This window comes from Lepidochelys olivacea (genome assembly GCF_965140295.1).
Source record: "Lepidochelys olivacea isolate rLepOli2 genome assembly, chromosome: 8".
Classification (NCBI taxonomy): domain Eukaryota; kingdom Metazoa; phylum Chordata; order Testudines; family Cheloniidae; genus Lepidochelys; species Lepidochelys olivacea.
In genome coordinates, this window is record NC_140418.1 from 103,671,880 (window position 1) to 103,957,104 (window position 285,225).

Genomic DNA, 285,225 nt, shown 5'->3' on the forward strand with positions numbered 1-285,225 from the left:
CCTAGAGGCTGCTCTAAAGTACATGTGCTGGTAATGGCTTCAAGGGGCCACCACCAGATAAGGACTGGTGGAGCACAGTACAACTCCAGCCCTGCCAGATCTCCTACTCTGAGGCAATGGGGCCAGGGAGTGTCATAGGAACAGGCTACATCATCTGTGTGCCAGCTGGGGACTCCCTGCACGCTAGAGAGGATTGAGGGTTGGGAGTCCTGCTCTCCCTATATCCTCCAGGACGGCGCTGACTGCATGGCCACCCCATGAGCCCTCTGCTGCTACGTTAGGGCTCCTCTCCAGTACAGAACTGACCTGTGATCTCCCAGGGCTCTGCTGCTTCGAAACCCGGCTGTGACAGTGAGAGAGAGCGACATGGCTGTGCCACTTCCAGCTTGTCCCCCGCAGCCCTCCAAGGAGCACTCAGCCGGGCAGGCTCTATTTCCCTCCCCAATAGAAGCCTTGGTTCTCTAATGGCTGCATGTAATTACAACGAGGCCGTGGCAATCGCTAACCAGCAAGCCGGTCATTTGCTACACAGCTAATTTCATAGCGATTACGGCTGACATCCTTCTTCCGTGCAGCTAGGCCACGCTTGGCTACTCTGTGTTTGCTGGACAAGGCAGGAGGTAAATACAAAGTCCCATTCATCTTGGGGTCTGGAAGCAGATTGCGATATGTGCCTTTGGCCAGGGAAGGAGATGATCTGTGTGTCCCAGCAGGGCAGCAGGACGATCTGGGCCAAGTGATGGGAGATCCTCCGATGAAAGGCATGTGCCATTGTATCACACTGTTACTGTCGGAGACATGCCTCGTGCAAGAACTGACTGGTGAGTTGTGGCTCAGCCTGAGGCCATACGTAGTTAGGCTCCTAACTCCTATTGATTTCAGTTGCTTGACCAGGACTCAATTTTGATGGAACTCCGGAGCCTAAATACCTTCTGGATCTGGGCCTGGGTCTCTGTGACTCAGTTCACCATCCACAAAATGGGGATAATAACACAGTCCGGCCACACAGCCAAGTGTTTGGGTTAGGAAAACAACGAGGTGTCCAGTGGCACCTTAAAAAAGTCGGTTTTTTACCCACCAAGGCTTATGCCCAAATAAATCTGTTTGTCTTTAAGGTGCCACCGGACTCCTCGTTGTTTTTGTGGATACAGACTAACACGGCTACCCCCTGATGTTGGGTTAGTGTGACCTGACGTCCTGGTATTAGCGGCTTTGTCTTTTTCAGGCAACTGTACCCCCTACCCCTGAAAAAAAAGTGTCCCATTTTTTCACCCTTGCTATCTGGTCACCCTAATCAGGACCCAACCCCAGTTTGGTCATTACATCTTCTGCAACGGACACATTTTGCCTACATAACAATTAGGTCGCCCAATCAGGGTGCAGAAATAATACCATGTGACTTGCTGTCGGCAACCAACCACCGTGGCTCAGCAATTGAGTCCTGAACATCTGCCACTAGCATCAAGTGTGAATATGTTGCCCGGGTAGAGCGACCAGACAGCAAATGTGAAATCTGGGTGCGTTTGGGTGTATGTGTGAAGCCCATAGCGGGCAGGAGTGAGGAGAAACCATATATATGCTCCTAGACTGTGTGCTTGGAGGCAGGCATTTGGGTTGGTGCATGGGTCTGAGTGAATGCATGAGTTTGCTTGTGTCTTCTGTAGACAGTGCAGCCTTCTTTGGGTTAGCCGACCTGCTTGCAGCAGAAATTTGCAATGATCCTGCACTGCACTGCACTGCTTACCCCGGTGAGATGACCAGTGGTGGATCTCATTGCAGGTGTGGGCACATCTGTGTTGAATTATTTGTAGCAATGGCTCAGCAGCTGTGGGACTGAGCTGTGCTCTGACTAATAGCTTGCGTAGGGTGGGGTTTTTTTTTTAACCAGGGGCCAAATCCTGCTCTCATTTACTCAAGTAAAACTCCAGACTAACTCTTCTGGAGTTATTGGACTTACAGCGGGAGTCACTGTGTTCAACAGATGGGACCAGCAGGTGCATCTGGCCGTTGGTGGTACAAGTCCCCCCGTTCTGCCCTTGGTTACCCTGCTATAAATTGAGTCTTTATAGCAGGGTAACCAAGGGCAGAACGGGGGGACTTGTACCACCAGCGGCCAGATGCACCTGCTGGTCCCATCTGTTGAACACAGTAACTAAGGTTGAGCAAGAACTTGTCCCAATATTTCATTCCAGACCCTCATGTCTCCTGCATTTTAGCAGCTGGAGCCCCAACAGGGGACCTGATTGTGCTAATTGTCTGTCATACGTTGAGCTTTTTCACCCATTTCAGTCTGGCTTTCACCCTGGAGACAGGCAGCTACAGGCTTCCTCCTTTCCGCTCCCACTTGGCTCCTTCCCTTGCTTGCTCTCTGTGGCCTTTGACACTAGAGACTACTCCACCCTCCTGGACCTGCCTCTTCAGGTCAGCTGTCCCCTCGGCTCACCTAGGATGGTTCCTCTCCAGGGTGCTCTCCTTGCTCGCTGGTGAGAGTGCCCCCTTTTACACGGACACTATCTGCTCTTCTCCCACTCCGATCCAAACCCAGGCCCCCATCTTCTGTCTGTCGCCCCTTGCTGGCGCATCTTGAGCCAGATTCTGTCCTCAGGCTGGTGCAAGCAAGAGCAGAATTTGGCCCTTTGTCTGTAACCTCAACATCCTCAGTGAGCCCTTTACTCCCCTTCTCTCCCGTCTCTGCCCCTTTTGCTTCACTACCTGTGCACCCCGCATCTCTGCGTCCTGATCTGTCAGCAGCCTGACGCGTCCCCCGTGCACTAAGGCCAGTTTTAACCCCAGCCCACCATCAGCTCAGTGTTCCGAGCCCCCCCAGATGAGGCTACGTCAGTTCACGTGCCGTGACGTTGCTTCCCGGAGGTTACTTTTCACTCTGCCGCCTCGCATTAAGGCCAGCAGGGTAGGAAAGCGAGGTGAACAGGGAAATGGGCGGTGCGCTGGACCATGAGAAAATAATTAGCACCCCCACCTGCACTCGTGGGCAGCGCTGCAGGGGGCTCTGCACAGCTGGCGATCCGCTTTGTGGTTCATTATTCTTAGTAGCAACGGCACCCAGAGCCCCGTGGTGCTAGGCGTGGTAGAGGCACCCTCTTTGGCTCCGGGACTGTCTCTGGACCAAGGCGAGGAGGGGACGTGACTTCCCCAAGGTCACCCAGCAGGGCGGTAGCAAAGCCTTGAATAAACCCCAGTCCTGTATCCTATGCACTGGACCACTCTGACAGCATCTACCATGAAGACTCAGGTAGGGAGAAGGAACGTAGGGGTGGAAGAGTAGAGGGTGGCCAAAGGGAACACCCGCAGGGGAATATGTAGCGGGAATCCTTCCCCCTTCACCCAGCTAGTTCCATAGCTGATAAGAAGAAGAGCCAATGCTTTTGGAGTGCTTCTGAAAAGCTGATTTACTCTCCCCCCCGCCCCGACTCCACAGCGTGCATGGAAAGGCTCAGAACTGGCTCGTGATGCTGCCGGGACTCTGTAGGTGGCCAGCACGCCACACACAAGGAGCGAACATCTGTTCCCTTTTCATCCTGCGCGACTGTCAGGCAAACCTTAACGCACAACAGAGGGAGGACGCATCTGCTGGCGAGCGACTGCTTGCAGGCCGCGCAGGGCTCAGCAGGGAGAGGGAAGTATACAAACGCAGCATAAATAACAGCCGAGGGGCCGGTTTCAGCCAGAGATGGTCTCTGTTTACCTGAAACTGCCTGTGAGACTTCAAGAGCAGAATTTGGTGCCACATCATTTAAGGGAGTTTGGAAATATTGTGAGAGCTGTTGGCTCGGAAGGGGCCCGTCCAACATAAAATGCGGGTGGCAGGAGTTGTGTCGCCTCCCTCAAGTGTGATATTAATGCACTGACATTCAAAATGTCAATGGGGACAAGCAGAGGTGGTTATCCCTGTTTTGCAGATGAGGAAACCGAGGCACAGACACAGCACGATAGAGCAGAGACAGGCCCATTCCTAGTCCCCAGCCCCAACCACTAGATTGCAGTGTAGCGTTCAAGATATGTGTATCTTTTATAACCCACCGCTTGTAAGGATGCTATAGCGAGGCTTTTTGATGAGAAGTGATGCCCTTATTCAAGGGTATGTGGCTGGAAAACCAGCATCCTGCGATTAGGTGAACTCAGCATAAGAAACACTGCAAAGCATTCCCCTTTGTAAAGGCCTTTCCCATGCCACAAACCCCAAACAAAACCTGTAACAAGCCAAGAAAAAAGAATGGAGCTTTTTTGGAGTTTTTTTTCAATCCCCAAAAGAAAAGGGCTAAAGGGCCCCTGAAACCTATTCGAGGCTTTACTATTAATTTGCCGTAGAGCATGCCCAGTTACTACAGCACAAAGCTCCAAAATAAATACCACACCAATGCGCTCTTAGAAGCCCCTTTCTTAGAGGCCTCTAAGTGCCTAAAAACTCGCACTCCTGCGGAGTCAACCTTTTACAGGGACTTTTTGCCCAGCATGCCTTTCTGGGTGTGGCCCTTTAAATTGGGCAGAGCCAAGCAGCTGCGGGCCTAAGCAGCCACTTAGGGCAGGCTGGGTAAGTCCTGCTCTGGTTTCCCTTATTGGGTGAGGCTCGTTTCCACACAGAAGGCTGATGGCGGGGTGGGCTTGCTTATTGTTACCCTGGGGTTTCCGGCTTTGAACTGGAGCACGTGAAAGTTGTTTTTGGTGGACGACGGCTTTTGCAGTTGTAACCCACACACCTCCTGGGTGTGGTGTTCTCTGTCCCATCTAGTGGGACTGAGACCACTTGGAGAGAGAGAGATTAATGAGTCTGCTCTGGGGGGGGGGGGGGGGGCGTCTTCCCTCCCCCTGCCCCACCAAGGGAAAGAAAAAAGGAAGGGGTTAAAAACCAAAGGTTTGAGTCAATGAAAATTCAAACTGTGACACGTTTAAAAAGAAATGAAAAGTGCTGGTTTCTTTTTAATTGTGTAAGGTTACGTATGGACTGTTTTTCATCCAGTTCTACTTACTCCATGGATGTCTTCAATCCAGGCACGGTAACTCCATTGTATTTAGGAAAAAGAACAGGAGGACTTGTGGCACCTTAGAGACTAACCAATTTATTTGAGCATAAGCTTTCGTGAGCTACAGCTCACTTCATCAGATGCATGCAGTGGAAAATACAGTGGGGAGATTTTATATATACACAGAGAACATGAACCAATGGGTGTTACCATACACACTGTAAGGAGAGTGATCAGGTAAGGTGAGCTATTACCAGCAGGAGACCTTTTGTAGTGATAATCAAGGTGGGCCATTTCCAGCAGTTGACAAAAACGTCTATAACTCATGGGAAGCCCAGGGACTAGCAAGCATAACCCCCCTGGCCTGGGCTCTTAGAGCAGGATGACTGGGTCGCAGGAGGCTGGTGCTCAGTGGCCCCCCAGCCAGGCTTTGCCTGCCCCCTCAGGTGAAAGGAAGGAGCCCGGGGGTCACGTGATGGCAGCAGATGGCTCAGATTCAGGGCTGCCAGGAGCTACATGGGGCAGCTTGAGTTCAGTGAGCCTGCTTGCTGAGTTCAGGGAGAGACCCAGAGGAGCAGAAAGCCAGCCAGCAGAAGCTGTTGGCTGTAGAGACAGTCTTATGAGGTCCTGGGGCAGGCAGTGAGATAGATCTTCAGTGGGCCCAGAGGGGAGCGGGGCAGAGACCCTCCAGAGGGGCATGATACCAAAAACTCCAGCTGCGGCAGATTGTTTTGTTGAGGAAGTGGGGAAACTGAGGCCTGGTCTACACTCAGTATTAGGCTGATGAAGCTTTGGCAAGGAGGGCAGGCAGCCATTTGTGCGGTTTTAAGCTGGACAGTCCTGTTTGTTGTGGAGTGACAGCAGTCCGGTAGTCATACAGCCGGACATGGGTTAGTCCGGTCCCACGTAAGCGGGACAACATTGTTAGGGGGCTTATTCCTTCACCCACTTACTTCCCTGGTCCTTCTCGCATGAACAGAGAGCAACAATACCCGAAGTCCAAAGGTACAAACAATTCGATGTTTATTGGGGTGAACTTCCAGCAAGCATGATTTCAGTTTCCTTCCTTAGTATCCTCCTTCCCAGCTCTGACACCACAGAGCCTGACACCTGTGTCCCTGTTCCCATTCTTGCCCTTAGCCAAACATTATTCCAATTTCCTTACCCCCATTCCCTGGTCCCATTTCCCCTCTTTAGCAAAACATGATTCCAATTTCCTTACCCCCATTCCCTGGTCCCATATCCCCCTTTAGCAAAACATGATTCGAATTTCTGCACCCCCCCATTCCCCATCTCCCCCACACACCCATCCCCCCACACCCACTCACTTCCTCCCTCATTGATTACAGATTATATAGTAAAACTTGAGTTGAGCTTAGCTATACCTTAACCAATCATGTTCCTGAAATTTAACTAACCAATCCTAACATATTGTAACATGATTATGTACCCAATTATATCCCACCACCTCAATTAGTTTACACCCAGCAAAATTAATTATACAGCAGACAGGAACAATCACAGAACCAGACAGAGATTATACAGACAAACAATTGCAAAGTGGGAACTATAATGACAAAACAATACAGAAGTGAGGATTTCACATCCCAGCTATTGATAAGTGAGTTCTTGCCAGACAGGATGCTATCAAACTAAGTTTCCTTTTACATTTTCTAGGCACTTCCCTTTCTCTGGAGGTGATAGGAATACAATCCTGTCCTGATAGTGCCTAACAGCCCAATAGCACCTTATTTCAATGTGACTAGTTTGGAATGTGAGGAGGGGACCGTTCGCTTCCCAGCTTATGGCTGCCTCTGCTGCTTAGCCAAAGGCCTGAGCCTAAGCACAGGGCCTCAGACTGTCACAGTAAGAGAAGGCCCTTACACCAGCAGACAGTGATTTTGATTCTTTCTTTTATACCTCTAGAACTAGCCAAGTGATAAGAATACACCTAAATTCTTAAAGTACAGGCTTTTGCAGACAGGCCTGAATATCTATATCCTAACAAACATTTTGAAGCATGCCGGCGGGGGCAGGACCATGCAGTCTTCCAAATGGCATTCCCTGGAGTGGAGCGTATGTGCCAGTCAGCTGACAACGGGGGGGCTGGTTTCACGCCTTTGGGGTGACGAATCAGAGGGGAGAAGTGGGCGCGTCTGGGAGTTAAGAACTTGGGGAGGCTGGATTTGGAGCGACAGGCCTGGAGGAGTCAGGACTTGATGTCACCCTGCAAGGAGAGACGAGGCTGGTGGAAGCCAGGTGAGACCACGTGCTGGTGGGCCTGCTGCTGATGTCAGGGCTCTGGGCCCAAGCTTCACAGCATAAAGGCACTCAGGGTTACAGGGCCGGTGGGGACACAACCCCTTACTGATCTGGGTGATCCTCCAAACGTCATACTGAGGATGGCAGGGCCTCATTCAGGATGGGATCTGGGGCTATTATCCCATGCTGTGTCCTGGAAGCAATTCTGCTTCTGCAGCCAGGTCACCAGCGAGCAGTTATCCCCAAGGAAGGAAACTGACCCAGAAAGGCCGAGATCATTTTGCCTGCGGCTGCAGTGCCCAGAGACCCCCCCCTCAGGATCAGGGGCCAGTTGTTGCAGGTGCTGTGCAAACGCCCGGTTCCCGCTGCCAGCTGCTTACAGCACCGGAACCGCTGGGGTCCTGTTTGTTGAGCGCCGCTCTTTGCGTTTCCAGGGTCCTTTCCTGGGGGAAGTCGCTGTGACTGGGGAAAGCGGGTTGGACACGGCGTGTTTCAGGGTCGATACTTGCATACACCCTGCTTGCGCTCAGGGAGAGCCGGTGTTTGATTATTTTTTTTTCTTGTTTTAGTTGTTCCTGTTAGGCGTGAGGCTTAAAGTACACGGCAGCTCTTTGCACGTGGGGCAATGAAATGGTGACCTCCCCGGCGCAAGAGCTGGCGTGGCTCAGGCTGCTCGGGAAAGGTTGCACTGAAACTTTTGGGCAACGGAAAATATGCCTCGACCCGGTCTGAAAAATGTCAGTTTCCCTTAGGACATGGGCAGCACTTGGCTCTTTCGTTTGGGGTGGCTGATGCGAGCCCCAGGGGAAGGGGTGGAGAGGAGTAAACTTGCTGCTTGAATACCGTATATAGCTAGACTACAGCGAAAGAGAGAGATACGTTCATGGAGGATAAGTCCATCAATGGCCAAGGTGCTCAGTTGGCAGCCCAGAGGGACCTAGCTCTCTTGGGAGGTCCTGATGGACCTTGAGAGGTGCCTCTCGGGTAGCCAGGGCCGATCCCAGAGGACCGTGAGTATTGGGACTCAAGCCATGAACTGGCCTCTGTATTCAATGGGCAGCTTGTATAGAGAGCAGGGCCTCTGGGTGAGGAGTTCATGGTTCCCAGTGTTCCTAAGTAGATGGGGCCAATGTGTTTTTGTACCAAAGCACAGACGTTAAGTGACTTGCTCAAGGCCATGCAGAGCTGTGGTTGAAAGAACCCAGGAGTCCTACCTCCCATTCTCATCTCTATCCCACTAGACAATGGTGGGTCTTGAAACATTGGTTCAGGAGCCAGCATCCCACTTCCTCATTAAATTAAAGAGCACCACTGGGCTGGAGCATTATGACACTTCCTTCCCCTGGTCTCATATGAATAACCCAGAGCAGGTGACTGGGCTTAGGCCGTAGCATCTAGTCTCTTTGCAGTTCTCCTGTGTGTTTGCCCCTTTATTAGAGGCCTCTGTCTGCTCATTCAGAGTCTGGAGTTGAGTGCACAGGACACGTTTGACTTGGAAGATGATCAGCTGAAAGCTAAATGCTGGCGCGATCAATAGAGTCCGCTTAGCCGCCCACGGAATGGGAGAGTGCATATTGATTTTTTGGACTGAGGACTGCAAACGGCATCTTTCCAGAGAGAGTTGGGAGCTAGTTCCAACTTGATCAGCTGTTTGCATGACTGTCAGAGGTCGTAGGGCTGTTTTATGGTGAACACTGTGTGCTGAATGTTAACACAATCCACAAAGAACAGGAAATATTGCACAGCTTTCAATACCGATCCCAGAAACTGCTGGTTTTCCACTGACCTCTAGGTATCTTCTGTCTCCTGGACAGGAGGGTATATAGCTGTTAGAAGACTCGGGTTTTTTCTATACTGTACCTTTAAATTTCTACATCTGCCCAGTTGTGGAGCAGCTGCCATTTTGTGAGGCAGGGTTGGTGCAGCATGTTAAAAGAGAACACGCACTGTGCTCTCTCTTAACGAATGGGCTTTGTTGGTTCTTGGTCTTTTCCCTGAATCTGAAAAGGCCTCTCTCTCCACTGATGTATATGGCTGCTCTTGCATCTGTCAAACATGTCACAGAGGGTTCCCAAAGCAATTCCTAGCATCACACCTCCTGCCCCAAAATAAGAGTGAGAGAAGAACAACTCTCAGACGCTGGAGATCAGCCCAGTTTGGTCCCAAGCTCAGTTCTGATGACTAGAAGCTCTAATCCTGAGTCCATCACCACCGACTCCGACTGTTAGAGACCATATTCTCGAAGTTACGTCTTAACGTCGGCGTACTGCCACTTTCCCCTTTTGTCAATGGTTTGCATAGCTCTCTCTGAAGATTGATCACCTTGTGATTGTTCCTATGTATTTATTATTTACCCCTCAAGCCCCAGTCACGGTCCTGCACACTCCCTGTGCAGAACAAGCACAGAACAAAAAAAAGTCCCTCTCCCAAAGAGATGATGGGTATGGTAGGGATTGACTGGGGCCTTGAGCGTGAAGACAAGCAGCTTCCATTTGCTGCGATCGAGAAGGGGGAGCCAATGCAGGGATTCAAAGAGAGGGGTTTTGTGGTCAAAACAGGCTCAGGAAATGATCTTAGCATCAGCATTGTGCATGGAAATTAGAGGGTTCTCCATCCCCGCCGTCATTCTCCAGGACCCCACATCAGGTCTCATCCCTGAACCCACAATATCACTGGGGCCCCCACATCAGTTCTGCTCCCCAAAGTACTCACACGTACGTTCTCCCCCTCACCAAATATCCATTCTCCCCCTGCGCACACATCTCCAGCACCCGGCGCTCTCCATATCGAATTCTGTCCCTTTGCCCCCCTCCCAGCAATTCAGCCCACATCTCAGATCTGCCCGCTAACCCCCCAGAACATCCTTTCTGAAGCCTCCCTCTTTCCTGGAAGATGCTGAGCCCTTTGCAGTCCAGCAGGCCATGCCCCAAGTCCCCGGAGACCTTCACCGGGCTCTGTGAATGAATTTCCGCTGCTGACTCGGGGAGAGGTCGCCTGGAAGAACGGGGCTGTCCGCAGCGAGGGCTGCCCGCTCTGCAGCTCGTCTCTCCCCGGGGACTGCAGATCTTGCCACATGCGGTTGCTATGATACAAGGAATGTTCCTACGGAGATGTGAGATTTGTGCAATTCCAGCTCATTGTAGCAAACGCTGATCGGGCGGAGAACAGGAATAAACATTTCTGTCTCCCCGCAGCTAACAGGGGAATGGACAGGTTCCAGGGAGGAAGCGGGCCAAACGTGGGCTGGTCTGCTCAGAGCCGAGCCTCGCGCCTTCACTGGGCCACGGCAAGCCTCACGACCGAGCCGTGCTGAGATCAAAAGACCCTCTCGTCTCAAGGAGGCCCAAATACGGAACTGCAGGTCCAGCCCCGTCCCGTGACACAGAAGATCCCAGCTCACCGGTTCCCAGTGCAAGCAGGGACTCGAAGCGTGTTCTGGATGCTGTTTCAAGATGATACTTCTGCCCTGTCTGCTGGCGCAATGAGGGAGATTTTCTTTCCCCACCCCACGGCTCTGTACGCTTTTCACTCTTTCATCAGCCAATGAAACCTCCCACAGAATCACATCTCTGGCCTTGGTTCCTTTTCCGAGTAGCTTGGCGTTAACGACCCGGTCACTGGGGGAAATGCAGCAAGGGGAAGGCTGACTTCTGGGCTGCTTCAGTGTGTTACGCTACATAGGGTGGCGTGGTGGGTAGGAAAGTGGCCTGGGGCAGGCGTGGTGGAAGATCCCTAAAAGTGGGGAGGCCATTGGACCTGTGGCCCCGCCCCTTCCCCCTGAGGCCCCACCCACACTCCACCCCGCCCCCGTGCCTCCCCTTCTCCCCAAGACCCTGCCCCCCACTTGCTTCTCTCTGCTCCCTCTCCCCCATTGCTCAGCCTTACAGCCAGTAAAAAGTGATGGGGCCATGGCCCCCGACCTCCCCCATTCTGATGCCCCTGGCCTGGGGCGCCTAGCGCAGTGGGACCCTGCTCTCCATTTTGGTTTCGAGGCGCTAGCTGTAACACAAGTAACACATACTTATTGGATTGAGGGTCATTGGCAGAGGTGGGGAGGCAGGACTGGAGTAGCAGGGGGCTGTGGGTTGGGAGGGAGGGGCACCAGACAGTGCCCTGTGTGGGGATCCCATCCCCACATCAGTGTCCGAATCGCCACAATCTTTGCAAACAGAAAATCGGAAAAAATTTTGGTTCACGTCAATCAAAATGTTCTGTTTTGATAAATTCGACCATTTGGAATTTAAAAAAAAATATTTTTTACCCTAGTATACTTAACTTAGATTTCAGAACCGAGTTGTTTTCACCTGGAGACCTGGAATTTTCTGTTTTGAAGTCGAAATATTTTGTTTCAACAGTTTCAAAACGCTTCTCCGAAAATGCTTCGAGTTGAGAAATTCCTCGATACTGAGCCTTTCCCACCCAAACGCTTGGTTTCGACCCATTGGCGTTTTTCAACCCCATAACGCTGGATTGAAAAAACTCTCGACCCAAGCTACAGTTATCAACACACGAGATAGCATGAGCCACTTCTCCCCATCAGGGGTCAGAGCGACGTTCCAGAAGAATTCCAATGCCACATTCCATGTCCTGGCTGCGGACTCAATGGCTGTTCTCAATGGTAGCAGATGACAGAACGAGGAGTAATGGTCTCAAGTTGCAGTGGGGGAGGTTTAGGTTGGATATTAGGAAAAACTTCTTCACTAAGAGGGTGGTGAAATACTGGAATGCGTTACCTAGGGAGGTGGTAGAATCTCCTTCCTTAGAGGTTTTTAAGGTCAGGCTTGACAAAGCCCTGGCTGGGATGATTTAACTGGGAATTGGTCCTGCTTTGAGCAGGGGGTTGGACTAGATGACCTTCTGGGGTCCCTTCCAACCCTGATATTCTATGATTCTATGATTCTATGACTCACCTGCTTGCTGTGTCCACCCATGCCTGGCCCTCCCCAGCTGCAAGAGTTGATTTGCTCCGGCTGCCCCATGGGTATCCTCTCACATAGCCGATGTGAAGGTTTCTGGCTGCAGGGGGGATGGGCACCAGAGATCTCGGGCACCAGAGACCCTGTCTTCATGCAGACGTCTTTAGTAGTTCAGAGAACAAAGGGAATGCAAGACTGGTCTCTGGTGCTCGAGGTCTCTGGTGCCCACCCCCCCTGCAGCCAGATCCCTTCACATAGGATATGGTTCTAGGTCTGGTTTGGCAAGACTTCATTTTGGGGCAAGGAGGCTGGAGTCTGGGTTTTGGTGCAGCCCATTACAAAGTTTAGGGGCCCAGCTGGGGTCCTGCTCTCCCTCCGTTTGGATTTGGAAGACTCTCGAACTCCAGGGGTGGTTGGAAGTGGAGGTTAATTCCTGGCTTTGTGTTCTGGTGCCCAGGTGGGCTCAGGGCTCCATTCTACCTGGTGCTGTCCGGGGAGAGAGAACCCCTGCCCCGAAGAACTGACGGGCAAAGGGAGTATTCTCGTACCTGCGTCACACGTGGGAGAACTGAGGCACAAAGAGAGATTAAATGACTTGACCCCGGTCTGTGGCAGAGCTGGGAAATGAGCCCTGATCTCCTGGGTCCTACGCCAACACCTCAGTCACTAGACACACACACCCTCCCGTCCCTGCTCCGAGCAGAATGGTTCTTTCCCACCATTATCTGTCAGACATCAGCCGCTTAAGAAAACCCTTCCCAGGGTCCAGGATCCTCCCGGTGCTTGGGGAATCCACGGTCAGGGTGCAGGCACCAGTCCTTGCTCCCAGCCAGGCAGGGCTGACACTCGGGGAAGGGACAGAAACTTAAACCGCAGGGACAGGGACCTGCACTGTGGCTTAAACCCCCTGGACGTGTTGAAATTCCCCCAGCAGTAGCAGCAGGTTCCCTGTTAAATTTGTGCCCTGCACCTCTCTGCCCAAGTAATCGCTGCTTTTGGCAGGGCAGAGGGCAGTAATGAATGGGCCAGGGGTGGAGCGTCTTTAGCTGTCTTCCCTGTAACGAAATGCTCCGTCGTTAAGGAGGCCCGGGGCAGCAGGAGAGAATTTGGTGGGGTTACTGCTATAGAGAAAGGGTGCCGCCTGAAACAGGCTGTCAGCTGGAGAAAGGTGCCTACATGATGGCCCTGGAGAGAGAAGTTCTGTTAAAGAACGGAGCAAGTACAGCAGCAGAGCGAGCTTGTCCCCCTCTTCCTAGATTAATGTCAGGCCATGGAGTGAGTTAGTGTATTAGAGAGACACCAGCTGAGATCAGGGCCCCAGGGTGCTGGGTGCTGGGCAGACACAAAGTAAGAGACTGCCCCAAAGAGCGTGAATCCAGGGCAGAGATTTTTCACCTTTTTTCATTTGTGGATCCCTCAAAAATTTTGAAGGGTGGTGCAGACCCCTTTGGAAATCTTAGACCTAGTCTGCGGACCCCAGGTAGAAAACCACTGTTCTATGGTAACCACAACCTTTCGTGGACCCGTTAGACATAGTCTGTGGACCCCCAGGTGTGTGTGGACCACAGATTGAAAACCACTGATCTAGACAGACAAAAGATGGGAGGGGAAATTGAGGCACGGAGCAGGGATGTGACTGGCCCAAGGCCACCCAGCAGGTCAGTGTCAGAGCTGGGAATGGAACACGGGTCTCCTGAGTCTCCAATGTGGGGTGACATCCATGGGTGGATTCAGGGGGCCTTGCTCCCCCTTTACATAGTGCTGATTCAGAATCTGCCCTTTGGTTTGTGAATGGCTATGGCTGTGCCACTGGGCCTGATCCTTGGTTTTATCCTCAAGCCAGTGTGAGGGGGGCAGGGATACCCCCTGGAGGTACTCCTTAGTGCAGGTGTGCAGGACTCTAATCCAGCCTCGCTACCAGTCCCTGATATATAGGCTGGAGAGCACTGCTCTATTCTGCTTCCTGGGGCCCATGTGCAGCAGAGTGTAAGTCGGAGCAGCCCCAAGGCTGCTCTAACTGACAGCAGGGGCTAGACAGACCCCTGCTTGGCTCCAGTACATGGGGAGCTGCCCGGTGACTGAAAGCGACCTTTGCCCTCTCTTCCATTCCTGGCCGAAGCACAGAAGTGGAGTCGCTGGGAATCAGGCCCCAGGTCCTGGATGGGACACAGCACAGAGCAAGTGAGAATTGGACAGAATACAACCGTCGGCTGAGAAATCCCTGCCCCCTCCCAGCTAGACTGAGCCACCTGCTCATTTCAGAGAGGTGCCCAGCAGGCACCAGTGGGCGAGGACTCGCAGTCCCTCCTGCCCTTCCCTGGTCGCTTGGTCGGGCCAGCGTGGGGCTGCTGACACATGAAGCAGTGTCTAAGATACCCTGGCACCGCAGAGCAGAGCAGGCAAAACGGGGGCACCGTTCTGACAATGCCCTGTGACTGCCAAGGGGAGGGAATGGCTCCCAGCCTCGTAGCTAGCTCTGCTGTTAACCGATTCCCTCCCGAGCCAGCCGGTGCCATCCACTCGGCGCGTCTGGCTTCTGGGATGGGGCTGGCTGTGCCAGGGAGGGTGCTGGCCCCCAGGCCCATGTGGCTGTTGGGTTGGTTTTGGGAGTCTGTAGATGTAATTGTCCAGGGTGCATTCCTGCTCCGCCCCAACCACACGCACATGCTGATTGTGCGGCACGTGGTCTCGCTTGTTGCAAGGATTTCCTCCTCCCAGACCCTGAGGGCATCGAGGCAATGAACATCCCGCCTGACGGGGCATTTCGATCACTCAGAGACGATCGGCAGTGTATAGCAGGCTGTAAGTGTTTGACGGACCACTTTCCCTTCAACTTTTCCTGTCCCCCTCGTTCCTCTCTTCCACTTTTCTCCTTTTTCCCATTTTCCACGCGTCTCCTCTTCGCTCCCCCAGACCCTCTTTCCTTTCTGCCCAGTGGCTGTATGTCTGCTAGGGTCCCCATTTAATTTTAGCAGCCCGCTGTTTGATTCCATCAGGTTTTCTTGTCCCCATTCGATCCGGTGCCACAAAGTTGCATGGCTGGATCAGCCCTGATCTAGCAGGTGGCTGACTCCTGTCCTTGTCCGTATTAACAATGCTGAGTGGAAGATGCTGGATAAATAGCAGTAGAGACGAAGGGAGGGAGGCTGTTTCAGTGGTTAGGGCATTAGCCTCAGCCTTGGGAGGCCTGGGTTCCCATTCCACTGCCACGGACTCACTGGGTGACTGGGATGGGTCCTGTAGGGAGAAGTTATTTAAGTTAAGCACCAATGTGGACACATTTCAGAGTAGCAGCCGTGTTAGTCTGTATCCGCAAAAAGAAAAGGAGGACTTGTGGCACCTTAGAGACTAACAAATTTATTAGAGCATAAGCTTTCGTGAGCTACAGCTCACTTCATCGGATGCATGCAGTGGAAAATACAGTGAGGAGATTTTATGTACGCAGAGAACATGAAATAACAAATTTATTAGAGCATAAGCTGGAAATGGCCCACCTTGATTATCACTACAAAAGGTTTCCCCCTCCCCGCTCTCCTGCTGGTAATAGCTCACCTTACCTGATCACTCTCGTTACAGTGTGTATGGTAACACCCATTGGTTCATGTTCTCTGTGTATATATAAAATCTCCCCACTGTATTTTCCACAGTATGCATCCAATGAAGTGAGCTGTAGCTCACGAAAGCTCATGCTCAAATAAATTGGTTAGTCTCTAAGGTGCCACAAGTCCTCCTTTTCTTAATGTGGACACATGAGCCAATGGCTATCAACTGGCCATCGATACTTTAGGCTTGAAATGAGATGAAGGTTTCTAACCAGCAGAGGAGTGAAGTTCTGGAGCAGCCTCCCCAGGGGAGCAGTGGGGGCAAAAAACCTCACTGGCTTCATAACTGAGCTGGATAAGTGTATGGAGGGGATGGTGTGGTGGGACTGCCTATGGCAGCATGTCACTGATCTGCGACTGCTAGCAGCAAATATCTCCAGTGGCTGGAGATGGGACACTAGATGGGGAGGGCTCTGTGTTACTACAGAGAATTCTTTCCCAGGTGTCTGGCTGGCGGGTCTTGCCCACAAGCTCAGGGTCTAACCGATCACCATATTTGGGGTCGGGAAGGAATTTTTCCCCAGGTCAGATTGGCAGAGACCCCGGGTGGGGAGGTTCACCTTCCTCTGCAGCACCAAGCACAGGTCGCTTGCAGGTTTAAACTAGTGTAAATGGTGAATTCTCTGTAACTTGAAGTCTTTAAACCACGATTTGTGGACATCAGGAACTCCGCCCGTGGTCAGGGGTTTATTACAGGAGTGGGTGGGCGAGTTTCTGTGGCCTGCGATGTGCGGCAGGTCAGACTAGAGGATCATGTTGGTCCCTTCTGGCCTTAAAGTCTGAGTCTAAGTGTAGACAAACCCCTGGACTGTTATAATTTGTGCATCTCCCTTCTCTGGGGCACTCAGAATGTCCTGTGTTGAGCTGGATTCTGGTGGTTTGTTGTAGGCAACTTTCATTTTTTCAGCACTGAGTTTTTCTCTCCCGGTAAAGGATGAGCTCTAGCAGCAACCACTTCACAGCTCGTGCTCCCTGCCTGGATGGCGCTTATTCCACTGCTGGCTTAGCCTGCGATCCTCCTCACTGTTGGTCCCACCCAGCTGGGTTGATTCTCCACGTGGGCTCTCCGATCGCCCCAGGAAAGGCTCACCCTGGCTGGGGTTTCCCCGCAGCAGAGCTGGCTGCAACGGGAGACTGACCACAATCTAAGTTTCAGAGTAACAGCCGTGTTAGTCTGTATTCGCAAAAAGAAAAGGAGGACTTGTGGCACCTTAGAGACTAACCAATTTATTTGAGCATGAGCTTTCATGAGCTACAGCTCTCTTCATCGGATGACCACAATCTAGTGACTCTCCCTTTGCAGCCTCCTGGGAAGCCATAGCGGGAGGGATGGGAAAATCTGAAGAGGGGGAAACACAGCCTGGGAGACATGAAAACCCCAAATCCTTTGAACCGGTTGCTCCGGCATGAATTTAACACCAACTGCTGGGGGACGCTCATGGCCTGATCCAGAGCCCATTGAAGTCACTGGGAGTCATTCTGTTGATATAAACAGGGATTGGATAAAGCCCTCGACTGCAGGGTGATCATGCCTCTGGATAGCGTCTGGTGGAGAATACACACATGACTCCGACCCCCAGTTAATGGAGCTGGGTCTTTAGTGCAAGCGGCAGGGCTTGGCGCTTTTGGTGCTGAATTTTCAGTGAGACTTCTGTGCAGATTTTGTGACCTTGCCAGCTCCAGCAGCCAACTGATCAACTTCCTTGGTGACATCGACAGCAGCGGCCTGTCTCGCGTCGTGCACAGGCAAAAAACCCAGAGGCGGGTAGTCAGAGAAGCTCTCAACACGTGTGGGTTTACCTCGGACCATATCTACGACGGCAGCACGCTCGGATTTCAGGAATTGAGGACCGTCTTCCAGTTTCTCACCAGAACGACGATCGATCTTCTGATTCAGTTCAGCCAAATTCGCAAGCAATGCGAGCCGGGCAGCGATCCAGCACAGGGCGTGACCAGCGCTAGATGTCTCCACAATTGGTGGTATTGGCACCGTTCCAGTTGGCCGCGTGGAAGCTGGTATCCTGAAGCCAGGCTTGCTGGTAGCATTTGCCTCGTCCGCGTTACCACTGAAGTAAAATCTTTTGGGATGCATCATGAATAGGGCTGTACCAAATTCACCGTCCATTCTGGTCAATGTCACGGCCCTAGCATTTGAAAATGAGTCAATTTTGCGTTTTCAGAGGTTGACATCTGAAATTTCAGGGTGTTGTAACCGTGGGGGTCCCGACCCAAAAGGAATTGAGTGGGGGGGGGGGGTGCAAAGCTGTTGTAGGGGGGTTCATGGGATTGCCATCCTCACTTCTGTGCTGCCTTCAGACCCACCTCTGGGTACCCCCCACTGCTGCAGGAAGCTCCTGATCTCACCCCCACCCCCACGAGAGCGGCCATGCAGGTGAAGAGCAAGTCCTGTCCCTCCCCAGCCTGGCTGGGACTAGCAGCTAGGAGCCCCCTAGTAGAGTGTAGTAACTTATTCCATTCACACAGCTGGTCCTCATGACTCCCGCTCCGCTGCTTTGAAAACGAGACCGATTTCCCCTGATGCACTGAGAGACGCCGGAGGGATCTGGAAGATGAGAGGGGACTGGGAGATGGCAGGATTGAAGGAACCTGGCAGCAGGAGGGGGTGCTGTGGGGACGGGTGTGAGGATGTGAGCAGGTAGAAGTGAAATCAGGAGCTCATTCTAGATGTGGAGGCAGGCAGCGCTGTGGAGCAGTGTGTGGATGTTGCGGGGGGCAGGTCTGAGGGGGCTGCCATGCAGGTCTGAGAGCTAAAATCTCACCCCTTGTAACGATGCTGCCTTTGGTAGGACACAACTGAGAGTGTCAATACAGGACAAATTGCTTAGAGCGGGGCAGTCACAGCCCAAAGCCCCAGACCCAGGTCAAATGATAACTTAGATCTTGCCAATACCTGCTTACAGCCGATTCTTATTAACTAAAATAAAATTTATTTAAAAAGAAAAGAGAGAGTGTTAGTTGAGAGATCAGTATACATACCGACTTGAGTTCAATTTCTTGAGGTCCACATACCGAGCAGAGATGGGGAGTTTGTAGCTGCCAAAAGTTTTTTTCGAAATAGTCCATAGCTTAGAGTCCAATGTCCATATTCAGGGTGACTCTAGTCAGTGACAGGGGATCTCAATCCTTATGGCTTAGGGTTTCCCCTTCTTAAAACCCAAAGCAGATCTGAGATGAAGAAGGCTCCTGTCCCAGGGTTTTTATACATTTCCAGCAGCCTCTTGGCCTGAGAAAACAATAAGCTTAACTTTCCTTCTCCTAAACATCCTGGCAATTAGCCTAGGGTAATATATCCATTTAACAGTTCAGATACAGGTTACCACAACCTTCAAAGAGATATATTGACAATGATACTATTTCACTCAAGTGTCTTCCGAAATGTTAATACTCCTTTTTTGATCTTTGAATCAAAGCCATAGCAATAGACAAGCCTTGTTTGCTGACATCACAAGCCCTGAGCACACCGCTACTCTTCTATCTCTAACAATGCCGGCTGCGTTTCAAAGCTCTATTCATTTACATCTCTTCCTAACCAGTCTCTAAAGTTCGGCCCTGGGCCAGGTCAGTCTGGGAGTTCATTAACTCTTGCTGGCTCTGTTATATTCTGTAATACTCTGTAATATTCTATTACACGCGTAAGGTCACACCCCTTTAAAATGATCAGCTGAGAGACAGCAGCCTCCGGTTGGCACCTGAGTTCCCATTCCTGTGTGAACGCTGCCACATCCGGACGGAAGCGTTTCACACCCGCTTAGCACAGGTGTGAACGGCTGCACAAGACACAGGGCAAGGGAGGGGAAGGAGCTCTGTCTGTCTGCAGCCAGGGTCTCACCGGAGAAGCTGCTAATGTCTGTAATGCAAGCGAGTTCATGCTGGAACACCTGAGCAGCTGCAGCTCACTGAAATATTCCCCCTGCATAGTTATTAGGAAGCTGCAGGCGGCAAGGATCAGACAGTACAAATCCAGCTCTTGGGTGACAGAAGCATGACGCTTATTTCTGCTAGACACACGGGGGTGAGGGGGGAGACCCACCTCCAACCCTCCCCCATCCCCCCTGCCTGAAATCCAGAGATCTGAGCCGATTACGCTGCTAATTCATCCTAGCAGCTCCCTGACAAGTGAATAACTTCAGAAGCATCATAGGACTATGAAATCCTGCCGTGCCTTACATCCTAATGTCCCGAATCAGAGAGGAGACAGTCCAGACATTTCAATACATTACATTCAGAAGAAAAGAGACTTATTTGATCGGAATTGCCATGGAAAGCTTGACAGCTCCCTAATTCATATAGGAACATCTTGATTAGAAAATGGAAAAAATAGCCCCCTCTCCTTTGACTATCCGCCAGTGTTAGTGGCTTTTGGAAGAGGCCTATATGTGGGTATTATGGGTCCAGTGGTTCCTTCTGCAGGAGAGTAATGGGCTATCCTCTGCTCTCCTGGCCAGATCCCAGCGTGGCTACCAGTTTTATCCATTCCCCCTGCACTGCCCGCTGTGCGTTGTTAAACACGGCTGTGCAGCTGCCAAGCTCCACCCCAGCTACAGCTGCATGTCGGTGGGTAGAGACAGCTTGGAAAGCCCTTGTCCAGGAGGAGAGGCGCTGTCCAAATGCAAGAGAGGGGTCTAGTCTTTGGGGGTGTGCTGGGGAGGAAAATGAACGGTTCCCTGCAGAATCTGGGCTTTCTGCCCCGGCTCATTAGGCAATTGTTCACCCAGAGGGGCAGGGCTGGCCTAGCTGTTCTGCCCTGCCTGGGTCAGGGAGGTGGGGGCAGCAGCCCAGGGGGGCGGGAGGGGCTTGAGGTTTGTCTGGGCTGTTTCTCCCTCTCACCTGCTCCTCCCCCTTTCCTTGCCAAGCTGGGGCTACTTCCCCGTCTCTGTTCCTTTGGGTGGGGAGGTCTGGGGTTTCTCCTGCTTTGCTGGCCCTGGCTCCAGGGGCACATCCCTGCTGTCGGGCATGGCAGAGAGCCCGCGCTGCACCTGTGGGTCAGGACAGCATAGCATCAGGGGGGCCCAGCCTGAGAGAGTGGAGGAACTGAGAGGCCACAGGGGGAGTGCGGGACATGCTTTGGTGACTGGAGCCTTCCCCACCTCCCACCCGTTGGACTCTGCAGGTGGGCATGACAGCAGCACGCGACACTAGGGAGCTGTCTGCCAGATGGGGCAGTAGTGAGCATTAGGCAGTCCCGTGGAATGGCAGGGCCCAGCCCCTCGTTCACACGTATCGGGGCTGGGTGCCAAATGGGCACAGTAGCATAACCGATCTGTGCCTGTCCCGAGCTTCACAAGGACAGTGGGGCTCCGCTCCTCCTGCCCCCAAAGCGCCGGCCTCTCCCACATGAGCTAAAGGAGAATCCCCTTTTGCTGTTAGCAGGATAGGGTCTATGACACGTGACCACTCCATTCTCGTCCCGTCGGCCTGAAAGCAGTGGGGCCCAATATGCTGTGTTAACCAGTTTGTTGTCAGGCCTGCTGTCATGAGTTGTAACTCCTTAGCTGTGCAAAGGTCTCGGAGACCTTGGGGTGGAATTCATGAGAGGCGTGTGTCCGCTCCTGTGTCCATTCAGCCTTTGGATGAGAACATCCCAGGGTGCATTGTGAAGTCACAGCCACGGGACGCTGATGCGGCGTCTCTCTGGCTTGCAAGCCGGCAGAAGGAGGCGGGGAAGATGCCTTTGAAAGGAGGTTCCTTGTTTCCTTGCCCGGGTGCGTTTCGTCTCTCCAGACACCCTGAGGCTCTCCTGCCTCTGTTGGCGTCTTCTAAGCAACACCAGCATCTCGCTGCCAACCTGTTTGCTTGGCATCGTGACACTTCGTGAGCCCCCCTCTGGGGCCAGCTGCAGGGTCACGGCAGCCCAGTGTGAAACGGCGGTGGTTTTGGTGCAGTAACATCCACCAGGCCAACGCCGCCATCTCGGCTGGGCTCCTCGTGAATGGAGCAAGGCTGGGATCCTTCCTGCCCCTAGAGGGGAAGGGTGGGTGGGTGCCCCGCTGGCTGTTCTCCCCAGGGTCCTGCCTCCTGACAGGGGAAGAGAAGAAAATCAGAGCTGGACCAGGAAGCAAACAGAGCTCTCCCCATCCCCTCAGGAGCTGACCCCGCACTCCCAGGAGGTGAAGGGGGAGCAGCAAGAGACCAGGGCAGCTCTGCTCCCTCCTCCCCTCCTGTGAGCAATCGGGATGGCTCGTCTGCTTCCGTCCATCTCCCTGCAACACCTGGTCTGGAGGGGGGAGAGGAGACCCTGCTGCAGCCCTCCTCAGCCAGGGAAAGAGGGGGAAGAACCCCACAGGCTGCAGGGGGAGCAGAGCTGGGGGGGCAGAATTGATGGGGGGCTGGAGAGAGCAGAGTTGATGGAGTGACAGGATTGATTTGGGGATAGGGTGCAGACTTAAGTGATGGGCAGGAAGATGGGCAAATATTGGGGTGATTGACCCCCCCCCACACACACACTTATTTTTTGCCCCTTTAAGTGCTGGGTGTGGGGGGATGTCAGGGAGCCTCTGACCCTGACTGTGTGGGCAGGTTTATGTTGGCTCCAGCCACAGCATGAATTAGAGCAGCTATGGGGCTGCTCTAACTTACACCCGTGGACGATCGGTATTATGGAGCAGTGCTTCCCCTTGTGCCCTCCCCTGCCATCATCCCCATCCCAGGAGCAGGCACCAGAGAGGGCTCCCCCAAAAGGACACCGGCTGAGAGCTCCCCCGCCACCAGGGGACTCTCTGCAGCCTAGCTGCAGCCAGAATCGGGCCTCTTTGTGCTGCTCAAGCAGGGCAGGGAAGCATGGCTCAGCACGGCTACTCGGGGTCTGTCAATTGGGCCCATTTCACCAGCTCCCGTGAAAGCAAAAAGGCCGCAGGGTCCTTCCCCCTCAGCCCTCTGAACACAAGTTGTAGGCTGAGGCAGGAATGAGTTTGGCCCAGTCTTTCCCCTCCCTCCCTCCCTCCGTGCATGGGGCCAGCATGTACGTAATTTATTTCTCAGCAGGCGAACTCGCTTCTGCGCAAGTAAACAGCCGTCCAGAACGCAGCCGCGTGTGTCTGGCTGGCTTGGGTCTCCTCGAAAGCAGCCAGATGGATTGGTGTCGCTGGCCTCACTCCGTGCAGGGGATAATTCACCAGTGCCCCTGATGAGGAGAGCGTCTCTGTCCTGAATCGTTCTGGAGTCCGTCACCACTGGTGGGTCCCAGGGTGGCCGCTCGTCTGCTGGGCGCGCTGCCTTGCCAATGCCCCGTCGAGCCCCCGATGCCCGTGACGCTGCTTAACAAACAGGTTTCTCTCCAGCTCCCCTGAACCGCGCCCGGGAGGAAAGCAGCAGTTACCGAGGCTCCTCCCCTAGCCTGACCCCGGCTGAGAAGGGGTTAAAACTCCTCCCCAGGGCACGCTCCTGCTGCCCCAACTCTGGAGCGGGCTGGACAGGGGATGAGAGGGGGCAGCTGGCTGAGAGTTCGGCTCCCTGGGCTGCAGAGGGTGGCCAGCCACCTGGCGTCAGAAGCTGACCTGAACGCTGCCCGACCTGGGCTGTTTAGGAGTGGGCGCCCACAGGTACCCTCCTAAGGCAGGGCAGCTTTCCCCTCCCCCCACTGAGTTTTGGGGGCGGGGTCCTGCTATGATGCCCAGGGTTTCGCTGGGCAGGCAGGCCTGGGGGATGGGTGGCGAGCCTTGGAATAGTGCCCCGCACTGGGGTATCTCATGCAGCGGGCAGGGGTTTTCCTATTAAACGGGAAGGGGAGGGGGGACGTGTATGATGTCACCGAGGGACACCGTACAGGCACAAGCCCCCCCGCAAAGCCCCTGCAGTGCTCAGAGCAGTACCGGCCACGCTGTGGGCGGCAGGGTGACCCCCTACCCCCACCCCCTGTAGCGGCCAGTATGGCCCTGATCCCTCTGCACCCCCCCTCACGTTGAGTAGCTCCAGGCAATGAGCTCAGCATGACCCACTCCTCAAAAGGCAGAGAGGCACCTTGCCCAAATCAGCACAGGGTGACACCAATGCTGGGCACATGGCTATCCAACTGCAGCGGTGCTGGGGCCCCAAAGAGACAGGGTCTCGCATCATTGACCTGGTTGCAGGCTGGCTGGTCCTTTAAGGGGAGCTGGGCTCAGTCTGGCCTGGGACCTCGCAGTCAACCTGCAGCTGATCCTGCTCTGGACTTCATTAGGATGAGCGATCCCAGCTGTGGAAGGATCAGGGCAAACTGCACGAGGGAAGAGACCCAGGAGGAAGGAGAGCGCCTGCTTAGGGAAGGCAGGCTGAAAAAGGCCGCCGGAGCAGGTCTGGCGTTTGGGCTTTTAAGAAGCGGGGAGGGGAGGCAATGGGGAAACCCTGCTGGGAGGAGGAAAAAGCCGGAGGGGGCAGCGCTCAGCCCAGTGCGTGAGGAGCAATGAATTTCAGCATGGCCCGACGGGGGTGGAAGGATCCTCAGCTGGGATGTGGGTGTGGATTCTTGAACCTCTTAGAAGGGGACAGACGTGGGAAAAGGGGACCTGGCCGGAGGGTAGGCCCTGTGTATCCCGGATGGAAACTGGCCATCGCAGAACCACAGGGTCAATCGCTGGGAGGCTCTGGAGGCAAAGACCCCTGCAGTGCCATGACCTGACAGCGGGGAGTGCTGCAACGGTGAGTGCACCACATACAGGCCCCCCCCCCCCCCCCCCGAAGTGAGCAGTGTAGCATCCCTGGCTTGTTCGCAGCTACGTGCCATTATGAACAGGGCTGCAAGAGGGAACTGGTCGTGGTGTGTGTAGCTGGGAGGAAAAGTCCTGTTTTCTGTGTACTGTGCCTTTAAAGGGAAAGGAGCCCCCACCTGGGGGCCTGCCGCTGAGGCTGCTGCCATTTTGTGTCTGAGTTCGCAGAAGGTTGTGGTGAGTTACACACTGCGCTCTCTCTGGATCAGAGACTTACTGCTCAGTCTGGAAGGGGCCTCCCTCGCCATGGCAAAGCCCGCTCTGCTCTTTGCGGACGGGAGAAAGGAGCCCAGTGAATTAGCTCTGTCCCTACTACTGCAGTTTTCATTTCCAATCCTTAAATTCCCAAAGGAGAGAGCGGGGTGGCAGCTCTGCTCGGGGCTCTGAGGCAGACTCGGCAGCTTCCAGATGCAACGCGTGCTGGGTGCAAGCCAGCCGCTCCAGCTGCGCTCTCCCAGAAGCCCATCTGAAGCTCAGCGAGGCTGGAGGAGATCCCAGATGGCTTGCTTACCACACGGACTGCCTGCTCCTTGGAGAGCCGCAGCTGTAGGTTCCTAGTGCTCCTCTGATCCTTTGTTCCAGCAGCCTGCAGGTAAAGATGCTGATTTGAGACAACCCAACTTGCTGTATTGAATTCTCTGCTGGATTGTGCAAAGAGGCCGGTTTCCACTTTGCCCTGGAGAGTGAGACCAGGTCCTGTGTAAATCCCACACAACCGGATATGATCAAGCAACAAGGGTAGCAGAATCCCAGATAGGCCATGGTCTCAAATGACTTGAGACCATGGAACACTGCAACCAGCTGCATGTAATGAACATGCCTGAGGTTTCCCTGAATTCTCAAACGCTCTCATAAGTCCTCCAGTGGTTGCTCTCTGACCCCTGATGGTTCCCAGGGTAAAATCTGGAAGTCTGATGTCCCTTTTAACTGGTGTTACTCAGCAAAGGGACTCTAACTGTTCTGTTCTATATTTAATTTCAGATTTCCCATCAAAGGGCCTCAAGTAAAAAAGTCAAAGCTATTTTTCTTCCCCAGCTGTCCCTACTGCAAACTCCCCCTCCCTCCAGGCTCTGCAATCCCCGCTGGGCTCTTCCAGCCTCTCGCACTATCCATAGCGATAAAGGATCTCGTCACTGGAAGGTTTTGTGGCTGGGGTAGCAGCCCCCGGCTTGCTCTCCCGGAGCTGGATCGCTTCCGCAGGGCTAGTGGAAGGGAGCTGCTCTGCGTCACTCAAGAGAAGCGACTCGTGTTTCCCCATGGGCCCCATGCAGTCTAAGGTGATGCTGTAGATTTTATTCACATAGGGTTTTTTTTTAAACTCTAACTGTGCTTTAAGGCATTTTGTGCTAATAGCACCCCCCAGATGTCCTAGAACAAGGGTGTATGTGAGTCCCTGTAAATAAACCAAGGCGCTTGGGGATAGCTCTGTGGTTTGAGCACTGGCCTGCTAAACCCAACGTTGTGAGTTCAATCCTTGAGAAGGGCAGAGGTGTGACTGCGGCACCCGTAGGCAGACGTGAGCCAGCAGTGATGTGACTAGCTCCAGGTACCCATGCTCGTTAGATCAATGCTAGCTTGGGTGCGCCTACATGCACTGCAATCCCACGTCCCGCTTAGGCACTCGCAACTTAGCAATCAGTATGGTGAAGCAGTGGGATTCAGTGGTTAGAGCACGGGACTGGGAGTCTGGAGACCTGGGCTCTGTTTCTGGCTCTGCCAGTGATCTGCTGGGTGACCTTGGGCAAGTCACTCCACCCCCCAACACCACGTGCCTCAGTTTCCCTTCCCTGCCCTTTGTCTGTCTTGGCTACTTAGCCCATAAGCTCTTCAGAGGCAGGAACTGCTTCTCGCTGTGTCTGGACAGAGGCTATTGGAATGCGAATAATTATAACCTAGGCCTGGATCCTCCATCTGTCTGTCTCAGGCACTGGCCTAGCCGATCACCACAGTGACTGAGCAACCTACAACCTGTAGGGCCTTTATCCTCACTCACGCCCCTCCACCCCCGGCAGGCCAGGCTCTTATCCCACTACAGAGATGTAGCTGGGGATGCACGGCTCGGGCCGCCTGGAGCGCCACCCCGTGGGGCTTGGGCACGGCTTTGGTCGCCTACGCGGCCTCTCGCCCTCTACCCTGCTGTTTACCCCCCGGCTCGGGGGGCGGGGGTGCAGTGTATGTACTCTACATGCCCCTGTAAGGAGCAGACAGTGTAGATCAGAGGACCCCAAACTGTGGGGTGCGCCCCCCCTAAGGGGCGCGGAGGAACATTCTGAGGGGGCGCGGCAGGACTCAGGCCAGCCCCCGTGGCAGGGGAGGGGAGGGAGCGCCACCCGGCCCTGCTCCTGCTCCCACCTGTGCTCCGGCCCGGCCCCCCCCCCGGCTGGGGCCCCAGCCTTCCTCCCCCCCCCCCCCCCCGGCTGGGGCCCCAGCCTTCCTCCCCCCCCCCCCCCCCCGGCTGGGGCCCCAGCCTTCCTCCCCCCCCCCCCCGGCTGGGGCCCCAGCCTTCCTCCCCCCCCCCCCCCCGGCTGGGGCCCCAGCCTTCCTCCCCCCCCCCCCCCCCGGCTGGGGCCCCAGCCTCGGCCTGCTTACCCCCATCCACATCTCCCCTCCCGCCCCAGAGTCACAGCCTGGCCCCAGCTTGGGGCGGGGGGGGAGGGCACGGACGGGGTGCGGGGCCGCGACCCCGAGCAGTTTGAGGACCGCGGATGTAGCCCTACCCTAAGGCCACACTGGAAGGCTGTGGCTGAGGAGAGAATTCAACCCGGGTCCGCCTCCCTCTTAACCCGCTCGGCACAGGGAGCCAGGCAGGGCCGGGCCCCGCAGAGCTTCACCCCGGAGCTGGACCCCCGCCCCCCCCACGTGGCTGTTTCCTTGAGAATAGCGTTAGTTGCATAACATGCCGCCCTCGCTCCGGTGCCCACGTGGCTCCCGCCCCTCGTTAATGTGCCGTGGCAGTTCCGGGGCGCCTGGGATTCCTCCGGGCACGTGGCGCATTTATGGCCTGGTGCACCAGGGCAGGCTTTGCACACACAGGTCTCCGCGTGGGGGGAGGGCGCCTGGCAGGTGGCTGGCAGCCCATCCTGCTCCCTGCTTGCTGCACGCCTCTTAATTCAGGGCAGGGGATGGGTCCCTGGCTCTGGGCCGGCGCTGCAATCCCAGGAGGTCCTCTCCGGAGACGAATGCGGCAGGTTCAGGCTCACAGCTGTTCCTCGCTGATCTCTGCGAGCCGGCTACGTGGTGGGGAGCAGTAGATTGGGTGAGGGGGGCAGGGCTGGCCATAACTAGAAAGCGGGTACTTCTACAATCTACCCCTTTCCTCCCTAGGCAGGGCAGGTTAGTGGATGTGTAACTGGGCTTAAGCACCCAGTTCTCCCTTTTCGACCTTTTTGCCCTTTCATTCCGGCCCTTCCCTTCCCCGGCACTCGGCTGCTCTGTTTACGCTGAGTTCTGCTGGCACGCGACCCTTTCTGCTGTTTCCGAGGCCACCTCAATAAGTGCAGGGCTACACAACTGGACCCTGGCGAAGCCGCTCTGTGCTGACAGGAGAGAGCTCTCCCGTCCCATCGGCCTAAAGAAACCCACTTCTGCACGAGAAGCTTTCCCACCAAAACAGCACTATGCACCCCGGTTCTTATGTTGGTGCAACTTGCGTCTCTCAGGGGGGTGGAATATTCATGCCCACGAGTGAGATACGTTTTGCCAGTGTAGGCTGTAGTGTAGACATCGTCTGAGTTTCGTAGTTTTTAAGGCTAGGAGGGACCATCGGATCCTCTGCTCTGACTTGACGTATAAGAAGAATCCAGAGACTTGCATCCTGGCGCTCCTGCACTGAGCCCAGTAACTTGTGTTTGGCTAAGGCAGATCTTCCAGACAGGCGCCCCGTCTTGATTTGAAGATTTCAAGAGCTGGTGAATCCACCACTTCGCTTGGCAGTTTGTTCCAATGCCATCCTCACAGTTAAAAATTCCTACGTTCGCTTCTCATTTGAATTTGTCTGGCTCTCCTTTGCCTTTCTCTGCTGTAGGAAAGAGCCTGTTAGTACCTGATGTTTTCTTCCCATTAAGGTACTTAAACACCATAATCAAGCCACCTCTCAGGCTTTCTGATAAACTAAGCAGATTAACCCTTTCTGTCTCTCGCTGTCAGGTATTTTCTCCAGCTCTTGGATAATTTTCATGGCTCTTTTCTGCACCCGCTCCAGTTTTCAACAACCTTTAAACCATGCAGCCACCCACACTGGACACAGAATTCCAGTCCCGGTCTCATCAGTGTTGTAGACGGAGGTGAAATCACCTCTCTGTTTTGGGTTTAAGTCCTGTTGTCGGTGCTCCACTGAAGCATTAGACAGCGCAGCAGGGGTTAAACAACCCTTGGGCTCACTTCTGCGCTATGATGTTTAATAATCTTTCCATCTCTATTTGGAGTAAACAGAGACAGTCGAGCTGTAGGCATGGAAACCCCCACTGCAGTCACAGTGCACTTCTCGTGATCCCCAGAGAATCGTTTGGTTGAATGACTCTGGCTTCGCTTCACGGTCTGCCTGTCGATGGCATTTATCTGCCCCTCGATTCCCCTAGGGTCCGCACACCGTGCGATCTTGAACGTGTTCCCTGTCGCACAATCCTGGGCAGTAGGGAAGGGCTGTTCTCCCCGTTTGCAGATGGGGACCTGAGGCCCAGAGAGGCTGAGGGCCAGATTTACAAAGGTATTTAGGAGCCTAGCAATGCAGATAGGCGCCTAGTGGGATTTGTGAAAGTGTCTCAGCCGGTCAGGTGCCTAACTCCCATTGGAAGTCAGTGGCAGGTAGGCACCTAACCCACTTAAGTGCTTTTTGTGAAATCCCACTAGGAGCCTAAATACCTTTTGAAAATCTGAGTCTAAATGATTTGCCAAGGTCCTGCAGGGAGCTGAATCCAGCCTGCCAGAGTCCAAATGACCAGCTGGGACCCCCCAGCTCTCCCATGATAAGCTAGTCCTGGGTGGGACCTAAAGAGTCAGTTTTGGGCGGCTGGCCAAAGCCATGGTTTGCTTTCCTGCCGAGAAGCAGGCCACCTCTTCTTGAATCAGCCCCATGTTTTCTTGTAGCAACTGGACAAACAGACTGCAGAGTGACAGGTTTCAGAGTAGCAGCCGTGTTAGTCTGTATTCGCAAAAAGAAAAGGAGGACTTGTGGCACCTTAGAGACTAACCAATTTATTTGAGCATAAGCTTTCGTGAGCTCACGAAAGCTCATGCTCAAATAAATTGGTTAGTCTCTAAGGTGCCACAAGTCCTCCTTTTCAGACTGCAGAGTGTTCATCAATGATTACAGAGCCGCCCCGCATCCCGCCGTCCCCTTTGCAAAGCGGCACTGAAAGCGGTAAATTCTTAACCCCCACCAGGCTTAACACAACAAGCTGGTACTGCCTGTTGCAACTTCTGTTACCGTCAGGGCACAGTTGCCCACCAGCACAAGCTGCCTGGAACATCTCAAGGGTGCTAAGGAACTGCCATACTGGGTGACTTCCTAACCGATCCCTGAGGAAGATGCAAAAGAGGAAGGGGAGAAGAGGCAGATGCAGTTACATCTGCATCTCCGCTGCAGGCCATGTGCTTGGGCTAGGATGGGCAGGTGTCAAATATAAGATCTTGGGGCATGAGCCTTTGAGAGCATCAGTCTCTTAGCCCTCTAAGAGGAAGGATGGCCCAGTGGTTAGAGCAGTAGCCTAGGTTTTGGGAGACCTGGGTTCAGTTCCTCGCTCTGGATGACCTTAGGCAAATCACTCAGCGCTCTCTGCCTCAGTTTCCCTCCTGTAAAATGGGGACAATCTGTACCTTGGGGGGGGGTTAAAATGACAAAAGATTGTGATGCCATCAGGCCTGATGGCAATTGTGGGGGTCACATAAGAACTGCAGTGTTTAGAGAGGGCAGTAAGGACCTACAACAGATTTTATACTTTCCCCCGTCACTGGAGTATCAGGTGCGACAGCAGGCAGAGAAGCTGGGGGGGACCAGCTTCAAATACAGTAGTGTCAGCTCTCCTGAAATCCGCTAATCCTCAACTGCTGGAATCGCTGGCACAAGACTCTCAGCTTTCGTTTGAAAGAAAACAGTTTTTTAGCCCATGTGGTTGCAGAGAAAACCTTGAGAACATGACTCCGGTGTGGCTCTGACCCCAGAAGGCAAAGAGAAGGATCCCCTACATTTATGGTTGTTTTAAATCTCAGTCTCGTGATTTTCTGGGGTCTGACTTGTGATTCTTTGACTGTCTGGGGCTGGTAACGCCCCAAAGCCCACCACCCATGTATCCCGAAGCATCTGAGGAAAAAGTGGTCCCAGCAGACACGTGCTTTGCCTGCACGGGCTAAAGGAAATGAGACTAGCCAGCGTCCCTGGAGAGAGCACAGTGTGGGTGACTCATGCTAACAGCGGCCATTTTGAATGGATTCATGGGACATGCCTGTGCAGACAGGCTGCGAGGCCGGAGACAGCGTTGGGTTTCCATAGCCAGGAACAGCACAAGAATTGCCTGCTGGACTCATGGTACTTGGGCTGTGGGTGAAGGGCTCTGGTTCATTGGGGTTCCCACACACCCTTGAGTTCAGGCCCTGAGACGGCTGCTCTGATAGGCTGAGTGTGCCAGGTGCAGCTACTTTCCCGCAGCCCAGAGAAACTGCCTCCAAGCGGATCTGCTGGAGCCCCATGCCCAGAGCCCTATTCAGGATTCGACATGAATCCCTGGGTCCTGTAGTCTGTTTCCTTCCATGTCTTGTGGGGATTTGCCCCAGCGTAGACACTGGGTGTGGGGATGCCAGCAGGGACTGCTCGCTGCACTACACAGTCTAGGAGCTCTCACCCATCAAGCCACCCAAGGGTGCTGCAAGGGTGAATTCAGCTTTGGGCTCAGTTCCAGACCCATGGATGGAAAGCACTACAGAAATGCAAAGCCCGCTCCTAGTTAGGTCTCCACAGCTGGCCCCGTCGTGCCTGCCACCTGGGGGGCTTCACAGAGGGGGTACCAAAATGCAGTCCCTCTCCCCCACAGCTGAGCTACAGAAGAACCCCCTTAGAGTTAGCAGAATAGGGCCTGTGGCTCAGATCAGATACTCACCAGCTATACACGCTATTAATGCTGAGGGCAGATCAGAGGCCAGGAAGGCGGAAGAATGCTCTGTAGATGTTTCTGCGGGATGGAAATTATAAGAGTTAATTAACTAAACAGAAGGCTAGGAAAAAAAAACAGGCTGACAAGCAGCAGCCCCCAGCTGGGATCTCCTTTACAGGAGACTCCTTTTATGGCATAGAGCCATGGCAGCAGGTCCTGTGCCATGCCCCCTGTGGGCAGATCACCGCTGGCACAGGTTGGTACAGCCTTTTCCAGAAGCCTGGCACAAAGCACCCCGCCGGAACACAAAGGGCCCCTTTGTGTCTCTGCTCACGGGTCTCGGCTCAGGATCTGGCCCCAAGACGCCACGGGCCAGTTCCTTCTTAGCCTCAAGGTTGAGGGTGACAATGTGGGGCCCAGCTGTGGGGTTGGTTTTCATGGCATGGCCACCAGGAATGAGACAGACGACCCCCCCACCCAATTCATTCCACGAACAGCCCAAGCAGATGGCAGTGGTTGTCCGCCACTGAGGCCCGCGAGGCGAAACGCTTCAACCCACGGAGGCACCCAGTCCCCGTGAGCTAGATTCCCACGTCGACACACACAGCACAAACTTGTTACTGCCTAGCTCCGATATAGACATATACGTAGCGCAGCCAAAGAATCGTTCGCTGGCGACATCCCGTGACTCCCTCCCTCCTTGCTGTGGAATCACGCAAGCCCTGGCAAATATAACGACACCACTTAACATGAGTCATTTCTCCCACCAAACTCGGTGAGGAAGCCGGTTCCCCGGAGGGCTACGCTGTGCTGCTGAAAATAAGCACCTGCAGGCCCCCAGATGAAATGCATCATCAGGCCCAGCTCGAAGCCGAGGGGGGGCCAGGAAAGCGCTTCGAGATGGGACGCTCCCATGTCAGTGAGAACTCTAGCAGTCTGGCCGCGCGGGGTCCAGCAGCTGGGGTGCAGAAAGTCGTCTAAACCGCGGAAGGGAATGGGGAGAGGAGGGGCACGCCGATCTCGGATGCATCCCCCTCCTCCCAGCCCTCCGGAACATCCACTCAAGTTCCTAGCCCAGGGTGTCTCAACCTTCTTTTAGGGCCATTATAATAGCAAAGCCGAGCCGCTTAGGTGCAAAGCCTGAATTAACGGCCCACGCACAGTATGTGGAGCGCGCAACAAAGCAGGTATATGCAAGCAAGAAATGACTCCTGGCGTCCGTGTGGATTTGTCCTTCCCTGATCGGTGGGGTTGCTTGAGGGGGAAGGTCTGGCTCAGCACAAGGCGGAGGAGAGGCCAGGCACTGCCCGCACCCGTAGCACGGGTCTGACTAGCAGCCGAGCCGAGGAGGCCCTGCTTAGGCCAGAATCCTAGGGCATGACCCCTACACAGCTCCAGGGACGCCCAAACAATGCCTGCTGTACCAGTAGTGTTGTTTGCACGAGAACCTGTGACCAAGGGCTTTTGGGGGGCATAGACGTAACTCTTAGAGGTGTTGGGAGAGACCATGTAGAGACCAGCCTAGGGCCTGGGCCAAGGGAGGGCAAGGTAGACGGGTGGGCGTTGTTTCAAAAGCCCTCTTCTCGCTATGCTGTGCTCCTGCTTTGCTTTAAGTTTGGGTCACTGGATTCACCGCTGGTTTGGGTCACTGGATTCACCGCTGGTCCCAGCTCCCGGAGGGAAGAATCTACACGTCCCATGGCCAGCCGGACCTGCTGGGGAAGCGTGGTTGATCCACAGGGGGCACTATTGCAGGATTGGGTTGAAGGGTGGAGAATCGCAGTTTGCCACCCGGGGAGGAAGTAAAGGCACAAGGCCAGAGACCGGGGGGGTAGAGGACAATGTGCATTTGGGCCCTGTTACCTGGGGTGCCCGGAGCAATGGATAATTATACCTACACCACTGCTTCTTCCCTCCGCCCTGTGCAACACCTTTTTCCTGCCCCAAAGGGCTCAGGGGTCAAGGCCTCTGGAAAGATACAACCCAGCGTAGACGTGAAGGGGGTTCGGTCCAACTTTGCCAACCTCAAGTGGTTGAAAATGGTGAGTCAGGCCCCTGAAATCATGGGATTGGCTTTGAAATTGGTTTTAAAATAATAAATGTTTGAGTCTCTGGTGTTCGAGCCATTCGGAGTCACATGGTCTAGAGAAGGTGAGAAACTCTTTTTAAGACGAGAGCTGAGATTCTCAATCACCTGAGTCCAGGAGCTGGGGCTTTACGAAAACTTCCACTATGACGAGACTCGGGATAAAATCGCAGCAGTTGGCGGCACTTGTTCCTCTGTCTTTTTATGCAAGGGTGGCCGACCTGTGCCCCGGAGCCCCATGCGGCTCTTCAGACGTAAACATGCGGTTCCTTGTCTAGGCACCGACTCCGGGGCTGGAGTTACAGGCGCCAACTTTCCAATGTGCCGGGGGTGCTCACTGCTCCACCCCTGGCTCTGCCCCCACTGCACCCCTTCCTGCCCCCTCCCCAGAGCCTGCAGTGCCCTCGCCCTCTCCCTCTTCCCCCAGAGCCTCCTGCACGCGGACGAATCAGCTGATCGGGAGGTGCGGGGAGGGAGGGGAGGTGCTGATCTGTGGGGCTGCCGGTGGGCGGGAGGCGCTGGAAGCGGGGGGAGCTGCTGCGGGGGGCTGCTGATGTATTACTGTGTCTCTTTGGCAATGTACATTGCTAAATTCTGGCTCCTCCTCAGGCCCATGTTGGCCACCCCTGTTTGTATGGGTTACTTAGCAGAGGGGCATGGTCTTGGTGCTTTTAAATTATTCATGACTCCGGTATTGACCGTTCGCCTCTGGTCAGCCTGTGCTAATCTCCCCACCTCTCTCTCCACCCTCGCTACTGGTTGGCAACGTTGAAACTGGCACCGTCAGCATGCCTGCCTGTGTTTGCGGGGTCCAATAGGCAGTGGGCATTAGGGCATGAATTCGGCAAAGCCCTGAAGGACACGTTCCAGAACATGCTTAGATCCCACTGACTTCAATTGCACTTAAGTGTGCGCTTAAAGTTAAGCATGTTTAAGTACTTTGCGATCAGGGCCTTGATATAAACACACGGCACGGGGGTGCGACCCAGGTATCTGGTGAACGAGGGCTTACCTCTGCCTCAGTTTCCCCCTGCCTGTTTCACGTGCTATAAACCGGTTGCTTAAGAAGCAAAGTGAGTGACGTCTGAGCCTCGGGGCGTTTCCCGCACTCCCCTCTTTTGCTCTGCATAGGGTTACGTGTCGTCCCCCCCACCCAGATTTCTGCCTTCCGTTTGGCCCTGCTTCCTGAAGTGCTGATGTAGCAGGGCAGAGCAGTGGCGTGTCTCCTTGGCTAGCTGCTGCCTGCTTGTGGGGTCAGGGTCTGGGAGGCAACCCTTTCTGATAGCAGGGGGAGAGCTCTCTGCTGCAGTGCTGCAATTTTTGGTCGCCCCCCTCTCCCGCCAACCCAGGCAGGCTGCGTGGCCCCGCTGAGGGGAGTCAGGGGGTGGAGGTGGCGTTCCACCTGGTCCTTGGCAGACCCCCTGAAACCTCCTCGCGGCCCCCCAGAGCCCCAGTCAAGAACCAGTCCCTTAGTTAACCAACCGTTGGCTTTAACCTAGCTAGCACGGGTAACAATAGCAATGAAGACGCCCGGGTGGGCAACCCAAGTGCATAGCTGGGTTTGTACCGGGACGGCTAGGCCCTGCTCAGGCTTCTGTCACTGCATCCCTACTAGTCTCGGTTACAGCTCCCACGGGTGTGTGCCTCCCTGGGCCGGAGTCACAGCTTAACCGGTGGTGTAGATGTAGCCACGGTGTCAGGTGGGTCAAAGTGACCAGTGGGGGAAGAGGGGGTGATCTGGGGGGTGAGGGGCAATAAAACGACTGGCGTTTAGCAGAAGTCCCAGCCCTTCGTCTGCCTAGTTATAACACTCCTCAGAGAAAGGTCCAACAGCCAGGGCGCTGAGTGGAACTCAGGACGCCTGGGTTCTATTCTGCATAGGTTTTCATGCCGTCCTCGTTGCTAGGGTAGCCGAGCACCTTCCAGTCGTTCACTGAGCCACCTGACTAACATCTATCATGTGGCTGTGCCTCTAACCCTCCCATGAGGCATGTCCTCTCCGCAAGCCTCAGTTTCCCCTGCCACCCTTGGTCTGTCTTGTCCGTTCACACCCTAGGGGCGGGGACTGCCCCTGACCATGTCTGTGGACAGTGCCTGGCACAATGGGGTCCTGATCTCCGTTGGAGCCTCTCGGTAGGTTTGAAGGAGGGTTTCAGACTCCCCCCCAGAGCTTTCCCTGCATGGCGTACTGTAGTTCGGGCCCATGGGCTGCCCACACCTCTCCGATCACCGTGACTTCTACCCTCAGATGGTGACCACGAGAACCCACCAGCTATTGGTCCATGCGAGCATGACCCGAAGGAACCTGGCTAAACTCAACCATCTTGTTGTGTGTTGGTTCCCCCGCCTCTGGCTCTGTTTCTGAGCCCAGTGGCCTTATGGCGTTGCTGCCACCGGGCATCTGAGACAACCAGATCCTGCCTCTTTTCAGGAACTGGCTCCGAAAGGGTCGGGGATGTGGGGGGGGGGGGAGAGGATTTACAAAATAAAACTCCTTGGACAATATACACCGACATGCAGTAGCCGTCCCCTGGGAGACACCGCAGCTCAGCCCGGCCCAGCATTGCCCAGCTGGGATTAGCTCCCAGGGCTATTCCAGAGCAGCCCCAGTGAAGCAATTCGTCTAACAGGATTTGGGTAATCCCCAGCTAATCCCCTCCCCTGCCTCATCTACCTGGGCCTGACCTTTCTCTCTGGATCAGCTCCTTTCGCTTCATCTCCCCGCCCACCCCAGGGTCAGTTTTCTCTCCTCCTTTCCCATCCCTCCCGCTATTTGAATTTGCTGCTCCCTCTCCCTTCAATGCATCTTTCCCTCCCCTCCCTCGGCCTTGTCTATTTTTACCCTCCAACTGGGCCCAACGCTCCTCCTCAAACCCCGAGCCATGCCGTTCCCGCTTGCTTTTCACATCCTCTTCACTTTTACTCTCTCTCTGCTTGCGGCTTATTCACTCTCTCCTTCCCAGGCTCCCTCCCCACGCCTGGCTCCCTTCTGCCGCAGCAGCAAGGAGACCTATATATCACAGCCAGCGAGGAGGTGTGTCTACTGACATCACCCTATAAATACTGTGCGGCAGTGCAGGATCATAAGGGGGTCTGGGGGCGGGGGGCCGGGGGAGCGTGAGCGCTGCACGGAGGACCTTGCCTCGGAATCTCTTCCCCCCCCAGAAAGGGGAGGCTGGGGGCGCGGGCAGAGACTTGGCAGCTTCCTAAGCCCATCTTTCCCTGCTCTCCCCGGCTGGCAGGGAGCCCCGGGCAGCTGCAGGCGGCAGACAGAGCCGGGACACGCCTGGCACCGAGTGGTAAGAGGCATGCACTTTCTTAGGAGTTGCGGCACCACGGCTAAGTTGTTGCAGCCGGACGCGGGCTGCGCTGGTGGAGGCATGCCGGTGGCATGGGCAGGCGAGGGTAGGGAGCGGATCTGTGTGTGTGTGTGTTCGAGGTGGGGGGAAGCAGCTGTCTCTCCCTGTGGCTAGCTATTTTCTGCTCCTAAGAGCTGTGGACGTTGGTGGCGGTGGGCAGCAGAGTGAAGGGGAGGCGAATGACTGACGGGCGCTGACAAACAGGAGCCAAGCGGGCTTCTCTCCTACATGCCTGGGTCGTCGCTGAATGCTGCGTGGAATCACGTCGCTTTGACTTTGCGTGGGTTTGGTGTTCCTCGGGCAGTTATATCCCTGAAGCGATTTTTGAAATGTACCCCTGCTCCCTCAAAAAATTCCCCATCTCCGCGTATTGAACCAGTTCCTGGCACGGATCTCCGGCTGCCCTCTGGAGGAGCGTTGTGCGCAGGGAGAGGCGTATTAACGACTGGCCTATGGAGAGAGGGCACCGTGCCCAGTTTCTCCTCCTTTGCCGCCGCTCGGCCCCGCTTTTCTTGCCTGCGGTGCCTGATCCCTGCGGACGCGGGACCTGGCCGAGACGCCCGTGACTCCCTCGGTCCCGGCGTGGCGTTTTGGGTGGGAAGCTGGGCTCCGTCGGTGCATCGAGGTGGTGATGATTTAAGCATTAATACGCTCGCGCTCTCTCTCTCCCACAGGGACGGAACAAGCAGGCGATTGCTGACAGGACAGGATCCCAAGCAGCGTCGTCCGGGAAGACAGAGGGCATCCGGGCTGACGGGCGTCGCGGGAAATGTTAGATTAAACCCGAGCTGGGGGAGAGACAGGTAACTGCAATCTCCTCCCTGCACTCACAGCGGATGGCACTGGGATTATTACGGATGGCTGGCCTGATGGCAGCATGCTCTTGACCCCTTGGGGCTGCCTCTGATCCCCGCGCTCCTGGAGTGGGAGGCTGGCAGCCGGAGCTGCGACTCTGGGGGTGCCGAGGGGGAGTGTTAGAAGTTCTGGGAGCAGCTCTACTGACCTTCTCTCTCTGCCCCCCACCACCCACCTCTGATCCCAGTCCATCGCGCTCTCTCAGCACCTCCCAGTGCCTGCTGGGACTGGCGGAGAGCCCCTGGCGTGCGAGTGACCCCTTGCCACCAACTTCCTGCCATGGCCTCGTCGGATGGGCTGCAGTACCGGGCACTCTACGAGTATAAGAAGGACCGGGAGGAGGACCTGGCGCTGTGCCCCGGGGACCTGGTCACTGTCAGCAAGGCGGGACTGCTGGGCATGGCCGACTACAAGGAGGGGGACGAGAGGAGCCCCAAGGGCTGGCTGAACGGCTTCAACGAGCGCACTAAGGAGCGGGGCGACTTCCCGGGCACCTACGTGGAGTACTTGGGCCCTGTGAGGATTGTGGCCACCGCTCTCAAGGCTCGGCCCAGGCCTGTGCCCCCCACCCCCACCAGCCAGCTGTGGGGTGAGTACCAGCTGGGGATGCGGGGTGGGCGGGGAGCGTCTGTTTGATGAGTGTGTTCCTCTCCCCCCGGGTAGCGGCCTCTCAAAACTCCTTAGACCAAGGGGCGGATGTTGTGGGGAGCCACTCTCGAGGCCCCGGGCTAAGGTCAGCCGCGCCGCCCTGAGAGCCCATCTCCCAGGGAATGGGAGGACCCCCTGCCCACGCACCCCTTCCTCTTTGGGGGCAGGGCTACGTTCAGACAGCTCCCATGGTCTCCACGTGGCGAGAGGTCAGGCAGCTGGGCCTCAAACCCCGTGGGCTCTATGGGGCAAAACTGGCCCATGCCCCCACAAAGCGGTTGCTCCGTCAAGCACACCTCCGGAGGGTAGAGAGGGGAGGGGTACATGCCTACAAGACACCTCCTCCAAGCTCGTCTTTGCATGTAGAAAGCGGGGGCCGGCTGGACATGTGGCTCTGGATGTTTGAGCCCAGCCGGGCATGCGGCTCCTAACCAGCGGCAGAGACTCAAGGGCAAGTCGGCGTGACGCAAGCCGGCTGGGAGTTTGCTGTGCTGGGGTGGGGGGTGGGGGGGATTGGATATTGGCACGGAGTCCTGCAAGCGTGCCTGGGGTCTCACAGTCAGGACCTGTTAGAGGCCTCGATCCTGATCACGGGGTAGGACTCTGCTGGCTCCTGATTTACACTGGCCTGCATGAGATCCGGTTCTGGCAGGTTTGGCTCATGGAGCAAGCTGGCTTTGGGCCACTGGCTGGCATCACAGGTGACTTTGAATAGCCACCAAAGCTAGGGCAGGACGGCACGGCTAGCACTGCTGTGGACCCCCGGTTCTGTGGTATTTGCCAGGTAGTCCTGCCTCCCAATCCTCGGCAGAAGAGACTGGGGCTTCCTTGACACCGGGGGAATTAAGTCATCCAGGGCCCTCTGGATGCTTGGGCTGCAGTTTTCCGCTGGGAAGTGGGGTTACCTCTGCCGGGGCATGAGGGATGGCAGACCCAAGAGCTCCCTCAGTGTCCCAGTGGAGATGCACGCCAGCCCCAGAGATCAGATCGGCTCAAAGTTTGGGGGGCTCGGATCTGGGAGGGGGGACGCGGTCGGTTTTGTTCCGAGCATGTTGCAACGTATGCACCGAGCCCGTCGCTCCTCTGAGCCAGGCTGGCTGGAGCATCAAAGGCTGAATGAATGGGATCATTTACGTGCACCATACAGCTCAGCGGAGCGTGTCCGAATTTGTACCAGTGACAAACAGAAGCTGGCAGCACTGCGAGCGAGCCCGGGGCTAAGCGCCCCTCCACTTCTGCAGGCGATCGGGTGCAAGAGCTGGTAGGGAGGTAGGGGAGAAAAAGCCCCATAGCATGCTACCCTGGGGAGCCAAAAGACAGGCTGAATGCCCAGCCCCCAGCAAGACAACTGGTCAGTGGGTAGGATAGGGCATGCAGTGTAATGCTGTCACCTTGGTAAAGCTCTTTTGAGATCTATAGCTGGAAAATGCTGGATAACATCTTGTTATTGCAGCTGTGGGGGACCACAGAAAGGAACATCAGGAGCTGTATGGTCTTAACAGATATGCCCCTATGAGAGGTGTAGGATTTCCTTTCAAGGACCCACTGACGGCAGAGGGAAGGTGGTATGTTTCTCCCTAGCTTAGAGTCCTCGCTGTCACTTACTGTTTTCTTTCCCCCCTCCCAAAGTGACTTCCAAACTCATTTCTGGTGTAATTAGTTGTGTATCTGCCCTGCTTTAGTTTCCTGTGTCTTGCAACTTTAAATCTGAATCAGCTCCATGCAGATTGTTATAGAGGGAGGGGTACACACTGTGCTCTCAGTGGAAGGCTTTATATTCGTTCTTTCTTGGTCAGTTGCTATTCAGTTGATAATTGAAACTTATTCTGACTTGGTCTGGGACTCACCCCTGCAGTGCCTCCTGCTGGTTGTCCAGGGAATTAGTATTCCAGCCCCCAGAGCACCCTCTGCAGGCCACGGTCCCATTTGCCGCTGGGCCCCAAGTCCCTCCTAGACCCCAGTGCCCCTTTTACCCAGGGTGCTGCTCCCTGGCAGTACCCCCAAAGATCTGGGTCTCCCCTCCCTGGGGAATCCCCACCTCACCTCAGTCTATGGCCACTGCCAGTCATCAACTAGGCCCCATTCCCTGGGGCCCACTGCAGTGTAAACGCCACTCATCGTAGGCAAGAGGGGTTTGGACCTGCTGCCTTTGCCTACCTTTGGCTTCCCACTGCAACCCCAGTACCTATTTGGCCTTCTTCTAGGCCTGCAGCCTGGGGGGTTTCCAGGCTGGAGCTCCCCAGGCCTTCCTCCAACCCTGCTCCACTCCAGGTACTATGGTACACTCCCCAGCAGCCAGGCACTTCTCCCTCCGCCTTTATAGGGCCAGCTGGGTCTGGTTGGGGCATGGCCCCAGCTGCGGCTGCTCCGCCAATCAGCCCAGCTTTTCCCCTGCCCCAGCCCTCTCCCAGGGCTGTTTTAAGCCCTTCAGGGCAGGAGCAGGTGACCACCCTGCTACACTTGGAAATACATGGCTGCTCTTGGTCTATGGAGAACCCATAAATCCTGACCGTAAGGTCAAAGAAAACTGCAGCAAACCCCTTCTCTTTTCATGGAGTCACTTAAAAACAGGAGCACGTTTCTAGCCAGGGTGCTTGGTGAGTTGCAAATGTATAAATATTTGTAGAGATTGCAAACCGAGTCCGATGCTGCTGTTTGTTGCATGACATGGGTGGAGTCTCAGGTGGAATGTTCTTGGGTCCGGTTTCTGCATTAGCAGAGTCCTTATCTGTGTTGTATTTGAATGAGGATGCCCAAAGTATAGTAGGGCCTGATTCCGCCCACCCTTGGGCCGGGATAAGTCGGGAATCGCTCTGGAGAAGTCAATGCAGTTCGATAGCCTGAGAGAAGAACTCAGTCTGTGGGGGAAGAAAATTAGGTTTGTTGTTGTTACTGCAGCTTGATCATTGCTACGTGTGTGATTGTGTTAAAGAAACCCCATTTGGCTGGGAAGGGATGAAGTGGAAGGCTGTGTAAACCCGTGTTGCTGGCAGATCAGGGTGTCAGTCTGGCTGGGATTTTTCCCCCGCAAAGCCAAGCAGTTTTATAAATCTGTTTAGGTTGCAGGGTCTCACTGGTGCAATGGTTCCAGCCATGAAATCTCTGGCTAACATCACGTCTCTCTGACTTTCAGATTATGCAACTGTTTTTGTTGGAGGGAGGAGGGGTTAAGGCAGTGGCTTTCAACCTTTCCAGACGACTGCACCCCTTTCGGGAGCCTGATTTGTCTTGCTTACCCCCACGTTTCACCTCACTTAAAAACGGCTTGCTTGCAAGATCGGACACAAAAATACAAATGTGTCCCTGCCCACGGTTCCTGAACAATTGCTGACTTTCTCACTTTTACAATATAATTATGCAATAAATCAATTGGAATATAAGTATTGTACTTACTTTTCAGTGTGTGGGATATAGAACAGTATAAATAGTCAGTGTCTGTATGAAATTTTAGTTTGTTCTGACTTTGCTGGTGCTTTCTATGTAGCCTGTTGTAAAACTAGGAAAATGTCTGCATCAGTTGTTGTACCCCCTGGAAGACCCCTGCGGACCCAGGGATGTGCGAACCTCCGGTTGAGAACCACTCGGTTAAGGCACCAAACTGGGACTCAGGACACCTGGGTTCAATTCCCTGCTCTGCCACAGACTCCGTTTGTGAACTTGGCCATGTCATCGAGCCTCTCTGTGCCTCAGTTTCCCATCTGCAAAGTGGGGAATAACAATCCACCCGTGGTCTGCCTTGTCTATGACTATAAGCGTAACGCCAGCCGACCCTGGTCATCGGCGGGCGGGATCGAACCTGAGACTTCTGAAGCATAGCGTGTGAGTCTCTACTGGCTGAGCTCAAAGGCCCCTAGACTCTCTAAAGGGGGGCAGAGCAGCACACCAGGCAGGCATGGGTTACATAAGCCCTTTGGAGTAGGGACTCTCCCGCTGTCTTTGCACAGCACCCAGCACAATGGGGCCCTGAGCTCAGTTGTGGTCCCCTGGGGCTATTGCACCTCAGATTAGAAATCGGTTGCTAAGGCCAACATCGTCAAATTTAGGGGCTTAAACTGAGGCACTTACCTCCATATTTAGGCACCTGACTAAAGAGACCCTGTCTGTCAGAGAGGCCAAGCACACGCAGCCTCTCCCCCCCGCTGACTTAATCTTTAAAAAACACTGAGTATAGCTCGGATGGGGGTGAGCCAAAACCTCTGCTTGATCGCAACCCGTGTGTAGTTACATAATGCACCCGAGCCAAAAGAACCAGCCTGGTTCGTTCTCCTCTCCGCCAGGCCGTGATAAAGGAGAAATCTCTCTCTGGGCATAAGGTCTGTTCGCTTCCTGGCTGGGACCTCTGCTGGGGTTTACTCAGCTCGACACAGCGTGACCTACCCGTGGCCGAACTCTCTCAAGGACCGGCTTAGTATCTCCAATCCTCTCGCGTCTGTCTGCCTGGCTTGTGTCTCGTGCGGGGATTTCGAGCCAGGTTAGCAAAAGGGCTTGTGTAGATCTGAAGCGGGCTGGAGCATTATGCCGTTTTGCTGATTTGAATGTCGGTTTCCTTTCTTCCTTGCCATCTCCCTGAACTCGATGAGCGAGCCCCGCGTTGAGAGGGCACAGCTCAGCAGTGCGAAGTCGCGGGGGTGGCTGGGAGCAAAGGGTGGTAGCAATGCCCCATATGGCGTTGCAGGATCATGCCGCGCCTGAGAGGCCCACAGAGAACGTGATGGATTTAAAGGAGGATTAGCCTCTGAGGAGTGACATGAAGGGGTGTCCTTATTAGATTTTTCTAGTCCTGACTATTAAGGCTGCGAACTCCTTGGGATTGGCAAGCCCAGCTGGCTTGCCTCAGCAGCAGTGACGCTTCTGTGATAGAAACCGAGCCGGCCGTTCTGTTGGCGATGCCCTGGGCACAGCACAGAATCCAGCTCGCTCTGCCGTAGCCGGCTGGGCTCTGCAGGAGTGAACGTTTGCAGGTGAATAAATGGCCAAATTCAGCTGTGCCTTGCCTCCTTGCAGCCATTTACCCCGGTGCCAAGCGAGTAAAGCCACTCCTGAAACAGCATGGCAGCATTTTGCACCTACTTTGCATCCATGTAAGCAACCACACGCAGGGCAGGGCAGTGGCGGATCAAGCCCGGTTTGCACGCCGACACAGGGAACCGTGTTCGTATAGCTGGCCGCTCACTCTTTTTTTTTAAAGCTATCGCTGTTAACCCAAAGACTCAGCTGGACCTGGAAGTGGCTGCAGAGGGAATTGCCCTAAATTAACTTTTGACAGGTTGCCATCAATCAGGGCTTTGCAGCCTGTTTCCATGGGATTTCTACCCACTCCCCGAAGAATACAGTTCTACTAGCCTCCTGTAAGGTTTCCAAATACACATCTGGGTTGAGTTTCTCTGGAAAACAGCCAGCAACGGTTACAAATACCGAGACTCCTTAAAAGGTGACGACAGCGCGCTGGGTTGACAGGCCTGTCAGAGGATGAAAGTCCTCTCTCTCATGAGCATCTCATGATCCTTACCATATTCATCCTCGCAACACCCCTGTGAAGTGGGGAAGGGCTAGGGCTTGTCCTCAGATGCCTGATCTGAGGCATGCAGAGTGTCCTCCTGATGTTGCATCATTATAACGCGTGCGTTGGGACATTGCATCAAGAGGCAGCCATTATGACATTGCAACTCTCTGTCCTTGGCAAGTGGGCAGTGTCAGGACCTGCACCAGGATTTTCTGTGGCCAGCTCCATCCTGGTGTGGGATCTGCCCCCTTCCATCTGGCTGTTCAGAGGGGAGGGTGTCTAGTGGCTCTCCTGTTTCGTCTCCCCCTACCATGCCTGGTATTTTGACCATGCTGCCGTGCCAGTCACCCTTGGCAGAGATCTAGGTAAAGCAAGCAGAGCGCTGAGCTAGCCTGCATGCGACTCTAGATCCAGAGGAGGGGTGTCTCTGCCTTGTACGGTGTTGTACAGTGGGCTGCCTTTCCTATGGAAAGGGCAGTATGGAATCACAAGGCGTGTCCTGGGCCAGCGCAGAGCTGTGCAGAGTTGTCTGTGCCATGCCTGCCTTCGTTATGCCCCGCTCTGCTCCGCAGTCTGTCATCTGAAGGACGGGTTTATTTAGTGAACGCTGTCTGCCCTGTCCACAAGCAGGTCACGGTCCTCTGAAATGCCTTGCTGAACTTCAGTCAATGAGCCTCACCTTGAGGATCACAGGTGAAGAGCTCCTTGTGCCTCTTCCATCTTTGAGCTGGGCTGGGCGGTTTTCATCTTCTGGGGAAGGATCAATCCAAAGGGGCAGGGATGCCGTTCACCACAAATACTCACAGTGAGAACGCTTGTGGCGTTTGACCAGTTCTACCCATCGCCAGTTCTCCCTAGTGACTTGATCCAAGTTTGAACCTAGGTCTCTAGACATGAAAGGCTCATAGTTAAGGCTACATTTTAGTCACGGGTATTATTAGTAAAAGTCATGGACAGGTCACGGGCAGTAAACAAAAATTCATGGTCCATGACTTTTACTATATACTCCCATGTGACTGGGGTCCCGGGGGGGCCAACTGAGGTCACTCAATTAGGATGAACTGCAAAGAATAGGGCAGACAATCCCCCAAACTGGTGGATATTCCAGTACTTCGATTTACCAAGCCAGCATAAAACAGCTTCCTTATTACCTCACTGGTTACTCAAAAGTCCAAACAACACGGTTTCCTTAAAGTGATCCAGCCTCAGGCCTCCATCCAGGTACACATGTCAAATATGATGAGGATTAGTGAAAATCTTATTCATTATGTAAGAAAGTTCTACCCATCCCAAAGGATCGGACACTTTACCTCCCAGCTTAATGAATATTTCAGATCTTATCCAAATACATGCTTACAGCCAATTCTTATTAACTAAACTAAAATTTATTTTAAAGGAAAAGAGAGACCGTATTGGTTAAAAGATCAGTATACATACAGACATACGTACAATTCTTGAGATTCAGATTCATAGCAGAGATGGAGAGCTTTGTAGACACAAAGAGTTCTTTCAGAAATAGTTCATAGGTTATAGTCCATTGTTTGTATTCAAGGTGGTCCAGTCAGGACTGGGATCTCAGTCCTTAGGGCTTAGGCTTCCCCTGCATGAAGCATCAAGCAGGTCTGAGATGACAGGCTCAGGACCCAAGAGTCTTTTATACAGTTTCAGGTCTCTTGTGACAGCTTGGAGCCCTTAGGCAAACAATAAGCCTCATGGGGACTTGGAAGTGGACCATTTCCTAAGCATCGCTGGTAATTATCCACACAGATTAACATAAGGCAATTGCCTGCTTTTCCATCATTCGCAGCTGATTTGCTGTACATTTCAAAGAGAAATGAATGCAGTGATATCCTATGTTTACAGTTCATTTAAATGTTAAGATGTCCTTTTGATCTCTGAATTAACAGAATACAGCATAGACAGGGACTGTTTGATTACATTATTGACCTCTACCAATACATATGTAAACACACAAAACCACAAACATTATCTACCAATATGTTTTTAAGGGTTGAATATGAGTCATTTATCCTGCAGGATGCTTTAACCTTTCTGGTCATGCATCACACCCTGACTAAATTTTGGGTGGTAGGGGTGGTCCAAGGGTGCTGCATGGGCTGGGGGAGGTGGCCTGGGACTCCTGCTAGTGCTGGGGGTGGGAGGGTTGGCGGGGCTGGCAGGGTCCCTACCTGGCTCCATGTGTCCCTGCAGCTCCTAGGCAAAGGAGGAGCTAGGGGGCTCCTCGCACTGCTCCCGCCACAAGCGCCGGCTGCACAGCTCCCATTGGCTAGGAATCGCAGCCAATGGGAGCTGCGGGGGCAGGGCCTGTGGGCCATGCCAATGGGAGCTGGGGAGCCCTCCACCCTGAGGTAAACGTGTCCCCCAACTCCCTGCCCCTAGCCCTGAGCCCCCTCTCGCACACTCAAACTGCTGCTGTTGACCCACGGGCTGCCCAGCTCGGGCAGTCCCTGAGCCAGCACCGGCCACTGCAGAAGTCACAGAGGGTCATGGAAAGTCACAGAATCGGCGACTTCTGTGACCTCTGTGACAGACTCGCAGCCTTACTTATAGTCCATAGCCACATGGTGGCTGTATTTCTGTCAATGGTATATTTAAGTTGCAGGAAATTATTCAGCCACTAGATGTCTGTGGGTGCAGTACTGAGTTCCAGGCCGGGTGTGCTCACTGGTAAACAAGGGAGGCAAAGTTGGAACTCAAGTTGTGAGGGGGTGCCTCTTTGTGTCTGATTTTATGTTAGTTTTTCTGTAATCAGCTCCTCCTATTTAAGACAGACTGATTTCATTTCTACTTGAGCTTTAGGATGGGCATTGACTGGGGCTGGAATTTACATGGTGGAAATGAGCATGTAACACTGGCTACATTTGAGTGTCTCCTGCTAGTGGCATTGAGAAGAGCCTGCTGCCTATGTCTACTAGAGGGAGCCCTTTAGAGTCTTTTCCTTTCTGAGCCCCCCACCCCCACTCGCCCATGCTATAAAAACTCCACGACCCACCTGTGCCACAATAACTGGTTTTGTGCATATACAAGCCAGGGCTGGCGTTAGGGGGTAGCAAGCAGGGCAATGGCCTGGGGCCCCACGCCACAGGGGCTCCCGTGAAGCTACATTGCTCAGGCGTCAGCTCCGGGTGGCGGGACTCAGAGACCTGGGCTTCAGCCCCATGCGGTGGGACTTCAGCTTTCTGCCCTGGGCCCCAGTGTATCTGATGCCGACCATGCTTGGATGCCCCCCCCCCCCCCGAAACCTGCTCGAGGCCCCGGGCCCCTGGTTGAGAATCACAGCTTGAGATCAAGCAGCTGGGAAAATCTTGGTGCGGTAGCTGCAGACCTATGCCAAGAGCTGTGAGGTTATTACAAACAGTGCTGGGGCTATTTCCATCCACCGAAGCTTCCTTTGTCCTTGCTGTTGGCCGTTGGCCGAGTTTCACTTCATTAGGTGTAATTGGGATTTCTCGCTCCTGGCTGGACAAACCAGAGAACTTTCTTCGCTGCATGACAGTTTATCAGAGGGTGCTTGGTAATGAGGGCCGCTGACCTTCAACTGGGGAAAGGGAGAGGAGAAAATGGGTTGGACACGCAGAATTTTAAACAGTGTTTGTTTCCCTCATGCACTGTGAAAACCCATCCTGAATGTGAATTCACCTGCCACGACCCGAGGTCCGAGGTCCTTTGTTTTTCCTGCAGCCACTGTTGGCGTGGCTAATGAACAGGAAAATGCTTTGCTTTCAGTGCTCCAATTCCGGTCGGGGATGGTAAGTCAAGGAGAGCCGCATTTTCCCTAAAACGCTTTGCTTGACAACATGTGTGCGAGTGACACGGCTGATGCACCGGGGATCAAACCAGGGATCTGCAGAGCTAAAAGCATAAGCTGCTGCAGCTTGAGCTAAAGATCTGTAGCTGGGGCTGTAACAGAATCGTGTTGTCTGTGGATTGGGCACACAGAAGGGCCCTGTAACACTGGCCAGTGGGATGCATGTTTGCAATAAATTCTTTATGCTGCATGTACTTAGGGGGCCAGCTGGTCCCATGGAGTGGAATTGCCAGAGGAAGTATTTCGTCAGTGACACCAGCTTCACATTTGACTCTGGTTGGCAGCGGCTCAGAGCTGTTGCCATCCACAACTGGCCACCTTGCTGAAAAGCGAAGGGACTGCTGGGCCTGTGAGACCGGACGCCTCTCAGCTGAGGTGGTCCTGCAGGGCTGAAGCCCTTCAGGCTGTGGTGGTGGCAAAGGGAGGAACCCAGGTTTGTCTCCTTGCACTGGAAATTTACCATCCGTCCGTCTCTTCCCCCCGCAGCTCCAGGGCAGAGTGAGCTCATTGAAAAACTCAGACCCAGCTTTTGATCTCTGTACAGCTACATGGGGGTCACTCTGGATTTATCGCAGGGTGAATGAGATCAGAAGCTAGCCCGGAACGTCCGCACGTACCTTTTGCGAATGACTTTCTGTGCCTCGAGACTTCTTATCCCAGTTTTTCAGGAAGCTCTTTCGTTTGCCATCAACGGTTGTGCAGTATGTCAGTACAGTTTGCTCTGCCGAACACCCAGCCAAGGATCAGTGTTGCCCCTTGGTTCCCCCAGAAGGCTGGAGTAGGACCTGAAATAGGTTGTGTAAGAGGGGTCTTTATTTAACAAAGCTCATGTCTGACTGGAGACAGACTAAAGATGTTGCAGCATCCATAAGTTGTGCTTACTACTGTTGTGTGTTCGTAAAGTGCTCGGGTGGTGAAAGGCAGCTGTGTACATTAGGGCAGGGGGTCAGGTGGGGAACAGCTGTAATAGCCCCCCACCTCCACTTCTCCCCTGAGCAAGTGCCCTCAAGGTGACCATTGCACATATAGTATGTATTTGCCCAGAGTGGACCATGCATACATGGGCCTGTTGTGTTTATAATTGCATGGGGAAGTATATATAAAACAGACCGCCATGCTAAAAACGTATCCATGATGTCTTAGAAATAATGCATAGATTTTATGTGCCTCGAGTTGATGTGAACCCTGATGAATTGCTTCGAACTGACAGAACTTAGTTCTGCCTGAAAATCAAATCTTCCCAACAGGTCTGCCTACATTTAAAACCTGGCTCATTTTTTGTAGGCGGGTGTGTTACTCTGCCCCCTGCGAGACAAACTTGGGTCCAGTCTAATGTGAGCGTTGGCCTGGAGAGAGGTTAATCTAAAACCGTGGGAAGATCCTTCTTTGTCTGTCGTTGTTTATTTGTATTACTGTAGGACCGTCGGGGCCCCCGTTGGACAAACACATTGCAAGCTCTTTGGGGCATGGATTGCTGATTGTCTAAATGGACAGGACAGCCGGGGCAGAGAGGTGAAGTGATAGTCATCTGCTGAGGGTATTTTGACCTGGAAAATGCTGACTTCTAGGCTCCGCTCCTCAACTGGTGTGAGGCCACATTGTCTGCCGATCAGTGGAGTCCAGCTGAGGACTGAACCCTGTTCCCCCATTTGTGTGCATTAACTGGGAACAGTTGTCTCCATGTACTGGTGGTTCTCTGTCTTTTCCACACCGGGGGGATTCTCCTCCCATCTAGCCTGGACTCCCCTTCCTTTTTATAACGTGGGACGGGCAGGGTAGACAGCACCCTTGATTCCTGTGCTTGACCCTGAGGCTGGGAACCCGGGACATACATCCTAGTCGCTAAGCTATGGCAAGAGGCGTTTGTGTATAACCCACCATGTGCTGTGGGCGGCTATAGCCTACTGATCTAAGCACAAACGCAGCATTCAGAGGAGGTTGCTCCGTGGAAAAAAGAGGGCAGAGGTTAAGCAAACTCGTCTGCGCGGTTTAAGCAGGTTGCTGTTCCGATATTGCCAGGAACACGGTAACCGCTGCCCAGAGCACCATGCTGGTGTAGGAGCTGCGGCGTCTCCAGAAAGGAAAGGAACCAGCATCATCACGGGGTTGGTGCTTGGTTTGTGGCACTATCCTCGAGAGCCGATCCCCTTGCTCCAAAGGGCCCTGCAAGTTGTTGCTCGTTTCGACCGCCCTCGCCAGCTCCGGTACTTCAAAAGGGAAATATTCAACTTGGAAAAGATATGACCCAAGGAGGGGAGAATATGACAGAGGTCTATAAAATCATGACTGGTGTCAAGACCATGAATAGGGAAGTGTTTTTTACCCCTTCACGTGGCACAAGAACTAAGGGGTCACCCAATGAAATTACTAGACAGCAGGTTTAAAACAAAAGGAAGTACTACACACAGCTCACAGTCAACCTGTGGAACTCCTTGCCAGGAGATGTTGTGAAGGCCAAAAGTATAACTGGGTTCAAAAAAGAACTAGATAAGTTCATGGAGGATAGGTCTATCAATGGCTGTTGGCCAAGATGATCAGGGGTGCAACCCCATGCTCCAGGTGTCCTAAACCTGACTACCAAAAACTGAGACTGGACCCGATCACTTGATAATTGCCTTGTTCTGTTCATTCCCTCTGTTCAACCCTCACCACGCTCTAGGGCTTGGCACTTTTATTGAATTCCTGTGCAACAGTCCTGTGTTTTCCTCCTCCAGGGGAAGGGTGGGAGCAGCAGTGACACCAGGCACTAGGGACGGATGTGGGGTGAGGATCGGGGCCGGGCACCGGGGGGGTGGGCGTGGAGAGGGGGTGAGGATCGGGGGTAGGTGTGGAGCGGGGGGTGAGGATCGGGGCCAGGCACCGGGGACGGGCGCAAGGGATGGGGTGAGGATCGGGGCCAGGCACCGGGGACGGGCGCAAGGGATGGGGGTGAGGATCGGGGCCAGGCACTGGGGACGGGCGCAGGGTGAGGATCGGGGCCAGGCACCGGGGACGGGCGCAGGGTGAGGATCGGGGCCAGGCACCGGGGACGGGCGCAGGGTGAGGATCGGGGCCAGGCACCGGGGACGGGCGCAGGGGATGGGGGTGAGGATCGGGGCCAGGCACCGGGGACGGGCGCGGCGCGGGGGTGAGGATCGGGGCCAGGCACCGGGGACGGGCGCGGCGCGGGGGTGAGGATCGGGGCCAGGCACCGGGGACGGGCGCGGCGCGGGGGTGAGGATCGGGGCCAGGCACCGGGGATGGGCGCGGCGCGGGGGTGAGGATCAGAGCCAGGCACCGGGGACGGGCACAGGGGTGAGGATCGGGGCTGAGCAGCGAGCGTCCCTGGAAGAGTCAGGGACGTAGGTGTGGAGGGGAATACAGCACTTCGCAGTGCTCAGCACCGGTGATGTTGCAAGCCGACTTTGTGGCGCCCTCTGAGGGAGGCTGCTAAGGCGGATTTCCTTGGAGTTTAGTTCCTGCATCTCGTAAGCGCACGAGGTGTTGAAATGCCATCTGGTCTGCTGCAGTGGCTCCTCCTCCTGACCTTCTGGGAGAGGACACGGCACATCAGCCGGCCCCCCCCAAGCAGCCCTGCCTCTGGGCAGAGATCTCCCAAAGCACTGCCCTGCATTTTGTGGCCTGAGTTGGCCTGATCCCAGTACCGTGGAGAGGTGCAGGTGGGTAAAAGATGAGGCAGTTAAATACCAAGCCACGTAGCCTCCTCCCACCTGGCTTTGCTCACGTTGCCTTCTGCCACTGTGCAGCCCGGGCTGTGAATTCTGGAGGCATCTCCCTTAAATTACCATGAGCCTGGTGTATTCACCCTGCAGCCCGCTACCTTTTCTCCCACCCATCCCTTCGGCCCTTCTGTTTGGATCACACTTGTGATCGGTTTGAGGAGTGGAACCGGGGGAGCCGGGGCCAGGTTTCAGCGGGATCTAGATCGGTCTGACAGCAGGGGGCTTGGGGATGCAAGGCCAGGCCAGGCAGGGGGCTTCTTGCCCATTAACCCTGGAGCCTCAGCAGATAACGCTGGCCTCTCCGCTACAACTCTGCTGGCCTCCCACAGCGCTCAATGGCAAATGAAATAACTGGGTTCCCCTATGAACGATGGATGTCCATCCATCGGTTTGACACTGCCAGCCATCTTTGCTCTCCTACTGGGGTGGGCGAAGGGACCTCTTACTCTGAGCATGCTCATTTCACTGCAGCTCCTTCGCTCGACACCCCAGCCTCTGCATCCTCAGGGCACAGGGTTGCCACCTTTCTAGTCGCACAAAACCTAACATCTTAGCCCCGCCCCTGCCCCGAGGCCCCGCCCCTGCCCTGAGGCCCCGCCCCCGCTCATCACATTCCTCCACCCTCCCTCACTTTCACTGGGTTGGGGTGCGGGAGGGGGTGAGGGCTATAACTGGGCATGTGGGCTCCAGGATGGGGACAGAAATGAGGGGTTCAGGGTGTGGGAGGGGCCTCCAAGCTGCAGCAGGGAGTTGGGGTGAGGGCTCTGGCTGGGGGTGCGGGCTGTGTGGTGGGGCTGGGGATGAGGGGTTTGGAGTGCAGGAGGGGGCTCCAGGCTGGGGGTGGGACCGAGGAATGCGGGAGGGGGCAGGGGGTTGGGGTGCAGGAGGGGGTGAAGGGTTCAGCGTGTGGGAAGGAGCTCGGGGCAGGGGGTTGCAGTGCAGGGGGGGTCTGGGCTCTGGGGTGGGTTCGGGGATGAGGGCCTTGGGGTTCAGGTGTGGGCTCAGGGCTGGGGCAGGGGGTTGGGGCATGGACTTACCTTGGGTGGCTCCCAGTGAGCGGGGCAGGGCTAAGGCAGGCTGCCTGCCTGGCCTGGTACCTCACTGTGCACCAGAAGCAGCCAGCGGGTCCGGGTCCTTGTCACAACCCCCTCAGTGCGCATTGAGGGCTGTCTTTCTCGTCACCGGTTTGCCTTCCCGTTTCCCAGCAGCCCTGTAGCCAGCCAGCAAACATCCCGATAACCCGGTCACGTGCAGCATTCACAGGTGGTCCCAGAGCAGCCCCAGGTCTGTCACAGGCACTCCACCACACCTCTGCCTCCCAGCCCTGCCTGAGTCTCTGGGGGCTAGTGACGGATACCAGTGGCTGAGATGAGGAAGTGTCGGCTTCTGCATACGGCAGTGGACTGAGACTCCAGAGATCTGGGTTCCGCTTCCACCCCTCCCCAGAACATCCTGCTCTTCTAAGATGCATGTATCAGCAACTCCTGCCTTGGTTAAGCTAAGCCTGCTGACCTGGCTAATTTACAGCCTGCTGACTTGGCTGCTTTTAGCAATAAGCCATAGTGGTTTTAGGCACTTCACTGGTTTGCCAAAGTCTCCCCGTACACAGTCACTTCATCTCTCAGTGGTTCAGGTTCCTGTCTGTACAATGGGTACAGCGCTCCGTCTTCTCCCTCCCCGCTTTGTCTGTCTGGGCTATTTACATTGTAAGTCCTCCAGGGAAGGGCTCGTCTCTCACTATGTACAGCACCAAGTGCCATGGAGCCTCGAGGTGCTATTGTGACACAAATACAAAAGTCCATTGTTATTAGCCTCACTGTATAAATGCAGGGATTAAGCCCAACAGAAGGTTTAAAACCAGCGTTGCCGAGTTCAGAGCTGGTGTAAGTGGCATGGTCCATAGACTGAAATCAATCTGATTAAGGCGCCTCCGTTATCGCAGCATATGCGTGTGTCCTGACCTTGATTGGGTTGAGCCTCACAACCCCCCAGTGAGGCAGAGCAGCGTGGTTACCCCCATTGTCCGGATGGGGAAATGACGCACGGAGGCAAAGTAACTGACCCAGGGTCCCGCAGGGAGAGACTTCAATGTGGATCTTCTAGATCAGTGGCTCTCAATCTTTCCAGAATAGTGTACCCCTTTCCGAAGTCTGGTTTATCATGCGTACCCCAAGTTTCACCTCACTTAAAACTATTTGCTTACAAAATCAGACCTAAAACTACAAAAGTGTCTCAGCACACGGTTACTGAAATATTGCTTACTCTCTGCTTTTTACTATATAATTGTAAAATAAATTGATTGGAATATAAATATTGTACTTACATTTCAGTGTGTAGTATACAAAGCAGTATAAACAAGTCATTGTCCGTAGGAAATTTTAGTTTCTACTGACTTCGCAGGTGCTTTTGATGGAGCCTGTTGAAGAACTAGGGCAATATCTAGATGAGTTGTTGTACCCCCGCGAAGACTCTGCAGACCCCTAGTTGAGAACCACTGTTCTAGGGGCCTAGCCACCGGACCATCCTTTCTCTCTAACGGGAATGCATCTGCTTAGGCCAAATTTGAATGTAACCAGAGGTGGCAGGTCTGAGCACCCAGCAGTTTCCTATAGCTAAACACATCCTGGAAGTGCACAGGGTACGCCAACGGTCGTACCTGATGCTAATGATCAGCCTCTTCTGTACGTGACCTGGGATGATCCTCATCTGCTAAGCAGGGACAGTGATCCACAAAACACAGATGAGCTTGCACCGTAGAAGGCACAGGAAATTAACTGGCCCTGGCGAGCAACCCCCAGCAATCGAGTCACTTGCAGAGCTGTTTTGATCTTAGATTCCTTGAATGATTTCTGTAGCTAGCTAGTTTCCTTGCTGAATCCACCCCTGAATGAAATATCTCCAAGCCAGGGTTGACCTCCAGTTGCAGAGAAGGCTCTGTGCTTAACACTCACACGCACGTACACACACGTGTGCAATTGCATTTCAAACAATAACAGCAACAGCCGTAGCACAGGGCAGCTGGGCTGCAGTCAGGAAAATGTGGCTCTTGCTTCCCACTGCGTCCCTTTCATCCCTCCCAGTCGGCCGCGCTGGTTCTCTGACGTGTGATGGCTTTTGACTAATTATGCTGCCCCCTGCTTATGCCTGTCTGTCTGAGGCTGATTGTCTTATTAATATTGTTTGCTTTAAGGGCCAGGAGCAACACAGAGACAGGGGACCTACCCTTCGCTTCTCCTTTTCCCATAGCGAAACCGTTAATGTCTCGGGAAGCAGCATGACCTAGTTCAGCTGTTCTCAAACTTTAGCAACCTGAGGACCCCCATTTTGGTTTTAAAATATTTTTTGCAGACCCCCCTCCACCCTTGCCCCTCCTCTTCCCTGCCTCTTTCCACCCCCTCCCCCGAGAATGCCCCGTCCCCCCCTCCTCCCTTCCCTCCTAGCACCTCCTGCATGCCGCTGAGTAGCTGTCCCCCCGGCGTGCAGGGCACGCTGGGAGGGAGGGGGAGGAGTTGATCAGTGGGGCCTGTGGATCTCCTGGAGTACCCTTGCGGATCCCCGGCGGTCCGCGGACCCCAGTTTGAGAAATGCTGGCCTAGTAGTTAGGGCTCGGCACTGGGAGTCAGGGGACCTGAGTTCTATTCCTGGCCTTGTTTTGTGCTTCTGTTTCCACTCCCATCCTTTGTTCCTACTGAGCAGAGAGCTGTTAAGGTGGGCTGGAATGCACTCGCTTGTCCACTGTTAGTACAATAGGCCTGTCATAAATATAAAGGGAAGGGTAAACACCTTTAAAATCCCACCTCTGCCACCATGTCAAGGTTCCTTCCCCACTCTGAACTCTAGGGTACAGGTGAAAGGGTTTTTCCTCTGGCCAGGAGGGATTTTAAAGGTGTTTACCCTTCCCTTGATATTTATGACAAGGCCCCTGATCTCCATGGGCTGGCAGGATCCTTGAGAGGTCATCCAGTCCTGAGGCAGGACCAAGGAAACCTAGCCCGTCCCTGACAGGTGTTTGTCTAGCCAGTTCTTAAAAACCTCCAGGGAGGGGGATTTCCCAGTCCTGGCACTCAACACTGCTACAGATGACATCACTGGAACTCCCTTGTTATTTAAGGGCAGATTTATAGGTAACATGCAGCATTTAGGTACAGCCCCGTTACTCCCCTGTGGTATGAGTAGCCCCATACCACACGAGCAGCAGTGTCATTGCCTTCCAAGGCACCCCAGAGGGACAATTCAAGGTGTGGAAGCTAATCACAATCTGACCCACTTCTGGCCCTTTAGATGATTCCCAGCCTGGCCAGCAATCCTCCTGTCTGGTCTCAGCTCCCCTGAAGTTACTAGGCTTCCTGTGACCTACCCTTCCATGGGAATTAACCAGACATGGGCCTGATACGAAATCCCAGATTCAAACGCCCCAGAATCAAGGTGCTATTCCAAACCCGCACTTAGATCCAAGTCTTCCAGCTGGTCCCGGTGCGTCTCATGAGCTGAACCGAAACCCCAGAGCCACAAATCTCCCAGAGTCCTGGGCTGTTTGAAACCCCATTTCAGGAGTGTCAGTTTGCATCTTCAGCCCGTCCTTGAATTATCCACCAGGCCACTTCCCCCCTCACCCTCTTGAAATTCCCGGTGCACCCATGAGGTCTCAAAGAAACCAATTGACTCATCTGTTGATCTGTGTCATCCATTTATCTCGTCTGGGAGTGGTTGATCTATGTGGAGGGGGAGGGCTCTAGTAATCCTGGAACTGAAGCGGATAAGTGCACCTGTCACCGTGGTATCTGAACGCCGAGTGGGTGAGAAAGGAAGAGCGTGGATGGTTAAATTGTGGAGGGAAGGTTGGGGAAGGGAATCCACTGAGTGTAACTCAAACAGAAGGCTAGAGAGCAAGGATGGAATGAACAAGTCACGTGCCTCGCATTACACTCCTCTCTTGTTTGTGTTACATCCCTTTCCACCGCTTTTCCTCCGTCTTTGTCGTAGGTTGTCTGCTGCCCTGTGGATAGGGACGCCACAGGGTGATGCTGCCGTGATCTGAACCTGCCACTGTTAGAGTGGGTCTGAAAACAGAATCCCTGTCCCAGAGGAAATCCTGATATTTCCGCAGTTATTTTCATCTTGAATCAGGACGAAATGTAGAAACATCGACAGTTGTCATGCAACTAAAAGATGTGAAAAATGTCAATCCAGACTCATCAAAGTCGTTTGTTTTGACATTTTTTTTTATTTGAAACAAAATGTTTTCTCCTCAGGGTGCAGAGAAGAGCCACGAGAATGATCAAAGCATTAGAAAACCTGCCTTCTAGCCATAGGCTCAAGGAGCTCGATCTATTTCGCTTAACAAAGAGAAGGTTCAGGGGTGGGTTGATCACAGTCTATAAGTGCCTACGTGGAGAACAAATATTTGGTACTGGGCTCTTCAGTCTAGCAGAGAAAGGTCTGCCATGCTCCAGCAGCTGGAAGTTGAAGTGACACAAATTCAGAATGGACCTAAGGTGTATATTTTTAATGGTGAGTGTAATTAATCACTGGGACAACTTACCAAGAGTCGGGGCGGCGTCTCCATCACTGATAATTTTTTAATCAAGATGGGGTGTTTTTCTAAAAGATCTGCTCTAGGAATTATTTTGGGAAGTTTTCTGACCTGTGTTATAGAGGAAGTCAGACTACATGATCCCAGTATTCCCTTTGAATCTTGCAACCTAAGAATCTCTTCCATTTTCTTCTTTATAGGTTCTTACAGCACCCTCATCACCAGAGTATCTGAGCAACTTCCAGTAGCACGTTAAGCAACATGATTAGCACCTTTCACCTGTGCTTTATTCTCTCTCTCGTCCTCTCCCCCAGGGGAGAACTGTGTGCACATGGAAGCATTTTGTTCCCGTAGGGTTTTGTTTTTTCAAACGCACAAGCTGCTCTGTGTGTGTATATTGAGAAGGCTGGTCGGAGGGGCGTGCCGTGACGTGAAGATGACATTTTAAGTTGAAGTGTCAATTTGAAATGAATCGGTCGGTTCTGAAACAACCGATTTGCTTCAGAAAATTGAAAAAAAAAAATCAAACCCAACATTTTTCCCATAGAAAAATTTGACAAAAAAGACTTTCTGACAAAACCCAGAACTTTTCCTCCTCAGATTTGTAATTGGCTCTAATCACTGTGTGTACGGGAAGTCGGCTTTATCTTGCCTTTGGTGCAAAGCTAAGGCTGGTGTGGCCAAGCCTCAAGTATCAGCCTGCAGGGACTGACAAACCTGCTTTTGTTCCCCTTTGACAGCCATGCCAAGGGGAAGCTACAGCCCCAACAGCTGCTGTTGCTACCTTGATTGCTTTGGATTGCCCTTTTAATTTTGACTGTCCCCTGTTGCCACATCACGCAAATAGGGTCGTTAAGGTTCCATGCAGCTTTATTAGCTCAGCAAGTGGAGAGGAGGGAGATGCCATTCACCAGCTGTCTGCAGCCAGATCCCCCACCAGTCCATCTTACTGGCCCCCTGCCTATGTCCACCATAGGTCGTTCTATCAGTCACTGTGCAAATACAAACTGAGGGGAGGCGGTGGGTGGGAGGGAAGGGGGTTGGACCTATATAAACGGAAGAGAGGAATCGCTGTCTTCCCTGAATCCAGAACAAGATTCCTGCCTTGCCTTCCAAACTGTTGCAGGTTCCTGAGCCCCTTTTCCCCTGGACCTGTCTCGGGCCATCTTGCGTGATGTTGTGGTGGTCTCCAGTAACGGTGCAGCTGCCTGGTGAATGGGAGCTTTGTGGGGGCGCGGTGCTGGGGAGAGGCACTGGGGAGGCCAGCTGCAAGGGGCCCAGCTTGGAACACTCCAATGGCCAGGGCTGGGTGGTGGTGGGGCTTTGGGGAATGTCCCAGTGGAGATGGAGGGCTCTTGATCTCCAGTCCCTCTTGGAAGGAGAGGACGCTGCCCCCTGCGAGAACTGTGCAGAGCGGCTTCGCTGCCTCAACTGCCCAGAGACTTTACCAAGGAAAATGCAGTTTAATCCTCCTTGAGTTTCCTTTCTCCCATTTTAACCAGACATGATGGGAACCTGGGACCTTAGGCACAAACCCTCTGTCACCTGAGGTGAGGGAGTAGCTCAGCTCAACTCCACTGAGGAAGTGGCAGTAGTAGGTTGTTATCCTCTCTGCTAAGGGACATGTCACACAATACTTTGGGGGTATCTCACGCCCCTCTTATCTATGTTAACTTCAGTACATACCTAGCCCCCATTACTGGGGACTCCTGGTGGACTCTCCAGGGCGGAGGCCATCTGTTCATTGCGTACAGCTCCTAGCACAATGGGGTCCTAAGCCCAGACTGGGGCCTCCAAGTGCTACACTAATGCAAATAGTAATTCTCGTCTCTTCTCGTGTATTTACTCCACCTGCTGAAAAGTCCTGATCTCTGCAGACAGGGGTAGAGAACGAGCTCAGGCTGACACGGCTCCTTTCACCCCGGCATGCATTATGGACAGATTGCGTGGTGTGTGTGCTGCTTCCCCCCTGCTTAAGTGCAGCTGCTTCTGGGGTGAAGCGCAGCAAGTGCCCTAGTGCACAACAACGCTGCATACAAAGAATGCCTCCTCCGATGGAAACAGTAGGTCAGGGGGGGTGTAACCCCCAAGATGAAATTTGGACAAGACATCAGGGCTGGCTAAGGCTCCTTTTCTTGCTAATTACCATGGGATGGGCAAAGGCTCATGCAGTCAGGGCATGTCTGTGTTATTCAAAATGCCGGCTCTTCCAGCAGCATTAATATCATCTGGGAGGGGTGGAAGCACACCCCTTAGAATCTCAGGGTTGGAGGGGACCTCAGGAGGTCATCTAGTCCAACCCCCTGCTCAAAGCAGGGCCAATCCCCAATTTTTGCCCCAGATCCCTAAATGGGCCCCTCAAGGATTGAACTCACAACTTTGGGTTTAGCAGGCCAATACTCAAACCACTGAGCTATCCCTCCACCCCCATCACTCCTGAATCACTACATGAAAGCTTATGCTCAAATAAATTTGTTAGTCTCTAAGGTGCCACAAGTCTTCCTGTTCTTTTTACTTTTGTACTCTCTCTCTACATGTTTCCGAGCCAGCTACTAACCCAGCAGATGCCTGCTTAGCTTGTGAGAACAGCCCCATCGCTTGATGTGTGAGAGCGGCCGGCAGGGCGAGGCAGCCTTGCTTTTCTCCAGCGGAAACCTGCTGGTCTCTGTTCAGCGGCAGACATCTCCCCCAGCCGACCCCTCCCGTCACCAGTGGGCACTCAGGCTGGCTCTCTCAGCGTGCCGGTAATATCAGGAGCTGGAGTTTTCTTCCCCTTTCAGAGGTACACTCCACATGCTGCCTCAGGGCTCAGTCTTTAAGGCATGGCTTGAGTCCTTCCATAGGCAGACGTGGAAGGATAAACCCTGACTGCTGCTGGCTCGCAATCACGGTTCTGAGATCTAGGCAGTGTGCTGCAATGGATAGAGCAGGCGTGCAGGACTTAGGAGACCTTGGTTTTATTCCCAGCCCTGCCACTGCCTTGCTGTGTGCCCCTGAGTAAATCACTTTGCCACTCGGTAGCTCTGTTTCCCTTCCCAGACTTTGCACGTCCTGCCTATTTAGGTTGTAATCTCTTCGGCACTGGGACTGTCTCGCTGTGGGTCTGTCCAGTGCCTGGTGCACTGGGCTGCTGATTCCAGTTGCGCGCGACCCTGATTCTGCTAATAATATCTAGTGAAAGTGTTGAACAGAAGGAGAGCTGTGAAGTGTGGGGGAGACAGGAACCTCTGCTAAACAGCCCTGTAGGGGAGAGGTGGCGAAGCCGGCTGGGGAGATAGAGGAGTGAAAAGAGAGCGGCTTGCTGGAAAGATTGGAGATCCCCAAGGCCGCGTTTTAATCCATGGACTAATACCTTGAAACCTGACATTTGGAGCTGGGGAGTGGGAGCCCTTTTAAACATCAGCAGAGCAGAACAGCTGCCCCGGGGACGTTCAGCGATTCAAGAGGAACCCAGTTTTAAAACTTCATTCAGTGCATGCTCTCCTTGCACTGCTGAGATTCCTGCCAGCCCAATGGGCCCCGCTGCTCCTTTTTTCTGGCACTTTTTTCAAACTTTGCCTGTAGTGAAAGTCAAAACAATAAAATGTGATTATGACTCTGTATATTTAATGTCCTCTCTTTAATTATATATCCACTCAGCCCCAGGCCAGATGGTGGAGCCTGTATGCTAAGGCCAAACACCTCTTGATTTCAAGGAGAGTTTAGAGTGAGGGTTTGATCTCCTTCGCTGTTTGTTCACTGAGAGTTGTACCTGCTTCTGCCTGCCCATAACTTGCCAGGACACAGAAATACTCGCTACTCTGTGGCCCATTTTATCTATTTACCCATTGATAGGCAACTGGAGTTTGCGGTGGACCCTTTTTATAATGGGAGGCTCATTCTCAGCTGGATGCAGTCGTCTCCTTCGCCTCTGCAAATATTGTGTGGTGTTACTGTGTGCTGCTGTCATGTTCCACCCCAGAGGTGGCTGCATTCCAGTGGCGGGCAAAGTGATTTCTGTGTGTTATGAGTCTGGATTCTGACTTGCTATGGTCACTCTTACACTGATTCAACTCCATTCATACCAGTGGAGCTACTCCTGATTTACAGGGGGGTCAGTGAGACTGGAAGGAGCCCTATGGTTTGAATCCAAGGTAGACAAGAGTGGTTGCCTTTAGAATGTCAACATTTTGTCAACACTTAGCAGCGTCTCAGATTCCACTGTGTTTTCTATGACCCTATATTTAGCATAGGAGGTAAGAGCAGTACCTAAAATGCCAGAGCATGGGAATTGTGGGTAAATGTTGAATTTTTAATGGCAACCACTGTACAGTCATCATCTTATCGTGCTGGTCAGTATTATCTCACTGCTGCCTTGTATTTCATCCCATCTGTTGTAGCCACCTTTTGCCCTTTATCTTAAACTTGGATTGTCAGCTCTTTAGCACAGGGGCTGTCTTTTTGTTCTGTGTTTGTGCAGTACCTGGAGTCCTGGCCTCTACAGGCAGCCACAATACAAATAAATACAAATAATGTAGAAATAGAAGATATTTTTCTATGACAGAACATGTTTCCTGTTCCAAATCAACCCCTCCTCGGAAAAACTCCTGCCCAGATCTCCAGTATGTGGCCAGTGCTGTGTGAAATTAACATAACAAATGGGATGTGCAGGCCACTACAGGGCAAGCTGGGGATAGAACCAAGCTGTGTGTCCAAGGGGTGATCCCAGGGCTTAATTTGTAATGAAAGAGGTGTCAGGGCTCAAGCAATTTTTTTACATTCCTAACTGATGCAGCAGGCCCAGAGGTGCTGGGTCTATGAACAGCCAAGCCCTGGCACAGATTAAGCACTGGATGATCCTGCCCCACTGAAGGCACTGCGAGTTTTGCTGTTATCAGTGGGAGGCAGGGTCAGACCTTGGATGGGAGGAAGGCTGGGGACCCTGTTCCTGCCATGTTGGCTGAAAGCATTCAGCAAAAGGGGGGTTGATTCTAAACGGAGCAGGGACATGTGCTCACCAGATGGGCCGTTGGCTCCTTCATTGCCTCAGAAAGAGGCTTTTTTCCCTTTTGCTGCTGTCCCATCCTGCTTCCGTGTCATCCTCATGTCGTGATCCCCCATCCCATGCCCCGATATCCTAGCTTCCGAGGCCTGTGCTCTGTGTGGGTCCTTCCACAGCCGGGTGCTCCCACCCCTCTTCCTTCCCTGCCCCTCACAGCTGTCTGCATAACCTACCAGAGGCAGGTGGCTCTAGCTTCCAAACAGCATCTGCTTCGTAGATCACTTTGCTCCGGTTAGTTTCTTTGGCCTTCCTGCCGCGGAGCAGGGCAGAGGATGGTTGTATCGCACCCTCCCCTTGACTTGTTTCTGCGTGAATGGTGCAGTTGTGACTGGGTACCTCTGGATCTCCTCCAGTTAGCAGAGGAGAAGACCATGATTTATAGCTCTGTGCTGGAGAGTGCTACTTCCACCGGTCTGGCTACGGTCCAGCGGGCGTTCACGGTGCAGCTGCGGGCAGGTGTGCCAGGCAGGCATCTATCAAGAGGGCTGGAATTGGAATGGGCTCAAACTTAGACTGCTCCTTTCTCCATGGATCTGTTGGACCGGGGGATAGGCTTGGAAGAGGAGTCCGTGAAGCGCCATTACTTAGGACATCTCTCCACGGACAAAGCTAGGATTCAATCCTGCATGATTTATTTGGCATAGATAATCCGGTCAAGCCAAGCCACGGCGCTCTTATCAACGATGTTCGAGGCACGAAGACCTCCAGGAAGTTGTGTCATTTTGCCGTCCTCAACAAGGTGTGTTGTGGTTTGTGGCTGCCCACAGTGACCTAGTGGAGACTGTCTCTATAACATCACCGCTGCAACACAAACTGGTGTCCGGTACGAAACCGGTTGAGAAGGCTCCATTGCCTTTGTGGTAAACCAAACCCAGGTTGATGTTGAGCGGGGTCCCAGACAAGATAATTATTTCTCTTTCTCTTTGGACCATGAAGCTCGCCATGCATCCTCTACTATAAATCCCTCATTGGATTGAAACATATTCTGGAACTAATCAGAGGTGGGTGAAGGAGGAATCCCTATCTAGATGAAGTTTGGTCTAAGGTTTGGGGGTTAAATCAGGGGTTGGGTTTGGATTCAGTGGCACTTTGGATTCAGGAGCTGCTTTCATGAGACTTTTTTTCGGGGGACGGGATATCCTGAGATCAGCTGGTCATGCTAGATTTCCACCATCTTGGACCACATCTCGTGACCATCCGCTTCATCCAGACTGGAACTGGAGAGCAAAGCCCAAAAGAAAAGGGCGGTTTTGGGCGCACAGATCCAAATCCGTAACCTCTTACTGCTGGAAGGAGCTTTGGATACACAGTTCTGCTCTGGCCTGCTCTCGAACAGAAGTGTCTTTTCCATCTCTAATTGCAATGATTGTGTGACAGACTGCAGAAGGTGCACAGTCACCAGCAGGGCTGCCTAATGGTTAGGTGGGGATTTGTTCGGGCACCTCCCCTTTGAGAGCACAGTCCAGTCCTTCAGTGTCCCTGCCCCAAGGATTTCCAGTCCTCCCCTTTAGCACCGGGGCTTTGTTGGGGTTGGGTCCTCGAACAGTCAAAGCCCTTTCCAGCAGATCTCTCCCCTAGATGAAGACTCCCAGGGTGGTAATGTCCTCTCAGAGTGGGTAGGGGAACCCCGGGCCCACCCTCTCCACTAGGCTCCAGTCCAGGGCCCAAAGGTGGCAACTACACTCAACACCTTGGTGTACTAAGCCACTGCCCTCCCCTGGACCACTTCCTACCCCAGTCTCTATTTGTTTCCTGGAGTAACTGGCTCTAATCAAGTCTCTGGCCTGCAGTCTCGGTCCCCTCCCTCTCCACCATGGGTTTGCACAGGCCTGTGTTGCCAGCTCCCGGGTAGGATTTTCCCTTCAGAGCTCAGAGCAGCCCTCTGCTCCCTTCCCCTGCCTGCCTCTGAACCGCTCCACTCCCCTTTTTAAAGTCCTGCCTCCAGCTTGTGCAGGCTTTGCAGGGGCAGCTGGGCGGGGCCCAGAGCTGGTCCTTAACCCCTTGCTCTCCAGTGTGGGGTTTGGACACCCCATCACACAAACTCAACCCCAAGGGCTTCCCAGTTGCTCTGATCAAGGCTGCCAGGATCTGGGCAGCCATTGTTTCAGTTGAGTGGTCTTTCAAAGGTGACCTGCAAGGCACTTTTTAAAAACAAAATAGGACTTCTGCCCTCTGTTTGACTTGTTTATGATTTGTAGATTTTTCCTTAAATATCTCAGGCAGGTGAAATGTATCCAGTCTCCACAGGGTTTGGTGAAGGTCTCTGAGGATGTATGTCGTGTATGCTCGCATCTTAACTGAAGAGGTGTCCAAACTTTAACAAAGAGACCCATTCTCCAGAATGGGTGTTGGTTTTTAGGGTTAAGTAGGTCTGAACAAAGGGGTTTTAAAGACTCTGACTAAAAGTCCTTAAAGCCCTTCTCATTTGCTCAGCTCTCCTCTCTTCTTGGCTTATGTGCCATCAACCTTCCACTAATTCTCCAGTGATTATAGAACAGGGGCGGGCCAACTACGGTCCGTGGGCCACATCCAGCCCATCAGACCTTTCAAACTGTCCCTCAAGCTCCTGCCAGGGAGCAGGGTCGGAGACTTTCCCTGCTCCATGCATCTCCTGGAAGCAGAGGCATGTCCCCTCTCCGGTTCCTACACGTAGGGGCAGCCAAGGGGCTCCGCACGCTGCCCCCACCCCAAGTGCCAGCTCTGCAGCTCCCATTGGCCGGGAACCATGGCCAGTGGGAATTTCAGGGGTGGTGCCTGCAGACAGGGCAGCGCGCAGAGCAGCCTGGCCAAGCCTCCGCATAGGAGCTGGAGAGGAGACATGCTGCTGCTTCTGGAAGCTGCTTGAGATAAGCCCCGCCCAGAGCGTGCACCCCTGAACCCCCCTCCATGCTCCAACCCCACCCCTGATTCCCCTTCCACCCTCCGAACCCCTTGGTTCCAGCCCAGAGCATCCTCCTGCACCCCAAACTCCTCATCCCCAGAGCCTGCATCCCCAGCCAGAGCCCTCACCATGCCCCAAACCCCTGTGACAGCCTGGAGCCCCCTCCCGCACAGTGAACTCCTCATTTCTAGCCCCACCCCAGAGCCCACACCCCCCCAGCCAGAGCTCTCACACCCTCCCGCACCCCAACCCCCAATTTGGTGAGCGTTTATGGCTCTCCATACAATTTCCATATCCAGATGTGGCCCTCAGGTCAAAAAGTTTGCCCACCCCTATTATAGAATCGGCCGGCTAGACAGGACTTGGATTCCTTATGTGTGAAACCGAGCATTTAATAGTGATGACAAAAAAAAAAGAAACTTTAAAAAACCTCACAACCCTTTCAGACCTTCTCAACAGAACATGGGAAGCAAAAAGGAAAAGCACAAGTACGTTTCCCACCCACCCCCCTTTGCTTGTCACTTTTAAGAACATCCCTTCTCCGCCCCGAGGAATGGAGGAGAAATTGTTGATCGGTGTCCCATTTAGTCCAAAACAGGAGATGCCGTCATGAATAGTGAGTTTCTCTGTCTCTCTGTGCGTTGAGAATGTTTTTGTACTCCTCTGACGGATCGAATAAATCCAAAGGAAGGAAAAAGCCCTGCACTCTGCAGCTTGTAATATAATCAGATCAGCACAAATGCTGCATGGAGGGTTGTTTTTCATTATTTTTAAGAATCCCCCCCCCCCCCCAACACACACACAACTCTTTAATAGCTGGCAAATCACTGTCGGCAAAAAAAATCCGCATGCACTCACCCTGAGGCAGCCATGCAATGTCTAGATGTGAGCTTTGTTTCCAATTGTATTTAGCTGGCTTTAGCAATGGTTAGTTACCCAGTGCTAGAGGGCCTCTTTGCACCGCTGGTACGTGACAGAGTGGGTGAGTGGCTAAGACCCGGCACCAGGAGGTATCAGGAGACCTGGGTTTCTGTTCCTGGTTCTGCTTTGTGATCTTGGGGGCGTCACTTCAGCTCTCTGGGCCTGTTTCCCCTCCCACCTTATCTGCCTATCTATCAGGGTTTTATAACAGCACCCATCCCTGCAGTATCTGGGTGCCTTCCATGTAAAACTGATAGCAATAGTGAAATCCTGATGGATTTCATGGAGTCTCTGGCTCTTGCCACACGAAAGACTCAGTGTGGGGTAGATTGGTGTGTTGCTGGGTTTTTTTCAGTGTTCTTAACTTACTTTTATTTTTCTTTGGCTAAGGTTGATTTGCTCCCCGGGGGGCTGTGTGGGTTGCATGGGGGGGTGGGTTTCTGGGTAGAAGGGGTATCAGTGTCGTGTGTGATGTTCATACAGCAGAAAGACCTTTTTGAAGAGGAAGGTTTAACCGCATCCCTAAAAAAGATCAAAAGCTCAATTCACCCCATTTCCTCTGGAAGTTTAGTCTGTAGCCAGATCCCCTGGACTGACACTGCTTTGTCCTTTCAGATCCTAAGCTGTTTGGGGCAAAGGCTGTGTCTGTACAGCACCTGACACAAGTTGTAGTCTCTAGGTGCTGTTGCAATAATGGATACAGAGGTCTTATTTAGCGACAGACTGGCTACAATGTACACAGCCTCAGTCCTGATCAGTTGGAGCCTATTGAGTGTTTCATTCTCCAGAAACCATTTAGTGTGGGGTGCCCCAGAGTTCAACCTTGAAATGCTCCAGTGAGGGGCACCTTAGACATGTCTAGGTATAATAAATAGAACTGTTCAAAACTCGGGATTTCCAGTTTGTGAGAGATTTTGACATTTGGTTTTGTTCAAATTTGGAACAAGCCCAGATTTTTCAAACTTTCTCAGTAACTGGAAGCCCCCCCTCAAATTTTGTTTTGGATACACTGAGCTGGTGATTCCCAACCAAATCTGCTTCCCAGAGGCAGGGGCTGCGTGAAATTGATATTTTTGTCAGTTTCACCATGAAAATGACCAGCACCTCAATGTCCCTTTCACTCAGCAGCTGTGGGTGTTCCCCAGGTCTGTGGGTTGGGGCAGCTTCATCATGCAGACAGCCCTGGGGATGGAGACACCAGGGCTTCCAGACTCCTGGGCCAGCTGGTTCCCTGGGCTGCCCCAACTCAAGCTGGGATTCTCAGGGCTTCTGGGCTCCCTGCTACAGAGCCCCCAGTCAGAGTTGGGGCTTCCAGCTCTGCAGCAGGGAGCCTGAAAACCCTGGAAGTCCTGGCATGGTGGGGCTGCCCCAAAGCTACACACTATGGAAGCCAGGGGTTCCTGGCAGAATGTGTGCTGGGAGTCCCCAGCAGCCCACCAGGTGAGCAGGGCTGGCAGGGAACCAGGCAGGGTTCTGCCGGAACCTGTCTCTGACATGGTGAGAGTTCATCAAATCCAACTTGCTTTAGTGAGATATTTTGTTAGATGAACTGGTATTTTCCCGGGGAAACTGTTTTCATCAGAAAATTTCTGACCAGCTCTGCAAATAAAGCATACGATTTGCAGGTGACTGCATGGGTGTCAAGGTTTCGACTTGCCCTTGAAACACTTGCACTGCCTAGATGCTGTTGGCTCTGAGAGAAAAATTCTCCCCTGGGCTTCCCGGGGAATGTGCTGGAGCTGCACTTAATGTCCACTGAAATATGGACTCCACCTGCCGGGCTACATTCCCAGGCCAAGCAGCATGTACATAACAGCCAGCCTGAAACATCCCCTCTGCTATCAGATCTCTCTGCAGAGAAGGGAGGGCAGGGATTGGTGACTCAGTCTTGGCCGTGACCTTGCTCCTACAGTCCTTGTGCTGCGTGCGAAAGCAGCTGAGTGTGAGCAGTGTGTCCATGGGGATGCGTGTAAGATGTAGTCGTTAATGCTGGAATAATAAGTCTTGAGCCTCATGGGTCCACACAGTCCCTGGGCATGTCAGAGCCAGCGTGGGAATAAGCAACAACCTGCAATGAGGTGCTTAGCTTCACGCTCCCTGTTTTGGGTGCTCTGCTGCGTTTACACAGGAGTAACCTGGAGCCATCAAGCAGCGGTTCTGTAATGCAGCATCCGTTTCTTCTGCAGCAGCTCTGAGAGCAACAATGGGCTACCACAGTCCTTGGCTGTATAAAGAGGGGACTCTTGAACAGATGTAGGGAGGCGGTGTGATCTCTGGATAGGGCCACTGATGAGACTGCTGCTGCAATGCTGCGTGTGATCGTGGATTTTAGAAGGGTGTTGGGAAATTGGGAGAGAGTTCAGAGAAGGACCACAAGGCCAACTGGAGGTCTGGAAAAGGTGCCTCGTTCTGGAGACTTAAGCAGCTCAATCTACTTAGAAATTCAAGAGGAGCTTAAGGGGCAGTTTGATCACAATCTGTAAACACCTGCGCTGGCAGAAGAGATCTGATAGGAGAAGGCTCTCTAATCTAGCAGGCAAAGATGTACAGGGTCCTTTGGCTGGAAGCTGAAACCAATAAAATTCAAATTGGAAATAAGCTGTAAATTTCTGACAATGAAGGTAAGGAATCCTGGGAACATCTGAGCTAGGGGTGGATTATCCTTCATTTGGAGTCTTTAAATCAAGACTCCAGTGTCTTTCTAGAAGATCTGCTCTAGCTCCACTGGAAGTTATGGGGCCGGCTGTGGGAAATGCTGGGGATGTTCTCAGGCAGGAGGTCGGACTAGAAGGTCATAACCACCTCTTCTGCCTGGAAACCTCGGAGATCTATTCGAGTGGCTATCATCTCAGAAAGGCGGCCAGGGAGCTTGGAAATGGAAAGGTGCATGGGGTGTAGCCCATGTTTGCTGAGGGGAGTAATGGGGGCGAGAAACCTAATTGGTTTGAAGTTGTAGCTTGGTAAATTTATGAACGGGGGCATACGATGGGATGGCCTGTGGCAGCAGGGGCTGGACTTGATGACCCAGGAGGTCCCTTCCATTCCTATATTCTTATGTGTCCCGTTGCCCTCTAGTGGCTGCTCCACGTGGAGGGAGAGCAGCCTACTACTGCTAACAGAGTTATTCCTTTAGCTCACGTGGTAGTAACTTGTGATGCCATGGCGAAGGGTCTGCCAATGACCCAAGCCAGGGGTCGTTACATAAGCAGAAAACTCTCTCTCCAGGCAATCAAGCTGTTGGACTCTGTCTAGGCAAGAGTTTCGTACCCCACACATTGTAAGCTGACCTGACGCAGAAGGTGTCAGGGGCCAAGCCCCCCCTCCTCTGCCAGCTATGTCCAGGCTGGTGATGGGATCCAGACACTGCATTCGGGGATGGACCTTCCAAGTTCGGGGGTTTGTATCCAGGGGGCTGGGTCTGCCTCCGGGGTACTTGTCCCCTATTCTGTTAACACCATTGTCCTTCCTGTGTCCTGACACAGAGAGGGAGCGAGGGGAATAAACCGCTGATTCTGAGCAGCTGGAATCTGCCTTTGGAAGGCTCTGCTATCTTGGCTACATCTCTGCTCAGATTCCCTTGGCCTTGGTTTCTAATTGAAACCAACCTGCCCTAAATCATGTTATTTCTATCAAGCCCTCGGCGTTCCTCTGACAGCGATGCAGCTGTTATCTGTTTATCTCTCCTCTCCTGGACCTTCCTGTCATCATCCTTTGATAAATTCAGAGTCCTCCCCCACTCCGGCTTTCCCAGCGCTGCTGCCCTTTCTGAGCTAGCCTCCCAGTTCCCCCTGGTTCAGCTCCTCCCTGTCCAGCCACCTCCCCTGGAGCTGTGGTCAGTCCCACTCCTAGGCTGGCTGGATGGAGATGGCAAAGGATCGCTTGCTGTCCCTGCAGCGTCCCGGCTCCTGGCTGTCCACGGCGCTTGCCTCCTTAGCGTAAATTCTCCCATGTGGTCAGTTCACGGCAGTGAACTTTGATAGGAACGTTCAGGCTTTATTTAAATGGTGAGGGAACCTAGGTGCTCATAAAAGCAAGAGGCTTCTAGCGCTACCTTGAGCTGGGTGTAGTTCAAACAGCTGCCCCCCAGCCTTCCCCATCTTCACTCTGCCCTTGCCCCTCAATCCTGCCCGGCAGCACCCAGTGGGGGGTGAGACGGGGAGGTGGAGAACTGAACGCAGTAGGGAAAAGCAGACCCCGCGGCGAGAAGGGTCAGGGAACCAAAAGAGCTTGAAAAGGGGAGGATTGGGGATGAAACTAGGCTGCTCTGTTAAAGGATGGGGGCTCGCCACAAAGGGCAGCTGCAGACAAACACGGTGAAGAAACCAGGCGTGCTCTGTGTTCTGTGCAGAGTGTAGCCCCGTGGGGGCATGGGCCAGGACAGTTCACACAAGCAGTACATAACAATCCTGTAGAACTCGGAACAAGAAGGGGGAAATAAGGGCAATTAGTTGGGTTTTTTAACATCTTGCTAGCTTGCTCTGTGTGGTATCTAGCACGTGTGCCCACTCGGCTGATTCTAGCAACAGTGAGCTCCTTTTTAAAACCCAGGTGCCCTGATTAGCCTGCCTTAATTGATTCTAGCAGCTTCTTGATTGGCTGCAGGTGTTCTAATCAGCCTGTCAGTCTTAATTGTCTCCAGACGGTTCCTGATTGTTCTGGAACCTTCCCTGTTACCTTACCCAGGGAAAAGGGACCTACTTAACCTGGGGCTAATATATCTGCCTTCTATCACTTTCCTGTAGCCATCTGGCCTGACCCTGTCACACAAAGCAGATGTGACCAGCAGTCTATTGATTTGGTTTATTATGTGATGAGCCAGAAGCAAACATGACAATCATGTATCCGTTTTCTGGTGGGGATGGTGCCCTGTGGGAGCACATGGCTGCAGGGCGGTGGGGAATCCCCTCTGATTTCAAAGGAGGGGATCTGGCGGCTGAGACTTTTTCAAAGGAATGTGAGACATGGCTGGGGAGGACCGGCTTATCGGAAAGCTCTTCATTCGGATTTCATCTGAGCCTGGCACGGAAGGGCTGGCAGCTCTGTGCTGTGATCGCTGCTTGCTATTCAGCTCACGCTGCACACGTTGCCGGGAACAAACTGCTGCTCAGCGAAACGGCCAGGCAGACACACGGGTTGTATGCAGGGAGCAGCCACGGCACAATATACACGCTTATCTGCCAGCGAGAAACTGAAATCTCAGAGGGCTCCATCAGCGAATTGACACTGGAGCTGCCTGGAACCGAGGGTTCGTCTCTCCCCAATCGGAGTGGGTCCAATAAGAGATTTTGCCTCACCCACCTTTGCCCTGTTTATGATGAGTAATTCTTTACAGAGTAAGTCTCAGCACCTGGGTTCTTGGCCTAAGGGGCCCTGTCTTTCACTAACGGTGCTTGATCTTAATTACCCCCTTGCCATACGTGAAGGAAGGGCCTTACACCCGGCATGGCACAATCCTGCAGTGCTGTGATGAGGAAGGAGAGTTGGGGGAGAAACGGTTTGCTGGCTGCTTGTAGATTTTGCTTGATCTTGGGAGGTTTCAGGTCATCAATGAGCCATAGCGGCCACTGAGAACAGAACAGGAGAGGAGCTCTCTCCGCTGTGCAAACAGCAGCAGCAGCAGCCAGAATCGGGGCCCCATTGTCCTAGCAGCTGTACAGACTTGAAGGACAGCCCCTGCCCCGAACAGCTTAGATTCAGGAACGTAGCTGTGTAAAGATATTAGTCCGAGCCGAACGCTCCCAAGTGCTCTAAACCTGAGTGCGTCCGTTTCTATGTGTATCATTTGCACTCTCCTCTGGGGTTGGATACTGCATCAGATGGAACCATGGGGTTTGATCCAGACTGGCAGCACCGATGAAACTGATTAGGGGAGGAAATCTTCTGCACCCAAACAGGTGCAGAAATCAGAAGTAGGGGAATGCGTCACTGCGATGGAGAAATCACTGGGAGTTTGAGTTAACATCTGATCTCAATTATACCTCAGGATCCGGCTGGGAGATGACACCCTGGCCTCAGTGAAGTTAATGGGAGTTTTGTCATTGACTTCAATGGAGCCAGGATGTCCCCTGGTATCTAACTGGTTACATCATAGAATCATAGAATATCAGGGTTGGAAGGGACCCCAGAAGGTCATCTAGTCCAACCCCCTGCTCAAAGCAGGACCAATTCCCAGTTAAATCATCCCAGCCAGGGCTTTGTCAAGCCTGACCTTAAAAACCTCTAAGGAAGGAGATTCTACCACCTCCCTAGGTAACGCATTCCAGTGTTTCACCACCCTCTTAGTGAAAAAGTTTTTCCTAATATCCAATCTAAACCACCCCCACTGCAACTTGAGCCTCCCCTAAGTCCTCAGAAACCCCTGTGCATAGTTAACCTCAGCTGATGGTGATCCTGTGCGTGTATGCACTGGGCTACACCTGGGTTGCTGCTATGGCAAGGCCCAGATGATCCTGATTCCAGGAGGACAGTTGTATGCGCCAGCCAGCCACTAATCCTTAAGGGCTATAATCAGCATTTGGAGATGGCAGGAATGCAACGGCTTCCTTCTGTGTCAAGGGACCCATTTGTCTGCCTCAGGAGTGTGAGCCCATCTGCTCAACCTTTAAGCGGTGTTTTAAACCCGGATGATCTGGCAGTGCTTTCCTCCCTCACTCGCTCTCTTCTTCGTTGCAACTACGGGCCGATGAAGACGAGAAGACTTAACGATCACATCAGGGAAGAAAGGAAGGAAGAGTTTGAGACTGTGGCAGGTTGCTCGAAGCCTTTGGCAACCTATGGATCAATCTTTTGACTCTGGCCAATTTTCCACCATCCGAGGAATTTCTTTCACTGTTGTTGCACACTAAGAAACTGCAGGGGTTGTTTGCCATTATGATTGAGCTGCCTCAAGCATGCTTCCCCTATAGCAGCAATGAGCTCAGGACGGATGGACCACACTGGAGTCAGTGGGAACTTTTCCACGGATTTCAGCAGGCTCAGAGCTGGTTAGAAAATGGCAGTGATTTTCTGCAACGAAAACAACCAAAACCGAAATCCTCCAGCAAAAAAAATAATTTGGAATTATTCACTACTTTTTTTTGGTGTAAATGAAATTTTTCAGTGTGAACCAAACTAAGAGGTTTTCAGTTTTCCTTGCTTTCGGGATTATGCCCTCCACCCCACTTTTCTTACCCTTCCCCTCTTTGTTTTACCTTACTGGAATGGGGCAGGGAAGGGAGGCTCAGAATTAAAACCCACAAATTTTTCTTTCTATCACATTGCAGCAAAATGTTCCATTTGCTGGAAAATGTCCACCTCCACACACATTTTTCAAACTAATTGTAATACAGTTTGCAAAGCTGTTTTAAAAACATGGCCTCCCACAAGCAGGCCCTTGGTTGGAACAGGTTGACTTTTCCCTTAGACTCTGACAGGAGCTGGGTGAAAAATTGAGGTGTTTTTTTCTGGAAACTTGTGGGCAGAAATTCAAAACCCAAAATATTTCAACTTGGAAATGCTGTCACGGTCCTCATGGTAGTTGTCATTCAGGTGCCTCATGTTCCCCTTCTTCTCTACAGGCTGGGCTCCCTGGTTGGACTACATCTCCCATGAGGCCCTTGGAGAGGGAAGGAGGTGCATCATGGGAGTCCTGGACCATCGTGCATCATGGGAGATGTAGTTCACCTAGGGATCCCAACCCATAGAAGAAAGACATGAGGCCGCCGAACTATAATTCACACAAAGCACTGCATTAGCATCTCCCAACTGAAATATTTTGATTTTTCTAGCATTTTATTATTTTGACAAAAGATGGAAATTTTGTGCAGAAATTTTTCAAGCCTGGTTCTGGCTCCAGGCTCTGTGCTCTGTTGTTAAACTACCTGCAAAGTAAGGGCCTGACCACATAAAGAGGGACTATTCCTGGGTGAAATTCACCCACAAGCAGAGGGCCATACCAGTGTTTATGCACCATATAAGCGTTAGATCAACGTAAGTTGCCTTGCGTCGACCTATTTGTGCATGTGTCTACACTCAAATTCCTCTCCTGCCAGTGTAAGCATCTGTTATGGCGATGCAGTAAAACCACTTCCCCGCTTAAGCCTGTAGCTCTCATGCTTACAATTATAAAATTATTTATAGGTGTGCAACAGGCTCCTGCTACAAAGAACAGGTCCTTTTTCAGGCAGCTACTTAGAGTTAATTAAGAAGATGAAATGGGTGAAGCACATGCAGAAACCTGATGAGCTTAGTTAATACAGGAAAAATCAATACACGTGTATAAGAATTAGATACGTACAGTAAAGTGGTTTCCTGCATTGTTCATACTTACAGACTGGGCAGACTTATGGAGATCATTAGAAACAAAGATGGAAGGAAAAATAAGTGGAGATCACCCCAAAAGGGCGGCGCTAGGCCAGGCTTCCTGCCTGGTTGTCCCATGTCATCCTGGTATCCCAATAACAGGTTGGATAAGCACATCTTTTACACATCATCTCCTATTCTTACCCCTCCTCCTGCCTCCACTTCTCTCTCTGCACAGGATCTTGGAGATTTCTTCCAAGAGAACAATGACAAAGAATATGACCTTCCCCTTCCCCTCTGCCCACTGTCCCTTCCCTTCCTATGGCTCTCCTCCTCCTCCTCCTCTGGAACCAGGTTTGATAAGATTTCGGCCCCTGCCCACGTGTGTTATTCCAGTTATGTTAAACTTCTGATCGTTAACACCCTACTTGCATCAATTCATGTCCCAATCATTTTGACATGTCAAAGCGGCTCTTCATGGTTATGTCACTGCAGAAGTACCCTAAGATGCCACCATATATTCATTTGTGGTCTACCTGTTTATCAGACGATGCATTGCTAAACTGTCTCAAGATACATATTGCTAGATTTTATAACCTTTGATCAAGCACGTAAAACTCATGTTGGCGTATGCCAACTTCTACTGGGCTTCACTCCAAGCCCTGAATACTTAAAACCTATAGCCAAGCCTATTTTTAAGACATATATTTTGGTTCTTCTACTTGCTGTTACAGCTTGAGTAACATCCATTATTATTTCTATATGCATGCGTAGCAAACAGATTATACCCCAAACCGTGTACCCTCCAAAGTCAGGCCACCAGCCTCCTCTGCATGGGGTTAACTTCATCCACGCTAGTCATCCTGCAAATACAGGGACTACCAGTGTGAGTAGGGACCACTTGAGCGAGTAAAGCATGCGGGAGTGAGTCCTTACAGGCTCAGTTCTGCTCCCAGGTGCCCTTTCCAGTTTGCTAATCTCCCCACGCGCGCGGTCTGTAAAACGACCGTCTGGTCCATAGATCCGTGAATGGCCGACTAATTTACAGTCACGGAGTCTTTTATTCTAATCACCCTCTGTTTGGAGGGTGATGGAGCTGGGTGCCCTGGGACCAGATAAACACATCCAGCCTTGTGCCAACGGAAGATACAGGTCACCCTCTTTAGCAGGAAGAAGGAAAACGGTTTAACAAGAATTTAGACGGTGGCCTACTCCCATAGCAGCCTTCATTGCCGTGAATGGGACTTCATCGGCCCCTCATTAAACAGCCTACTCCCGACTGGATGGAGCCCGGAGTTCCTTGTGGGGTTCCAGTAGACTCTGGCTCTGAACGATCTGCATAGGGCTCAAATCTGTTCCCTACTGGTGATTGCGTGTGTAGCTGTCACTGAGGATCAGCTGGGTTTAAGATCAAGTGTTAGGGTCTCCTAGGGCAGGCGAGGATTGAATTCAGATTCATAGGAGACTGGATCTATCAGAACGTGGCTACCCATGCACAAAAATCTTTAGTCCACTGAGCAGCGAAGTCAGAGGCACACAATTCCCAGCCGTTGCCGCCCTCCATCTCCTGGGTCACATCAGCTTCTCGCCTGGTGCGATGTAACCATGCCATGCTCAGATACGATGGAGATGGGTGCAGTACAGACAACTCGGTCGATGCTGCAACCTCTCACTTGGGTGAGAACAAAATTCCTCCTCCCCCTTCTTTTAAAGAACATGGTTCTCTAAAACAATACATAAAGTTAGGGGGAAGATGCTTTGCCTATGTATTCTGGCAATGCTTCCCCCTGCCGTTAGCAGGGTTTGAACCTCAGCACTAAAAGCAGCAGCCGCTACCCGCTGAGCTAAAGGAGTAACTCTTCTGGCTGGCTGATGTAGTAGGCTATTATCTGCCATGTGGCTGGCATTAAAACAGGATTATCAGAAAGGGGGTTTCGCAGCAGTTAAATGAGGATTGTTGCTGTTCTGTATCTGTATCATAGTAGTGCTAAGCTAAGAGCAGGGGTCCATTGGGCGAGGTGCTATACACACCCAGAGGGAGAGACTGTCCCTGCCCCCAGAGAGCTCACAGCCTAAGCAGACAAGACAGAGAGAGGATGAGAGAGGCAGAATAATCCCCATTTTACAGATGGGGAACTCGGGCCCGGAGAGATGAAGTGATGTACCTGAGGTCACACAGGACATCTGTGGCAGAGGTGAGAACCGAAACGACAGCTCTAGCGTCCCAGTTCAGCGCCCATTCACACCATTGCTGGGATCAAAGCAGGAGGCTCATGTTTCCATCACAATGCATGAGCGCTGCAGGCCGCTCCAGCATTCCTTTCATGCCAGCACAGTGCAGACTTCTCCATGAATTAATGCCTTGTAGTAATACAGAGCTGGTGGCTTAATGACTTGCAGGGACAAGGGAAATGCTATTCGTACAAGTGATGGCTGCCGTGCCACATCAAACGGCATTGCTGCAGCCTGGAAATATTCTTGGAGCTTAAAGGGTCCTTGTCAACCATTCTGATCCCACACTCCAACTTTGCTTTACACATGTATTATTATTATAAAAACTCTCTCATGATGTGACTAGTGTAACAAAGCCGCCAGGGCTGTACAGGGATTCGTGGCAACCCATCACAACTTCCCAGAGACAATGGGCCCAGAACTTGAGTCTTTCTGCTCACAAGGCCCCGCCGCTTGAGCTAGAGGAGACTCGCCGTTACTGTGTTCAGTATAGCTTCTATGACACACAGATGATCCATTCTGATTCCATCGGGTAGGAGGCAGTAGTGAGAGATACACAAGGCAGCTCGTTATAGTCCAGCGTGATGTATCTCGAACAAACACGCACACGAACCATTCATTGGGTTTGGTTTTGAAAAACAGATCTTTTAAACTAGTTTTATCATTCAATAAGCAGGAGAAACACCAATATAATAATGTTTAAATTCTGCTGTCTAATGGTTGGAGAAGGAGCTCTAGAACCAGAGATGCTGTGTGGGGCAGTATTCCCCACTTCAGCGTGAAGGTCTGCTCCAGCTCCCATTGAAGTCCATGGATCCAGCCCCGAGTCACAGAATAGCTCAGTGCCTCAGTTTCCCTACGGGTAAGGAGTTAAATGGGACGTAAGCAGTGCAAAGCATTTGTGCCTGCCCCTCTGGGTAATCCCCTCCCGTTGATCAACACATTAACTCCCATAAATGCTTATTTAAATTCACTTCACTTCATGACTCCTTTTCTCAAGTACATGAGGTCGGAGATGCCTACAATTCTTCGCCACTCCTTCCAGTCCATGGCACGGATTCGTAGGTCTTGGAGTTCGGGTCCTTTTCTCTTCATACTTCTCTTGGCAGGGTCTTTCCTTTGTATCGTTTGTCAAAGGAAGGGACCTGGAGAAGTGAAGTCCGTCCCTCTGTGGTGTGGCAGGGTGAAATAAACCTGACAGGTATATGTCCAACATGTTCTTAAAAACCTCCAATGGCAGGGATTCCATAGACTCCTTTGGAAGCCTGTTCCAGAGTTTAACTGTCTTTAGAGCAATGGTTCCCAAACTTGTTCGGCCGATCGCGGCTCCCACTGGCCGCGGTTCGCTGCTCCAGGCCAATGGGAGCTGCTGGAAGTGGCGGCCAGTATGTCCCTCGGCCCACGCCGCTTCCCGCAGCCCCCATTGGCCTGGAGCAGTGAACCGCGGCCACTGGGAGCCGCAATCAGCCGAACCTGCAGACGCGGCAGGTAAACAAACCGGCCTGCCAGGGGCTTTCCCAGCACAAGCGGTGGAACAAGATTGGGAACCACTGCTCTAGAGTTAAAGTTTTTCCTAATATCCAGCCTAAATCTCCCTTGCTGCAGATTAAGCCCCTTATTTCTTGTCCGACCTTCAACGGAGCTGGAGAGTACTTGATTGCAGTCCCCTGCCATATTCCAGCTGCGGTACGTTCTCCCTACCCAATCTTCTCCAGCAATTGCAATGGGCTGCTACATTCCACAATTGCTGTCCTACTCCATTGTGTAGCGTTGCCTTTGGCTGTTTAACATCGGCCGGAAAGGCTCATGAGATCATCGACTCTGACTTTCTGTATAACACAGGCCAGGGAACTTCATGCTGTTCCCCCTCTATTGACCCCACTAATATGGGCATGGTTGGGATCTTCCAGAAAGGCGTCTGGTTTTGATTTGAAGATCTCCAGAGATGGAGAGTCCATCAGTTCCCTGGGTAGTTTGTTCCAATGGTTATTTAAGATAAGGGCCTTTGTTGGCACAGGAACAAATGGCTATAAACTGGCTGTCAACAAGTTTAGGCTTGAAATTAGGCGAAGGTTTCTAACCAGCAGAGGAGTGAAGTTCTGGAGCAGCCTCCCCAGGGGAGCAGTGGGGGCAAAAAACCTCACTGGCTTCAAGACTGAGCTTGATAAGTGTATGGAGGGGATGGTGTGATGATACTTCCTACAATGGCATGTCGCCGGTCTGCAACAGCTAGCAGAAAATAGCTCCAATGGCTGGAGATGGGACACTAGATGGGGAGGGCTCTGAGTTACTACAGAGAATTATTTTCCAGTTGTCTGGCTGGTGGGTCTGGCCCATATGCTCAGGGTCTAACTGATCACCATATTTTGGATTGAGACCCTGGCGGGTTTTCGCCTTCCTCTGCAGCATGGGGCATGTGTCACTTTCTGGTTTAAACTAGTGTCAATGGTGGATTCTCTGTAACTTGAAGTTTTTAAATCATGATTTGAGGACTTCAGTAGCTCAGCCAGAGATTAGGGGTCTATCACAGGAGTGGGTGGGTGAGGTTGTTTGGCCTGCGATGTGCAGGAGGTCAGACTATATGATCATGGTGGTCCCTTCTGGCCTTAAAGTCTACGGCCTGGTCTACGCTACAGAGTTAGGTCGACATAAGGATCTAAAATGTCGCTCCCACCGGTGTAACTCACCCACCACACCGACTTACTAACTCCACCTCCGCAAGCGGCATAGCGCTTAGGTTGACGCAGTTAGGTCGACATAGTGTCAGTGTAGACTCTCTTCTGCTCATATCAACCGTTGCTGACTTTCAGAAGCTGTCCCACAGTGCCCCACCCTGACAGTTACATCAGCGCCCTGGGGAGGACTCGCACCGCCGACACAAGGAACATAGGGTGAAGGTATAAAACCAATCCAGTTGGTGTGGTGGCCGTCCGCCGACATAACTTGGGTCGACTTAATTTTGTCGTGGCAGACTTGAGTCTAGCGACGGTGTGTATTCTAGCACGCCATCTCTTGGCACTGCTTATTAGTAGATTGAGATGTAGAGAGCTTCTGTAACACCCAGCTGGCTCTGGGGGCTGCACAAGTCCGAAAGTCAGACCCAGGGGGCCAGACACGGGTGCGTGTTATAGGTTAGTGAGCCTAGGGGGAAGCCAAGGTTAGTGTAATATACATGGATCCGGGGTCAGTTACAAACAGACTTGGATCCTCATGCAGAGAAGTGGGTTTTCACAGGTTAATGGATTTTAAGGCCGGAAGTCGCCATTCTGATCACTTAGTCTGCCCTGCAGAGCACAGGCTGGAGAGTTTCACACAGGGATTCCTGCAGGGAGCCCAACAGCTCCTGGCTGAGCTCTGGCAGATCCTTCAGACAGACACCTTGTCTTGATTTGCACATTCCAGTGATGAGGAATCCACCTCCTCCTTCGGGCAGCAGTCCCAGGGGTTCATTAAATATTTGTGTTTCCTTTCCAGTTTAAAAGGTGCTGATCTCAACCTCCAGCCATTGGCTCCTGCTTTGCCTTTGTCTGTTAGATTAGAGAGCTCTCTATATCAGACAACTTCTCCCTGTGCAGGCAATTACCCACTGTGATTAAGTGGCATATTAACCTTCCCTTTGATAAGTGACAGAGATGGAGCGGCTTGCATTTCTCGCTGGGAGGCTATGTCTGCACTAGACTTCGAAGGTGTTTTTGCAAGGAGATACGGGCGAGCTCCGCCATTTCAAATCCCAGCATAGACAGGGCAAGTTGTCGTTTTACTTCCATTCAGCTGGTCAGGGTGAACCCTGGAGGCAGGCAGGGATCAGGGCATGCTTCCCCGATCTCAAATCGTTCTTGTGGCCGTTTTGGACCCACTTCAGTTTGTCAACACCCTTGCTAAAGTGTGCACACCAGAACTGGCTGCAATACACCAGCCGTGGCCATAACACTAATGCCATACCGACCCCTCACTCCTGATCACCATTGCCTGGTTAACCCACACAGAGCTTGTGTTAACCCCTTCAGCCTCAGCCTCGCACTGGGAGCTGCCGTTTGGTTGGCTATTATCGATGCTCCCAGACGGCCGACCAACCTTATCTGTACGATCCCCAACCATCCCTCCAAGCCGCAACTGGTGCATCCTGCGTGTCAGGACCTGAGCGTTACCACTTCCCCTCCCCTCTGCTTGTTTCCATAGCTTTGTACAGTTCAGGGGATTGGGGCAGAGAACAGACCCCCCCTCCCCCTTACAGAAGTGAATGGCTCTGGAGCAGCTGGGTGATAAGCTAAGAATACTGCTCTGTAATAACTTTACATGTCCTGTATGTGAGCTGGTCAGTGAGGGAAAGTGACCATGCAGCTCTGTCAGGTTATCAGACTTTCCTGCGGGAAGGTATTGGTCTAGTTGAATAGGGGGCTTTTGGGAAAACAAGCATCCCAATGGATCTAGGTGGGCAGCCTCCCAACAAACCCTTGGGAGACAATTACAGGACAGTGGCTCTAGCTCAGAGTTGCTCCTCTGTTTTGCCAGTGCTGGGAGCTCACGGCTTAAAGGGCTGTTAACAGTTACAAAGTGACTTGGGCTATGTCTACACTACAAACCTAAGTCAACCTGTAATTCCTGCGGTGGTGCATGGCCACACTACCCTCTTTGGGTCAGTGGTGCACGTCCTCACCAGGACCTAGAGGGGCAGTGTGGGGAGCTGAGAGCCTAGTCACCGCATAGGCTCCTGGTGGGCTGCCCCCTCCCTCTGCTCCCCACTCTCCCAGCAGGAAAGGGGGAAAGCTGCCCGGGGCTTCTTGCCACTGGGGAGTGAGGTCCAGCTGGCCCAGCTTCTCGGCAACCCCCACCCCCACGTGCCCACTCCCCACTAGGAGCTGGGCAGCCTTGTCAATTGCACGGCTCCTCGCCGGGCTCCCAGCTGAAAGCGGGCTCCAAAGCTGCCCCCGCTCCTCGCCCGGGCGCAGTGTCTACAGAGACACTGCCTCGCCCCATCTACACTAACATCAGCCTTAAGCCCCTCAGGGAGGTGGAGTTATGATGTCAGTGTAGTCGGGCACTTACATGGGTGGGAGGAAGACTGTAGTGTAGGCATAATTAGGTTGACATAAGGTTCCTGTGTAGACCAGCCCTTAGTCTCTGGAAGGGGAGTGATCAGAAAGACTTGAGTGGCTTTTACAGGGCACTGAAGCAGAGGGAGTGAAGTGTGTTGCGAGTGAAGGGAACAGATAATGGCCCCCAGCGGCGTTTGTAGGGGAGGTCTATAGAAAGCTTAGAACGACCAGGAGCTCTGTGTGCCACATGGCTAGACACCTGGTAGGGCAGACATGCATTTGATCTGTTTATGCTTTAAGATTGGTTTGTCCCTGAAATGTTTTTGTCCTAATAAATAATACTTTGCTCAAAGGCGGCTGCTTGGTCGCAGTATTCGCCCCGGCTCAGTGCTCCCAGGGGGGCGAGAACTGCAGAGACACAGGCCATGAATCAAGCCTGCTGACGTAATCGTGGTTGGTACACAGGGGATGAAGCCGAGCCTGGTCTGAGTGCAGGAGAACTGTGTGATTTTTTTTCCCCTCCCGAGTGAGGTGATGGCTTGAGGCCTGAGGCCCCATAGGGGTGTGCTCGGAGTGACCAGGCACGGCCGGAGGTGTGGTTAGCCCAGGAACTGATGGAACAAAATCTATGTGCCTAGCGTGTCTAGATCTGTATAGATCTCTAGCTATAGCTCTGTACAGAGGGAGGGACTCCTAGAATATCCCAGAGATGCCCCTGTCAGGGATGGTCTGGGTGTCCCAGTGCAGGGGGATGGACGGGTTCCCTTCCAGCCTGACACGTCTGGGATTCTGGGAAATTTTGTCTTTTAAAAACAAAAGAACCCTCCAGCAAATCCCTGGCTGGCTCTTTAGAAACCACAAATGGTTTATTCACTGGCTTGGCTCGGACAGACCCAGAAGGGCCTGTGATAATTCAGTGCTATCGGGGGTGGTTCGAATGGTGCTGAGACTGGAGCGCGGCCAGAAATTCTGAATGCTCCGCTGAGACGGAAATGTCAGCCAGGGTCTACGTGACAGCTCAGCCCAGGTTTCACGTGGCCCCCTCAGGCTTGTCACTGGCGTTCGGGGAGACGTTCTGCTTTCAGACTCTAGCCCTAAAACTTACGCCAAACCAGCAACAGCGCTCAGGGCTGTGAAAAATGTCAAGCCACCCTAAACCCCTGTGCAGACACCACTAGGCCAATGAAAGAATTCTTCCCTCGACCTAGCTACCGCCTCTCGGCGACGGAAACCCCCCCTCTGCCAGTGTAGGGTCTGCACTGCAGGCTCGTCCACTGCAGCGTTTGTAGCATTAGCCAGACCCTCACTTGCAGAAAGAGCGTCCCAGGCAGGCTCCCAAAGGAGCTCGCTCTGCGGCATGCCCAACCCTGGCAGCTCTCATGCGTTTGTCTCCTTCCCGTTTATGAGGTAGGGGAAGCAGCGGGAAGCTCAGGTTCTTTAACCCGGAGATACCAAACTGGGAGAAAGACGCCTGCAATGTCTGTTCTGTTCCCAGCTGAGCTGGAGGGATGCTGTCAGACTGCCTCAAACGTCCGACCTCATCAGCTCCATGAGCCCGTGTTGTGGGCTTCGCGGGGAGCAAGCAAAGGTTCTCCTGGGGTCCTCAGGCAAGCAAACTCCCAAGGATGTAACCGCTCCCCTGGCTTGTTAGGTTCTTGCATCCATCCCATGATCCCTCTTGCATTTGCAAGTAGCTTTTGCATCTGCTCACTCCTGTTCTGTTCAGTTCACGGTAGAGGTGAGGAGACAAGCTGGGCTTGAGGCTAAGGCCGTGGACTAGAGCTTGGGAGAGCTGGGTTTGAGTCTTGATTCCACCACAGATTCTCTGGCTGACCTTGGGCAAGTTGCTGTCTCTCTCTGTGCCTCAGTTCCCCCATCTGTATCATCATATTTCTTCCCCATCTTCCAGGGCCGCTCAGTTACTATGGTGATGGAGAGGCCAGATGGACTGGGTGTCAAGAGCTCCTCCAGGCTGTGAAAGCCTTGGGACACTGTCTTTGTGGGAGCCCAGGCCCTATTTTATGTGTTGAAACGATTTAAAATCCTCTCCCTTCCCTCGTGGACTCTGCAAATCTCTCTCGCACTAGAGGCTTGCACATTTTATTGCTTATGTAGGCTGAGCAGTACACCTAGCTGTACCTGACCTCCCGGTCCTCATCCTCAAGGGAAACCTGCACAACCCCTTCAAAAGACGGGCCTGGGAGCTTAAATCCATAACTCTGTCAGACTCTAAAAATCATGAACTGAACAGAGACACTAGATTGATGGCTTATTACAACAATCTATGACTGGGGAGGTAGTAACGGGCCACTTCAGCTTGACTGGTCCCTTGAAATACAGTGTGTGTTAACTCCTTACGCTAAACAGTCTGTTCCACCTGGTATTTAGCTATGACACTCTAAGTGTGTTTCCCAGGCCTGAAGGAGAGCTCTGCGTGGCTCGAAAGCTCGTCTCTCTCACCAACAGAAGTTGGTCCAATAAAAGTTATTACCTCGCCCACCCTGTCTCTCTGATATCCCGGGACTGACACGACTCCAGCTGCACTGCATAGAACAGTCCCTGAAATGTTAGAATTGATCAGATGCGGTCTTCGAAAGTTGTTTTGTGGCAGACAGGCAGAGAAATGCCTTTGAGCCGAATGCATCAAGCCTTGTTTCATTCAGCCAATAATTTAACCCCCTTTTCTCCATTGCATTCAACTTTTTAAGACCATCAGCATGTTTGGGGGCTGGGGGGCTGCGGCCTGGGAAGGAGAGCCAACAAGATATTGGATTAGGTCGTTCCAAAAATTGCTTTGCTAGCCTTCCGCAAACAGGAATCATTTTGCCTCTGGAGGGGAGCCTCCTGGTGGGGTGGAGGGCGGAGAGGAAGGGAAATTGCAGCCAGTGAAGCTAAGTCAGACCCTAACGCTTACGACAGCTGGGATCCGTACGGTTCCCATTAGAGCAGCTGCCACTCTCCACCCCACTAGGGGGCTCCACTCCAGAAGGGAAATGTCGATTCTGTCTCTCAGTGACTCCAGATCACATCTGCTCAGTTTACAAATCAAATGCTGTTCATTCGAGCTGCCAGCCCTTGAAACCCATCTGGGCTCTTCCTGGCTCATGCGTCACAAACCACAAAGATCCGGCAGTCGGAATTGGGGTAACAAATTTAGAGGCGATGCTTGAGCTGGAGTAGAATCCAGCTCCCTCTGCCAGAGCTGCGCGAGCGTCTCCCAGCCGGTTAAAGTAATAGGCAGCAAAACCTTTCATCAGTGTCTACATTTGGCTGCCTTGACTCCAGATTCACCCGGGGCGCAGATCTGCTGAATCCATAGGTGCTGTTTCGACAGAGTCGTTTGCCACAAGAGGAGGAAGGACTGAGTCGACTTCTTTAGGATCTGAACTTGTGGTTCCAAGCATGATGGGTTCTTTCCAACCTATTACTTAGCTCTGACATTTCCCTGTTGCTTCCAACGGCTCCCCGTCACGGCACCCGCGTCAAATCGAGCCTCTTGTTTTACTGCACTCTTCAGATATAACCTTTCACCATGTGGTGCGTCCAGTACCTCCTGCTCAGTCAGCCCTGCTCTGCAGCCAGGGTTTTCCCTTCGACCCTCCCTCTGGAAGATGGTCCCGTTTTTATTTGGAGGTAGAAAATTCCGAGTGTCAGCTCGAAACCACTCAAAGGGTCTGAGCAGCCGGCGGAGATGGGGCACAACTGCTGGTGGCATTGCTTCCTTTCTGATCGGAGGACTGAAAGAAAAGCTTCTGCTAGTCTGCTCCGGAGCATCCCATGGCTGAGATCTGTATCGATGACCATGTGCAAGTGTTCAGGGTGTGAAGGCCGAGTGGGAAGGGGGCTTCCAAGGGAGACTAACTAGGAGTGGGGGATTGGTATGAAGAGGCGAATTTAGATGGTAGATCTGATTTCCTGATCAGAATGGGGAGGGCTGAGAGCTTGGGACATTAAAACTAAGCTGGATAAAGCCCCGAATAACATTTATTGTTGGGAACAGTCCTGCACCAGTGAGATGGATAAGCCGAGTCACTGCTGAGACCTCCATCTGTGGAAATACCCATGTGGGGGCTGGGGCAGGAGCTGCCCCTCAAAAAATTCCCCTGGTGGCATTTCCCCCACACACTGGTCAAAAGGAGGGGTGGGTCCCCCTCTGGGGTGGGCAGCAGCTCTGCCCCCAAGTCCTGTGGAATCTGCAGTAGGCCAAGCCCACCCAGGGCCGTGCCGCCGGGGTCTCCCCTGGCTACATCTGCGCCCTGGGCCCATCTTTGCAGGAGGTTTCCCCAGCCACCGTACAAGAATGCGTGCAGCCTCAGGCCATATTAACTTTGGTTTTCCATCCGGCTGCCAGGGGTAAGGTGGAGGGGATGACCGAGGGGCTCTCCCCAGGACCATGGCAAGAAGAGACCATGTCACAGAGGTGGCCGGCCTTTCCCGCCCACGCTGGGCTTGATCCAAAGCCTGGTGAAGGCAATCAGCTTTGACTCCGGCCCTCCGTGCCTGGGAGATCTTTCCGCCATGCTAATTCTTCCTGCCAGTGAATGCGTGTAGTTCATTTAGTGAGGTTTGTATCACAGTGACTCTCCAGGGCCCCACAGTGCTGGGTGCTGGGCAGACACACAGTAATACCTAGATCACTTTTTATCAGTAGATCTGAAAGCGCTTTACAAAGGAGGACAATAGCAGCACCCCCATTTTAGAGATGGGGAAACTGAGGCACAGAAAGGGGGGAAGTGACTCACCCGTGGTCACCCAGGGACTGAGCCAGGACTAGAACGCCAGTCTCCTGAGCCCGAGTCCAATGCTCTAGCCACTAGGCCATGCTCCTTAACAGGAGCAACAGCCTACATGGGTGAGACAAAGGGGCGAGCAGGGAAATGATTTGTCTGAAGTCACACAGTCAGTATGTGAGTGGTAGAGCTGGGAACAGAGCCCTGGTCTCCTCAGTCCCAGACCAGCGCCCCACCCACTAGTCCACACTGCTCTTTGTTTTGTTTTGCTCTGCACTTGGTGCCTGGGATTTGATCCACCCGCATTGAATGGGGAGACGGGATGCTATTAAAACATTGCCTTGCCAGAGCTTGTGAGAGGCAGCGTGAAACTCAGGGCCGGATTAACTCTCTTGTGGGCCCGGGGCTATTAGATTTTGTGGGGCCCCTGTAAACGGGTCTTTTTCCTAATTTAAAATAAAATGATCACAATTATGGCATCAAGGCGATTAAAGCTATGCTAAACTTGCCTTTTAATTAACATAAAGCCATTCTGAGGTTACACTTCAGTCTTAAAACATGTAGAATATATTTAAGTTAATTCAAAATAGCCTACTTCTTACCTCAGAACAGCTGGTATATTAGTTTTTTTCTGGGATGGAGTTTGGGTGCAGGAGGGGGCTCCAGGCTGGGACAGAGTGTTGGGGTGCAGGAGAGGGTGAGGGGTGCAGGCTCTGGGATGGAGTTTGGGTGCAGGAGGGGATTCTGACCTGGGGCAGGGGGTTGGGGTACAGGAGGGGGGGGGTCTGGCAGGATATTTGGGTGCAGGAGGGGATTCTGACCTGAGGCAGGGGGTTGGGGTGCAGGAGGGGGTGGGGGTCTGGCAGGAGTTTGGGTGCAGGAGGGGATTCTGACCTGAGGCAGGAGGTTGGGGTGCAGGAGGGGGTGGGGGTCTGGCAGGGAGTTTGGGTGCAGGAGGGGATTCAGACCTGGGGCAGGAGGTTGGGGTGCAGGAGGGGGTGGGGGTCTGGCAGGATATTTGGGTGCAGGAGGGGATTCTGACCTGAGGCAGGGGGTTGGGGTGCAGGAGGGGGTGGGGTCTGGCAGGGGGTTGGGGTGCAGGAGAGGATTCTGACCTGGGGCAAGGGGTTGGGGTGCAGGAGGGGGTGCGGAGTCTGGCAGGGAGTTTGGGTGCAGGAGGGGATTCTGACCTGGTGCAGGAGAGTGTGCGGGGTCTGGCAGAGGTTTGGGGTGCAGGAGCGGATTCTGACCTGGGTCAGGAGGTAGGGGTGCAGGAGGGGGTGCGGGGTCTGGCAGGGAGTTGGGGTGCAGGAGGGGATTCTGACCTGGGGCAGGGGGTTGGGGTGCAGGAGGGGGTGTGAGGTATAGGCTTCGGCCAGGAGGTCCTTACCACAGGCGGCTCCCAGCTGGCTGCCTGCCTGCCGTGGCCCCACACCGGTCCTGGAAGCGGCAGGCTGCTGGCATGGCTCTGCGCACCTCTTGGGGGAGGGGGACAGCGTGTCTCCGTGCGCTGCCCATGCCCGCAAGCACCGCCCCCGCAGATCCCATTGGCCGGTTCCTGGCCCCCCCCCACACCTGGGGACGCAGAGATGTGCCAGCAGCCGGCCACTTCCGGTGGACTTTTAATGGCCCGGAGACTGCAAGGCTCCAGGATCAACCAGTCAATTGCGATTGACAGGTTGGTGACCACTGAATCGTCTATAATTATGGATTTATTTTTGCGGGGCCCCGCCTTAGCCCGAGGCCCTGGGCTGCAGCCCCTAAAGCCCCTGCGTTAATCCGGCCCTGGTGAAACCGCCAGGCATGTTTCATTAAACCCAATCTGTGATCACAGGACCACCCCCTGGCTACTTAATTAATAACGAGCTCCCGCTCATCTCTGGATTCAACAGCAGCATCAGCAGACACAACTCATTGCATCTTTCAGCTGCTTACGTGCTCCCAGGAGAGCTGAACATGCAGAGCAGAGATCCCAGCACAGGCAAATTCCTATTCTTCGTGGCTGGGCAATGCCCGTGACAGGGATTGCGTGTGTGGATGGGTTTTGTACCCAGCATGAGCTGGGGAGTCTCCCCGGGCCTTAAGTGGGAGCTGCCTCTGCCCCAGTCACAGCCCCCGCTTGTGGGATCTTTTCCCGGCCTTCCCACTTTTCCCGGCCTTCCCACTTTTCCAAACACCTCCAGCTGCTTGTCCTGCCCAGCACTCCCCCTTCCTGTTTATCTGCTCTTGTTCCCGCTCCAGCCCTGTACTTTTCCAGTCTCCTCTGCCACTTCCCCTATATCTGCTGGGTGTGTACCCTGCTAGGAGCATCATACCCCCACAGAGCTGGGCTCTGGAATCCTGGGTGTGCATGGGGCACCCCGAATTCTTCCCACCCCTTATCTCCAGCTCACCTGACCCCCCCCCCCCCGACCATGCACAGCAGAACAGCACAGATTCTGTTGCAAAAGAGAGAGAGAGGATTTGCCCCTCTGTTCACTCTGGCCCCGTTCTTCCATTGGCGTTGATGGGAGGTTTGCCATTGACTGGAATGGCAGCCCGGTGGAGCCCATCCATTGTTTTTGGAAGGATGAGGAAGGCACCACAAGGCTGTGTTGGGACCGGGGCTTCCCCAAGGGGTTGGGTTGTTGGTGTCGCTCTGTCCTGTCCATGCCAAGATCTTTGTCTCACCCCGCCCTGACCAAAGCCTGCAGGCCAAGGTCGACGTTAGCGAGAGTGGAAAACAATCACGTTCTTTGCACGTTGAGCTGCAAATCTAGTTTTGACAATTGTGCCTGTGGAATTCAGGGTGACTAGAACGTCCCCCAGTATGTGCAGTGCAGCACATGGAAAACAAGGAGGAAAAGGACATGAACCAGGACTTTAAAATGTCTGAGCGTTCTTAACTCTCATGCTTCAGGGTTTAAGCCAGCCGCCAGCTGTCTGGGGTTGGGAAGAAACTCCCAAGATTCCAAAATAGGCTGTGAAGGGGACTCGCAGACGGTGTGACCGTGGGCTTGATCTCCCAGTGGATAGTACCACCCCCTGTCTCTCTTTAGATCGTAAGTGCACTGAGGCTGGGAGCATGTCTCAGGATGTGAGAACAACAGTGCGCCGAGCACACTTGGGGTCTCTAAGCATCTGTGCAATGATACTGCAAATAATAAGAGATCAGCTGTGGAGGGAGTGGGGCTATCGCCCTGATCCAGTATGGCAAACCGTGTGTGTGTGGACTTAAGGTCTGTGTAAACTTTTTACTCTGCTTTTCTCTCTTCTGGCTGGAGAAGAGAAGATCCCGTCATGCTCCGGTTCTAGGTCAGAGCTTCCTGGCTTCTGAAGCCCCGTTGCTTCTGTCAGTCGCTTCTGAATGAATAGTTGTTGCTCCTATGACAGAGAGCCCAACCCAGCTCAGGGCCGCGTTGTGTCAGGTGCTGTACAGTGGGAGACAGCCTCTTCCCCAAAGAGTCCATGATCTGAATGGACCAGACAGATAAAGGAAGGATAAAGTTGTTCCTTGACTTTAGCAAAGCTTTTGACACGGTCTCCCACAGTATTCTTGCCAGCAAGTTAAAGAAGTATGGGCTGGATGAATGGACTATAAGGTGGATAGAAAGCTGGCTAGATCGTCGGGCTCAACGGGTAGTGATCAATGGCTCCATGTCTAGTTGGCAGCCGGTATCAAGTGGAGTGCCCCAAGGGTCGGTTTTGTTCAATATCTTCATAAATGATCTGGAGGATGGTGTGGATTGCACCCTCGGCAAGTTTGCAGATGACACTAAACTGGGAGGAGAGGCAAATACGCTGGAGGGTAGGGATAGGATACAGAGGGACCTAGACAAATTGGAAGATTGGGCCAAAAGAAATCTGATGAAGTTCAACAAGGACAAGTGCAGAGTCCTGCACTTAGGACGGAAGAATCCCATGCACCGCTACAGACTAGGGACCGAATGGCTCGGCAGCAGTTATGCAGAAAAGGACCTAGGGGTTACAGTGGACAAGCAGCTGGATATGAATCGTAGAATCATAGAATATCAGGGTTGGAAGGGACCTCAGGAGGTCATCTAGTCCAACCCCCTGCTCAAAGCAGGACTAATCCCCAACTAAATCATCCCAGCCAGGGCTTTGTCAAGCCTGACCTTAAAAACTTCTAAGGAAGGAGATTCCACCACCTGCCTAGGTAACGCATTCCAGTGTTTCACCACCCTCCTAGTGAAAAAGTTTTTCCTAATATCCAACCTAAATCTCCCCCTCTGCAACTTGAGACCATTACTCCTTGTTCTGTCATCAGCCACCACTGAGAATAGTCTAGAACCATCCTCTCTGGAACCACCTCTCAGGTAGTTGAAAGCAGCTATCAAATCCCCCCTCATTCTTCTCTTCCGTAGACTAAACATCCCCATTTCCCTCAGCCTCTCCTCATAACTCATGTGTTCCAGTCCCCTAATCATTTTTGTTGCCCTCCGCTGGACTTTCTCCAATTTATCCACATCCTTCTTGTAGTGTGGGGCCCAAAACTGGACACAGTACTCCAGATGAGGCCTCACCAGTGTCGAATAGAGGGGAACAATCACGTCCCTCGATCTGCTGGCAATGCCCCTACTTATACATCCCAAAATGCCATTGGCCTTCTTGGCAACAAGGGCACACTGTTGACTCATATCCAGCTTCTCGTCCACTGTAACCCCTAGGTCCTTTTCTGCATAACTGCTGCCGAGCCATTCGGTCCCTAGTCTGTAGCGGTGCATGGGATTCTTCCGTCCTAAGTGCAGGACTCTGCACTTGTCCTTGTTGAACTTCATCAGATTTCTTTTGGCCCAATCTTCCAATTTGTCTAGGTCCCTCTGTATCCTATCCCTACCCTCCAGCATATTTGCCTCTCCTCCCAGTTTAGTGTCATCTGCAAACTTGCTGAGGGTGCAATCCACACCATCCTCCAGATCATTTATGAAGATATTGAACAAAACTGACCCTTGGGGCACTCCACTTGATAACGGCTGCCAACTAGACATGGAGCCATTGATCACTACCCGTTGAGCCCGACAATCTAGCCAACTTTCTATCCACCTTATAGTCCATTCATCCAGCCCATACTTCTTTAACTTGCTGGCAAGAATACTGTGGGAGACCGTGTCAAAAGCTTTGCTAAAGTCAAGGAACAACACGTCCACCACTTTCCCTTCATCCACAGAACCAGTTATCTCGTCATAAAAGGCAATTAGATTAGTCAGGTATGACTTGCCCTTGGTGAATCCATGCTGACTGTTCCTGAACAAAAAGAAAAGGAGTACTTGTGGCACCTTAGAGACTAACCACGGTATGCATCCGATGAAGTGAGCTGTAGCTCACGAAAGCTCATGCTCAGATAAATTGGTTAGTCTCTAAGGTGCCACAAGTACTCCTTTTCTTTTTGCGAATACAGACTAACACGGCTGTTACTCTGAAACCTGTTCCTGAACACTCTCCTCTCCTCTAAGTACTTCAGAACTGATTCCTTGAGGACCTGCTCCATGATTTTTCCAGGGACTGAGGTGAAGCTGACTGGCCTGTAGTTCCCAGGATCCTCCCTCCCTTTTTTAAAAATGGACACTACATTAGCCTTTTTCCAGTCATCCGGGACTTCCCCCGATCGCCATGAGTTTTCAAAGATAATGGCCAATGGCTCTGCAATCACATCCGTCAACTTCTTTAGCACTCTCGGATGCAACGCATCCAGTCCCATGGACTTGTGCATGTCCAGCTTTTCTAAATAGTCCCAAACCACTTCTTTCTCCACAGAGGGCTGGTCACCTCCTCCCCATGATGTGCTGCCCAGTGCAGCAGTCTGGGAGCTGACCTTGTTCTTGAAGACAGAGGCAAAAAAAGCATTGAGTACATTAGCTTTTTCCACATCCTCTGTCACTAGGTTGCCTCCCTCATTCAGTAAGGGGCCCACACTTTCCTTGACTTTCTTCTTGTTGCTAACATACCTGAAGAAACCCTTCTTGTTACTCTTAACGTCTCTCGCTAGCTGCAACTCCAGGTGTGATTTGGCCTTCCTGATTTCACTCCTGCATGACCGAGCAATATTTTTAAACTCATCCCTGGTCATTTGTCCAATCTTCCACTTCTTGTAAGCTTCCTTTTTGTATTTAAGATCAGCAAGGATTTCACTGTTAAGCCAAGCTGGTCGCCTGCCATATTTACTGTTCTTTCTACACATCGGGATGGTTTGTCCCTGTAACCTCAATAAGGATTCTTTAAAATACAGCCAGCTCTCCTGGACTCCTTTCCCCCACATGTTATTCTCCCAGGGGATCTTGCCCATCAGCTCCCTGAGGGAGTCAAAGTCTGCTTTTCTGAAGTCCAGGGTCCGTATTCTGCTGCTTTCCTTTCTTCCTTGTGTCAGGATCCTGAACTTGACCATCTCATGGTCACTGCCTCCCAGGTTCCCATCCACTTTTGCTTCCCCTGCTAATTCTTCCCGGTTTGTGAGCAGCAGGTCAAGAAGAGCTCTGCCCCTAGTTGGTTCCTCCAGCACTTGCACCAGGAAATTGTCCCCTACATTCTCCAAAAATTTCCTGGATTTTCTGTGCACCGCTGTATTGCTCTCCCAGCAGATATCAGGGTGATTGAAGTCTCCCATGAGAACCAGGGCGTGCGATCTAGTAACTTCTGCGAGTTGCCAGAAGAAAGCCTCGTCCACCTCATCCCCCTGGTCCGGTGGTCTATAGTAGACTCCCACCACGACATCACCCTTGTTGCTCAATATGAGTCAACAGTGTGCCCTTGTTGCCAAGAAGGCCAATGGCATTTTGGGATGTATAAGTAGGGGCATTGCCAGCAGATCGAGGAACATGATCATTCCCCTCTATTCGGCACTGGTGAGGCCTCATCTGGAGTACTGTGACCAGTTTTGGGCCCCACACTACAAGAAGGATGTGGAAAAATTGGAGAGTCCAGCGAAGGGCAACAAAAACGATTAGGGGACTGGAACACATGAGTTATGAGGAGAGGCTGAGGGAACTGGGATTGTTTAGTCTGTGGAAGAGAAGAATGAGGCGGGATTTGATAGCTGCTTTCAACTACCTGGAAGGGGGTTCCAAAGAGGATGGATCTAGACTGTTCTCAGTGGTAGCAGATGACAGAACAAGGAGTAAGGGTCTCAAGTTGCAGTGGGGGAGGTTTAGGTTGGATATTAGGAAAAACTTTTTCACTAGGAGGGTGGTGAAGCACTGGAATGTGTTACCTAGGGAGGTGGCAGAATCTCCTTCCTTAGAAGTTTTTAAGGTCAGGCTTGACAAAGCCCTGGCTGGGATGATTTAGTTGGGGTTTGGTCCTGCTTTGAGCAGGGGGTTGGACTAGATGACCTCCTGAGGTCCCTTCCAACTCTGATATTCTATGATTCAGTGAAGGATGATTATCCTCATTTTGTAGCAAGAAACCGAGGCACAGAGCGATAACTTGATTTGCTTAAGGAGACTGTGTCAAAGCCAAGAATGGAACCTGGCTTATCAGAGTCTTAATCCAGCACCATAACCCGGGACACATCTTCTCTTGGTTTAAACAATCAAGATCAACAAAATTCTCTGCCTTGGTCCTTACTGGTTTTAACCTCTGGTTATCCTTAAAACCCATGTGGGTGCGGGGAGAGAATGAAACATGAAACACCCATCGTGCTTTAAGTAAAGTTACTTTAAAAACAGAAAACAAAAATTAAATTTCTTAAGCAATTATTTCCCCCTCCTCTCACACAGGAAAAATGGAAGTTACAACAAATGTAATGAGAATAGCTGGCCCAGGCCACAGCTTGGTTTGTTGTGTGAAATACATAGTCACACAGTGTCTGGGTTTTTTCATATTTCCATCCAAACAGATCAGTTGGCCACATAGAGCAGAAGGAAAAGTCTCTTAAACCTCACGCTTTCCAGATGTCAGCCGCTGTCTTGGCAGGTCACATTTTCTGGGCCATGCCAAGATTGGCAGCCTCCCCTTGTTACATTAGGGCAGCAGTTTAAAGGGCTCAGTAAGGCACCGAAATGGACCACAGACGTCTCCAAGGTTTTGTGCTCTAGGACCTCGGCGATTTGAAGGTTCTAGGCTCCCTGCCTCGGGAAGGGAAGTGTTTAGACTGAAGACTTGTGAGTGGGCCAAGGGGAGCGCTGTGTTTGGATGCAGGCTGACATTGGTTCCCTTTGACCCTCCGTTAAAATTTTGCACTAAAAATGACGAAATTACAGGGGGCGTTTTGCCATTGCTGCCATTTATGTTTCTCACTTTAAGCCAGCTGCAAAAGAAAGTAAACGAAGAAGGGTTTTAAATTCTCGACGGCTGTAGCTGCCCAGTTCTTATTGTTCCCTTCTCATTTCCCCTCAACTAAAAATACTAGCATGGCAGTTTTTTCTTCCAGCTGTTGAGCAGTGCATGCTGACCTGGTCTCTGAGGCACTGCCCTGCTAGAACGGACCCGGGTTCGGATTTGGCTCCAAAGTTCACATCTGTTCAGGGGGGGATTCCTGGGGCGCAGATCTGATTTTTCCATCTCCTTTTGGTGATGACAGCAGGCTCCACGGGTGAAGTAGGACAATGCGACGTGGCGTGTGAGTGCTGTCGGGACTCAGTTTCCCAGGAAGTTGTTGTGAAGCACTGGGCCAAGCTTGTTCTTTGCTGGCAGGCGCCGGCCGAGTTTGTTTTTTCGAGGAGATTTTTCACGGCAGAGGTAAAAGTCCTGGGAAACATTTTGGTGCAGGGCCTCTCCCCACCTTGGCATGCTATGTCTCTGCCCACTCGCTCTCATGCAGCCACTGCCCCACAGTCTACCTCTGGTGTGCGCCGATCTCCGGTTTCGTGCGTGGCTGCAGAGGACGGGGCCAGCCAAGAATGAGAGAAAACAAACGCCGATTCCAGAGCGATGGTGGTGATTATTAGTATTCCTGGTGCTGGCGGTGGAGGGGGCCATGTGATCGGTAATGGGCAGCGATGTGCTATGGAGAGCAGTAGCCAGTAACACAGGAGAGAGCTGCTTCAGCCTCAAAGGAGCTTGATGCGGAGGTTCCTGCTCCTGTATCCATCCTGTCTCTGAACATCCATTGGGCAACCCAGCCGCTTGCAGCCAGCTAACGCCTTCAGCCATTGCTTTGTTCGCCCCGGGCGCACTCTCTGCCTGGACCTCGTCCGGGTCCCTCTCCAACCAGTGACTGGGAGCCTCTGCACTAGAGCACACTGACCCCAGCGATGCCCCTTTCCCCTTGGCTCAGCAACCCCACCGCGTCAATCCAGGGAGCAGAGCCGGAGCACAACTCTCCCAAAGGGCAGGGGTGAGGGCCCTGAGCTCTGCCACGGCACTGGAGACAGGTGGGGCCATGTGTTTGAGGGCTGGCCCTCTGCTCAGGGGTCCAGGTGCCTGGAGCCCAGGGCCGATGCCCTGGGAGAAGCCTACGGACCCTCCGCTAACACCATTGTGGGAGCATGTCCGAGGAAGACCTGCCACTAAGGCTGGAGATGGGAAGAGGCTGTGGGCATCTGCTACAGCCTGGGCCCTCTGTTGGCGTGGGTCCCGTCCCTGGCCAAGGAAGTCATTCGCCCTCCATGCCATGCACATCCTGAATAGCTGAATGCTGCTGCCCGCCTCAGCAGAGGGCAGAATGCGGCTGAAAGGACACATCACCGGCGTGGGGGTGGGTTGTGTGCCCAGGAAAACACATGCTCGACGCAGGGGGGCCATAGCTTCCCGGCACCACCCAGTGGGAAGCAGTGAGTGCTCCAGGGTGGAGGGCTGGGGCGGGCAGTGGAAACTGGCTGGAATGTCCCAGACCCTGCTCAAACCACCCACCTCTTTTGCAATTCAGACTGGATGCGATTGTATTGCCTTCTCCCCACGCCCACTCGGTGCTCTTCCTTCCTGGAACCCTGCACCCTCTCCAGCTGCTGTTCTAACCTGGGGCCTCTCCCGGACACTCACCCGCTATTGTACTGCCCACATTATGTGTTGTGGCTGTATGTTTTCTAGGACCTAGATAGAGACTTTCATTGGGGCTTGAACCCACCTCCCAACAGGGGTAAGAGCAGTGGTTGTTACTCTGCTAGGCCCGTAATCGGCTCCAAGAATTACACTGGAGCACATCCCAAGTGTAAATTTGTGATGCACTGGCTAGTGTCTCTGTGCACCACTGCCCTCTGTGGGATGGAAGCAGAACTTCTCCGCTGTGTGTCATAGGCCCTGTATTACTGACAGGCTACAGCTAAGATTCTCCTTTAGCTTGGAGGGAGGTTTCTGCTTTTGGAGCAGGAGAATCTGGATTCTACTTCCACTGCCATTGTGAAGATCCACGTGATCAGGGTGCACAGTACGGAGACAAGCATGGGGTCCTTAGTGGCTGCAGATTTGCAAGGCTCAAATAAATTGGTTAGTCTCTAAGGTGCCACAAGTACTCCTTTTCTTTTTGCGAATACAGACTAACACGGCTGTTACTCTGAAACTTGTCAGGGCTGTGAGCTCCGTGCGTGTGAATCAGTGCAGGCCTGCCGTGCATCAGAGGACATGCTGTGGGAGCTGCAGAGGGCTGTCTCAGATGAAGGCAGGGAGCTGGGACTCCTGAATTCTGATCCCAGCTCTTCTACTGGGTGAGCCTGAGCCCAGGCACTGAAATGCTGCGTGCCTCAGTTTCCCCATCTCTGAGAGAAGGAGGAGGAGGATAGTTACCCACATATGTAAAGAGCTTTGAGACCCTAAGATGAAAGGTGCTCTCGATGCAAAGTGTTAATAATATTAATAAGCCTGGATCCACCATCCAGAACAGACTTGAAAGGCCTATGGCTGCTGAGCAGTGGTGGGGAGTCGGAGATACCCTATGCCAAGTGCTTTGAGATCTCCTGCTGGATAGAATTCTCAGCCGGTGCTAGGTATCCTCTCTGAGCCCAGAGAGCCCCCTTCGTCCCGCACTCTCTCTCGTTCCCTTGATCGCCAAATCCCCCGCCCGTCATGGGGGGAAGAGACAAGGCTCCTGCACACACTGGGAGGGCTGCTCGGGGATCGTGTGCGACTCGCCTGCATGAAGCACAGCCCACGCTGATTCTCAGCAGCAGGAACCTTCCTCGCTGCAAACGGGGCCCCTGCTCGGACCCCTCCATTGTGTGTTCAATGGGACAATCCTGAGAATTATTGCCCGGGATGGCTCAGTCGCTTTGCATCCGCTGTTCAGCGAGCTGCTGTTTCAGGTGCAGAGCGGGGCGGCTGCCGGGGTGGGGGAGGTCGCCCGTGCGCCGTCTCTCGCACAATCTGGTCAGATCTCCGTCGGTTCCCATGGGAAGCATGTGAGAGAGCCTCTGCCGGGAGCACCTCTTCTCGTGGCTGACGGCAGCCATTAACCTGCCTCATAACTGTGGTGCTGGTTGACAGGGGGCGCTTTGGAGTGAGGGGTGTTTCTTAGGCACGCCGGTTGGGGAGAGGGGAGGGGAGATCGTGTGTTCTGTCCTCAGCCATGGGGATATAGTGTGTAACCCACTGGTTGGTGTGTGGTGTGCATCCTCCGTCTGGACCACAAAGGAGGTGAGTCTATTACAGCGCCCGGCTGCCGTGCTGGCTCTTTAGCTCAAGCCGTAGTGACTCTGGCCTGTATCGCCGGAGTCCCCCGGTTCGACCCCTGGTGTCGGCTGTCCTGCAGTAGTCGAGCGGGACAGGGCTGTTTAAGGAAAGGCACTGCTGCTGAAGGATTGTGAGTGGGCACCGGCTAAGAGTGTCCAGGGCGAGTGACTGCGATGCTGGGCCTGAAAAAGGACCCGGGAGGGTGGGAAAGGTCACAGGGCTGCTTAGGGGCTGGAGCATGCCTGGGTCCAGCAGGGTCAGCGTAATGCCCGCTCCAGGGGGCTGTGCCTTACACCCAGCTGCGGAGTGCCGGCGGTGGTGGCTGCCCGTTCAGTGGAGAGCGCCGCGGGGAACCCGTTGCTGCTGGTCTGTGTGGGCTGCGAGCGGGTGAATATCAGGTGCTGTGTTTATCCTATAAGCCCCCGAATGGTTTGGATCCTGCCTGCCTTAGAGATGTTGCCTCCTTGTCTCACTGGCACCCACTGGCTCCAGAGAAGGCTGCAGATGGCACGGCATTCTCTTTGGCTCTGCCCTTTATTTTCCCCACTCCCCTTAGCGCTGCAGATCTGGGTTTTGCCAGGCTGGCCTTGGCGGGGAGCTGCATGGTGGAGTTCTGCAGATCCTTTGGGGACCATCTGGCCACTTGGAGCCCGAGTTTTGCTTTCCTGTGTTAAGATTGCATCCAGAGCATCAATCGGTGCAAGACCACAGGAAAGCTAGGACTGTCCCCCTTCAGAGGGGGACACTGAGGCACAGTGGCTTGTTCATAGTCCCACAGTCAGTCAATAGCGGAGCTGAGATCAGAACCCTGGCGTCCTGAGACCTTGTCCCCTTGTTAACATGGGGCTGCATGGGGAGGAAATCCCACGTGATGTTTTGGTGCTGGCTGGCACAGCTAGTGCGTGTATAGAATTGTGTGTGTGTGTGTGTGTGTGTGTGTGTGTGTCTGTGTGTGTAAATAAATAGTTCACGAGTTGTCATGGACACCGCTCTGGCCTGCCTTGTATCCATGGTGAGGGCATCTCAGGAGAGAAGACAATATTCCTATCAGGTGTCATTAATCAAAAACTTCCTGCATTGCAACAACCCTGCAGCTGGGGCCCGGACGCTGTGCCACCCCGCTCCCCAGGGCCCCTCAGCCTGCTGTTGCGATGACCGCGGCGGCTGCCTTGCAAGAGAGCACCTGGACGCTCAGCCACTGCAGCCTAGGCTCCAGCTCGGTGCAAAGCAGTGGGGACCGCGATGGAAACGCAGGGACGGGGGGCGATTTCATCCTGCCTTCCCCCCCGGCTTCCTTAAGTGCTCTGTCAACCAAAATTGACAGGGGGAGGCTGGGGGCAGAGTGTCGTCTGGAGAGGGAGTTCCTTGGTCGCCGGCCCCCTCCGGGGGAGATGCAGCATGTTTCCCAGTGGAGACCTCGGCTAGCCTTGCCCAGGGTTCACGCTGCGTTAAGGCCCAGATGCGGCACCCATGATCCCTGTGCTGCGCGCGTGGAATCCGGAGAGAGGGTGGCAGCGTCCAGGGTGCAGATCGGGGCTAGGGTCCCCGCCCACCCTTTATACAACACAGCTGGGAGGCGGGGTCAGGACTGTGGCTGTATATGGCTCCCCACCCTTTCGCCATCTGGTCCCGCTGCAGTGAAGTGACCGCAGAGCATAGCTTCGGGTCATGGCGAAGGGGATCAAGACCCCAGGCCTGGCTTCTCCACTGCCTCCTCCTTCCTGTCACCATGTTTAGGCCCTTTTTCATCTGCCGGGAGCAGGGGGCAGGATGCGTCCTTTGATCAAGTCTCGTATGGGTCCACCTGTGGGTCTGACATGGCCTTCCTTGTCACCCACATGTACCGGCTGGCCCTCTATGACGTGTTTGGTTTTTGCAACTGCCTGATGGCAAGGCTATCCATTGTCTGTCCCCAGGAGTCGGGCCGAACCCCACCTGACTGGCTCCCTCCTTCAGGGGTACTTGGAAGTGGTCATATCAGCTAGCTCTTGGATACAGTCACTGGAACTTGCTTTCTCTTACAGAAAAACAGCCATCAAATACTAAAAAAACAAGGTTCACTTTCCCGACACCTGCCAAATGCAAATAAACTGTCAGCTTCAGTGAGTCTGATTTCTTCCTCCTTTCAGGGGGCGGTCAGGAGAAAACCCAACTGTCTGAGCCAGAGACAGAAATGCCCATTTTATAGTGTATTGATGGATTGATGTTTGCAAAGTGATAAAAACATTATAAAGCTGCCCTGCTGGAGGGTCACAGTGTCCCTACGCGCCTGTTTTTACTGTGCAGAGAAATGGGATCCATACCACGCAATCTGCTACGACCGGCGCAGACGCAGGCCTGGCTTTCCAGTGGAAGGACCCTGGCATGGTGGCACAAGCTGGGGGAGGAGGAAAATCACTCTGATGAAATCTGGCAAAGTCACATTCTGCCTCCATTAAATTATTCAGCATGGTGAGGGGGGAGCAGCAGGCCAGGTGGAGAACGGAGCGCAGGCTCTGATATATACTGCGATGACTGAGTGCCAGGAAAGCTCACAGCTGGACTCAGAGCCAAACTCTTCCTCCATTTGGAGCAGTCTGTATCCAGGGGGTTGCTTCAGCCCAAGATTGGGATAGATGTGTGGCTGGCAGCAGAGTTGAGCTCTGGCTCTGAATTCATGCTCCTGAGGCTAAGGCTGCTGTTATTCAGTGATTTGGTTCTGGCCCATCCCTGCTCCAGATGCTTGCAGGCTTGGATGGGGGTAGAATCCACAAGTCTGGAAGACTCTGCAAATTATCTCAGCGCCTTGAATCAACGGGATCAGGCTTGAGCTTTCCTGGGTAGTTACGAGCCTGTCAGTCTGCCATCGATCCCAGGCAAGAAAATAGAGGGGCTGAGATGGGACTCAATTAATAAAGTATTAAAGGAGGGTAATATAATTAATACCCATCAGCAAGGGTTTGTGGGGAAAGAGATCCTGTCTAACTCACTTGATATCTTTGTTGGCTGAGTTTACAAGTTTGGTTGATAGCGTTGATGTCATATACTTAGACGTCTGTAAGGCATTCGACTTGCTGTATAACATTTTGATTAAAAAACTCGAACGACATAAAATCAACCTGGCACGTGTTAAATGGATTAAAAGCTGCCGAGCTGATGGGTGTCACAATGTAGTTGTAAACGGGGAATCATCATGGAGTGGGTGTGGTCCTACTGGGGTTCTGCAGGGATGAGTTCTCGGCCCCTCGCTATTTAGCATTTTTATCAATGACCTGGAAGAAAACATAAAAGTGTCACTGATCAAGTTTGCAGATGACACACAAACTGTGGGAGTGGTAAATGGTGAAGAAGACCGCCAGGTGACTGCTACAGAGTGATCTGGATCGCTTGGTAAGCTGGGCACAAGCAAACAATCTGCATTTTAATGTGGCTAAATATAAATGTATACAGCCAGGAACAAAGAATATAGGCCGTGATTACAGGATGGGGGACTTTATCCTGACTCTGAAAAAGATTTGGGGGTCATGGTGGATTCTGAACATGAGCTCCCAGTGTGACTCTGTGACCAAGAAAACTAATGCGATCCATGTTTGCATAAACAGGGGAATCTGGAGTAGGAACAGAGAGGTTATTTGACTTCTATATTTGGCATTAGTGCAACCACAGCTGGAATCCTGTGTCCAGTTCTGGTGTCCACAGTTTAAGAAGGATGTTGATGAATTGGAGAGGGGTCAGAGAAGAGCCACGAGAATGTTCTCAGTGGTAACTGATGACAGAACAAGGAGTAATGGTCTCAAGTTGCAGTGGGGGAGGTTTAGGTTGGATATTAGGAAAAACTTTTTCACTAGGAGGGTGGTGAAACACTGGAATGCGTTACCTAGGGAGGTGGTGGAAGCTCCATCCTTAGAGGTTTTTAAGGTCAGGCTTGACAAAGTCCTGGCTGGGATGATTTAGTTGGGGATTGGTCCTGCTTTGAGCAGGGGGTTGGACTAGATGACCTCCTGAGGTCCCTTCCAAACCTGATATTCTATGATTAAAGGATTAGAAAACCTGCCTTCTAGTGAGAGAGACTCAAGGAGCTTGATCTATTTAGCGTAACAAAGAGAAGATTAAAAGGTGATGTGATAACAGTCTGTCAGTACCTACACGGGGACCAAATATTTAATAATGGGCTCTTCAGTCTAGCGGAGAAAGGTACAGTATGACCCAATGGCTGGAAGTTGAAGATAAACAAATTCAGATCGGAAATCAGGTGTACATTTTTTAACGATGAGAGTAATTAATTGACCACTGGAACAATTTCCCAAGGGTCATGGTAGATTCTCCATCACTGACAATTTTTCAATCAACACTGGAGGTTTTTCTAAAAACTCTGCTCTCGGAATTATTGTGGGGAAGTTCTGTGGCCTGTGCTATCCAGGGGGTCGGACCAGATGATCACAAATGGTGTCTTCTGGTCTTGGAATCTACGGACAAGGAAAAGGGTTCTTGAGAGGATTGGTAGCACCACAATCTCCTGCTCAGGTGGATGGTGCCAGGAGGACATAGTTGTGGGCAGATCTCCTTGTCCAGTTTTAGCCAGATCAAGGGTGGGTTCTGCAGGAAAGGACAGAGTTCACCCCCCAATGCTTTGAGACCGGAGAGGAGTTTGGTGAGAAGTGTTGAGCATTGTTTGGACGCTGGGCGGAGGGAAGTCCTTTCCTTTTGTCCGACTTGCTGTGGAGTTCTGCGTGACCACAGGGTTTGCTATACTCATCACAGCTGGCCATGGATTTGTGGAGCCGTCCAACAGGGAGTGATCCTGCACTGATGGGGTGGGGCTGGGCTAGATGACTTCGGAGTTCTTTTCCATTGCTCAGGTGTGACTCTCAACGTGCCTGTTTGCCTACATGTAATGGGCCCCTGGCTGAGTCAACCACAGGGACTGAACTTGAGACCTGGGGATCTAAAAGCATGAGCTGGTACTTCTTGAGCTAAAGGGCCACGCCTGCTGCCAAGACAGGCAGGTACAGAACTGTAAACCTCAGTATGGCCAGTAGAGGGGGACAAAGATACATGTCTGCATCCATTGTGTGTGCCCAGGGACCTCACGACGCTCGCAGTGACCTCACAGCACACGCGTGACCACCTGGGGACACTTGATCTGCCTGTGTGTGGAAAATTTACTCCATTGGGTCTTCCCAGAACTGCACAGAATTCCAACAAGTCCCAGGAAAGGCTGCCCCTTTGCCCTGAACTCCTCCCGCAGGGAGGTGGGCCGGGCAGAGAGCCAATGGGGGCCTCAGCTTTGAAATTCCTTTCGTCTCTCTGTTCTAGCTTATTCCAAGGACCAAGTCTCTTCCGTGCCAGCCCAGTGGTTCCTCTGTGGGAGATGGTGACACAGCCCCCATTGGCTTCAGTAGAGCAGGATCCAGCAGCTACGCACAGAACCACCTGCTCCTTGCCAGCTACTCTGCAGCTTGATGCCGCCTTGGCACGATCGCTCTGACCTCGAAGCGACCTTCCGCCCAGGGGCATCCTCCAAGATGCAGCTGCACAAAAGCCTGCCTGTGATCAGGCACTGGATCAGAGCAGGGCCTTAGCAGAACCTGGGTGAAGGGGAGCGACGAAGGAGATGGGGTTGGGGCCTTGATGGAGCCCGGCGCTCATTTCCATTGCAGCTGCTGGAGGAAAGTGCTTTCTATCGCTGCTTATGGGGAGTGGCTGTTGGCCGCCCTGCAAGATCTCTCCCTAGGACTCCTTCCCAGCCAGCCCTGTTCTCTCCCTGCTCTTCTTGATCTGCAATCCAGCAAGCTGAGAACCTGCATGTCGATGCGTCCCCTCTGTCCCGCCATCCCCTTGACAAGTCCTGCTGGGCTGTTAACACACATTTCATCATCACCCTCTCCCACAACTGTCCCTGTCTTCTGTGCTGTCTCCCGGGAGGCCACTGGTTTGCTATGTGATTTGGGGCAGTCTGTGCCTCAGTTTCCCCATCTCTGGCAGTAGCTCCCTCCCTCACAGAGGGGGAGTTGTGAGGCTGAGTGGCTGGATTTAAAGCCCACATTCATCCCCCCCCGGCCATTGCCCAATCACTCCAACTAGCTGGGTGAGCCTTGTTCTGTTTCTCTACGTACCGCAGTATCTGAGTGCTATGTACGTTAATGGGGTCATTCTCTCAGCGCCCCCGTGAGGTAGGAAAGGTTCTGATTCCTGTTTTACAGACTGGAACTGAATTACTGAGCACTGAAGAGGCAGATTTTCAAAGGCGCTCAGCTCCCATTTAGGCACGGCTGGACTTTGAGAAGAGCTCAGCACGGTGGGTGCTGAGCTGTGTTGAAAATCTGACCCAAATGGAAGCAGAGCTATTGTGACAACCTGGTGCCAGTTGTGAGTGCTGAGCCCATTGGAAATCTGGCCCCCTAGGTGACTTGACCAAGGTCAGACATGAAATCAGTGGCAGAGCACGCAACTGATCCCTGGTTGCCTGACTCCCAAGCTTGTGCTGCAACCTCAAGGCCATCCTTACGATGAGGTCAGCTGAGCTGCTGCAGTGTCTTATGGGAGTTTTAGATCGGGTCCATCATGCCCCTGTTCTCCCCTATGGACTGGGCTGGACCACATCTCCCATGATGCACCACAGTCTCTATGGCTTGGCTCCATGGCTGGGCTACATCTCCCATGATGCACCATGGTTTCCCCGCAGGTTGAACTGATGCCATGCATCATGGGAGTTCTAGTCCAGCAGGGAAGCCTGGCTCATAGAGGAGAACAGGGCCATCAAGAGCTGAAACTACAATTCCCAGGAGGCACCGCAGTAGCTCCGGGGGCCACAGATGAATGTTGAACTCACCTGAAATGAAGTGTTGCAAACTGACCTTTTTGAGAACTTTCTGTTCTGGGGGAAAAAATTGATATTTTGACTTTTTTGTCCCGATTTGGGACAAAACCAAATGTCCAAACATGGAATTTCCGTCTTCCCAATTTCCCGCCAGCTCTGGTTGTGACTCTGGACTTAGGAAAAATTCAGCCTATACCTACAGGAGTGATGTGTGACCTCAGAGGGTGTCCAGAGAGTTCAGCATCTCACGGCTTCAGACCCAGAGAGCGGATTAACCCAAGGGTTCAGTCTCCGGAGATGTCTCTCTAGTACCTTTCATTGGCCCAGAACTGCAGGTGCTGACCAGGAAACCTCTTCTAGGTGCTCGCTGCCTGAGAGCACAGATCGTGTGCTCTGAAAACAACCAGAGGGGTTCGTTTTTCTTCGTTTGACAAGCAGAACATTGAAATCAGATGGTCTCTCTCCCCTCCCCACCACGTGGCACACAAAGGGCTACAGTCCTTGGGAGCGGAGGTGTGGAATCCACTTAGGCTGAGCGTGCCCAGCTGTACAAAGCATTTCTGAGTCAAAGAGGAAAAAAATAAAATAAAATAAACAACTAAAAAAAACCTCAACTCCCTGACGACCGCAGCCTCGCCTTGTGAAATCCAAGCTCTGCAAGCAAAAGCAGGCTAGCTTCGCCCAATGCCACCGGGCGCCCCAGCTTCCCCGGCAGACTGCCACGCTGCGGCCCTTCTCCGCCTGGCTCTGGTGGCATGCTTTCCTTGGCAGCCTGCCGGGGCCGCTTCTGGCAGGAGGCTCCTGGCGGCATTTCTGCCCTGCCTCCCGGAATCAGGACGCGCCAACGGAAGCGGAGAGGGAAGACCGAGCCGACCCAGTTTTGATGGGGTGCTTTCCCAGGCTGGGAGATGGAGTCATCTTCAGCCAGGTCCTTAATGAAATAGCTCTTTGGTCCAGTTAAAATGTTGCTTTATCACCCGTGGGCAGCCCACTCCTCTCGCTCTGAACATCGGACATGCTGTGAGAGGCTTATTCTGCGGGGCGGGGGGTGGACAGTATTGTAGCATCGAGGGCACAATGTCTGTGTGCATCACTGCCCTCTACTGGATGGTTTTGGAATTGCTCCCTTCTGTCATAGACCCCACCCCCACAGCCCACGGTAAATGAAGATTCTCCCTTCGCTCCAGTGCTTTAGGGGAACAATATTTAATGCCCCCACGTGTGGGCAGAGGTTAAAATTGTTCGTCTGCTTGCAGAGGCATGGCAGGCCCAGGGAGGCAGCTGTGCAATCGCGTGCTGCCCAAGCCCAGTTTGTGGGCTGTAAAGCAAGCCCTTGGTGTTTGAAAATGTACCCGCAGCACTTGGAGTGGCGGGGACTATCCCTGACTCAAAGCCAAGCTGCTCCTTTTAGTCCAATGGCTGGCAGCCCTTTAAAAGCTGCCACGTTGGTTTCTATTAAAGGACACCAGGACACATTCATTTGGCTGAAATCTGGGCCGGTTCCGATCTGCTTTACAGCTGTAGGGAGTCCAGCCCTCACCCCCTTTAAGAACTCCCGTGTCCTAACAACAGTGAGACCTGCAGATTCAACAGAGCGCTCTGGGGCCTCAGGCGGAGCCCGGATACATCCAGGGATGGAAATTCAAAGGAAATGAAAGGGGGGAGGGGGTGAGCTGCTAGTTCTGTCACCCTGCTGTGATCCAGTGGATGTAGGTGGCAGATGTAGCTTGTCCAGCTGGATTTCACAGGCTGCAGGTGACAGAGGAGACAGGCTCTAGCCAATAGGAGGGTCTGGTGGGTAGAATGTGGGATGGAGACTTGGACCCCTGGGTTTGAGTCTCAGCTGGTCAGTGTGCAAGGCCTGGCTGCCCTTAGGCAAGTCATGTATGCTAACCAGTGCCTCAGTCTCCCACCTGTGGCTAGTGAGGAAGGCTAGGGCCCTTGCCTGCAGTATAGGAGGCTTGGTTGGGTTCAGTTCTCTTCTCTGCCACAAACTGCCTGTGTGAACTTGTGTAAGTCCCTTGGTCTCACACTCTCCGTGCCTCAGTTTCCCCATCCATACGGGGGGATAACGGTCCTGCCTCCCAGGGCTGTATGAGGATAAATACATACAGCTGCTGTGGTGATGGGGGCCAGAGAAGCCCTTACGTAGCAAGCTAGCTGCTCCAGTATGGGCTAGGGGATAGCTCACTGAGCAAAAGAACCGGGTTCTGTGGCTGGCTCTGCTGCTGGGTGATGGCCAGCAGATCGCTTCAGTTCTGTGCCTCAGTTTCCCCAGCTGTGCAATGGCAATAATGATATTGACCTCCTCTGTCAAGTGGTTTCGGGTCTACTGCTGAGAGAAGCTAGGCATCCACACTAAACGCAGGGGATTGTTGATAAGCAGTTGAGGAAAAATAGCCGTTTGGTTCTCCCTTCCCCCTCTGCTGAAAAATGATACCCTCCTCTGGATTGACAGTGGGTTTTGCTGCAGCTTGCTCCGGCAGTTTCAGCTGCTGGCTGTAATATGCGCAGTAGGGAAGAGGGTTCAGTTTGTCTCTGGCAGACAAGGGCAGCCAGTGCAATGTAACTCTTCTCCCGCAGGATCTTGGCCAGCACCCACGCCGTACCCTTTTGCCTCTCCCCCTGGCCCCGTCCCCCGCTTCATGGTTCCCATCTTGTTTTTATTAAAAACAACCCCAGAAGGACCTTGGCAGGTTTCCTGCCCTGCTGGGGAGAGGCGACGTCAGGGGGGCTCTGGCGAGTGAGGATTCGAAGGAGGAAGGCTGCCACGAGTTTCCTGACACACAGGCCCAGTGGAAAGGAAAAGGAGGACTTGTGGCACCTTAGAGACTAACCAATTTATTTGAGCGTAAGCTTTCGTGAGCTACAGCTCACTTCAGCTACAGCTGTAGCTCACGAAAGCTCATGCTCAAATCAATTGGTTAGTCGCTAAGGTGCCACAATTACTCCTTTCCTTTTTGCGAATACAGACTAACACGGCTGTTACTCTGAAACAGGCCGAGTAGGGGAGGGGCTGGTCGGTGGGGAGAACGTACGGCGTACGATCTCGCTTGACAAAATGAATCAGGGCCACAGATCCAGCTCTGGCAGACAGGATTGTGGCCGGCGTTTGTCTCTCCGCCTGCCATGAGAGAACACTGAGCTAAAGCTGCCGAGGGGCAGGGCTGGGAAAGAGAAGGGCATTCATGCTCGGCCGGGGATAAAGAATCATAGAATATCAGGGTTGGAGGGGACCTCAGGAGGTCATCTAGTCCAGCCCCCTGCTCAAAGCAGGACCAAACCCCAATTTTTGCCCCAGATCCCTAAATGGCCCCCTCAAGGATTGAACTCACAACCCTGGGTTTAGCAGGCCAGTGCTCAAACCACTGAGTTATCCCTGCCCCCCCCCCCCCGAGGGGAGATGGTAGCAGCACCTCGTTCGAGGGGGCTAACGTGGGTGCACTGGGGAGAGTCACCGAGGCTGTGAATGTTGAATGCAGAGGGGGGGCCTTGTCTAAAGAAAGGACTCAAGGAGCCTGCGCTTGCAAGCTGCTCCGGCTGCGAGTCCAGGCTCCGCCTTGGTCCTGCTGCACTGAAGCAGGGGCGGGGAAGGGGAATGGCTGGATCAAATCCTCGAGTTGTGTAAGCCCTGCAGAAGCACGGCAGCTGTGCCAGGCAAAGCAGAGCGCGGCGTTAACCCTTTCCTGGCGAGCGGGAACGAAGCCACGCCGCTTTCCTCCTAGCAAACGGGAGCCTGATCCACGCTGCTGCGGGCGAAGGTGCTGTCAAGGGGAGAAGGATCCGTCCTTCACCTCCTTGCTCTCTCTATGTGACCGGCTGTGAACCAAAGGGATCCCCCGGCAATGTGGTCTGCCCCCGGGCTAGGTTTAAATGCCAGCGAATGGCTACACCGAGCTGCAGTCGTGAAAGGAGAAGAGTAGGGGGCAAAAGGAGGGGTGTGTTCACCTGCAGGCTTCGGGTGTGGGGGGGTTGTGGGCCCAGGCAGTTCTCCCTTGGAAGAGGGGTAGATCTGGTGCTGGAAAGCAGCGTGCAGTGCCGGGGTGTACTGTAATGCAGCAGTGTTTCTCTGTGACTCTCCTGCAGCCCCCCCATTGCTGGCCTGCGGACGTGTGGCTTTTCGTTCATTTAGCGGTCTCTGTGCGGCTGGTCTCTCTGACTGCTGACCAGCGGATGCCTGACTGGCAAGTGTCCCGGGCGGAAACGGTCCATTCACTTGGGACATGAGCCACTGCCCCCTCCCCAGCCCACTTCTCGCAGGAGGGGCTCGCCGGCGCTCAACCGAGGGAGGTGCCACGCCACAGAGAACAGAGCCCCGAAGGATGTGGGCTTTCCCCCCTCTGAGCTCCCCCACACTCGCTCCCCCCACCACCTCCAGCGTGCAGGGCTGCTGGCTTAGCTGGAGTCCTCTTCAACAGCCACAAAGGGCATCGCTTCCGAAGGGCCACCCCAGGGGTCTGCGGGAGCTGCTGAGCCCTTCTTGGTATTCACAGGTGCTTCTTGGAGCCACCGTGTGGCCTTTGGCTTATTGGGGTCCTGATCCAAAGGCCTTTGAAGTTGGTGGAAAGGATCTGATTGACCTCTGGACCAGGCCCCAGAAAGATGCTAGGAGCCACTTCCAAACTCCCCTGTGGATCTAGGTTCATATTTCAGTCCCGTCCCCACACAAAGTCCTGGGCAGTCCAGGGTCTGAGCCCATCTCTGATAACCAGGGACCATTGCCAGCAAGGGGTTAACTCAGCTAAATAGAGACTGTGATTAAAAAAAAAACCCTGGCCCTCTTGCCAACAGCCACACTCCTCTCTATTTTTTACTCCTCGTTCTGAGCTTCCTAGCTCTGCACCCCCTCGGCTCTTTCTAGAAGAGAAGGGGAAAGATTAGGCCAGTTTCTTCAGGCCTGGCTGAGTTTCTGCAGCTGGGAACAGGCCAAGCTCCAGGGCAAGGGATGACATGGGTGGGGGACAGAGAGGATTAGCAGCAGCTGTCCAGGGACTTCGCAGGGCCTCAGTGGACAAGCTGGGCGCTGCAGACCTGGGCTGTGACCCGGGGCCCGTCAAAGGCAGTAGCGATCTTCCTATTGACCCAGGACGGGGAGGGGATTTGGATTAGGTCCCGGCCGAGCAGCGGTTTCTCTTTTGGCTTCCACGCACCCTCACTGATGTGCTAAGCAGGGCCTGACCCTGGGCCGCACACCTGGGAAGTTTGGGGTGTTCCGAACCTGGGTACGGATCTGAATTTTGCAGCTGGGGCCCATCTCTGGTTCTAGTGTGTGGGGCGGGGATAGGACTGGGGGACCTTGAGGATCCTTGCCCCATGGTCATGGATTCAGCTCTCGCAACCTGGATCAGCTTTTACACTGGAATTGGAAGGGGAGGTTCTGGTGCAGCGTTTTTCTCTGCAACTGGGGCACTTTGGGAAGGCTTCATAGATTCCAAGGCCAGAAGGGACCATTGTGATCATCTAGTCTGACCTGCTGCATAACATTGGGATAGACCTCCCCAGCAACCCCTGTCAGTGACATTAAAAATGGAGTGTATTGTCTGTTCATTTACTTCTTATTATTTTATATTTCATTCCATCCTACCTGCCTACTAATCCTCCCTACAATTTCTTCTTCAATTCCTGATTAGCGATGCTGCGTGGCTGTTAAACAGCTGCCAGAGGTGGCTGCATTTCACTGCTAGGCAAAGTGATCCCTGCCCTAAAAACAAGAGAGCCTGAACCCGACTTTAGGATAATTCCTTCGTGTTGATTCCCCCTTTTGTTCTGTTCTGTTCTGTTCATTGACAACCCTGGGCAAGGTGGACTAGTCAGGGTCCAGCCGGAGGGCTAAGCCTCTTTGGACTGGAACTGGAGTGGGAAAACCACCTGGACATCGCAGAGGGCTGGGCCCCCGCCCAGAGCCTTGGGGCACCCCAGGAAAGGAACTGTGATGCGAACGTGGTGGAAAATGTGGGAATAATCTTCCACCCCTGTGGAATGGGGGGGCCGATAAGATGGTGACACTTGATCTCAAGTGTCCCCTGAAGTGGATGACCAAGAACCAGTAGCAGCAACAGGCAGCCCAGGTGCAGCCACTCCTGCATCTAACAGCTGCCCAGTTGCAACAGCTGGTCCACGACTCAGGGTGTAAGAACAGGACCCCGTAGTGATGGCTGGTCTGGCAGATAATGGCTCGGATGCAGCCTCAGGGGACCCGTGGGGTTTTTTGTAAGCCCAGGCGGTGCTGACTGTGCCAGTGAAGCTCAAACACATGGGATCCGGAGACTTTCCTTGTGAGGTGGGAGCAAGTGGTGACAGTCACCCGGTGGCCGCCCAACCTGTGGACCGCTCCATTGGTGCCTGCTGGCTGGACCAGCACAGGCCGTGGACCGGACTGGATGCAGTGTCCACTCGAGACTAAAGGTGAAAGCGGCTGTACTTGGCTACCTCGACATCATGGAGGAGACCTTCTGTCAGAGGTTCTGTGGGCAGAAATGCCCCCAGGGAGGCCAGCCGCGTGTGGTGGCCCAGATGTTGAGAGACCTTTGCTGGTGGTGGGTGAAGCTGGAGAGTCGGGCCTGGAGTTGAGATGGCTGAAGTGCCTTCGGCCACCCCCGAGAGATCTCCGGTTCAAAGGGGAGCAGACAGCTTGTCAGCCTGGTTTCAGGGTCAGAAGCACCAGTACCAAGGGAACCCAGTAGGCCACAAGGCCCTGGACCGTCTCTCTGTGGAAAACCCCGGCCCTAACACAGACCAAGATCCCCGGAGCCCCTGCAGTCTCCCCACAGGAAAGCCAGGGCCCATCCAACCAGCAGTTGGAGTTTGCTTTGCATGTGGACACCAGGACACCTGTCTTGCGACTGCCTGCAGGTGGATGACAGAAAGCCGAGCTCATAAGCAAACCCCGGTGATGCTAACTGTCCCTACTTTGGTAAATGGATCAGAGGTGGATTCTGGGCATGGTCAGACCTGGTCCCAAACCCTGAGGCCTCAGGGGAAACTGCTGCTACAGTGTGTTGATGGGGATGTTAAACTCCATCCCACTGCCCAAGTGCAGCTGACAGTAGGGGAAGACACAAAATGGGGCTGGCCTCGACTCTGACCTACCCCATTATCTTGGGGGCAGGACTGGGAACATTTCTCAGAGATAGTGGGTGGACTTAAGACAATCCCAGAGGGGTGAGTGGAGTAGACCTGAAGAGATAGGGTCTCACAGGCCTGAGACATTGGCAGGGGGACAGCATAACTAGAGGAACCAACTTCGGAAGCAATGGTCTCAAGTTGCAATATGGGAGGTCTAGGCTGGATATTAGGAAAAACTTTTTCACTAGGAGGGTGGTGAAGCACTGGAATGGGTTACCTAGGGAGGTGGTGGAATCTCCATCCTTAGAGGTTTTTAAGGCCCGGCTTGACAAATCCCTGGCTGGGATGATTTAGTTGGGGATTGGTCCTGCTTTGAGCAGGAGGTTGGACTAGATGACCTCCTGAGGTCTCTTCCAACCCTAATCTTCTATGATTATAAATCCTAGACTGGCTGCCAGTGGGTAAAGGGGAGTCCTTTGCTACCGTGCTCCCAGGGCCAGGCGTGTAGCATCTCAGCTGTGTTGTAGGCATCGAGCGGCACCAAAGAAGTGGCAGAGAAGTTAAGCGCTGGGTGGGCAGCGGAATACCACTGACAGAACGATTAAGTGGTGGTAACCTCCAAAGCAGGGCGGGGCAGGTATGTCACGTGGGCCATGGGAAACGTAATTTCCAGCGAATGAGTGATGTGGAGGCCAATGCAGATTTCAGTGAGTGATGGATGACGCTGACCTAGGAGGGATTATGAACAGCAGAGCAGCGAGGCTGCACCTGGCAGGTATCCTGGGAAGTTTAGATGGCTAGGCAGATCCCAGTGAGATTAGCAGCATAACCCTACTCTCGGAGGCAGTTGCAATGCAACCAAAGGGTTGCAGCAGATACTGACAGGTTTCAGAGTAACAGCCGTGTTAGTCTGTATTCGTAAAAAGAAAAGGAGGACTTGTGGCACCTTAGAGACTAACCAATTTATTTGAGCATGAGCTTTCGTGAGCTACAGCTCACTTCATCGGATGCATACTGTGGAAAGTACAGAAGATCTTTTTATACACACAAACCATGGAAAAAATGGGTGTTTACCACTACAATCTCTCTGGTCACGCGATTACAGACATGAAAGTTGCGATATTACAACAGAAAAACTTCAAATCCAGACTCCAGCAAGAGACTGTTGAATTGGAATTCATTTGCAAATTGGATACAATTAACCTAGGCTTGAATAGAGACTGGGAGTGGCTAAGTCATTATGCAAGGTAACCTATTTCCCCTAGTTTTCTCCTACCCCGCTCCCACCCCAGACGTTCTTGTTAAACCCTGGATTTGTGCTGGAAATGGCCCAACTTGATTATCATACACATTGTAAGAAGAGTGATCACTTTAGATAAGCTATTACCAGCAGGAGAGTGGGGTGTGGGGAGAGAAAACCTTTTGTAGTGGTAAACACCCATTTTTTCATGGTTTGTGTGTATAAAAAGATCTTCTGTACTTTCCACGGTATGCATCCGATGAAGTGAGCTGTAGCTCACGAAAGCTTATGCTCAAATAAATTGGTTAGTCTCTAAGGTGCCACAAGTACTCCTTTTCTTTTAGCAGATACTGAATAGGATGTGAAGCATTTACAGAGGGGATCCTTTGCAAGACGATGGACCAGATCCTCAGCTGATGTAAAGTGGTGTAATTCCATCTGACACTGGAACTGGGCAGATTTACCCCAGCAGAGGGTCTGGCCCAGAGGGAGCAATGGATGTTGCTCTGACCTGGCTTTAGTGAGATTTCCCCTGGATGCCACGTGGCCTGATTGCTCTGCGTTGGCCTGGTGTCAATCAGGAGTCACTCCACGAGTTCCTGGAGTTAGACAGGTGCAAAAACCAGTGTGGGGTCACAGAGCCTCCCCCCGGAGCCATTTTCGGGCCTTTGGTCAAGGGAGGTTATAAGGGTAGAGGAAGTCACAAGGGAGGCAGAACGGAAATGCTGACGGGAGCAGAAGGTGTGGGAGGGGGACAGAGTTAGTAGTGTTTTACTCTACTTTGCATTTAATTGTGAGATGTGGCAATGTCCTTTATGCAAAATCATATTCCCCCCCTCTCAGAAATGAGCCATTTGTAGAGTAAAAAGGGCTAGTTTGGGGTGGGAAAAGGGTAGAAGTATTACGTGAAAGAGGGCAAAATGAAGCCTATCTTGGAACACCAATGGAGGGGGAAATCTGTGTCTGTGTTTGACACGAATACCCCGTTTTTCAAAACCTCTCAATAACACAGTATTGTCCAGACGCAAAGTCATCCAGAATGGAACAGTGACAATCGTGTCAGAGCCCCGTCATTTGCCACAGCACATCAGGCTGATCTGACACCTCTGCTACAGAGCCGCCTTTCCAGACAGAGCCGGGGAACACAGAGGAGGCTGCAGAAGAGCAGATGAAGTCCTGCTTTGGGCTGGATGGAGTTGTCAAGGCAAATCCTACTGGCTTAGTGCATGTGGCCCTGTCTCCCTCTGGTGCCCGACCCCAGGAACAACCACAGCTGGCTTCTCCCAGCTAAAGCAGCTCGGGTAGAAGAAGGACTTTTGCTTTTGGTGCTGAAGCTTGTGGCTTCGATGCCACTGGATGACCACGGCGCCCGTACGGTTGCAGTCACAGTTCACTGCGGAAGGCCGTGGCATGGGATTGCAGAACATTCCCATCTGCGTCTGGTCTTGCCTGCAGTGAACACCTGCAGGGTGTGCAATGATCATTGCAGCGTCCTCATGTAAACACCCAAGCATTGCAACTGGACTCTGCGTAATGTCGCTCTCATTCGTCTCCTCTCTCCAAAGCTTACACTCGTGTGTCCAGCTGCACCTTTCACACCATCCCTATGAGCTTTGTGAATCCCGGGACGATTCTGGCCTCTTCCCACAGTCCGGTCTTTACCAGGCAAACTAGGAGGTGCATTTCCAATCCAGAGCAGCCTGCTCTCTCCAGGACACCCAGTCCAGCACCGAAGAAGATGGCTGGCTCCTCCCAGGGGAGGGGGAAGGAGTCTTTGTGGGCACGACAGACAGCGCTGAAAGAAACAGAAGAGACGGATTCACTCCCCCGTCTGGTTAGGAAGTGGCGGGACCCAGCACTGATGTCGTTATTCCTGGCCGAGCTATTAACTGGCTGCGAAGGAAAATTTAAAGGGGTGTCAGAGCTACCCACCTACTGTTCCCTTCAGTAAATAAACCACACGCACTGCAGCTGTCCATGGACTGAGCTCTGTGCTACAGGGTTCTGTACAATCTGCACCAGCTTGGCATAGCATCTACTCTCAGCAGCCCGTAGCTGAGCCGTGTCCATGCTGGGCTGTCCCTGGCCCAGCCCCAGGGATCTCTCTCTTCTTTTCCCCGGTCTCGTGGGTTCGTTGGGGGGAGGCGGGGCTTGGGTTGTTGCGAGTGGCCAATCGGATTGGGAAAGGGGGGGGGGCGGACACCTTTCCTTTGGACCGGAATTCTCAATGGAGCGGCCCCGGCAGAGCACCTGGCCCGGCATCTCAACCCCACAAGAACATCAGAACGGCCACACTGGGTCAGACCAAAGGCCCATCTATCCCAGTCTCCTGTCTTCTGACAGTGGCCAAGGCCAGGTGCCCCAGAGGGAGTGAAGAGAACAGATAATCATCCAGTGATGGTTAACTTGCTTGAACTTAGCTCCCAGGTTTGCTAGCCCCATCCCTATGTCTACACTGCACACTAAGCCTAAGCTTTGACTCAGGTTTGAGCCCACACCGTGTCCCCCACCCACCCCACTGCGTCCGTCCACACACAAATGAGCCTAAATTGGGTCAGCAAGCACTCAGGACCTGGGGCCTAGAACCTCGCAACGGGGGTGGAGCGGAACCCGAGTCCAGCTGCGACTCTGGTCCAAGCCGTGACATTTTGCAGTGTGGACACAGCTCAAGCTGCAGACCTGAGTCAGAAGGTCTGCGTAATGCAATGTGGATGCATTGGCACAGCTGGGAGAGCTGGGTCCTGTAGCTGTAAACCCAGGCTTACAATGCAGTATGAATGTTCACGGGCGGGCTTGGAAACACTGAGTCCCCTGCAAAAGGGAATCTGAGAAGTGACTTGCCCAGGGTATCCGGAGCAGAGCAAGGAATTGAATCCGGATCTCCTGAGTCCCAGCCCAGCACTTAACCCACAGCCCCCTTCTTCCTGCTTGTTCTGTCCTCTGAAGCCCTGTCCCAGGCAGGGCCCCGCCGACTTTGGTTTCCAGCACTCGGATGGCTGGGTGGGCACAGGGTTGCCACGGCCTCTATGCTGCCTGTTCCCGCTCTTTCCTTCCATCTCCCTCTGCAGGGTTCGCGTGCGTGGCTGAGCTGGGATGCCCCCTGCACAAGGGCATCCTCGAGGGCACAGCCTGGGGCATTTCGCCATGGGCATTGAATGCGGATGGTTTCCCCACAATATAACTGAGGGACGCAAATGACAAGCCTGAGTCTGTGGCTCTTAAATCGGACAATGCTGCCCGATTCCCCGCACACACCCAGCCCCTTGTGACCGGAGGGTTTCCAAGGGTTTGACTGCACAGCAAGGAGCCGGGCACCGGGCAGTTGACACATGTCAGAGCAGGGTTAAGGGACTGGCCCCTCAGCAGCCAATGAGTCAGTGGCGCAGCTAGAGAAGCGAGTCCCAGCCCCCTGCGCTGATCACTGCACCGCACTGCCTGCCCGGCTCACTGACGCAGAGGATCAAATACACGGAGGTGCAGAGTGTCGTCATAGCCGCGAAATGTCAGCTCTGCTTGCAACTAAGTAATCGTCTCTCTGAACTCAAGTTCTCCTGCTGCGCATCCATGGGCCGCTTGAGCTACAGGAGGATCGCTGTGAGCGGTACAGGGCCAATGGCACACAGGTGAGCTGTTCTGATGCCATCCAGCAGAGGGCCGTGCAGCATACACCTCCTGCCCAAGTAGAGTATATCGCTCTATGTTTCACTGTGTGGAAGCTACCGGCTGTCCATCCTGTGTGATCAGGACAAGCTAGTAAATCTGGTGAGTAAGCAGCTGAAATAGCAATGGGAGGTGGGTGCTTAGAAAGCTGTCATGGCCAAGGAGATCCCGCCCACCCCACCCAAAAGCCAGTAGAGAGCTGTCACACAATCCTGCTGGGTCCCCGTTCAGACCCTGGCTGGCTGCTTGAGACCGCTCCCCTGGCCACGCGTCCTTTGGACATGTAAAAGAAAGAAATGGGCCGGAAGCGCTCTCAGCCTCACTGCGCTGCTTCCCCCAAAGGGTTAGCTGAAGAGCCCGTGAAAATCTAAGCTCATCCCCTCTGACAGCTTGGGTAGTTTCACAGCCTGCTGCTTGTCACAATACATCGGAAGGGAGGCAGTGGAAGCCCAGGGCCTTAGAGCCCACCTCTGCGGAAGGGCCTGCCAGAGCAAAACTGCCAAACCTGTAGTTTTTGGGTGGTGCTTTTCAATTCTTCCATGAAGGGAATTTTGGCCTCATCTGCCTTTGTCATGTGCACACCCCCTGTTGATCGCTCCATTCACCGCCATATACTCCATGCATCTATCGACCCAGCTGTCTGTGAACCTGTCTATGTCTGTGGCCCTCATCACCAGAGTTCATCTGAGTGCCACAACTCTGATAAGGCACGAGAAAAGAAATCCTCAACCGACAGGAGGGAAAAAAACGAAATAGCAGGGGGCTGAGGTGTTCCCACGATGCAAGTTCCTGCCTTGTTCATGCTGGGCTTTTTTGCATGTGTATGGAAACCAGAATGTCTTTTAAAATAAAGGTCCAGTAGAAATTACTGTGGCCAGATTTTAAAAGAAAGTTAAATGACAAAAGGTAAAAATCCGGGCAGTCGAACTGGAAGCTGAGCTCTTCTGAAAGTGTGTGTGTGTGTGTGTGTGTGTGTGGAAATCTCAGGGAACAATTCCCCCCCAGCCTATATTAAGCAGGGGGTTGGATTGGATGATCATAGTGCTCCCTACTGACTTTGAAACGTGTGAATCTCTGAGATAAATCCGGGGGGGGGGGGCTGAGGGGCGCATTGGCAGATCCTGTGATACTATAGGGCTCAATATGATGGGGGTTTGGTTGGAATGCAGGGGAGTTTGTTGGTCCATTTACAGCCTCTCCTGTCACACTGCTAGGTGGTAGTGAACTGATTGTCAGTGCAATTGCTGGCATGGTGCCTAGAGCTTTGGGGTTGTGCTTTGTAAATGGAAAAACTATATAAATATTAGGAGAGGAAGAAGACTGTTCCACGTAGCTGATTACATAGCCATGGTGGAGGATCGTGGAGAGGCGGAACAAAGGAACCCCGTTGGGCTAAAACCCCTGGCTCTCTGGAGATGTGTCAAGGGGTCTTTAGTGTGGAGAGTACTTAGAGAAGCTTATTTACACATCCTGCCTGGAAAGTGAAACGCCTGGCAGCGTGACACTCCCAAACACCACATCGGGGGATTCATTCAGGGAGAAGAACACCACCAACCGAATCCTCAGAACTACCCCGACAGCCCTGCCTTGCTCATTATTAACTGGTGCGTCATTGCAAACCATAACGACGCATTGGCTCAACAGATGGTTTGGTCACAAGGAATAAAACGGCTCTCGCTGAGTCGATGCAGCTTAGCTGCATCATTCCAGCTGAGGACCTGGGCCATGGTTCTTCCTTCCTGTATTGGGCGTCGGGGGTGCACTTGGCAGAAAGTCTAGAAGAAGACACGTTTCCTGTAAAAAGGAGCTCGCAAGCAAACTAGAGCGACAAACCAGGGGCCTACGCAGTGCACCCAATGGCCAGGTGCAGGCATCATGCAGATTTTAGGGCGAGAGGCTCCCCCGTAACAAATATAAATAAACAAACCCCAAGGCAAATCTAGAACTAGCCTGCAGGCCCGGTGGCGCTGAGGATCATCAGCAATACCATAGCTCCAGCATGGCTGGCAGGAAAGTGGCATCGGTGTAAGTATAGTGCGTGAGGGGGGCAGTTCTTCTCGTCCCCATGAATGGAGGCGGAGGTGCCCTGGTGCTGGCCTATTCCAGTTGAATTCCGATTTTGAAATTGCTGTGGGGGAGGGCAGCGGAAATAATACGTTAATATTCAGGGCCCATCATGCACCATCAAAACAGCAGTAATCCTGGCTGCTCAAAGGACAATTTGAGCAAGTGGGGAAGAGTCCTTACCTGAATGGGGAACCAAAGTTACTGCTAGCACTTGGGTGGCTGCTGGGGAAAATCACCCATTAACATTTGTTAGAACGTAAGAACGGCCACACTGGGTCAGACCCAAGGTCCATCTAGCCCAGTAGCCTGTCTTCCGACAGTGGCCAAGGCCAGGTGCCCCAGAGGGAATGAACAGACAGGTAATCACCAAGTGATCCATCCCCTGTCACTTATTCCTAGCTTCTGGCAAACAGAGGCTAGGGAATTCAAAGGAATTTGTGTTGGTTGTGGCTTGGGCTGCCCTTAAAACAGATCCCAGCATGGCTGTGTCCGTCAGGGGTGTGAAAAAACCACACCCCAAGCGACAAAATCCCGGCGTAGACACAGCTGCGCCAACAGAAGAGTGCTTCTGTCGGCGGAGCTAATGTTGTTCGGGGAGGTGGCGTTTTCCCTCTGTCAGGAAAACCGTCGGTGTTCGCTGTGGTTACGGTGGAGCCATGCAGAGCTATGCTGACATGGTCTCTGTCGTGTAGCCAGAGCCTGTGTTCGCTCGCCGCAGGCTGCGAATGTGTCCCTCTCCTGTGGTTACAATGGGACTCTCAGGAGATGCTTGAGAGCTGCAAATTTCAAATTCCCCAGCAGCAGCAGTCCCGGTGGAAACCTGATCCCGCGAGTTAGGGCCGTCCAATTGTGAAACAGACAGAGACCACGTGACCTGCACGCCCGACCACAGCAGCTGGCATGTTTGCATAACGACCCCGGAATTAACGGGAGCAAGTCCCTGGAGATGGCTTCAAATGAGGAATCCGAGACAATCTGTTGTTTGTTTGCGTGCAATTAGCAAAGTGGGAAAGAGGAGCAATCCATCTAATACATGATTCTTTGCAAATTACATGCTTGGCTCATTATCACCCCCTATTTTCCAGGCACTGGCCCATCAGAGAGATTGAATATGCTATTTAACTGCACCACAGCTGCCGTCCAGCCAAATTGCCTTGTTGACAAGCACTGAGATCCACTCTGGTAAATCATCTTTATTTGTCTCTCATCTGTCTCTCTAACAGGACCCGCTGGGCAGGCCGAGGTTGCAGAGTTAAGACTCCCTGAGCAAGCGCCTCTGGTTGTAATGAGACTCATTGAAGCTTTGGAAAACCAAGGTACGTCAGGGGTATGTTCCCTTGGGCACCTCCTCACATTTCTTCCAGCTGGGTCAAATTCGTGCATTGGGCATGCATGTTCCCTGTGTCATGTGCACACTCCTTCCCTGCTGATGCGGCATGATGGACCATCAGAAACGGGCCCCATCCACCCCGGGGACCAAAATCGAGATTTACCCAGTGCGCTTCCACTGACTTCAATGGAGCTATTCCAGATCTATGCCAGAGTGAGAGCAGGATTTGACTGCACGTGGTTGAAACCTTTTAAACGAGGCTACAGCCTGACAGTGACACAGACTGCAACCGTCCCTAGCACCATTCTGAAATATGCAACAATCACCTGCACAAGCCATGCTATGGAATCTCGAGGATGGATTACCTGTGGGGTAGCATTATCTAAAGTGAAACCAACAAAAACCTGTCTGCTCCGGACAGGGAAACCTGTAGTACCTGGAGGCTAGGGTCCACCCCTCTGTGTCCGATCCACAGCAGAGATGGGTCTGCACAGGCTTGCCGGCTTGCCGATTCAGCTCAAATCTCCAGTTCACTCCCTATCATCACTCGAGATGGGGGCTGCCATATTTGCCCCAGCCATGCTAGGCATTGGTTGTTGGAGGTGATTCTGGTACTTAATGTCTGTTGATGAGCACAGGTCGTTTGCCGTCATGGTTCAACCACGGCCTTGTTCTGCCTGGCGCTTGGCAGTTGTTGGTCCAGCAACCAGAGCAAGCCCCACATGCAGACAGTTTGCAGGGGCCGGGGGCAGTTTAGCACTGGGCTCAGCTGGTTCAGAGCATGGCTGTCACTGACTGCTGAATTAGGGTTCATCCCCAAGCGGGGGCATGGCTGTTGACAACCCACATTGATGGTGGAGGGTAAGAACATGAGGCTCAGTCTCTGCACCCAGGGAACGTCAGCACCCTTTGCAGCTCTCCTTTGGTCTCCTCTGAAGCTGCATGTTACACATTGAGCCATAATAGCGGAGCTGAGAGAATAATTGCGCATGAAACCAGCAATGTCAGGCTCAGACGCCGTTAGGACTCTGGCAAGCTGTGCAGCTCATAGCGTTGCAGGGGGCTTTACTTCTATCTGGCTGGGGAAGAGAGGGGCCTGTGGACGCTCGTTACAGCAGGGAGTGCGCATAAAGGGAACGCGGAGTCTCTCTGAACATCCATCCCCCTTCTCGGAAAAGTCTAGGACTGGCGGAAAATGTTCCATCAAAATTGTTGTTCAATGGACACTGGGGGTTTTTTTTTGGCTAAATGACCGTTTTCATGAAAAGTAACTGAAATATTTTGATTCAGATATCTTGCCCCCCAGTGCCTTATGGGAGTTGTAGTTCAGTGAGTTTCCATTTTTCTCCCTGGGTTGGGATACCCAGCTGGACTACATCCCCCATAATACACCAGGGCCAGTGTCTCCCATGATGCTACCACCTCCCTTCACCATAAGGAGAAACAGTGGTGCATCATGGGAGAGGTAATCCAATCAGGGAGCTCAGTCAATCGAGGAGAATGGGAGCAGGAGTCACCCAAACTGTTACTCCCCGGAGGCATGGCAGCAGGGTTTCCACATAAAAATATTTTAGTTTTTGATTTTTTTTTCTGACTGAAAAATTGAACGTTTCTTTGAAAAATGTTGACAAATGCATTTTTTCCCCCATCACCATTTTCTGTGGGTAGAACCCCATTTTCAGACCAACTCTAGCGAAGTCCCAATTGCTCTGTCAAAAGGGAGCTCGGATGAGGTCGGAGGGCTAGAGATGGATGGATTAGCCCCTTAACATGGATATAATTAGTCATTCTGAATATTTGTAATTAATTTTTTAAATCAAAAGGGCCATTTTTTTCCAAAAATGAACATTTTGGACCCAATAGGAGGGTTTTTGTATTTTTCTGGGTTTTTTAATTAAATCTGAAAACAACAAATGTTCAGATTTTGACTTTCCCTTTTTTCCTCTGGTAAAATGAAAAAAAAGAAGGCATTAAGAAAAGAAAAGAAAAGAAAAGAAAAGAAAAGAAAAGAAAAGAAAAGGGGGAAAGCCCCCAAACCTGAAAGTCTTAAGTAACTTTTTGTGTGTGTGAAAATTTTGAATAAGCAAAAAGGAAAAGTGCTTTTAGCTTTTCATATATTTTGCACACACACAAAAAATCTTTCCCATTTTTTATCCAGCTCTAGATCTAACTTTCGTAACAGGAAGAGAGACACTCGTAGGCACATAACACATCTGAACTGGCCAGCCCTATAATAGGCATTAGCTTGGGTCATAGAAACGGCCCTGTGTATGCCTCCACACTACTATAGGTAGCTGTGTGAGGCTTATGATTAGAGCTCGGAGAAATTGTTTTTGCACAGAACCACAGATTCAGCTACATTGGAATATTAGGCAAATGTGAGTCAATTTTGCAAATTTCTTTCAGTAAAAATAAAAAACTATAACAAATAAAAAAACCCGAAAATGTTCCATTTTGACACTTTAAAAACAAAACATTTGGATTTTTCAGCTCAAAATGACTTTCCGTTTCAAAATTTCCTTGTAATTTTATTTAAAAGCAATCCAAAATGTCAAAAATGGTAAAAATCAAAATGAAACCATTTAATTTTGTCAAAGCATAACATTTAGGTTGGCCAGAAACAAAATCTTGTTTTGACTTTTTGATTTGCCGAACATTTTGAAAAAAAAATAATTTTGGGTCGACGCAAAACAATTTTTATTGGGTGGGGGGTTATAATTATTTTTGGAATTGCTAGCACATTGAAAAATTGATTATTCACCCAACTCTGACACATGGTGGTGCAGTTCTGATTCCATGCAGTAGAGGGCACTGTTCACTCATACGCTCTCACACACAACACAACACAACTCAACACACACCTAAGGTTGCAGGCTATTGATAGCGGAACAGAGACCACAAAACAAGATGACCCTGTCACTGTAATGCTGACCCCATCTGTGCGTCGGGCCCTTTGAGCAGATCTGAATTAAAACGTGGTTTGTTTGCATGGTGCTTTGGAGGGGGAATTCTTGACTCTGATTTCTGTTTTCCCTTTTGGTTTCAAAGGCATCGACAATGAGGCTCTTTACCGAGCCCCTCCTGGCTCCTTCAGCAATCCTGAGCTCAAACAGGCTCTTCTGACAGGTAAGCCACCATCACGCTGTTCCCTCCTTCATCCCGATGGGCAGAGATGCTTCGTACCGGGTGTGTGCGAAGCTGGGAGAAGCAGGGTCGTTCATTACAGGAGCACTCCCTGCGCATAAGCAGTGTATCCGCGAGCCACCTTTTCGTTTCCAGCACTGGGATCTAGAGTTCTGGCAATATCATTAGAAGAGTCCTAAGCAGTGATCAGAATAGAATGCTGTAATGAACTGTCTGCTGGGAATAAGCCACCACTCTCCCCTACTGGCTAGAATCACAACTGCTTAGCGGTGTGTATGGCATAGGCCCTATACTGCTGACAGCGAATGGAGATTTCCCTGTAGCTCAAATGCTAAGGGCTTTTGCTTTTGAAGCAGTAAGATCTGAGTTGTGTCCCTGCTGTGGCTGGAAAGGGCTGAATGGCCATGCTGTACACAGCATAGTGATGGCCATGAAGTTCCTAAATGTCTACGGAATTTTGTTATAATGCCTTTCTATTTATGTAACATCCTTACAGTGCAATTATATGCCGCAGCAACGGCGTTGTGGTGCTCCGTGTTTGTTCCCCAGTAACGTTCATATCAAATGGGCTCAGTTTCAAAGTAAAAAGCTAGTTTTCCTGACAGCTAGCTCTGCATGTACGCTAGCCTAGGGGAGGCCAGGGAACTGTAGATCCTGCTTGAAGAGCACGAAAGCTCATGCTCAAATAAATTGGTTAGTCTCTAAGGTGCCACAAATCCTCCTTTTCTTGAAGAGGCTGTGTACTGACTCCGTGGGATGGTCTGTCAGGACAGTGATGTGCCGTGATCTGGCTGATGGAAGCCATTTAAAAGGAAAGTGAAAATCAAAAGCGTGGGTATGGGCAGAAGAATGGCTGTGTTACCATGGCACCTTCCAAGTCAGATCAGCAGAGCCAATGCGGATCTGGGACAGGGAGCTGGATTCTCTTCTGACTCACACATAGCCTACAGAATGGTTAGGTGAGTGCCAAATGCGGACTGCTTAATACCAGTGGCGACCCACGAGTCGGATGGGGCCCAGCTTGACTCTCAGATCTCGGGCTGAACCTGTGTGGGAGCCCCCAGGACATGCTGGGGAAATCTGTAAAATTCCCAAGTATGTTGCATATTCCATGCATGTGTAGAGTCATCATTAGTTGGAGTAACCCTCCAGGCAGTGTGCCACAGTGACAGTTGGGGAAAAGTCTTCAGCCCATGTGATACCTGAGGAGTTGGTCAGCATCATTCTACCCATTCTGTAGCTGGGTAAGCTGAAGAGCAAACGGGCCACGGCCTATATTTTCAAAAGTGGCCTCTCCTCTTGGATGCAGCTCCCAGTTTTCAGCACCCCTGAAGATTAGGCCTTAGGTATGGCTGGATAGATACCAGAAAGGAAAGGGCACGTGGTAATTGTAGCTGCAGATGGTGCAGTACTGGGGAGTCAGGAACCCTGCGTTCAATTCCCTGCTCCGCCACAGTCTTCCTGCGTGGCCTTGGACAAGGCGCTTAGTGTCGCTGTGCCTCAGTTCCGCCATCTGTACAATGGGGATAATACCCTGCCCTGCTTCCCGGGGGGTTGGGAGGATAAACCCAGTCAAGGTTGGGAGGTGCTCAGATCCTGTGGCGATGGTGGACATAGAAGTATCTGAGAGAGCTTGATGTGCCTCGGGATCACACGGTGAGTCCGTGAGCCGGGCAAGGTGTAGGATGACCCAGAATTCCCACTGCTGCAGCTAGCAGAGCAGAAGTGACAGAAAATTTTCCACTAAACCGTTTATTTTTGACAAAAAAATCTCCATCAAAACGTTTCCCCCCTCACCCCACTTAAGCAAAAATCATCACCAGAAAAAAAACTTGTTAAAAAACCCTCTTTTTCTTAAACAAAAACAGGAAAATGATCGGTTTCCCGCCACAAAGAATATGGAATATTTTCTCAACAGCCCTAGTCGGAACCACTAGCCCATGCGCCCCTCCTGATGTGTTTGATGCAGAGAGGGAAGGACGTTTCCGATAAAATCCTGCCATCCTCTCTTCCAGTGTGGAAGCTGGTGTTAAGGCGGCAGAGTGGGGAGACCAGCTGGTTTTCCACGGAGCAGCAGCGTGTGCCTTGCAGACCGGTTTGGGAACCAGTGGAAAGACGAGGCCTGGAGATAGTTACTTTTCTTCCTCTTTCTATATTTAGGGCCAGATCCTTAGCTGGTGTAAATCAGCAGCGCTCTCTTGAAGCTGGCGCAGGAACCAGCGGAGGAACTGGCTCTTCCATTTATTTTCCTTGTTCTCTGTTCATTTTTGTTTTCAGTAGTTTCTTAGGAGGGTTTTTAAGGTTAATTTTTAATTGATTTTTCTCCATATTTTTCAGTGCCCCCCAGAACCCCAAACTTCCCAGTTGCTCCCTGAAGGGGGAGCAATCTCTGTCCTACCTCCAGCTCCCCTCCTCCTCACCCCTTGGGAAGCTGCACTGTCCCCTCGATTCACCCCACACATGGGGTCTCTTGGTGCAAGAAAGCACGAGCCGGTGATCCAGCAGTGACGCTAGGAAGAGCCCTCCCAATGGAGAGGCTGGGGGAGGTTTGACTCCGGTTTGCCTTATCCTGAGCCCATGCTCAGAAGATCAAAGGCAAGGCAGGCTAGGTCATAAAAACCAGGCTCGGCATCAAAGCTTTGAAAGATTAGGAGACTCCAGGCGGACAGCGAATTGCAAACAGCCCCTTCAAGGTGGACCACTGCTGTGATGTGGCTCAGAGACTCTGCCCACATGTTCAGAGTCCAACTGATTGCCAGCTTTAGGGTCAGGAAGGATTTTCCCCCCAGATCGGATAGGCTGGGAATTTAGGGATTTTTCACCTTCCTCTAAAGTGAGGTGAACGGATCAGTTGCTAGGATCATCTGGGCATATCCCATGTAATCAGGGCCCTGCCGCTGCCTGGGCCTCGGGCACTGGTGGCATCTTGGCCTCTCTGTGGCCCACAAGTTCAGTCCCCTGAGGCCTGGAATGGTTGGGTCTAACCCAAGTTATAGGGCCCAGCACAGGCGTGATCGGGTGAAATCTGACACCTGGGTTATCCAGGAGCTCAGTCCCTTCTGGCCTTAGACCCGAGGAAATCTCTGAAAGAAATACAATCACCCTTGTTATCTGCATAATGCCAGAGCAGACAGCATGGCACGCCCGGGACCGAGGCAGATGGGGTCCCTGCCCCACGCAGGATGCCCAGATGACAGAATAGCACAGCACCATGGCAAAATCTGGGAAAGAGGGAGAGAACTGTAGGCTGGGGGTGGGCCTTGGGGGACGGGGGCAGTGGGGCGCCAGCAGTCCTGGGGTGACGCCCACCCCAGTGCAGAGAGCCAACAGAAGGCCCCCTCCAGCCCCCACCGGTGCCAAGGTTCCTCAATGACACCAAGCTTCAGTACTGCAGAAGAGCTTGCTTTGGGTCCTGGGCCCCGAGGGGGCGGGGGGGTTAATTTCACCCCGGGGCCATTGAAGCCAGTGGGAGTTGACAATCCTTGGGTGGTGCCTTTATTTAAATTTGTTACTGGTTTTTGGTGTCCCTAACCTTAAAATACTCTCCGCCCCCTCAACCCAGCCCTTCCTGGCCAGATTTCCAAGCTGGGTTCCAGGCATCTTCCTTTTTCTTTTTTAAAAGAGACCCTCTATCCCCACTTGTCCATAGGGAGGCGCTGTGGTACCAGGCAGTGCCCAGCCGCTGGCTCCATGTGGGCTCCCCGCCTCACGGCTGAGGCTTGGGAGTTGTATCGGGAAAGCTTCCTTCCCTGGGTCTCGTTCCTTGCTGACCCTGTGCCCACGGGGCCTGGCTGTTGGCAAGGTGGCGCTGCGGCAGTGCCGGGGGGGTGGGGTGGGCTCCGCTGCCGGGCTCCTGACGTCCCAGGCCCATGAGGAGCTGTCGCGCCAGGCCGCGTTGCTATGGAGAGGGAGTTGATGGAAGAGCTATATAAAGCCACATGAGCTCATCGCTTTTTAGCACAACCAGGAAGCAAGTCCGTAAAGGGGGAGAGGCGTTTAAAGGACCTCACCAGCTGCAAGGCGGCCTAGCAGGGGCAGAGACGGGCACGGGGTTTGCCTGGAGGGGAGCAGCCCTGGCTCCTGGTGTGGCAGAGACGGGAGGACAGGGAAAGTGCCCTGCCACGGGGAATTAAGATACCTTACTGCACATGGGGGTCAGCTCCCTCTGACCGCGGGCACGAAGCTGCATCTTAGCTGTGATGCCCTCGGGTCTCCATAGAGGAGGCCTGTGGGGGTATCCACTCCCACAGCCATATTAAGGAGGTGGGGTTGGGGCAACCCTGTCTACAGGCACCCAGTCAAGTCATTCTTCCACGTTCCCTGCTGTCTGCTGGAAACCAGGCTGTTCCCACCTGGCATAGACTTAGCTGCTGTGATAAGGGGGGGGGCTCCCCTAGCCTGAGCCCCGGGGGGTCCTTCCAGTTCAGAGCAGCAGATCTGAGCCGAGCTTGGCCATGCTCGACACACAGATGGGCGAGCTCCATGGGAAACCGAGGTGGTGCAGAGAGTGTCATTTGTACCGTTTGCCCCTCCGAGTCATTATGCAAGTAGTGCCCCAATATGGCACTAGGGGGCGCTGTGTCACTTAAAGACAATGACCCAAATGCCAAGGCCCAGCAATAGCATCAAATATTGGACCCCCCCTTTAGATGGAACGTTGGCCTTGGTGTTCGGACCAGATTCCAGCTTTGGTGAGTCCATTCTGCCCTCCTATGGCTTGGTTGGACGCAGCATTTTTCTTCCCCCTTTCCCCCCGCCCCGGACTGGTGTGTTGTCTAGCTGTGTGTCCTGTTAAAACACCCAAAGGTGGCTGCATGTCAGTGCTAGGTTCAGTGATCCTTATCTAGACTCTTATGGGAACAGATGTTGTTATATTATAAACCACACCTCCCCCATGCCCTCCCCCTCTTCCCCCCCCAAACTTCCTTGACTATCAACAAGGATGGTGTTCGTGATATTTTAGTGTGTTGATTTTATGAAGCAAGGATGGATTCCTGTGGCTGGGGGACAGGGTAGGGCATGAGAAATGACACAGTCCCTGCCACAGAGGACTTGCCGTCTAAGAGCCTGATCCCTGCAGAATAGGGATCAAGTGGGAAATAAAGCCCGTATTCAGGAAAGCTCTTTAGCTCATGCTAAATATTAAGCATGTACTTAAATCCTATTGATTTCAATGGGACTTGAGCGTGGGTTGAAGGTTAAGCATGCGCTTAAATGCTATCTTGAACAGGCCCCAATCCAGGAAAATATCCCCACATGATGTGTAGGTCTCTTGCTGTCCCTGTGTGCTGGCATGAGTTTCTCCAAAGGTGTAATGCTATTTGTTAATGATCCACAACACCTGTCTAGGGCTTGGTGCACAGGGAGACAATACATTGTCATGGGAGGTGGAGATCCCTGCAGGAGTTCTGGGCTAATCTCGCCAGCAAAGGAGATGAATCCTGTCAGCAACTGGCCTCTGCTCCATACGTGTGCTCTTGGGATGAGCCTGGTAAACATGCCCAGGGTGGCTAGGTAGATGGATGGGGGTGATAATACTGTGCCCCTTAAAGCCATGCACAGAATCTCCTGGTATTCTTCTGAGGCCAGCCCTAGCTTTTCACACTGGTTCATGGTTGGTTGTATGGGATGAGGAACAAGGGCATTACCAGAGCAGATCAGAGCGGAGGTCCATATACCCCTGTATCCTAGCCAACACCAGCAACTTCAGAGGACAATGTAAGAACCCCACAGTAGCAGATGTAGGATAATTTCCCCTCCCCACACACTCCCACACATTAAATTGCCTCCTAATTCCTAATTAGAGATTGGATTAAACCCCAAAGCATGAGGTTTAATAGCACTTCCAAAATTTGTTAGCATTAACTGTGGTATTCTGGAATATTCTTGTCCTTCATATAAAGATCCAATTCCTCCTTGAATCGTGCTAAATGTTTGGCCTCAACAGCATCCTGTGGCAGTGAGTTCCACAGTCTAATCACACTTTGTGTGAAAAAGTGTTTCCTTGTATCTGTGTCTGGCAGTCAGGGGCCAGAGTCCAGGGGCCTAGGTTGGAGGGGGTCAGAACTGGGGTCAGAGTCATAGAGCTGTAGCCTGAGTTTGGGACTGGGCTCAGGGTCCTTGTAGTGATTCTAGGGGGCAGGGATGGAGGCACAGTTCAAGGCCCCAGGCCTGCGTCCATCGCCAGAGTCAGAGTTTAAGCACCAAATTCTTGGGTAAAAGCCAGAGGCCAAGTACCGAAGCCAGGGATCGGGACTGGAGCTCATGGGCAGAAGCCAAGGATCTGAGCTGAGCTGAGCTGAGCTGAGCTGAGCTGAGCTGAGCTGAGCTGAGCTGAGCTGAGCGGCCAAGAGTGAGCCAAGTTGCAGATCAGTCACTATTGCTAGCAGGAGCCCAGCTCATTGCATGGACCCTTCCTGGAACTCCTCCTTAAATAGGGTACCTGGACCAATCAGGGGCCTTGAGGGACGCTGTCAGTCCAGCCTTCTGAGGCGGGACTTCCTGTGCTGTTTATCTCCACAGGGTTTGTGGGGTAATGCATGCTGTCCTAACATGGCTGCCAGGGAGCAGCGCGGCACTGTGGGCCTTCCTGCAGACCTGGGTTCTAGTCCTGTCCCCGCAGAGCCTCACAGTCTCTTTTGAATTTGACACCTTTTCATTTGATGGACTGATCCCAGATGCTCCAAGACAGGGAGACCAGAAGTTCCCGATCCACCTTCTCTAGCCTAAGCATGTCACTCCTCCGCTGGCCAGCCGTGTGGTCCATACACAGCTAGCCTCTCCTCTCCGCCCCAAGCGTTAAGGACGGAGACAGATTTTCAAGAGAGAAGGCGGCATTTGGCAGGGATGGGAGTTTGTTTGCGTGCGTGCTTATCGGGGCTCAAATCTTAATACCCGGCGCTCTTGGGCTGTGACTCCTTTGTTTCCAGTGAGATGTTTGCACCAAATCATTCCCTTCCCCCGCCCCATATTAAGAGCCTTTCTCTCCCCATCCTAATTGTATCGCGTCACAGAACCGGCCGTCTCCACTTGGCTCTGGAAACAAAGCTGCTGGTTTAGAAAGCCGGCCAGCACAGGCTCCGCGTTCTCTGCCCACTCCTCGTAGCTTGCTGCTGATTGGAAATGGCTTTCTAAAGATAGCTCGCCTGGCACCGGGGGGGGCGGAAAATACATTGCAGGTTAGCCTGTTTTCTTTTTGCACCCAGCCCTGTCAGTCGCCAGCACACACCAGGTGCAGTAATTATGGCTCTGCATGACTCATGTGAAATCCTTCCACTGTGTTTGGCCGTTTGATTGGGAATAGTTAGGGGTGCCTGATATAATTGTGGGTCTCTTTGGTTGGATTCTGCTCCCGCTTGCTGGCCTAGCTGATCTCTGCCAAGCTCCTTCTTCCTGCAACTAGCTGCCCTTAATAAAGGGCTTTTTGTGTTGTTTTTTAAATAACACAACTGTGCAGAGGTTTAAACAGTCATGGAACCATGTAGATTCAGTGACTGCTGGCTGAGCCGACACCCGGACTGTCAGAAAACTCCTCCTTACCCCAAACTTTGGATCAACGAAACTTGGATCCCCACCAACTCCCTTGCTCCCCACTCCGGTTTGCATCTCTGAGCTAAAGGACCGCAACCATGGATTTCTGTGGTGCAACAGTCTGATTGTGATTAGTGTATCCTGATAGCTAGTGCAGTGGATGCATATGTCCCTGCTAGACCACGGAATTTAAAAAAAGGGGGAAAAGGGTGGTTTTTCTTGCTTATGTGTTTAGAAGAAAGCATGCTGATGAACCATGTTTTAGCTCTCTCTTGATTTTGAGAGAAAGGCTGGTCTTGTGGTTCAGGCCCTGGACTGGAAGTCAAGAAATCTGGGTCCAATCTTTTGCTCTGCTACAGACTCCCTGTGGGGCCTTGGGAGAGTTACTTAGTGTCTACATTGCACATTAAACCCAGGCTCTGACTCAAGTTTGAGCCCAACCCCCCTTCTGTCTGCACACAAATCAGCCTGACTCAGATCAACAAGCACTTAGGATCCTGCTAGGGGGTGGGTCAGAACCTGAGTCCTGCTGGGAGTGGGTCCAAGCCATGTCATTTTGCAGTGTGGATGCAGGTCAAGACACAGAGCCGCGTCAGAAGATCTGCATAGTGCAGTGTGGATGCGTTAGCCTGGCTGCGAGACCTGGATCCAGCGATTGTAAACCCAGGTTTACGATGCAGTGTGGATGCTCAAGCGTGGGCTTTGGAAACACCAAGTCCACAAGCCCAGGTCCCACCCGACCCAGATTACAATGCAGTGTAGACACATCCTCTGTGTCTCCGGGTAGAGACAGCGATTTTTCTTTGCCTCTTGAGACTGTGAGGGCCTGTCTCTGACTGTGTGTTAGAACAGCACCTCACTCAGTGGAGCCCTGTTCCTGACTGGGAACTCTAGGCTGGGCAGTAAAACGATTAACATTAATAGCAAGAGTAAAGCCCTGCTCTGGCAGATAGTTACCATGTGCCCTTGTCTCTTCACCCAGGCAGGAAAAGAGCCCTTCTTATAACAACCGCTTGGTAGCCATAGATCCCAGAGCACTTTACTGCTGAGCATTGAGGTCCCTGTTGTCCCTCTGGGGAAAGTGCAGAACTCCATCCAGGGGAGACCACAGCTGAGCCCCCGGCCCTGTGCTCCATCCACGGCAGACCACAGCTGAGCCCCCGGCCCTGTGCTCCATCCACGGCAGATCACAGCTGAGCCCCCGGCCCTGTGCTCCATCCACGGCAGATCACAGCTGAGCCCCCGGCCCTGTGCGCCATCCACGGCAGATCACAGCTGAGCCCCCGGCCCTGTGCGCCATCCACGGCAGATCACAGCTGAGCCCCCGGCCCTGTGCGCCATCCACGGCAGATCACAGCTGAGCCCCCGGCCCTGTGCGCCATCCACGGCAGATCACAGCTGCCCTCTGTGATAATCCACAGTGCTGTTGCACAGCTGTGTTGGAATGCAGTGCTTTTGGTAGCCCAGACAGGACTGCAGTGTGTGTTAAGTGAATCTCCTGGCGAGGCTGAAACCAGGATCGAGAGGCTGGCTTCTGGACTGGGCGGAGGGAAGCCACGCTAGATTCACACCCCGTTTGGGTGGACGTCGTCCTCATTGCCACATTTGCCAGAAGGGGAAATGCCAAAGTTTGTTTTCCTAGTCCCCGGTGACTACCTCTGGAAACCCTCATTCCCCCCATGAAAGGGACTTCAATCTGTCAGCTGATTCAGGGCCAGTCGTCATCTGCAAGTCCTGGAAACTCTGCTGCCCGAACACTCCTCTGAATTCTAGCCTCCTTTATTTGAACGTATGTGTATTTTCCACCACCGCCCCCAAGCCCTTCATAATAATGGAGTTGGGCAAACCAATTCCATTCAGCTTTGCTCCTGCAGGCACCAGTGCACGTAATCGTCCTCCTGCTATGCCAAGCAGAGCCTGGAGGACGGTAATTTGCAGCCACGTCTCTCCCCGCTGCCATCCAGGGAGCTGGTGCTGGGTCTTCCCAGCTGCCGTGGGTCCCTTGCTGTAGAACAGGTGTCTCTGTGGAGGGGGCTCTCCACAGCCTTGGTGAAAATCGGCCTAAACCATCTCAGCTTCTAAAGTGCTGAAGGCACCTAAGGCAACACGCCCCATGAACCAAGACCAGGAGAAGGCCCTTACAGCCTGCCTCTGCCAGCGTCTGGTGCAGGAGCGGGGGCCGGTAAAACAGTTTTCCAGCATCAAGGGAAGTATCTCCATTTGTCAAGGGCTTGGGGATGTGCAGCCAATAGGATTTATTTCATGAATCAGGCAGGGGAAGCTTGGAGTTAGCAGAAGGTTGAGGGCGAGGGGCTGGCTCTGATCCTGTGACCATCACCGTAGTTTCTGACCTGGCCTGGCACTGATCCCATGCCATCGCCATGGTCTGTGTCTTGGACTGGCTCTGATCCTGTGCCCCTCACCGTCATTTCTGACCTGGGCTGGCTCTCTTCTTGTGATTTACAGTCCAGATCACATTACAGACCCCTCTGACAAGTGTCCGGCTCCTCTCCTGAACAGTTATTTCTTGTGCAATCTTTGCGGCGAGGGTGACTCACGATTCCTCTTGTGTCAGTGGGAGGAGGTGGGGGTATGAGTCGCCAGATGGGGCCACCGAGGTCTATAAAGGCTTCAGAGCTATTCATGCCTCGTGCTGGAGCAGGGGAACCAGCAGCAAATCAGGCTGAGCCTGCTGGGAAAAGTGAAGCCTGTTCCGAGTGAGTCAGACTTTCCAGAGGAAGCTGAATATAGCCATAAAATCCGATTGGATCCTGCAGGTTGAAAGGCTGGCTGGCTCTGCCTCTTGGGAGCACGGCAGGGCCCTGCTCCAGCAGCATTCTGTCCGGTTAATGAAATGAAACACCACCTCCCACGAAATTGCCACTCCACATCCCCATCTTTCCTCTGCAGGTTGCAATCAGCACATAGGAGAGTAAGTGCTGGTATGAGCCTGTGTAGCGAGCTGCATTTCCAGAGGCAGGATCTGGGTCCTTTCTATGCCACCCCCTCTTGATCCCAAAACTCTGCCATGTTTCATCCTTGGCGGGTGGGGTCCCTTAGGTCGGAAGCCCCACCCCCAGAAGTGGTTTGCACTACCCATTGCAAACCGATTTTCCTGGAAACCAAGATGTAGCGGGATTTTAGTATGGGGGTAGCTGTATTAGTCTGTATCCACAAAAAGAACAAGGAGTCCGGTGGCACCTTAAAGACGAACAGATTTATTTGGGCATAAGCTTTCGTGGGTAAAAAACCCACTTCAGTGAAGTCATTTTCACTCCATGCATCTGAAGAAGTGGGTTTTTTACCGACAAAAGCTTATGCCCAAATAAATCTGTTTGTCTTTAAGGTGCCACCGGGCTCCTCGGGATTTTAGGGACCTCAAGTTCAATCACTCTTGCAGCCTATTCCTCTCCCTCCTGGGAAATAATGATTTTCTGCTTGGGACTTTGGAGTGGGAAAAGCAACAGGTGCCAACAGCTTCTTAGGAAACACAGCTCTGTTTGGTAGTGAGCTGGTGAGAGTGTTGCATCCTGGGAAGCGGGACGTGAGGATTGGGGGGGGAAACTTTGCCCTTCCCTGGTGCCTTTGATAATCTCCACCCACTTTTCCAAACAGTAAATAATTTATCTCAGCAATCCCTGTGTGCATCAAGTCAATAGCATTTATCTTTGGCTCGCCAATGGGGAAACTGAGGCACGGAGAGGCAGTGACTGCCGAAGGTGGGCCTAACAAGCCAGGAGTAGAACCCAGAACTCCAGGTGGTCAGACAATGGGGGACTTTTTCACTGAAAATTTCAACTTTTCATTGAAAACTGAAACTGTTTCAGTATTTGACCAACGAAACCTGAAAAACGTGGTCTAAAGCCACCGGGGAAAAAAATTGGTTTGGGGATGAAAATTTCCTGGATTCAGTTTTCCAACCAAAAAATAAAAATAAAAAAATGTTCAAGGAAAACAGACACTTTCAGCAAAATATTCTCATTTCGCTGAAAGCCCAGCCTTCAACTGAATCAAGGAGCCCGACCCACAGCTTCCAACTCCCCGCGGCTCGTTCGTGAGCCATTCACACGAGCGAGCACAGGGCTGGGACTTAGGAGGCGTTGGTTCTAGCCCTGGCTCTCCCACAGACCCGTTCTACAACTTTGAAAAGTCCCTTTCGTGCCAGCTCCTCTTCCTAACATGAGGAGCGTAACGAGGCTGCAGCCTTGAGAAGTTACCTTAATGTGTGGCAAGAGCTTTGGGATCTTTGGAGGAAAGGCACCTGGGGGGTTTGTACAGCGCCTAACGCAATGGAGCGCTGGTCCATGACTGGGCCTCCCAGAGGCTACTCATATACAAATAATTGATTCTGTGCCAAAGGTGTGATGGGAGCCGCATTCCATCCCTGCCTCTGCTTCTCCCTGGGTGGCTTCAGATAAGTTGCATAACTGTGCTGTGAAATGGGCGTAATTGTGCAGACTCCTTTTTGCAACCCCGGTTGCAAAGGGCTGGATAAATGGAAAGGATTATTACCAGTTATAACATGGGGATTTTGCCTAAACTCCAAACTTTCCTATCGGGCATTAGACTCTTAATGGTAGTGAGGTTTTTTTCCTTTTTGGGGGGGTGTTAATTTGTACTTCAGTGGCGTGCGGCAGCTAAATGGATCTGTCGTCATGTCACTTTCCACCCCTTGAAATATTCCCCCAAAAGGGGATAATCTTCTTGCAATTGGTTTTCATTTAAACGCCTTGCTTCATGATTTCCCATTGTCTTTGATGTGAGTGGAGCCTCTCAACCAATCACAGAAGATTATGGGTCTTCAGCCAGGATGGCTGCTGAAGGAGTTTGTAAAATAATTTGGCCTGTCACAACGGCAAGGCAAACTTTCTGATTGCTGTCATCAACCGCTTATGGCAATTACTCCCTACAATAGCAGCTAATGCATCTCCACAATAGGCTGCAGGAGGGAAAGCAGAGAGCTTGGAGTTAATTCTCCTGTGCGGTAGGGGTTGGTTGTGTGAATGGCCGATTTTCGTCAAAAATCGGCGTTTTCCAGAAGAAATGGTTTCTGTTTGCTGATGGGGGGAATGGAAATGAAAAAATAACATTTGGAATCCTCGGTTCAAAATGAAAGTCATTTCATTTTGACTTAAATTGTCGTTTTTGTTTCGGGTTTTGGAAACAGAAGTATTTTAGATTTTTCTTTTCGATTTTTGTGTTCCTCACTGTTCCCTCTAAGCTGTGCGTGTGCACAGATCCTCAACCCCCGTGCACACGGCGAAACACCGTGCGCACACCAGTTTGCACAGAAGCACACCAATTTGCAGAGAAGGCATGTTTTGGGCACACGGCCTGTCAAAAATTAGAGGGAACATTGTTCCCCACCCCGTTTTTGCACAGAAAAGAGGAGGAAGAAAAGTTTTTTGGTTTTTGTTTTAGGTAAAAAATTGAGGAAAACCCCCACGTTCTCAGCTTTTCTTTTCTTTTCTTTTCTTTTCTTTTCTTTTCTTTTCTTTTCTTTTCTTTTTCTTACTAATTTCCAACTGGAAAATGTTGATGCCATTTGACGTTAAAGCGAAGGAAAAGTTTGACAACTTTAATTCTGAATGCTCTTTTTAGAAAGAAAGGAAAGAGAATTTTTTCATTGAAATTCCCTGTGGGAAGCCAAAAGTTTTTTGACGGAAGATGGTAGAATGGGCATTTTCCTTGAACAAGAGCATTGGGTAAGCTCGTCTCTCTCACCGACGGAGGTTGGTCCAATAGAAGATGTTACCTCACCCACTTTGTCTCTCTGATATCCTGGGACTGATATGGCTACAAGACTGCATACAGTTTTCCAAGCAGCTGTAATGACAGTAATGGAAAGCTCCTTAGAGCAGCCAGTGCTGGATTTAACTGAATAGTTCGACACGTTTTTTACAAAGATTTACTTAAAAAAAAGCCAGTAGCTTAGGTACTGGGAGACGCCCTGCTCTGTCACAGACTCCCTGTGTCACCTTGATCGAGTCCCTTAGACTCTTCATGCCTCAGTTTTCCCCTCTGTAAAATGGGACTAATAGCACTGCCCTGCCTCACAGAAGTGTTACATTAGAGATTGTTCAGATACCACGGTAATGCAGGCCACAGAAATACCTAAAAAAAAAGAGAGGGTCTCCTCTTTTACATCGCTGTTTATACAAGAATGGCCAAACACTTTACAAAGGTGATTGATCTCCATTATCCGCATTTTACAGATGGAAAAACAGAGGCACTTATCAAGGCGGTGACTTACCCAAGGTCACACAGCAAATCACGGACAGTCAGGGACATAACTCAGCAATCCAGATTCTCACTCATGTGTGTTGTGACCACTAGACCGGGGTTTTCAATCTTTTTTTCATTTGCAGAACCCTGAAACATTTTGAATGGACTTGCGGACCCCTTTGGAAATCTTAGACCTAGTCTGTGGACTCTCAGGGGTCCGCGGACCACAGGATGAAAACCACTGTTCTATGGTAAGGACATTTCATGGGCTCCTTAGACCTAGTTTACATACCCCCAGGGGCCCATGGACCACAGGATAAAAACCAGTTCACTACACCACGATGCCTCCATGTTGGGCCATGCAATGGAACTTCCAACGCTCTGCTCCATCATCGCTGCAAGGCGTTGGGAGCATCTTTAGTCTTCTGCATTTGGATGGGAGCAGGGCTTGTGTTCCTATGGCTCAGAGATGATGTATCAATGAAACAAGCAGCAGAACCTTCCTCGGTCGAATGGTAGAGCCAGAACAACAGGGGACCATATTCCCCATCCCCCGGAGAGTTTATCCAACCTTACAGCAGATGTTCTTGGCTTTTTGGAAGATCATGCCATGCCGGAGAATGCTGGTATTGCAGTACCTGTTTGCACATGTGTGGAACGCTTCTAAAACCATGTGTGTCCACACACAAGTGCCCCAGATGTCGCACAGGGTCTTTCCACTACTGGTTCAATTGCACCTCCTCTGAGCAGGTCTGGCAAAGGCCTTCTCCCACGGTAGTCAGTGCCGACCTTATCAGTGCTAGTGCAGACCGGGGGGTTGCAGCTGCAGCGGTTCGGTTGGTCTTTCCATGGCACTCCCACAATGCTTCAGAAGGATGGTCCTTAGTATGCGAACCTAGCTCTCCGGATACCTGGGTTCAAAGCCTTGCTCTGCCGCAGATTTTCTGCTTGCCCATAGGCAAGCTGCTCTCTGTATTTCAGTTCCTCATGCTGGGTATGGTCAATGCCTGGGTAGGTGGTGCCCAAGAATACCGTCAGTGTAGCAGGTAACAGCTTGGGTGTGGTTTGACTGTTGCAGGACTCAACCCCACATGCCTAGTGCAGCTCGAGGTGGACCAGGGCTGTTCTGGTTTCTCACCTGGTTGGCCTCCATCCAATTTATGCAGCATCACTGACTTGCAGAGGAGCTTTGGGTTTGGCTCTGAACATTTATGTGCTGTGTTGTTCTTATTTATAGTACGGTCATGGCCACTAGCCGCTTCTGAAACCCAGAGGAAGACGCAGCCTCCAACTTAAATCACATCCAAGTTTGTGGGTTTGGAGTTTTGGTAATGATTTTATTTATTTCAGGATATTTCGGGCCACTTACAATAAGAGAGTACAACATATAGGTACGTATCTTGATTCACAGTATTAAAGAATATATCGTATATTGAGCATATATTGTTATATCATTACCTTTTCCCTTCCCCCCACAAAATTATTTAAATGCCATCTTAACATGCTCTATCTCTTTATCTGCCTTTTTTTTTGGAGGAGGGGGAAACTGTATGTTTTTGGGGAGGGGAAAGTCTTAGGAGAACAGAAAGAAAGGAAAGCTGGAAGAGAATGGAGATGGTATTCAATTACTTCCCTCCGTGTGTCTATCTCCTTCTTGACTTTTTTTATCGGATTACTGGGTCAATATCAAAGCCTCTCAATGATTCCCGTATTTCTGTCATTTTGTTTTGCTGCTCACGGCAGACTAATATCCATTTGTGTGTGTCTGTGTTTGTCTGGCACCGTTCTCACAAACAAATGTTCACGATTGGATATTTTATAAATATTCCCCCACTCCTCCATGATCTACAGGAGGAATCGTTGCCTGAGTCTGCAAATTTAAGATTGCTTGTTGCTGGGTTTTTTCACAGAGAGAATAATAAGAGGAGGAACTTCCATAGTCCCGGTTTGAATCATTTAAGCTCATGCAATTTGCAAATGTGTCTCTTCTCCTTCTCCCTGGGGCAGAACTGCAAAGCAGCTTTCCCCACGTGTCTTGCGAGGATAGATCTGTGGAGAAATGCTGTTAGGAAAGACCCTTGAGTTTCTTATTGCTTATCTGGAAGGCCCTCTGGGCCTGAGCCAAAGTCCATCTAGAGCAGCTTTCCATTGAACGTAACGGACTTGGGATCAAGCCCCGAAGTCCTGTTCCACAAAAGGATGAGTTAATAAGCGGAGGAACTTTGGCCCGAATCCACAGCCCACGTGTTTTCTCCCCCTCTTCAGCGCAGCCCAGTGGAGCCTGGGGTAGTGATTTCCCATCAGTCCCTGCTATCAGCTGCCCATCACTGCCCTGACCTCAGTCCCATCTGTGGCTTTTTATACAGGCCTGGCCTTGTCCTGTCATTTGGTTGGGGTGTGCTGATTGGCTGGAAATGATGTCATTCTGCCCAGGGAGTTGATAGGCAATTAGGGCTATAGATTTTGCACTAAGAGCAGGGAGCCACCCGCGGCTGCTTAAACTGGTTTTTATTACGAGAATTTACTCGGCCATTCCCTTAAATGGACAGATGCATTTGTCAGGGGTCGAATGCACTTTCTCAGTCAAAACGAAGGGGGAAGCCGCTCCACCTTGCCTGAAGCAGCTGGGTCCGGAGCCGCCGGTGCTCAGTGTGTCTCAGAAAGAAAAGAGGCAAACGAAGTCTTAGAAGCCCACCTCTTCTTTCTAGAGCTGAGCCCGATGTTCCAAGCACCCCTGAACCTGGTGGGGCGGGGAGAAGGGGCAGTGGCTTGCAATCCTGACTTCATTTTTGCAAATGGTTCCTGTCTTTGCAGTGGCCCAAAGCAGAATGCTGGAGCCCACCCCCGCGAGAACCATGGGGTGACCAGAATCTTTTTCTGAATGGCTAGAGCCCCATCTCTGTTCCTTATTCATTATCATAATTATTAAGATCAGGGGGCTGTACGTACACACAGCAAGAGCCAGTCCCTGCCCCAAAGGGCTTGCCGTCTAGACAAGGCAGACATGTAGGGTGGGAGAAAGGAAGGATTCATACCCTCATAGAATATCAGGGTTGGAAGGGACCTCAGGAGGTCATCTAGTTCAACCCCCTGCTCAAAGCAGGACCAATCCCCAATTTTTACGCCAGATCCCTAAATGGCCCCCTCAAAGATTGAACTCCTAACCCTGGGTTTAGCAGGCCAATGCTCAAATCACTGAGCTATCCCTCCCCCCCTCGGTTTTACAGACTGGGAAACTGAGTCACAGACAGATGAAGAGACTAGCCCAAGGAGTCTGTGGTGGAGCTGGGGATTGAACCCTCATCTTCCGTGTCTCAGTACAGGGATCTGTTTTTCAAAGCCAGCTTGTTCTCTGTGTGCTTCTCTTGTCTCTGTTTGTGCTGGTTTGCTGGGCGATATTGTTCTCAGCAGGCGGCCCAGGGGTTGGAGAGGGTCAGGCATGCTGTGGAAAGCAACATTTCCCTGCATTATCCTTCCTGTCACCTCTAAGCAACAGAGAGACCCTGAATCCCACTGAACGGAGAGAGGCGGGGAGCCCGGCGGGGCATAGGCGGGAACCAGCACCTCCATTGGGAGATGCTGCAGCCACCCCAGCGTCACTCAGGTTCTGGAGGGCTCGGCAGCATCACATCTGTCCAGACCTGCTCAGTGCAGTGGCTCGCAGGCGTTGGTATTGCAGGCAGCAGGTTCTGCGGGCGTGTAGCAGCCCAAAAGCTCACGTGACCCTGACACTCACAGCACCCTGTGAGTGCCGTTGGAGCCGAGTGGCCATGAGGTGCGGGGAGATGTCAGCCAGGAAGACCCTGGGTGAAAATATGGGCAGGGGGAAGTCATCCAAAGTCCTGCAGGCAGGTAAGTTCACCCGTGCGCACCTGCATGAGCGTGCACATGCATGTGTGCGCACAAACATTATATGCATGCACACACGCGTGTGCACGCAAAGCAGGTGTATGGAGAAATATGTCCCTGCCTTCACATGCACACAGGCGCATGCAAACATGCACAAACAGTGTATGCACATGCATGCGCACAAATACAGGTGACCCTGGACAGGTATGGCCTGTGGGAGCACAACCACACAATCACAAATACGTGCATGCACCGACAAAGACGCACGCACGCTACAAGAGCAGCTACCGGTCCCAGCACGTGCTCCTCCCCTCATCATCCACCAACTAATTTGTTGCAGAAGCGGGCACACATTGTGGCTAGGCAACAGCTGATATTTTGGGATTAGCACTCAGGTGTACCTAAGCAACCAGGGCTGCAGCTGGGCAGAGTTACGCAAGCTGGGATCGAAAGCGCACCATTCAGTTGTCGTTAAAGCCTTCTGCCTGAGCCCTGAAAGCTGGTGAATGGGTCCAAGAGAATGTGGCCGGCTCTCACCTTCTATTGTGAGTCTTGTGCTGGCTGGGCTTTTATTCAAGCCCCAGCTCCTGGAGTCATGTGAGTCTGTCAGAAAGTTTCTCAGCCTCATGGTTGCGGGGAAAAACTTGGAAACATGACAATGCAATCTAGTGGCTCAGAAAGTGAAGGATCCCAACATGTATTGGCTGTAAAATCATGAGATTTTTAACAATCTCATAATTTGGGAGGGCCTTAACTCCCGATTTTTGGATGGTTGGGGTGAGCGATACTGGAGTGCTGTTGATTTCACTGAGGGAACCGGGAACAGAATCTGGCCTTATCGTACCATCCACTAGAAATGCTATTAATTGAACAGGGAGATTCGAATGCAGATTACAGATGTCAGTTATTTCTCCCAGCGCCACAGCGAGTGGGTGTTTGTTATTCCCACTTTATACATGGGGAAACCGAGGCACAGCGAGGCTGTGGCTTGCATGGGGTCAGTCAAACATCCACAGCAAAATCAGAAATAGAACCCTAGAGTAGCACACCTTTCTAGAACTCATAGCAATGGAGGGAACCAGGCTTAAGTCATTCTTTGTGGCCCTTCTCTGAGCTCCGGCAAAGACTGTGATGAGTTGGACCAGGAGGATATAAGAATATACTGCCTCCCATGATGCACTGGCTTTTGTTTTTGGAGGGGAGGCCAGAGTTTCCAGAACTTTTTAACTATAAATAAAGACATGGATTTTGCAAACAAAGGTGGACAAAAGGTTGAGCCCCTCCCAATGAGCTGGCTAGCGTGTCGGTCGGTGCACCATTGCCCTGTGCTGGATGGACTCAGAACCGCTCACTCATGCGTGGAGCTCCACCTGGCAAGCAGCGCGGTGACGTTCCCTTCCAGCGCAAGTATTTCTGGAACTGGAGGATCTGGCTTCCCTCGCTGCCCTAGTGCCCAGCATAGAGAGAGCTGTGAAACTACAGCCCAGTGCCCTCCCATGCACTCTCCAGGTGTGTTGGCTACATTTTCTGTGTGACTAGGATTGCCTGGCAGCTGGATTTCCCAGGGAAGTCCCAATGTCCCCCAGCCAGTGTCCCAGCATCCTTGTGGGATCAGAACATCCCTGTAGCTGTCCACCTGATCCACGTGCTCCCACCCCAATCTCTAAAGATTGGGCGGGCGTGTTCTAAATCCAACCTCAGATCTAGAGCTGAGACATGTGAATGGCCCCAACACAGGACCTGCCAGCCTGGATCAGCTCAGTGGTCCATCTAGTCCATTAGCCTGTTTCATCTAGGCTTTGTAAAGACCCTCATCCCCATGCTATCTCAAGTTCTCCAACGATGGCTAGTGGCAGGTGCTTTGGAGGAAGGTGCAAAAACTCCCATAATAGACAATTCTGGAATTCACTGCCCACATGGGGAATTTCTTCCTAAACCTCACTAGTTACTGGTTGGTTGATCCATTGAAGCTGGGGAATTTATAGCCCTCTAATATATATGTACCTTTACCCTATCTAGTGTATCCATGGATGTTCTCGTTGTCCATGTAATTATCTAAGACCAGATCCTCAGCTGACGTAAATCAGCATAGCTCCTTTGAAGTCACAGGGTTTACACCAGTTTATAGCAGCTGAGGATCTGGCCTCTAACCTTTATTTGGAATTCTGGAATTGTTAAACAATCCATTTTTAAGCACCTAGAGGATAACAGTGTTATCAGGAATAACCAGCATGGATCTGTCAAGAACAAAGCATGGCAAATCAGCCTAATTTCCTTCAGGGTTACTGGTCTAATGGATGTGTGTGGGGGGGAGGCAGTCGATATGATATTTCTTGATTTTAGGAAGGCTTTTCCATGTGCCATTCTCATAAGTAGACTCAGGAAATGTGATCTAGGTGAAAATACAATGGTGGATTCACAACTGGTTGAAAGACTGTACTCCAGGAGGAGTTATCAGTGGTTCACTGCAAACTGGAAGAGCTTATATCATGGAGTCCTGCAGGGGTCAGTCCTGGGTCCGGTACTATTCAATGTTTTCTTTAAATACTTGGATAACAGAGTGGAGAGTATGCTTATAAAATCTGTGGATGACACCAAGCTGGGAGGGGTTGCAGGAACTTTGGAGGACAGCATTAGAATTCAAAACGACCTTTACAAAGTGGAGAATTGGTCTGAAATCAGCCAGATGAAATTCAGTAAAGACAAGTACAAAGTACTGCACTTACGAAGGAAAAATCAAATGCACAACTACAAAATGAGGAGTAACTGGCCAGTGCTGCTAAAAGGGATCTGGGGCTGTAGTGGATCACAAATTGAATTTGTCAGCAATGTGATGCAGTTATAAAATGCTAATGTCATTTTGGGGTGTAGAAACAGAAGTGTCCTATGTAAGACGTAGGAGGTAATTGCTCTGTTCTACTCGGCACTGGCAAGGCCTCAGCTGGAGTCCTGTGTCCAGTTCTGGGAGTCGCACTTGAGGAAAGATGGGCACAAATTGAGGAGAGCCCAAGGAGAGCAACCAAAATAACCAAAGGTTTAGAAAACCGGACCAATGAGGAAAGGCTAATAAAACTAGGCATGTTTAGTCTTGAGAACGGAAGACTGAGGAGGGACCTGATAACAGTCTTCATGTATGTTAAGGGCTGTTTTAAAGATGACGATGATCTCCATGTCCACTGAAGGCAGGACAAGAAGCAATGGGCTTAATCTGCAGCAAGGGAGCTTTAGGTTAGCTATTAGGAAAAACTTTCCAACTCTAAGGCTAGTTAAGCTCTGGAACAGGCTACCAAGGGAGGTTGGAATCCCCGTCACTGGAGGTTTCTAAGAACCGGTTGGACAAACACCTGCCAGGGACGGTCCAGGTTTACTTGGTCCTGCCTCGGCACAGGGAGCTGGATTTGATGACTTCTCAAGGTTCCTTCCAACCCTGCATTGCTGTGATAAACTCTTGGCCTCTCGTGGCAGCGAATTCCGCAGGCTGATCATGTGTTGCGCAAAAAAATATTTCCCTTTACCAGTTTTACATTGGCTCCCTCTCATGTTCACCGAATGCCGTTCACTGTGCTACAAATGGAGGTGAAGAGGACTCCCCATGTACCTTGCATTTTACAATAGCCCTAACCCGAACTCCCCGAAACTTGGGGGTGATCTGAATTTTGCGGCCTGAGCCCATTTCCGATTGCGACGAAGTGGCTCCGCGTTGTTGTGTTGTTATAGTTACACATCCTGCAGGTCAGAGGCATCCTGTGTGGCACAGACACAGTGGCAATTCTGGGACTAGAAAGGTCTAAAGGGAAGGGTAGCCCACTCTGAGCAGCTGTACCCGCCTTGCGTTGCTTCTGCGGCACCGTCTTCCCGAAGGACTGATCTGGGGCTGCCGCGCGCGTGAGAACATTTCCAACACGCTGGCAACCTTCTGTCTTTAACTACGGGTGTCCCACCACACACATCCCACGAGAAACCCAATGCCAGGCGGGTGGAGTCCAGAGACAGGATCTGCTGAGCCAGCAGCCCTGATGACACACGGGCTTTCTTTGAATCTTTTGTAACCATCACTCCCCACTTGTAGGAAGAATGAAGTATGTGCTAAGGACAAAGTGGCTTAGTTATTCTGATCCCTAAGGTCAGAGCTAGAATCGGGAGCAAGGAAAAGTACCATGATACTGTGGACTTTTACCACTTAGCCTCAGGATCTTTGGATGGGACAATTTTAAGATGGGAAAGAAAAATGCTAAATAAAGTCGAGAGGAGATTAAAAGTTTTCAAAACCCGTTAGAAAAATGAAAGCTCCCGCCTGGCTCTCACAAAATGATTTTCGCTTTAAACGGCTCTGTGAACAGGGTTACTACATTTACCATCTCTTTCTTGACCCTTGTTCAAATGCCGCCAAATGCTCACACGGAGGAGAGAGCAGATTGAAAGAATAATTGGCGTTGTGAGTCGCGTGCCGACTCCAGAAGCGAATTAATTGTTTTAGCATATTCAGCCTCTAATTTGGGGCTATTATCTATTGGGGGGGAGGGGGAAGAGAGAGAGAGCAGGGCTGGGTGACAGGCCCGTTAATGCAAGAATCAAAGTCAGATGCTGTTGTGGAAAAGGAAACTGAATAGAGAAGGAACTTAACAAAGAGGCCAGCCTAAAAAGGGAAGCGGGGACGGGGGGAAGGGTATCCCAAACAAAAGGGTTTCAGGCAATCAAGGGGCCAGGAGTCTCTTATTAGAGGTTCTCTTTGAGCCAAGGGCACAAGGAGAAATAATGAGGCAGAAAAAGAAAGCAGGGTTTTTTTTAAATTTTTCCCCAGAGGAATGTGGTTGGACTCTCCTCCCACGTACACTGGTCTAACTCGCTGGCTCCGGCGGAGTGATTCCCGATCGATGCCGGAGAAAGCGAGAGAATCCGCTCCCCTGGGTCTCTGTCCCCAGAGGGGCTTCTGGGTGCCGCTTGCCTCTCCCGGTGACGCTGTGGGCACAGGACCCGACTCTCTGATTTCCCCGGGGGGCGGGGGGTGCTCGCCCCCCACTCCACCCCTTCCCCCAAGGCCCTACCCCCAGCCCCTTCCCCCGAGCGTGCCCCGCCCTTGCGCCGGCTCTTCCTGCCCCGCTCCTCCCCATCGCCTCCTGCCCGTCTCTGAACAGCTGATCAGCAGCGAGTGGGGGGGCGCTGTGGGGGGAGCGGGGAGGAGCTGATCCGTGGGGGCCCCCGGTGGGTGCTGAGCAGCCACTGTTTTTTTCCCGGGGGTGCTCCAGCCCCGGCGCGCCCCCCGGAGTCGGCACCTGTGCCTGAGGGGTTTTAAGTAATGGCATCCGCTGGCTCCAGAGGGCAGGGCTGCACCGACTCCCTTGTTGGCACAGACCCGGCCTCCCTGTGGGTTAGGCCGAGCCCTGCGCTGGGGGCTGGGAGGACCTCTGGGGGGACCCCTTGCAGAACTCCTTGGGGCGCAGGAGGAGTGTGGAAACTCCGACACTGCTCTAAGGACCCCATTGGCACCCCGCTTGGCCAGAGTTCTTCGCAGCGCTCTGATCGTACGCGTGCTGCGTCACGAGGGACCGGAGAAGCGCGGGGTATTTAGTTTGTCCAAGAGATGGTGAAGAGGTGACTTGGTCACTGCCGGCCAGAGGAGGACACTCCTGAGAGCAGAGAGCTCTTTCATCTCGCAGAGCAAGGCCCTGTGAGATCCCCCGGCCGGGAGCTGGACCCACGCAGGCTGGAAATAGGGCACGCTTTTTTAACGGGTAATTAGCCACTGGCCCCACTGACCGAGGGGCGCAGCAGATTCTCCGTCGCTCGGGGTCTTTCAAGCCAAACTGGCCCATCACGCTCTAGGTCAAACCGAAGGGAAAAGCTTGCTATGGAAATCACCAAGTGAGGCTCTCTGATCTGTGGTAGGCAGGCGGTCGGACAGGGTGGTCTAATTTTTGGCCTTAAGATCTGCAGTCTACGAAATATTGTCAGACAATGGGCCAGATTCAGCCCTGCTGTGGCCCCAGTAAAGTCAGTGGAGGGGGAGAGAAGTTATACCCAGGAATTCATTTATTATTATTAATTGGTTATATGTAGGGTGACCAGATAGCAAGTGTGAAAAATTGGGATGGGGGTGGGGGGTAATAAGAGCCTATATAAGAAAAAGCTCCAAATATCGGGACTGTTCCTATAAAATCGGGACATCTGGTCACCCTAAATATGTATTACCATAGCTCCTAGGAGCCCTAGTCAGGGACTAGGTGCAAACACCACCAAAAAGCCAGCCCCTGATACACCACCCATATCCCCTAGATAAGGGCCGTCCCGTGAATCGAAGGCCAAGCCAGTATGAAATCTTAGGAGACGCTGGTTCCCAGTGCTTAGCCCGGCTGATCCCCCATCCTCTCTCAGCTCTTCATTTCTGCCTCTGCTGCTGTTTGTTTCTCTCGGTGAAGCACTGCAGGAAACAGTGTAGGTGGAGGATAAATATGGGCCTGATCCTGCATCACCATGGCCCTCAAAACGCCCACTCAGTGCAGTATCGTGCTGAAACACAGGGAAGCCGAAGGAGCTGTTTTCCATCATAGACACGACAGGAGCGTGTCCCTTTCAGCATTGGCCACGCGCAGCGGGAGAGCTGCACACTGCGGGTGGCTTCGTGTCGTGACTGCGGGTGGCTTCGTGTCGTGACGGTAGAACGTGTTATGACCTCAGGCAGGGGAAGAAATGGTCGGCCTTTCAGATGCAGCAGTTCCTGAAGTCCCTTAACGGCGGTGACATCCAGCGGCACGGCCCCTCTGAGCCAGGCAAACAGCTTAATGTTACAAAAGTTCATTTGGATGCCAGGCACCCTGAAGAACCGCATGCTAGTGTGGAATCCTTGGGACTGTATTAGTCTAACACCTTTCTCCCCCACCGCACGGATCTTCCCCAGACTCAGCTGCTTCAGGAAAGGCTTCCTAGGAAATGTAAATCCATGTGGGTGAGACAGTCTCCCCTGCCCACGCTTGCTGCCGAATTTACCCACTGTATTGTATCCCATATCAAGTCAGGCACGTAGGCAAGCCCCAAGGTGTCTCCAACCCCGGATTTGGCACGGCACTCCCCTGCACCAGTGCTGGCCAGGGTTCAGCCTGCGAGTTCTCGCTGCGTTTTTCATCCTTGTTTAATTTAGGTGAGGCACCTTGTGCCAAAGAATTCATCACTCCTTTGAATGGGGAGATTACACTGCCGGGGGCCCCAGAATCAGGAGATTGGCAGCAAAATCAGAAGGTTTAATAATACATTGGGGATTCTCTTTATTTGCCTTTACCGAGGTCATGGTTTCTGGCTTTTCTCTGCAACCACAAGGATCGGAAAGGAACTGTTGTCTGTTGAAATGGAAGCAGAGATCAACATGTCACGATGTGACTCCAGGAGCTGGGGCTTTCAGACACCAAACGCTGATTGCAAAAGTTGTCACGGCTAAGGTTAGAGGGAAAGGAGGGTCCAGTGTTTACGGCGTGACCCTGGGATGCTGCCCAATTCCTTTCTCTGCTGCAGACTGCCGGAGTGAATTTGGGCCAGTCACTGAGTCTCTCTTGGTTGTCACATCCGTACAATGGGCATAATAGCACTGCCCTGCCTCACAGGGGTGTTGTGAAGATAAACACATTAAAAATTGGGAGGGCCCCAGATACTTTGGTGATGGGGGCCAGATCAGTGGGTAGGATGGGGCGAGAGGTGCCCCAAATGTATAACTGACATTTAGGTTGTTGTCATACAAGAAACTTAGCAGCAAAGTTAGTTTCTCTTTGCCGACAAGACTGAAAGCTTGAGTCGCCATAAGGAGACCAAGTCAGTCCCATAGGGTATGTCTACACTGGGATCAAAGACCTGCAGCACGGCTGCGGCTAGCCTGGGTCAGTTGGCTCAGGCTGTGGGGCTATGAAATTGCAGTGTAGACATTTGGGTTCAGGCTGGAGCCTGGGCTCTGAGACCCTTGAGCCCGAACGGCTACACTGCAGTTCTTAGCCCCACAGCCCGAGCCAGCTGACCCAGGCTCCGAGGCTCGGTGCCAGGTGTGTTTTATCGCAGTCTAGACAGACACACAGAGATCCCCCAGAGCCTCCCATCTGGGCATTTAGAAACCAGTTCCGCTATTGGTGAATAGCCAATTAAATGTGCCCCGCCCGCAAAAACACCCCTGCCCAAGCACACACCGCACACGCAAACACCCCCACGGTCCCCCCCAAACACACACACACACACACCAGCCCTGCACGCACCCCCGTACACACCCCTCCCACTCTAATTTTTACTTATTTCTGTTACAGCTGCACTGAGATGCCCCTGTTACGGACCAGAGCCCCAGTGAGCTAGGTGCTGGGGCAGACACACAACAAAGAGAGGCTCCCTGTCCCACAGAGAGAGCTTCATGCTATCTCACCTCCTCGGAGCGACTAACAGGATAATATCTGGTGCTTCGCTAGCACCTTCAGTCCAAATATTAATAGAGCATCACTAAGCCCCCTGCTCCCCCGCCCCCGAGGGAAGTATTGTTACCCCCCATTCTGCAGAGAAGGAAACTGAGGCACAATGGTTGGAGCAACACCCCTCAGGGATGGTCTAGGTTCACTTGGTCCTGCCTCAGTGCACGGGGCTGGACTCGATAACCTCTTGAGGTCCCGCCCAGAATTTGGCACCAAGGAGCGGGTGATACAGGGAAAACCACGTCGGCTTTGCAGTCGCTGGGCCTGCTGGTGCCTCCGTCAGGCCCGCTGAAGGCCGCGGGAGCTGCGGCGTGGCCCTGGGAGCAGGGCTGTGCCCTGGGACTGCATGGGCAGCTGCCGGCTGGTGTCGTTGTCAGGCAGAGCGTCGCGTCCGTGCCTGGCACGTCCAGTCCCGTGCCTCGATCTCGTTCTACAGCCGATAACAATCTGCCTACAGACAAGATCGTGGGCCCCAGAATTAGGTCACGGCTCTTTAGGGATTAGGGCTTCCATTGGCCTATGGTCTTGGTAGCAGCATCCCTCGTGTAAGCTGCTGCTAGGCAGAAGGGCCCATGTGAGGGGCGGGGGAGGCTGGGCTGGGCCAGCTCCCCACCCCAGCCTGGTGCTGGCTGGGCTCATGGACCGTCGCGCTGTCAGGCAAATCAGATTCGTTCCAGTCTCTTTATGACAAGCAAAGGCATGTAGCTCACGCTGCCCGGGGCATGGGCGGACGCAGCCCCGGGTGAACACTGCCGGCACAGAGCGATGGTAGCCCTGGGCCGTGACCTCCAGCCCCAGCACACAGAGGCCGTGGCGGGCCACTAGACCACTGCATGCTGCATTTCCACATCCGTCGTGGGCCGAGGGGCTCAGTCTCTCCCCCACTCCTCGTTTGCTCCGGGCGTGGCTGGAAACCCACTGCGGTTACTTCATTACCGAGCACGGCTTTGTATTTATACCTGCGGCGTAAATAAACCCAGGGGCTGTCGGCGGCCGGGAAGAGGGCTGAGCTCATCTGTTGTATTTGGTGGTGATAAAAGAAGGGTAAATAAATGGGAAAGTCTTGGACTCGCCCGCCAGTCACAACGGGGCCAAGCACCACGCGTGACTCACGCCGGCTCGCCCGCCCTGCCCCCGCTGCTGCTGCGGGCAAATCTGAGCCAGCCCCGCGGAGATGCTTGAGAGAGGCTGGCAGCCACAGGGTCCCCATTTAAACTGCATGAAGTCCGCTGCAGTCCCGGAGCTGCTGTGGTCGCTACATGGAAACTCGACCCGGGGCCTCGGGCGGCTCTCCTGCCTGCGAACTTGGGGGCCTTTGTTTGCTCTCACTGTGCATTTCTGGCTGGTGGAGCAGAACCAGATCGGGGCCGAGGGGTTCAGGCTCTGGGAAGCCTGCGTGAGGACAGACTGCTGCATTCGCTAGCGATGCATAGCACTTGGCCCAGAACATTTTCCAAGCACTGGGCTGCATTGCAGTTCTCTCCCGCCGGTCAGTGTTGTTATCCCAAACTGAGGAAGAGAAGGGAACTGACCTGCTTCAAAGATACAGGGAAACTGAGGCAGAGATGGCTTTCTTCAATCTAAGTCCCACACACATCCCTTTAAAGGCTGCTTTGCTGCAGCACCATTAAGCCCAAAGCCCTTGGAAAGCCACACACAAGAGTCCTTTTATTATCCACCACTGGAATGCTGCCACCTCTGGGAGGGAGCATGGCAGCTGTTTAGCAGCGGGCAGGAACAACCAGAAGTGAAGAAGGACCCCTAACCCAGGGAAGATTCAGGGCTGGAATTTGGACAAGATGCAAGGCTGATCAGGAGCCCGGTTCTACGTTTCATTTGAAAGGTGGCATCTCTGGTAGCACAGCAGTGCCCTGGCATCCCACTGCCCTGCTTACTCTGTGTAGACTCAGAGGAAGAAGTGTTAGGTGGTACATATGGGTCGATGGCAGAGTCCAGTGCTTGGGTTGCTAGGACTTACAAGACCCAGGTGTGAGTCCTTGCTCAACCATGGACTTTTCTTTGTGACCGTAGCCTCTCTGTGCCTCAGTTTCCCATCTGTACAATGGACACAATAGCCTTGCCCTGCCTAAATACATTATAGATTGGAAGTTGCTTAGATACTACATGGGGGTCAGATCAGTCTAGGATAGCTAGACCCGGTGAACAGTACTCCTAGTCTGCCTGTCCCACCTATACGGCCCTTTCAATACCTTGCTGTGGGGTGATCTTTGCATAGCTCAGCCATTTGGGTTGGAGCATTTTGGAGGAACATTATAAGTTGCCTTTGGCCTGTGTGGGTTCATCAGCTTCACGGTGAGTTTGGGATTTGAAAGAACCTCCCAAAACTCTAATGAAGACTTAGCCACCCTCCCCCACACGACGCCTGATTTGGGGGGAAATCAGCTGAAAACACCAGTTTCATTGCAAATTTGCAAACTTAAATCCAAAAGTTTCATTGATAATGAAATGATAATGAAATGAAATGGCTTTTTGGCCAAACTTAAATTTTTTCTGGAAAATATCCATTGCATGGGGATTTTTTTCATTAAAAATTTCAAAACGAAAATAGGTTTCAGAGTAACAGCCGTGTTAGTCTGTATTCGCAAAAAGAAAAGGAGTACTTGTGGCACCTTAGAGACTAACCAATTTATTTGAGCATAAGCTTTCGTGAGCTACAGCTCACTTCATCAGATGCATACTTTTCCACAGTATGCATCCGATGAAAAGTATGCATCCGATGAAGTGAGCTGTAGCTCACGAAAGCTTATGCTCAAATAAATTGGTTAGTCTCTAAGGTGCCACAAAACGAAAATAATAATTTTTAATTTTTTCCCCTATTTGTTCGCAGTGGTCATGATTTGGGGGATTTTTCCCACTCGCTTTCATTTTTTTATCTCCCCCCACATACACACACCCCATGTCTGGTGGAAAAAAGTTTGTAAAAGTGAAGTAGGAAAAAAGCCAAATCAAAAACCTTTTAAAAAACAAACAGCAGCAAAAATAGCCGACAACACTACCAGAATGTTTTCTGCTGAAAAGGAATGTTTTTGTTTTGTCACATTTCAAATTTTCCACCAAAAAAGTTCATGACAATTTTTGAAGAAAGTGAAAAATGTTCATTTCCTTTGCATTTTTGGAGGGCAAAAAATGAATTTCTGCATTTCGTGCACTCACGTTGCCAGTGTTCCCCGCAAGCTATAGCGCCGTGAAGACCTCAGCATTCATCTGAGACAAGCTTAGCTGCATAGCTGGAGGGGGCTGGTCTACAAAGGGTCCCAGCTCAAGAAGTGATTGCAGCAGGAATATGTAAACACGCAGGGGCGGGGGGGGGGCAGATTCTGGCAGCTGCAGCTGGCCGATGTAAAAGTGCTGTACGCTCTTACGTCTCTGTGGTTTGGATTTATGTGTTTTGGGTCCATCGCTGGGTTATGCTGAGCGTATATTACCACCAGTACCCACCACGGGCACCAGTCAGACACAGCCCTGCCTCTTCTGTTCCTACTACTGATGGGGCAGGGAGCCTTGATCTAGACGGGACCAGTGTGAAAAAACACAGCTTGCTCTGCATCCTAGATCTCGCTGAATGCAAATTGTGGCAAGTCACAGCAAACTCCAAAGCCGAGGGACCCTACCAGGACACCCGGCTGGTTGCTCCCATCCCGGAGGGAGAGACCGGAAGAGTTTGTTGATAGAGTGCGGCTGCTGTGATGGGGCATACAATCATAGAGGTTACAGCCAGAAGGGACCACTAATTAAGTTGTTTGCCCTCACAACACCAGCTGGGGGAGAGCTGGTCTTTGAGACAGCTAAGGCCCAAGTTATTCAGGAATTAGCACCATCTCATGCTCGGTGTTAGGGATATTCAATGAAACTGCAAGGAGGCAAATTCAAAACTGGTACAAGGAAATCCTTTTTCACTCCATGCATAGTTAGACTGTGGAACTCATTGCCACCGGATGTTGTGGAGGCCAAGAACTTAGCAAGATCCAAAGCGGGACTGGACACGTATATGGATATCCACTGTTATAACAGTTAATGCATGAAAGAAAAATTTGGGAACTCAGTATGCGAAGGCCCCAGCCCCCATTCATCAATGCACCACTGCTGGGCTTTGGGCCAGGACAGTCAGGGGCTGATTCACCCCCAGTGCGGTTTATAGCAGCCCTGACTTCTGCTCCCAGCTGCACCACCCCTGTGGGGCCTCCTGCCAATGCAGAATAGACAGTGCATATGAACTGCTGGCCACATTCCCTTTTACCCCGGAACACTCCTGGCACATCCCTTCCACTGATTCTCTTGTTGGGGGAGAAGATTATAGAGCTGGGCGGCCGTGTACCTGCCTGGGCGGCTCCGTAGGGCCTGGGTATTGCCGGGAGTCGGGGGTAGCTTAAAGGGGCCACAATTCAATGTGAATCCCCCTCAAACTCTACCAGCACAGCAGAGATTGCAGGGGAGCCTGGGGGCTCCAGCCAAAGGTGGGGGTAGCAGGAAAGCTGAACATGAATTTGGCAAAGGGAATTAGGAAATAACTGGCCGTTGTCTCTATTTCTTTAAATCCCTTGCACGCAGCAGGAGGGTGGCAAAGCCCGGCGTGGGAGTGGTGTCACACGGCTGCCTCCCAGAGAGCCAGTTAGCCGAGTTATTTCTGCTCTTCGCTCGCCCGGGGCCCCGCGTACTCTGCCATCTCTTGACTAAACATCCTCCCGATTTACAGAAACTAACGGCCGCCCCCGTTTGGGGTTACTCACCCCCTCCCTGGGGCAGCTCAGGCCGATGTGAGAGGTTACTGTCATTTCCTGCCCAGCCTGAGTCAGCTGAATTCCATGGCTCAGAACCTCCATTCATTCCATGAGGCAAGAGAAATAGTAGCCGCGCCGGCTGCTTCCCTCCCCTGCTGGTCAGGGAGAGGTCTAAATGCAGCCGGCCAGCACCAGGGCTCTAGGATTTCCCTCGGGAACGAGGGTTTTCCGGGCCCTCACTCTCTGCAGCTCAGCTGTGAATGGGACACAGTGCCCTGGGGGCAGTCGTCGGCAGTGAGAATTGAACCTGCAGCCTTTGGCTCTAAAAGCCTCATAAAGTTCTATCTGTGGCCTGGCCACTAGAGGGGGACAGCGTGCCATTCGGGGGGGTTATGTTAATGGCTGGCTCGAGGCTCACTCCCGTTCCTTCCCCTGCCACCGCCCTCACTTCTCCCTGCCTGCTTAACAAATCCCTGAGCCAGTTCCCGGCCTCCCATTCGCACCGTGTAGCCAGTGAAGCTGGGGTCTACGGACACATGCTGGCGGCTGATGGTGGACCCTCTTTCCCAGCTGTGGAGATGTGGGAAGTGGGATTGAGAGTGAAAGGAGATGGGTCAGGTCATGTGCTTGTATCACACTGAACCCAGCTTGAGGCCTTTCCTAATGCTACCCCTCTGGGAGCAGGCCGCCGGGAGGCTAGGCCAGGAACGGGGTGGGGGGAGCAGCAGGATTGGGTTGGGAGGAGGGGTTCATGGGAGTGGGAGGGTGCGTGGTTTGCAGGATTGGGAGTGGGGGTCTGTCGGGGAAGGGAGAGGGTCGTGAGATCGGGGTGGGAAGCGGGAGCAGGGCTGTGGGAATGGGAGGGGGTTCGTGTGGCTGGGAATGGTGTGGGGGGAGGGATGTTCATCAGGCCTTCTCTTTCTGGTGCCTCCTACGCTATGGGACAGAAATACGCTGCCTTCAGAGCACCATCCTCTCCCAGCATCCTAGCCATGCTGCCGCTGAGCACGCGAGGGGTTAAATCCTGTACAAGTTAGCCCAGCCTGTCGTGGGGTGCGGGGGAGGGAAATGCACAGACACCAGCCTCCCTGTGCCCTCCAAGACCTCGCAATGCCTCTCTGGCCCGCACGCACAGCTGTCTGGCCGTCTCCTCTGGGACTGCCTTCAGCTGAGTGGAGGGCAGCCCCTTCTCCAGCCAGCCCCTTCGGAGAACACAAGTCAGAGCTCGCCTGGTGCATGGTTTGATTGGGCTCCTGCACCTCACGCCGGGCCAGGATCCCAGCTCTAAACAAACCCACCCCCGAGCCCAAAACAAAGCAGGGAAGCAAACTCCTTGGAATCCGTATAACGGAGCTGGACATGCCAGAGTAAAAGCTCAATCAAATCAAATTAATCGGGGCTTAGCGTTTTTCTCCTCCCACCCCGGGTAAGTGGAGCTAGCCAGGCAGCAGTGCGACAGCACTAGCCTGTCATCGGTTTGCTCTGTGTGTGTGTGGGGTGTTGTGTTGACGTCATGCCCCCAAAGTCCCCTGATGCAAGGAGCCATTTCACATCCCGGCAGCTCTGGCTGGGTCATAAAGTTGTGGGGAGTTCAAAACGAGGCCAGGGGTCTTCTCTCCGAGAACTGGGCCTCCCACAAATTCGCCGGTCCCCAGGTCCTTTGTGCTGATGGCTTGGCAAGTGATTCTCGCGTGATTTCAGCTGCAGATGAATGCTTGAAGCAGGCTGTCAAGGAGCTGCGGGGCTGGTTCCTAGCGGTGCCTACACTGGGATCTCCCAAGCGAAGGTTCAGGTGGCCAGCAGAGCCACACGCAGCTTTAAAAGTGCTGGCCAGGGCTATGACTAACAGGGGGTATTGATGCCTGAAATCCCAGTGGCTCAGAAGGGGCTGGAGCCGTCACCTGGGAATCACTGCTGTAAAGGTTTCCTGTGGGACACACGGCATCTGACCTTAAGGTTACATCAACCCATTGGTCTCACTGTACTTCCTGGACACGGGTCCAGGCCAGACGGGTCCAAGGCGGTCCAGAGCGACTCGCAGGGGAAAGGCAACGTTGCCATTTCAGAGAACTTCATTCCATTTCATTCATTTCGTTGCCATTTCAGAGAACTGATACTTCAGCATCTGTCCGCGGCACTTAATGTGTCTGTGGGACTTCAGTGATGGTGGCACAGAGGGGATGGGACCAGGGCGACGCGTCCATCTCTTCGCCGCTTCCTTCTCCGCCTTCCCCAAAGCCAGCGCCATTAAAACAAACACACGCAGCTGCCTCTCCTCTCCCGTTGGAGCCAGCACCAGGGCGGCGGCAGGTTGTGTGAGCCTCTGCCAGCTCTGTGTGGAGACGGATCGCAGAGAGACTCCATGGTCGTGGCGCGGATGGGCTGGCTGGGGTTATTTTATAGACGGGTCAGCAACCCAGAACCCGAGTTTGTCTGGAAATGTCATTGTGTGTGAAGTTTTAGTTGTGGCTCAGAAAAGCCTGGAAAACACCCCGATCTGATCCCTCTGTCATTTTCTAGGGTTTGGGAAGAGATGATGCTTCCTTAGTGGAAACCTTCAGTAATGTGCTTTCTTCAGCTGACATCTGGAGAGCGGTGACTCACCGCCAGCGCATAGAGAGGGCTGTACTCTCACCCTGATAACTGGAGAGCAGGCTGGTCGGGGTCGGGCCCGGTTGGTACTCGGTTGGGAGGCCGCCAACCTCAACCCCATGGATGCTGCTGCTGTAACAGAGGCAGGGCGGCCCCCGCGCTGGGGCAGTGCTCCAGCTGGAGGTACCACCTTTCAGGGGACACCTGTCCCCGAGGTCCTGCCGGCCGCTGGTAGAGAGTTTTCCATTGAAACCGACCCTTGTTGTGGGAAAGGGTCAGTTCCGAGGAAAACCTCTCAGGTCCAGGATGGAATGTCTGATCAAAAGGAGAAGGAGAGAGAGCCCCGTTGTAGCCATCAGCCCGGTGGGGAGGGCACTCACTGTGGACGTGGGGCACCCAACCCCCACTCATCATTAGCATCTGTGCCGGCAGCCTGACCTAGTGGTTAGAGTAGGGGAACCCGGGCTTTCTCTCTGCAGCAGGTTCTGAACCAGGGTCCCCATTGTGCGCTGGACGGGCAGCGTTTGCTACCTGCCCTGCGGCTACCACCCTCTCCTGGGTCCCTTCCGACCACTCCGCCCCTCCTCGCGGGGCGTCCTGGTCCCTGGCAACCTGACGCCGGGAGTCCCTGCCCTGCACAGCCGTCCTCCTGCGGGAGATGCCCCTTCTGGTGTGGCCCCTCTGTAGCAGTGAGCACGGGGCTGCCTCCCTCTGCTCGTCACCCGGCTGGGCTGAGACACCTCGCTGGTAGGTCCCGCGGTCCTCCAACGGGAGTGTGCCCAGGAGGGTTGCAGTGGTGGGGTGGGGGGTTCCCAGGCCCAGAGTTCTTCCTGACTCCCCGTTGCGCTAGTTTCCAGCCCATCACAGCGAACCAGGTTCAGTCCCAGCTCTGCCTGGTTTGGAGCCGGGACTTGAACCCAGCCCTCTCTCGTCCCCCATCAGTGCCCTTGGCGCCAGGCTGTTAGGTGTTATGTGTGTCTCTCCCATCCCCCGTCCGTGTCCTCAGCATTTGTCCTTATTAAATTTCATCCTATTTACTTCAGTCCGTAATGCGGAGGGGTGTTGGACAGGTGGCAGGAGGAAATGGGGTGCATTCCCCATTCCTGACTGCTGCGACAGCCTCTCGGGTGTGTGAATGCAGCTGGGCCTAGCCGAGAGCATCCCTTGGGTAGGTCAGAGGCCAGCTCTGCTTCCGTACAGCGCCGGAATCGGGTGGGCTCCGAAGGCACCCAGCTTTCCCCCCGGCCCTCCCAACTCAGCTTGGCATCCGGCTGAATTTCTCACAACACAATTTCTCATGCAGCCCCCTCCTAAACCTCGCTAGGGGTCCTAAATCAGCGTGTCTGCCTTGGGGTTCCAGCAGCCACGGCGGATGCTAGGAGCCAGCGTGCTAGGAGAGTTTGCGGTGAACACGGCTGCTGCCTGTCTGCCCTGCAGAATTCCCAGCCGTGCGGTTTACCCTGCGCCCGGAGAGTGGAGACAGGAACTCAGACAGCTCTGGCTAGAGCTGTGCACCCAGAGGCCTGGCTGTTGCCCAGCTGGTGGCAAACCTTCTCCCCACAGGATGATCCGCCCTTGACCCCAAAGCACAGCTCGCCCCGCTGGGAAAGTCGCACACTGTCTTCCCACAGCCGGACTCACCCTTCGAGAGAGGAAAGGGCAGGAGGGAGGTCAGGCTGGTGCTTATAGTGCAGCGACAGGGCCGGACCCAGCATCTGTTACTCATGTGAGTCATCCCAAGTGGGGATGTAGCTCTGTGGTAGAGCGCATGCTTTGCATGCATGAGGCTGTGAGTTCAATCCCCAGTATCTCCAAGTTCTTTTGAGGGGAGGAATAGCTCAGTGGTTTGAGCATTGGCCTGCTAAACCCGGGGCTGTGAGTTCAATCCTTGAGAGGGCCATTTAGGGATCTGGGGCAAAAATTGGGGATTGGTCCTGCTTTGAGCTGGGGGTTGAACTAGATGACCTCCTGAGGTCCCTTCCAACCCTGAGATTCTATGATTCTAAGTGTGCAGGAGCAGGAATATAGGGCCCAGTCTGAAACCCGGTGAAGTCAACGGGAGCCTGATTCCAGTGGGTTTGGATCAGGCCTGTAGGAAAGTGACTGTGATAACAGTATCTTGCTAACTGCCCTTGCTGCTAGCCCTGCCCAGGATCTGAGAGCCCAGCTGCCTGTCCCATCATCCCCATCAATCACACTTCCACTGGAAGCTTGGAGCGGATGATCCTGTGCACGGCAGGCTAGGGCCCAGCTTGCTGGCCCATAGCTGCTCTGATCCCAGCCCAGGGCTGGGCAATAAAAGGAGACGGGTCTCAGAGACCTGGAGGGAGAAAGTCCAGTGGTTGAGAAGGAGCCACGATTGGCCCTCTCAACAGCTACAGACTCTAAGGCAACAGGCAAAACTGCAGGGAAAGGAGCCTAGCTGCTCCCCGCCATGGCATCGTCCCCTCATGAGCAAAGTGAGCCGCAAGCTGGTCTCCTCATGCTGCACACCCAGGGCAGTGAGGCCCTGAGCCAGCCAGGTACCAGACAGGAGCTCTGGATGCTTCCTAAAAGTGGTGGGGGGGCACTGACACGTGGACAGTGTCCCTGATCCCCCTGATCCATCCCTCCCTTCTGGGGCCCACCTATGCTCCGCCCCTCCCCATGTGGCCCCTCCTCCACTCAGCCTCTTCCTCCAAGGCCCCACCCTCATTCGGCCTTTTCCCACCCCCACTCTGCCTCTTCCCCAGAGGCCCCGCTCACCACTCGCTCCTCTCCGCCCCCTCTCCACCCCCTCGCTTGCCTTTAGGGCAGGAAAAGAGTGGTGGGGTCATGGCCCCCTGGTCCCCCCCTTGTTCAGGAACCCCAGTACCAGGTCTGGTGTCCGCACTTTAAAAGCTATGTTGCAACACTGGGGACGACACAGAAAAGCAACACAAAAACCATTTGAGGGCTGGAGAAAATGCCCCACAGTGGGAGACTTAACTCCATCTGTTTAGCTTCTCAGAAAGAAGGTGGAGAGGTGACTTGATGACAGGGCATTTCTACTTACTCAGGGAGAAAATTCTGGGCACTGATCTAATCTAGCAGAGACGGGCCCAACAAGACCCAACGGCTGGGAGCTGAAGCCAGCCACATTCCCATTAGAAAGAAGGCACCAGTTTTGAACAGAGCGGGTGTTTAACCATGGGGACAGCCCCCTGCCTCGGGAAAGTGGCGGATTCTCCACCTCTTGATGTCTTCAAATCCGGGCTCGGGGCCTGTTTACACTGCAAGCGCTCCGCTGGGGCACTGTGGCGCAGGAAGGGGGTTTTCCGTCCCTGTAGTAAATCCACCCCCTTGTGAGAACTCTTCCATCGACCTAGCAGCGGCTGCACCAGGGGTGTGAGCAGTGACGTAGTTAGGTCAACCGACGTTTTCAGAGTAGACCAGGCTTTGATTGCCTTTCCAGAAGACGTGCTGTCATCAAACACAACTCAGTGGGTGAACACCGGGGTAACTGGGTGAAATTCTCCAGCCTGCGTTAGACAGGAGATCAGACCAGATCGTCTAATGCTTCCTTCTGTCCTGAATATCTGTGACTCTGTGAATAAGCACACGCCTAATTTTAAGCTTGGGGATAGTCCCAGCGGGGAGTTCAATGGAAGCATTTGCCTCCTTCAGGTTAGACACTTGCTCCTTGTTGGACTGGAGTATAAATATCTTTAGTCCTGCCAGACCCAGCTCCGACTTCCTGCCCTTGGCTCTCTGCCAGGCCCATTGCGACTTTTATTTATGATTATTTTTAAACCCTCTTCCTCTTGTTGGAGGGGGTGAAATCCCATTAAGACAAACATTCAAAAAAATAATAATCTTACTTTCAAATGAAATTTACCGGGGGGGGGGGGGGGGAGAGGAATCCAAGAACCAGGCAAACCTTCCCTTTGAAATCCTTCCCCGAAGGCTGTATGCAAAATTATGCAAATGAGCCAATTAGATGAGGGAGGGTCCCTGGGGCTAATAGCCCCAGGCCAGAACCAATCAGTGTTGGATTTCCGAGTTCAGAAGCAGATCGCTACTGTTTTTCTCTATCTCTGTTAGTCTCATTAAAGCCAGGATGCGTTAGACACCCCCGCTAAAATCATCGCCAGGAGGCTTGGGGTAGGGGGAAGGTTTAGAGCCAGAAGAATGTGCACCCCCACTTCTCTGCCCTGCGTGCCTTCCACCCTGGGTATTCCACAGGAGAGACTGAGTCTGCCCACATGTTCCTTGCAACCGTCCAAAACAGACCGGTGCGCTCAGCACATCTTCCCCATCTCTCACCCTGCCAGTCCTGGAGCCATCCGCTTGCGGACTGTTATCTGGGTCAGCACTGCTGTCTGCAGGCATTCGCCGGCTTGGGATGAGCTGCATTTCCCCAGCAGAAGGGGAATCCCAGCAGCCCCGCAGCTTGTTAGAACCCTGAGTGGAGGGGCGGGCGTGATTTCTGTGCCTCTAGTGAAGTCATCCCCCCTCTCTGGAGACTCCTCCATCCCTGCTGGAGAGGAATGACCCCGGGCTCACGCAAAATGCTGCTAAAGAGCAAATGACTTGCCTTTGGAGTGAACCAGGTTGACACCAAGTTTCAAGGATTTATAAAGAAATTCCCCAGCTCCTTCTCCTGCGTTTTCTAGTTTTCTCAGCCCACTTCCACATACCGTGTTCCACCCACGGGCTACATTACCAATCAACTCAGCGGTCCAGATCTTCACAAAGCGTCAAGCATGGGCGGCAGGGGAACGCGCCGCTGGGGGAGGCTAGTCCCCGGCCCCTCGCCCTGCCCGAGGCGCCCCCCCCCCGCCCTTCTGGCCCCCTCCCTCCACTGGAGCCCAGAGCACACACAGACACTGCGGCCACTGGCCGGGGAATGTCTCCAGCCCCAGCGCTGGGCAAGCGGGTGGCAGGGCCGGAGCGCCCCCAGCCCTGGAGTTCCGGTTGGGTGCCGCAGTCCCAGAGCCCCCAGCCCTGGGCCTTGTGCGCACCAGTCCCAGCCTGCCTGCCCCGACCTGTCGGCCCCAGAACAGCAGGAAGGGGACTGGAAGCAGGCAGGAGGACTGGGGGCGAAGCATGGGCGGGGCTATGCCAGGCTGTTCGGGGAGGCACAGCCTTCCCTTGCCTATGCTACCCGCTGCCCATGGCATCCAGCATTGTCACGCCAGTGAAGTCAAGGGAGTGGGGCCAGTTTCCACCAGCTGAGGGTTCATGGATTTGTAGATTCCAGGCCAGAAGTGACTACGGTGATCACCCAGGCCAGATCACTTCCCCAAAGAATTCCAGCTTGAGCTAGAGCTGGCCTTTTAAAAAAACATCCAATCTGGAGTTCAAAATGGCCAGCGATGGAGAATTGACCCTCGGTCAATTGTTCCAGTGGCTAATTCCCCTCAATGGAGCTAACCCTGTGTATTCTGCCGGAGTGGAATATAAACATTTCCCGCAACGTGCAGCCGGTGGAAGGCTGTTTGCCTTGAGGTTCTGCAGCTCTCCCGGCTGCAGGTTAGAGTAATACTCAGCACTCCACAGTACTCCTTGTCCAGTCAGACCAGGGTGCAAAACTGCTCTCAAACCATAATGGTGGCATTTAGCACTGGTGTGAATGGCTGCACAGGGTGCCGGAGAGTGCTGAATCGAGCCCATAAGCTGTAGATCTCAAAGGAGGGACAGTGTCATTATTTCACTTTTTATGGATGGGGAAAGTGAGGCGCAGAGAGGTTAAAGTGGGGTGCCCAAGGTCACCCATCAGAGCCAGAATAGAACCCAGGTGTCCAGCGTAGGGCTTGAGCCACTGGGTCATTTGCGAGAAATGCTTGTGTCTCAATGAGAAGACAAAGGACCCTCTTTCCCCAACCTCTCCCCCTCCCTCTGCAGCATGTGAACCCCTCCACCCCTTCCCCACCCACTGCAGCATGGAGGTTGTGGCATTGAAATCCAGGGGAGTTCTGCAACTCTCTTCAACAGGAGCTGGGCCAATTATTTCACGTTTCTCTGGTGCTTTTCCTTCCCCACCGAAAAGCAGCTGCATGTGGAGTAGAACGTAGCCGCTTCTTTAATAACACAAAGCAGCAGGTTTAGGACAGGAAGTGGCAAAGAAAACGACAGTCTCCATGTGAAAGAGGAGGGGCAATTGAGGGAAGCCAAATGTCATTCCTTGGTTTGGGATTTGGCCAGGACTTGCGGGTGACAGCAAAGATCTCTTCCATCTCCTCTGTGCCAGCAGTTATGGCTTTGGGCATTAGAGACGGCTGATCCATCCTTCGGGTGACAGAACTTGCCTACAAGCTTCCTCAGACCTGGATACAATTGACTCGATGACATCCTTTTAATGAGATCTCTGCTGTGATGTGTGGCAGTTACTCGCCAATGCATCTAGAGGAATCAGGCCAAGTCACGCTCCTAATATGCAAGGTATTTCAATGATCATTTCTGAGCAAAAGGCTCAGCACTGACGGATAGTCACTGCCGTCACGTAAGTGAAAACACATGTCATTCTAGCTCCTTCTGCTCATCTGGCCACAAGCTCTCGTTGCTGCTGTATAGCTCTTGTGTTTGAAAAATGTACTGGCAAGATGGGGATGCCCCAATCTTTCACCCAGTCTCTGAACTGAGCCTTTCGAAATTAATATTTTTATTATAGTAGAACCTAAAGGTCCCAGCTGAGATCAGGGCCCCCATTCTGCTAGGGGCCATACAGACCCATAGAAGGGAAAGTCACTGGCTCAAAGAGCTTACATTCTAAATAGGCAAGACAGACACAGGGCAGGAGGGGAAACTGAGGCACAGAGCAAGGACGTGACTTGCCCAAGGTCACACGTGGAGTCTGTGGCAGAGTCAGGAACTGGATTCGAGTCTCCATGAAGAATACACAGTGCACACGCCTCCATGAACTCAGCAAGCAGAATTATTACACCTTTTTGTCAGTATCTATGTGAACAATTAAATTACGCTCTGTAATGAGTGCAGAGAGAGGATCTAGCCAGTCCTACTGGCCCAGACTGGCACTCCAGATTGAAAGCCCTCCGGGTGTTCCAAACTAGAGCTGTTTTCTGAGTTTCAGATCCAAGTGGATCCAGATCCCTGGGAAAATCAAGGCTGGTGGAAATCTGACCCGCCCATTCCTACACTGGTGGGATCCAGCCCTGGGCATGGCCGGCTCAGCCCACCGCTACCGGCTGAACGATGCTGCAAGAGCTGCATGCCAGCATGGTATAAATGCGGCTATTGTCCGGCTGCCCCTTTGTCCAGCGGTTGCAACGCCCTTCCAGCTGAAAGCGAGAGCTGGGAGGTAGATCCCAGCCTTGCTGGAGGAGACTGTCCCTGCAGTCGGTCCGGCTGGATTGTTTCGTTGGCGCCCGTCTGGCCGGCCACCCAGCTCTCCGGACGCTGCAGTGTCCAGGCTCAGCAAGAGCTTCTGAAACCCGTCGCCCCCGATTTCCCTCGTGGGAACGGGTGGGCGTCGAGGGATCCTAGGAACGAATGAAAAGCCTGACTGTCTAACAGTGACTGGGTGGCCTGTGTGAATCGAGTGGGTGGTCTCACTCCATTTCCGCATGGACAGGTGGCCACACAGCGCAGCTCAACACGCCCCTCCGTGGTTGGGACGAAGCAGCGGCATCCCCGGGCTGCCCTAGCAGCCGAAAGGCCGAGTTCGCACCAGTTTCAGGAAGAGGCAGTTCAGGGCAGGGGAGCTTACGCTGCCCCCGTTCCGGGGAGAGGAAAGCTTCAGCGCTGCGTACTCCCCTTTCACCAGTGCTCAGCCCCCAGTTCAGCAAAGCACGTAAGCACCTGCTTATCTTGAAGCAGGTTCTGAAATCCCACTGAAGTTGTTTTAAGCATGTGCTTGACCAAGCAAGGGCTTAAATGCATGGCTGAACTGAGGCTTAAATCCATGTTACGTATAGTTTAGCAATTACCGGGAATTTCTAATAAAAATAAAGGACTCCTTTTCCAAAAAGACGACAGGGTGGGGTAGGGGGAGAAGAGAGAGCGGAAAGTCAGGGCCGGTTACTCCGCAGACTCGCTATGGTCCCGCTTCACGGTCAGGTGCCGTTTATTAGTGGCTTATAAAGAGTTAATCAAGGATGACTCGTCGTTGTCAGTGTGTTTCAGACGGGAGTAGTATGTAAGCAGCTCAATGGCAGCTGCTATCGGTGCTGTTATAACGCATGGTTCTGAGCAACCAGTTGGCCTGCTGGACTCGCTAACAATCGGCGAACCAGTTATGAAGCCCCTTCAGCCACTCTTTGTAAGCTACGGACCAGTGGGCCTTGGTCACCAAACGTGACCTGTTTGCCTGGGAAAACGCCCTGCTTCGGTGGGAGAATAAGCAGAGAGAGAGCTGGTGGATGGGTAATATCGTCCCTCCGGAGCCGGTGGGGACGGATGGCTGACCCCGCAGAGTTCTCCTCCTCAGATCCATGTCAGATGTTGCACCAAATCAGTCGCACAGCTGCCCTTTCTCTAGGGAGAGAGAGTCACCGTCCCCTTGCTCTAAGGGCTTAGAGCTAAAGGACTGCGTAATAGGGAGGCCCTGCCCCTTTCCGGGGACATGAGGTTTTTGGCCAGTCAGCTCTGTTCCGTTAACCCCTGGACAGGCTATAGGACCTAAAAGAAAGAGAGCTGAGCAGTGGAGAGCGGAAGGGGCGGCAGAAAGCAGGAAAGCTCCTGCAGGAGCCCCTGAGAAACCAGGGAGACAGACCCCAGCCAGGAGAGGCTGGCTGGAGAGGAGAGGGCCGACCGAGGACCAGGAGCTCAGCTGGGTGGAGGAATCATTTGGTTCTGCATTTTGTTTTGCTGAAGTATCTCTATTGACTCTGTTACCCCAGGAAGGGTTAAACAGTTTAAGGAGACTTGACGGGGTGGGGGGGAGGTCAAGCCACCACTATGGCATTAATAGGTCAAATATGACCAATAGGGAAACTGAGGCAGAGCTGCTGCAATGCCCCATTAGGTCACGGGGAGTGTACCGAGACTGCGAGTGTTGTACAGATCACAGCAGGCTGAAACACTAGACTGGGACTCCAGAAAGTGGGGGGAGGGGTCATTCCTACTCTGTGCCTTGGTTTCCCCTCTGTAGAATGGGGATAACAGCTCTGCCCTGCCTCGCAGTGGGGCTGCAAAGACAGATGCATTGAGACTGGGAGGTGTCTGAGGACAGCGTGCTTGTAAGGCGCTAAAATGCTAACCGTCAACTTCAGCTAAAGTGCGTACAGGTAGGAGAGCTGCCCTTTAAACCGCCTCCTCCCCCACACGTGGCTCTGCAAGCCATGCAGGAAGCACGTGGGATCCAGCCTGAGGACACGTGAGCTGCACCAGCTCCACATGGGAAGCCTTTGTGGGAAAAGTCTCTGGGATACGCTCAGTGCGCAGCTTGTGGGAGGCCTGGTGGAGGCTGGAGCTTCGGAGCCCGCAGAAGGGCATTGAACTGGTGGCTTTTAACCCCTTCGAAGCCCAGCTGGGCTTTGAGAAGCTCCTCGTGAGGGAGTTTCCAGACTGGGCCGACCTTTGGGGTTTCTTTATGGACCACATCGTACCAGACACACACGTCCCCTAGCCCACGTGTGCTGTGGGAATGGGACAACGGCCTGGCAGGCGTGGCCTAGTTGCCTTAGCCCGGGACTGGAAGCCAGCAGGGTACAGAATTCCCATGCCATCTCTTGCGCCGCCTTGCTCTGTGGCATTGGACGCCCGAGTCTCCCAGTCCCTGAGCAACCAGAATGCCCAGGCCCAACTCAGTCTCCTCACGTCAGAGCATAACATCAGGCCCTGAGCTTCCTCACTCTCATAGAATCATAGAATCATTGAATATCAGGGTTGGAAGGGACCTCAGGAAGTCATCTAGTCCAACCCCCTGCTCAAAGCAGGACCAACACCAACTAAATCATCCCAGCCAGGGCTTTCTCAAGCCTGACCTTAAAAACCTCAAAGGAAGGAGATTCCACCACCTCCCCAGGTAACGCATTCCAGTGCTTCACCACCCTCCTAGTGAAAAAGTTTTTCCTAATATCCAACCTATACCTCCCGCACTGCAACTTGAGACCATTGCTCCTCGTTTTGTCATCTGCCACCACTGAGAACAGTCGAGATCCATCCTCTTTGGAACCCCCTTTCAGGTAGTTGAAAGCAGCTATCAAATCCCCCCTCATTCTTCTCTTCCGCAGACTAAACAATCCCAGTTCCCTCAGCCTCTCCTCGTAAGTCATGTGTTCCAGTCCCCTAATCATTTTTGGTGCCCTCTGCTGAACGTTTTCCAATTTTTTCACATCCGTCTTGTAGTGTGGAGCCCAAAACTGGACACAGTACTCCAGATGAGGCCTCACCAATGTCGAATAGAGGGGAACGATCACGTCCCTCGATCTGCTAGCAATGCCCCTACTTATACATCCCAAAATGCCATTGGCCTTCTTGGCAACAAGGGCACACTGTTGATTCATATCCAGCTTCTCGTCCACTGTAACCCATAGGTCCTTTTCTGCAGAATTGCTGCCGAGCCATTCGGTCCCTAGTCTGTAGCTGTGCATGGGATTCTTCCATCCTAAGTGCAGGACTCTGCACTTGTCCTTGTTGAACCTCATCAGATTTCTTTTGGCCCAATCCTCTAATTTGTCTAGGTCCCTCTGTATCCTATCCCTACCCTCCAGCGTATCTACCTCTCCTCCCAGTTTAGTGTCACCTGCAAACTTGCTGAGGGTGCAATCCACGCCATCCTCCAGAGCATTAATGAAGATATTGAACAAAACCGGCCCCAGGACTGACCGTTGGGGCTCTCCGCTTGATACTGGCTGCCAACTAGACATGGAGCCATTGATCACTACCCTTGGAGCCCGACGATCTAGCCGGCTTTCTATCCACCTTATAGTCCATTCATCCAGCCCATACTTCTTTAACTTGCTGGCAAGAATACTGTGGGAGACCATGTAGCATGGGGCACAGGTCATTTGCTGGAGGATTCTCTGCTCCTTGAAGTCTTTAAACCACGATTTGATGACTTCAATAGCTCAGGTGAGGTTTTTCGCAGGAGTGAGTGGGTGAGATTCTGTGGCCTGCATTGTGCAGGAGGTCAGACTAGATGATCGTAATGGTCCCTTCTGACCTTAGTATCTATGAATCTATGAAAAGCTTTGCTAAAGTCAAGGAATAACACATCCACTGCTTTCCCCTCCTCCACAGAGCCAGTTATCTCGTCATAGAAAGCAATTAGATTAGTCAGACATGACTTGCCCTTGGTGAATCCATGCTGACTGTTCCTGATCACTTTCCTCTCCTCTAAGTGCTTCAGAATTGATTCCTTGAGGACCTGCTCCATGATTTTTCCAGGGACTGAGGTGAGGCTGACTGGTCTGTAGTTCCCAGGATCCTCCTTCTTCCCTTTTTTTAAAGATGGCCACTACATCTATCCTCCTCCTCCTCTCCCTGCCTGTGAAATGGGGATGCCAAAGCTGCCTTAGCACCCAGGGAAGGCTGTGGAGATCTGGGGCTGCTGTTTGTAAATGGCTTAGAAGACGTAAAAGGCTGTATGTGGGCCAATTGATTGGGGTGTTTCTAGGGTGCCCATCACTGTTGTATCTAGGCACTGAGCACAGTGTTGTTACGGCCTGGGGGCCACGTCTGGCCTGCCAGACGTTTTAATCTGGTCCTTGAGCTCCCGCCAGGGAGCAGCGTCGGGGGCTTGCCCCACTCCACGCAACTGCTAGAAGCAGTGGCATGTCCCTGCTCCGGCTCCTACATGTAGGGGCAGCCAGGGGGCTCCGCACACCCCAAGTGGCGGGGCAGCACATAGAGTCACCTGGCCGTGCCTCTGCGTAGGAGCCGGAGGGGGGACTTGCTGCTGGTTCTGGGAGCTGCTTGAGGTAAGCTCCCTCTGGAGCCTGCACCTCTGGCCCCCTCCTGTGCCCCAACCCCCTGCCCCAGCTCTAATCCCTCTCCTGCCCTCCGAACCCCTTGGTCCCATCCCGGAGCACCCTCCTGCACCCCCAACCCCTCATTCCCAACCCGACCCCAGAGCTCGCACGCCCAGCTGGAGCTCTCACCCCCTTCTGTACGCCAACCCCCAATTTCATGAGCATTCATGGCCCACCAAACAATTTCCATACCCAGATGTGGCCCTTGGGCCAAAAGGTTTGCCCACCCTTGGGCTAACTCCTAGTGACCATATCCTTTCCCTGAAGTCGATAGGAATGTGACCCTGAGAAAGGGCTGGGTGTGACCTTGTGGCCTGGTGTTATTGAGCCGGGGTAACCTACCCAGCTGGGGTAATGGGAAGTGTTTGTAGCAATGTATTTGAGAGAGGGCTGGGGAGGGTCCCATGTCCCAGCTGCATCCAAAACTACAGACCAAAGCCACTGATTTGTCCTCTTAGGGTTGGTTATGTCTTGTGACAAAGTTCCTGCTCTCCCTTGGTGGGTCTTGCGCTTATTGGCGGATTTGCTCGCCTTGGAGCTTCACGCAGCCCTCAGCTTGGCCGTTTTTCTGAACCCACAGTCCCGGTCAACTCCTCCTGTGTCTGACCAGGAGTTGGGAGGATTTGGGGGGAACCCGGGCCCGCCCTCTACTCCGGGTTCCAGCCCAGGGCCCTGTGGAATGCAGCTGTCTAGAGTGCCTCCTGGAACAGCTGAGTGACAGCTACAACTCCCTGGGCTACTTCCCCATGGCCTCCTCCCAACACTTTCTTTATCCTCACCACAGGACCTTCCTCCTGGTGTCTGATGATGCTTGTATTCCTCAGTCCTCCAACAGTCCACGTTCTCACTCTCAGTTCCTAGTGCCTCTTGCTCCCAGCTCCTCACACGCGCACCACAAACTGAAGTGAGCTCCTTTTTAAAACCCAGGTGCCCTGATTAGCCTTCCTTAATTGATTCTAGCAGCTTCTTGATTGGCTGCAGGTGTTCTAATCAGCCTGTCTTAATTGTCTCCAGAAGGTTCCTGATTGTTCTGGAACCTTCCCTGTTACCTTACCCAGGGAAAAGGGACCTACTTAGCCTGGGGCTAATATATCTGCCTTCTATTATTCTCCTATAGCCGTCTGGCCCGACCCTGTCACAGTCTACACTGCACAGTTAACCTGACTCTGACCTGGATTTTAACCTTCACCTCCCCGTAGCAGCCACACGTACACACTGACCTCTGACCTGGGTTTGGAGGTGCTCTAAGCCCAGGATAGCTGAGGGGTTAGAGCCCTGGCTCTGCTTTAACTCAGGCAGGAACTTGCCCACTTTGCTGTGAGGATAGGCTAAATCACTCCCGTGCTGAAAGTCCTCCAGTGCCTTCCCACAATCTCCCCCCAAGGACAGACAAGTTCTCCCAAAGTTGACTGGGTAGGAATCCTAGAACGTCTCAGCCCAAGGTGCCTTGGGACATGCCCCCACACTCATGGGCGAGTGCAGAGGCAGTGAGGACAAAGCAGTGCAGGAGGGGCTTTGCAGTAGAGGATGCTCACACCTGGGCTTGACTAACCCCAGTACTCAGATTGAGGGGCCAACCACCAGTGAGCGCCCACACTGCACTGGAAACCTGGGTTTACAGTCGCTGTGCCTAGGTCCTACAGGCATGCTGACATGTCGGTACTGCACTATGCAGACTTTCTGATGCAGGTCTGGGGCTTGAGTTGTGTCCACACTGCAAAATGACAGGGCTTGAACCTGAGTCACAGTGGGGCTCGGGTTCTGACCCACCCCTCCCAGCATGGTCCCATGAGTCCCTGCTGACCTGAGTCAGACTGATTTGTGGGCTCAGACCGGAGTCAGGCTTAATGTGCAGTGTGGACGTCTCCTGATACACTCATGAAAGTGCTGTTGCTCTGCTGATGGGAGGAGTCCTACTGAACGGTCCCTTGGTGCTGAGGAAGTGGGGCAGTCCTAGAGCTGGATTCAGTAAAGTGGCTTGACCCTGGCCTATGTGAAGAGCAGGGACTCTGCAGTTTAACAGAGCAGCCTTTCAATCCGTGTGCATTTGCTAGCCAACTTACCTGTTCCATTTCATTCAGGCAGCTGCTAAGGCAAACTCCCTCCCCCAGAATTTCTGTCGTTCCCAGCATTGTCACATAGGACCCCACGCTGGAGCGTGCCGAGGGGAAATACAGAAGCAAAATAAAGTTCCTTGTCTTTTATGACCTCCAACTTGCAAGCATTTTGGGGTAGATACATCTTGTGCTAACTGTGCTTCCGTCCAGCAATGCAGCGGGGCCATAGGCTGGGCGGAGAAGGCGGTGCAGGGCTATAGCGAGTTCGTGCAGGCGGCCCAGCAGAACCGCGGTCGGCCCGTCTTCACCTTGTTCTGCGGGGACAAGGATAACCAGGGCAGGAGCTGGTGCCCGGACCGCGTCACTGCTGAACCAGTTGTGCAGAGTGAATTAAATAGCCTGCCTGATGGATCTGTATTCATCTACTGCCAAGTGGGAAACAGAGCCTACAGGAACGACCCCAACAATGAGTTCAGAAAGAATCTGAAACCAACTGCAGTCTTAAATATGGGACACCTCAGAAGTTGGTAGAAGAATGTCTTACCAGAGAGCTTGTGCACGTTTACCGAAGATTATGTTTTCTCTCTTCTTTAGTCAATTATTTATCTAGCAAGTAGATACCCATATCTTCAAGCTGCCGGTCATTTTAATTTAAAGAAACCATCATGTATTGCCTTTTCTCCATTCAGACTTTAAACTGTCAAGTGCATTGGCTGAGTGGCCAAAATAAATGCCACGAAACTGTAGGTACAGAGCATGGGAAGGGATCTTGCAACCCTAGAAAACTGTACCTGACCCTTGTGCTGAATTAAACTCCTACTTGCAACCAAAACAATAGCTCCTGTAAAGTGGGCCGTGCTGCATACGGACACCGTGATTGTACGCATGCACAGGGAGTCAAAGGACTGGAGCCGAGCACACTTTTTCGGACGAATAGTAAATGCACCAGAAAATGCAGTTTCGGGGCAACCGAAACTATTTGCCAGTGTGGGTCAAATTCAGCAAATCGTTTCAACCGGGTAAAAATGAGGTTAAAATGTTTTGAAAATGCGGAAATGGTTCGTTTTGACATTTTCGGAGCGTTTCGTTTCAAAATGAAATTGTGTTTCAAACTGGCATTTTGTCGAGAAAATGGCTTTTCAGATCAACCCAAGTGAATTACTTGGGAGGGAAGGGAGGTTGTGTCAGCAAGAAAAAATGGGGAAAAAATCAGTTTTAGTTCAAAACAAAATTATTTTCAGATTTTTCCATTCCGCCACCAAACCAAAAAATCAATTATTTGCTCAGCTCTAATCTTCTAAACTCAGGGTTCTCCCACTTGAATTTAAGGGTAATCTCCTCTATCTGGCAGCAATATTAAGACTATTATCCTCCCTTCAGGCCTCCTGCAACCAGGGGGCGATGTTATCACAAGCACTGGAGCAGTGGCTCACACACATCTACCTGTTCATTACCGCTTCTGTCCAACAATGCTATGGGGGAAGGGATCAAAGATAGATAGAGTAAAGACATAACACTCTTTCCATCCTGCTAGTATCTTTGGAGGATGTTAAACAGCAGTTAAAAAGTTAGACCTTTTTAAATCAGCAGATGCAGATAACTTGCATTCAAGAGTTTTAAAAGAGCTGGCTGAGGAGCTTGCTGGACCATTGATGTTGATTTTCAATAAGTCTTGGAACACTGGGTTCCAGAAGACTGGGGAGAAAGCAAATGGTGTGCCAATATTTAAAAGGGGTAAACGGGGTGACCCTGAGCAAGATAATAGAGCAGCTGAAATGGGACTTGATCAATAAATATTAAAGGAGGATAATATCATTCATGCCAATCAACATGGGTTTGTGTAAAGTAAATCCTGTCAAGCTAACTTGATATTTCTTTGATGAAATAAGTTTGGTTGATAAAGGAGTTGATGTAATATACTTGGACTTCTAGAAGGCATTTGAGTTGGTACTGCACAACATTTTGATTAAAAAACTAGAACGATATAAAATTAAAAAACTAGAACGATAGAAAATTAATCTGGCACACATTAAATGGATTAAAAACTGGCTAACTGATAGGTCTCAAACTGTAAACTGGGAATCATCACGGAGTGGGTGTGTTTTTAGTGGGGTCCCGCAGGGACCTGGTCTTAGCCATTTTATCAGTGAGCTAGAAGAAAACATAAAATTGTCACTGATAAAGTTTGCAGACAACACAAAAACTGGGGCAGTGGTAAATAATGAGGAGGACAGGTCACTGACAGAGTGATCTGGACCACTTTGTTAGCTGGGCACGAGCCAACAATATGCTAAAGGTAAATGGCTACATCCAGGAACAAAGAACGTAGGCCATACTTACAGAATGGGGGACTCTCTCCTGGGAAGCTGCGACTCTGAAAAAGATTTGGGGGTCATGGTGGATAATCAGCGAATCACAAGCTCCTCGTGCTGTGGCCAAAAGGGCTAATGCGATCCTGGGATGCATGAAAAGGGGAATCGCAGCAGAGAGGTTACTTCACTTCTGTACTAGGCCCTGGTGCAATCGCTGCTGAAATCCTGTGTCCAGGTCTGGTGCCCACAATTCAGGAAAGATGTTGCAAATTGGAGAGGGGTCAGAGAAGGACCATGAGAATGGTTAGAGGGTTGGAAAACCAACCTGCCTTACCGCGATAACTCAAGGATCTGTGTCTAGTTAGCTTCGCAAAGAGAACGTTAAGGAGTGACTTGGTCACAATTTATAAATACCTGCGTAGGGAACCAATATTTCATGACAAGCTCTTCAGTCTAGCAGAGAAAGCTATAATAGGATCCAATGGCTGGAAGTTCAAGCTATGCAAAATCAGCCTGGAAATAAGGCGTAAATTTTAAACAGTGCGGGTAATTAACCAGTGGAACAATTTACCAAGGGCTGTGGGGGATTCTCCATCACTGACAATTTTTCAAGGAAGATTGGATGGTTTTCTCAAAGCTCCGCTGTGGGAGTTATTTTGGGCAGTTCTCTGGCCTGTGTTATACAGGGGGTCGGACTAGCGGATCACAATGGTCCCTGCTGGCCTTGGAATCTGTGAATCTATGCAAACATGAGCCCTCCTCTGTGTTGCAATTTGCCACTGCTGGGATATTAAGGGACTGTTTTGGTTTTGCTAGTCAAATCACAGGTAAAATGAGACCCTAGCCACTCTTGGTTCAGACGAGGTAGAGAAATTATGGTGAGTGTGAGTTCAACTGAGAAAATTAGAGCTTGTGCACAAAATGACTACCCAGAGCAGGAGGATAAATAATTGCCACCCATTATTCCAGCATCAGGAGACCTGGACAAAATAGCTGCTTAGAGCCGAGGGAGGCATAATTGCTACCTAGTCCCGGTCTCATGGAAAGACAAAGATCCATTCACTACAGGTGCCCTCCCCATCCCCCCGCACAAGAGGGTTTAACTATACAGAGGATTTACAGGAATATAACCTGACTTGCTCTTCCCAGAGTCTGGCTAAGAGAGCGAGTGAGTCTAGAGAAACCGGGAGTCGGTGGCTCTGCAGAGAATGTTTGAATCTAAATGGGCACGAGAGGAGGTCGTGTGATGCAGTGGGAAGGGAGTTGGACTGGGAGTCAGGAGGTCTGGCTTCTATTCCTAGCTCTGCCACTGACTGCTGGGTGTCCTTGAGCAAATCACTTTGCCAAAGTTCTGCTTCCCCTTTGGCTGTCCCTGGCAAGCTCTTTGGGGGAGGGGCTGCCTCTCACCAGATGTGTCTGTAAAACGCCCAGCATCGCAGGGTGCCGGCTCTCACGTGGGCACCCCTGGGACATTAGTAAAGAGACTGGTCCCACCCAGCTGCTTTCAGCACAGTGTCAGTTACACAGCAGCTGGAGCAGTGGTTCCCAGCTGGGCTAGACATAGGCACAGTAGCGCCGATTGAGCTAGCATGCTAAAAATAGAAGTGTCACCTCGGCGAGGCAGGCAACAGGACGAGCTAGCCCCCCGAGTACACATGTGGGGTGCTGGGTAGGGTTGTACTTGGAGCGGGTAGCGTATCCCACTGCTTCTGTTTGTAGCATGTTAGCTCGATCCAAGCGACGTCTGTGCGAGATGGAAATTACACCTCTGGCTCGAGTAGAGATGTCCCCTTAGACTTTGAGGAGTGGCCGTTTGGTCATCAGCCGGATGGCTGGCACAGGTCTGTGTTGTTACATGCGGGATGACTCATTCCATGTAGTCTGGGCCGCACTGGGGAGAGGTTCTTTACTATGGAAGAAGAACTCTGAGGACTTAAATCTCTCCCGGCTGCATCTGTAAGATGGGGATAATAATACCTTGTCTGCCAGGAGCCTGGAAGGGCTTAGTTATTATTTGTACAGTGCTTAGAGATCCTCGGATCAAAGGGGCGATACAAGCAGAGCATATTTTAAATTTTGATCTTTAGCTGCCCCCTGGGAAGCATTCATGCTTCAACACAAAAAGATGCCACAATAGTGTCTTAAGAAGGGCAGGGAGAAAAAAAACAGCAATTTCCTTGTCTCTCTTGCTTGCTCATTAGGTTTCTCTCCTCTGCTCTGCCCTTTGTAGATGCACTAGGAGCTGAGAGTTAACAAGCTTCGCAATAAACTCTGGCTTCCTAGACAGCCTCTATTAAGATGGGCGAAAAATGGCTCCTTTGTTCAGAGCTCTCATCAGAGAGTCGAGTCTCTGTCTTTAAACACCTCTGCCTAGCTCGTCTCCCCTCATGAAAACGGACAATGACAAATGGCATTATATCGAAGCAGAGAAATATGCCCACAATGGCTCCGGCAAGCCATAGAGGTCCTCCTTAACTGCGTCTGCCAGGTCTGCTCCCACGTCTCTGGGTGAATGTAGAGCCCCACAGAACCATTAACAGTGTCTCCACATGGTGTCACTGTTCAGATTCAAACTTCAGGGGGTCTCAGAGCCTGGGTTTTCATGATACAAATGGGGGATATTTGGGAAGCTGGGGTCAAGGCCCCGAGTCAAAGTTCCCCCAAGTTGTGATGTGCTCAGGGCTGGGGTTTTGGATGGGGTTCAGCGCCTGGGTCCCCACTTGTATGGAACATGCAGTCCCCTGATTTGCAGGCACATGGGATGCTTCTCATACCCCCAAAGAGAGCAGCGCAGGAACCAGAATTTCCATTTCATGGGAAGTTCCAACATTTTGATGTTTGTTTTTTGTCATGGAACCAAGTGTCAAATTTCAGGAGTTTTCCGTGAAGTGAATGTGGTGGGTGGAGGGGAAGTGAATGTGGGGGGATAAGGGGGAAGTGAATTTTGAGGGTGGGGAGGGGAAGTGCCATTTCAGATCATTCAAAACATTTGGTTTCAATTTTTTAAATGTTTTATTGTATGGTTTCTCCTTTTCGACCTGAGCAGCTAGTCAGAGTTCAGGGCCCTGGGGATGTTCCAGCTGGAAACAGAAACTGATGGTGGCTGGGATTTTCTTGGATGCAGCCTTATTTACAAGAAAGGAACAAAACTCTACATCTCTGAACACAGAAGGACCCAAGAACAAAAGGAGCAGTTTCCGAGCTAACATCCCCCATAATTTTTTAGCCAACATTAGACCTAAAAATGCTCCCTGGCTTTTTCTAAGGTCACACTGGGTTTACAGGCTGCTGCTTGGCTTCCTTGCCTCTCCATCTCTCTGTTCTTATCTGTTCCCAGTTTCTGTCTCTCTCTCTGTCACACACACACACACACACACACACCCCCTCCCTACCCAGAACAATACTCAGCCAAAAGCTCCTGGATGGGTTCACATACACCTTTTGTTTTAGATGGGGGCTTATGCTTACAGTTATGTTAATTAAAGGGCAAATTCACACCTATCAATCTCAATGTGATTTTAATTCAACCCATAACAAGGTTCTCACAGCTTGTAACAATATTATAATTTATAATAAAAAAGCAAAATGCATTGCCAAAGGAAGAATCAGAGAAGATTAGGGTTGGAAGAGATCTCAGGAGGTATCTAGTCCAACCCCCAGCTCAAAGCAGGATCAACACCAACTAAATCAACCCGGCGAGGGCTTTGTCAAGTCAGGCCTTGAAAACCTCTAAGGATGGAGATTCCACCACCTCCCTAGGTAACCCGTTCCAGTGCTTCACCACCCTCCTAGTGAAATAGTGTTTCCTAATATCCAACCTAGACCTCCCCCACTGCAACTTGAGACCATTGCTCCTTTTTCGGTCATCTGCCACCACTGAGAACAGCCGAGCTCCATCCTCTTTGGATCCCCCCTTCAGGTAGTTGAAGGCTGCTATCAAATTCCCCCTCACTCTTCTCTTCTGAAGACTAAACAAGCCCCGTTCCCTCAGCCTCTCCTCGTAAATGATGTGCCCCAGATGCCTGATCATTTTCATTGCCCTCTGCTGGACTCTCTCCAATTTGTCCACATCCTTTCTGTAGTGGAGGTGCAAATACCCATCACATGACACTGGTGGGGCCCCAAAACAGCTACCACCGTCCAGTGCATTCAATTAATAACACATGCAGAGTTTCTGTTTGCAGATCTGTGTACTAAGATGGCAGTAGAAGCACTAAGGGTTATTACCATGGCATTGTAGCTGGTACATTTCCATTTCTTCCAATTGTCGCAGTCTTAGGGAAAATCACCGGGCAATGCCCCAGCCTTTTGCTCCTGGGAATGGAGCACAAACCCAGCATACGCCTTGCTCTGTGTCACACTTGGCCAAGGCAGGTTGCTGCCCGAGGCTGACTTCATGACAAGTCTGTTTTCTCACAGACCTCACCGCTGGGTTTGAACCTGCCATTCCCCTGGGGGCGTCGCTCCGAGGTTCATGGTCAGGCTTGTGGTCAGCACTGACTATGAGGTAGTGTCTCCAATTGCTGGGTTAGAGGTTTCGCCTCTGGCATTGTTCAGTGTGGTTTTCTATCTGGTCACAAGCCAAGTGTGAAGTGAAGGCCTCTTTTGTCTCCTGTAAATAAGGGACCGGCCAGGGTTTTCTTTCAAATGCCTCACAGTGGCCCTTTATAGAAGAAGCCAGTATGGGGCACTCGCACCACTGACCAAAACGTGACCTGGAGTCTACACCAAAGGTTTGTCGAGGCTCAGTGAAAGTGGGGGTCACTTCTTCCCGTTATGCGAGGGGAAGGTGGGAGGACTAGTGCCGCAGATGGCTGGGTCGGCTGCCTGCCATCCTGAGGGCCAGGAAAACACCAGCTACAGTGGACTAGTGTTTGCAATGGAACTGAAGTCCCAGGCCCAGCTGGTGAGCGGCCTGAAGGGCTGGATCTCAGTTCCCCCACTTGGGGAATGAACCGCGGGCCAAGTTGTGGGTTCGACTCCTGCAGCGCAACAGGGTAAGAGAGTCCTAGCGTAGCTCCTGACTCTAGTTAGGGGCCAGGTTATGGATAATTTCACCTCAGGTTAGGTTGGGTTTTCTTGGTCTTTGTCGTAACTCCTCTTCTGAGCCTTTCGAGCTCCGCTCATTTCTTTATTTTCCTGCTCACATCTGAAGATAGCCCCTCTCCCGTTGCAACTGCCCTTAATCTTTGTATCTGCCCCTGGAAAGCCTCTAAAGAGGGATCCAGGAAGATGACCCGCCAGGAGTGGCAGAAGATCCCTAAAAGTGGGGGGGAGGAGCACTGGCACCCAAATTGTGACCCCATCCCCTGCACAGCCCCTTCCCCCCAAGGCCCTGCCCCCATACCGCCCCTTCCCCCCGAGGCCCTACTCCCGTGCCACCCCTTCCCCCAAAGCCCCATCCTTGCGTCACCTCTTCCCCCCAAGGCCCGGCCCCCTGCTCACTCCTCTCCACCCCCTCGCCCCCGTTGCGCCCCCTTACAGCTGTAAAAAAGTAGGAGGGCCATGGTCCCCTGACTCTCCCTTCCAGTGCCCCTGTGGCCCAAAGCCCCAGAGCTCGGTTGACACTGGTTTGACCTCCCCTCAGCTCCACTAAGCTCAGCAGAGTCACTCCTGATTTGTATGAGGCTATGTGAACCAGAGTCAGGCCCTAACGCTGAAAACAAGGATGTAAAGGGATAACTGCAGCTACTGCGCTCTCTGTTGAAAGAGCGATCCCCGGTTTGCATTGTGTCTGACTCTCCGGGTGAGAGTTAACGCTCTTCCCGGTGGATTTACTGCCCTATTGTCAGGCCAGGTTTTAGACAGACAAATTGACACCCAAGCAATGAGTCCTGTGGCATATTAAGTTTCCTGCATGAACAATTTTTGTGTTTCCACCCCCCACCCCATTGCGGGTCTTTGTCGCATAGTGGGGCCTTGGCAGGTTCAGAGGTACAAGTGGCCCCTCTACCAGCCTGTACACGAGTCTGGTAGCTCCCAAGAGCTGTCGAGGCCAGTTAAGGCTGCTTCCGGGGAAAACTGGCTTTCTTTACTAGTGCAACACCAACCCTGTGCTCAGCATGACCCAATAGTTACAGTCCCTGCCATGAATAGCTTCAATCTCAGCTAGGAAGTGGAGGAGCTGGGGTTGCATCAGGAAGCCCCGTTGGGTTATAATTTGGTGGTGGCGTGTTGACGTCTAGAGAGCATCATGGAAGAAGAAGGGTGGAGGTTGGGTGAACTCTAACAGGGACGTTCTGTGCGGGGACAGCCCGGAGAAAGGAGCGGAGACGGGAGCGGGAGAAGGACACAAACAGACACCGGAGGTGGGGGTGTTGGCAGAGCAGCGGTGGCGGGCAGCAGGAGCTTTGTCTGATGTGATCCTGGGAGCAGGGCAAGCTTCGTTGTGTGGATTGTCCCGGAGGGGTAACTCTTGTGCAGAGGATGGTGCCCATTCCCGGATTAGTTCCTTGTCTACACTCGCACGGCTTTGCTGGTCGAGTCGCACCAGTGTAGCTACACCAGCAAACCCTACTAGCGGAGACGCAGTTTATTCCAGAAAAGAGTTCTCTTGTCATTATAGCTTATACCATTTCCCCAGACACAATAAGCGATCCCAGCAGAAGGTCTTTGTCCACTAGTGCTGCACCTACACTAGAGACTTGGCCAGCTAGGGTGGTGGGGTTTTTTCACTTCTAACCAATTTAGCTATGGCATAGACCTGCATCATGCCACATATCCGTGGGCAGCTGTTCTGCAAACACAGCAAAGGCCTTTGGCGAGGACGCTGGGGCAAAGTCAAGGGCCCGGCACGCGCTCCATACTCCTAGGAGGACAGCAGCTGGCTTTCTGCTGGGACACTCAGGAGCATTTCCATTCACAGTGGAGTCACCAGCCTCAAAGGGTTTCAGCCGGAGCTGCCTTTACTCACGCCGCCACGCGCGAAGTGAGAAACGCACCGTGACTTTTATCCAGAATGGTCAAGTGTTTCCAGTTGTCCTTCTCTGCTGGAACTCAGGGAAGGCGGACAGGACAAAGGGAGTGGAGGGATAGCTCAGTGGTTTGAGCATTGGCCTGCTAAACCCAGGGTTGTGAGTTCAATCCTTGAGGGGGCCATTTAGGGATCGGGGGCAAAAATTGGGGTTTGGTCCTGCTTTGAGCAGGGGGTTTGGACTAGATGGCCTCCTGAGGCCCCTTCCAACCCTGATAGTCTATGAGTGAGCTTAAGTGGTTAGAACAGAGGACTGGGAGACAGGACTCCCGTGTTTCCTTTCTTGGCCTGTGAACTTGGGTCAAGTCACTTTAACCGCTCTGGGCCTCAGTTTCCCCATCGGCGAAACTGAGGCTCTTGGCCAAAGAGCACACAATGGAGATGAAATCAGCGTTTGGTGTAAGTGAGTCGTTGGTGCAAAGACTCACTGGGATGGGCCAAGTGCATCCTGTGTGTCAGTCTGCGGGGCTGAACAGAGTCACATTAGCAGTAAATGTTCCCTGGTAACACTGCACAGTCCAAAAGTCTGCTGGGTATTTTCCCTGAGAGGCCTTAAAACACGGAAATGCTCATCCCGATGCCGGGGATGCGGCATCCGTGCTGACACTTAACCCAGCAAATTAGCAGAGGGCTCAGTCTGTGGTGCTAATAATTACCAGGAGTTATTAATACCACCCAGGCTCACAGTCACTGCTGATCTTTCCCAGTCACCTTGGCCCGTACTCATGTAAACAGCTGTCACGATGGCCCCGTCAGCCCGGCCTCTGGCACGCAGCGCAATGGAGAGGGGACGAGCAACTGCATCTTTCTAAGCAGCTGGATGACACAGTGACCCAGGTCTGGACACAAAAGCCAGCCCCAAGCTGCGGGAGAGAGGGGGCTTGGCAGCCATCCAGGGACCTGTGCAAAGGAGTTCCAGCCTGGGAAGGGAGCGAAGCTGCCCCGGTCGGCAGGACGGGCTGCTCTCTTTTAGGGGTGGCTCTGGCACCTGTTGGGAGATGCAGCAGAGCGTTGCTGTGATTGAACGGAGCTAGAATGACACATGTCTGTCCCCAGCTGGACTGGACGGAGCCCTCCCCCAGCCGGCAGCCCCTGCAGCATGAGGCTCGCTTTGATGAGAGATTTCAGCTAGTGGACCCAAGCAGTTTTGTAGCCTCTGGCACCGTTCACTGCCTTTGCAAGGTAGTCCAGAGACGGCCCAGGAAGCAGAATCCTCTCTGCACAGATATCACCCCCGCTCTCCTGCCACTGAGCTCTGCTACAGTCCCTGGTCGAAGGCTTCCTGGGCCATTCTGCTGGCTGCTAAGCCTGGCCCTGGAGCACTTTGGACTGTGGTCCCTGAAACTGAGCAGGGCCGGGGCTGGCCGGCAGAACCAGTGGGGAAAATCAACAAACCCGCTTTCTGCCGGAAACCGCGGCTCGGTCAAACCCGAAACCCATCAGACGTTGCGTCGATTTCAGTGACATTTCAATTCAGATAAAAACTGGGGAAAGGCGCATTCGGACAGGGTCCAAACAGGCCGGTTCAAATGAACCATTTCAATGGCTCGGTTTGGAACAACTCTTGGTTCCGTTTTTTATTTTGTGCTGTATCACATACGGTGAAACATCAAAAGTCCAAATCAACACAAAACATTTGATTTTTTATTTTTTTTGGTCAAAACAAAACATTTTGATTAACCCGATTTCCCCCTCCTCCAGCAAGCTCCCCCGGCCAGAGCTTGGCTGGGAGACCTCCAAGGAAAACCCACGATGCAAGAGTTCTAGGGATTTATTTTTTGGTTGCTCTTTCCACAGAACAGGTGGTGAAGTATGTCCCTGCATAGCGCTGCTGGGCGGGCCACTCCAGGTCCCTTGTGCTTGTTAAAAATCCTACTGGATTTGTCCCAGCACTGACACAAGTATCCTAGACAAATTCCATTTTGGGTGATTCCGTTCTGCCTCCTCTGTGCTTCCTACTGGATATGGCATCCTTCACTTCCTTGTAGTGTTACTTTGTGCATTTATACACTGCCGTGCCCCACTCCAGAGGCAGCTGCATTTCGGTGGTTCCTGTATGTGTCATTTGAAAAGTGATTTGGGAGGATATCTCTGTTATTAAAGCCCAATGCACAAATCAATCCAAACTTCTGAGCCATTCAATTCAGAACTCAATTTCAGCGTGTAACACCCCGGTGGTAATTCAGCAGCTACTCTTCTTTTCAAAGGGGCACGTTTGAGGACATAGGGAAAATAATTGGCTGTCCCATGGTTTGTGATGTGCTTGTCTCTTCCAATTGCCAGTGTTTACTTTTAGGCAGATTATGGGCTTCTCTCTGAGGAGGAAGAATCAGCTTTCATTGATGGTGTTTTGTTTTGCTTTGAATTGTTTTCCATGAATTACAGCATATTGAAAACTGACCTTCTCCTTCAGAGCATCGTTGTGGGTCCACACCCCGTTGTGCTTGGCACTGTACAGATATGCCGTATGAGAGCATCCCGTCCTCAAAGAGCTTTCAGGTGAAACAGGCAAGACACAAGGGGAGAAGGGCTAAGCCCATTGAAGCCAATGGGAGTTTTGCCACTGATGACAGTGGGTCAGGATTTCCCGCAACAGCTGGATGAGACCAAAAAGGCCTTGGCAGGGGTGGAGTAGGATGGGGTAGCAAAATATAATAGGATGCTTTAGCCCAGGCCAGCCGTGAGTACCCTTGTTGTCTCCAGTGATTGCCGTGGGTATCTTAGGAGAACCTATTCTCAAGCATGAGGATTGGTCAGTTTCAGCCTCAGTGTGGGATCCCTCCAAGCAGTGAAGGGTTTTGCTCTGGGGCAGACATTTCCCCCCAGCTCGTCTGTACCTTTGGCCTATGGGAGTGACGTTCTTCCTCCGCTCCCCTTCCAGATGCAGCAGCTGTAGACATGGACCCGTTTGATGGGCAGACGTTGGCTGAGGCACTGAAGTGGTACCTCCACGATCTCCCGTGCCCTGTGATCCACCCAGCAATATACAGCGAATTAATCTACACTGCTCAAGGTAATCACCCCATTTGCTTTGCCTGGCTGCTTTATGGGCGGTGGGGTTCTTCGAGCTTCATCATGGGAAGGCTTGGTAAACGGGCCATCACTGCATCTCGTGATCAGTCGCTGGTGCTACTGAATATAACTCGATCTGGAGTGAGTGGCGGGGTCCACATCTGGATCCAGACTGGGCTTAGGTTGAAGGGCTGGAGTTCAGGTGTGTGGTTAAGCCAGATCTAGGGCTCGAATCAGTATCCGATTAGACAGTGTCAGACTTCCTCTAGCTTCTCTAGCGGCGTGTGGATTTCAGGCAAGCGTGGGGGAAATCTCATGAGATCAGTTGTTCCCCTGAGAATTCCACTATCCTCCACTGCATCTAATGTCAGTCCCTCTAGTTTAGGATCCCCCCTGATCCAGAAGAGTTAGGGGTGGGTTTGGATCTGGCGGTTCCCTGAAATGTATAGCAGATTCCATCCATGGAGAAAGGGCAGCAATGCGTCTCCAGGTAATGCTCTTCAGGGAGAATTTCCTTCTCAGGTTTCCTTCTCTCTCCTATGCTTGAGAAAAACACAGAGATGTATTTTAATGACCCCAAGAGGTTGGGATAAAGACTTAATGTCTCGTCCCAAGCACAGCGGCACCCCCTCCCATCCCACTGGGCTAATGGATCAGGAAAGATGCCCTCACTGAATCACCCTTGCTTCTACCCTGTGGGCATCTCACAGTTCTTTAGAGGTCTCCCTCTAAGAAGCCTAATAAACCCAGCTGATTGAAGTCAGTCTTGCTTAGCGTGTGATAGCTGAGAAGGAGCTGAGATGAGGTGCCGTGGCTGCAGGGCAGGCTGCATTGCCAAGGTTTCCGTCCCAGTAAATTGTCCCGATGTAATCCATCCTCAGCAGTAGAGTTGAGAGGCCCCATCTGAGATCAGGCCCCCCTTGGGCTAGGCATTGCACATACGCAGAGTGCATGTATCGAGAGCCATGGTAGACAGTCCCTGCCCTGGAGAGGTTATAATCGAAAGAGACGAGACAGACAAATGGTGACCAGAAGGGAGCAGTAGTATCCCCGTTTCAAAGGAAGTTCAGGGAAACCAAGTGACTTGCCCAGGGTCACCCGGGAAAAGAAAGGGATTGAACCCCAACCACCCGACTCCCATTCGCTTTCCCGTTCCCAGTTGCTGCTTTCATCCTCTGGCCACTCCAGTTTACTTGAGCCGTGGCTTCCTGTTAGCCTACACACCGAAGAAGCTGAATCTCAAAATGAGCAGAACACATTGCTTCCCCCATCCTCCCTTCCTAACAGGCATCATCAGGCTTTGTCCCTGTCTCCCAGTCCATAATAATCTCTTCAAGCGGCTATTCGTAATGATCCAACTGCCGGGGATGGATGGAGCGCATGGAAACACCCACCTCAAGTGTTAGATCAAGGTCAAGAAATCGATTGCCATTAAAAGCGACATCCCCACCGCCCCTCCCTGCCTCATCCATCATTTGTCACGCCGCCGGCGACCTCTCGACCCGCTGGCATGGAAGAGCCTTTAGGAAAGCACACACCTCCCCGGAGCCCGTAGTCCCTGCTGTATCCATCACTGGGATGACATTGGGGGATGGACGCAATTGGCAGTCGCCTGCTGGTAAAACATTAAATAGCCACGGAGAGCCCTTCACCCGAAGAAGCATCGGTTTCTCTTTAGATTCGTTCTTCAGTCCTGGGTGGATGCCCTTCCTTATTGCAGCCAGTCTGTGAAAGAGAATAGACTCTAAGCCAGGTGCAAAGCAGCTACTTGCTATTGGCCTAGCTGCTTAGTTACATGTATCGTTGAGATTTAGAGGTAATAATGGGCCAAATCCACCCCTGCTGTCAGTGGAGTTACCCCAGGGATGACTGTGGTTCACCACTAGCCTTTCGTCCCAAAGGAGCCCAGAGTGCTATACCAACAGAGATCAACACATTACATCTCTGGATCACTTCGCACACGGCTGAAATGCAGCCACCTCTGGGGCGGGACAGCAGGCAGGCAGAATGCACTCCAGTTTAGGGCAGGAAGCAAACACTGCGCAGCCCTTTAGGAAAGGGCAGTGACAAAACAAGCACCAATCCAAACCACTGCCATGATTTTGTCTTGTTTCCCTTCTCCGTTGCATCGTCTGTTGCCCAAGGGAGGCCCCAGTGCTGCAAACCCTCCCTCCTGGGACTAGTTCCGTTCAAGTCAGGCGTACAGGCTATTCGCGTAAGGAAGGTGTTTTCGGAATCAGGGCCTCCGACTGTAAACTCGGCAAGGCAGCGACTGAGTGGCCAACCGGCGGCTGGTGTCAGCTGTCGTAGCTCCATTAAAGTCTAGCGAGCTAGGAGAGTTGACACCAGCTCCAGATCTGTGCCTTTACTGCTGAAAAGCAGCAAGAGATCGGCACTAAGAACAGAAATGATCGCTCTAAAACTAACCGGCACAAACCACGCCCAGCCTGCACCACCCAAGGCCTCATGGGGACGCTTCCAGTAGGATTTTCAGCAGGGTTTCTTTGTTTCCTTTTTAATCTCAATTGAAAAGAAAGGGTTAAAGGAACCTGAAAGCGTATTGAGGAATCAGGCGCATATGGTATCTCCCCCGCCCGTCATCCACCATCCCTGTCCCCAACACACAACTCCCTCCGAAACAGCCACATGGACAGCAACAACTTTAGCATGACTAACAATTGCAGCCACTGCAGATGTGCTCCGTCCGGCAGCTTTTCGCAGACATTCAGTAAATGCAAGGGGGCCGACGGTACTGAGTCGACAGGCCAGTTGTTTGGCTGTATGACGGTATGGGGCTAGGTTGGCTGTGTTTTTCTGAGTCTCATGGGTCAATCGAGCCGTCAAGCTGAGAACACGGGAGAGGCCCCCATCAGATGCAGAGCAAAGAGGAAAACTGGTGACGGGGGGAAACTGGGTCTTCCGCTGATGACCCAACTTGTTGCAGAGGGCCCTGTGTGTTGTGCCTACCTCTGGCTCGATCCTGGGCTCCAGTGGATGTAGTGTGGAAGGGGTGGGGTCTTGGGTCAGGCCAAAACCAAGACAGGCCATGATGTTCAGCTCTGAATCCGAGCTCCCTCAGAGGCAGGGAGATTTTCAGACCTGCCGAATCAGGTGGGTCATTCCCCAGGAAGGCTTGGGCTCCTCAAACTTTAGGATATCCTGTCCTTCCAAGGGACTAGCCACAAACTCCAGTGCAGAGAATCGCAGGCCCCCTGCCAGCTGCTGGAGTGTCTCGGGTGGGCACTGTGCTTCTCAGAGGGACAGGACATGTTCTCCGCTGGCTCAGGGGCTGCTGATGGAGAGGGGGCATTGCCCTTTCTGGGATATCCAGCACCAGCAGGGGTGCTAGGCCCAGTCACTCCTTGCACTCCGCGGGGTGCGAATATGCCAGGCCTGCAACTGAGTCCTCAAACAGACACCATAGTCGAGGATGGGGATTGAACCCAGGGACTTCAACACCAGAAATCACAGGCCTCGCCCACTTGCACTAAGGAGGAGCTCTCTCTGCAATGGGGACGTAGCAGGCTGCTATTGTCTGTCGGCCCAGCCACTAAGAGACAGGAGCACACCCAGCAGGCCAGTGGAGCACACAAGGACTGAAAGGCTGCAGCAGCCTACTGGGTGAGGGAAGGCTCCTTGCTCCCTTACCCTGGCTTCCCCTCCTGCAGATCCGTGCAGAAACCAGCCCAGCTGAGCTATGGAATCCGGGAGTCTGGTGGTGCTTCTACGGCAGGCAGTGGTAGAATTCCTAAATAATCCTCTCCCATGACATGAGTCATAACAAACAAGCTCTCCGCATACCGGGGCTGAGGCATTTCACAATCCCCCAGCATCCGAGTGCTGTTCCTTTGGATTGCGCACCACAGTCAACCAAGCCAAACACCGCGAGTTTCCACCCAGCAGCAAAGAATCTAAGCGCTGCCCTTGGGCAGAGACGTGAAACCACAGCCACTTGTGCCCGTCTCCGGTGGTTATCGGGGCAGAAGCTAGAGATCCCTCAGCAGTCCTTGGAAAATACCCCTGGGATAAGCCCAACACGCCTTCCCTCAGCGAAGCCAGCTAATGTCCAAGGATGCAAGTGAGCTGAGCCTGCATCGCCGGCATCTAGCCCTTTGCCTTGAGAGTTACACGCCCTGGAGAAACTAATTCTCTTCTGCCCTAGAAGTAAAGAATAGTCAGGAAAATCAGAGCAGAAGGCCTGGTTAGGATCTGAATCTGGACTTTCTAGTCCATCCCATTGCAGGGGCAGGAGCAAACGTCCGGAAGTGTTCAGAACCGGGACTCTTGGTTAAGGACCTTTTCTCATAGGACTGATCCTCTGCTGGAGTGACACGTGACTGAGCAAGCAGAGCTCCTCAGGGCTTGGGTCCTGAGTTCTAATCCCTGAATCCTGAAGTCTTCACTCACTTTTTACTCCTTGAGGCAAAAATTTGCACTGACTTCAGTGCAAGATTTTTCCTGAGCGAAGGCTGATGACTGCAGGATTTACTCCTTAGCAAACGCTTGGCAGGGCGGGCTTGACTTGCTGGCCTCTGGGACGGGTACATGTGTGTCTCCTAAATAACGGCGCCCAGTGACAAAACCAATGGCACGTCTGAGAAATTCACCCTTCGCTGAAGGCAGGAGTGAGGCTCTAACCTTATCTGTCCTGGAAGGAAGCACAAATACAGATGGAAAAGGCAGTAAGCCGTGTCCATACACCACTGCACAGCCCTCGTCTTCTCTCTCGTCCATAGGCACCAGAACGGGTGGCATTGCCTCAAACGCCGAAAGGCTCTAGGCGCAGAGCCGGTGTGCCCTGGCCATGCCAGAAGTCCCAGTGGCTGCCAGGTCCCTGAGCTTCAGGCCAAGGAAGAAAGCATTATTACAACATTTTAGCTCGAGTGCCTGGGAAGGTTTTACTGTAATCTAGTCAACTTTTGGCTTTATATGGGCGTAGAAAAACCTCTGCTTTTTAGCTCAGGATGTTGGAAGCCCCTTTCGGTCTCTGCAAGCGTTTTTGGCCTGCATTGGATTGTTACAGGTTAGGTTTTATTTGAATTTTTCATTCAAGCAACCGGCCAAGTGCTTATAACTGGGAAGGTCCAGGCAGGCAGAAATCTTCAGTTCATCCAGCAGCCAGGCTGGGCTCCAAAGACCTTCTAAGTGATTTCTAAGAGAGAGAAAGCAGGGCCAACACCAAAGAGCAGAATTTCTTCTTTCGGTTTATAAACCCCCACCAGTTTATCTGAGCACCTTGCACACGGGAGTGAATTTATCCCCACCACACCAGTGTGAGGTTGGGAATTGTTATCTCCAGTTCACAGGTGGGGAACGGAGACACAACGTGACTTGTCCCACCTCACGCAGAGTCTGGGATAGAGATGAGAATTGGACCTTGGACTCCCAAATCTCAGTCCAGTCCTCCTCCGCCTCTACTGTAAGGGGATCTTTAGCATGGAAACCCTCACTGTGAGCAGGCAGAGCGAGCTAGCTAGCTGTCTGTGTGGCGAATATTATTTCTATTGTGGTCGCATCTAAAACATACTGGCTGCTTGCCAAAAGGATAGGAAGACCCGGTCCCTGCCCAGAAGAACTGATAATCCCACGATGGTGTTTCTAAGGGATCTATCAGCTGGGGACCTAAAGCGCTCTGGAATCCGTTACCTGGAGCAGCATGGCTCCGGACGCCCACATGCAGGCCAGGTAGGAGGGTGCTTTAACCCATCTCCAAGCAGTGGCTAGGGTGGCCTTCCCCAGCAGTGGAATTTCATGAGCTTATAACAAAAGATTCAGGCTCGGACAGCTTAAAAATGGTGCCTCCAGCCCCCCTCTAAGCACCTTCCCCCTTGTTTTGGGCTGTCTGTGATCTTGTACACTCCAGCCAGCTTGAATTCAACCCTATCCTTTACCCAGGGTGGAAAATCTAGACGCGGACAAAGCCCTACGGGGGTACCGTGGGGAACTGTCTTGTACTGACAGGGGCTGGGCGGGATGACCTCGCAGTGCTTTCCCGTCGTTTGTGCATCACGCCCTTGAGTGCTGTATTAGGATGAGCAAGTGAAGCTGTGTACGAGGATTTAACAAGCAAAGACTTAAAAATCAAAGGGCAAACATTGCAAGTCTTTGCGGGGGCAGTGTAGCCAAGTGGGTACAGCACTGGGCCTCAGGAGACCTGGGGTCTTATTGCCAGCTCGGCCACTGACCCACTGGGTGACCTTTTGCAGGTCACTTTCCCGCCCCATGCCTCAGTTTCCCCATCTTTAAATGGGGGTAACGATCCTGCCCTCCTCATTAAAGCGCTGGAAGATCGGGAGATGAACGGCGCTAGATAAGAGCTGGTGAGTATCCGTATAGATCCCCTTTTGCTCAGCCCTTACTTCTCAGCGTGCGTTTTGCCTGGCCAAACGCTGAGTCAGAATCTCAGCACTGTCCCTGCAGCTTCCGAAGGCCAGATGTGCAGAGGAAGTCACACCCCCACGTGGCTGTTGTACCAGATGTTCTGGGGCTGCAACGCCCCATCAACCAGTCGGATCCATCTAGTTCACAGTGCCTTCAGTCTCCCCACTGGCTCTTGCAATGGGCTGAGGGCCACACACACCTCAGACCTGCCTGCTCTGCCCATGAGCACGGCCCCTTGCCAAAGCGTTCGGAGCAGAGCAGCCAGGGAGCTGGCCCTTAGCTCAGGCTATGGAAGCACATGCTCCGAGCTCCAGAAGGCTAGGGTGACCATCCGTCACATTTTTTAAGGAACAGTCCCATTTTGGGGGACTTTTTCTTAGATTGGTGCCTATTACCCCCCACCCCCGGCCCGTTTTTTCACAGTTGCTATCTGGTCTCCCTACAGAAGGCCCACGTTTAGTTCCCCACAGGCCGGCTCTCTAGAAGGGTCCTGGCAGCCGGAAAGAACTTCCCTCTGCTCAGTGCAAAGCCCTGAGTTATGGCTGTGCTGTGCCTGTTGTCTGGTTTTTCTGGCAGCTCTGTTTCTTGGTGACTGTGGGCGAGTTTATTAACCTGTGGAAGTGCCTCCGAGAGCATCCCGAATCTCCTGTACGGGGGGAGTTACTCAGAGTGATTGTTCCTGGGGGAGGCGACAGAGCAGCCGTGGGCCCAGATTCCCAGAGCTATTTCGGTGTCTAACTCCCCCTGAAATGAAGGCAAGGTAGACACCTAAACACCTTTATGCACCTGGGCCTGGCTATGCAAGGGCACGCCTGCGCTGGAAACCACTGAGACCCTCATTCAGCATCTAGGCAGGCAAAGCACAGGCCGGTTAATCTGTTAGGGTTAATGGTAGCAGCCATTGACAGATGGGGCTTGCGGGGGTAGACGAGGCCAATGCCAGTTGTGGTTGGTTACCACCGAGTTCTGGGATGGGGCCAGGTCTCCACGTGGGGCGAGTCAGCTCTCACCGCAACGCCTCTCGGTAGTAATTATCTCTGTTGGCAGAGCAGCCTGGATCGCTTGGCACTAGGCGCCAGCCACCAATGTGTTTGAATACGGCTGTGTGGAAATGTCTACGCTTAGGAGCAAAGACAGTAGGCTGCTCTTACAGGACGGGGGACTCTATCCTGGGGAGCAGTGACGGACAACGGTTTGGGGGTTGTGGCGGAGAATCAGCTGAACGTGAGCTCCCGGGGCCAAAAGAGCTAATGCCCCCCTGGGAGGCATAAACAGATAGATCTCGTGTAGGAGCAGAGAGGTGATTTTACCTCTGGATGTAGCGCCGGTGGCAATCCTGGGCCCGGTTCTGGTGCCCACCATTCAAAGAGAATGTAAATGAACTGGAGACGGTAGGGAGAAGAGCCATGATATGATTAAAGGATTAGAAAACCAGCCTTGGAGTGATAGACTCGAGGAGCTTAACAAAGCAAAGGTTAAGGGGTGACTTGCTTAGAGTCTGTAAGTACCCTGCCTCTAAAACAAATATTTGATAACAGGCTCTTCAATCTACCAAAGAAAGGTCTAGCACGTTCTGGAAGCTGAACCTAGACAAATTCAGATTGGATGTAATGTATACATTTCTAACAGTGAGAGTAATTAATCAATGGAACAATTTACCAAGGATCATGGTGGATTCTTCATCACTGATGACTGTTGCAATCAAGACGGGATGTTTTTCTAAAAGATCTTCTGCAGGAATTATTTGGGGACAGGTCTCTGGGCCTGTGCTATGCAGGAGGTCAGCCTAGATGCTCACAGTGGTCCCTTCTGGCCTAGGAATCTATTAATTGATTGACACCCCTGCACATATGCATATCCCCGCAATGCTCTAACATCCATGTCCAGAGCAGATGGCCTTGTGAAAGCTGAACCAGCAAAAGAAAGGAAGCCCGGGGCCATCAATGTAGAGCAGGGGTTCTCAACCCTTTTCTTTCTGAGGCTCCCCCAACACGCTATAAAAACTCCACAGCCCAACCATGCCACAATAACTGGTTTTCTGCATATACAAGCCAGGGCTGGTGTTAGGGGGTAGCAAGCAGGGCGATTGCCTGGGGCCCCATGCCACACGAAGCTACATTGCTCAGGCTTCGGCTTCAGTTCTCTGATATTCAAAGCCCTGCAGGCCTGTTTTGATTAGAACGAGATATTGGTGATATGAGTCAGATATATACTTGGGGACATCTGATTTATGTACAAAACGTTTATTCTGGGCCCAGGTACCTCCGTGTCTGCCCCTCCAGTGAGCTGTGTGCTCAAGGAGCTTCCTCTCTGGCTCACACTGACATCTTCTCTGGTTTACGCTGTCCCTAACACACAGTCTGTAACTAGACTCCTAGCTCCTGTCTTTGCAACCAAGGAAACCCCTGTTAACCTGCCTGGGTTAGCCCTGAGCTGCCATGTGGCCGATTGTCGTGGGTGATCACCACCCTTTTCTGTAGCTGTTTTTATTGCATAAAGGGGCTTGACTGCACCTTCTGTTGAGCCTGAAAGAGGCTGCTTGGCCCCCATTGGCTTTAACAAGGTCTGTGACTGTCTTTGGATCTGAGGCTAAGGGCTTGTCTACGCTGACACGAGGGGATCTCCAGTCAACAGTATGCAAGCACCTCAGAGTCTTTACAGGACTTATCCTCACACACCCCTGGGAGGCAGGGCAGGGCTGTGATCTGCATTGTATGGGGGAAACTGAGGCACAGAGAGGCTACATGACTTGCCCAAGGACATGCAGGGAGGCTGCAACAGAGTAGAGAATCAAACTCCACTCTTCAGCTTGCATGCTAACCCCTGCCCCATGCTGCCTCTCCATGTGCCCTGCGCGGCCTGACTGGTCACTTGGCACCTTCCACCTGCTCGGCTGTGAGTAACAGCCCCATCCTTCAGAGCCAGCTGCTGCCACACTGTCATTCCCAGCTGGCCAGAAGCGGTCACTGTTGAGCAACATGAAGTTTTCCCTTCCAGCGATTAACTCTGCATCTCCCACAGCGCAGGGCAGACCGTAGCATCACCCAGAGACCACCAGGGCAGACCCATGAGGGCACCTTTCTCTTTGTTTCTGGGATGTGCAGGAGTTCACTCTCCTTCCCACTTCGAGCCTAGAATCCCAGTGTCTCCGCAAGGCAGGATCCCTGACCCGCGATCACCCAAATGGTAACTATCCACTTCACTTAAAAACTTGGCTCCCTTGTCTTCCTTCGGAGCCCAAGTTTTGAAATAAGATTTCCCCCTCTGTTGTTATTATAACTACCTGAGACCTTCCTGTCTCAAGGAATAAAACATTTCCACCGTCCGCGGGATTAGCACCTCTTTAAATCATGCTTTTGGCTCGCCTGGGAAGGACCAAAAAACCCAACCAGGAGATCGCTGTGGGGAACGCAACTGGCTAAACGAGACCGAAATGAATTAGCTCTTAATGAGCGACGACCCCAGCTTGCAGTCAAGCCTTTCGCTGCTCGAAACGTCTCGCTTGCCACGGCACCTTTGGCTTTATTCCCCTCGGCTGATTGCCTCTTTGTCCAGGCACTGCATCAGCTAAAGGGCTCAGCGGGCAAACGAGTTGCATGTCTGCATGTTCTAGGCATCCCTCCACGCACACAATGACACGTGGCCAACCAACCATGTTTCTCCTGGGATTTCCCCCTCCCACCACAAACTTCCCGGACTCAGCGCTGGAAAGGGGCCATTTCCTGTAGCTATTGCTGACCCCCTCTGAGGATTGCAATGCCAGCGTACCTCTTGTAAACCTTAGCCCGCTCTTGCAAGCGGAGAGATTTGAACTCCGAGCTCCAGGAGCAAGAGCACTGGGCCTGCTAAGTACTCACGTACCATAGGGCAGTGGGGAGTCTTAGGTGCCAGATTTAGCTCCGGCACTTGTTCATTCTTACTTATTTTATTCTGCCAGGGCAGGTAAGGCCTGATTCAATGGAAGGATTCCTACTGAAACACAGAGATGTTGGGTCAGGCCCCAGGAATTGGATCAGGCTCCTAGTTTGCCTTCATTCCTTGGCTTTGCTTGTAGCTTCTTCATCTAAATCAACAGCCTCATTCTGAGTCCACAGCTCCCCCCGTGTCCCACAGAGCAGCACATCTGTGCCATGGATGAGCAGGGCTTGGCGGGACAGGGATGGGGGAGGCCGGGCTGCTGATATGCAGGACGGGAAGGGCTGATTCCAGGCGTGTGCATGTCCCACTCAGTAAAAATGCTGCAGCGCCGAGGGACTCCGGCTCCCGCTGGCTTTGACTGGAGACGCCCTCTGAAAATCCGGCTCCTCGGTGGGAGCCCCGGTTCTGCCACCGACTGACCGTGCGATTGGGGGCGAGTCACTTCTCCTCGCCGTGACTCCATTTCCCCGTCTGCCAAAGGACAGGGCACTCAGGATGCCGAGCCGCCGCTGTGCCAGGCTTTGGGACCTGGAGACGGGAGGGGATGTATAAGCACCGACTGTTATTTAGAGAGAGGTCCCGGCGTGGATCTAAAGCTTCAAGGGTGCTCAGAGGGTGGGTCTTTGCTGTAGGCCCATCTCCAGCACTAAGAGCGTTCCTGGCTACTTGGATCTTTTCGGCCAATGGTCTGCGTATTACAACTCCCAGCTCTTACCATTGCTCCGTTTAATCCCCTGCTGCGGCAGGATGTGCCGCGGGGACGGAAGCACCATTGGGCTGACAGGAGGAGGCCGGGGCACCTTTGGCTCAGAACCGCCTCAGGTTGGAGGGGATTGGTTGGGGATCGGCCCTGCTTTGAGCAGGGGGGTGGACTCGATGACCTCCTGAGGTCCCTTCCAACCCTGAGATTCTATGATTCTATGGAGGGTTTGTGTCTCAACTCACAGTTTCATGTGGGGAGAGGGGGTGTAGAAAACCATTTTTACTGGGACCCCGGCCAGGCTGGAAGCACCTGCGAGCACAACAGCAGGAGCCTGTGGCTCAGAGAACGGCCTGGCCCAGCAGATCGGACACGAGGGACTTGTCTACAAGAGGCATTGCTGCCTGGCAAGCCAGGAGGTGAATTTCCAGCACATTCGCTCGCTGCACAGGGACATCCTGCGTAGACAAAGTTCATAGGGATCATCTGGGGAGCAGCTCCGATTTTTCACTGACGCCTTTGCTGTTGGAAAGCCCTGGCCTGCAGCCTCCATCCTCATTCGGTGAATGCACACACAGGCCAGATCCAGCACAGACTGGCTCAGTGCAGCTTCCCCAGCCTTCTCTGTTGCTGTCTTCTCTCTCCTGCTCTCACCACAGCTGAGTCAGCGTGGGTAACGCAGGAACTGCCTCCGGGACAGGGATTTCCCTCTGGCTGGAACAGCTGGCTCCTCAGACTCCCTGGATCATTCAGGGTTTGGCAGGAGACCGAGCAAAAGACATAACTTGGCCCATGGAGTTTGAACTTGGGTATGGGAGCGTGAGCTGGGGGCCCCCTCCAATGCCCTGTCCGGGAGCAAAGCTTTTCCTGCAGCCGCCTGATCACCACGGCTGTCTACACGCCTTACGCCTCTCCTGAGATCCCCCGCATGGAGCCAGCCTGGAGTAGCCAGCTCCAGCCGCGTGGGACCCTTCTCTCGACAGTCAGCCGAGGGCAGCGGGCCTTGGGCTCTCCCAAGCTCAGCACTATTGAGCTGCGTTTGCATGGGGATGGGAAGCCTCCAAAGACGGTCGCGGTGACAGGCATGGGTGGCTCGGCAGCTTGTGGGCACTGTGCTGCAGGCTTACTCAGAAGCTTAAAGTGAGGCACATGCGTAAGTGAGGGCAGGATCCGCACCAAAGAGACCCTACCGTTCGGTTGGGCTGGGTTTTCGTTCGTGTTAAGCCCTGGTGTTAAGTAGCAGGGTTTTTTTAACATCTCTGTGGTGTTCCTTTCAATATTCATAGATATTTTAGATATTATTAAGGTCAGAAGGGACCATTATGATCATCTAGTCTGACCTCCTGCACAAGGCAGGCCACAGAATCTCACCCACCCACTCCTGCGATAAACCTCTCACCTAGGTCTGAGCTATTGACTTCCTCAAATCATGGTTTAAAGACTTCAAGGTGCAGAGAATCTTCCAGCAAGTGACCCCTGTCCCATACTACACAGGAAGGCGAAAAATCTCCAGGGCCTCTGTCAATCTGCCGTGGAGGAAAATTCCTTCCCGACCCCAAATATGGTGATCAGCTGAACCCTGAGCATGTGGGCAAGACTCACCAGCCAGATACCCAGGAAAGAATTCTCTGTAGTAACTCAGAGCCCACCCCATCATATAACATGCGAGTGGCTGATGGGTCTGTGCGCTGCTGCTATCTGGTCGCTAGGCTCGGAACTGTGTTTCATAAGCCCTATACGGCTAATAATCACTGAAGATTCTCCTTCAGCTCAAGTAGCGGGGGGGAGGGGGCCTGTGCTTAGAAGCACATTTCTCAGTGCTGACTCTTCAAGCGTTTGTAAAGGGGCGCCCTCCGCGGAGGTCTCAGCCCAGCTTTGTCCTTCTCGATTGCTAGCTTCTCCCTTTGCCCTTCAGGAGACCCGCTGGGCTGTACACTGATCAAGTCCTCAGAAAACCCTACCTAAAAGACTAACACCCAGACAATGCTGAATTAGGAGCAAATTAACCTCAGAAAAGAACCTATCAATTATAGCCAGCACAAATAACAATCAGGCCCTTTAATTTTAAACTTAATCCCCTTCGTCTTAGTGTGCCCCAGGCGTAACACGCAGCAGCAACCGAAATACACTGCAGCTGCCCTTGCGTCCTCCGTATGCAGCCCTGGGAACAACGAGAAGAGAGGCTGGGAAAGCCGGGGGAGGAGGCCGGGTCATGGCAGGTCAGGGTGGGGACTGAGCTATTTAGGGTTAGAGCCTGCCAGTGTCTCTGCCCAGGCTCACACCAGCACCTAGCGGCATCACTGGGTGTGTCCCAGCAGAGCCATTGGCAGATCTGGGCCCTAGACTTTAAGGGCCAAATCCTGCAATGATTTGACCTTCATGCCGCCCTGCTGAAGTCAATCAGGCTGCATAGGGTGTGAGGCAATGCAGAATCTTCATGGAAGGGTGATAGGGATGGCACCTCAGTATCCCACTGGGATGGGTGGAGAGAGAGAAAGGGAAATAGAAAGAGAAAGATGTTTGGGATGCACAGATATGTATGGGGGTGGATAGACATATGGGGGTGGATGGATGGGGAGATATGGATGGGGTGGATGGATGACTAGAAAGATATGTATGGGGGTAGATGGGTGGGGAGATATGTATGGAAGTGGATATACATGTATGGCGGTGGATGGCTGGCTAGATAGATATGTATGGGGAGGATAAAAGTATAGGAGTGGATGGATGGATCGCTAGATAGATACGAATGGGGTGGTTAGACATATGCGGGTGGATGGATGGCTAGATAGCTATATTTGGAGTGGATAGAAGTATAGGATTGGATGGATGGACATGTGTGGGGTGGATAGACGTACGGGGTGGATGGATGGATATGTATGGGGAGGATAGACATATGGGGCTGGATGGATGGCTAGACAGGTATGTATGGGAGTGGATAGACAGATATGGCGGTGGATAGATGGCTAGATAGATATGTTTGGGGGTGGATGGATGGATGGATGGATAGATAGATAGATATGTATGGGGAGGATAGACGTATGGGGGTGGATGGATGGCTAGACAGGTATGTATGGGAGTGGATAGACAGGTATGGCGGTGGATGGTTGGCTAGATAGATATATATGGGGTGGATAGAAGTATAGGATTGGGTGGATGGATATGTAAGGGGTGGATGGCTGGCTGGCTAGATAGATGTTTGCGGGTGGGTAGATATGTATGGGGGTGGATGGATGGATGGCTATGTGTGGAGTGGTTAGACATATGGGGAGGTTAAACATATGGGAGTGGATGGATATCTCCCAAAATGGCCCGCAGGGAGCATGGCATGGGGATGGAGTGTCCCGTCCTGCCTTCCTCCCTCTCACATTCTAGGAAGGAAATCAAAGGCTGCCTCCTTTCCAAGAATAAAAACTCAATTAGAAAGCAATTAGTTTGACTGGCTCGTTAAGCCACTTCAAAGGGGAGCTGTCTTTCCCCCCCGCAGCCTGCGAGTTCCAGAAATTCCAGGGCAGAAATAATCTTTGTTCGTTTCACGACGCAAGGAGGAGGCCAAAACCGGGAACAGAGGCGAAAGCAACTGGGTGCTTTCACGGGCTCTGGAAGCTCTTTTTCTCATGAGGAAGTTAATTTTTACATTTGTCTTTAAAGCGTCCCCAGAATCAGAGCGTGGTGCGATCCCTAGCGTGCACAGACATGCTCGCGCTGGCTATCGTGAGCTGGCAGGCGTATGCGTATCGACGCGGGCTCAGAATCCCACTCCCAGCTCCAAGTGTAGATGAACCCTAAAAATGACCGTCCAAAATCAAGACCCGTTTCAGAATCTTGGCCTGGAGCTGTGAGACAAGGGACTGGAAGTTTCACCTTCACTTAGATTTTCTATTAGGAAGAGATTAGGGGGATAAAGCAAATTCCATGGAAAATCCCATTGCTTGTGACTGATGGGCCCAAACACTGGTTCGTGTCCAGCAGGGATCAATGCTGCACTGGCTGGGAGAGCAACTAGATGGTCTATCAGGCTTTTTCCATCTCTGATTGCTGCGGTTCTTGGATGTGCAAACCTGCGGTCAGATTCAATACAGCTGCTGCTGCCAGGCCTCTGTAGGGCAGTCTGTGGCCTAGTGCGGGGTCCTGGCAAACTGGTATTCCCGACTGGAGAAGGAGAGGGGAGTTTCTATCTGGGTGGGTGACCTGCCAGGAGATCCGAGAATGTTATGCAAGGTGGCATTGGTGATTCATGAAGCAGTGTTGGGACGCTGAAGAAATGCATGAACATGGGGCTAGAGAACATGCGGCTAACCCTTGTGCTACTGCAAAATGGTTCTCCAGATGTTTGGTTCTCACCGTTCCAGCTCTTCGTGCCCACGTCAGTGAGGGTGATGAAGGGGGGGCTGTGTGGCCTCTGAAGCGTTGCTAGGGAGGGCACCAGAAGGACACGGCGTTCTCCTTACCGGGGGGGTGTGCGGCTTCCTTTCCTCGCCCTGTTCAACCACACGAGCCTGTGGAGGAGCCGGGCGAGGGCTGTTGGGGGGAAAGGTCAGGACCACGCGCTGAGAATCCTGTAGTGAACGTCCATAGAGGCACCAATGGGGCACTGAAGGGGCTGGTGCAAGCCCCAGGTCCAGTTCCTGCCGGCCCCGGCTCGCCCGCTGCCAGGCTTTGCTGTCCCTGCCACAGAGTGGATCTGCCTGGATCCCGTCTGCAGGGGAAATCCAGCCAAGCAGGCTTTCCTGCGGCTTGGGCTGCCACTGACTGCACCTGGACCACGTCGCTGGATGTGACTTTTGGGCGCACGCCCACACAGAGGGGCTGCGGGAACAGCGGGTGCCAATGCAAACGCCAGAGAGTCATTCCAGGGCCTCCGCTCCCTTTCCCCCCAACATGGGACGTTCTAGGGCCTCTCCTGCACCCAGAGCTCCCAGCTTGGCCCCTGTTGCTCTTAGGCTGGATACGTGGGCCGGCACTCGTGGCCCAAGCCCATCACCCTGGCACCCGCCAGCTTTCACTGGTGCTCATCCTGCCCACACCGGCTGCTCGTGTTCCGTGGGAGCCAATGCCACCCCGTGACCACATCCCCCGCGGGACACAGCGGCAGTACCTCCAGCTTCAGGGCATCGAGCCGGCGTTTGGAGCCAAACGCCCTTCCTCCAGATGCCCAGCCCTGGTGCACAAAGCCGCGGGGAGCCAGCTCAGCCTCGCAGCAGCTGCCTCGTGCAGCACTGAACCCCCCCAGTGCCTGAGTCTTGTTCTGGAAACCAGGTTGTAAGCTCCAGGCCCCAGGGGGCTTTCCTGCCCCAGGAGGGATTAAAGCTTAATCTGGGAGGAGGAGGGGAGGCGCCCTGGAGATCAGGGAGGTTTGGCAGCTCTGCTTCCCCGGTAGCGCAGTCACCAGCAAATGGGGCTTTTGCTTCCTTCCTCGAGACGAAGCTGGCTGCCTCTCTGGGCGCTGCATGCCCTGACCTCTGAAATCATAACTCACGAGGCAGGGGAGCTGCTGCCAGAACTGGGAAGGGGCAGAGAAGCGGGGAGGGGAAGACAGTGAGAAACACCAGCAAGCCTGGAGGAAGAGCTGGCCTGACAGGAGGCAGTGTGGCCGGAGGGATAGAGCGCAAGACTGGGCTTCAGGAGAGCCGGGTTCCTGGCTCTGCCACTGGCATGCTGGGTGTCCTTGGCCAAGGCACTTCCCCCCTCTGTGCTTCAGTCTCTCTTTCTGTAAAATGGGTGTGATGATACTGCCGGCCGTTGCAAAGCACACTGAGATCTACTGATGCTAGCTATTATTATTGCTTGTCGTTAAGGCCCTGGAGTAGGGCTCGAAAGACTGGGGATCAATCTTTGGCTCTGTCACGGACTCTGTTCTAATCTAATAATCAGGGTTCTTATACTGCACTCAGCTGTGACCACGGGCAACTCACTGCAGCTCTCTGCCTCTCAGTTCCCCATCTGTAAGAATGGGTCTAAAATCTGTCCGTGATGAGGGCCGTGTAAACACGCAGAGCTGAGTCGGCTCCACAGCCAGGCCAGGGGTTGTCCTTGGTTGGATTGCTCTTTAATAGTCCTATTGCTAATTATCTCTACATCAGTGCATAGCTACCTCGTTAGCAGAGCGCGGACTCAGCTGCACATTTTGGCTCTGGCTTCAGAACACAATGGGGTTTCGGTTTTACACTCCTGGCTTAGCCCGTCTTATATAAACTCTAACCAGGATGGACCCAGACCCTCAGCTGGTGTGAATTGGTGCATCTGAATTGACATCAGTGTAGCCACACTGCTTTCCACCGATCTGGGCTGATAGTCAGATGGGGGAGCGGTAGGGTTGACAACTTTCTAACTGCACAAAGCCAAACATCCTAGCCCCGCCCCTTTCCCGAGGCCCCACCCCCTTCCCCATCCCTTCCCTGAGGCCCTGCCCCCACTCACTACATTCCTCCTCCCTCCGTGGCTCGTTCTCCCCCACTCTCACTCACTTTCACTGGGCTGGGGCAGGAGGTTGGGGTGCGGGAGGGAGTGAGGGCTCTAACTGGGGGTGCGGGCTCCAGGGTGGGGCCGGAGATGAGGGGTTTGGAATGCAGGAGGGGTCTCCAGGTTGAGGCAAGGGGTCGGGGTGCAGGAGGGGATATGGACTCTGGGCTGGGAGTGCAGGCTCGGGACGGGGATGAGGAGTTTGGAGTGCAGGAGGGGTCTCTGAGTTTGGGGGTGGCCTCAGGGTGGGGCAGGGGTTGTGGCTTGGGCTTACCTCAGGCGGCTCCTGGTCAGCAGTGCAGTGGGGCTAAGGCAGGCTTCCAGCCTGTCCTGACACCGCGCTGCACCCCGGAAGCAGCCAGCAGGTCCGGCTCCTAGGCGGGGGGGCCAGGAGGCTCCGTGCACTGCTCTCATCGCAGACACTGCCCCCCAGCTCCCATTGGCCACAGTTCCCATTGGCCGGCGCTTGGGGCAGGGGCAGCACGTGGAGCCCTGTGGCCCCCCACTTAGGAGCTGGACCTGCTGGCGGCTTTCGGGGCGCAGCGCGGGCCAGGACAGGTAGGGACTAGCCTGCCTTAGCCCTGCAGCACCGCCAACCAGACTTTTAACAGCCCAGTCGGTGGTGCTGATCGGAGCCGTCAGGGTCCCTTTTCGACCAGGCGTTCCTGTCGAAAACCGGACACCTGGCAACCCTAGGGAGCGGGTCCACATTGGGAGTCTAACCCTCTGCCCCATCCACGCCCCGGTGGTCAGCTGTGCTCAGAGTTGGAGTTCTGCAAACCACAGAATCTGTCCGTAATGCTGACAGTCCAAGCTGGACTTCGGGACTCTTCAAGGTTCAGACATGTCCTGGTCCCAGCTTGGCCCGCCAGACACATACACCCTCACTGAAATGCGGACCCACGTTTGAGTCTGGATTTCCCAGCTCCCTAGAGGCCAGAGGCATCTGGGCTAATCACAAAGGCACAGAGACCTCAGCGCTGCCCACTGCATCTGGCTGGTTTCCCTGGGCTCAGAGGAGCCCAGCCAGCGCAAATAGCCGTGACGTGAAAACCTAGCCGAGCTTTGCAGGAGAGATGGGTCTGGGCTGAGGGAGGCAAGTGGTGCAGTAAGTCCTTGGGGGAGCAGGAGAAGCAAAGGCCCATCTGGTGGCGGAATCCCCTCCGGAGCCCCCTGGCGCCTTGCAGGTGTTGTAGCTATTTAAAGGCATTGGGAGGAAGGACGGCTGGCTCGTTAGTCTGTCATTATTAATGGCTGTTTATTTTCGGCTTGTCGGATGTTTCCTTTCCTAGCCGGTGCTTGTGGCCTTTCCATCAGGGCGCAACCTTGTCCTTGCTCCCTCGCTGCGTTTCTCTAGTCCAACCCCACCTGCATCTGCTCGGCCAGTGACTGCCCAACCCTCTGGGGTGTGCGTTCCAGGGCCTCCCTGTGCCCCATCCTCGGAGGAAAGGAGGCCCCAGCTAGGGAGCAGTAGCAGCTCCTGCTTGTTGCTCGGGACATCCCCGGTTCAGTCTGTTCATCTTCATTTGGGAGGAAGGGGACTGTGTTTAGCTAGCCTGCAGAATAGAGCTTCAGGGTTCTCCCACGGCTGTGCTCTTCGGCACTCACAACAGCGGCAAGCATGGCTTCTCCCCGCTACCACTTGAGCTATGGGAGAATCTCCTTCCTTTCCAAGTGTTATGGGGCCTGTGACACATGGGGGAGCAGTTTGATTGCGTCCAGCAGAGGGCGGAGACAGCAGACAGCAAATTAATACCTGAGTGCTTCGTTTGCATGTCGGCGAGGCTGCAGACAGAAGGGAGAGAGAAGGCGTAGCAAAGACACAGGCAGGTTCTGATATTTTTAACAATGCAGGTTCCATTTATTATGTCCGGTTCTCCCGGTCTCTGCATAGCGGGGTTTGAGATGGAGCTGCAGGCTGGGGTGAGCCGTTGGGTTTACAGAGTTGCATTTTAATATAGTCTCTTTCAGGGCGGGGGTGGGGGTTGGCGGTTTGTGAACTACAGCTGGGAAAGACGTCTCTGCCAACATGCGGCCTCCCTGGGTTGATCAGGAATAGGAATCCTGGCAAGGACCTGGCTACGGAGATGCCCAAACCTGTCATGACGCCCTTGGTCCCCTTTCCAAGAAATGCGGTGGTGATGACCCAGTTTCCCACGCTGCCTCCCCGGAACTAGGCTGCTGGGGAAGCAGCAAGAGGAGCTACAGGCTTGTTTTGTTTTGTTTTGTTCTCCCCCCTCCGCATTTTTGGGTTTAATTTTCTCATAAGCCGCCTGCTTTGCCTGGTTTTAATTGTGATCCTCTCTCCTCCAGCGCAGGGCTCTCCTTCGCCTTCTCCCAATCGTCTCATTAGCTGGAACCCTCAGTCAAAACTCCTCTCCCAGCAGCCTCGTTAGCTATGCAGAGCCCTGCCCTCTCCATGTCCCAGCAGCCTTGTTATCCTGCTGCCGTGTGCGCCTCCGAGACCCACTCGTTAATTATTAGTATTAATGATTATTGTTACAAGTGGTTAAGAGGCGCCTGTCTTGCTATCAGAGTAGCAGCCGTGTTAGTCTGTATTCGCAAAAAGAAAAGGAGGACTTGTGGCACCTTAGAGACTAACCAATTTATTTGAGCATGAGCTTTCGTGAGCTACAGCTCACTTCATCGGATGCATACTGTGGAAACTGCAGAAGACTTTATATACACAGAGACCATGAAACAATACCTCCTCCCACCCCACTCTCCTGCTGGTAATAGTTTATCTAAAGTGTTCATCAAGTTGGGCCATTTCCAGCACAAATCCAGGTTTTCTCACCCTCCGCCCCCCCCCCCCCCACAAACTCACTATCCTGCTGGTAATAGCTCATCCAAAGTGACAACTCTCTTTACAATGTGTATGATAATCAAGGTGGGCCATTTCCAGCACAAATCCAGGTTTTCTCACCCCCCCCCCTCCAAAAACCACACACACAAACTCACTCTCCTGCTGGTAATAGCTCATCCAAAGCAACCACTCTCCCTACAATGTGCATGATAATCAAGGTGGACCATTTCCAGCACAAATACAGGCCTTCTCACCCCCCCACCCCCATACACACACAAACTCACTCTCTTGCTGGTAATAGCTCATCCAAAGTGACCACTCTCCCCACAATGTGCATGATAATCAAGGTGGACCATTTCCAGCACAAATCCAGGTCTTCTCCCCCCTCCTCCCCCTTTCCTGGGTTCACTTTACAAGGATGAGCTGTAACAGCAGACGGTGTGTCCTGGAAAGGGAGCATATATATCTACCCAGCAGCCAGCTAGCTGGCTAAGTGGCAGTTAATCTATCTATCTAATCTATCTATTCCTATATACCCCCTCTATCTAGCTATCTAGCTATTCACATACACACACATCTATCTATCTATCTATCTATCTATCTATCTATCTATCTATCTATCCCTATACACCCCCTCTATCTATCTATCTATCTATCTATCTATCTATCTATCTATCTATCTATCTATCCCTATACACCCCCTCTATCTAATCTATCTATCTATCTATCTATCTATCTATCTATCCATCCCCATACACACCCATCTATCTATCCCTATACACCCCCTCTATCTATCTATCTATCTATCTATCTATCTATCTATCTATCTATCTATCTATCTATCTATCTATCTATCTATCCCTATACACCCCCTCTATCTAATCTATCTATCTATCTATCTATCTATCTATCTATCTATCTATCTATCCATCCCCATACACACCCATCTATCTATCCCTATACACCCCCTCTATCTATCTATCTATCTATCTATCTATCTATCTATCTATCTATCTATCTATCTATCTATCCCTATACACCCCCTCTATCTATCTATCTATCTATCTATCTATCCATCCCCATACACACCCATCTATCTATCCCTATACACCCCCTCTATCTATCTATCTATCTATCTATCTATCTATCTATCTATCTATCTATCTATCTATCTATCTATCCTGTAGTCGGCCTATCTCCCTTTTCAGATATCTGTGTCTTTAAGAATAAAACCACCGTTCCTTTTGCTCAAAGAAACGTTTGTTTCGATACACATCAGAGATGGAGAAGACCCATGAGATGCCACCTACTCCAACCACAGGGACCAGGCCAGGTTGATCCCTGAAGTATACTCCCCAGAGTTTTGTCTTGTCTAGTTTACGGTGTCCCAAGAGACGAGCCTTACACGGCTTTGCTGAACCCACGGATGCTGTTGTAGTTGTGGCAGGTCAGCCTAGCTGGGAGGCTAACGCCTGGTTTACATTTAAAAGTTCTCAGACACTGCAATGGTGCACAGCCAGCTGGATGGGAAAGCGGTTCCGTCGACTTGCCTACGGCTGCTTGGGAAGGTGGGTTACCCACCCTCTGTCGCTGTAGGAAACATCTGCAGAGACATAGCTATGAGTGCAGATGTGGCTGTGGAGAGATGGGGCCACCGAGGGAGCTGGTTTCTTAGCAAAGGGTTCCGATTCCCCCCGTCGGGTATGTAGCGTTCCCAGGAGGAGCCCGCCCCCAGGCTGACTGCAGACTGGGGCGAGGCGATCCGCAGCTCTCTGCTGAGAACTGACATTAGGTGACCGGCCAGTTGACATCAGCTAAATTGCATTCGTGGCAACCCGCGACCTGTAACCAGCAAACAGTGCCGGGGTGCCTAGGTGTGGAGCTGGTGGGGAGCGGCTTAGCAGCATCACTGCCCGGCATCTCTGCTACGTATTGAACCAGCAAAGGAGGCTGCTGGGTAATTTCTTCCTGCCCAGCCCATCGAGGTGACCCCCGGCGTGCTGCCCTGGGTGGCAGCTCATTGTGCCACGTGTCTGCCATATCCCTACACTGACCGGTAATCCTGGGGAGGGCACACAGTTTAGCGGGTGGGAGACAGTTGCAGGAAGCAAATCTTTTCCCTGCGATTATTGGTCTAGGGGACAGAGCATTGGACTGGGACTCAGGAGTCTACTCCTGGCTGGGCCACTGGCCTCCTGGGTGACCATAGGCAAGTCGCAGCACTTCCCTGTGCCTCAGTTTCCCCACCTGTACAACAGGCATAATGATCCTGCCCTGCTTTGTAAAGCGCTTGGAGCTGGGCGGGTGGCAAGTGGTAGAGAAGAGCTGGGTGTTACTAGTATTGTTTGGCTGAGCGACATCCCACAGGCAGCCTGGGCATCTCCTTAGTGCCCGTGGAAGAGAAGAGACACGGTGAGATGATGTTGAAGGGAGGGGCGCGATGGGATTGATCGGAGAGGTGCCCAAGCTCAGGTTTGAAGCCACCCCCTACCCCAGCATTTGGGGGTCTGGAAGGCATATATACAACACCCAGCACCACGGGGCTCTGCTCTGGGCAGGAGCCTCCAGGTGCTACTGGAATCCACACGAAAATGTAGCCGCCACTCAGCGGCCAGGCACAGGGCTGCAAAGATCACCCATCTGCTGTGCGGCTGTGCCCTGGCTGCTATTCCTGGTCACCCCCACCCGGCCTCTGCTTAATTAGAGCCCTCCAGTGTCCTTGACGCCACCCTCCCTCGGGTCAGCATTCGCTGGCAGCGGGTGCTTCCCTTGCCCAAAAAAGAGGCTTCGGTTATTCATTGAGCTCCTGCCTTTTTAACTCCCGCTCTGATTCTGCATGAGCTGCAAAGCCACGCAGGCACAGGCTGTCAAGCCAGCTGAGCTCACATACCCACTTGGCATCACCCCACGCCCCGCCCAGTGCTAATACCCATGGAGAGATGTGTTGGGCAGTGTTGCCTAGTGATTAGGCAAGGGGACTGGAAGGCAGGACTCCTGGGTTCTCTCTCTCTCTTCGGTGCTTTTCCATCCCTATAGCAGCTGAGCACCACACACGTGTAGTGGATTTAGCCTCACACCCCCTAGTAATACTAGGGTGACCAGATGTCCCGATTTTATAGGGACAGTCCGATTTTGGGGTCTTTTTCTTACATAGGCTCCTATTACCCCTCATCCCCTGTCCCGATTTTGCACACTTGCTGTCTGGTCACCCTAAGTAATACAGGGCTGTTACCCCCATTATACAGAGAGGAAACTGAGGCACAGAGAGGCTAAGGGAGTGTGATGGACCAGGGGCTTGAACCCAGGCCTTTCAAGTCCTACACTAGTGCCCTAACCTCTGGGGCATCTAGTCCTGACTTCCACTGAGCTGAGCTAGGTCAAATTTTTCAAAGTGGCCACTAATTTGGGGTTCCTTGATTTTTGGGGGTGCATGATTTCAGACACCCCAAAGCAGTGACGAAGTCTGAAAATGTGACCTCTCCGGGACCGATCCCGCCTTGCCCTGCGTGCTGTGCAGTCACACTGCTCTTTGCGCCGGGTGCAAATGACGAGACAAGCTGCCAGGAAGTGGAGAACCAGGCTGATCTGACTGAGTCCCTGACTCTCTTCAAAGCCTATTTCCAGATCCGTCTGTCGTGCCTGGATGGGGTTGCTGCCTGTCCTGGAATGCAAGTTATTGTCCAGATTTGCAAAGCTCCGACCTGTGTCCTCGGTCAGGGCCCCGTGTTCATTGGGATTTCATGGCTTCGTGCCATGCCTATGGCAGCACCGCAGTTTGATGGCCTGCATTGGTGACCTGAAGTATGATCGCCTCTGACTCTTAATCTCCCTTAAAGGAGACCTGCAAAGGGAACAGAAAGAGCACTGTGTCTTTTTTTTTTCACTTCTTTCTGATCTATACAGAAAGCCTGAAAGGGTTGCTTTTCTGCTGTTAATTTTTTAACCTAAGAAACAGCAAGAATATCAGCTCTGTTCTCACTTGGCTCTGCTGGAGGACTCCTTGGAGACTCAAGGGAGGAATAAAGCTTCTGATTGAAAAGGAAGAGGCATTTGGATCTTTGTCAAAGACAGCCTTTCTCCAAAGGGTTCGTTCGACAGTGGAATTAAATAGGATTCAATTAGTTTGAAAAGTGGGATGACATCTTTGAGAAAATATTCATGAAAAATCCATTTTTTCCCCCTGTTCAAACTGAATTTTCTCCTGCCAGCTACATAGCTGGTAAAAGTATGTCAACATTTTTATGATGTTTTTGTGGCCTTTCTAGGCCCAAACGTTGAAATTTTCCCACTGGCTCAAGAGTTGATAGAAACCATATAAACCCCCCCGAGTCTGGAACAATCACAGCAGCATAGCCTGCGATGACATAATTCTCCTCCCCGCGCCAGTCATCCGGGGAGATTCAGCGTAGACAAGAACAGGAGTTCGAATGCCAGCAGAAAATCAACATATTTTACCACCCCAGACCTTTCTAGCCTGCTTCATGTAGCATAAAGAAGCAAAAATAAAGGGCACTCACCCATTGCCCAGCCCCCCTTTGCAGGTTACCATAAAAAAATCCTACAGTCTGAAACTGCCACAGTCCCATTTGGCACAATGATTCTTCTTCGGCCCCTGGCGTACCCTCTGAGTGACTTACTAGCACCCACAGGCTTCCCTTATTCACCTGCCAGGTATAGATCATAGTCAGCCAGGAAATGCCCTGTGATGCTTTCATTGTACAAGATGGTACTCAAAACTATATTGCAAGCATGTGGACCACATAAATCCTCCCCAAGTCCCACTGACAGAGGCAATTTCACTTTTATAAACTACAGTGCACAAATCCTTCTCTGTGTAGGTGTAAGGGCCCATCCTGGGCAAAATCCACTGTGGGTCATTAGACGGTGCCTGCTTAAATTCCTCTGCAGCTTCCCTTGTACATGGAATTCTTCATTTCCTGTCCGAAACTGCTGAGTCACTGTTTGCTGTTAAACAGCTGCCATGTGCCACCCTAGAGGCGGCTGCATTTCAGAGGTGGCTGAAGGGGTTCCTCTATGCAGTCGGTAAAGTGCTTTGGAATCATGCAGGTTGAAATGGAATGTATTTGCATATGGCCAGATTCTGCTCTCTGTTACCCCAGGGGGAATTTAGACTCACCGTGCCGAGGTCAGTGGAGTGGGTCTGGAATGACTAGAAATCAGTGTTAGCATTTCAGCCTTTTCTTGACCCAGTGTGATGCGGCGTAGTTGTGCTTCCTGTGTCCAAAAGCTGGGTACATCTGCGCGAGAGCCCCAGTGTGGGACCAAGGAGGGGGGACACACAAATGGTTATTCATGCCAGGATCTTAAAATGGTGTAAGGCTCAACTCTTCGGCTTAAAGAACTCTCTCGGCAACCTCTGCATGATGACTCTCTCTTTCTGGCATAAATAACCATTGGCAATAAAAGGGAAGGGGAGAGATACCAAATTTGCAGGGAACACACGTCACGTTGGCACTAAACCGAGGAACACGGGAGACAAAGTTGGGGGTGAAGTTACGGTGATTGCAAGCCCACTTTTATAAACACACTCTGCCCTATGAAGTGGGTCCTTTTGGAAGAGAAGAGCAGCAAGTTTAGACCTCTAGGGGTTACCTAAGGAAGCTCCCCGCCCACAGGATCAGCTGCTTGTGGAACCAGTGAGACTTGGTCCTCCAGTGGCCAGAAGGGCTGGGAGCAGGCAGGGGCCAATCAGGGCCCGGCAGGCCAGATTAAAAAGAACTGATTGCTTCTTTCAAAGGCCAGTTCTGGGTGAAACTGTGATGGGAAAGGATGGGTCTCCCTGTCTTAACACAAGACACCTGCCCTGGTCAGGAGCCTCACACGGCCAGTATTTTGGTTGTCTCAATAAAGGACTATTGATCTTTAGCACCCAGGTGGCCATTTTGAGTTGTGGCCATTTATTTTCTGTAAAACAAGGGCCAGCCCGCTCTGTGGCACAGCCTGGCTTGGGTGAGCTCATGAAATAACCTTACAGGCATGGGGGTAAACAGCCGCAGTTCCCAGGGCGGAACATAAAGGGCGCCCTACAAAGAATTAGCAACATGAAAGGTAGGCTTAGTTCTGAGGGGCTGGGACGTGAAGTTGCAGGGACGTGGGGGGTGGGGGTGTAGAGGCTAAGCGGTGTGTGTTACAGCTGTTGCACAGGGGTTTGGGCTGCGTTAAAAGCCTTGCCCAGAGACTCTTGGGCAGATAAAATCCTGGCCGTTTCCCAGGGTGGACACATCACCAGCACCACGTGGGTGTTTGGCCAGCCAGATGTAGAATGCAGCTGCTCTTTCAGGGTGAAATTCACTGCTGGGCAAAGGGGCCGTCACAACGTCTAGGGACCACTCAAGACCTGAGGGCTGGTGCTGGCAGAGGGGCGACCCTCACCTGCAGTATGGTCAGCCGCTGTGACAATCAACCCAGCCCTGAGTTTGCTAAACCTCTGATCTGTAGTGTGGAGAGGAATGAGGCTGGCCAATGGGAAATAAATCTCACCTGAGCGGCCTGGGTAACAAACTTTTCCCCAGCCCCCTGGGCTTGGTGCTGGGATGCTCTTCCCTGGGCTAAAAGCTTCCTTCCCTTTTGTTCTCCTCCCCTACAGAAACCCAGAGCCTGGAAGAGTGCGGCCAGCGGGTGAAGATGGTCCTGGAGTCGCCCACCTTCCCCCAGCAGCATGGCCTCCTCCTGCAGCACCTCACCAGCCATTTCTGCAAACTGGGTCAGAACAGCGGCAAAAGCCACCTCACCCCCAGGGCCCTGGGGGAGCTCTTCGGCGAGGTGCTTTTCCGCCCGCCTGCATCATGGTGAGCTGGCTTTGAGATGCTCCTGGCTCTTGTTATAACATATGGACAGTGCCTAGCACCGGGGGGGGCGGGGCTGTGGTCTCAGCAGGGCCGCTAGGTGCTGTGGTAACCCACTGTCAAGTGGGGCTGACAGAGCCCTTTCTGCGTCGGATCAGCACATGACATGAGTCTGTGACAACAGGGGTTCTCAATCTTTTTCTTTCTGAGCCCTCCTCCTCCCTCCAGTATCCTATAAAAACTCCAGGGCCCTGCGGGAGGGCGCCTCGGGGTTCCTGGCTTCAGTCACCTTGGCGGGGGGAAGGCTTGAGGCTTTAGCCCTGCAGGGCTCAGGGCTTCAGCTGCAGAGGGGTGGGGGAACTCGGGGCTCTGGACTTCAGCCACCAGGCATGGGCGGGCTGGGGCTTCAGCTGTGGGGTGGGGGAGTCTCAGGGGTTCGGGCTTCTGTCTTGCAGGGAAACCAGGGCTCAGGGTTTTAGACCCACGGGGGAGCACCAGGGCTTCAGCCCCACAGCTCCATTCCTGGCTTCAGCCCCGCGGGGGGGGGCACCTGGGCTCAGGGCTCCTCACGACTCTACTCTGGTTTCAGCCCCATGGGGGTGCCAGGGCTCAGGGCCCTGTGCCCCCTGAAACCAGCTCACGGGCCTGCCAGGGGGCAGCAGACCCCTGGTTGAGAACCACTGTGATACAGCCCAGCTAGGAAGCTGTAAGTCGATCTGTAGCAGCCTGTGTGTGCTTTTACCTCCGGAGGTCCCTGGTTCAGTTCGCCGGTGCGTTGGCCACTCTACCCTAATACGAACCATTAGTGTTGACCCTAGCTCTGGCTCTATGGCCCTTTTCTCCTCATGCCTCTCTGCTGAAGCTGTCTCCAGCTCTGTCAACGATGCTGGTACCACAGGCAGCTGCTCGTTAGGAACTGGCCAGTGGTCCCTGCTCATAGAACAGAACTCATGTCCCTTCTCGGACGCTGTCCAGCTCCAAACGAGCACAGGGCTAACCCAAACCCGGCTGATATCCAGCCTCGGATGCCATTCCTCCGTGACAAGTTCAAGGTGAGGCAGCTGGAAGGCTTCAGCTATTTGACAACGTCCCTTTAACAACAGGCCATTTGGTCCTTGAAGGAGGTTTAAAAACTGTCCGCTCATGGGGGAAAAACCCAGTCCACGCGTTCTCCCCTTTGCCGTTGAGGAGGCTGTTAATTCCTTAAAATGAAATAGGCCTGCGGTGTCGGAGCCTTGTAGCACCGTCCTGGAGTGTGGCGGCCTGCTGGAGGGAAAAGACGTGCTCTTTAGGAAGGAGTTTTGCGTGTGTTATCTTCGGGAGGGTAGTTTTTCCCCCCCATCTTTTTTATTTCCGAACAGTTCCTCTGCTGCCTCTTGTTCCCCTGCCACAATATCGAAAGCAGGGTTTGTTTAGGGGTAGGAGCAGCGATGGGAATGCTAGGACGCCTGGGTTCTATTCCTGCTTCTGTCGCTGGCTTGCTGTGAAACCTGGGGCATTTGGCCTCACTTTGCCTGTCTGTAAAATGGGTATAATCCCAACACTGGCCTGGCTCCCAGGTGAGTGAGGCTGAACTGCCTGCTCTTTTGGAGTGCTTTGAGAGCTTTCATTGAAATGAGCTGCAGAAAAGCAAAACATCCCATCACAAGCCCCTCTGACCTCACAGCCCTTTGCAGAGCCACCAGCTGTGATTTCACACAGAGGGTCACGGCTCTGGGTTTGTGGCCCCAATTCTGTGACGCACTGAAGTGCAAGCCAAAGTCGCACTGACTGTAATGGGGTTTAAATTCAGGATGTGCTTCAGTGCTCTTCCCGAACAGAGATGCCTTTCTGAACCAGGACCTTAGTGATTTTGTTCAGAGAGCCTATTCCTCCCCCACCCCAGGGTGTAGAGCTCTGCTCGTGCCTAAGATTTAAGCCTGACCCAGCTCCAAGCCCAGCCTGGAGGGGTTGAGTTGTTTTCTGCCCCGGCTCTGCCGAATCTGCCAGCCAGACGCTGCCCCCTGCCTCTCTGTGTGCGTGTTGTGGAGTGGGAGGTGCTGTAACTCCTCGGCAGACCCACTCCACAGCACGCGTGTGCGGCGAGGTGGTGACGGCCAGTGGTTCAGGCACGCGGCGGCTGAGCCAAGCCCACGGGCAGGAGAAGGTCATCAGACCCGACCCAGTCCCGAGAGGCTGGTCAGGCAGGCAGGTCCCATCAGGTTGCTGCTGAGCCACAGACGCTGTTTAGATCCTGCTCATAACGGCATATGCTGTGCGTAGTAGATCGAGGTGACCTACCAGCACAAACATACAGGCACAGACCATTTCTCCATCCTTTCCCCGAAGCGTTAGTGCTTCATAATAACAATATTTTAAAAAATTCCGCCATCCCCCAACCCTGTGTGTAGCAATTAATTGGTTGGGTTAAAACCCAGGACTTTCATTGCCAAATGCACAGGCCTCAACCACCTGAGCTAAGGGAACAATTCCCTTAGCCTGTAGCAGTAGCAGGCTCTTATCCTCTCTGTAGGCCAGCTGCTAGCTAATGTGTGTATTATCATACATGCATAGCCAGCAACTTACACAAGAACATAGCACTTATTAAGCAGATTGCACAGAGCTTTTTATCTATAGATCTCAAAGCAGGGATCATTATCGCCATTTTAAAGATGGGACACTGAGGCATAGTGGCAAAGCTGGGAATAGAGCTCAGCTTCCACATCCCCTTCCCGTGCCCCACCCACTGGCCACACTGCCTGGCTCTGGAAGGAAATAGTGAAAGGGTTGTCCCCTAAAAATGAATGAGAAGCTTTTCTGCTGTGAGCGTTGATATTTGAAATCTTGCCTGCCATGCCCTGTACCCAGCCCTGCACTCAGTTACGGTGGGATTGGTTAACAGATCCAGGTGTCTCGCAGCCATTGCTCTGGCACTTCTTCGGGGTTTTCTAAGGGCTTGTCTGTACTAGAGTTTTCTACCTCGAGCAAATGGACAATCCACTCTCCTTAGCCAACATGTTTGCAAAGCTTGGCATTGGCCCTTCATGAATGCTTGCTACACACCTTTGGTCGTTTTGTGGAGTAGCCACACGAGGCTTTGATTCATAGGTATTAGATATTAAGGTCAGAAGGGACCATTATGATCATCCAGTCTGACCTCCTGCACAACGCAGGCCACAGAATCTCACCCACTCACCCACGCTTTGCAAACGTGTTAGAAACCCACCTATTGCCTAGACACATTTGATCCTGGGCGTAATCTCCCTTCCCATCCCCTATTCTGGGGTGTCAAGCCCGGCATGTTATTACCAGTACCCAGCCATGGTGCCGACGCCTTCGCTGATACAATTGTTATTGGGAATATAGCCGGGGGGGGTCAGGGGGCCATGACCCCATCACTTTTAAAAGAGGGCTAGGCCCTCCCAAATTTTACTAGCCATAAGGGCAAGTGATGAGGAGGAGGGCGTGGAGAGGAGTGAGCGGGAGGTGGGGCCTTGGGGGGACGAGGCGGTGTGGGAGGCGGGACCTCTGGGAAGAGGCGGCATGGGGGTGGGGCCTCAGGGGAAGAGGCGGTGCGGGAGGTGGGGCATCAGGGGAAGGGGCGGGGCCTCGGGGGAAGAGGCGGCACAGGGGCTCAGGAAGAAGGGGCAGTGTGAGGGCGGGGCCTCGGGGGAAAATGGGCCGTGCGAGGACAGAGGCTTGGGGAGAAGCAGGAGCAGGGCCTCAGGCAGGGAACGGGCAGTGTGGTGGGGTGGGACCACAGTTCGGGCTTCAGTGGCCCCCTCACTTGTAGGGAGCTTCCGGCACCCCTGAATATAGCCGGTTTGGGAGCTGTAATTTCAAGCCCCACGGGATTGCGGCAGGAATCGAAGGCCATTCCCTGAAAGGACAAATAGAAGGTTCCACTGACCCCTGAGTGTCCAGAACCAGGGAAGTAGCGTGAGGCGATGGTAACACAAGCGTTGTGGCTACTAACATGCAGCACCTCTGGATTTATTCACAGCCCCCTCCCGCGGAACAAGGGAGTGGGGAAGTTTGGTGCTTTCAGATGAACTCCTTAAAGGCCCTGCTCCTCCTCAGGAAGAGAGCCACGGCCCGCTCCCTTGTCTGGAGAACATTTGTATTTCCAGGTGGTGTCACTCTCCCGTCCGGTCTTCAGGACCTATGAAGAGCCCCATGGCTTATCTGTCTCGTAGGCCATATCCCTAACCAGTCGGCTTGGACTGTCCCTTCTCAGAGCTCTCTCCTCACCTTCCACCCCCTTCTCTTCACAGCACGGAGGTGAACTCAGAACACCATGCAAAGATCATCGAGGCTCTCATTGTGGCTGGAGGCGTGGCCGAGATGCAAGCTGCACCCGGTAGGAAACTATCAGGAAACGCGGGGTGAGGTGGGGAATAGCAGGGCGTAGATTGCAGCGGGCCTGAGCACAACGCTTGCGGAATCCATCAGGGAATGAAGATAAAGGCGTCCCATCCCGTACGCACCTCTCAGCACATTGATTGCTTCTCTAGCTGCTGGGAGGGAGAAGCAGGATTCTCTGGGCCTTGTGCAGATTAATTCTTGTCATTATCAGTTGCGTACGTGGATGGAGAAGGCTGTTTCATGCTTAGAGGTGACCTTCCTAGAACGTATTAAGATGCATCAAAAGCAGATGAGGTCATGACTTAACCAACTTCACCTTAAGGGACTGTTGGTGATATTAGCAAGGGAGGGGTTTAGTATCCAGGGAGTTCCTCACCAGACATAAGCTATTCCCTGCCTGCTTTGGTGATCAAGGTGCCCCTCTGGCAATTTGGAAGGTGGTCACCCTGCCCAGGGTGGAGACGGGAGATCCAGGGCTTCCTCTCTTCTCTGTCTTTGTGCATGGGAGGTTGGTCGTTAGCATCTGACTGGCAGCACGGCTGGGGCTGGCGCTGGCAGCTGGGGATTTTTTTAATTGCTCTTCAGAGAATGGCAGAGCTGATGTTCCTGGGGTGTTGTTGGGGAGGGTTGACTTTGAAAGGAGCCGAGCACGGGAGGGAAGGGGAAGTTGTTTGCAGGCTCTGCTGTATTGTACAGCAGTCTGGCTCGCAGGAGGGTTATTTTCTGTGCTCTTGGTCTTGGTGCTTCTGATCTTGCTTACACGTGTCATCTGACGTGCAGAGATCAGTGAGGTCACAATGAGGCAGGGGCCACAGGCTCCGGCCATGGGGGAGGTGGGGGTACAACTGGACTGGGGTTGTTTCTACAAGGGATCTCTCCAGACATGATCCCAAGGGCCTCCTGCCTTTACCGTTGAGCCATTTAGAATATCAGAGTTGGAAGGGACCTCTGGAGGTCATCTAGTCATTTAGAGGGGAGGTTTTCTGTCACTTGCATCCAACAAACCGGTTTTAGCTCTGAAGATGGAGTTGAGATTACAAAAGCCCATTGGCTCTGGGCTAGAGGAATATAGTTGATTTTTCTAACGTTCATCCTCTTCTCGTGAGAATAATGAATTTCAAAGGAGCGGTTGGTGTCCACGGCTTGTCTGCAAAGAGTCCGTAACGTCTGTCCCTTTAGAAAGCTAGTCGTGAGTTTCCTACACTCCTTAATGTTGCCTGTGTTGAACAAGTCTAAATCGCATGGCAGGGTTCGTTTCTGGGGCATTGGGGTACAGCCCCCTAGAAATTCTGTGGCAGCATCACTTAGGAATCAATGAAATGTATGGAATTAAAGTAGACACGCTCACAATGGAGTTTATTTTTCTCTTCGGTTCAGCTGAATTTAGGTCACCATCCGATTTTCCGTGTCCAACCTACTGGTGACGTTTGTATTGACAGCACATAAGTGAGCAGGTTGTGCCCTTTGGTGGGATGGAAAGACATTGTCCAACCTGACTCCTCTGGTCAGGTGTGTTGCTTAAAATATGGCTCATTCTCAAATCACCAGAAACATCTTCAGAGATTGTGATGAGTTTGTACATTACAGATTTTAAAAATTTAATAACAGTAAAGTAGATGGGCTCTTATATCTTGGGCTGGATTCATTAGAGAATCAAAACCGTCCTCATGAAAACTATGTGTAGTTGAAGAGCATGAAATATGGAGAAAACACTTACAAACTGTAGATACAATCCGGCTTCCCCACAGCTTGAGTTCTCACTTTGTTTCCTTTGTTTACCGGTCCCCACAACCTGTTTGGGCTCTGTACGCCACACAGAGCCACCTAGAGGCTGAATAATGTACTGCAAGTAAACCTAATATTACGACCGCTGAGAGCAGGGGTGGCCAACCTGGGGCTCCGGAGCCACATGCGGCTCTTCAGACGTTAACATGCGGCTCCTTGCACAGGCATCAACTCCGGGGCTGGAGCTATAGGCACCAACTTTCCAATGTGCCGGGGGGCGCTCACTGCCCCACCCCTGGCTCTGCCACAGGCCCTTCCCCCACTCCAACCCTTCCTGCGCCCTCCTCTGAGCCAGCCATGCCCTCGCTCCTCCCCCTCCCCTCAGAGCCTCCTGCACGCCACGAAACAGCTGATCAGGAGGTGCGGGGAGGGAGTGGGAGGCGCTGATCGGGGCTGCCAGTGAGCGGGATCCACTGGGTGCGGGGTGGGGGGAGCTGATGGGGGGGCTGCTGACGTATTACTGTGGCTCTTTGGCAACGTACATTGGTAAATTCTGGCTCCTTCTCAGGCTCAGGTTGGCCTTCCCCGGCTGAGAAGATGAGGGCTGCACTCAATTTGCTGCACGCAATTTGGAAGAATCACAAGTGCAAGCAAAACACTTTGCCAGTTAGCTCCAAGTGTAGAACCAGGGATGGAGTGAAAACATGGTTGTGAGTAGAACTGGTTGGTTGATTGACAAGAGACTGGTGAATAGATGCTCATGAATCACCTTGGAGAGTTTGTTCGGTTGTGTTTGTGTGAGTCGTGTTGTTAAATTTTCACTGGAATTTAGATCACCACTGGCTTATTCAAATATTCCCGGATCCCAAAACTTCTCCCTATTTTAACGCAAGATTATTCATCGATAATTTTTATCTACTGTAAAAATGTGGCATTTGTGATCCATCATTCATTATCTTCTTGGTGTTTGGTTGTTGTTTTTTTAAGTTTGAAATCCAGTCAGGGAGCCTTGTGATTTCGGTGACCAGTCACACCCTAAGAATAACGGCCAGGCTCAATGAACAGCTCATAGGTTGTTGTTTAGATTCATAGGCCTTAAGACCCCAAGGGACCATCATGATCATCAAGTCTGACCTCCTGCAGATTACAGAACAAAAGAACCGCACCCACCCACTCCTGTGATAGACCCCTGACCTCTGGCTGAGTTACTGAAGTCCTCAAATCATGGTTTAAAGACTTCAAGTTACAGAGAATCCACCATTTACACTGGTTTAAACCTGCAAGTGACCTGTGCCCCATGCCTCAAAGGAAGGCAAAAAAAACCCCAGGGTCTCTGCCAATCTGACCCAGAGGAAAATTCCTTCCAGACCCCAAATATGGTGATCAGTTAGACCCTGAGCATGTGGGCAAGACCCAGCAGGCAGGTATTTGGGAAAGAATTCTCTGCAGTAACTCAGTCTCCAGCAGTTGGGGATTTTTGCTGCGGGCAGTCACCTAAGGACCACATGCCATCATAGGCAGTCCCACCATCCCATCCCCCCAATCCCATCCCATCCACCTCCCGTTAGGTTTTTCGCCCCCCACTGCTCCCCTGGGGAGGCTGTTCCAGAACTTCACTCCTCTGCTGGTTAGAAACCTTTGTCTCATTTTGACCCTAAACTTTTTGATGGCCAGTTTATATCCATTTGTTCTTGTGTCCACACTGGCACTTATCTTAAATAACTCCTCTCCCACCCTGGTATTTATCCCTCTGTTGTATTTATAGAGAGCAATCATCTCTCCCCTCAGCCTGCGTTTGGTTAGGTTAAACAAGCCAAGTTCTTTGAGTCTCCTCTCATAAGGTAGGTTCTCCATTCCTCTGATCATCTTAGTAGCCCTTCTCTGCACCTGTTCCAGTTTGAAGTAATCTTTCTTACACATGGGAGACCAGATCTGCGCACTCTATGCCAGGTGAGGTTTCATCTGGGCCTTGTATAACAATACCACTGCCCTGTCTCTACTGAAAACACTTCGTCTGAGGTATCCTAGCACTGCATTAGCCTTTTTTCACAGCCACATCACATTATGGCCCCTCATAATCATCCTGTGATCACCCAAAACACCCAGGTCTTTCTCCTCCTCTGTCACTTCCAACTATAGGTCCCCAGCTTATAATAAAACCCTTGTTGTTAGTTCCTCAGTGCATGACTTGAACTTTGCACCATTAAATTTCATCCCATTTCTGTTACTCCAGTTTTCAAGGTCCTCCAGATCTTCTTGTATGATATTCTGGTCCTCCTCCCTATTGGCAATGTGTAAATAAACAAGCTCATGTCACTGTTAACTCGTCCTCCCCCCGTATCATCCATTTGTTTCTTTCCTCCAGTGGTTGCGTCTTGTCGTTAACCAAGTTCGAGACCTACTTGGACTATAGACCATGTGTGCACACACTTCATGGCTGTGCAGCACCCCGCACAACAGGGCCATGATATAAACCGTACCGTGGTTCAGATACGAATGTTCAGGGATTTGGTGGGAATAATGGCCATAGTGACGAATGAGTTATAGGCGGGGAGCAGGGATAAAGTGGTCAGAACAATGAGGCAAGAGAGGCCAGGCTTGTATCCATGCTGGTTTTACACTCCAACTCAAGCTCAGGTGCTGTCTTGCAACACAGCGTACCTGCTGGGCTGGCCGTTGAAGGCGATCATTCATACATCAGCTTGCACCTATCCCATGCGTGCTGCTGGAAGCATGCCTCGGTGCTGCCGTGCATGCAAGCACCTCCATCTACTCCAGCAATCCCATAGTTTCAGCTGAGATTTCCTTTGCAGGCTCAGCGGCTCTACGGAGCACCCCGTGAGCCAACACACAGCTGGGCACCCCAGTGGCTCATTGCTCTGCCTGTGTGTCTGTGTGTTCATGGAAGGGGACTGCTCATCGGAGCCAGCGAACCTTTGCGCTCACCTACCGAAAGTGCTCAATCGCTGCAGAATTGCAAGCGACAAACAGGAGGGAACATGAGGAGTGCGGCTAGGAATTCTTGGGTGGCTCGTGGGTGGCTGCATTTCGCCACTTTTATCTTAAGAGCCCTGTACTTTCCCCTCTCCCTTTTTTAATGGGATGCATTGGCTGCTGGGCGCCAGGGTGGAGTTTTGCAGTCGGCCCTGGCACCGGTGGCATTGGCCAGTGCGCTACGGGCATGCGCTTTCTCCCAGCCACAAATGCTGCCTCGGGGACCGTTGACAACAAAAGCGCTGTTGAGGAGAACGCCTGTGAGGACCGGCAGGGAGCAGCAGGTTCGGTGACGCTGCCTTTCCAGGCAGGGACAGAAAGCGAAGAGTGGAAGGGGACCGTGCTGGTCAGCGGGCTACAGAGTCCTACCTCGAGGCCACCAGTTGCAAGCCAGGCCTGTGCTGTTAGTGTCCAGACTTTGTTGCCCTCTGGTGGCTGTTGGTGGCCCACGTGGAATTGATTGGCAATGTCAATCTCTTCTCTTGGGCTAGGTGCGCGCATTGCAGAGGGGACAGTGGAGCACATGGACTATCCCATCTCTAACCAGCGCCGCAACGAGTCCCTTCCTTGGCAGCCAGAGGCCGACAACTGGATGAGCCACGGAGGCTGACTTCCCTCCTCCCACCTGGAAGAGGCCCAGGGTTGAGGCACATGGGCGGGGTGTCATGGGGCTGTCTGCACTCTCCCTGCCCATCCAGAGCTGGCGTAGGTGCTGGAGGCTCACATACACAATGCAGTAGCTTTTCCGTATTCAAGTAGAGCTGGAGTCCCCCCAGTAACTGGGGTGACCAGGAATTCCCAGGCTCTTTAAGCCACGGGAACAGATCATACCCCTGGAGTGCTGACATCCTCTCTGTCAAGGGATCCGAACAGGATAGACTAAAAACACTAAGCATTACGGACCTGCACCGCCCTTGGCAGTTTGGCCACCTCTAATTTACAGCCCTGACCTCTACCTTTAAGAACATCTGGGGAAACTGACTGTTGCTTAGCCAGGGCTCATGCAAACCATCTTCTACATTGAGGAGTCTGACGAGGAGTCTCCGCCTCAGTAGAGGGGCTGCAGATTTCACTGGCTACCACTTTGACTGTACCTGGAAACATCCCTCTCTAAGCCAGCTGGATTCCTGATGAGAGGATGGCTTGGGAATCTCATCCCTGCAGCTCTGGGGAGTCCCCATTAGTCCTCTGTCTTGGAGAGCGAGTTACCGAGATGCTGGACAGGCAGGGACCTGGGTGTCCTTCCTCCCTGCTTTTCTCAGCCGTCGCTTGGGAAAGCGCAGTCCTCGGTGTTGCTGCTGTCCTCGTGTTCATCTGCGTTCGCCCCTCCGCCGTCGCAGAGGTCTCGGCGTCTGTGCGGGTCAGCAGTGCTTAATTGAATCACTCGCGCTGACGATTGATAGCCCCGTGGAGAAAATCCAATAGCGGCCATTAATCAAAACGCTGTGACAAGGGTAACAAATGGAGAGCCCACACGAAGAGCTGAAAATTCATTCCAAATTGGATGAAGAACTCCATCCACTGGGCAGAGAACCAGACGAAATTCATGTGCTAACCCAGAAGCATGTGTGTACACACACACACTCACTCTCCTCCTGTCTTGGATGTTATCCACAACTGCACGACTACTCCGGCTTGCTGCCTATCCCCCCCTGGGCAGGTAAATATTGCCCTGGTGTGAAACACGGTGGCAGGGGAGAGGTACATCTGGGTGGAGATGGCCCGTCGCAGTGCACACACTTCAGATGCTGACTTTGGGCCTGCACTTGTCTCAGCCAGCTGCCTTCTCGCAGCTGCAGGGGTTCCCCTTGTAGCTTGCCCTTTCCGTGCTGAGGGTCCTGCGTGTGATCTCTGCTGGTGCCTCCAGTCACTGCCGTTACGTGGCTGGTTTGGTGACCCAAAGCTGTCGGGCGAGCTCTCCCAGAGAGGTCGCAGGCTGGCATGCCTCAGATCGCACTGCGCTTCCGTTGCCGCCATCTCCTGGCCGTTCTGCACGCCCTAGGTGCCAGAAGTCCCCAAAACCGCAGCGTTCTTGGAGTGCTGACAGGGTCAGGTGATGGTCCAGTCAGTGGTTAAGGCCCTAACTAGGGCTAGGGAGACCTACAGTCAATTCTCAGCTCCACTGCAAGCTTCTGTGTGACTTTGGGCAAGTCACTTGGCCACTCTGTGCCTCAGTTTCCCCATCTGTACAAAGAGGACAATAGCACTGCCCTACCTCACAGGGCTGTAGCGATACATTAAGGAGTGTGAGGTGCTTAGATATTGGGCTGATGGGGACCGGATAAGTACCAGAGCCAGAAGCAAATGCTGGCAGATATTTCATGGATCACATGGGAAAGGCATGTTCCAAGCTCATCAAGTTTTTACTGGGCAAAGGATTAACTAACATCTCCAACAGCTGCTGGCAAGAATCCTAGAACCATGGGAGTTAGTGTTAGGAGAGACATCTTTTGTCCTATGTCGTCCTGTCAGGCTTTGTACCCCAGCCAGTGAGGATCACTGCCCAAATTATATCCTTCAGTGCTTGGAGCAGGCTAGGTGCGATGACCCCAAGGCCCTGCTGCTGGGAACCCAGTCCGTGGTCTGTCCTGCTAAGCTACATTTCAGCCTACATTTTCCATTGCCCAGTTTAATCCCATTTCTGCCAGTTACACCTCCTTGCATCACCCTCCGCATTCCTCTCCGTCTCTGGAATACCTCTGGATACTGCTCGTCTCCCCTCCTCGTAATGGGGTGCCAAGCGACACATGGCTATTTTCTTGAATAATGCCTCAGAAATCAGCCCCTCCAGCCTCTTCATCATATTTATTACTCTCCCTTGAATTCTCTCCAGTCAACTCGTCGACATTGGTATGCGTCTCTTCTGTTCACTTCACCACATGTTAGGAAATAACAGCTTGATCTCCTCACTAAGTCTGTTCTCGGGTGAACTCAGTAACGCACCGGAACAACTAACTCCTCCTTCCTAACTATGCTCCTTCAGTTTGATTACCTCATGGGGGGCAAATGGTCCGAATGGTTAAGGCAGAGACCAAGGAGTCAGGACTCCTGGGTTCTAGGCCCACATCTTTCACTGACTCAGGACACAGCGTTGAACCTTTAACCTCTCTGTTTATATCTAGAAAGCAGGATGTTATTACTCTTCTCTCCTCACATTAGGGGCTTGCGGGCCCTAATGAAATGTTTGGAAAGTACTTGGAGAGCTGTGGATGAAAAGTGCTATATAAAGGGCTGAGCATTATTATTAGCATCCTAAGAGTCCGTAGCCACCTTGTACATCTCCTCTGCCCTCTTCTCTTTGTGCACACTTTTCTTTTCTTTTTTTTTCTTTTTTTTTTTTTGGAGTTGTAGCTTATAATTAGACATGCAAAATCGATCTAAATACACTGCAATAACATGGCGAGTGCGATGCAAACAGTATATGAATTGGAGTCACTAGTTGACACCGAAGAAACAGTAAAGTGCGACCTCATTCTGACTCAAGCATAAATATACCTCCAGTGAATTTCTGTGGTTTGGGGGATTGGAGAGGAGAGGCGCAGGTCACTGGCTGAGCAGAGAGCAGCAGCTTTTGCTGAGAGATTTTATCCAAGGGGGGGGGGGGGCGTTTCGAGCCAGATTTCCCTGTTGTGAGTGTGAGCCTCTGCTGGGATTCGAGCCCTGCTTCTATAGGCAAATGGCGGTAAGAGGAGCCTTGACACACGGGGAGAAAAGGAAGGGCACTGTGACTCCAGGAGGCAGATGCTGCTGCTTAAATGTGAGGGAGGCATTTCCAGGGGTCTAATGATCCTCTGGGTTATGGCCTCTGGGTTTCCACTGAAGTTATTGGGAAGACTCATTGATGTCAGTGGAGCTTGGATCTGGCCCTGTCTGCAATATAATGAATTAATGGCTGTGTCTTCACTGCAAAAAAAACCCCAAAAGTGTGTTTGTACATTGAGGGAACTATCTCCAGGTAACGCCCTTCTGGGCCCAAAGCAGAGTTATTTTTGCCACAGCTGGTCAGGGGTTTTTTCAGCGGAAAATTCCCATGAAAATGTTGGGGGGGGGGATTGTTTTCAGCCAAATTTTCCAGGGAAAATGGAGGTTTCCCAGCAAAAATATGACAACGGAAACACTTGGATTTGGAAATGCCTCCACAATGCCTCGTGGGTGGTGTAGTTTGCGCACATCCCTCTCCTGTCCTCCTTCCGAGGCTGGGCTTCCTGGCCAGGCTACATCTCCCATATTTCAGGTTTGGGCTGAAACGTTTTGGTTTGGGGGCATTCAGTTGTTCATTGAGAAATTGACACTTTTCACCGAAAGCAGACCCTTTGCCCAGAAAACCATAATTTTGGTCAACACCCGGCTTTGATGGAAAAGTTTCGACCAGCTTTGGTTTTTACCTTGAGGTAGCTAGTCAAAATCAATCTCAAGTGGGGCCTACATTGAGGTAAAGTCAAGGAAAGACTTCACTGGGCCCAATCAGTGATGTCCTACCTTCCCCATCAGTCACTGTTGCTACATGTGTATAATCGGGAAGACACAAAGACAAAACCCCCTTTCAATATGATGAAGAGTTAAGAGCACCCCCCTTCCCCTTGCATTGGATAGGCAGCTTGACTCCCACAGTTAATATTCCATAAAACCGTACGATGCACTGCCATGACCACACAAATACATACCCGCTAATGAGCACGACAGTTATGGAAGCCTCTCTCCAAAAGATATATACCCCTTCCACCCCAGTTAAACTTATCTTGCTTCTTCAAGCACATGGAGAACCTATGACAAAGGCTGCTACATCAGCAAAAAGTATCTGTTGTTATTTAATGGCCGGGGGGATCCGCAGGACTCCAACAGCAATGGCATATTTCTCCATGGAGGTATGGCTACACTTGAATTCGTGATCATGTTCATTATGTGAAAATTCTAACGCACCGACATGACATAACATAAGAACGACGATGCTAGGTCAGACTAAAGGTCCATCTAGCCCAGTATCCTGTCTTCCGACAGTGGCCAGTGCCAGGTGCTCCAGAGGGAATGAACAGAACAGGGAATCATCAAGTGATCCCTTCCCTGTCGCCCATTCCCAGCTTCTGGCAAACAGAGGCTAGGGACACCATCCCTGCCCATCCTGGCTAACAGCCATTGATAGACCTATCCTCCATGAACTTATCTAGTTGTTTCTTTAATCCTGTTATAGTCTTGGCCTTCACAACATCCCCTGGCGAGAAGTTCCACAGGTTGACTGTGCGTTGTGTGAAGAAATACTTCCTTATGTTTGTTTTAAACCTGCTGCCTCTTAATTTCATTGTGTGCAAAAGGCCACAAAGGTTTGTTCCTATTTGTGCATGGATCTAGGACTACAGGGACCTGCAGCCTAGGGTTCGTTAAACATGACCTGAAGCAAATGTCTGCATGCGGACTGAGACTTTTGTGTCCTACCCCAACTAGAATTCACAATGGTGTTAGTTAAGAGGTGTTAATGAACATGGCTAAAATGCCATGTGTAGACATACCCTAAGGAGAAAGGGAAGGGAACGGTCCGGTTGGGCTAGAAAGCTGCTGAGGCAATGGGATCGCAGAGTTGTTGTCGCCATGTTGGCCCCAGGATATTGGAGAGACAAGGGGGGCGAGGCTGTCTCTTTCACCAACAGAAATTGGTCCAGTAACAGCTATTACCTCACCTATCTTGTGGAATATCAGTTAGCAGCATGTGGGTCTAGCCGCCCTGCTCTCATGTTTAGAAAAGCGGGCTCATGCTTCAAAAGGGGGAGGTCACCCCAAAATGGAGAGGCGACTGGAGCTTGCAGCTGGGTGCACGGCTCGGTAGCCAAAGCACGGGACTCTCCTTTGCCGTCACGCGTAATTGCAGACACCTGAGGCTTGAAGCCAGCCGTTCATGTCGGTGTCCTAGCCTGAGATCACGCTGTTCTCCCAGGTTCGTTTTGTTTGCTCAGCGGCTGCTAATGTACATTTGAAAACCGTCCCTTGACGAAACCACGCTGGGCCAGGGGGTTGGCACCACGATGGGGACACGGAGGCTCCAGTCAGCAGTTCACCTTCAGCCCAGGTTGTCAGCGACCTGATGGATTGCTGGTGGCCTCAATCCAGCGCCGCGTGTCTGGGTGCCCACATTGTGAAAACCATCTCCACAATCGGCCCCCTTCTTGGCAGTCTTAGCAGAGAGGCCAAGGTGTGACTGGGTCGCTAAGACCGAGCGCCCCCCTGAGATGGTCTGAGCAGGGGATGGCTGTGTCCGGCGGGTGGAATCACTGGCAGGGTTTGTTTGTTGCACTCACTCCTCCAAGCCAGTGGGGAAATGAGGGACTTCTTCCGAGCAGCATTGAGTTAATAAACATATTGGCCTGCTAAATTCCACCCCTCGCGAAGGCAGCTGTCAGTTAACTCGCAGACAGCTCATAAAGGTAATTTTCTTTCCTCTTGGCGTGGGATCGTGTGTGCTGCTCAGCAATTCACCCGGCTTGCAACAGAGAGAGAGGGAGAGGCAGAGAAACCTGGCAAGGTTTTTTCCTTTGTCTTTCTCGAATAAACGCTTTCAACTGTGAACTGCGTTCTCAGAACTCTTGGTTCTGTTTCTCCTGGAGAGAGAAAACCAGCGTACAGAGTATTCCCCGGTGACGCGCGTCTAATCCTCAGCTGGCGTAAATCGGCGCGGGGCCAGCCCCAATTTCACAGCGGCAGAGGATCTAGCCCATAACATGGATCCTCCTCTTTCCCATCAGGGATTGAGGGTGCTCAGCACCTTGTAGGATGGGGCCCCGTATTCCCTTCCCCTGCCTCTGACACGGTAAAAGGGTTGGCGGGACCAGAGTTTTGAAATCTGAACCCTTGGGAGTGTTCCCAAATGGCAAGACATTGCTAGCATTGATCACGTGCATGAGGGCTGCTGGATAGACCCAAATGGCTTTAAAAAAGGAAACCCGCAGCCCCTCTGGATGGGTTTATCCCGCTGATATTAATATCTTCAGTGAGGTGGCTCCCATCAGGGTAGTATCTTGATGAATGGACCCCCACCCCCCGGACATCTGCGCTGCTAGGTTTAGCCCTGGAGCGCCAGCCGAGTCAGTGGGCTGGAGCTCTGAGACGTGTTTGGTTTGCCGGGTGGATGCACCTGGACAGAGGGAGTCTGGGGGAACTGAGCATTGAATGCAGGTTGGCCAAGTGCCTGGCCTGGGCCTTAACCTAGAAACCACCGTTCCCCCATGCCGGGACAGGAGCCTTTTCCCCCAGCTGTGCTCTAGCTTGTTCACACCACTGGAGAGTGGGAGAGAGTCTGAATCTGTTGCCCTATGGGGCAAAACCCATCTGTTTTCTCAGGTTGGGGGATAACAGGGGATTTCCCTTGGGGCAGGTGTGTGGCGGTTAGGTGGACTTGGTTTTCCGTGGCCCTGTCCCTGCAGCGTGAGGCACAGGGGCAGATCCTGCACCCTCCCAGAGACCTCACTAGGACTCTGTCTAAGGGTAGGCATCCTCCCAGCATACGCACTTTGCAGGACTGGTTCCTCCATTTTCCAGCCTTTTCCGGGAGGGCTGGAGAGGACTTCTATCATTTCCCGGAGAACAATTAGCTTATGGAGCATGCTGGGGGGGGCCTTGAAAGCCGCTAGCTAGAGAGGGAAGCCCTGGCAAGGCCCACGACGTTCCAATCCTGTATCGTCAGGTGGCTCTTCTCATGTGCATTAATCTCCTTATGTAATAGTCAAGGCATCGCTTCACGGCTCACTGGATGCTCACATGCTGATGGCGATGGAGGGTTGAGTGTCAGAACCCTTCCAGCCAACCCTTGCTAGGGACTAGGTGGAGAAGAAGGAGAAGGGAAATCCCCAGGGCAATCTAAACAAACCCCTCTCTGGCGTGGATGATCCATGCAGCTAAAGCCTCCCGGCTGCTCCCACCGCTAGAGGCTTTGGGTGCACGCCTAACGACTAGGCAACAGGGAACCACGTTCCGCAGCATAAAGGGATGTCCCAGGGACTGCGAGGAGCAAGCCAAGCAGTGACTGTTCTCCGCCTTGACAGCAGTGGTGTAAACCCACGTGTAGGGCACGGGAGATCATAGCAGCAGACTCTTTGCACTGAGACGTAGGGAGAGTGGGCTTCGCTGGCTGGGAACGGGCGTGGCAAAGCCGGCTCAGGGATGCGCAGATTCGTGTTTGTGTCGAGAACCAACCCCTGCCTAAGGGGTTACGGTGACCCGTGATGACACATGTGGACTGTTGGGAGCAGACGGGAGGCGTGAGCGCACGCAGTAATAGAGACCCCCAGAGGTTAAGCGACTTGCCCACAGCCACCCAGTGAGTCGGTGGCAGCATCTCATCGTCAGGGTGTCTCCTGGCGGCTGGTTGTTCCCGTGCCTGGATTTAGATGACAGACGCACATGCAGGATTCCCCAGAAAGGCAGCCGCCCCCAGCAAGCCTTTCCCAGGCTGGCATGGCACGGCAGGTCCTGGCTGGGAACAGACGAGATCGGTTTGTTGCGGGACTGTGTCCTCAAGTGGCTGGAAGCTGCCAGCTGCCAGGCTCTTTGCTCACGGTGCAGGGCACCTTTCCCGAAGTGCCCTTCTTCTCCCAACCGCCCTGGTCTGGGCAGCGGGCCTGGGCAGGCTGATGACGTCATGGGCATCTCAGGGCCTTGGATTGGGCCCATTCGCAGCCTCTGTCCTATTGCTCCCGACACTGCCTGGGTCACGTGTGACATCCAAGCGTGGGGCTTTCTCCCCTCTGGCTCCAGTTTGCCCCCAGCCCTGCCCCCAACTTGTGCAGCTCATAGCCTTGGGAAGGCCAAACTGGGGCTGTTCCCCTGCTCCCGCTGTGTTCTATTTATTGCTGTGTCTTTATTTGATTGTGGGGGCCGGGGCTGCAACATGAACCCCAGAGTTAAGCATTCCCCAGATGCATGCGTGTGAGATCTGTATCCAGAACAGAGCTACCCAGCATGGATCTACCTGTAATGCAGGGAACCCTAATGACAGTGCTATCTGGGGAATAAGTAACTAGCTGGCAGACACAACTTACAGAGATCTTATTGTCTTGTGCCTTCGGCTATCTCAGGGGCTACGCAATAATCATCATCATCATTCTTAGCTGTTCTCTACCATTTTTCACCTACAGATCACAAAGCAGATCAGTATTATTACCCCCAGTGAACAGATGGGTAAACTGAGGCACAGAGACTTGCCCAAGGTCAGCCAGTGGCAAAGCTGCGACTAGAACCCCACTCTCCTGAGTGCTAGTCCGGGGCTTTAACCACTAGGCCACACTCCCTCCCTTATTAACCCCCGAGGCCTCAGGCTGGCTTGGCAGACGCTCCCCGCTTGAGACACCCCAGGGCAGGCAGGGTGAAGGATCCCCACCAGCCCCGCACACCCGCTCCGCCCATTGTCTGAGAGGGCAGAGACAGCGATCTATTTAAAGGAAAGAATGGAGCGAGCCAGGTGGAGGGGGTGGGTGGTTTGTACAGAAGCAGGTTGGGGCAGGAACTAAACAAAGGGTGGTGATGCCCTGTAAGCGCGTGATCTCGTTCGTTACCCTTGCCCTCTTCCCCTACCCCCTTGCTCACTGCATTCACTACAGCTCGGTTTTAACGATCTTGTCAGGTCATCAGGGCACGGCCCCCGTCTGCACACGGGTTTGTAGAGTGCCTGGCACCAGGGGGCCCCGATCCCCATCACTCCCACAAATAGCGTGCGATGGTCCGGGGCCCTCCGGCCATGCCCGCGTGGGAGGTGAGAGCAGGGAGGGATGGGAATCTGTGCCCATCAGACTATTTCCCAACCTCGGGCAGGAACAGGGGAGGAATTGATTTAAATGCCAGCTTATGTAAATATGGATGACATCATCCCCGGTTCCTCTCCAGGCTCTATTTATAGCCACTTTAATTTACTCCCCTTTGCTTTATTATCTTTCCACAGGCCCTTTATCCCCAGCATTTAGCATCTCAGTTGACAAGCCAGCCACATGATACAGCACGATGCTTTTTCATGATGCTGCAAAGAAGGGCTCGGACAGCGAGAAAGGGGGGAGGGAAGGGAGCTGGGGATGAGCGGGTTCCTGGCTGCAGCAGCTCCCACCCTGCAGATCTAGAGCCGTCTGAGATAAAATAACCCACCATCTCACTGTCCTGCCGGTATCCAGGGCAGAAGATATTTATTTGTATTATTATAGAGCCTAGGAGTCCCCGCCAGGAGTGAAGGATGGAGGCGTTGTACAAACGCAGAGCAAAAAGACCCAACGAGCCAACAATCTAAGCATAAGACAAGAGACAACAGATGGATACAGCCAGATACGCGGGGGGAGAACAAGGAAACAGTGAGACAGACTTGCTCAGCATGGTCAGCCCACCGGCAACCTAGCCCTTGTCAAGTTTTCTGTCGGCATCACAGCAAAAGGGAGTTTTAAGGAGGAGGATAATGAATAAGGCTTAAATTCAGTCAAACCTCAGGGGGGCCGCAAGCTGGTTTCAGGGGGGCCCTGCGGCCCTGCGGTTGAAGCCCCAAGCCCTGGCATGCCTGGCAGGGCAGAAGTCCTGAGCCAGGCCATGTCCTGCGGGGCTGAGGCCCTGAGCCCCGGTGTGCCCTGCAGGACAGAAGCCCCGAGCCCCAGCATGCCTCCCACGGGGCAGAAGCCTCAAGACCCCCTCCAGCCTTCAGCTGAAGTCCAGCGCCCCGAATGGGGCGAGGGGTGGTGTAAGGGGCTCCAGGAAATACTCCATGAGAATTTAAACCCTGATAATGAGTTACTTTTGTGGATGTTTATGGAAGCTCCTCCAAAGTGTGAGGGGCAGAGTGGGAGAAAGCAGCCAGGTGCCCTTTTGACAGGTTTGGCAAGTCGGCAGTAAAGGCTCGCATCACAGGCCAGTTGGAGACAGGAGTCGACATCTCAATAGTGAATAGGAGACGATAGGGCAGGTGGGGATAGGCCACAAAGAACCTTGAACGTGAAGACAAGCAGCTTGTGTTTGAAGCCGGGAGAGAGCAGCGTTTGAATGGGAGAGAGATTCTTTAGCACCAAACATCCGCAAAACACCCCAGAAAACTCCTTATGAATTAAGTATGGGATGTCAAATCCATCAATGTCAGCTCACTGCAGCGGCTGACCCAGCCTGAAAATGGTGTTGCCAACTCTCATGGTGTGTGCTTTCTTTTCCACCAAGCTCCAGCTCTTGGAGTCCTGTGAAAATTTATAGTCCTCCTGGCTTCAGAGAAAAGCTTTAAAACATGACCTCAAAGGGCTCAAAAAGCAGACGGTGAATAAATAGAACCCAAAAAGTTGTGGGTTTTTTTTAAAAAAAAGCATGCTTTTTCAGCCAATCTCCTAATTTTGGTGGTTCTGACTTGATTTTTGAATGCTTGGTAACCCTGTAAAAGTCACAGTTATTTCAAGAAGGATCTAGTCCAGGGTTTCAGTCACCCGACTGAGATCATCCTGCAATGTGAGTAGCAAGGTTGTCAAGTGGGATGGGAGGGAGAGCACAATCTTGCTTTGTTATATTTGGGTGTTGGTTACCAATAATAACCCTAAGTGATGTGGAGAGCCCTTGTCAACATAATGTAGGGTCAGTTTCACTTTCTGCTTCCCAGGCACCATGAGAAGCTGTAAATGAAACAAAACTGTCTTGGAAGTAAACATCCTCCTGAAGACAGGGGACCTTCTGATTTTGATTTCTTTACAGAGCCTACATTTGGAGGCTAAGTTGACATTGTCCCTTTAAATTAAGTGACCGTGGGGGATTTTGTAATCAGTCCCGTTGCCTCCCAGAAGCTTTTCTGCGATTTCAGGGGGGCCAACGGCTGCAGTGCGGCCATCGAGCGGAGGTGTTCGTCCCGAAGATCTGCTCACATCACAACATAAGGTGGCACAGCTGTTGACTTGACCGACAAAGTTAAAACTCTCCTGGAGCACAGTGCGTCCATGGATATTGCTAACACTCGTGCAAAGCCCAGTCGTGAGCAATTCCCTGCTCTCGGCAGCTGCCAAAGGAGTGCCGGTCACACACAATAAGAACTGTTGCTGTATGTTATAGAAGCCTTAAAAGCAAAGAACGTGTCCGCCAGGACGAAGACAGAGCCCAGGCCCCTCCTTGGGGTCCAATCCAGCTTTTACTCATCGTGTGCCCCGGACGAGTTGGAGAGTTGGGCCTGAGAGAACAACTCTGGCTTGTGAAGCAAGTGTGCAGTTAACAGTGAAGTTGGCACTCATCTAAATCGTCCCTCTGTAAGGTCGTTACGGTAGAAATTGAGCAACTGTCTTCCAAGGCAATAAGTCTGTGTTGTGGGTGACCCACTTGCAGGCAGCTGGCAGATGTCCCCGTGCAGACCCCATGGCCTGAGCTGTATACACACACAACCCCCCACCCCCTTCCCAGAAGAGACCATGTGGCATAACGGGCGTCGCTTCCCATCAGCCTCAGACACGCAACAGCTGCTGTTTGTTGTGCATCTGAATTCAATCCTCCCTGACCAAGAAGGAGAGGGTGCCCGTGGCTCTGTGGCTGGTGCTGCTCCCAGTCTGGTGGCACTTGGCCACTGAGAGTGGCACGGAACTCCAGACCCTGCCCTCCACATCCTGCCTAGCAGACTCTGAGCTCAACATTTCTTCTCTTTCTCTCCCTGTACCCACCAGAGCTGGGTTTCCCCTTGTAAATGTCTAACCCCAGGGCTTATTGGTTCATTCTTTTCTCTTGGTACGGTGTATTTGGTCTCTCTCCCCTTTCATAACAGATGGTGGGACCTAGATCCGAACAGACTGTAAATTTTCAGAGACAAGTTTGGGGAGGTTATGTCTTTTATTGGGCCAACGTCTAACAGCTCAATAAAATAAGTTGGTCCAGTAAAAGATCTTCCCTCCGCCACTTCGTCTCTCTGATGTCCTGGGACCAGCCCAGCTGCACCGCCATTCTCGATCGCCAAAAAAAGCATAAAGCTGAAAATGGCTGGTTTTAAATAATAAAAAAAAAAACTTGACCCCAAAAATTCAACTCTTCCTTTTCATCAACATTTTTTCACCAGAAAAAAATCACTTCCCAACCAGCTCAAGAGCTGCCTTAATCCGAATATTGAATGAATAATAATTACTAACTCGACTGCCGGTAGCTGAAGGAGGCTCTCTCTGATTTAACCCAACAGCGGTGACAGCCAGACCCGGGCAGGCTTCAGCCATGGTGCCTGGCATGGTGCCGAAAAGGTCAGCACACATCTGTTCTTCTCAAAGCATTTCTCTCCCGGACCCTCTTTCCGGGCTGTGGCTATTTCAGGCCAGGAATCAGACGCCGTCCCGAAAGCAACATCCCCTCGAATGTCACTGTCCACACTCATGGCCAGGACTTTCCAGATGAAATGTTAGCAGCTGCGTATTTCTGTCAGGGCTGCAGATAAACCTCCCGGAGCGTTTATCAGTCTGCGGAGCCTGGGTTCCCAGCAGGCTGGAGCAAACTCAGCTGCTTTGCTGGCAGTTCGTAGCGTCAGTGATATGCCCTCTGAACAATCAGCACAGCTCAGATTTGAAGCTCTCTGAAAGGTGTTTGGAGCATCCCCTTTTGACTGAGACAAACCCGGTTTCAAGGCAAGACTGAAAAGTCCACCAGGCTGGGGAGACGGGGCACCTTGCCAGCGAGCGGGGGAGAAAAGGTTTGTCGGCTCACTCCCTGACACCACTTGGAAGCGATGCAAATCCAGACATATTCATGAGGTTAATTTATTTGCAAGGGTCAGGCTGCGGGGGTACATCAGCAGCGCTTCCGCAGTGCCAGCCAAGCGATGTGGATTCACAGCACCTGGAGATCAGACAGGGTCTCTGGAATCTGCTCGGCCCGGGTGCTCCTGAAAGCTTCTCAGTCCCAAACGCTGAGCGCTTTAGATTAGAACACCCCCGCGGCATAGAAAAAGATAATCCGGTGGCGGTTCTGGCTGGCTGGCACAAGAGGGTGAGCCGATCTGATGGTACCTGCTGCAGAGACACGATCCCCTCCTGCTGCAAGTGGGGGCTCGGGGGAGGGGGGGTCCTTCATGCAGCGCTGTGCCCCCCTCCCCAACCCATCAGAGTGCCCTGCGGGGTGTCTTATCCTAGCCACGGCGCCAGAATAACCTTTCTTCTCCCCTGTCTCTTGCTTAGTGCATGTACAGCACCTAGCGCAGTGGGGTCCTGATCCTGATTCATAATAGGAACCTTAAAGCAGTGAAAACCCCTGTCGAAGACCTGGGGGAGTTCTGCTGAGCAAAGCCAGGCGTGGAGACTGAGACAGGGCTCCGGCTTTGGCCCGTGTGCTTGGAACACTGAGAGGCAGCACAGTCTGCCAGCGGGAATACCGTGTCTACGCAGAGCACGGCGCTCATCCCCTCTCTGTCGCTTAACTCCGTCTTAGATGGGTCTCTTGGGGCCAGATGTTCAGAACTGGGCACTTGCTACTGGGTGCCCCGGTTGAGACGCCCAGGATCTGATTTTTCCCAGGTGCTGAGTACCCGCCGCCTCCACTGCTTGCCCTTGGAAGGGAGGTGCTCAGCGCCTCGAAAAAGCTGACCCAAGGTCAGGGGGGAATCAGCAATGACGACAGCACTGGCAAACGGCCCCCTGACTCATTTCACTTGTTACCCACGTCATACTCTGAGCCCGTGTGCCCAGCCCCCTCCCCGCCTCTGGGATGGGACTCTCTCCACTAGGCTCCAGCCATCCCCTTTAAACCTCACACCAGGGGCCAGAGGCCAGCGGGAGACCATCCAGAGAGATTCCAAGACATCCAAGCTATTGGCAACTAGGACGGGATTTTCCAGAGGCCCGCCCAGTAATGGGCCAAATGTGCTGCGGACCTAGCCGTGCGGGCTGTTGGACAGCAGGGTGGGTGGCCGCTCAGCTGCGCTGCGAGTCCCTGGGTTTATCTCACCCAAGAGGAGCTGGTTTTCCTCCCGCTGAATTGCCAGGGCATCAATGCCGAGCACTCGGAGCTTCTAAGGGCAACACATGAGCGAGGTTGAAATAGCAGGCAGAGATTTGGCCCGTTCCAGCCAAACGAGCAACCCCCATCCCCAGCTGGCCTCCAGCCCTGCAAATAGACCCTCATCCTGGCTCGCAGCGCCCCCTGCTGTTCCAGCAGTGCGCTGCCCGGCCCGCCTAGCCAGTGCCGGTGCAGCGTTGAGGTCAAGTTCTTCGACTCCGTGGACGGCCCTTCCGTGGGGTCCAAATGGGAACCCCTCGACCTGCTTTCTTTGAGGGAGGGGTGCAACCCGGCTCTCCCGCCAGGCCCCCGGTTCAGCCATCGCGCCCTTCTCCGCGCTGTGCATGAAGCCCGAGGATAATGGGATCCTGTCCTTATGACAGAGCGCACGACACCCCTGGGGCTGGGGGAGACACAAATTCCCAGCAATGAATGGAGCTGATCGGGCCAGCTTCCTAAGTCACCAGGAAGTCTGGGCCACCTTGCCAGGAGCCCCGGAGCTCTGATGTGCTTTGTTTCCAGCAGGAGATGAATGGTTTCCTCTTCCTTGATAAGGAATGCAGTGAAGGATTAGAGTCTGTTTTCTCTGCTCCCCCAGCCTGCCCTCCTACCCCGTGACACACACCCGCTGGCTCCTTGCTAGGCAAGGCTGCATCCATCCAGTGACATCTCCTCCCTGCTGGGGGAGCCACTTGCGCAGACCTGGCTGGGCCTGCCGATTGCTGGGTGTGGGAGGTTGGCTTCGCCTGCCAGAGGCTGAAATGAGACAGGATCTGGCTCCTTTCCCCGTGCGCTCACCCCTGGGGAGTGAGGGGTGGGCCCACGCTGTCAGATCTAGGTTTGGGGAAAACCCCAGTGTCTGGGGTGCTCCTTTCAGTGGCTGGTGAGATCGCTCCTCCCTGATGCCTTTCTGCGTTGGCCAGGGGAGAACGGAGCAGAACTTAGATAACCAGGCCTGGCTGGCTCCCCACGCGCCAGAGAGAAGTCACACCAAGGCAGCCAGTCACGCCTGAGATCTGAGCCCCGCTCTGCCACTCACTCACTCACTCTGCCTCTCGTCGTGCCTCAGTTTCCCCACTCATACTAGAGGGGAGAATAGCCCACCCCTCCTGCACGGAGGGGTCATGAGTTAATCCCCACACGGCGCTCTGAAGATGGGAAGCGCTGGGCAGGGGTCTGCCATGGCATGGTCTCCCAGACACCCCAAAAGTGGGAGGGAAACTGCACTCTGGGCATTGAACTCCATAAGACTTCGGATATTGCTTTGGGCTTTAACCCGGGGCGGGAGGGAAAGGCAGCTGGCCAGGAGGGAAACAAGCTGTGATGGAGCTGGGCCTGGGCAGGAGAGCCGTCATCCTTTGGACTTCCCTGCTAGCCCCAATGCGATGCGTGCTGTACGTAGATCTGGAGCGCTAGCCGCAGCCAATCAGTGTCACTTCCCCAGGTGCACCGCAGAGTCTAGCTGTGTTGGGTGCGGGCACGTGCCTGGCAACTCTGTGAGCATCCATGCTGCAGAGCCACACACAACGCAGACCTGTGTGCCCGCACCCCTGCTGAGGCTGCGGCTATGCGAGGATTTCGAGGGGCAGATCCCAGCACCTCGCCATCTGAAGCTGCTCTAGGAATTGGTTCGTGGTGTATGGCAGGAGAACTTGTCTGTCTTTACTGGGGATACCTTTGCAGCTTGGCCTCCCTCTTCCTCCTTCACCCTTGGGGAGCAGCCTTTGCAGGGAAGGTTGTCTGTCTGTCTGAGATCACCGTCTGCATGCCTGGCTCCGTGCACCGCTGCCTGGGGAACTCAATAATGAATCACGGATTTGATTAATTTTGCCTCTCTTTCCGTTCACCAATTGCCCGTGTGCGGATCAGATGGGGTCGTTATTCACAGCTAGTTGCCAAACGGCTCCTGCCAATGCTTGTCCGTCTGGAGCTGGTTCAGCCCCGTTCACTGCGAGTCAGAACGTAGTCACAATTACCTTTCCTGACTGGGCGCCCAGGTCCCGTGTGAGGGGTGGGCTCCCAGAGTGGAACTCATGGGATCCGGGGACAGGCGCTCCCTGATTGCAAACCCCAGCGAGCTCCGGGGCTGGAATTTTCGTGGGAAGCGAGGGGGCTCGGGGCCGACGTCTGTCCCAGCGGCATGGGCTGTGCGCCGCAAAGCATCAGCGAGTGTGCGCCCAGCTCTGGGTCTGCGCATGCCCCGTGCATTCGAGTATGTGGGGCAGAGTGGGGGTGTGCGTGTCGGTGGGTGGGGGGCACACGTGTACGTTTCGGTCTGGACAGTGGATTGCTCTAGCCCCGTCCCTGCTCACTGCCCGGGCAGGGCTCATCTGCAGTGTGGTTTGGAATCCACCTTCCGACCCTCGTTCAATCCAGCTTGACCAGCGTGGCTTGTGCGTGTGACCATTCGCTGCCCCGGTGCCGCGACGGGGCCCTGCCAGAGCCCCCCGACCGCTGCACTTCATTGAGTGGGGTGCCGGGAGAGTCCGTGGAGGTGGGGAGGACGGGCGGCGGGAGCATGTGCTGTTGGAAGCCACTCCCACCTGTTTGCGAACTCGGACGGACCAACTCCCTCGAAGCTCCGGGGGTTCAAACCGGCACCCAGAACTGCAGCTGCGGCCCCCTCTGCTCGGAACCTTCCCTCCAGCCCACTCTCTGTCACTCGCACGTGTGCACCCCGACCCGCGTACACCTACTTGTGCACGCGCACCCCGACCCGCGTACAACACCTCTGCACGCGCACCCCGACCCGCGTACACCTACTTGTGCACGCGCACCCCGACCCGCGTACACCTGTCTGCGCACGCGCACCCCGACCCGCGTACCCCTACCTGCCCACGCGCACCCCGACCCGCGTACACCTACTTGTGAACGCGCACCCCGACCCGCGTACACCACCTCTGCACGCGCACCCCGACCCGCGTACACCTACTTGTGCACGCGCACCCCGACCCGCGTACACCACCTCTGCACGCGCACCCCGACCCGCGTACACCTGTCTGCGCACGCGCACCCCGACCCGCGTACACCACCTGCACACGCGCACCCCGACCCGCGTACACCACCTCTGCACGCGCACCCCGACCCGCGTACACCTGTCTGCGCACGCGCACCCCGACCCGCGTACCCCTACCTGCCCACGCGCACCCCGACCTGCGTACACCTGTCTGCGCACCCCGACCCGCGTACACCACCTGCACACGCGCACCCCGACCCGCGTACACCACCTGCACACGTGCACCCCGACCCGCGTACACCTACTTGTGCACGCGCACCCCCAACCCGCGTACACCACCTGCGCACGCGCACCCCGACCCGCGTACACCTACTTGTGCACGCGCACCCCGACCCGCGTACACCACCTGCGCACACGCACCCCGACCCGCATACACCTACTTGTGCACGCGCACCCCGACCCGCGTACACCACCTGCACACGCGCACCCCGACCCGCGTACACCTACCTGCGCACGCACACCCCAACCCACGTACACCTGTCTACGCACGCGCACCCCGACCCGCGTACACCACCTGCGCACACGCACCCCGACCCGCGTACACCTACCTGCGCACGCGCACCCCGACCCGCGTACACCACCTGCGCACGCGCACCCCCGACCTGCGTACACCTGTCTGCGCACGCGCACCCCGACCCACGTACACCACCTCCGCACGCGCACCCCGACCCACGTACACCACCTGCGCACGCGCACCCCGACCCGCGTACACCTACCTGCGCACACTCACCCCGACCCGCGTACACCTACCTGTGCACGCGCACCCCGACCCGCGTACACCACCTCCGCACGCGCACCCCGACCCGCGTACACCTACCTGCGCACGCGCACCCCGACCCGCGTACACCTGTCTACGCACGCACACCCCGACCCGCGTACACCTGTCTACGCACGCGCACCCCGACCCGCGTACACCTGTCTGCGCACGCCCATATAGACTAACCCCCACATGTGCACACACGTGTCGCTATGCGCTCTATAATCTAACCCCCCAGTGCGCAGCCTCCTGCAGACACAACCCCCCAGTGTTTTCTGTACTACGGACCTGGTGTCTTGCTCCCTCCCGCCCTGCCAGCCTTGGCAGCCACACTCTGAACTCCGCGCAGCCCCAGCTGGGAACAGCAATCCCATCGCAGACTGGGGCTCGCACACCCCCTGGGCACTCTGGGCTGCTGTTTGCTTGGGCCGATCCATGTGCTCCTCGTGGACCACCTTCCTCCTGCTGCGGCATCGTATCCAACACCTGTGGCCACTCCGGGTGGGCTTGGCAGCAAAGCTGCAGCCCTCCCGTTCCAGCAGCAGCCTTTGGCTTGCTGCAAAGGCCCCTTGTATAGATGCTTGTCTGGCGGTTGCTCTGGCTGCTGTGGTTTGCTGGGCTGGCCGGGGGGAGGGGTTCGTCTGTTTCTGGGCCGGCCTAGCCGGGGGTTCATCTCGCTGCAGCCGTGCAGGCTGTGATCTCCTCACGCTCTGCAAGCTGCACAGGGTGGGGCCCGGTAGGTGCTTAGCTCGGAGATCCCTAAGGAAGGACACAAGTGCCATAGGAGGGGGTGGTGATGCATCGGGTGACACGCTGCCTTCCAAGTTGCTGTGCTGGGCCGGCGAGATGCCAGGGGGCGCCGGGCTGTGCCGAGGCCTGGCCAACACGTGATCACAAAAATTCCATTGTACTTTCCCTGTGGAAAGTCGCTGCTGGTTTTCGCCCGTGTCCCAGCCAAATCCCAGTGCCAGTAATTCCAGGCTGCCTGCTGATATCCCCATGGTGAGTCAAGTGTTCTTCACTTCCTGTCCTGAGCTACTGTGGCCTGGTAGAACACCTGCCCCGTGGCAATCCAGAGGTGGCTGCATTGCAGTGGCAGATGGTGCGATCCCTCCATACCTGATACAACCCATAAGGTACTTGGGGTGGAGGAGGTTGGTATACAGGGCTGGCATGGGGGCTGATCAGTCCTTCCTGCCTGTCACATACCCCTCACCATGCTCACTATAGAAAGAGAGAGCCCATATCTGAAACAAAGGCATGCGCAAAGAGCCTGGCTCTGGAGGGAGGGTAGAGGCTAGATACCGGCACCTCCCAATGGGGTTGGGGGTGGGCAGTTTGGTTAGTGGGGATTTTTACTAGCATAAGCATGACCTGACTGTGTCAGACCAAGGGTCCATCTAGCCCAATGTCCTGTCTTCCGACAGTGGCCGGTTCCAGGTATTTCAGAGGGAATGAACAGAACGGGATCAAATGATCCATCCTCTGTCATCCACTCCCAGCTTCTGGCAGTCACAGGCCACCCAGAGCATAGGGTTGCATCCCTGACCATCTTCGCTAATAGCCACTGATGGACCTATCCTCCATGAATTTATCCAGTTCTTTTTTTAACTCAGTTAGACTTTTGGCCTTCACAACATCCCCTGGCAAGGAGTTCCACAGGTTGACTGTGCGTTGTGTGAAGAAGTGCTGCCTTTTGTTTGTTTTAAACGTGCTGCCTATTAATTTCAGTGGGTGAACCCTGGTTCTTGTGTTATGTGAAGGGGTAAATAACACTTCCCTAGTCACGTTCCTCACACCAGTCGTGATTTTATAGACCTCTGTCATATCCCCCCTTAGTCATCTCTTTTCTAAAGGGAACAATCCCACTCTTTTAAATCTCTCCTCATTTGGAAGCTGTTCCATCCCCCTAATCATTTTTGTTGCCCTTCTCTCTGCCTTTTCCAATTCTAATATATGTTTTTTGAGAGGAGGCAACCAGAACTGCATGGAGTATTCCAGGTGTGGGCAAACTGTGGCTTTATTTAGTGGCATTGTAATATTTCCTGTCTTATTATCTATCCCTTTCCTAATGGTTCCTAACATTCTGTTTGCTTTTTGACTGCCGCTGCACACTGAGTGGAGGTTTTCAGAGAACGATCCACAATGACTCCAAGATCTCTTTCTTGAGTGGTAACAGCTGATTTAGACCCCATCATTTTATATGTATAGTGGGATTATGTTTTCCAATGTGCATGCCTTTGCATTGGTCAACATTGGATTTCATCTGCCAATTTTGTTGCCCAGTCACCTAGTTTTGTGACATCCCTATGTAGTCTGCTGTGGACTTAACTCTTTTGTGTAATTTTGTATCATCTGCAAACTTTGCCACCTCACTGTTTACCCCTTTTTTCCCAGATCTTTTTATGAATATGTTGAATAGGACTGGTCCCAGAACAGACCCCTGGGGGACAGCACAGTTGACCTCTCTCCATTCTGGAAACTGACCATTTATTCCTACCCTTTGTTTACTGTCTTTTAACCAGTTACTGATCCAGGAGAGGACCTTCCCTCTCATTCATAGAATATCAGGGTTGGAAGGGACCTCAGGAGATCTAATCCAACCCCCTGCTCAAAGCAGGACCAATCCCCAGTTTTTGCCCCAGATCCCTAAATGGCCCCCTCAAGGATTGAACTCACAACCCTGGGTTTAGCAGGCCAAAGCTCAAACCACTGAGCTATCCCTCCCCCTTCCATGACTGCTTACTTTGCTTCTGAGCCTTTGGTGAAGAATCTTGTCTAAAGCTTTCTGAAAGTCCAAGTATACGATATCCCCTTGTCCCCTTGGGATTACCTTTGTCCGCATGTTTGCTGACCCCTTCAAATAATTCTGCATGATTTCCATTACAGAAGCCATGTTGGCTCTTCCCCAACAAATCATGTTCATCTCTGTGTCTGATAATTCTGTTCTTTACTATAGTTTCAACCAGCTTGCCTGGTGCTGAAGTCAGGCTTACCAGCCTGTAATTGCCAGGACCACCTCTAGAGCCTTTTTAAAAAATTGGTGTTGCATTAACTGTCCTCTAGTCATCTGGTACAGAAGCTGATTTACATGATAGGTTACATCCCACAGTTAGTACTTCTGGAATTTCACATTTGAGTTCCTCCTGGGTGAACACCGTCTGGTCCTGGTGACTTATTACTGTTTAGTTTATCAATTTGTTCCAAACCTGCTCTGTTAATCTGGGACAGGTCCTCTGATTTGTCAGAATGGCCCAGGTGTGAGAATCTCCCTCACATCCTCTGCACTGAAGACCAGTGCAAAGAATTCATTTAGTTTCTTTGAAATAGTCTTGTCTTCCTTGAGTTCTCCTTGAGCATCTTGATCGTCCAGTGGCCCCACTGGTGTTTGGCCGGCTTCCTGCTTCTGATGGACTAACAATATTTGCTGTTAGGTTTTGTATCGTTACCAGCGTGAAAGCTGCTAGGATTTTGCTTTGCTTTCCATCCCAGCAGGAGTGCAAGGATAAACAGTGCCAGGTTCAGTGCAAAGAACCGGCCCCGTTAAGGTCACTCTTGCAGGTTCCATGCATGGCCCATGCATCATTGATGGTCCTTGTGCTTTTGCTAACAGGAATTTCCAACTTCTCTCCTCGTCCCAGTGTTTAGGAGCAGCCTTTATTAATTCATTGGCTTGTACTTCTCAACCAGGCGCTCCAGGACTGGGCCTCACAGTCACCAGTAGACAGAGGCTGATGGAATTGACTGGTAACCATAGTATTAGCCACAGGATGAGTCCATAGTACCCAGGCAGCTGTAAATGCCTCATCCATCCCTATGTTGCTTCTTGCTTTGACTGTCCCAAAAGGGGAGTCTGCCTGCCACATGTTCTCCAGCACATCTGACTCCCAATTATAGAGCACTTGACAATTGACGGGGAGTATAGTTTTTCTCCATTTTACATTTAGGGAAACTGAGGCACGGAGCGGTGCCGTGACTTGCCCAAGGTCACAGAGCCTATGGCGGAGCTGGGAATAGAGCCCCAGTCTCCTGGTTCCCGGCTTCATGCGCAATACACATTTGTCACTTTTCACAAGCTTGTGAAAATGCTTCCCAAAACACCATCCCTAATGCCATTCCCGCTCACACCTCGGAGGGCAGCCCAGGAGCCCCCGGAGCGTTCCTTCGTCACACTCTCGCATCGTCCAAAGCCAAGCTGAACTCTGCACAGACGTGTCTTTGACAACGCGCCCCCACCACCTGCGACTGTCCCATAAAAGCAAATTAGAAGAAATATTTGGGTGGCTTTAAACATTCTAATTAATTCCTTTCTTCCCCTCTCCCACCCTCCCACTCCCATAAATAAAAAATTGCTGACTGAATCCTTTGGAAAGTTTCCAAGCTCGCTCTTGGGCTGAGACCAGGCATGTGGTGAGGGTTCAACCTGAAAGGACAAACGCTGGGAAAGTTACAAGACACTGACAGCTTGGAAATGCCTTGGCAATCTCAACTCGAGTGCTCTCAGTCTCTGAGTCAGCTGGGCCAGGTAACCAGCGGGGAGCTCTGCTGGGCGCCTGGCCGGGCATGTCTTCTCCTAAGCCTTTGAAAATGGAGCAAACAGTCGAAGGGCGCTTCGAGCTTTTAAATCACTTGCTGCTCTTCCATAATATTGAATAATCCTGCTGCCCGCAGTGTATTGTGCTCTGTGTTGCAGGAGCAGCGGAAGCTTCCTAAAAGTGCAGGGGGGTGGGGGGCATTGGTGCCCAAACTGTCCCTTCTCCTGAGCCCCCGCCCCCGTGCCACCTCGTCCCCACCCCCCACTCACTCCTCTCTGCCCCCTCCTCCCCATCGCTCGCCCTTACGGCTGGTAAAAATGAGATGGCCCTTTGGCTTGTTCTGGCATCCCAGCTGTGTGGTATACCGAGTGTGTTCTGATGCCCTTTCCTATGGCGTTTGCAGATCCCTGTGCTGCGTCGACCCCGGGATGGTGAGCAGGGCTCCCGGCCGTTCGGGGAAGCAGAATGACTGCGTCGCCATAACGGGGCGCTGGGGTCCACGGGAGGCCGATCTGAGTGGGGACACCTGCACAAACAGGTCGACGCACAGCGACTTCTGGCGACCTCGCTTTGTGGCGCAGCCCAGGCTTTAGATCGCAGCAAGCTGGCGTGGAAAGCTGTCTGCACATTAGGTGTGCGCGTGGACCCTGCTACCCGCACTAACAGCTCTGTAGTGTGCTTTGATCTGCTCCGCTTTGAAACAGGAAATCAGCGAAAACTTAGGAACTTTTAGCAGGCAGCAGCAGTGGCCCACACAGCCAGTTTGTGCGCAGCGGCTGGGGCAGGGTAGATTTACCCCCCAGCTTGCCGTGAGCTAAGGGCTCACTTAGCCACCCCTAACTCCCCGGTGGATGTCTGAGCCCCAGGAGGAGCAAGATCTGACTTCACGCAAAGTACGCTACGTAGGCAATACGTGGGGGACGACAGCACTTAGCCAGGGGCTTGCGTGGAAAATACAGCGCCCCTCAGGCCAACCCTGCTCAAGGCCAGCGGGTTTAGTCCAAGCGCCGCAGCTCCCTGCCGCGCGGCGTCCAGTGTCACGCTGCAAGGACGTACACTGCCTTAGTGCACATGATGGTAGCTGCTCGGTTCTGCTGATCGCTGGGTGCCTCTATGCACAAGGTCGGGCCTCGGGACCACATCGTGCCTCCTTGGCAGAGCTTGCGGGCCCATTTGCGGAGCTTGGGTGGCAGAGGGAGGTCAGCCAGCTGGCGTAGCAGCTGAACCGTGAGCTATTGCTCAGGTTTGGGCTTCTCTGAACGGGTCTGGCCATCCCTACTGCATGAGCTTAGCCTGCCTTGCTTAATAAGGGCCTGTCCACACATGCAAGTTAATCCAGAATGTAGGGTGTGAATTTGAAGCAGATTAACTGTTACTGATTAACTCCATTCTTATTCCAGAATAAGAGAGCCTTATTCCAAAATAGCTTAATCCGGTTAATCAGTAGTAGCTATTTTGGAATAACTCTCCATGTAGACAAGCCCTAACACTTTGCCCTTCTGTAGCACCTTCCTTCCTGTAGCACCAAGGATTTCAAAGCCTCTTAGGCGACGTCTGCCCTGCAATGAAAGACTCGCAGCACGGCTGCAGCTGGCCCACGTCAGCTAGTGGGGCTCAGGCGTTGGAGCTAAAAATTGCTTTGCAGAGCCAAGTAAGCAAGATGGGTAAAGATGCAATTTTTAGCCCTTCAACCCGAGCCCTGCTAGCCTCAGTCAATTGACCCGAGCTCTGAGACCTGTGCCACAGGGTTTTCATTGCAGGGTACACGTACCCTGGCAAATAATCACAACACCCCGGGGTGTGAGATGGGACTGTGGCCTCCTGGCAGCGCTGCTGAGAGGGCGAGTAGAGACGGACAGCTGGAGTTCTAGCCCCTGAGGCATGGCACAGACCCGCTCTCAAGCTGCTGCTGAGATCCCAGAGGCATCTATTTATTTTTGCAGGCCAAACCAATAGCCACCCACATGGGCAATTTCTCATTACTTAACCCCCTCCCCCTCCGTGCCAGAAATGCCCCGTCTGCCCCATTGGAAGGGGGCACGTCCAAGGTCCCAGTGGCTACCACGTAACGTCTGGCACGGATTTTTGGGTGTGGTTGCTCCAAAGGTCTGGTCCGAAGCTGGGTGGAGTCATTCACTGGGTGCGTGGAACAGCAGGCAGGCCTCGAGCCAGCAGAAGATGCTGCGATAAAGCCAAGAACTGGCAGTAGGGTGGGACGGGTCGGGTCGGCTTGCGCAGAGGCTGCTGGACGGGCTGCCTCACGGCTGAGCCGGCCTCTCTTTCCGGAGGCACCTGGCGTTGACCTTGGGGATTTGGTGCTGGTGGCAGCTGACGGCAGGGATTCTCCGAGGGGCCAGCCAGCCCCCGCGGCGTCCCCCCACCAGACTCCATCCCCGCCTCAGTCTCCTGGCACAGCAGCCGGCGCGGCAGGGCAGAGGGCGGGTGACGTCGGTGCCTGCAGAGGGGAAGCTGCCGCGGAGCTGGGAGCAGCGGGCCTGCGGGCCTTGCACAACAGCAGCATCCCCCTCAGGCTCCTCGGAGGGCCCAGAGACAGTGGGGTGACATCAGCCCACGATGTGATTGGTGCTCCGTGCCCAACACGGCTGTCTGTGTGCTCGCAATTCATTTCCAGAGAGATCCTCTTCTCCATGTTCCCATCCCCGTGCCCATAGCAATGGCAGGTACAATTCTCCGACACACGGAGACTCCAACATCGTCAACGGGCCAGTGACTTTCCAGGGGACTCAGCCTCCTCGTCACTTCGCTGCATTAGGAAATGTTACCCATTGGTTGCACTGGTGAAGCCCCGATCTGGGGTGTGTGGGAAGCAATGAGCATGCTGGGGACTGGCTGGGGAGCACTGATCCCCCTAACCCCAGAGACACGAGCTGTGTGTTTGTAGCCCAGCTGCATCTCCACCCCTCGCCTCCCTGGATTGGGTAGCGGGAGTGAAAAGGCTCTGTCCAGTTTTCTCCAGCACCCCTTTCCCCCTCTGCGCACTCCGCACGTCGGGCACAGTCTGCCAAGAAGAAATGCGAGCCCGTTCCCTTGTGCACAGCTCCGTCCGTCAGCTGGGCTCACCTCTTCCACCCATGCCCAGGTCTGCGCCGCCTCCACGGAGCTCCCAGCACAGGGGGCATTCCAGGCATCCCAGGGTAGGCAGGGGGAGGCGGAGGTGTGGCTGGGACAGGCAGGTGATTCCCCCCAGGCAGAAGCCCTGCTAGGCCATGGGCAGCAAGTGGGGCCTGCTCTAGCCTGGTCCAGGAGCCAACTGGGCCATCGCCGCCCCTGTGGCACCATCTCCCCTGGCACCAGGGCCGGGATCCAAGGTCTCGTGCCAGCCCCCGGCATGAACAGCACTGCCCCGGCCTCGCTAATTTCAGAGCGGAGCGAGGAGCTGGCGAGAGGGTTACAAATCGCTGCGCTCGCCAAGAGGCCAAAGGAATCTGGGGGTTGCGTTCGGAGGCGGCGAGGCGCGGCTGGGGAGAAGTTGCTCACACGCAACAGCCTGGCTGCTTGTGCTCGCTAAGCCGAAAACAATGCCCCGCAGACAAATGAACATACACAAATTACGAGAGAGCGGCTAAAAGTAGCCGATTCCCGAATGGGAAATGCAGGCTCCAGAAACGCGACTCGACACTCGAATGTCCCGCAACAAGGCCCATGGCTTAGGCAGCTGTGCCAGTCTTTAATGAGGGCAGGCAAATTGAATCGTGAGCAGGGGACGGCCGGATAAATACCCGAGCGGTGCCTCGCTGTCTCAGTGGGGAGGACGCTGGGGCCGCTCGTCTTGACCTTTGAGGCGAGATCAGGAGCTCTGAGCTGGCCTCGTGAGGCATCCATGGCGAACCTGCCGTTGCTGGGGCCGACGCTGGGATTGAGAGTTTGAAAGTGCCTCTTGGGGGGCAGCCTTTGGGCTCAGCTGGTTCCATCGGTGCCGGTTGAATTTCTTTTTTCTAAGCGATCCTTTGTCACTGGGCAAAAGCCGAGGATTCCCCTCCGGAGCCAACGCCAGCCAGAGCAGCAACCTTTAATCCCTCCCGAGGGGGACAGGAAGGGGCAATTCTGCTGGCAGTGCCTGCAATGATCCCGTTAGCTTGGGTGGAAGGGAAATGAAGGATGAGATGGAGGTGACTGTGCACGGCCTGGACCAGATGAAGATGATGCTGTAGGGAGGGCAGCTCTATTGTCCAAGGTCCAGAGACACAAAGGGACTTGCCCAAGGACATGCAGGAAGCCTGTGGCAGAGTAGGGACTGAAACGCCCATTTCCCAAGTATGAGGCCGCTTCCCTAAGCACTAGGCCATCCTTCCACCTAGGTCCTTCCTGTTAGGGGCTAGCAGGGCTTTTCCAGCTTGTCTGTTGACAGTGCTGAGCACCCAGGGCATGTTCGTGCCCCCCCGCAGTTCCCTGCCAATGGGAGTTACGGAGCTGGTGCTTGGGGCAGGAGCAGCACGCAGAGCCCCCTGCGCCTAGGAACCGGACATGCCGTCTGCTTCTGGGAGCCGCACGGAGCCAGGGCAAGCAGGGAGCCTGCCTTAGCCCCGCTGTGCCACCAACTGGACTTTTAGCAACCCAGTCAGTAGTGCTGACCGGAGCCCCCAGGGTCCCTTTTCTACCAGGCATTCCAATCGAAAACCAGACACCTGGCAACCCTAGACTGAACCCAAGTCCCGTCCCATCAAAGGGAGTCCCTGTTCCACCCTCCTCCCCACTGATCTTGTACCCTAATGTATCCTGTGCCCCTAGTGCTCACCCTCCAACCCACAGGCCCCCATCCCTGCCTTCTCCCCAGACTGCTTTGGTCTCCCACCTCTGCACCCTGCTTGCCCCTTCAATCTGTCATGTCCCCATCATCGTCCATCCTCCTCCTCCCCCGCCAGGGTGCTCCGCGCCTCTGATCCCTGCCCCTCTTCTCCCAGCCAGCTCACTGGGTCCCCTGAGCTACTGCTCTGGCCTGCCACCCCCCCCCCCGCACACCCCTCTGCCTCTCCTCTCTCCGTTTGCGCTGGGTGTTGGTTTCAGGCACGCCAGGCTGGGCAAAGGCCTATTCGGGCCAGCGCAGAGCCAGGACAGCCAATGGAGAAACACCAGGCCCTTCCATGCGGCTCTCCGGGAGAGTTTGCCAGAACCTGCCCCTCCCCGCCTTGCCAGACGCAGGCGTCGCGGTGTGAAGGGCCATGAAAGGAGGCCAGGGGAGGCGGCGGCTGGGAGAGGTGGCAGCGAAGTGACCCACTTACAGGCTGCCTGATGGAGACGTAGGCAGAGACCCCAGAGGGGCAGCGTTCGTGGCTAATTTTATCCAGCGTTCAATTAATCGTGGGTCAGGAGGGGAAGACGAGGCCCCACCGAGCCACAGAGATTCCAGCTCGCCCCAGCCGGCCGCAGGAGGGCACCAGTTTCTGGAGCCACGCCTGGCCTTCGAAACCGTGGACTGGGGCGGAGTGCCACGATTCCAGTGGAAGGGGAAGCTCCCTCAGCCCAGCGGGGGGCGCTGTGTTTCCCGTAGGGTTTACTCGGTCTCTGAAAGTGGCAGTCGCACAGTGTCTTAAAACTAGGACTGAAATCCGTCAGCGACACTCACCCCCTGCCCTCCTCCTGTCTATTCGGGAACATGTTTACAGTGGCAGGGGGTGATAGAGCGGAAGGATGGCATTGTGGGCTCCGGCACTCAGGGGAGATGGGTTTAATCCCTGGCTCTGCCCTCGACCCCATCCATGGTGTTGGGTCAGTCACACCATCCCGCCGTGCCTCAGTTTCCCCACCTGTAGAGTGGAGATAATGATACTTGTCTATTTAGATTGCAAGCTCTATGGGACAGAGACTCTCTCACTAGGGGTAAGTACAGCACCTAGCGCAAGGGAGCTCAGCTGGGCCCTGTAGATGTTGCTGTAATACAAACAAAGAGACGGAAATCTGATGTCGCATCTCAGCCCAACCCAACGGCAGTGGTGCGGTCCTGCGTTACCGCTCCCAGCTTGGTGGCTTCGCTTCACTTTGAACGGTGGCTTCCCCGGGGCATAAAGAGGCCGAGCAAAACTCAACTGCAAGACACACTGAGTGGGAGCCCCAGCTCCAGATCCCCGTCTGTCCGCCTCAAAAGAAAACCCCACCGTGGTCTGTTCCAAATGCTGATCCGAGTTTTGCAAGTAGTCCAGTCTCGCCAAATGCACTGGAAAAACATCCAAGGTTAAAAAAATGCATATAAAGAAATCCCCCCGGAGTGCTGCACGGCCATCCGCCTGCTCCGTGACTGGGGAAACAGCTCACATCGGAAAAGCAGCTGGGGTCGGCTCCAAGCCGTTTTCCTCTCCCCGCCATGTGCTCACAGCAGATAACGAGCCGATAAGGACAAAAGCATTGTTTATGCCTAATAACAATAACTTATCAGGGGCCTTTCACGGGAGAGATTTTCACTGCGGGAGAGGAAGCTCTGCAAATCATTGAGTCAGGATCTAGTGCGCGTGGTGGGGGGGTTCGGCTGGTGGTTTTGCCTGCGTCTTTCACACATTTTAGAATGGTTCCCCCACTCCAAGACCCTGAGGGACAGATTCTGATCTGAACTGCACCAGAGTCAATCTAGAGGGACCCAGCTGCAGTGGATAATAATGAGTGGATTGACATGGGGGCTCAAAATCCGAGCTCAAAATCCGGCCCCATGCCTGATACCCTGGCTGGGCTGCCATCAAAGTGTGGAATGGGGGTGCTTATGGGTTCGGCTGGAGGATCTGGCATCAGGCTGCAGTGTTGGGTCTCCGTCCTCTCGTGTCAGGGGAGCGCAGGTCTAAAGCAGACCAACACAGAGCGCTCCAGGGAAAAGACTGGCTCTCTGGGAACATGGGCATGCAGGCGCTGTGCTGAGCATGGTGTAAGAATCTACATCGCATAGCCAAATACTGGGTCGGCGACGGGCTGTGGTTTGCGGAGGTTAGTGTTGCGTGGGAAGGGGGAGCGGGCAGGGGAGCAGGTGACGAGCTAGGATGGCTATAAAGCGGATTCTTTACTGAGGCTTCTGGACACAGACACACCCCCTCTCTAGCTCCCAGGCGGAGTGGGACAGCCTGTGCTACCTAATGGCCACACAGGGACTACCTGTCCCCCTAAGAAGCCCTCCTGTTCTGTGTGCAGTACAGGGCCCATGACACACACTTGAGCAGTTCTGATCGCACCCATTAGAGGGCAGTGGTTCACATGGACTCTCGCCACCTCATTGCAGCATTACGAAGCTATCGACTGCCTATCAGGGACTGCCTGGAGCAGTGCGCAGCTTGGCTAAAAGGGTCCTTGGACAAATACCCCTGCCACCGTGCTAGCCATGGTTGTGTGTAGCTCACCCAGGTCTGCTGCCATGCTGTTGCTCACATCGCAGCCCTGATCTGAAATCAGAGAAATCCTTTCTGTGCCGTCTGAACTGGCCGAGCCCCCAAGCCCTAGAACAGGGGTGGGCAAACTTTTTGACCTGAGGGCCACATCTGGGTGTGGAAATCGTATGGCAGGCCATGAATGCTCATGAAATTGGAGGTTGGGGTATGAGAGGGGGTGAGGGCTCCGGCTGGGGCTGCGGGCTCTGGGGTGGGGCTGGGGATGAGGGGTTGGGGGTGTAGGAGGGTGCTCTGGACTGGGACCGAGGGGTTTGGAGGGCAGGAGGGGGTTCAGAGCTGGGGCAGGAGGTTGGGGCATGAGAGGGGGTCAGGGGTGCAGGATCTGGGCAGTGCTTATCTCAAGCAGCTCGTGGAAGCAGCAGCATGTCCCGTCTCCGGCTCCTATGCAGAGGCACAGCCAGGCAGCTCTGTGCGCTGCCCTATCCACAGGTACCACCCCTGGGCCACGGCCAATGAGAGCTGCAGGGGCGGTGCTTGGGGTGGGAGCAGTGGGCGGAGCCCCCTGCCTGTACTGGGGGGGGGGTCATCCTGCTGGGGTCATCCTGCTGCTTCCAGGAGCCACACGGAGCCGCGGCACACGTGGAGCGGGGCAAGCCCCAGATTAAAATGTCTGACGGGCCGGATGCGGCCCCCGGGCCATAGTTTGTCCACCCCTGCCCTAGAACCAACGCTATGACCCATCTCTGCGTCCCCCATGTGGGCTCATTTCCCCCACGCGCAGCTGACCTTTCTTCCAGCCTTCTCACCTCACCCTCCGTCCCCCATCCTCCCCTCCCTGAGCTTCATTCCTTCCCAGAAAACTGCTCTCCAGCACCAGCGGTTAACATTGCATTCTGATCCTGTGTCACGCTCCAGCCCAGTCACTCTGCGCTGGCCAGCTGCAGCCCCGCAGCTCTCTGCTTTCTCACTGCCTCCTCCAGTGCCATCCCCAAGGTCCTGTCTATTGCTGAGCTCATGTCGAAAACCAGGCCCCCCCCCCCACGCACAAGGGGTGCTAGAAATCCAAGTACAGCCCCTTGCCTAAAACAGGCCAAACCAGATCCCACCTCCCTTGAACTGGGCAGGGCTCACACTCCAGATCAGATTCGGTAACTGAATTCTGAGTCTATCTCTAATCATTCCCTTTTAATATTCCTTACGGTTTCTTCAAAAGACCCTGAGCGATGGTACCGCCCTGGAGATGGCATTCCCAGGGGCTGCTTTTCTCCGCTCTGTGGTTTTAGTGCCCATTAGGGGTCACACTGAACCAAATTCTGTTCTCAGTCACACCAGTGTAAGTCCAGCGTCAGTCCACTGCAATCCCTGATCCTCCGTTTCCCATCAATCTTCCTGCTCTCGCATCTCGCTGAAAAACACCCACACGCGTTTCTGGTTTTATGTAAGTGGACTTGGAACAGTTTGATGCCATATGAATCATTTACTTCTACTGACTTAAGATCTGTGACTCTGCTGGGGTCTTCTGAGTTGAAGATGTGTCTCACACATGAATGAGGGTGTTTCAGTAAGTATATGCAGGCACATGCGTGGTCATGAATGCACGGGTGTGTGTTTGTGCACAGGAGGGGGGTGACCCTGCACAAGGGGCTGTGAGCACGTGTGTGATCCCCTGTGTCCGCTTGTCGTCGGGAATCAAGAGATCAGCCCCTGAGCATTGTCACCCAGCGGTGGGTGGGTTGTACCCACTGCAGACAGATTCCTAAGGGATCTGTTTCTGCTTTACACTGTGACCACTCTCAGATAGCTTCACATGCCAGCAAAACCTCATTGATTTGAATTGCACAAAGGTGTGTACGTGTGTGTGCTGCTCACTTTTCCTGCTCATCAGCCCCCTGTGGTGTTAGCAAGTGCCTTGCTGGTGCAGTCCCTTCTGCTCAAATGATCCTGGATAAACGCCATTGTCCGATTAAGAGACTACAATTTGGACGCTTACAATACAAATGAGCCTGAAACAGTCAGGCTGCAGACCCAGCCGGAGCAGGTTTACAAACCAGGTACTATCACCTTTGCTCTCAGGCTTCTCCGGATTTTCTCTCCTCATCAGCCGTCCCATGGTGTAGAGGGATGTGGCTGCAGAGCTGATGAATAGCCCCGATCTCACTGGGAAAGGCCTTGCGTAGTCCTCCTGCGCTGCGGCAGGGGGGAACCTAGGTCTGTCATAGGGGCTCTCCCTGTTATGGGTAGAGAAGAGATTCTGTTGGCCGGAGGGAGCTGTAAAAATCTGTGGGTCAGTCTGAACCCGGCCCCTCTCGATGGGAGACTGAAAAGCCGGATCTTTTTCTCAGAGCTGCAATCCCTTGAACCCATAACCTCGCCAGAGATCTCTCCTGTTGGGGGGGGGCCACACACACACACACATATTTAGCAGCAGCTAAATATCTCTGTATTGAACTAATAAAACCAAGAATGTTGCCTGAATTATGGTGAGACTCAACGACCCCCGTATGATTAACCCAGCCTCCGTAACTTCAGTGCGGCTTCCCCAGACTGGGGCCCTCCTGTCCTGTCCCCTGCGCTCTTCACCACCACTCGCATGGACACATGCCAGCAGTACGAGCCCAGGCAAAAGCTCCGGATGCAGGTGAGAGCTCTGATGCCCTCAGAAGGGACCTGTCCCTGCCTGAGTCTAGATTTGAAACTGACTATGCCCTGGAAAAAGAAAAGGAGGACTTGTGGCACCTTAGAGACTAACCAATTTATTTGAGCATAAGCTTTCGTGAGCTACAGCTCACTTCATCGGATGCAGGAAGTGAGCTGCTCACGAAAGCTTATGCTCAAATAAATTGGTTAGTCTCTAAGGTGCCACAAGTACTCCTTTTCTTTTTGCGAATACAGACTAACACGGGTGTTACTCTGAAACCTGTCATTATGCCCTGGAAGTGAACCTGACGCGTCTCAAGACTCCCTGCCTTCCTGATGGATCTGCTGTATCAAACACTGGGGAATGGCTAACTGGGGGAAATTCTCTGGCCCGTGCTATATCGGAGGTCAGACTAGACGATCCCTTCTGGCCTTAAAGTCTGTGAATCTCATTCCGTTGTCTAAGCCAAGGGAAGCTTAGAAATGTTGGGGAAAGTATATCAGAGCCGCGCAGTAACTCAGGCGAGCCAGCTAAGGAACTTGCCTACCCCATAGTGTGACCCACTGTCCTGGAGCTGAAGCTGGTGTGAATCGGGAATAACTCTTGTGACATCAAGGGAGTCACAGGAAGGTAAACGTGGATTAAGTGAGACTCCTTGTCCACCCATTAAAGAGGCAGATAGCTCTCCCTCCCTGGAGAAAGAACAAAGTTTGTCTGAAGTGCTGGTTTAGGGACTCCAGAAAATCGAGTTAGGAACAGGAACATGAAGAAGCAGAGAGAAAGAAATCATTGGAGTGAAGGGAAGTCCCAAGTGTTGAGACTAATTGAAAGGGTAGGATGGTCCAGTGGTTAGGGTGTTAGGCTGACTCGGGAGACCTGAGTTCAAGTCATGCTCTACCACAGACTCCCTGGGTGACCTTTTGCTGGTCACGTAGCTGTTCTGTGCCTCTGTTTCCCCATCTGTACAAAGGGGATAATAGCACTTCTGTGCCTCACAGGGATGTTGAGGTTAAATACATTAATGATTGTGTGATGCCCACATACTGCGGTGATGGGGGCCAGACAGAAATGCAGAGACGTCTGAGTGAAGCAACTGTAAGAAAAGAGAAGGGGGGGGGGAATCATCAGTATCAGCAAAGATGCAGACCAGCAGATTGAGGTCCCGTTTTGGGAAAGCACTTAAGCACCTGCTGAGCTGAGCCGCTTGCGTTTGAATGCTTCTGTGAATCGGGGGCTTGCAAGCGGCAGTTCACCGGCAAGGCCTGTTAACTGAGCTAAAGGGTCAGTAAACCCAGACCCACTAGCATTGGGGCTGAGGGTGGAAAGAGGAACGGCCAATGCTGCAGAAATTCCTGAGCTCGGGAGCGCTTCCACCAGTGCAGCACTCTGCCGCTGAGGACTATGGGACGGTCACGTCATGCCTGGCTAGAAAGCAACTTACAATGGTGTCCATGCCTCGGGGGGTAGAATGGGAAGCGCGCTGGCTGCTAAGCAGCAATGGAAGGGAGCCAGGCTCCTGGGTCCAGCCGTGGCACGTGAAACGAACTTTGGAGACGCGGAGGGAGGGGAAGCGGGAGAACCCGGCTGCTGCAACTCTGCGTATCGGCTTCTCAGGATAAAGCACCAAGAGCAGGCAGATGAAGGGAGCAGTGCTAAGGCCCTGGATTTTACAGCGAATGTGTTTGGGTGGCGAGAGGTTAAGCCAGGCTAATGGCAATGCATGTAACTGGAGCACACGGAGACTGAAGAGTAATTCGCAGCAGTGAAAGAGGGTATTGAAGTAAGGATCACGGGATCAAGTTTGGAGTGGGCTCTGGGTATCCCTGATCACGCCTGGAAGTGGCTGGGAGCAGGGCAGAGGGGTTTGGTGCCAGCCACCTCTGTCAGGTGTGCAATGTGCACAGCTGGGGTGGATCAGGTCCTGCTTCGAGTGTATCTGACTGGCAGCAGAATTCGGGGGATTCGGATACACCAGCTCAATTTCAGCCCATCTCCAGCAAGGGCACACAGGAGCAGAAGCGAACCTGCAGCTCCCTGGCCCACCTTGTCTCCCAGCTGGGCTCCCCCTCGACCAGCTCCTAAAGCACAAGCCCGTCCCATCTCAGCTAAAGGAGAATCCCCAGCCACAGCAGTACAGGGCCCATGACCCACAGTGGAGCAATTCTGATTCCATTGGGGGGGCAGGGCAGTGTTGCACAGACACGTTGGCTAGCTCACTGCGAAGTAGCTCTTTCTTGGCCCTGTCTTCTCACTCTAGAGACCCCAAAGCGTCCTTAGCTGCCTGGCATTACTATGTCTTTTCCGTCCCAGCTCTAAGGAAAGGAACTGGAAATGGCTCAGCTGGGCCTAGGTGGTTTGTCTTTCACGGCAGGTTGCCAGATAAAGGTTCATTTGCTGTGATGAAGGAGGAGAGTCCTTGCTGTACAACCACAGAGGCTCTGTGCTGCCCGCTCTGCTCCTGTACGCACGCCTCGTTAGCGATGGGATGGGTGGCGCTGCCAATCAGCTCTGGCGCCCGTGCGACACACACAGGAGTACCTGGGCACTCGTACAGCCTCTGTGTTACTAGAGAGGGAACGAGAGGCACAGAACAAGGGCACATGGAGGAGGCGTGGTCACCTGAATGCCGGCCCTATTAAACCAACCCAGGACAGGTTACTGCGGCTGGGGCAGGCCCTCAGAGCCCTCAGCTTCTCTCTGATTTGGCTCCTCCAGGGTGAATTTGTGTCAAGTTCAGCCCCGGGCGCTGAGGTAAATTAGAGGCCTGCTGCCCCCAAAGTCAGGCTGCCGGAGGAAGGGTTATGCTGGTTGTGAAAGCATCAGCCGTGATGGGGAAATCCAGGCTCTGGGTAGAGTTTACCTGGGAGACCCGATATGACAAACCAGTACCGGTGGGGGGGCTGGTAGTGGGGTTTGAACTTGGGACCTTGTGTGCTTAGAAGCCAGATCTAGGTAAGACACCGGAGGTGAGAGCTCTGCTCTCCTCGGGCCTTGGCTAGCGTGCTGTGTCCAGTTCTGTAATAACGATGTGGCCAAATTGGAGAGTGAAAGTCCAGAGGAGAGCAACAAAAATTATCAGAGAGCTGGAAAACCTGACCCCTGAGGAAAGGTTGAAAGAATTAGGCCCGTTTGGTTTAGAGAAGAGAAGGCTGAGGGGGGACCTGATAACAGTCTTCAAATACCTTAAGGGCTGTTAGAAAGAGGGTGGAGATCCAGTGTTCTCCAGGGCAGGACAAGAGGCAACGGGCTTCATCTGCACAAGGGAGATTCAGGTTAGATAATAGGGGAAACTTTCTAACCGTGAGGGTGGTTACGCTCTGGAAAGGGTCCCGAGGACGGTCGTGGAATACCCATCACTGGAGGTTTTCTGAACAGGTTGGACCAAGCCCTGTCAGGGATGGTGTCATGGGGTGACTGGCCCCGTTAAGGTCCAGTGGCCCGGTGACTGATGAGCTGCCTCCCAATTGGGGTAAGAGAAGGTACCTGGGTCTTATAAACAGAGGCTTTGCTAAAACAGTGCAGGAGTTGGCCAGGAAAAGAGGCCACTGAGGAGACTCAGGGGGAGAGCCATGGGGCAGAACAGGAGCTGAGGCTTGGCCAGAGCTGGGGAACCCCTGCCGAGTCAGGGGAGAGCTCGCACCGAGGCAATGGGATAAGATCAGCCTGGGTGAGGGAAGCTGAGCCTGGAACAAGAGCGTCGATGGAGGAGAGTGGAGGACTTGCAGGCAGAGAGGCCTGGGGGAGTGGGAAGCTGCTGGAACCCCCCTTGTGTGGGGGCCTATGGGAAGCTAAGGGGGTTGGTCCTGGGGGTTGGGTCCCTGGGCAGGGTTGGCCCAATGCAGGGGGGCTGGTAGCAGAGCAGTGGGAGGGAAGCAACTCTGTAGCTCTGAGGTGGATGGCCTGGGGGGTGGGTCCAAGGAAGCGTGAACCGAATAGAAACTGACTCCTGGGTGGGTGATGGGGGAATTCTGCACGGGGCATCGGGAACTTCGGTGCTGGTACCTGCTGCCCTCTGGGGCTTGGGAAGGAGGGATTCTATCACCAGAGTGCTGTGGACTGTTGGACAGGTAGAGCTATAAACTGTGCCCAAAGGTGGGATTTTGAATGGCACTGGGAGAACCTGGGCTCTGTTTGTGGCCAAACCAAGGGGAAACTGAGGCAGATACACTGATCGTGCTGCAGCTTTCCACAGGAGGGTCTCCCCCCACCCAGTGGGGCATCATCTTATCACAGATGGTGTAGATATGACTTCTTAAGCTCTCTTCCAGCCCTACATCTCTCTGAACTGAGTCTGGCTGAGCTGGAAGGCAAGTCCCTGAATTGCCGGCTGTAGCAGACTCGCTGTGTGGCTTGATGACTGGGATGGATAGCAGGCTCTTATGTGGACCAGCCACTGCAGAGGGACAAAGACCCTTACTCTCCTAATGGGGGTTACACACAGTGGGGATAGAACTAAGTACCTTCTGCAGGACAAGCTAACTCAGTAACTCTTGACTGTGCATAAGTAACCAGCTTTTATTCTCAACGAAGGCCAGTGACGGGACTGATCCCTGGTACAAAGCCGATGTATTTAATCTGGGTCAGGGGTTTTCAACCATTTTTCATTTGTGGACCCCTAAAAAATTTCAAATGGAAGTGTGGACCCCTTTGGAAATCTTAGACATAGTTTCAGAGTAGACATAGTCTGGGACCCCCAGGGGCCCAGGGACCATAGGTTGAAAACCACTGGTCTAGGACATTGCATTGATAAGATTTTTTTTCCAGAGAGAAATGATCAATGTAAAACTCATCTTTTGATTTAAAAAAATCTCCGTTGCTGAGTTACTACAACCTGTAACTGGTCAAAATGAGAGAAGAAACAACGTCCATCTGCTTCGTGTTTGCAGTTCGCTCTGCTTGAAGGATGAAACTGGACAGATCAGTTTCACTTTGTTTCCTGATCAGTTTCACCACCTTGTCCAGGGTGCTGCTGGAAAGGCATTCCCCACATAGCAGGGGATGGGTTTCATTTTGTTTAATACCATTTGAAATGAAAGTCAAAAACAACAAGGAGACCGTTTCTGGGAACAGTGTGGAGCCCGTGGTGGGGAGAGGAAGAAACCCCTTTCTTCCCAGAAAATCTCTCCCGTTTTGGGTGTAAGCTACTCGATACATTCCCTTTAACTACTCTTTCGGGAGTTGTTCCAAACCAATTACTGCTCCAGTGGGAAAAGACAACTATTCACAGGCCCCAGCGGGAGGCTCCCAACCCAGCCAGCGGCAGGGGGAGAAAGGGGAGATGTGAGATGGGCTTCTTTTTCTCTATTTACAGTGGTTTAGTGGATAAGCTACTAGAGTGGGACACAAGATCTGGGTTCTCTTCCTGGCTCTGCTAGTGGCCTTGGGCAAGTCAGGTCCCTGCTCTGTGCCTCCGTTTCCCCTCCCCTTTGTCTTGCCTATTCAGATTGTAAGCTGTGACGTTGTCTTGCCCTGCTAGCCGCTAGTCTTCCAGTCTGTAGCCTGGAAGGAGACTCCAGAGGCCTAGCCTATTGGTGGTACCATCAATCCCAGGTCATTGAGCCATCGCTGTTCCAATATAGATCAGGGTACGCTAGGCTCTGAGCAGTGACGCTGTCTTCAGCAGGGATCAATGTCTCCTGCCTTCGATAGCACGGGCCAGCTCCAGGGCACAGCAGCCCTCTGGGGCGTTAATTCTCCTGGAGTTTGGTTGGAGCCGGCAGGGCACCAGGCCAGCCATCTGTCAATTAGAGCAGCTCTCGGTAGCTTCCTGAGGGGCCGGCGGGGGTTAACGGGCAGCTGGCCTTGATGGGACAGTTTCCATAAGGGTGCTGTTGTCGTCCTGGTGGTGGCAGGGTGTAGGAGTCAGGCTCTGACTGTGTAGGCAAGGCCCGTCCTAGGTCACCCTCCATGAGCTGATGAGGTCAAAGTGCTCTCCACAGTGGACACGGCCTCCTCTCTGGGCCCCATAAGGCCTGGAAAAGAGGAACAAACCTGCTCAGCTGGGAATCCTTCCTTACAAAAACGGACCAGACGGATGTGGAGGGAATTGATATATTTCCTGGGGCCCAACCTAACAGCCAGAGCTGTTCCCATGGGGCAGTGTCCCCCAAGGGATGTGGAGGGGGGGGCCATCACTAAAGTCACGTCAAAATTAGGCGAGGAAAACCACTGTGCAGAGCAACCCCACTCCAGCCTCTAGCTCACGTCCTGTCCCCCCACCCGGCTTCCGTCGAGCCATAAGAAAAAGGGAGTTCGCAGCCCCCCAGCTGAAAAATTGCTGTGTTAGCTCACGCTCTCCGTCTGCTGGAGCAGGGCGGCCTCACGGGTGTGTTGCCTGGTCTAGTTCGTGACCCCACTCGAGCTGGTCCTGATCTAAAGACCCCTGCAGTCTGGGATGACCCCGCAGTCAGAGCACAGTGCAGTCTGTAAGAGCCCTTTATATGCTAATACTTATCAGCCTGGATGGGAAACCGAGGCACAAACAGGCAAAGCAGCAGGGCGCAAGCCATAGAGAACCAGCCACTATTCGAGCAGCGATGTGAGCTCTGTCCCTCCCCTCGTTTGCCTTGGGGTTCGCTCTCTTTTCAGTCCAGCTGTTCAGTGACTGGTTCCCCCGCGGCCTCTACCCACCAGGGTCAGCACATCTCCGTTAGTCGCCTTTGTGTCACAGACTGCGAGATTACCAGCCCTGGGAGCAGGTAGATCAGCTGCCGTAATGCCAGTAAGTTTGCAAACAAAGCTTATTTGCATTGGCCAGCCCGTCTGTGGGGCCTCAGCTGCTTGGATCCCATGGCAGTGGGTGGGCAAAGGGGGTCTTTGGAGGGGACGTGGCTTGTTTGCGTTCGGGATGAGAACCCCTTGGAAACCACAGCTCCTGATTCTGTGGCCCTGCCTGTCCCAGGCTGGATCAAGACAGCAGGAGGGGAAGGACCGTGTGCAGGCCAACCCACAGCAGCTCTGCATCAGGGGGCTGCAGGGTTTTTTGGAAGTAAGTGCCTCACTGGCAGGAGGAAGGATGATCTGGGGGTTAAGCCATGGCGCTGGGAGCCCTGGCCTCTGCTGTAGACTTTCCCACGGGACCCTGGGGCAAATCACGTATCTCCCTGGGCCTCTGTGAAATGGACATGCTGCTGCTGGCCTCGCAGCAGGGTTGTGAGATCCTGGCTGGGATCGAGACCCCTGCCCCAGTGGGTGATAGTGCTGGGGTTGGGATGGGGGAGTCTACTCACAGCTCCCTAGAGCGGGATGCTTCCCCAGAGGGCTCCTGGAGGGGAGCTTGCTCTCTAGGCTCATTCAGCCCAGTTCAAAGTCACGCCGATGGGTAACTGAACCCAGTAGGGGCAAGTGAATGCAATTCACTAGAGGGGACGACTGTGAGCGAAGCAGGGAAGAGAACAGAGGAGAGTGGTTGGTGAGGGGGGCAATCGCCAGATGGGGGATCTGCGCGGGGTCCGGCTACTGCTGCTAGCTGCTCCCGAGGGAGAAGGGAGAAGTGAATTGCTGGGCTATAGAATCCAGTTTAACCCTCTTAGCCACGTGCTGACTGCATTCAGACCCTTCGCTGAAATTGCAAAAGCAGGTGACAGCCCCGTTCTGCCCCCCGTGCAAACCCTGTGGCAGAACATCGCTGGGACCCAGTCACTGGCTGGTCACCCCATCCCTAGTGCAGTGCTGCTCATGGACATGGATTTGCACCAGGGGTAAACTGGGCCCAGGGATGGGGGTAAAGCCACACTGTCCAGAGGTGGTGCAGGTCACACTTCAGTAATTCGGTGTAAAGGCACTGAGGGACCTAATTCCCCTCTCGCTCACAGCCGTTTTACCCCACGTAATGTGCTGGGCCAGATTCCCCGTTGGCATGTATCGGCCCAGCTCCCCCGAAATCAATGGAGCATCACTGATTTACGCCAGCTGGGGATCTGGCCCTCTGACTCAAGTGGAGTCACTCCTGTTTCTACTGGCGTTCGATCCAAGTGATCCTCGTGCAACTGCCACTCGGGGTAACTTTCCCCGGTCCCCCCCTCCACCCCAGTGTAAATCAGAGGTGAGTCAAGCCCCGTCACCTCACCGTTGGCAGGAGCTGGAATTACAAAGGCTGCCAGGGTAGCTTAGGGGCAGGTGCCTCCCGGTGGCCCCCAGCAGCCCCTCTGCCACTGGAATGGGGCTGTTGATTGCACTGTGTCTGCTTAGTTTCTGTCACAGCAGTCTCCCAGTCCGTATTGCAAGGGGGAGCCAGGTGACTCCCCCTTACTCCCCAGTGGGGCAGTTTGCCATGGGAGGGCTCATCGGCATGAGTCAGCTTCAAGCCTGGAGATTCTTCTTCCAAACAATGAGCAAGGCCGGCAACCCTACAATAATAAAGCAGGCGGCCTGCATGGCAGAGCAGGTGGGGAAATGGGTAGCAAATAGCTTTCCCTCCTGGGCTTCCAACAAACCCTAGCAAAGGAGACCTGGCAATGGCTCCTCGCCCCTCTGCAGCATCTGCCACGGGAGCATCTCGAAGCTTGCCACGAACACTGAGAATTGATGTCTCTTGAGAGACAGGTGAAGACGAGCTCCGCCCTCCGCTCCTCCATGGTTTCCAAGGGGAGAAACTAGGCACGGAGCGGTGACATGGCCTTGATGCTCCTGGTGATTCATGGAGCACCATGGGGTACCACGCGGCGAGGGGTGAGTTTCAAATGGAAGGCAAGAGTCCCGATTCCCTGTCCCCGTCCCCCGCCGATCGGTGACCCTCCCTTCCCCTGGGAAAATGCCTGGCAAGAGCCCAGGAAAGTTCTGCTGTCTCTCTGTGTTGTTAACGAGCGCGTAGAGAGCGCGTTTCAGCTTCAAAGCGCTTTACGAGCGTTAACAAATGAAAAGCAAGGTGGCTCCGTGCGGGGCGTGGGAGACCTGCTGGGAGAGGAGCATGATTCATCGCAGGTGCCTTATAGGAGTCTCTTTGTTCTTAGGCTGGTGTGTTTGGGCTTCAGCTGGCCCTAAAGCCGCTGGCAACCCCCGCACCACCACCACCGGCGAGTTAACAGGCTCCCCCGCCCCCAAAGGAAGCAACATAAAAGGTGCAGAGTCCCATAACACGTCACTTAGATCGCTCAGTCATGTAGCGTGGAGGGGCGAACGTGTGAGCACGGGCTGCATAGACTCGTTGAACCATGGGGTTAGACGGGACCACCAGGGTCATCTGGCCTCCCCCCCGCCAACATGCAGGACGCATCATGTGATTTCTTGCCTCTGTTGCCAAGGCCAGATCCTGCCAGCTGTGGTGACGGTGGAAGGACGAAGCATCAGAATTGCAGCAGGGACTGGGGAGGAAGCTGGGAGGTTGTGCAGAGAGACCCAAGTGCCATGGTGTCTCCATCGGGGCCTTCCTGACCTCTGCATTGGCCCCCTCCACCCCAATGACAGGCAGGAGATGGGGATTTCACCCTGGGAAAGCCAAGGGGGGACTCGGATCCAAGCACCGGGCAGGGAATAACGTCATGGTGCCATTTGCGCTCCGTTGCCCTGGCTGCCGTATCCCCACGTGCTCCCGGGGCAGACCCGTCCCCAGGAGGCCCTGCACAGCTCGCACAGGGGCAGGCCCCAGCTCTGTGCAGCGTGGTTCGCTCACTCCATACCTGTCCTTTCCTTTTGGAGAAAGGGGACGCTAATAAATTCTTCTCCATATGGTGGGGGGGTTAATTTGTTTCCACTTGTTAGTATGGGGGGAGAGATAAAAGCATCCCATGGGAATTGCTTAGGTGGGGAGGCGTTCATAGGCCAGCTACCACCTTGGCTCCGTCACTAGCGGTTGATCCAGGAACCATTAGATCCGAAAGCGTCTGCACAGCTCAGACTGAAGAGCCAGGCAGCTCTGAGGAGAGCTGTGACCCCTTGCAGCCTCTGGGAATCAGGCCCGGAGGGGGATGCAGAATGTCCACTGACCCCCGGGTTATGTTCATGCACGTCGGTAACCTCTGAAGAGAGAGAAGCAAGACATTTGCTGAAGTCCACTAGGGACCTCTCCATTGCCGATCCATTTAACACAAAGGGTGCTTAGTTACTGTGGCGATGGGCAACAGCACAAACCCCTGAGATATGCCCGTGTGCCTGCTGGCGTGCGAGTGTGCGAGGCACACGTGGCATTCTGCACACATGCTTGTTGGTGAACATAGAATTATAGACATGCAGGGCTGCAAGGGACCTCGAGAGCTCATCGACTCCAGACCCCTGCCAAGAGTCAGGACCAAGTAAACCAAACCCATCCCTGACGGGTGTTTGTCCAACCTGTTCTTAAAAACCTCCAGTGACGGGGATTCCAGCCTCCCTCTGAAGCCTGCTCCAGAGCTTAACTGCCCTGAGAGTGGACAGATTTCCCTACAAGACTCCTGTTAATACACCCCAGAAGGACATTAGCCTTTCTTCGCAACTGCATCACAGTTCTGACTCATATGAAATTTATGATCCTCTGTAGCCCCCGGATCCTTTTCAGCAGCATTACCTCCTAGCCAGTTATTCCTCACATTGTAGTGTGCGTTTGATTTTTTTTTTCTGACGTACAGCACCCTGCATTTGTCTTTCCTGAATTTCGTCTTGTTGATTTCAAAGATTGGGCCTATGGCCACATGAACCTCGGTGCATTTGTACATGAGTGTGCCCCTGGGCCTGCATCTCTTTGCACACTGACAAGCTTACATGCTTGTTCCTGAGCTTGTGTCCGCGTGTGCTGAGCAGGCCTGTGTGTGTAGAGGGCTTGGGTTTATCTCTGTCCCCAGCGCTTGGACTTTTCTAGCACTTGCTCCATTGTGATTGCAAATCCAGTTGGTTGAAATCACTGATGTGATGCAGCTCTAACTACCTGACTTTTCTAGTCCATAACGTTCCTCTGGCCAAAACCAGAGAAGTTCATTTCACCATTTGCAGGCGCTGGAGAGAGGTTTGTTATTCTTCACTTCAGTCTCAGAGGTTTTCTCTTGCCCTACGTCTGTTTCTGCCCCCCCGTACAGAGAGGTCCGTATTTCTGCCATGTGGTTACTTAGACAGTCGTACGTGTACGGCACATACGCTGTTTGTAGAGACCACAAAATAAAAGGTTTCCAATCATTTCCAAGAGTCTGATTTGAACCTACAGGATCCCGACACATTTGATGCTGCAGCTAAAAAGCTCCCTGTGATGTTTCTTTTCCTTCTTCTCCGCACCCCCTTGACCTGAGCATGCTCCAAAGCCCTGGGCTTCATTGCAGAGGTGATAATAAGGGAGGGCAATAGACTTGCTCCCGGTGTTTGCCATTCCCAACCAGCTCCTGGTCTCACTGAAGTCAGTGGGCAGGGTGGTGTTGATCCCATTGGGAAGGGGTTGGTCCTTCATTCTCCCTTGTCCCAGCTTCCTCCTGTACATGCTGTGTCCTGACTCCTGAGCAAGGCACCCGGATATCCCGTGGGCGGGGGCATGATGTCAGTGGGGATGGTAGCGGGAGAGCTGGAGGAAAGGGCCCATCGTGCTGGCTTTTGCCTGCTGCCCATGTTGCCCTGGGCCGTGTTCTGCAAGTAGATGGGGAGGGTGTTTTGCTGATGCCCAAGGCCGAGTCGGGGGCAGATTGCTCTTCCTGCAGTGTCTGCGGCTCAGCTCTGTAGGGCATGTGCAGAGCAAAAGGAGTGGGGCAGATGGTTAAAGCTCCAGGACTGGGATTCGAGAGATCCCAGTTCAGTTCTTGGCATGGCCTCACGTTCCCCAGGGTGTTGGCCGAGCGACTTCACCTCTCGAAATTCTACAGCCGCCGAGTGGAGATAATCCTCCTTTGTCTTGTAGGACAAAGGCTCTTCAGGGCAGGGACTGGACAGCGCCTGGCACAACGGCACCCTGATCTTGGCCCTCTAGGGAGGCCCCCCATAATAATGCTGGGAGGGGAAGGGCGTTGTGTGGCTTGTGAATGGCGAAGCCAATCAGACGTAGGCAGCCCCTGGGAGCTGGGACAGGCACTAACTAACTGCCACCTTCGCAGAGTCCTGTTCCTAACCCAAAGCACACGGTATAAACGGAAGATTTAAAAAGCCGCCGAGATTCTTGCTGGCTGTAAACCCTCCTGCAAATCCGGTCTGACCTCGGGAACGCTGGGAGCCCTTTAACGGCAGCGGTGCCCACGGGCACGACCCCGTTCCCAGACACTGAGTGCTTGTGAGGGCCGGGGAGGCTGAATGGAGCGTCTGTGCGGCCATCCGGGTGGATGGGCAGGGAGGAAATGAGGGCAGCTTACCTCATCTGTTTACCTGGAAGTGGAAATTTCAGAGTCCAGCTGCAACGGTCTGGCCGCCGCAGTGTGACGCCTCACAGAGCCAGAGCAAATGGAGCACAGAGCAGTACTGCTCCTTCTTCCACGGCCCCTGCTGGCTCCCACTCTCCTCGCCTGGCACCTGCCAGCCCCTGCCGGCTCCCACTCTCCTCGCCTGGCACCTGCCAGCCCCTGCCGGCTCCCCAGCTCCTCGCCTGGCACCAGACCAGCCCCTGCTGGCTCCCCGGCTCCTCGCCTGGCACCAGACCAGCCCCGATGGCTCCCCTCTCCTCACCTGGCACCAGACCAGCCCCTGCCGGCTCCCCGGCTCCTCGCCTGGCACCAGACCAGCCCCTGCCGGCTCCCCAGCTCCTCACCTGGCACCAGACCAGCCCCTGATGGCTCCCCGGTTCCTCACCTGGCACCAGCCTGCCCCTGCTGGCTCCCTGGCACCTGCCAGCCCCTACCAGCCCCCCATCCTCACCTGCCACCGGACCAGCCCCTGTCAGCACCCCCTCTCCTCACCTGGTACCAGACCAGCCCTTGCTGGAACCCTCCTCGCCTCATTGGCACCCGCCAGCCCTTGCTAGCACCCCATCTCCTCGCCAGGCACCACACAAGCCCTTGCCGGCTCGCTGGCTCCTCACCGGGCACCACACCAGCCCTTGCCGACACTCCCTCCTCTTGCCTGGCACCAGCCCAGCCCCTGCCAGCTCCCCCCTCTCAGAACCAGCCCGGAGGAGCCTCTCCTCTGCATATCGAGGCCAGAGCGGGAGTGTGCTGCAGGAGGACAACATACGGTGCCTCTAAGTGATGGCTGGCTTGACCCAAAGCCCGTTGAAGTCAACAGGAAGGTTCCCAATGACCACGCTGGACTTTGGATCCGGCCCCTGACACTCTGCCAGGCCCGAAGGTGGCGGAGAGCCAGGTCTCCACTCAGCAGCGAGACCTGCAAATATCCACTTTCCCCCTCCATCCCCGTGGAGCCGCAGCTGGAGTCGGGGGGTGGCGGGAAGAGGGCTGCTGAGACAGCCCCCGCCCCAGCTCTTTGGTTTAAAATGACGGGAGACTTTGCTGATACATGGGTCAGAGTCCAGATTTCAGCCCCTTCTAAAGCCCGGGGGGTCACTGGGCTCAACATCTCACACGTGTACCTGTGCCCCGCACTGCAGGAGAACCCCTGCGAGCAGACGGAGATGGAGAGGCAGATAAGATTGTCGGCCGGAGGGAGCCAGGCTTTGCTCCCGGCAGCCTAGCCGGGCTCCCCCAAGGGCCTGGCTCTGCGCCCACACACACCTGCAGGGAATCAGTCCAGCCCCCAAACTCGGGAGCACTTAGCTCTGAGCGTTGGATTGTCTGGATGCTAGAGGGTTAACAGGGCCGGGCTTCTCACTTCCCGAACCCAAAGGATTCATGTGGCAGTATCTTCATTGTGTCTATTTCTATTTGGCTCCAGGCAATGTGGAGTGAGAGTTCTTTCCACCGCACGGATGATGACATGCCGCTAATCCCACGGGCTGCAAGACAGGACAGATGAGTTCTGCTGTAACCGACGCCCCTTCATTCCACCGCCTTTCCCAGGCCGCAGCGCCGGGCGGGCGCTCGGGAGTGAGGGGCGGGTCGTGCCCTGGGCTAGTGCACTGCCCTGGGGAAGCTTTGCCCCGACGTGCGCGCTCACTAAATAATAATAGCTCCTCAGAGGCCAGGCTGGGGAGGGCCACAACTGCGATGAGTTTGGCGTTCTCAGGCTTGTTAGTGAAAGTCACCTGATGGGCCCCACAGCTGGCACTGAGCCAGCTGTCACCCGTTCAGTGGGCACTGAGGAAGCAGGGTGCCTAGCCCCCTTCATACTGTACCCATGATGGCACAGCTCCACCGTCAAGGCATCACCTCTGCCAACCCCGGGATTATAAAGGCCATTGATTATTGAGCTCCGATTTCAAGGGGAAGCAGCCCTAGGGGTGGGTCAGATCCTGCGGCCTCTACTGCAGAAAAAACTTCCAGTGGGCCCAATCCAGGGGTGGGCTGAGCAGCAGTGGGTCAATCCAGATTCACACTGCTGGAACGGAGATCAGAAAGCAGGCTACAGAGAGCATATTGTCGTTATCAGTTGTTCGTGTTACCATGGCCTCTAGGAGCCCGAGTTGTAGATCGCAACCTTGTTGCGCTAGGCGCTGTACAAACACAGAACAAAAAGACACCAGATGGATACTGCCAGCTGGGGTGTCCCAGGAAACAGTGAGACCGTACTGGTCAGTGTGGCGGGCAGCAGTCTGAGCAAACCAACAGCCTCCATTGTCGCATCCCGGCAAAGGAGAGTTTTCGGGAGGGATTGGAAGGTGGGTAATGGGGAGGGGGCTTTTGCCAGACACAAGGGGATGCATGGGAGAAAGCACAAAGGGGTTTGTTTGAAACCATAAAGTGCTGGCAACCGAGGCTGGCGTCATGGGCTGACCAGAGGTGAGCATCTACAGCGAATGAGGGGCTAGGGCGGGGATGGACTACGAAGGGCCCTGAAAACAAAGACAAGGAGCAAGTGTAAACCAGGGATTAAACCAGCAACCTACAGAGCTGACATACAAACAGCTGGCATGTGAGCACAAGGGCTAGCAGGCTCAGATGCGCTACGGCTCAGGCCCCGAGGACTGTACAGGGGGTTTCACGAGATCTGTGCAAGGCCCCGGTCGCTTCTTCGTGCTGTCCTTTTTCCATCTTCAGTTCATGTCAACCAGGTTTTTGCTCGCTGGGTTGAGAGCTGGCGGAAGTCAGCCCCGGAGATCAAATCCTGGTGTTTCTCCTCTGCCAAGGTAGAGGAACATGGAAAAACCAGACTGCTGGCTCCCTGCACTGCTCACTCTGCTGCAGGTGCTCAGTGCTTCTCCTGCCTAGGGCACTGGTCCCCGCTGCCCCATCCATCGAGGAGCTCAAAGCTCGTTACAAACGTTCAGTGAGCCTCGCGGTTCCCCTGCGAGGTTGTTAAAGGTAGCGGCACTGAGACCCAGGAAACCCCAGTGTCGCACAGAGAGTCATTGGCCGAGCTACAGAAAGAACCCAGAAGCCCTGATTCCATTCCTCTGCTTTCGCCACTGCATCGCACCTGTGACCGTGGCGGACTCAGAGAGCGGTATTCCCCTTCCTGCTTTAGGGCCCGATTCAAAGCCCAGGCGAGACTTGCCGTTGACTTCTATGGGCCTGCTGCTGAGCACCCATTGGCTTCGGTGAAGGTTGCTCAGAACCCAGCAGCGTCAGGCCGTTTAGTAACAAAACTCTGTGTTACAGACCAGGAGCGGGGGACGCTGCCCGACTGTAGATAGCCGTTACTGCCGGGTGAGGGAAGAATCACGGGTGCTTTTTGTTTACCACGCCCCCAGTTGGCACAGCGGGAGAGATCCCTGGAAAGGGATCCGGAGAGGGCTGCAAGGAGAGCGGTGGCAGCAAATGCAGCTGGGCTCTCCTTTCCAGGAGTCGCTCCTCAGCTGCCGAGCTTGGGCACGGCGGCCTCTGAAGCCCACTCTCGTTCTGCCTGCGCCTTCCCCTCCCACACGCCGGTCTCCCAGCACAGCGCACATCTGCTGACCCTCCCGCCAGCCCATCAGCGGCGCTAATTGCAGCCTGCCATTTGGCCGGCTGCAATGCGTGTCTCACGCCCCATGGTGACAGGGGCTGCACTCTGGGCTATTACAGATAATGTTTTCTAATGGCCCGTTTCAAACCCTGAGCCCAGACGCTGTCACGTGAGCTCATTTGTTGTTTCAGCTGTTGGATGGGTTTTCTCTGCAAACTGGTGACTTAACTGCAATGTGCTGCTCCTGGAAGGGCTGTTCTTTGCCATTGTGGTGAATAGCCTGGAGCTTAAAATCACTCCATTTCCGAGAGGACTATCTAAGTCCAGCAGCCAGAATCCCTGATCCCAGCACCTCCTCTCCCCAATATTGTGGATCCAGATGGCCCTTGACCAATGTTCCCTCTAATTTTTGACAGGCCGTGTGCGCAAAAAAATTCTTCTGTGCAAATCGTTGTGCGTACGGTGTTTCGCCGTGTGTGCGGGGTTTAGGATCTGTGTGCGCACACAGCTTAGAGGGCAAAGTGCCCTTGACTCTGTGTTGGGCTGAACCAAATCCGTGGATTGGAAACATTTGGGTTGATGTTTTGCAGCTCACTGGTCCGTCTGTATTTTCCGCTGAACGCTGACTCCAGGCATTTCAAAAATCAGGAATCAGGCCCCCAAAATGAAGAGCTTGGCTTAAAAACATGAGGGTTTAAAAAAGAAAAGAAAAGAATAGAGTCACTTGGGGGCTCTTTTTGTTGATATCATGGGTTCTGAGACATTGGCAGCTCATGTTTTCAAGCTTTTCTTCATGACCGCTTGGGCTTGACACTTACTGGTTTTAAAAATGGCAATTCCATCACATGACTCCAGGAGCAGGAGCTGTTGGGCAAGCACCAAATATGGTGAGACGGGCAATCACGTTGAGCGTTGGCAATGCTGTGCGTGTTATAGGAACGCCCTGGTATAATTAAAAACGCACATTTCATTGGCTTTCGGCATAGAACTTAGACCGTGTTTCTGAACATAGGGAATTGAACCTGTCTCCCAGCCCAGCCTAGCACCCTTACCCCTGTACGAAGTCCTTGTTCCCTTGGCTTGTTGCTTCAGTGCAGGCCTACAGTGTGACACGGCCTCTGCCTGTGTTTGCGGGATCTCCCTTTCGTACATGCAATTTGATTTGGGCCTGCAAAAGTGGGTTCACACGTGTTATGCACGTGCAAATCGGGCTATCGCTCATGACACTTGCCCATTGCACGCCCCCGGAAATGACACACATCCATTTTGTGAGGGTCAGCTGGTGGGAAACTAACACACAGGAGTCCGACCCCTCTGACTCCTCCAAATGTAGCAGCCGCTTGTGAGCAAGAAGCGACCAGTTCTCATTTCCTCGCTCCCATGTCCTGGAGGCCACTGTATAACTTCTCTTACACGTGCCAAGTGCCTGAGCTCTTTGCTTGCTTGGGAACTTGCACAGTAGAAATTAATTCTGCACCGGCCTTGGGAAAACGGATTAACGAAGCCTGGAAAGTGTCATCAATGGGGCAAGTCAGCGGTCTGCAGCCGGACCCCTCTGGCAATGACCGCACCTTGCAGGGCACAGAGAACCTTGTGACTCACAATTCCGCTCCCCCTACAGACGCTTCCGTGGCTTGGGGAAGATTTTGGGCTATGCCCGGGGCAAATCTGTTGGCTTCTCTAGGGCGGAGGGGCTGAGCCGTTCTGTCAGACGTGTGGCTTTGCAATTGCATCTGCTCTTGTGGTTAATGCACTAGGGACTGTGATCTCTGGGTTGCATTCCCAGCCCCTCCAGAGACTTTCTCTGTGACCTTCAGCAAGGCCCTTTTAGGCCCAGATTTTTAAAGAGATTTAGGTGTTGCTGCGCTCAGCCTTGCTGCTGATTTAGGGGCCTAAATCTTCTTTTCCAGAGGGATTTAGGCACTTAAGGGCCTAAATCTCATTGACTGTCAATTGGAGTTTGGCTCCTAAGTATGTAAATAGTTGGTAAGAACTGAGGGTTCCCAACAGCTCACAGGATGAAGCTCTTGGCTTTGCTCTGCCTCAGTTTCCCCACTCTGAGGCTTAAATCAGTGGTTCTCAAACTTTAGCAACCCAAGGACCCCTATTTTGATTTTAAAATTTTCATGGACCCCCAAACTGGCTTCTAATTTTCTCTGGGGGTGCTCAACCCCCACTCAGCCCCAGGCTGCATCCCCACTCCACTCCTTCCCCCAAGGTCCCACCCTCACCCCACCTCTTCCCTCTCTCCCCCACTCCACCCCTGCCCCTCTGCTTCCCCACCTCTTTCCACCCCCTCCCCCGAGGGCTCCCCGTCCCCGCTCCTTCCCCTCCCTACCAGCGCCTCCTGCACACGGCTGAACAGCTGTTCTGCAGCATGCAGAAGGCACTGGGAGGGAGAGGGCGGAGTTGATCAGTGGGGCCTGCGGACCCCCTGGACTACCCCTGCAGACCCTCAGGGGCCCACAGGCCACAGTTTGAGAACCCCCGCACACCCCGTCATGAAGTTTGATTATCTTTAGAGCCACCATCTCAGTTTTTGTTGATATTTCATTAGCACATAGAGACCCCAAATCATTGTACTTAGCGAGAGACAGCCCCTGCCCCAAAGAGCTTACGGTCTAAAGAGAGGTTGGGACGGGGCCTGCTGGCCAAGTGACGAGAGCTGGGCAAATTGTGGATTTTTGGACTTGAAAAGTTGACGGGAGGGGGACTGGTTTGGGTCAAGCTAGAAATAAAAATGGTCAAAATGTTTGGCGAATGGAAAAGTCAAAAGAGAATCACACTAGGTCGCGGGAAACGTTTGTTTCCTTTCGCTGCTGGCCATTTTTGAACGGTTAAAAAAAAGGAAGGGAATTTTTGAAATTAAAAGTTGGTTCAAACCACAACAGACTGTTCTGATTTTGGGGGAGGAAGGGGGGGATTTGTCTTGGTGTTTTCAAAATGAACAATTTGCCAAAACCAGCACAAATTTAATGACATGTTTCGGTGCCGCCCATTAAAAGGTTCATAAGAAAAACTGGCCAAACGAAAGGTTAGCGGGCAGGTTAAGATTAGACCTCCAGTCTCCTAGCCTGCTGCACTTTCCACTAGACCACGCTGCCTCTCTAAGGCAGACTCCGTGCAGGGAAATCCCACAGCGCCAGGCTGGGAGCCCAGCTAGGCACCTGACCACGGTGCTTTCATCTTCGGCAGGATGAAGCCCCGCTGCTGTCCACGCACAAATCAGTCTGACGGGTCAGCAAGCACATCGGACCCTGCTGGGGCGTGGCTCAGAGCCTGAGTCCCGCTGTGACTTGGGTCCAAGCCCTGACGTTTTGCAGCGTGGATGCAACTGAAGCCGCAGAGCCGAGTCAGAAGGTCTGTGTAGTGCAGTGTGGACTTGTTAGCCCGGCTGTGAGACCCGGATCCAGCAACTGTAAGCTCAGGTTTACAAGGCAGTGCGGATGCCAAGCACAGGTGTGGAAACACTGAGTCCCCAAGCCTGGTTTACAATGCAGTGTTGACCTGCCCAGAGTGACTCCACTAGGAAGTGAATGAGGGAATTTTGTAGTTAGGGGACAGAGGGGAAATACAGTTACGTCTTCCCCTCTTCTTTCCCATGGCAAGAGCCGGAGAGGGAAAGTGGTGAGTTGTTCAGGAAATGGCCTTTCGCCTCCTCTGCAAATAAAATAATGCAGACAGGCTCGTTTGTGTGGGTCCTCTGAGTCACCATGTTCCTTGGGATCAGCATCCTCCGCTATAATTAGCTGCTACCTGGCTCCGTGCTTTTCATCTACTCAAGAGCGTAGCAATTTGCTTCTAAAGCCATCACCTGCCCTGGCCTAGGAGACGGCACTTGGAAGCCAAATTCCCTCCCCACTCTCGGAGACCACACAAATCCCCTCAGTGATTGAAACACTGACGTAGAAAATAAGAGGGTGGAAGGATCTCCAGAGTCCAAATTGTCTTAATCCCTCTGACAGCCATGGTGAAGTGACCACGAAGGAGATATCCATATGGTCATTATGAATGTGTCCCGCTCACTGCTCTGGAATGAAGACATCTCTGCGAGATCTTTCCTCCAAAGGAAAACTCCTTCCCAGCCCTTCCTTGGTGAGGCTAGAGCCGGAGATCTTCAACTTGGCAGGTCTTGCTCAACCACTGAAGCCAAGACTGCAGCATGGAATGAGGGACCTGACAAGCACTTGGGGTCCACCAGGGCATAATCACTGAGGATGGCAGAAAGCCAGTCCAAATCCAAAGCCAGGAGCACGTGTTCTCCCGGGTGCAGAAAAATATCAGGGTGTTTTGCAATGCCCTGCAGAGCAAGTTAATACAACTCCTTCCCGGGGAAGGATTAGCAAAGCGCCTCACAACAGCAGAGCCAGCGTCTGAAGTGCATGAGAAGCCTTCAGCCGACGCCGGTCATCTGCAGGAGGATGGAGAGGAGTTTAGTGATGAAAGCATGTGATGGCGCAGCATTTCCAATCTGGGCCAGCAGCGAGTTGCCATATTTGGAGCCCGATCTTGCAAGAAGCCTGCCTCCTTGGTCCCCAACGGACGTAGCAGGAGGTGCTAGTTGTTTGGCAGGACCGGACCCTCAGAGCACCTTGTTCATACAGCCCAAGCCTGCATTGTGTTTTGCAATGTCCAGCAGACAGACTTGAAATCAGAGCTACCATTGAGAGATCTGGGCTCGTGCATTAGTGACAGTAGCAGCTAGCTACATCTCTGGGCAGCTCTCAAATCCCATTGATATTTACCAGGGAACCCCAAGTAACCAACGGTTGCAGGGACATGATGGAATCGCCTTTCACTACCTCTGACCCTACAGAGGGTGTTTTTTCAGGCTGACTTCAAGGCTAAGATGCAGTTTAGGGTGTGTCTACACTGCAGTCCGGAGGCCTGATGTAACTCCATTGGATTCAGCAGGGTTACACCAGGGATGAATTCTGGCCCCTTATCTGAGAGCATAATCCTAAAGGCAAATGTTAGCTTTTTGTGAAGAGAGGCCTCTTCCTCGAATCCTCCTCATTCCATCTCAGGACAAGACAGGGCCACTGGGAGATCCACTGAGTCCTCCTCTGAACTGGCCACCCTCCCAGCAGTGCTGCTAGCCCAGGGTGACCAGGAATCCAGCCACCGCTGTTTCCACAGGCTAGAATGACCTATGATGCTATGCCCTGCCCCGATCATAGAATCATAGAATATCAGGGTTGGAAGGGACCTCAGGAGGTCATCTAGTCCAACCCTCTGCTCAAAGCAGGACCAATCCCCAACTAAATTATCCCAGCCAGGGCTTTCTCAAGCCTGACCTTAAAAACCTCAAAGGAAGGAGATTCCACCACCTCCCTAGGTAACGCATTCCAGTGTTTCACCAAGCTCCTAGTGAAAATGTTTTTCCTAATATCCAACCTAAACCTCCCCCACTGCAATTTGAGACCATTGCTCCTTGTTCTGTCATCTGCCACCACTGAGAACAGCCGAGCTCCATCCTTTTTGGATCCCCCCTTCAGGTAGTTGAAAGCAGCTATCAAATCCCCCCTCATTCTTCTCTTCTGCAGACTAAACAATCCCAGTTCCCTCAGCCTCTCCTCATAAGTCATGTGTTCCAGATCCCTAATCATTTTTGTTGCCCTCCCCTGGACGCTTTCCAGTTTTTCTACATCCTTCTTGTAGTGTGGGGCCCAAAACTGGACACAGTACTCCAGATGAGGCCTCACCAATGTCAAATAGAGGGGAATGATCACGTCCCTCGATCTGCTGGCAATGCCCCTACTTATACAGCCCCAAATGCCGTTAGCCTTCTTGGCAACAAGGGCACACTGTTGATTCATATCCAGCTTCTCGTCCACTGTAACCCCTAGGTCCTTTTCTGCAGAACTGCTGCCGAGCCATTTGGTCCGTAGTCTGTAGCGGTGCATGGGATTCTTCCGTCCTAAGTGCAGGACTCTGTACTTGTCTTGTTGAACCTCATCAGATTTCTTTTGGCCCAATCCTCTAATTTGTCTAGGGCCCTCTGTATCCTATACCTACCCTCCAGCGTATCTACCTCTCCTCCCAGTTTAGTGTCACCTGCAAACTTGCTGAGGGTGCAATCCACACCATCCTCCAGATCATTTATGAAGATATTGAACAAAACCAGCCCCAGGACTGACCCTTGGGGCACTCCACTTGATACCAGCTGCCAACTAGACATGGAGCCATTGATCACTACCCGTGGAGACCGACAATCTAGCCAACTTTCTATCCACTTTATAGTCCATTCATCCAGCCCATACTTCTTTAACTTGCTGGCAAGAATACTGTGGGAGACCATGTGAAAAGCTTCACTAAAGTCAAGAAATAACATGTCCACTGCTTTCCCCTCATCCACAGAGCCAGTTATCTCGTCATAGAAGGCAAGTAGATTAGTCAGGCATGACTTGCCCTTGGTGAATACATGCTGACTGTTCCTGATCACTTTCCTCTCCTCTAAGTGCTTCAGAATTGATTCCTTGAGGACCTGCTCCATGATTTTTCCAGGGACTGAGGTGAGGCTGACTGGCCTGCAGTTCCCCAGATCCTCCTCCTTCCCTTTTTTAAAGATGGGCACTACATTAGCCTTTTTCCAGTCATCCGGGACCTCCCCCATTCACCATGAGTTTTCAAAGATAATGGCCAATGGCTCTGCAATCACATCCGCCAACTCCTTTAGCGCTCTCGGATGCAGCGCATCCGGCCCCATGGACTTGTGCTCGTCCAGTTTTTCTAAATAATCCCGAACCACTTCTTTCTCCACAGAGGGCTGGTCACCTCCTCCCCATGCTGTGCTGCCCAGTGCAGTAGTCTGGGAGCTGACCTTGTTTGTGAAGACAGAGGCAAAAAAAGCATTGAGTACATTAGCTTTTTCCACATCCTCTGTCGCTAGGTTGCCTCCCTCATTCAGTAAGGGGCCCCCACGTTCCTTGATTTTCTCCTTGTTGCTAACATACCTGAAGAAACCCTTCTTGTTACTCTTAACATCTCTTGCAAGCTGCAACTCCGTGTGATTTGGCCTTTCTGGTTTCACTCCTGCATCCCCGAGCAATATTTTTATACTCTTCCCTGGTCATTTGTCCAATCTTCCACTTCTTGTAAGCTTCTTTTTTGTGTTTAAGTTCAGCAAGGATTTCACTGTTAAGCCAAGCTGCATTGAGAGAGATCATTAGAACGACCCCGAGCGAGGAGACTTCCCAGAGCCGCTTCCTGGTGAAGGCATGTCGCATGGGAGCTCGTGAGGGATCACCTCACCATGCTCTGCTCTTCCAACTGAGTTAGAGAAATACGGAGCGTTCGACTGAAAGCCGCGAGAGGCCGGCGATTCAGAGCTGGGTGAAGGCTTGGATTTCATTGGTGATCCCATCCCAGCACGTGGCATCAGTGCCCCTCAGGAATACACTTGTTATGAAGTAGGGAAGCCTGGACATGGGTCCCCTTGCTCCTTTCTACCCACAGCAGCCAGCAATGGCCCAAGGTGCTAAATTTTGAGCCAGGTTTTGAACACCCCAAAGTTTAGGGCTGTTCAGACCAGGGGGCCAGATTCCCAGCTAGTGTCCGTATCTATTGGCTGCCCCCCGATCCTCCGCCAGGGTACACTGGTGTAACTCCAGGGAAGGCTCTCGCACAAGGTCGCAAGGGAAGTTTGTAGCAGAGCTTGGACTGGAACGTGGAGAGCCTGTGTCTGAGCCACCGTGCCCAGCTTCGGTGTGAGCAGAGCAACCTCGTGCACGCTGGGCGTATGGAGTGTGCGGGCGTCTTGCCGTGTGTGTGTGTACGTGTGTATTACCTAGAGGATACTCATGCATGTTTGTGTGTGTGGCAGGGGGCGTATTACCCAGTGTACGTGTGTGTGTGTGTACTGTTTACTTTATCTACCCCTGAAATGCAGCTGTCTCTGGGGTGAAAATGCAGCAGTTGTTTTAACAGTTTTCCCAACTGTGGCGCCGGGCTGAGTTGTGCCCGGCCCTATGTGAGCCCGCTGGCCTGGCACATGCTCAAACACTGACACCCTTGACTACAGGCTGGACACAGTCACAGTCCTGGCCAAGGTGGGTCAGTAACCGTGCCCCCGAGGCCTCAGTTCTGCCTGAGCTACAATCCCTCCAGCAGCTCCTGCTGCCCCCTACCCCTCCCATAGGAGCTGGGCCTTAAAGACTCCACTGTGTCCCCAAAGGGCTGGGCCCCTCTCTCCCCACATCCACCCTTTACCCCTGGCTCCCACTTGCGTAGTTCCCCTCAGACTCTCCAAGCCGGGGGCCATGCAGTTTACAGCCCTGGGTCACGGCAGCATCTCTAGGTTAGCTCTCGGCTTCTTCGTAAAGATGAAGCCAAAGTAGGAGCCTGTTGTCGCTAGGCCTGACCCGATCGGCTCGGGGGATGCCCAGCCACAGCTTATGCTTCTCACTGTTAGCGTGTGGCGACGCAGGGGAGGAACGGGAACTGACGTGGTTTCTGCCCAATAGTCGGTTTTTCACCGCAGTTCAACTCCTGGAGCCCCCTGGGTTAAGGAGATGGCGGCATCTCCACGTGCACTGGTACATATTCCTCCCGCCCATCGGCCGGGAACCTGACACGACTGAGTCCCTCAGGGTGCCCTCGGCCGCACCTCTCGGTTCAGCACTCGGCTCCCGCGCTGCGAGGGGGTCGATGGCCGGGAACAAGACTATGCTTTCTCTGCAATCTCCTCGTAACAAAGAGAAGCTTAATCCGCCTGCCAATCCTCACTCTCCCCGGAAAAAGGAGAACTCGGTGAAATCTAGGAACCGGAGCTCGATCAAGCAACAGCCGAGACTTTTTAGGGAGCACGTTAGTATGATAGAAAGGCCTGGCTGCCCTGCTGATGGAGATTTCCTTTGCTGTTGAGAAGCTGGTGGATTGTGACAATCAGACTGTTAACAGAGCTGCTCGCAGTGACTTGTTCAGCGAGGAAGTCGTTCGGGCTAGACAGACAGGTCAGCACACGGAGGGCAGGGGGGTTCTGCAGGGGGGTTCTGTCCCCAGCTCTGCCCGCACGCTCCTGCGTGACCAAATCCCTCGGGCCAGGCCCGTCAGCCTCCAGTGCCGAAAGCTACCCCCCGAGGTGGACGTGTTGGGTTACCTGCAGGGGTGGTCGAGGACTGCGCGAGGTAAGGAGCACAGGATCCGGCCGGCTGTGAGGATCACTTCACAACAGGGGCCATCGCCCCCACCCCCACCCCATCACTAGTGCTGGCTGACGGCCAGAGCCTCCTGCAGGCCTGCTACCTGAAGCTCGGAGCCCCACCATGCTGATAGTTCTGGGGCTCAGCCCGGAGTTCCCCTCGGCCTCACACTCTTGCTCAGAGGGGCTCTTGCTTAAGGTCACGGCGCCAGGGTCAGGTTTGGCCAGGGATCGAAGTCAATTCTCCTGTGCTTTATTCGCCGGAGTATCCTCCCCCCGCCAGTGACACATGTAGGGTGGCCAGTTTTGGTTGGCCGTAGTCCTGGAGGTTTGATCGCGTGACGTCATCTTTAATTAAAGATTAGTCTTTCATTCCTGGCGACTCCAGGACAGTCCTGGAGGGCTGGCAACCCTTTAACACATGTGCACCCAATTCCTATTGACTTCAGTCTGACAGCATCCTTCTCTGCAGAGAATACGAGCCCCGACACTGGGAGGGCCAAGCCCCTCCAGCTCATAAATCCCTCAGCTCGGGCCCTGGGGCAACCATGATTTGGCCCTGTCGTTTCACTCAATATCCCCTAACATGAAAGGGATCTGCAGCCTCCAAAGGCGGAATTCTCCTTTTCAATCTCTGCCCTCAGGCAGCAGAACAGTGACCTTCGGGGGTCTCCACTGGGAGGAATCAGAGAGGGAACCGTTGCCCTCTGTATCATCCAGGAAATGGACAAACACTGAGCTGAGAAACTTCTCCGTCAGGTGCGATCCGCTCCCGCCAGAGCCATCCTGTGGCTTGTCAACATTTGCCCGGCGAGCAGGTCTATGTGCTTTGTGGGGTGGGGGGAAAACTATGTCCATACAAAGCTTGGGCCCAGGTAGACGCATGTAAATAACAAGACAAGGCGGGGTGGCCAAGAGGTTAATGGGGCGGCTGGATCCGTTTGCAGATTAAAGGAACAAGACTCTTTGAACCTGTCTCTGCTCTGGTGAGTGTCCTCAATACCCACCGTCTCCAGCTGTCTGGTTACGTAGCTCCACTTGGGACGTTCACTACGTGACTGGCTCTGAGTCGATTAGTTTTTTTAGCTGCGGCTTGGCGAGTTGCGTCCGGCTCACTGTAAATAAGGTAAATGCAAGTTTGCAGAGGGCGCTTAATCCCTGGGAGAGGTGGATCCCATGCTGGCACCGTGCCTAATGCCTCTGAGGAGTCAAAGTAGGACACAGGGGCCGAAGCAGCCTGGTGCAGGGGAAGCCGGGTGCTGCTGGCGATTTAAAGCGGCCGCGGTGCAGCCCCTTCCGTGGGTCTCTGCTTGTGATCAGAACGCAGGGGGCAGCCTGCAGACGATGCGGCTGGTCTGGCTCGAGTCCAGCCGAGGTTCAGGAGCAAGGCTGCGACTCTGCTGTCCCCAGCCTGTCTAGGTCTGGCCGAGGTCTCGGAAGGGTGGGGAGGGATTCCACAGATTCCTCTCAATCCCAAGCTGCGGCCGCCCAGTAAGTGACGCTCCATGCACACTTACACCCACAGGGCCTGACCCTCCGAGGCGCTCTGGGCTCCTTGCAACATGCTGGGCCCCCTCCATGATGTTCATGTCGTTCGGGCTCAGGACTTTAAAGATATTTAGGCATGGTCTCCTGCACCCAACGCACTGGAGCTCCAGCCCTGATTAACTACAAAAAAGAACCTCCGTCCCTGATTATCAGAGAAAATACAACGGGACCGTCGTGAGTCTCCTGCTGCTTCTTAGGCCTTGCCCGCGCTAGGGCGGTCTTACCAGGGTAGCGCTGCCAGCCACCCTCTCAACCGGTCTGGCTCCTACCAGCTCCCCAGATGGAACGAGCCCTTTGATGCTGGTATAACTGGGCCTGGACGAGGGCTTTTGCCAGTGCAGAAGTGTCACGAAAAATCACAGCCCGAACCAACACTACTGTCCGAGTGCCGACCTGGCCTCAGTCTCTCTGCTGACTCCTGTATCCCAGACAAAGGGCATGTCCCTGCTGCAAACACAGTGGCGGGGTACATCTAGCCGAGCTGCTGTCACACCCGCAGTCCGGTCCTCCCATCCAGCTGCCATAGCAAATGGGTCTCGCTCTCCCGTCAAAGCTGAGGCTGCTCTGAGTTCCGTACAGGAAACACCCAGCTGTCCCAGGGGGACGGGACATGGATTTTATCTGGGTTCGTGACTCTCTAGCCTGAGAGGACAAAGAGAACCAGGGGCAGGAGACTGAAGCTGGACAAATTCCAGCTGGAAATAAGGCATTCAGAGGGAGGGCAGCTCACCACTGGGACAGTTGAGATAGGGCTGTGGTGGATTCCTCCATCGCTCCTCCATTCCTTCATTGGAGGGAATGTTCTCCTCTCCACGGGCAGGGAGTTCTTCCCACTGCTGTTCTTCCTTCTCCCACCCCCTGCTCCTCCAGGGGAGATCAGACCCCCCCCACCCCTCCAAAGTCAAAGCCCATTGCCTGGCCCTGTATCTAATTCACATGCTCGGGGCTGGCCTGGCACAATATATTGATATCTTTCATCTGGACTGGGACAGGCACTCCCAGTCTCAATGAGGCGTCCAGCCCTCTTGGGCCTTTAGGAAGGGGACGTGGCAAGGGAGACGTGGAACCCTTCGTATCTGAGAGCACCCATCAGACCTTCCTTACAGCTGGCGGTGGGGAGGTTAAAGAGACGGTGGATTAATAATCCAGTCGGGGCTGCCTGGTGATGGAAATGACTGCTTCCTTACCCGCCCGGATTCCTGCTGCCAAACAGGGTTGTGAGTTAGACCCAGGAGGGGACAGAAAGGATCAGCCGGCTGGGTGCTCTTTGCTGACAGCAGTCCTTTGTTAACCCTGGCGTGGGAGAGTTTTGCTTGGCCCTCACTGGGGGTGCTGGCAGGCAGGGGCTGCAGGCTGATCGCTGGCACCGGCAGGTGGGGACTCCTTGTAGCAACTGATCTGCCAACCCCTTGCTGAGGGTGCTGGATGGGGAAGCCTAATGAGGCATCCTTTCTGGGAGGCATCCATTCTGCTTCGAAGATCAAAACACCCCTCGTGCCCTCTGTGGCTCCCCGGGCTGCAAAGCCTGCCTGCCATAGATGGGCGCCTGTCACGCAAGTGTGATCCGGAGACCAAAAAGCTGCTGGGAGACCTGCCTGGCCCCCTCTGGTAGATACCCTGGCTGTGTGTGGCATGGCCCCTGCTGCCAGGCAAGACCAAGTTCCCTGCATGTTGCCCTGAGGGTAGGACTCAAGCCTGCATTTCCCCTTGGAGCACTTCTATGCCAGGAAGAGCCTGGAGCAGTCTCAGCTCTAGGGCACTGTCCCTGTCTAGTTGCCCTCAGGATGCCCTCAGGAGTGAGGGAAGGTAGGGCGGGGGGCCAGGGCACCGCCCTTGAAGAGGGTCCAGCGTTCTCCCTCCCGTCTACCGAGCCAGCACTGTGGGGTTGGAGCCGTAGGACTGGGGCCTCGGGTCCACCCTGGGTCCTGCCCCCTTTCAGGCAGCTGGCACCCGCCCAAGCAGGGCACAAGGGACTCCCCTCTGGGACCCTGTCAGAAGGGTCTCAAGAAGGGGGAGTTTTCAATTGCCCAGCCAGCCGCCCATGGGCCAGTCAGGGGCTTTGTGCATATGGGGTCGTGGCAATGGGGGAGTGGCATGCGCAGGACAGGGGAGTTGTGCAAAGAGGGGGGACTGGTGGGTGCTGTGGGGGGACAGTCGTGGTCATGGACGCTACACACACTGTCTCGCCCACTCCTGCTTGTTTCCCTCTAGCTTAAATCTGGACTCTGGGGGTCCCCGGGCTCACGCCCTGCCCCGCAGTCATGCGGGGAGCCGGCAGATTGGCATTAGCTGGAGGGCTCCATTGCCAAATCGGATTTGAGATCAGGCAGTGAAGTGTAGCAGTTTTTCAAATCTTCATCCCCCTCCACCTCAGCCCTGCAGCGGGGACTGTGAGGATTTAGAAGAGAAGGTTTTCCCCGCAGGAGGCTGGGAACGACAGGCTCTTAATCCCCAAGCCTGTTAATGGAGGGGCTGTGAGCTTGGCTCGGACACAGGAAAATCACAGCTCGGTGAAAGTTTCCATTGCTTAGAGAAGGCAAATCCTTCCAGTTCTCTAGGATAAAACTCCTCTCGCTGTCACGGTCACTGCTGTCTCCTGACAGTTCCCACTATCTCCCCACTCTCCCTCGGTGCGTGTCCCCCTTGGAGAGCCTGTTTGCTGTAATTATTCAGCATACAGTCTATGCGCTGTCCTTCCCCCACCTTAAATTATAAATGGCCCTTGGTGCACACGCACACAAAAGCTCTTTTAAGGCCATCATTAGCTGTAATTAGGATCCGTCACTCATCTTCAGCAGTTAACGATGAGCCGAAAGCCACAGGAATCCAGCAGCAGATAAAATAAACACGGTTTCAAACGCTCTGGAAATAACAAATCCTAATTACACAGCGTGGCCCCGAAATAAGGGCTGTCCCAGGGGGCTGCTCTGCGAACAGAGCACGAGGCGAGCTGCTCCGGGAAGCCTTGGCGCTGGAAGGCAGCTGGGTTCGAGCCGATGCTGGGTTTGAATGGGAACCCCCCATCCAAAGCTCTTCCCCCTTTTGGAGGTGGGCATGGGGTCAGGATCTATCCCCGATTCCAGACCTGAATGGCATGAGTGGAACCAAATTTCCGGAGCCCCAGCTCTCGGCAGGTGCAAACTCTGGATACGAATTTCCCAACTGACTCCTGTGACTGACAGGGCAATTTCGTGCAATATCCATGGGCGATTGGACTATATCAGGTTTGTGTATCATTGTGGGCTGGGCATTGTATGTCATTCCATGGAGGGAGGGTGACCCGGGTTCCCCCAGGGGCTAAGAACAGTGCGGGGGTGATTAGGCAAATTCACTCAGGTGATAACGCCTCCAGAGAGGTCCCTCCACCTGGAGAGGCTCGCCTAGACTGGTTCATAGTGGTTTCTCCAGATACCCAACAAAGAAAGGACTTTGGGATAAATAGCCTGAGTTTAAACTGTCTCAGGGCCTGCTTTCTGACCCAGACAACGGACAGGGCCTTCTGTCCAAGGAGACCCCAGTCCTTCCTGGGAAGGGTGGGAAGGACTTTGGCCTTCTGAGGCCCCGTAAGACTGATGGGTGACCTCTGGTGAGCTGTTAGCATGCGCGTAGGAGCTTTCTATGTTTTTCTGTAAGGCTTTCACCTTAAGAACAAATCGGCTTGCGTAGAAAGAGCTGCGTGGAACTCATAACTGCTGGCAGTTACGCTGTTCGTAAGGCTGCAAAGAGAAAGTAAAGGGCAGCCGCTGGCCTGCTGGGAGTGTCCCAGTGTAGGCCGGGAGCTACGCAGCCTGGAAGAACCCCGGTCAGGAGGAGAGAGACGCGGGTCTCCACCCACCAGAGGTGACGTCTGGGTGCCAGGAGCCTCGGAGGAGGGGCCTTGGGTGGACCACACAGGGGAAATACGGGTGCAGTTGCTCCGAACTGTGACAACTCCAGTCTCCGCAACGGGCCCAATCCAAACCCAAAGGCTCAAAGCAGGGCCCAGTTGCGCCCTCCCAGCTGTGCAGAGCTTGGCTTTTGGAGAGGCCACGTGGGTGAGTGGCTAACGTGGCTGGGAGTCAGGAGATCTGGGTTCGCTCCCTCAGCCAGGGCTGGCTCCTGGTGGCAGGTGGCGGCTACACGTACTAAACCCAGTAGGTTCCTATGGCTTCACTTAGAGATGAGCCAAAGCCAAGGCCCCTGTCCTAGCACTCCTGAACCCCAGTGGGATTTGGGAGTCCATCCCAGATCCAAACTGCATGGCTGGCGCCCACCTAGCCAGGCACCAGGGACCCCCGGGCTCAGGGCCTGAGCTGAGCTCTGCCGCTTGGGGCCTGGTGTTAGTATCAACCCGAAACGAGGCCAAAGGCTGTCGTTTCTGTGGTGTTTCAGCCAGGCAGTTGGGGGGTTCACTCAAATTGACCCTTGGGCATACAAAGCCATGAAGCCAAAAGAAGGTTCTTGTGGCCTCTGTTAACTGAACTGCCAAGTTTGTGGGCCAGATCCTCATCTGGAGTCCAGCGACATAGCTCCGGGGAAGCCAACAGAATGATGTCATCTGCCACCCGGCCCTTCCTTTTGCCCCCTCGGCCATCGCAGCAGAGCTGGGGAGGAGTGAAACCCAGTGAAGTGGGACTCCGGCCTCCTGGGTGCTCTTCCCACCACTGCTCTCGACGCTCGGTGAGACCTCAGACCGTTCTGCTCTGCTCTCTGTTTCCCCTTTGGTTCCATCACAACAATGCTCAGCCACCTTTCACAAAGGGCTGTGACTGCAAAGCCCCAAAGGGCACTCTGCACTCTCTGAAATAACAGAAATAATCCAGAGCCCAGGATAGGCCCAAGAAACTAATCGATTGACACGAACCTGCCCAAAGTTAGGATGAATCACTCCTATGACTGTAGCAACTGAGGCGTCTGCGGAGATCAGGTCCCATTGTGCCAGGTGCTGTACGCATGCACGTATCAAGAGACAGCCCCTGATCTAGACAGTTTACAGTCTAACGAGAGGAGAAACAGGCACAGAGAGAAGTGACTCGTCTCAGGTCACCCAGCATGGGACCACAGAACCCAGCCCAGCATCGACCACAGCATCTCTTACAACCGCACAGCAACATGCTTGTTTCTAAGACAGGAGGAAGGCAGAGAACTGAGGGAGGGATAACTCAGTGGTTTGAGCATTGGCCTGCTAAACCCAGGGTTGTGAGTTCAATCCTTGAGGGGGCCATTTAAGGATCTGGGGCAAAAATTGGGGATTGGTCCTGCTTTGAGCAGGGGGTTGGACTAGATGACCTCCTGAGGTCCCTTCCAACCCTGATATTCTATGAACTAAAGGATTCATGTCAGTGATGGACTTGTGGGGCCTGGGATCAGCCCAGCGGGATGAGGATGAGCCTGGGTCTGTCAGGAGGGCTGGCGATTGTATCGCTATTTGTATTGTGGCGCTGAGGAGCCTCCATCATGGGGCAGGACATGAGCATGCTAGGAGTAGTACGAACACCTTAGCAGCATGCTACCATGCTACAAAGGGGACGGGGGAAGAAACGGTGCTGACCACAGCTGGTTGTGCTGTACTGGACTTGGGGGAAGGGTCCTGCTGGACTCCCCTGCAGGGAGAGGAGACCTAAGCCTGGCCCAGAGCCGCGGTTGTGGATTTATGCCGTGGGCCAAATTCAAAGGGGGAGTAAACAGCACATCAGTGCAGCACAACAGTGAGTTGGTGCCAGTTGACCGGAGTGGTGTAATTTAGGCCTTGTCTACACACAAGCCCGGCCCCATCTAGTGAAATGATGCAAACCCATGTGGACACTCTGAATGCGGATTATGTCTACATGGGGAAATTTGCCAGCATTGCTATCTGGGTATAGTTACACTGCTATAGCTGTACCTGAGTGGGTTCTCTTGTTCCAGACATAGCTAAGCTGAACAAGGCCATTGTTTTTCCGAATCAGAGTGTCCACATGGGAAGTTCTACCAGTATAACTGGTTTCCGAGCAGCAGCCGTGTTAGTCTGTATTCGCAAAAAGAAAAGGAGGACTTGGGGCACCTTAGAGACTAACCAATTTATTTGAGCATAAGCTTTCGTGAGCTACAGCTGGGTCCTGGTTTACTAATGCTGGTAAATTTCTCCCTGCAGACAAGCTCTAAGAAGGGCTAAGTCTGGTTTACCTGAAACCTGTTCCTGACCAAATGAATGAAGTGCGTCTATGTGGCCTTCTGAGCTGGTTTAACTCCATCCGTTTTAAATGGTATCATCAGTAAACCGGCACAGCCCTGCGTGTAGATGGACCCTGTCCCAGCACCTGGCACTTCTTCTGCCTCCTGAGCTATGCCAGTATATCTAGCCCTTGCTTGCTCTTGGCTGCTCACCGTTCTCCTGGGCTCCCTCTCCCAAGCTCACCCCTTCCCGAGGCCAGGTGTGCAAAAGCCAGCCATCCCAGGTGGGGCTGTACGCTCTGCATTTAAATGTCCGTCCTTAACGAAGGCGCTCAGGGATCCCGCAGTGAGCATGCTCCGGGTGGAGCAGTGACCCCCCTCGTGTCCTGCCTCCAGCCATGTTGTAATGAATGCTCTGGGTGGGGGGCGCGCAGTCCTCCGAAGGCTGCAGCCACGTACGTAGCAAATCAATCCAATGTGCTGCATTTAAAGGGACGTCCCCGTACCTTCCGGGTGGATTATGTCAGATGGGGTCTGCGGCAAGCAGGGCGTGATAAATACTGTGCTGCGTCCCATCTTGCCGCCCTAT

At 53.2% G+C, this 285,225-nt stretch overlaps 1 protein-coding gene and 1 long non-coding RNA gene across 2 annotated transcripts; one reads left to right on the forward strand and one right to left on the reverse strand.

Moving 5' to 3' along the window:
* Nucleotides 1-37,233: 37,233 nt before the first annotated feature.
* On the forward strand, nt 37,234-219,409 carry LOC311524969 (phosphatidylinositol 3-kinase regulatory subunit alpha-like; the record flags this gene model as incomplete). The annotated part of the gene is made up of 9 exons (XM_084636640.1): nt 37,234-37,274; nt 37,669-38,438; nt 119,798-119,890; nt 122,953-123,030; nt 182,533-182,664; nt 209,538-209,739; nt 213,990-214,075; nt 219,003-219,083; nt 219,291-219,409. The coding sequence occupies exons 2-9, from the start codon at nt 38,129-38,131 to the stop codon at nt 219,407-219,409; spliced, it is 1,101 nt and encodes a 366-aa protein (XP_084492766.1). The 5' UTR covers nt 37,234-37,274; nt 37,669-38,128.
* Nucleotides 47,293-53,015, reverse strand: LOC311525083. The gene is made up of 3 exons (XR_014712676.1): nt 52,589-53,015; nt 48,447-48,614; nt 47,293-47,559 (listed from the first exon to the last, which is right to left on the reverse strand). It is a non-coding gene; the product is annotated as an uncharacterized lncRNA (long non-coding RNA).
* Nucleotides 219,410-285,225: the final 65,816 nt, after the last annotated feature.